Source organism: Metopolophium dirhodum, chromosome 7, assembly GCF_019925205.1.
Source record: "Metopolophium dirhodum isolate CAU chromosome 7, ASM1992520v1, whole genome shotgun sequence".
NCBI classification, from domain to species: domain Eukaryota; kingdom Metazoa; phylum Arthropoda; class Insecta; order Hemiptera; family Aphididae; genus Metopolophium; species Metopolophium dirhodum.
In genome coordinates, this window is record NC_083566.1 from 2,303,147 (window position 1) to 2,591,504 (window position 288,358).

At 30.9% G+C, this 288,358-nt stretch overlaps 17 protein-coding genes across 30 annotated transcripts; 9 read left to right on the plus strand and 8 right to left on the minus strand.

Annotated features, from left to right (window-relative positions):
• The first annotated feature begins 3,750 nt into the window (after positions 1-3,750).
• LOC132949800 (uncharacterized) lies at positions 3,751-19,560 on the plus strand. 2 transcript variants are annotated; one of them, XM_061020888.1, is made up of 21 exons: positions 3,751-3,964; positions 4,036-4,435; positions 4,968-5,119; positions 5,628-5,788; positions 5,853-5,935; positions 6,030-6,177; positions 7,109-7,232; positions 7,304-7,455; positions 7,514-7,928; positions 8,020-8,171; positions 9,208-11,651; positions 12,673-12,911; positions 13,017-13,319; positions 13,397-13,607; positions 13,977-14,328; positions 14,410-14,519; positions 14,938-15,693; positions 15,809-15,907; positions 16,489-16,662; positions 17,176-17,286; positions 18,919-19,560. In XM_061020888.1, the coding sequence occupies exons 3-21, from the start codon at positions 5,040-5,042 to the stop codon at positions 18,994-18,996; spliced, it is 6,192 nt and encodes a 2,063-aa protein (XP_060876871.1). In that variant the 5' UTR covers positions 3,751-3,964; positions 4,036-4,435; positions 4,968-5,039; the 3' UTR covers positions 18,997-19,560. The 2 variants fall into 2 exon arrangements, with proteins under 2 accessions (XP_060876871.1, XP_060876870.1); XM_061020887.1 differs by having other exon boundaries at positions 3,751-4,435.
• A 1,458-nt stretch (positions 19,561-21,018) lies between these two features.
• On the minus strand, positions 21,019-25,222 carry LOC132949584 (oocyte zinc finger protein XlCOF26-like). 3 transcript variants are annotated; one of them, XM_061020557.1, is made up of 8 exons: positions 24,764-25,214; positions 24,059-24,262; positions 22,985-23,151; positions 22,821-22,912; positions 22,543-22,748; positions 22,250-22,416; positions 21,675-21,935; positions 21,019-21,602 (listed from the first exon to the last, which is right to left on the minus strand). In XM_061020557.1, exons 3-8 carry the CDS (start codon positions 23,053-23,055, stop codon positions 21,584-21,586), a joined length of 816 nt encoding a protein of 271 aa, XP_060876540.1. In that variant the 5' UTR covers positions 23,056-23,151; positions 24,059-24,262; positions 24,764-25,214; the 3' UTR covers positions 21,019-21,583. The 3 variants fall into 3 exon arrangements, with proteins under 3 accessions (XP_060876540.1, XP_060876539.1, XP_060876538.1); XM_061020556.1 differs by lacking the exon at positions 24,059-24,262 and having other exon boundaries at positions 24,764-25,216; XM_061020555.1 differs by lacking the exon at positions 24,059-24,262 and having other exon boundaries at positions 22,821-23,151; positions 24,764-25,222.
• A 3,119-nt stretch (positions 25,223-28,341) lies between these two features.
• LOC132949769 (ubiquitin carboxyl-terminal hydrolase 39-like) lies at positions 28,342-50,357 on the plus strand. Of its 3 annotated transcripts, XM_061020839.1 has the most exons (10): positions 28,363-28,890; positions 29,089-29,215; positions 42,874-43,023; positions 43,173-43,286; positions 44,185-44,586; positions 45,005-45,291; positions 45,384-45,512; positions 45,635-45,696; positions 47,302-47,524; positions 49,822-50,357. In XM_061020839.1, the coding sequence occupies exons 2-10, from the start codon at positions 29,095-29,097 to the stop codon at positions 49,846-49,848; spliced, it is 1,515 nt and encodes a 504-aa protein (XP_060876822.1). In that variant the 5' UTR covers positions 28,363-28,890; positions 29,089-29,094; the 3' UTR covers positions 49,849-50,357. The 3 variants fall into 3 exon arrangements, with proteins under 3 accessions (XP_060876820.1, XP_060876822.1, XP_060876821.1); XM_061020837.1 differs by lacking the exons at positions 42,874-43,023; positions 43,173-43,286; positions 44,185-44,586; ... (3 more) ...; positions 47,302-47,524; positions 49,822-50,357 and adding an exon at positions 34,252-42,865 and having other exon boundaries at positions 28,342-28,890; XM_061020838.1 differs by lacking the exons at positions 28,363-28,890; positions 42,874-43,023; positions 43,173-43,286; ... (4 more) ...; positions 47,302-47,524; positions 49,822-50,357 and adding exons at positions 33,180-33,236; positions 34,252-42,865.
• A 17,110-nt stretch (positions 50,358-67,467) lies between these two features.
• On the plus strand, positions 67,468-154,605 carry LOC132949775 (rap guanine nucleotide exchange factor 2). Of its 4 annotated transcripts, XM_061020846.1 has the most exons (19): positions 67,468-67,874; positions 91,096-91,225; positions 99,365-99,492; positions 102,068-102,151; positions 135,435-135,510; positions 148,875-148,976; positions 149,093-149,821; positions 149,957-150,382; positions 150,451-150,610; positions 150,673-151,297; positions 151,380-151,614; positions 151,687-151,786; positions 151,876-152,087; positions 152,153-152,470; positions 152,560-152,782; positions 152,850-153,137; positions 153,205-153,336; positions 153,408-153,617; positions 153,681-154,605. In XM_061020846.1, exons 2-19 carry the CDS (start codon positions 91,163-91,165, stop codon positions 153,710-153,712), a joined length of 4,143 nt encoding a protein of 1,380 aa, XP_060876829.1. In that variant the 5' UTR covers positions 67,468-67,874; positions 91,096-91,162; the 3' UTR covers positions 153,713-154,605. The 4 variants fall into 4 exon arrangements, 3 of the variants coding, with proteins under 3 accessions (XP_060876829.1, XP_060876830.1, XP_060876827.1); XM_061020847.1 differs by lacking the exons at positions 67,468-67,874; positions 91,096-91,225; positions 99,365-99,492; positions 102,068-102,151 and adding an exon at positions 112,438-113,655; XR_009665131.1 differs by lacking the exons at positions 67,468-67,874; positions 91,096-91,225; positions 99,365-99,492; positions 102,068-102,151 and adding an exon at positions 126,862-128,138 and having other exon boundaries at positions 153,195-153,336.
• On the minus strand, positions 71,532-72,365 carry LOC132948302 (uncharacterized). Its single transcript, XM_061018719.1, has one exon. The coding sequence runs from the start codon at positions 72,363-72,365 to the stop codon at positions 71,532-71,534; it is 834 nt and encodes a 277-aa protein (XP_060874702.1).
• Positions 73,391-74,362, plus strand: LOC132948304 (uncharacterized; the record flags this gene model as incomplete). The annotated part of the gene is made up of 1 exon (XM_061018720.1): positions 73,391-74,362. A coding segment is annotated over one exon (858 nt), but the record flags the coding sequence as incomplete, so codon positions are not given.
• A 3,892-nt stretch (positions 154,606-158,497) lies between the features above and the next one.
• Positions 158,498-168,250, minus strand: LOC132949676 (repetitive organellar protein-like). The gene is made up of 7 exons (XM_061020669.1): positions 167,309-168,250; positions 167,089-167,248; positions 162,473-162,656; positions 161,021-161,196; positions 159,047-159,179; positions 158,830-158,975; positions 158,498-158,717 (listed from the first exon to the last, which is right to left on the minus strand). Exons 1-7 carry the CDS (start codon positions 167,553-167,555, stop codon positions 158,498-158,500), a joined length of 1,266 nt encoding a protein of 421 aa, XP_060876652.1. The 5' UTR covers positions 167,556-168,250.
• Positions 168,251-168,405: 155 nt separating this feature from the next.
• Positions 168,406-172,021, minus strand: LOC132949672 (protein Skeletor, isoforms B/C). The gene is made up of 13 exons (XM_061020663.1): positions 171,669-172,021; positions 171,385-171,601; positions 171,147-171,255; positions 170,902-171,067; positions 170,761-170,833; positions 170,521-170,695; positions 170,205-170,447; positions 169,998-170,133; positions 169,420-169,612; positions 169,255-169,355; positions 168,918-169,172; positions 168,744-168,851; positions 168,406-168,679 (listed from the first exon to the last, which is right to left on the minus strand). The coding sequence occupies exons 1-13, from the start codon at positions 171,721-171,723 to the stop codon at positions 168,483-168,485; spliced, it is 2,028 nt and encodes a 675-aa protein (XP_060876646.1). The 5' UTR covers positions 171,724-172,021; the 3' UTR covers positions 168,406-168,482.
• Positions 172,022-174,768: 2,747 nt separating this feature from the next.
• Positions 174,769-190,032, plus strand: LOC132949677 (transcriptional activator protein Pur-beta-B). 3 transcript variants are annotated; one of them, XM_061020672.1, is made up of 7 exons: positions 174,769-175,027; positions 175,784-175,819; positions 186,394-186,512; positions 186,671-186,773; positions 187,494-187,612; positions 187,716-187,943; positions 188,039-190,032. In XM_061020672.1, the coding sequence occupies exons 1-7, from the start codon at positions 174,985-174,987 to the stop codon at positions 188,195-188,197; spliced, it is 807 nt and encodes a 268-aa protein (XP_060876655.1). In that variant the 5' UTR covers positions 174,769-174,984; the 3' UTR covers positions 188,198-190,032. The 3 variants fall into 3 exon arrangements, with proteins under 3 accessions (XP_060876655.1, XP_060876653.1, XP_060876654.1); XM_061020670.1 differs by having other exon boundaries at positions 174,772-175,027; positions 187,716-187,955; XM_061020671.1 differs by lacking the exon at positions 174,769-175,027 and adding an exon at positions 175,076-175,622 and having other exon boundaries at positions 187,716-187,955.
• A 2,562-nt stretch (positions 190,033-192,594) lies between these two features.
• On the plus strand, positions 192,595-196,209 carry LOC132949675 (uncharacterized). The gene is made up of 4 exons (XM_061020667.1): positions 192,595-193,146; positions 194,055-194,140; positions 194,207-195,287; positions 196,027-196,209. The coding sequence occupies exons 1-3, from the start codon at positions 193,071-193,073 to the stop codon at positions 195,284-195,286; spliced, it is 1,242 nt and encodes a 413-aa protein (XP_060876650.1). The 5' UTR covers positions 192,595-193,070; the 3' UTR covers position 195,287; positions 196,027-196,209.
• On the minus strand, positions 196,129-201,195 carry LOC132949673 (sedoheptulokinase-like). 3 transcript variants are annotated; one of them, XM_061020665.1, is made up of 8 exons: positions 200,426-201,195; positions 197,834-198,075; positions 197,494-197,759; positions 197,306-197,431; positions 197,086-197,223; positions 196,689-196,881; positions 196,419-196,616; positions 196,129-196,345 (listed from the first exon to the last, which is right to left on the minus strand). In XM_061020665.1, coding segments are annotated over exons 1-8 (1,383 nt in total). In that variant the 5' UTR covers positions 200,645-201,195; the 3' UTR covers positions 196,129-196,344. The 3 variants fall into 3 exon arrangements, with proteins under 3 accessions (XP_060876648.1, XP_060876647.1, XP_060876649.1); XM_061020664.1 differs by having other exon boundaries at positions 196,129-196,616; positions 200,426-201,193; XM_061020666.1 differs by having other exon boundaries at positions 196,130-196,616; positions 197,834-198,285; positions 200,426-200,542.
• Positions 201,196-205,094: 3,899 nt separating this feature from the next.
• Positions 205,095-207,553, minus strand: LOC132948553 (uncharacterized). The gene is made up of 2 exons (XM_061019066.1): positions 207,369-207,553; positions 205,095-207,176 (listed from the first exon to the last, which is right to left on the minus strand). The coding sequence occupies exons 1-2, from the start codon at positions 207,477-207,479 to the stop codon at positions 206,469-206,471; spliced, it is 819 nt and encodes a 272-aa protein (XP_060875049.1). The 5' UTR covers positions 207,480-207,553; the 3' UTR covers positions 205,095-206,468.
• A 424-nt stretch (positions 207,554-207,977) lies between these two features.
• LOC132948554 (MOB kinase activator-like 3) lies at positions 207,978-212,816 on the plus strand. 2 transcript variants are annotated; one of them, XM_061019069.1, is made up of 5 exons: positions 207,978-208,224; positions 208,306-208,456; positions 209,092-209,319; positions 209,395-209,510; positions 210,011-210,772. In XM_061019069.1, exons 1-5 carry the CDS (start codon positions 208,183-208,185, stop codon positions 210,035-210,037), a joined length of 564 nt encoding a protein of 187 aa, XP_060875052.1. In that variant the 5' UTR covers positions 207,978-208,182; the 3' UTR covers positions 210,038-210,772. The 2 variants fall into 2 exon arrangements, with proteins under 2 accessions (XP_060875052.1, XP_060875051.1); XM_061019068.1 differs by lacking the exon at positions 210,011-210,772 and adding an exon at positions 212,466-212,816 and having other exon boundaries at positions 207,979-208,224.
• Positions 212,795-213,741, minus strand: LOC132948555 (large ribosomal subunit protein eL32). Its single transcript, XM_061019070.1, has 4 exons — positions 213,583-213,741; positions 213,294-213,393; positions 213,063-213,215; positions 212,795-212,998 (listed from the first exon to the last, which is right to left on the minus strand). Exons 2-4 carry the CDS (start codon positions 213,384-213,386, stop codon positions 212,843-212,845), a joined length of 402 nt encoding a protein of 133 aa, XP_060875053.1. The 5' UTR covers positions 213,387-213,393; positions 213,583-213,741; the 3' UTR covers positions 212,795-212,842.
• Positions 213,742-220,145: 6,404 nt separating this feature from the next.
• Positions 220,146-224,434, plus strand: LOC132948725 (heat shock protein 60A). Its single transcript, XM_061019351.1, has 10 exons — positions 220,146-220,307; positions 221,035-221,193; positions 221,847-222,099; positions 222,164-222,312; positions 222,391-222,514; positions 222,578-222,746; positions 222,873-223,080; positions 223,141-223,453; positions 223,530-223,708; positions 223,920-224,434. The coding sequence occupies exons 2-10, from the start codon at positions 221,035-221,037 to the stop codon at positions 224,082-224,084; spliced, it is 1,719 nt and encodes a 572-aa protein (XP_060875334.1). The 5' UTR covers positions 220,146-220,307; the 3' UTR covers positions 224,085-224,434.
• Positions 224,435-227,314: 2,880 nt separating this feature from the next.
• On the minus strand, positions 227,315-232,306 carry LOC132948411 (exosome component 10). Its single transcript, XM_061018852.1, has 14 exons — positions 232,189-232,306; positions 231,200-231,333; positions 231,007-231,118; positions 230,674-230,945; positions 230,155-230,341; positions 229,937-230,080; positions 229,683-229,873; positions 229,192-229,348; positions 228,984-229,132; positions 228,752-228,914; positions 228,466-228,669; positions 228,174-228,377; positions 227,653-227,895; positions 227,315-227,416 (listed from the first exon to the last, which is right to left on the minus strand). Exons 1-14 carry the CDS (start codon positions 232,189-232,191, stop codon positions 227,360-227,362), a joined length of 2,220 nt encoding a protein of 739 aa, XP_060874835.1. The 5' UTR covers positions 232,192-232,306; the 3' UTR covers positions 227,315-227,359.
• Positions 232,307-242,320: 10,014 nt separating this feature from the next.
• LOC132948412 (4-hydroxybutyrate coenzyme A transferase) lies at positions 242,321-248,489 on the plus strand. The gene is made up of 8 exons (XM_061018853.1): positions 242,321-243,361; positions 244,655-244,807; positions 244,870-245,018; positions 247,050-247,140; positions 247,208-247,612; positions 247,679-247,816; positions 247,896-248,045; positions 248,113-248,489. Exons 1-8 carry the CDS (start codon positions 243,190-243,192, stop codon positions 248,295-248,297), a joined length of 1,443 nt encoding a protein of 480 aa, XP_060874836.1. The 5' UTR covers positions 242,321-243,189; the 3' UTR covers positions 248,298-248,489.
• The last annotated feature ends 39,869 nt before the right edge of the window (positions 248,490-288,358 follow it).

The window sequence follows — 288,358 nt, forward strand, 5'->3', positions numbered from 1 at the left end:
AGCAACTATTCTAATAAAGATTCAAGACTTTTCAATGTCCGTAGTATCAGAGTTTAACAATTGCCGCAACTAGAGGGAGTGTTTAAAAGTTTAAAATGTGCAACCCCAAAAAATAAAACACTTTTTTATTATGTATTGATTATTTTGAAGTAAAAATTATCAATAAATACAAAAATGTTGTAATATACCTATAGGGCTATACTGTTTATTGAGGAATATAATAAGTAGGTACCTACTTCGGTGTATTATGTTCCCAGCTGTAACATAATATTATGAAATAATCTTTAGTTTATTTAATGTTGTATAGAACAAGTCACAGATACGTAGTTGACACGAGTACACGATGTCATGGGCGGCCATAACATGTGTCAACGGTGGAAATTAATTTTCGCGAAAATTTTGGTCAAGAACAATTAATTCAGGAAAATATTTGTCAGGAATGCTTTTATGATGAATATTTAATTAATAATAATTAACTGATTTGTTCAATCCAAAATTGACCAAAAAAAATTTTTTTATTCAACCTACATTTGAATAATTGAATTCAATGATATAATATCATTGTATAAGAAAAAAACGATTCTGAGCGAATACGGTCAGTCAGCTTATGATATTTCTAAGTATATTTGATGATATTATATTGTGAATAAAGTAATTTATATTTAACCTATTTGGCTATTTACGTGAAACTTTGTTTTCAATTTTTAATCCTCAGCTATAGAAGTTGAACATTTTATACATTTTTAACTACTTAATAATTTGTACATTTTAAATTTGATAAATTTCGTCAAAATTTGAACTTTAAATGATTAAGTATAAAAAAAACGTACCTATGTATTTTTAATATTTTTAATATTTTTCATCTGCTATTGTAATAATATATCAATCTATTTCTCCGTAAAGTGTATCTTAATGCTAATCGTCTATCAATTATAAGAATATGTAATAATTTACAACAAATCAATATTATGATCGAAAAAATCTTAATTTTTTTTTCGGTAAATATTTCATAATTTATGATGGTTTTACATAAAACTTATAATAATAATAGTTGGACCTAAAAAGGGTACTAAATTTAAACTACTCAGGAGGGCTAATACCCTTTTTCATCCACCTATATAGTTGTGCCAATGATATGACATAATATAGGTACTTGTACTACTATAATATCTACAGCAGTTTGGAATGCTATCACAGTGTCGTTTTGAAAGGAAGAGGGTGACTCTATCTAGGGAGATATTAAAGTTTACAGACAGTCTTCGGTAAGATGATGACAGCAACTTACAATGATGACTAATTAAATTAAAGAATATTTGGTCACGATGATTACAAATCTAACAATTAATTTCAAATTTGTAATGGGGTATTCCGTATTAGTGTATCAGAGCATTGTCGTTAGTCATCATGTAATATAATTTACGTGATTCACGTTTTCTTTGAATAGTCGACGAATCCAACTCGGTAATTACAGTATATGCACCTATTCGGCTATGAGACATAGAAATATAGGATAATATATTATATTAATATAATAATATGTCGATTTTTGATGATTCCTATAAGCGTCATTCGACTTTATGGTGTAAGGGGAGGGTCAATACTCAACAGCGTATTACATAGTATAAACGTCAGAAAAGCTATTAATTATAAACGCGTGTTCCTGCACCGGTCGTAAAGTCGATGATCGATATATTATTGTGTACACACTACACACACACACACACACAAACATTAAAAAACACATCGTTACATCGCATGTAACCATATAATAGTGTTAATAATGTAACGCCTGAGAGAGAAACCATCGACGATATCACCCAAGATGGGACGGCCGGAGGGGATGTAAGGTATTTGGTTGATGTCATGTATTTTCCCTCCAGTGTACTGGACTACGGACAGTGACCCGGGTAATATAAATTATTAAAGTCTATGTAAATAGTTAGCGTATTCATTTTTCAGGCAAAAAGTAGTAGTATATACTTAGAGGGAACGTCACGAAGGGGTGGTCTGATTGCTCACGTGGTTAGAGAATACCTAGTAACAAAATAATATTATTACACTACCTATAGTAGACAGTAATCAGTAGGTATCAGTGGCGTACGCAGGATTTTTCAATGGGGGGAGGGGGCTTGAAAATTAGTTACAATTTTATTTTTGTTTTGTCCAGTTTAATAATTTCAGACGTTTATTCGAGATATTTTAAAATTTTTGTAACTTTTCAACTTTTCTGGTAGAAAAAATTCTCTCATCATAAGCTTCGGTGCCCAATGTATGTTTTTGGAAGCAAATTGGATCTAGTTGGTACTTTTATCGGGTTGAAATTGAAAATGCTCAGTGATTTTTAAAATAATTGGAGAAAAAAAAATGAAAATTTATTAAAATTGTTTGGTAACCAGTTTGGTTATATGGTTATACCATCCTCACTTGGATTGTATTTGATTAGTTTAAATTACAGATCATTTTAGGAAAATTGGTATGCAAATACAATGTTTTTTCAAAAACGAATTCATTCTGGTCAGATGTATATGCAATTTACGTCTTGCTTACTATAGTTGACAGTTGAAACTTGATAAATATTTTTTTTTAAAGTAATATTATACGGGCAATGGGGGGGGGGCTTCAGCCCATTAGCCTCCCCCTGCGGACGCCACCGGTAGGTATATAGACGATTTAATAATCTAAAATGTAATTTTTATTTTTACAGTTCTGAGAGTCAATGCATCTTTTCAAATAGGTACCTATATAGTATATTATGTTTTTAGTGGCGTCTTGGCGTCCCTCCCCCGTGGTCACCCAGTTTAGATTAGCTATTAGCTAATCTACGTCAGTATCCAGTGTATTATCTACGATCTACCACTCATTCACTCATTCCATATATAAGTATATAACACTATATAAAAGCACGAACTCTCGCGCACGCCACTTTGTATTAATATGGACAACCGTCTTACAGCCGAACGTTCACACACACCACACTAACGTATTGATTTTTGTCTTTTTTTTCTAAGTCCCAAAAATCGTCCGAGGCCGACCGGACACGCGTCGCATCATTTTGGTAACTCTAGTTTCACTTACACACATGTTTAAAGATGGTTGTTCGCTCAACGAACTGCAATAATGCAATGTAATAATAAGACGACTGTCGTCTAACGTATATATATATATATATTTATTTATATATATGGCATATACATTATATGCACAATATACACAAGTGTGATAACACCTCGCGACTATAGCTTGTTTGCTATATAGTGGACGGTGTGACCCATTGAACGTCCCACCCCCATCACCAAAGCCTATTGGCTATTACTACTACCACTGCAATATTATTATACTATGGTATAGAATATGACGTGTATTATACATATTATTATGCATATTATATTATATATATATTATGCTACTATTACTACAATAACACCATCGTAGTACCGTCCCCTCTCGAGCGTCGTCCAACGCGGTGGCGGCCGTACGATTCTCGTATTTACTTTACACACGACGTCGCCGAGCGCCAAATCTGGCAACGCAGCCCGTCCCGCGTTGCCATTTGGTCGCGGCGGCAGACAACACAAAAACGTTTTTATCACAATAATAATAATATATTATACGTATATGAATCGGTACGCGCGTGCGGGTGCGCGCGAGTTTTCTTCTTCTATGCGCGCGCGCACCCTGCGACGAGTTGGCGTACGTGCTAGGTGTTTGTGGTGTGTGTGTGTGTGTGTGTGTGTGTGTTTGTGTGTGCATGTGTGTCCACCGTGTTGTGTACGCGGGCGTGTGTGTGCGCGCGCGAGAGTCGTGTTTTTGTTGCGGAGTTGTCGTCGAGGAGGAGCAGCAGCGTTGTCGTCGTCGTCGTCACTCGTCTGCAGTCGCGGTGTGGTGTGTGGCTGAACGAAATTTGGGGAAAAGAATAACATTCACACGCGCGTCACCCGCAGTAGTCCGTAGTCCTCACCGCACAGTACGAACATCGTAATTAGTAAATAATTATCGTCTATTATCATTAATTCGTATGTCGCACACATCACATAGGTGCGACGTGATAAACGGATCGTGATACGTTTATTCGAAAAAAAACGCTCGTGGTACAGATATTGAAAAATAACATTAGGCTGTACGTATTCAGATGTAATATTTAAAGGCAGGCAGAGGCGATATAATATTTCGATTACATCGGACGCGGACCGCGGCGGTTGGGATAAGGATAAGAAGACGAATAAATCGAGAGTAAATAAACACAATACACTCGTGTGCGGGGGACACGAAACACAATGCTCGTTTACCACTACCACACCAATAATTGCAACAGCGGTACCAGCACGTCTAGCAGCAGCAGAAGCAGCACGGCGGTGGTCGCATCGGACGCCTCCCGGAGCGCCGCCGACGACGCTGCCGCACGTTTGTCGTCCGAATTGCTGCACTAACCCCAGAGGTATAAAATATAATATCGTACAATAAACACGCATCAGCTACTACGTCGCCAAAATGCAATTATCACACAATTATTATTACCCGTACCGTGTGCGCGATGTACCGTCGTCTCGCGTACGCCAACGTGTGGTCGAGTGCCCTCTGCGCAGGGCTCGAGACCGTGGCGCACCGCACGTGGACTGTACGGCGGTCCGTGGGGCTCTTCGGTTTCTTGTCGCCAAACCTCTAAGTAAACTGCACGCGCACACATCGCGCAAGTCTGGTCGAGTACTCGACTAGTGTTATAGGACTGCGCATTCTGGCCCAGTGGCGGCGGTTCTCCGGTCCGATATGATTTCGAGTTATTTTTCACCTGGACATTTTTCGTTTATTCTATCATTTCTGCACCTTTTAGAACGTCCATTTTTTTTTTTTTTTTTGCGCAATGTCTAGTTGTCTCGTCCACGGGTTGTAGATGAGTCTTTTGAGTTTTGGTGGAAACATAATATGTACACATATTATTTACTTAAATTATTATTTATTTCCTTATCTAGTGTGCCGCCCCCGTTGCTTGTTTAGTCAAATTACCATGCTGGACGACTAGGTATTTATCCCACCGCAGTACCATGTCTTCTAATGGGTCAGATGCAAAGAAACGCAAACTGCTGAACAATGAAGAAGCTATTCTCGAGTCAAGTACTAAAAAGTATGTACCTACACTACCTATATCATAAATAATGTTCTATGTAGCTTCTGAAATCAAATGTTTTACTGGTTGTGCATCTTTGATATAATTTGTATTATCATCCAGTAATATGTGTTGTTTTATCACGCTGTGTTCATAATACTTTATCAAATGTGTTCTATATACGTAATTGTTCATAACTAACACAATTACTATTATAAATCAATTGTTTTTAATTTGAATACCATATAAAATTATATTTTCGTGTATTACCTTATACAATAATAATATATACCTTTAATTAAAAAACTAAGATGTTTTTCTTAAGGAATAATTTTATTTATGACATACATATATAAAGTATTGAGGTGAATAAAATTAATTTTGATGCAATACATATTTTATAGATAACTGTAACACTAGTACATGCCACTATAGTTTTTCATTTTTACTTATGTCAATTAAATATTTAAATTGTTCATTAATAGTGAATGCAAACCTTATAACAAGACTGTATACATTTTTGTAGAATCAAGGTACAAGCTCAGCGTAAATTTGCCCAAAATGCTGTGATACCCACCAGCACTGCACAGAAACCTATTCAGACTTCAGTGGTGCCTAATAATGTGACTAAACCTCCAATAAAACGCCCAAATACTGAAGACTTTCTTACCTTCCTTTGTTTTAGAGGTAATTTAATTGTATTTTTAAATTTAAATTTAAATATCATATTATTGATTATTTTGTCATCTAGGTACAAGTTTATTACCTCCACGACTAGATTTCTTCAATAAACCTCAACGCTCTCTATCGGCGCAAGAGATTGCTGCTGGAAAAGTATTTGAATTATAAATTTTCTATTGAGTTATCTATTATGATTATTTATAGAATTTAATTAAGTACTGAATTTTATTTTGTTTTGTATTTATAGAAAAGAAGAAAAAGCACTCCTATACTGCCAGTATCTAATGTAAATAATCCATATAATGTAAATAGTGTAAATAATGAATCAATTGAACGAAAAAAAATTAGTCAGTTACCACAGACAAAGTTTCCATTATCTAAACTAGGACATAAAGGTAAAGTGAACATAATTTTGTCCCCGTTTATGCAAAGCACACCAAGTCCAAAAATTGGTCCGGTTTATTATTATACAAGGTGATTCTTTTATCACAAAACATTCATTATTTCAAAAAGTATTAATGTTTTTTAAATATTTTTTATCCTTATGTTTTTTATCTATTTGAATAACAACATAGTTTTAATTTCACATTTCAAAGCAGAGTATTTAAAGTTTAGACAAGCTGAGTAGTGGACAAACATTTTGCGGGGTATGCTGCCCACTTCACTCCGCCCATCTAAACTGTAAATACTTATAACTCATAAACTATTTGTCCTAAATTCAATTGTTATGAATTAAAATACTTAGAAAAATATTCTGCTTTGGAATAAGAAATTAAAACTCTATGCTGTCTTTCAAAAAAGTAAATAACTTAAAAAATTATATGGATATAAATTATAATTTTTTAATAAAAACGTTTTTTTTAACAACTTGAAACTATGTTAAAAAAAACATTAATACTTTTTGAGATAATGAGTGTTTTATGCTTAATGAATCACCCTGTATAGAATACAGTTAAAAAATATTTACAATGTGCTATAATCAACTAAGTCCCAATATTATTTAAAGGTGTTAAATAAACAATTTAAAATGTTAACTAAGTCCATTCGATAGTCAAACTATGCAAAAGTCACTAACTTCAACTTAGTAATTTATATTTTAACTATAATAATAATTATACATTTCAGTGTCATATGATTTACAACCATTTATAAATATCTCTGCTTGAAAAAAATCTATTAAAACAAAATTTCATTAAATTTGGCATACATTTAAAGTTGCCAAAGCTGATTTGCTAAAATCATGTTTTTGGACTTGATGTACTTTGCTTAAACTACTACGATTTGTACAGTGTTGAACATTTTTAAATACCTCATTTTATTACCTAGTTATGGGTCGAAAGTTGGTAAGGTCCAGTTCAAGGTATACTGTTCGCCAAGAAGCTATCACATTACGTCAATTAGCCCTTCGTCATGTTCCAAAAATAAAAAAACCAATTTCAAAAGTTATTAAGTAAGAAAATTATTACCATTAATAAATAATTTAATATGTATTAAATCAACTGTTTTGTTATTATTGTATAGACCTTTAGTAAAAGAAAATATTAAAACTAAAACTGGGAAAAATGGAAAACAAGTGTCATTAGACGGTAAGCAAATACAAAAGTTGAAAGGCCGTATAACCCGATCAAATTCTTTACCGAGTATATTTTGTCCTGCGATAAATCAACTTCGAGGTAAACAATTTGATTAATATTTTACTGTTCATATGACTTCATTCAACAAATATTTCAGATGACAAGGGAAAATGGTGTAAAGGGAATTGTAGTAATAAACCTTCTTCAAAAACATCATCTGATGATTCAAAGGATGTCGAAGAAGAAAGACCATCGAGAAAAAAGACTGCATCAAACAATTTAGATCATAGAAGTAATAGTCTGGGTAACATGAAACGAAAGACTAGTATTGTTAAATGTAAAGTGGCAAATAAAAATAACAGAAAAACTAGAAGTTTAGCGAGTAAACATAAGAATAGCGACCAGGATAATTATGTTATTCCTGATAAGAAGTGTGATAAGAATTTGAAGACTGTATCTAAGAGTAACAGAGCAAACAGTTTAATTGAAACAAAATTAACTGTGGATGTGAAAAGAAGGACATCTTCAGTGGATAACATGAAAACATCTCATGAAAGTAAAGATATTATTAGGTAAGTTTCTGAAATGTTATCTTTTATAAAAAAAAAAATTCCTTATATTATATATTAATTAAATAAAAAATATTTTAAACTATTATATTAGTTCAACCCGTTCAAGACCTCCTAGAAGAACTAAAGAAGCTGCCACTTTATTTATGGAAATGTTGCGAAAAGATATGCGGTGCCCTGATGAGCAAGAAGATGATGCATCATCCGTTGAGAGTTTTCCTGAGCTTCCCAATACACGAATAAACGGTAAGTTGTAATATTTACCTGACTTCTAAAAAAGTTTACTTCCATGCATTCTTTTAGCATGTTTAATTTTACTTTCCTGAAAATGATCATATTATAACTGTTGTAAGTTGTTATTAAATGCATGATTAGATAGGTATCATCACAGTATTTTGATACGCATCCTCCGCTCTTTACTTTGCCTTTATCATAGTTCTCCACTCCGTATTGGCTATCAATCATATACATACATATATAACATAAAGCAAAATCAACCAAAGAGAATTGGAGAACTACGACATGGGACGGAGGTGAAGGATAGGCACATACTGCGCAAAACTAGAACAACTGTGATAATACCTATCTAATTTGTCATGATTAAATGCATAACAGTCAATCATATTTCTGGTTTGTTATTAATTCAACTGTGAAAATACATGGACTATAATTCTAAATGAAAGAAGCTACAGTTTGATAGTGTTAACAGTTATTTATATTTTTATCAATCCACGTAAATGTATAATTTACATATATAATATATATATATATATATATATATACATAAAAAATAATTTTACAACAATACGTCTCCTGTGGCTTTGTGTGGCACTGTGGTTGAATTCAGTCACAAAATTTGTTTTGTTTGAGTGTAAGCACCGGCCGGTGTCACTAGTTTCCGGATGGGTGACCACCCGGGTTTTTAGTGATAAATCCTTGCCACACATACATATATGTTCCAACCCAACAACCATACTCCTTACTAAACAGCAAATAGCCATAGTTGCCGGGCTTAAAGATAAATAAAAAAAATTATTATCCCATTATATAATTTAGAGGTATTATTTTTGATCATAAATGTCATCACCTTTTTAAGATTTATGTATGAGAAATGAATAAAGTTCTTTTATTATTAAATATGATCAATGGCATAAGTTAGACATATTAAGATAAAAATAATAAGTTTATTAGTTTTTGATATTGAATTAGAAGATACAGATTTTGAAGATTTACTTACAAACTCTCTAATAGAAACATTAAAAAAAAATAAAATATTTTTCAGAACAACGTGAACGTGAATTGAAGGTGTTTTCTAAGCAAAACAAAATTGAAAAACAACTAGTAAAACAACAGTTATGTGAAAAAAAGGACGATAAACAATTATCACAAGGAACTGATAGTAAAAAGACTAAATTAATGGACAAAAAGAAGGTTAATAAGTTGAAAAAAAAGGTTGATGTGAAAACTCAGGAAAAGAAAAAGATGAAAGACATTATAGAAACGATTAATTTTACTGAAAACAGTGGAACAACATCGTTTAAAAGAAATCTGAGGCCTCGACGTTCCTCTACCATGTTAGATGATTATATCATGACTGATTCGGATGAGGACGACATGAAATGTGAACCTGTTATAGAGGTAACAAAATGTGAAGCTCCTAAACCGTCGACCAAAACGACAACTGTGGCAGGGGAATCAAAATCTCAAAAATATAAGTTAAGTACTGACGAATCTGTTAAAAAAAATCTTAAAATCAATAAGACTGACTTGAAACCGAATAAAGATTTGAATAAAGATTCTGAAGTGAAAAAAAGTCTTTCTGAAACTAAGTCAAAAAGTATTTTATTAAAACGTGACAAAGAGCTAGAAATCAAGAATATTAAAAATACTGCTGCCGATAAAAAAAATGAAAGATCGTCAAAAAATAAGACTGAAATTGTAGTAATTACTAAAGAACCAAAAACTACCGGCATTGGTTCTAAAAACGCCGGAAAAAAAGTGCCACCCCCTAAGCAGGAGTCGACTAAAAAGGAAAACTCTTCAAACAAGAAAAAATCCAATTTAGATTTGTATAATAATAATAACAACAATAAAAAAAAACGGTCTACATCATCGTCATCAGTGACGTCTTTGTCGTCTTCCATGTTTAGCGGTATTACTAGTCAAACAAAAGAAGAGCTTTTAGAACGCATGGCCGCGAATTTCGATGCCAAACCTACCGCTTGTGAGGATGCTGAGAAATCTGCCGAAAAAGTGACGTCGACAGTAACGGCAGATAGCAACAATGGTTCAGCTGTGACAAAAAATGCACAAAGCAACACAAAAGAAAAACATGATGAAAGCAGCATGATTGAAAAAAATTTACAGAGCTGTAGTATTGTGGTGGAAAAAAAGGCAGCTAATGAAGCTAGTTCAGTAAATAACGAATTGTCAAAAAACAATCAAGAGTTGGTAAAAGTTTCAAAAACAGAGAACGTAGTTGTAGTGCCAAAAGAGGAAAACGTCAACGTGACCACTGAAAAAGGAGAAAATGTGGTTATGATTGTCGACAAGGTAGAGAAAACCGAGTCTATGATAGTGCCATTAAACAAGGTAGAAAAAGTGGAAAACATGGTGTTCCAAACCATAGCAAAAGACCTTTTCTTAGGGCAGCAGAAAGAGATCAAGATCACCATACCCGAATACTTCTCCGGCAAAAACTTCCAGTTGGACAACAGGTTTAAACAAGATGATGGGCTTTCCGTGTTATCCGAGATTTGTAGCGCCCTGCCTAGGTTTAACGAACCGTATGTGTCCAGTAGACAGCTTTTAAACAAGATGCCGGCGCCTGGGGATAGTAGCTTTGTGAAGTACGTTCCGCCAGCGATCAGCGAAGACGAGAAGCCTACGGTGCTGACGCCACCGGCATTTGAAAGTCGCACCGTCAAAATTGTAAATTTGGCGCGTGGCAGCAGCTCGTCCGGGGTTAACGACAAAAATGATTTGGCCGCGTCTTGGAGACAGGCGTTCAAAAACGTTAAATTACCAAAAAATGGAATTGTCTCATCAGCTGTTTCGGTCGGTAACAACTTGATTGCTTGGACTAAAAAGAAACAAAATGACAATCAGATACCGCTACCAAAGACATACACTGATGGTATTGATGGCAGCGGAAATAATGGTGGTACAAAAGAAATAATTCCCAATAGTAATTCATTGGCAAATACTCTGCAGCCATCACCGGTGAATGGTATTGCTGAAAAGAAATCTGAACCTTCAAATAAATACCAAACGACTTGCTGTGGCGAATCAAAAACGATAGAAATGTTGGATTGCAAAAAGAATGTGCCGGCATCAGCGCCTAACAACGCTTCTTATTTGGCTAAAACGACTATATTGAGCAGCACGAAGTATGATTTGAAATTTGAAAAACGTTCCTCGTCGGCTGCAACAGCGACTATGGCAGTGCCCATCAGCCAAGAAAAACAACCACAAATACGTAAAGACGTCGTGGGAGACGTGTCGTCTTCGGACGATCAGAGTCCAGAGAAGAAGATATTCCACCAGCGGCGGCTGTCTACCACCCAGTCATGTAGTGGAAACAGTTCTGATGCCTTCTCACCTGATAACGAGACGAGTGTTTACGCTTTCCAACCTGACTTGCCGATAGCCAGCACCCCTTTCCGTCGGAACAAACCTCAATCGCCCGCCAAGTCCAGGACGGTTTCGCCCAACACGTCAATCGCTGTGAGTATACGATACAAATACAAGTACAATCATCGCTCCGCTTAGAATCTAAAATAAGGGAACTCGATTTGTAACATAAGCTGTTAAGTGTACCCCATCATTGAGTAGAGTTTAAATTTGAATTCAATGATAAATCATTATGTACGATGAAAAATAATTCTGATCGCAGCAGCCCGACATTCTATATTTCAATGAATATTGAATTATTTTTTTTAGTTCTACGGTAGGTTTTTTTTGTCTGGACACGATTAGGTTGTCGAATAATGCTTAGGTTTTCAACTTCAGTATCTTGTTCGATGGAAAAATGAATCTAGTTGATGCATGGGGAGGTCAAAATTAATAGTAATTTTCAAAAGCCCCGGGAAAAACGGGAATTTTTACACAAAATCGATTTTGGTTTCATTCCTATATGTCAATAAAGTTTTATTAGTTAGGTAAAAAAGTTAGAAAATTTAATACGACTTCTAATATACTGTTACAAAGGCAGTTAAAAAACATTAAAAATCCATATTCACAATTTTTTTATTTTAAGTTCATATTTTGGAAAATACGTAAAAATCACGAAAATTTGCATATTATTTTGAGGTAGGGATTCATCAAAATTTTTCTTTTTAAATTTAAGATTTGAAAATATAATACAAGATTCATCATAAGTTTGACTACCTTTATTTAAAAAAAAATGTCTACCGGAATGACAAATTAAATTTTTATGAGCGTTCGAACTCGATTTCTCATGTAACGTTTGTAAGGGTTTCTGTAAAATCTGTTTTTTGTTTATTTTCCCAATTATTTTAAAAAGTATGATTTTTCACTTTAAATTTTTTTTTACCTTAATCAACAACTATATCCAATTTCCTATCAGAAACTACTTTTGAAGTTTAAGATCAAAATATTTTCTGAATATTATAAAATGTGTACACTGTATACAGACAAAAATTAAAAACACATCATTGTAAAACTAATACATTAATCTCTCCACTCAGAATCGAAATTACTTACCCATTTTGTTCGTTTGGTGTAGGTGAGTATTGAAAATGATTCTATGGAAGAAAAATCTCATCAGTCCACGGTGTCATCAACAACAACGGATGTTGATAGCGAAGATGGACGTCTTTTTTACATCCCATTACCGGCTGGTGTTCGGGCACAGCCGATGATTCAAGGCGTGACGGTCAAGCTTGGCACGGAAGGACCCCAGAAAAAATTAGTGATGAGTGCTAAGCTAGTAACTAAACCCCCGGCATCTACGATACCAGTCAGGTGTGTAAACAATTAAAGCAATTATAGTTTGATTAGTTCTACATCCAAGTTTTATTATTATTGTTAATTTGTATTAATTACAATTTTTAATTTATCTGTATACAGTTCCATTTCGCCAAAACCCGAGCGCAAAATCAAACCTCTGTGCACGACGAAAATAACCAACAGCACAACCCCCGTCGGCACTGTGCAACCAACTACTAGAACTATTCAGCCCCCAAAGTGTACCCCCTCGACTTCGAAACAAGTGTTACCGTTACCGCCGCAGCCACAAATCCCGGAAACGAAAGATGATAAGAAACGGTTACAACATACCACTACAACAACTAATTCTACTACTACTGCCATTACTTCTGCTAAGGAATCTAAAAAATTGTCATCCGTCACTAATAACAAGAAACAAAAAAAGTAGGAGACATTGCTGGGCTCATGGTTTTAATTGTGGTATAAATATACTAGGGTACTAATTGGTTTTTAATTTTAAGGACTGAAAAACAAGTTAATAATAAGAGAAAGTCCAGCGAGAAAGTTGTTTCGAAAAAAAAATTAGCTAAAGAACATGCTCACATGTTAGACGCACCGACATTTTATCCATCTGAAGAAGACTTCAAGGATCCTTTAGAATATTTTGAAATCGTTAAACCCATTGCTCAAAAGTATGGTATATGCAGAGTCGTGCCACCGCCCAGTTTCAAGGTCTGTATAATATATATATATATTATATTTTCCTATTAATTATTTAATATAATATAGGTAATACAGTGTACCTATCTCTACTTGTATTCCATCCAAAAATTTAAATGTTATACTCTTTTTTTTCTAAATAGGTACTTGCTCGATTGGTAATTCTAGTAATTTAACTTCAATCGTTTTTAAAACTATTAAGTAACATTAAATATATTAATTATTATCCGGCTATCTTGTTTTTATAATAAACACAAAAACAAAAATTAAAATATTTTTATTTTCAGTTTAGGGTTATTTCCTAACTACAATTTATTATAATAATTATTCAAAATCAGTAAAAGAAATTTATTGACGATTGCACTTATTCTTCTAACACAGCCGGAATGCAAAGTCAGCGACGACATGCGTTTCACAGCGTACAACCAGTACGTGCACAAAATGATGAACCGTTGGGGCCCAAACGTCCGCGAAATGATGGCCATGAAAAAGTACCTGGAAACACAGTCGATAGTCTTATCCAACCCGCCGCTTATCGGTGGCATGGAATTAGATTTACCAAAGCTGTACCATACGGTACAGGAGCTTGGCGGACTCAAGGAAGTGATAGAGCTGGACAAGTGGTGTCGTGTTGCCGACCTGATGAAGATTCCGAAGAGTGCTCAAGACCGCGTCACCAAACTCGATGACATTTACTGTAAATATCTATTGCCGTATGACACTCTCTCTCATGGTAAGTCTATATACTAGTCAAGGTCTGCTCAAAATGGTTGACTATCTTCTCTAAAACACCGGTTTAATTCAATTTTCTTAGACGAACGGCAAAAATTAATCGCAGAAGTGGACAAAGAGTGGAAACAGATCTGCAAAAAAGGCGACACTGATGACGAGCTGTATGAAGACGTCAACGATTGTATAGCAAAGGTATATACACTAAAATATTGCTTCTTGTACATTAGAGTAAATTGTCTGAAAGTATAAAAACATAAAATCAAAATAATCTTGCCTAAAGTTCTCCCATTTGTTTAATTGATGGTAAATTGTTACAAAACGTTTCTGAGAGTTGTAGCTAGGTCTTTAAAATGTTTGCTTTATATATAATTAGCAGAGCTGTGCAATTATTTCAAGTTCATGTTAAACGTGGGCCTCAGTACCTCCATATCACCTCCTCATAACATTACAAATCATCTCAACCTATTCTACCACATTTTGTCTACAATTGGTGCCACTACTACCCTTTATGAATTATAAACAAAATTAAAAAATATAAAATACAAAAAAAAAAGTGTTTTACGTAAAAAATATTTATGTTTAATTTTTTGTTTACTATTTGTGTTTAAAGGGTCGAAGTATCGCTTTGAGCGCTTATTACCGTGTAGCGCGCAACACCGTTGCCATGTGGTTCAAGGAACAGCAGCAGCAACAACAGCCGTCAGGCGGCCACTCATCGTCGACGTCAACTGCAGCAGCTGTCCGGGCCGAAGATGTCGAGTCACTCTACTGGAAAAACGTGCAGGACAGGAAAAACCACATATGCGTATTGTCCGGTTCGATTGATTCGGGTGCCGAGGGCTACGGATTCCCGACAACCAAGACGGCCACGTTTACTAAACACCCGTGGAACCTGAAGGTGCTCACTAACAACCCGGAGTCTGTGCTCAAGTCGCTGGGCCCGGTGATGGGCATGACTGTGCCCACCATACACATGGGCATGGTGTTCTCGGCATGCTGCTGGTACAAAGACCCACATGGGTTGCCATGGATCGAGTACCTGCATACCGGCGCCGACAAGGTGTGGTACGGCGTGCCATCCAGCCAGAGCGACCTCTTCCGGGTAGCCATGAAGCGCCTGCTTCCCCGGGCCGTGGCTGAAGGTCAGAACCATCACACATGGCTGGCCGCGGATAGCGGCATGGTGCCTCCCAGCCGGTTGCTTGATCACGGCGTCACGCTCACCCGGACCGTACAGAAACCAGGCCAGTTCCTCATTGTCATGCCGCGCGCTTACACATGCAATGTGTCAACCGGTTATGTTATATCCGAGAGTGTATACTTCACACAGCCCGGTTGGCTCGACAGCGCTGAGAAGATTTTCCAGGTATAAATATATTTTTTAAGTTTGTTTTTTCTACTGCCAGCAAATATTATTGATTTTTAACAAAATTATATTCAAAAATCAAGTTCCAAAACTGATTTGTATTATACGGTTTCAGGACTTGCAAAAAAACTGTGAACCCGCTGCTTTTTCGTTTGAAAAGCTGCTTATAAATATGTCCACGGATTCGCGTACACCTCAAAATATACTGAAACAAGTAAGTCGACTTGTCCATAATAACAAACCTATTATTAATATTTTTGTATTTTGCCTTAGTATAATTCAGGGTATGATACAATTTTGTTAAAAATATATAAAATGATTGACGCGCAAGTATAAGGTGTATGACATCTTTATATTTGCATTACGATATGTTCCTTTGGTAATGTTTAGGAGTAGCAAAATATCACCTTTTCTATGGTATCAACAAGGAGTGATATACCAGAAAAGTTGCCTTGAAATTTTTTTTCTCACTAGTTCTACCACTATAGTACTATACTATATTATGAATAAATGTTATTCATATTTAAGATGTAAATTGATCAAATAAATAAATAAATAATATATGAAATAGTTTCAACAAGGTTAAGTTAGAAACGGTACATCAATCAAAATTCTCTAAATCACATCCTTTTATCATTTTTGTTATGTGTATTTTATATAATTCACTAAAGAGCAATGGAAGTACTGGATGGCCAGTCACGCAGAGAACTTAAAAACCAAAAGTTTAAGCAGTACAACTTATTTTTTCCCAATAATTATTGTATTTGATTTTTAACTTGTTTCCATGTCTAACAGCTTCTAAACATGTTGAGCAACATGAGAGACTGTGAAGTGGCGCTTCGGAGTCAGTTGGTGGAGGATTTAGGCCTGAAGGCGTCTGAACGTATTCGGCCCACAACGTCCAAATCAAATGAGCATAATGATGACTATGAGTGTGACGTGTGCCATTCAATTCTTTACATATCAATGGTAACATAAACTGCAATATTATTATTATTAATATTATCATAAATACAATTTGTTTTGTTAACTGTAAGACACTTGTATTTTGTCCAATTGTAATTTTTTTTATAAATTTTTAATGTTATATTCATATTGTGCAACTAATTATTTTTGGAAATGTTTCTACGCATATAAGTCATACTGGCTACAATAGTTGTACAAAAAAATATTATCGAAGTGTTTAGGCACTCTTCTTTATAATTCAAAGTCCTGGTTAAACAAGTACACAGCCTGCACATTTTCTTTAAAAAGTCCTTCCCTCCCCCAAAACTATTTTCTAAAAATAATAAATGCTTAAAACTAAGTAGGTACTTTTAAATCGAATGGACTAAGATTGAAGTATGACAAAAGAGATCTGTAAATGTCAAAGTTTTATTGAGGACTTCTAGCCCACTCTGTATACCAAAAGCTCAAAATTAACTTATTTAAATAGATATGTAAATATGAAGATATAACAAGCTTATTTTTTCGTTTGCACAGGTGAACAACTCGCATGAAGACTGTGACTATTGTCTGAGACATGGCATTGAGATTTTATCAAAAAAACACAATCAACTCAAGTATTGCAAGTTTTTGTACACTTTTGACGAGGTGAGGAACAATGAGGCAAACCTTTTTTTTCTAAGGATTGTGGCAACAACTTCATAAAACCTTAAATTGTGCACTTTAAAATATGCACCTTTTTATACTACTTGACTAATATCTTTGAAAGGATCTGGATGTGTAGTCTCAGTCTAACAAAAATACGAGATAACAAATTTGGATTCAGCAGTTCAAATTGTATGTAGTAACGTTTAAGAATAGAGTGAATTGATGTATTATCTTCTCAGTGTTTTTGTGATATTTTACTTTTCAAGCAAGTTATGAGTCTAAAATATCTCAAAACTTGCTTTTAAATTTGTTAATAGGTCAATTCAGTATTTACTATACTATTAAAGGTTATTATATAAAATTGGAACTGCTGAACACAAATTGTTATGTTGTACATTGGTAAGATGAAGACAACAAATGCTAGTGTGGTGATCTCTTAAGATAAATTTGAGATTTAATTGTTTTTGGTGTGGTTGTATTTGTAAATTGGTTAAATATCAATATAAGATTTAGACTTATATGACAAAATGTATTTATAAATCTTATTATTGATTACTAATAAATAATAATTAATAAAGCTTTTAAAATGTTAGGTTTCATTTACAGAAACACATGCAATTCAAAAAGCTTATTTTTAAAATTATTATACTTCTCACTTGTTAGGTCTCACATAGAATTTGGCGCTATAGTTTGGTCACCTAATTATGCTTTCTATATTAATCAGGTAGGAAATAGTACAAAATAAATTCCTAAAATCTGCAGTAAATCAAATAAATTTGGCTATTGACCGAGACTCAAATCACCTGCAGTCTTTACATCTTGGGGTGTCTTAAGAAGATAAGTTGACTTGATGTTCTTGTTCGATTTTCTGAATTGATTCCTCCAAGCTACTTTTTATGGTTGGATTTAACGTTAGAATTTTATTGTACAAGGTCATACAATTTGTTGGTTGTCCTATCTTATAACATTAAGTATAGTTCCGCATCTATTTTTCTTAAGTTCTTACTTTAGGTAACAGTGTTATCAATCAGATTGATTTATTGTTTATATCGCGCCATTTTTTTAAACACTGTTTATGTTGCATCCTGCTGTTAATTATTTGTAATTTTATTATCAACTTAGTTTCATATCTGATATTTGTAATTATTATTAGTGTATCTTAGTTGTTGTGTATTTTGTAACTATTATTACATACTGTACTATTGTTCTAATGTTCTAAAGGGTTCTTACCTGTTTATAAATAGTAAATAACATAACATAACAGTGGGCCGATCCCTATGACTACCTGTTGCGGCCTCAAATTTGTATAGGAGTATGGTGGGTATAGTGCGTGGGTAACAAATTAATAGGATCATAAAAATATTAATATATCATAATATTTATAGTATTAATTAAACACTATTATAAAATTTGTATACTAGTATGGTCCATGTGAATTTGGTAGTTAGGTAGTATTGTAAATAGGGTTTAGTCCACAACATAAACTTTTTGGAACTTTGTCATCACCATAACATAATAAACATTCATATAAGTAGTATGAAAAAAAAATGTCTCATTAAGTTATAATACAATAAATTAATACTTTACTGTCACAATGATTTGTTTTTTATTTTTTATTTTTTTGTATTTCAGACTGATTTGGATATGATATTAGTAAAACTTCGGGAAAGGATTGATTCAAAAAAAAAGAAGACATCTACCAAAAGTTGATGATTCTTGGATTAGATACATATACTTTTGTATATTTAAATAACAAAAAATTAATTTTTTTAACTACAAACATTAATTGAATAATACTAAAAAAAATCTCATAGGTCTTTTTCTAAAGACATTATATCAAGTTATGTTGCCGTTGAGTGTGTTCGATCATATTATATTATTATACTCTTCCTAGAGAGTAAATTTCAAGACTTAATTTTTATTTTTTTATTTTCTCATATGTTCCAACATTTTGTGATTTAATTTTTTTTTTTTATTATTATTTATTATTACAATATTATTTTAATTTTTTACATTTGTACAAAAATTGTGTTCATGTGGTCTCAGAAATTTGTTAATTATCCGTTTAGCAAATTTTTGTACTTAATAGATTTAATAATAGTATTTTATCAAACTTACGTGTTTGCGTGCTCGAATAGTTTTATTTGTGTACAATTCATTATGTTGCAAAACAAATGTTGACTGGTTACTCTTAAAAATCAATGATGTCTGAAGAGTCTAGTAAAAACAAAAACAAAATAATAATAAATGCGATTAGTATTATTGAAAATACAATTGTTTGTCTTGTCATCCTTAGTAAAACTATAATTTTCCACCACTACCCTATATTCTTTCTGCTGAATGTCAACTGTTTTGACACATAATTAAAATAAAATGCCCTTTTTATATAATATTATTCATCCACATTATTTAAAATAATAGATTTAATTGTTGCGTTTGCTAACCATGATTGGTCCAATACATTTTGATGCACCGCCATTTTATTGGCATTTAAGTACCTAAAATATAAAATGGTTTATTTTGCTTATTGATGGTACTATCTAAAATGTTAATAGATTGTGGTTTGCAATCAGATCTGGTAGTTGATTATAGACACCACAACCGGATGTTCTTAGACGTCATTATTTTATTATTTTCAAGGTGCTTTAATTCTGTAATATTTTTATTAAAAATTTGTAATTTATTTTATTTTTAATTTTTAGACAACATTTTGGTTATCGCCTTTACACGGTGGCTTTTAGACATTTTTTTTTTTTAGTGAGGCCACCACCCACTACTTTTTAATGATCATAATATCAGTACTTATTTTAACTTTTTTTTCTAACTGAAATTGATTAATTATATTCTATACAAGTAACTGACCATTTTTTAATAGTTTGAATAGGTCCACTTTATTGTAGCTAGTAAAGTAACAATGAAATAATTATTTTCCGTTACTTGTTTTAAAACTTCATTGCGCTCATTCATACTACAGAAATTGCATTAGAATAGAACAAAAGTGGGCTAAATAAGTTATATGTAATAGCATAGGCTCTCACTAAAGGCGGTATCGAGTACTTTTGCATAACCTAATACATTTTGTTGGTTAGGAAAGGTATTCTTTTGTTACACTTAAAAAATACTTGAATTTTCAAAATGTATTAGTTATATTGTACAGGTCTTATAAAATCATTGCTTGAATTAAATATTCAGGTACACATACATATTTTTTTCCCACTTCAAGCTGATGAAAATAATTTTTTTTATATTTATCATATTTTGTGATTTATAGCATAGAATTTCATCTATTTTGTGTTTGTAGCATGAAGTAAAAATATGGTCTCAAAACAATTTTTGATTTTTGATGATATTGGTATATTGTATTCAATTTACTCATTTTAAGACCACTTTGTCAATTAATGCATTATATTATTTTATGCTCGAGGGTCATGGAAGCTCTGCACTTGTCATCTACATACATATGACTCCTTTTTATCGGGATGTAGTATATAAATAAAATATTAGCAGTTTTTATACACTTCAGATTTAGAACTGTACTGCACTTTGACCAGTTTTTGTTGTCAGTAGTCGGGTAACGTCTTTTTATCATCCCACCAAGTCTACAATCTGTATGTTTGCTGTGAAGTCAAGCCGATAGAAAATAGATATTGCCCCCACACACACGTTTCTCATACCAAATAGAGTACAATATATTATATAAAAAGAAAATTTATAGGTTGAAAAAAGATAAAGTTTACATTAAATGTAGAAATTATATTGATAGCATAAAGTAAAATAATAATATATCAAATGTAAACAACATTAGAATAGTATAAATATCACCAATGGAGAAAACTATGCATTGAGAATTTTAGAAGTACAAAGATACATTCACTTACAAATTTCAAATTACAAAACTGTAAGATCACAAACCACATTTCACTTTTGGTGGTATCATACATTCATACGTTAGAAGATAAAGACTAACATCAATCTTAAAGAATCTAAATGGTAAACCAGTAACTACTGATGGTTGAGGTAAGGTTATATTACATTATATAATATAATTTAGAATAAAATAATGAGGGTTGGAATATAAAAATTATTTTTATATTTATTTTGTACCTAAGTTGCGTCAAACATAATAATTAATAAGGGCAATGAAAGGAAAAAGAACAACACTGTGTCATAAAAACGTTAACAAATGCATAGAAAATTATCGATCTTGATGTTTTGAATTGGTAGATTATTAACAATAAACTCAGGTCTGCCGTGGATGAAGTAATGACTGGATGTTTACAAAAATCATATTTTTGTGTTACTTTCCATTAATAAATCTGAAAACAAAATAAATAATTATTTTTACATGTCCAGCATCTTTAGTGATGGTTGTCGCAGGGAATACTGACTTATGGTAAGAAAAATTGCTCTGGGAGTGAATTTTGCGCACATGTTTGGTCAAGTTGCTCTGGCTATTGGATGAATGGTTGCAGAATGGACAACAATAAGGCTTGTAACGAGAGTGTATGACTGTATGTCTCTTGAGCAGAGTCAGTGTTTTAAATGATTTGTCACAAATTTGACATGGGTGTACAGGTTCATTGTGTACAGTATTTTGGTGCGTTATCAACCGGCTCTTGATAGCAAACATTGAACCACATTCTTCACACCTTCAGTAAAAAGACATTACATTAGAAATAAAATTGAATTATTGAATAAATGTACAATTAAAGACTTGTAAATAAATTTCTAAAAAAAAACTCAATATGAAACATGTAATAAAACAATTTTTAACATATTTTGAGGTCTTGGTTGGGACTTGTTAAGATTAGACAAGTGTAAAATTAAATATTTGAGTCATTGATTGTGCATAGTGGTATCTTATAAAACAACGTAAGAGGACACTATACCTGTATGGGTTGTCTCCGTCTTTTAAGCATAACAAATTTGCGTTCATAGATAAGTTGATCATTGAAATACTCACATGTATGATTTAACTTTGTCGTGAGTGTATGAATGTACATTCATATCATGTTTTGAAGCACTCACATGATAACAAACAGAGCAGACAAATTTTGCTCCTGTGTGATCACAGTGTTTCAATTTTTTGTGACGTTTCAATGAATCATACAAAAATGTTGTGTAAGTGCACTATAATGCAAACAAACAGATAAAATATTTATTAATAATAGATTTGATATTTTAGCTGATAGGTTTATTTACAAATGGTAATATATTTAAATATGAAAAGTAAAAGTTAAATGGTTGATACATTACCAATGTACACGAATATTGTTGTTTTTTAGTGTGACTAGCATTTACATGCCGCTCTAAGTTGTATTTATCAAAAAATTTTCGCTCACAATAACTACAGCAATAATCGCACACCCCCATGTGACGTTTTAGATGTTTTTTTAAATCAGATTTTCTAGGTGTTTGGTACTTGCAGTCTGCACATTTGTAGACATTTTGTCTTTTTACGGCTATATAAAATTAATAAAATATAAGAAGATTAGAAGTTTAGATAAAGTACAATATGATGTAAATTGTCTTACAAGGTGATTTATTTTCACTACATAACGCTTTAAAGTTATCAAACGCCTTGCAATTTGTTTTTCTTTTAGTAAATTCTGATTCTTTGAAGTTTCTAAAAAATAAATAAAAAAATAACAAGGACAAACAGAGTACATGATAGATCATAATAAATATACTTGCATACGTTTTAGTTAAGTTGTTCTCGGACTGAATCACTTCTTGAATGTTAGTTTCGCTGTCATTGATTTTACACATAAATTCCTGCAGTACTTCATAAATTTTTTCAAGTGTTGATTTTTTCAATAAGGCTGTTGTTTGAACACATAAGATATTTTCAAAAGTCTGTTTACACTAAAATTTAAAATAGCCAAAATTATTATAAAAGATATGCAAAGTTTCAAGTATTCAATAATATATATTTTCGGATTAAGGACACAATCACAGAATAAATATTTTTTAATTATTCTGCGACACAATGTTATTGTTAACAATATAATGTCATATACTTGCAAAGTAATAAAGTGATGACCTAATAACAATGGTTATAATGTAGGTAACAAATTGTGAACTGTATTTCTGTATATACCTGTCATTTTTTTATGTGTTAGGAATCTGTAATTTGGATTCTATACTGACCATTTCATATCACCACTATCCACAAAATCAATCATTGACAAAATCTCTTTCACTTTTAAAATAAACAGTTAATATGTACTAGTGTAATTCAAGATGTAGCGCAGGCATTGAGAAAAGTCTGATACCAAGGCCTATGTTTTAAACAAAAATACTTTTCTGCACGTTCAGGTTTAGCCTTATCTGATCCAAGTTGGTATTCCTCAAAGAGCTGTTGCATCCTCATTGTTATTCAATTTATTTACCTGTAATCATTTAACCATTCTCTATAGTCTATATTACAAGTAGTCGAAAATTGATCCTGAAATGGCCTCAAACATGATACAAAGACATTTAAACCTCCTGTCAATATGGTATAAAGACTAGGTATTAAAGTAAATTAATCAAAATCTTTTCACTGCACATTCACGCCGAGACCAATTATACTAACGTCACACTGAATGATCTACCTCTTTTTACTGCACAAAATGTTTGTTACTAAGACCTGCATTTAGATCGTAGATGACATAGACAACTTACATCCATACTAAATCTCTTTTAAATAACAACTCTCCACAATTATGACCATCTCTGCTCCAATTTCCATAATCATTACAATCCACTTATTTTCTAACTCTGTTCTTACCTTCACAGATGACCGAATTAGAATTGGTGTTGCCTATTTGAATAAAATATATACCATACGTCCATATCATAAAGTTCCATTCATAGATAAATTCTTCACGATTCACCAATTAAACCCATCACTTTTGCTGATTGTAAAAATTTAACTTGCAGATAGTGAAATAGATTTATAATAAACAAAAAAAAAATATTTTTTTTCTTTCCACTGTAAAATATATTCATTAAATCATGAAATAAGTAATGGGTATTATAAAACATTTAAACCATTAAAATTTGAATAGTTGGGGACTTGGTGTGATCCTTTTTCCTGTTAGGTTTGAATAATAATAGTGAAAAAAAAATCCCTAGGTAGGATTAAAACTGAATATAAGCAATACAAATACTTGTTTAAGCATAGGTAATAAAATACAATAGATCATAAATCGACAAAACAAACAACATAATATGAAGTAATATCATTGATTATACATAGTATGAATAATCAATGGTAATATACAAATATACAAATAAAATACTCGTATGACAATAATGGTACCTAATCAATTAGTTATTACTTATTACATTAATTAAACAAAATGTGTTTGTTTTTAAAAATAATTATTTAAATATAATTGTTTTCTTGTAAAGTTTGAAAATATTATTAGCCATAAGAAACACAAAATGTACAGGATCTGAAAAAATGCAATAACAAACAATTGATATTTACTTGTAACACCGAATCTTCTAACACTTGCGAATCGTAACTATCATCACCGTACTTAGCCATTTGGGTGATCGTTATTTGAAATATTTTTTTTTATTCGCTACCTACACCAGGAATACCCAATAAAAATGAGATCAAAATGCCGGTGGCGTGAGCATGGTGTCGTTTTTTAGTAAAATTAGTCTTCACGAATTTTTTTACCACAAAACAAAACGAAAAAAACTATGCCCATGCGAGACTGTACAAACCAGTTGAACAGCAGGTATTTAACCGGACAGAAAACTAGATAGAATAAAAAAAACGACTTTCATAAAAAAAAATTAAGTCATTGTTCGTTTTTTTTTTTTTTTTATTGGGGGGAAGGGGGTCACATATAATATAATATAGATACCTATGATGATAATAATATTATATATTTACATATATAAGTATTAACGTGCATTTAATGATGCATTTCCAGCACGAGTTCACTGGCTTGTTATCTCGTCTGCAACAACAGTTATTTGATAACTGCAGTGTACTGCACGCATTATCAGCAAACAGGTATATATTATTATCATAGAACAATAATTTTAATATCAAAGTACCAAGATGCAATGTACAAATCAAGGTGGTTTTATAATATCATATATGAAAAATAATTTAAAATTTAAAAATTTAAAAATGTATATATGAATTCACCTTTGTACTAATAATTTCTTCGTTACCCGATGGCCGTTGGGGCCAGCCCGGGTACAGTTCTAAGAGTTTTTTTTTTTTTTTTATTATTTTTATGAGAAATATACAATCTGTACCCTGAGGCACAATAAGAATATGGGCTAAATTACGTGACGTTAAAGAGTTGTTGACTTCCTATTGACTTGACTAGAGTTCACAGAGTAATATAATTATATGTCATAAGTTACTCTATTGTACAGTTCATGACTAAATGGACAAACGTGATAAGTAAATCCATCAATCCCCATCCTGTGCCAATGTTCTGCCTCTCGTATTCCAATCTCTGCTAAGCTCTTTTCAACTTTGTCCATACTCCATCCACCTTTGTTTTGGCGTGTCTAGTGGTTTTTTTTCCGTACGGAGTGGGGCATGACTAAATTTCCATGGTAAATCTCAAGATCCCTGTTTGAGCACCTTCCCGTATTGGACCTACCGGTTCCCATTATGAATCTAAATCACCCAGGGAACCACTCAAGCACCCACAAATTTCATAAAAATCGGTCCAGCTGTTTTGGAATGTATAGAGGACTTACAAATTACAGACAAACGTTTATTTATATATATATAGATATTATTGTTATTATATTTTACCACCCAATCAATTTTTCCAGAACAAATTATACCTAAAGTAAAACCTTCCCCGTGTCACAGTCGATCTATTAGCGAAAACCGTATTAAAATCCGTAGAATACTTATCGAGATATGCACCCACCCATGCAGGTAAATACAAAAAAAGGGGTAGATTGATTTCAGTATATTATTTTATTGAGATTTAATACGTGACAAAAAAATGTGTTAGTTAATGTTATTTATGGGGCCCACACTCTCTGCACGTGAACATTATCATGCGTTCAGTGGGCCAATTATTATCTCGAAATTAATAAAATCGTATTCTTTAAATTTTAATCTCGAAAAACAAGAAACGACATTTTATTGTGTAAACTGCATGGTTTTATTACTTCGTAATTCAACGAAAAATTATTAAACAATTAATGTTGAATGAATGAGTGATTTACTATTTCGATAATAACCATGCGGAAAAAATGAAATACAATACAACTAAAGTTAAATAAATATAATTATTTTCAACGAAAAAATAGGTATCAGACAAGACGAGCGACGAGGCGTTACGTGATGGCGAGTGGGTTGTAATATGCAGACAACGATGGCCACTGGTCACCTCTCACGGCCAGTCCGGCGGGGCGGACGAGAGTCGTGGGCGCGTTTGCCCTGGACGCGAAGACGACCATAGCCACGGCCACGACGGCTGCGGGAGCGACTACGCGACAGTCGGCTAGTGCACCGCGAAGTCGTGCACTTGACGGCACTGCAGGCGCTGAAGACGACTGTTGTGCCGGCGACCAATGCTCGGAGTGAGCGACGAAGACTACAATATAGGATGGCAAGATCAGACAGCTGGGCGAAAAGTGGAGAGAATCGGCGGACGGCATCGCAACGCGCCGCTGTCCTGATGCTCTCCGTAGTTTTCGCCCTAGCTTACCGACGTGTCTGCCGCGGCCGGTGACCGCGCCGTGGATTCACGTACCGCCGAACTCTGAAACGTTTCGTTTCCTCGTGCCCGGCGCTGCTGACGTCCGTGTTCCTATAACCACTCCGTAATTATAATTTATAGCCATTCGTCACTCTGCACCCGCCGTGAGTTCTGCGGTCTCCGTCGCCGCCGTCACGAGTCGTCTTCGTGCATCACTGCAGGTACCGCTAACCTCCGTCGTTCCGTTTAGTTTACTTATCTATGGTCGTTTCGTCGTCGTCGCTTTCGGACCGAAGCAGCCGGTGGCCGGAGAACGTGTATCGGCGGGGACGTGGGGTTTAGTAAGTTCCCACACGAAACATAAAAGGTAAGAGGGCAGTGGCGCACACTCAAAAATAAATAGGGGTAGCAATTTGAATCGGTTACCTCTATATTGGTAAAAAGGCTAATTGGCCATAGCCTATATAATAATTATTCAATAGTCATAAACTCGTAAGCGCAGAATGGTGGGGACTAAGGGGGCTTAGCCCCGCATAAGTATATTAAGCCCCCCGGAAATCTGTTTAGCCCCTGTGTAAAAGTTTACATTGTTTTATATACATCCACATTACCTATGTGAGAACTGGAAAAAATTTCAATTATTAAAAACATGGCTTAGAAATGCTATGACTAACGATAGATTACAAATCTATCGTTACTTCATATTGAAAGGGACTTAGCTAATATTATTAATTCTGAAGATATTCTTAATATATTTGCCCAAACAAGCAGGCGTTTAAACCACGTAAAGTAAAACACCCCCACGGGTCTGTGTGCCATAAATTATTCCAGCACACCACCTTAAGTTCACACCCAATGTGCACATAATATGGGTTTATCATTGATCATAATATATTTTAACTTCATTATTTTCTATTCTATTAACAGCGATCTCTATACGTCCATACGTGATACATCGATCCGGCTCCGAATCCGCTCAGAATTAAAACGTTTAAAATGTTCAATTTTTATAGACAAAATATTTAAAATGTTCTCATAAGTATTTCATACTTAAAACAAAAATCTTAACATTATATAGACACAGTTGTTTTTAATAAATCATTTTTCATAAAATTCGAATGAAATTAGATATTCAAACGGAGAATAATGATTTTAGTTATTTGGCTGTAATAATTGTAATTTAAAAATGTTATGGTAACCACATTCAGCCAGAGCTATAAATCAAAGAGTCGATTTTTTCCCCAGAAATCACGGTTCACGGTTGTGGCCATCACTGTAACCATTACCGTAACCAGGTTAAACATATTCTTATCAGTATTATCAGTAATTTTCGATATAACCTAACCTCAAATAATAATTGTTTACCTCGGTTATTTTATTATTGTCAAAATTGTGTTGAGTTTACGGAATATAATATGGGCTGTGTGAGATTTGAGATTGACGAATGACGGCCGACAATATTTGTAAACACAGTTTGTCTCCATCACGTACAAGTATTTAGTGTACAACTGTACGCACTCGCTCAACCTTTAGCCTTTAGGCTTTGGCGAGATAATAAAACAATTATTAACTCCACGGTGTTTATGAACTATTTCTAATTTCTTTAGTTATTAACAGTACGTTACATTCAGTCCGTCATCATAATTATTATCGTTGTTACGTGTGAGGTCCTCTAAACGTCCAAGCTTTTATCGTTTGGACTGTCATTTGTCGAGTGAAACGACGTACCATTTGAGAACGGTTCGGCGCCCAACCGTTTCGTCTGTATTGCGCAGGCCGCCTCCGCACCGTACCACGGGAACCGACGGGGCGACTCCCCGAAATCAACACAACATTTATCGATCTCCAAGCGTCGCGTTTCTATTTTCACATTTGTGAAGTTCGCTGTAAAAGTGTCCATTACACCAACGATAATATACAGGTGTATATTGTTATTTTGTTTTTATCAGTCAATCGCCGTTGTTACTTGTTATTAAAGTCGGTTTACTCACGGTCTGTGATTAAAGGCACGCACATGCAGTTGACATTTAAAAACAAATTCTGCGTGTCTGACTGACTTGAACAATTGGTTTATTATTTTTTTTTTATCATAAATTATCTGTCATTAACTTAATCGTAGGTGTAAATGGCATCATTTAACCAAAGCGCGGATGAAAATAAACAGAATGGCAAGAGGAAATGGAATGAATCGCATTCGGACATAGAACGAAATTCTCAAGATGACGAAGACGACCACTCAACTACTGGTAAATTAAATTTTGTTAAATAATGGTTTGGTTGTAAAAAGTTGATAATTTATTCATATAATTCATTATGAGAGCTCGTAACAGCTTATCTGTTCTCTATACCTGTAATACAAATTCTAAAATAATTCATTAAGAGTAACTAATACAAAATGGTTCAACCATTAAGAATTACATAAAAATTAAAAGTAATAATTAGTACCTACCTAAAATAAAATTTATCTTATTATAAATGTCAAGTGAATTAAGGGTCACACTAGGTAGCTTATTTTTATCAGTCATTAACGTGTAATCAATACCATACCGCTCATAGGTACACTTATTGTAAAAAAAAAATATCGGACAGAATTTAAGAGAGGATACTTTTAAATTATAGATAGATGATTGCTATGTTATGTACATTATATTAAGATAATGAAATTAATATATAGGTATATTTCTTTCTTTAACCAATAAGTGGTACGGTGAACAAAAATTACGCTAATGGTATGGTGCGGTCTTAGACCACTTAGTTTTGTTAATTATATTAAGATCATATTTTACAATTGTTCCGTATTATTTGTAGAAATAATATATTTACAGTGTCAACTTTTATTTGACTATCATTTTTTTTGCTCAAATTTAATAAGTTTAAAGAAATTAATTAATTTTTTAGACATTTTAAGAAGTAAACCAAAACAAAAAAACTGCAGCTGTCTATGTAACCAGACCATACCACTTACGGGTTAATGGATGTGCATGTGTTATGAATAGGGCAGAGGACTTGTAGCATTTGCATATTTTTTTTGCACAGTCACAAAAATAGCAGAGTGCGAAGCAAATACGTTTCATGCTTCCGCAAAGCTAGTTTAAAAAATTTATTGTGCATATAAATGCATATTCTTTGGTTTTTAGGATATATTTCTTCCATTTTGTACTTTTAGATGCATATTTCAAATTATTTATCAATTTAACAATATTTTTTAGTCAACGTTTTTTATAATTTATTTTTACAACCAAAATAACGTTGAATTTAAAATTATTTTAAATTTTGATCAGCACCTGATCTTCACTTCCTCTGGAACCTATAATTACAAGGTGGGGATCACGGGTTAAAGCTGAATGTTATTATTACGAATACCAATAAATATAAACCACCATTAAAATAATTTTTTAAAGACGTTTTTTTAAAAATTGAATCAAGTACCTGTTACAGTGGGAAAAATGATTCAAGAAAAGATGAATGTTTTAGACAAAATAAAGGTTACCAAATACTAGCTCAAATTTCAAAAATTTTATCTGGAGAAGAAACTTCAATTGTCAGAATACCAAAAATCTTGAGCCTTGGCGATTTAGTATATTTTAAATATTATGCTCCTATAAATTCCGTTGATGTTGAACATTCTTTTTCAATGTTCGAAGTGCTGTTAGCAGACAATAGAAAAAGTTTTCAATTTGGAAATTTGGAAAAACATCTTATTGTACAATGTAACTTCTAAGATAAAAATGTGTGTTAATTTTAAAAATTTGAAACAAAAATATTTTGTCAATTCTTCTTTAGTAGTTGAAAAAGTTGAAAATTGAAAGTTTTGAAGAAGTATCCAGATAAGAAAACCCATAAAATAAATCCACATAATTCAAATGATAAATTGTAATTTGTAAGTTGTTAAATAAAGTTGTAAATAAAATGTATTCATTAAAATAATAGGCACCTACAGAAAATTCTTGTTTCTTATTCAAAAATATCCATTTTAAAATGCATATTTTTAGTGCATATTTTGTATATTTAAGTGCATATTTAGTGATTTTTTAGAGCTACAAGTCCTCTGCCCTAGTTATGAATAAATCAATAGGGATTATTGTTATTATTTTTATTTAAAAATTAGTATAAGTATCATTTGATTACAGTAGGTATATATATTAGTTGTGATGATAGGCCTGTAACTTGTAAAAATATTTCTTTGTTATTTAAATAAAACATGTCCATTAAGTATTTGTACATATGGTTATATTGTGCCAAGTGGATTAAGAAAGATAGAACAATTTTTACTAATTAACCAATATTAGCTATGCATTGGTAAGTAATGATAATTTGTTCATAAATAGAATACAAATTATTAATGCATGAGTGTCTTTAATTCAGTGGAGGTGTGAACTTTTTTTTTCTATGAAGCGATTTAATATAAGTAGCTACCCATCAATTGTTCCTGTGTTAATGTGAATGGTTAGTCTATACACCATCCCCACTATCAAATCCAGTTCATAAAAGTACATAAAATATTCTTAAATTATAAATAAGTATCATTAAGACCCTTCCCCACTTTTACATGAAGCAGTCGCTTCATAAAATAGTTATTCACGCCTCCACTGCTAGTATTTAAAGATTATTCAATCACACCTATAATTGTAGATTTTATATTTTACTACATTTCAAATATATCTTTAGTATTAAATTGGTTTACTTTTATACTATACTAAGAGCTTAAAATAAAGAAAATGTATTATGTTAAATATCCTTATAGGAAACATGAGAATTAAGAATACAATATTAAAAAGTAATTTCTTTAGCTAAATAATTGGATTTAAAATAAATTCTAAGTGAACTTAATTTGTTCCAAAATAGTTTGGTTTTAGTTAAAAATGTAGCCTTCACAATTTTTTTTAAGTTTAAGGTAATATGTACTTATTTATTACTATGAGATTTTTAAATTATCTTTGTGATAAATGTTAAGTATTTTTTCATCTATTATAATTCATTAAAATAACCTACATATCAGCACTTAGTGTACACCTTAAAATACTTATACTATTTACTGATTCAGAAATTTTAAAAGGATCATATATTTTAAATTAAAAATATATTTTACTCCAAGTTTTCTTAAATAATAGATTGACATCTTGTACTACTAAATACTAATACATTAAAATGTATAAAAACACAATTAAATTATGTACAGCTTGATGTTGTTTCAGAACAAAAAACTTAAAACATTATTTGGGTACTAAATTGCATTTATACAAAATGTTGTCAGTTATTATGTTAAAATTTTAATTTTCTAAATATTTTAGTAAGTAATTAATATTATTTCAATTATTTTAAGATTTAAGTAAATTGCTTTTTTTATCAAATTAAAATGTTTTATTTTCTTACAATATTTTTTATAAATTATGATGTTAAAATTATTCATTTGCAAGAAAAATAATAACATTAATAATTAATAAATTTAAAGTTTAAAAAAGTAAATACTTTATTTAATCAATATATAGACATTAAAAGACATTTTAATTTAGTTCAATTATTTAAAATTAATTTAATCAACATCTTAAAATATATTTTTCTGCCATTTACTTGTCTAAATAATCAGCAATTAATAAATTTAAAAATAGGTCTTAGCAATTTGAGTGCATTAAAAAACAAAATAGATATTTTATATTACATGTCGATGACAACATTTGAAAATAAAATTTGAATTAAGTTAACATTTTAATGTTTAATATTGTTTGGTATGCAACATAACAATTTTAATTTTATTTTATTCATTTAGATAATATAAACAAATAATTTAATTAAATTAAAAAGTTATTTTAGGCAAGATTATTATATCTCTATAATACCTTTATATCACTATTTATTATTTTCTTATTTATTTATGATATATTAGGCAATTACCATTTTATTTTAATAATACATTTTCTTTAATATTTGCATGCTTAAAGTATACTTGTTTAATTGTTTGGCAATTGAATAAAAAAAATTATAAATATTATTAAACATTACTATTGCTCTATTATTTTTTAAATTATTTCATTGGCCTATAAATATTTTTTTTCGGGATTGTCAAATACTCAATTTAGTTGCATACATACATTAAAATCGCTAATAACTAATATTTATTTATATACTTTATCTGCACTTAAAATATATTGTATTGTATAGATAAGGAATATAAAAATCAATAATATATTGTAATTTAAATATTTTTGTCAGATATGTTGTATCAAAACTGAAAGTTTATATTCATATTTCTGCAATGTGGTTTAAAAAGTGAGTTTTTAATTAAATAGTTGTAGCCTGTAGGTAGATCATTTAGTAATGTATATTTATATACCTATAAAAAGTTATACTTTAAATGTATTTAAAATAAAGTTATAAAAATTAATAAAGTATTATGTCCATATAAAACTAACAATAAAAATAAATAAAAAAAGACTTGTATGCTTATATTAAAAATTAATAAGTACCTACATAGTCGATAATTTAACTACCTATTATTTTTATATTCTATGCTTGAATTGATTTAAAAATATACTACAATGATAAAAGCAAAATTCAATATAAAGTTAGAAACAATTTATTTTACATTTTTATGAAAAATAATTCTAATATTAAATAATAAGTTTAATTAATATAGGTAATTTATAAATCTAGTCACTGGTATTATCACCCTAACACAGGCTGTATAAATTATATTATAATAAGTATTTATTACATATTATGTATGTAACATATATATATAATATGTTAATTAATTAAAATTATAAAATAATTTACACAGTATCTTAGTCTGAACAATGAAGATTCATTAGGACTAGTACTATGCTAGGAGAGCATCTTAGATTATATGTTAGTGATCCACATTTTCTGAACTTATCAAATCATAGGGACATTTCTGCTGTTCATATATTTTTTGTTCTTGTGATACATGGCTCGCGATTTAGTGGGTCAATAACTGATCTTAACATTAATTTTTCATAAATAAAGAAAATCAAGTCAGTTTTAATTTAAACCCTAAGTATAACTAAAATGTTAATTTTAAAAATAAATATATTAAAATAATTGGTTTTACGTTTTATACTATTTTTTTTAAATTTGGCTAATGCATAAAATGTAAAAACCTTACCAATATTCAATATTTAATTAAATAATTTTTATAATTATGCTAATTAATAATGTAAAGCTTTTTATAAGTTGTAATTTTGATTCCATTATTCATTATCACATAGGCTTAGTAATTATATTTTACTTGGCCATTAACAAAAGTTTTGGTGGTTCCATACAGAGATGGAGCAAGGTTACCAGGAACTCTGCAAAACTCAACCAACCATTCTCGTTGAAGATTTCGAGCCAATGAAGCCACTTGAAGAAGAAGAGTTAATGGAAGCATCTTTAACTACAGACCGTAAACAAGTTATTGTTGGCATATGTGCCATGAAAAAAAAAAGTTTTTCTAAACCAATGAAAGAAATTCTCAACAGGCTAGCTGAGTTCGAATATTTAAAAATGATAGTTTTTGAAGAAGAATTATTATTAAAACCTATCGAAGAATGGCCCATTTGTGATTGCTTGATATCTTTTCATTCTAAAGGATTTCCTCTTGAAAAAGCTATTAGATATGCTGAGCTTAGGAATCCATTGGTTATTAATCATTTGCCAACTCAGTTTGCTCTCCAAGATAGAAGGCAGGTTTATTCAATTTTGGAATCTGAAGGAATTCTAATTCCTAGGTATGCAGTTTTAGATAGAGAATCTCAGGATCCAAATTTACACGAGCTAGTAGAGTCTGAAGACCATGTTGAAATAAATGGTGTTGTATTCAATAAACCATTTGTTGAAAAACCAGTTTCTGCTGAAGATCATAATATTTATATTTATTATCCTACTTCAGCAGGAGGTGGAAGTCAGAGACTTTTTCGGAAAATCGGTAGTCGTAGTAGTGTTTATTCTCCAGAATCTAGAGTTAGGAAAACTGGTTCTTTTATATACGAAGATTTTATGCCAACTGACGGAACTGATGTTAAAGTATATACAGTTGGCCCAGATTATGCTCACGCGGAAGCACGTAAGTCACCTGCTCTGGACGGTAAAGTTGAACGTGATTCTGAAGGTAAGGAGATACGATATCCTATTATCCTCAGTAATTCTGAAAAAATGATTTCTCGTAAGGTATGTTTAGCATTTAAGCAAACTGTATGTGGCTTTGACCTACTACGAGCAAATGGTAAATCTTTTGTTTGTGATGTGAATGGATTTAGTTTTGTTAAAAATTCAAATAAATACTATGACGATTGTGCCAAAATATTAGGAAACATGATACTTAGAGAATTGGCACCTACACTTCATATACCTTGGTCAGTTCCTTTTCAACTAGATGACCCTCCAATTGTTCCTACTACTGTTGGGAAAATGATGGAATTACGGTGTGTTGTGGCTGTTATAAGACACGGAGATCGTACTCCTAAACAAAAAATGAAAGTTGAAGTTAGACATTCCAAGTTTTTTGATGTGTTTGAAAGGTATGGGGGTAAAATGAAAGGAGAAGTTAAATTAAAACATCCTAAGCAACTTCAAGAAGTTTTAGATATTGCCAGAGCATTGTTAGATGAAATTGAGCATCATGAAGCTGATCAAGAGCTCGAAGAGAAAAAAAGAAAACTTGAACAATTAAAAAGTGTTTTAGAAATGTATGGTCATTTTTCAGGAATAAATCGTAAAGTTCAAATGAAATATCAACCTCATGGAAGACCAAGAAAAGAACAAAGTGTAAATTTTAAACAAGACCCATCACTTGTTCTAATACTTAAATGGGGAGGTGAATTAACTCCGGCAGGGAGAGTTCAAGCTGAAAAATTAGGACAAATTTTCAGATGTATGTATCCTGGAGGCCAGGGTAGAAATTCAGATACTCAAGGATTGGGGCTACTTAGATTACATTCTACATTTCGCCATGATTTAAAAATTTATGCAAGTGATGAAGGTAGAGTGCAAATGACAGCTGCTGCATTTGCAAAAGGATTATTGGCCCTTGAAGGGGAATTAACACCAATTCTTGTACAAATGGTTAAAAGTGCCAATACAAATGGTTTATTAGATAATGATCGTGATTCCAGTGAACAACAAAATATGACAAAAGAACAGTTACACAAATTAATGCAGAATGACCATATATTTACTCCTGAAGATCGAGCAATGATAAATCCTTGTAGAGCTATAAGTATAGATGAAGCATTAGATTATGTAAAAAATCCTGTTCAGTGTTGTGAAATAGTACAAGAACTAATACAGAAGTTAGTTGCTGTTGTAGAATCCAAAAAAGATGATCCAAAAAAAGCAGACACTGTATTATACCATGGTGAAACGTGGGAACTTATGGGACAACGATGGTCAAAAATTGAAAAAGATTTTTATACTAAAAATAAAAAATTTGATATATCCAAGATTCCTGATATATATGATTGTATAAAATATGATTTACAGCATAATCAACGAACCTTACAATTTGAAGAAGCTGAAGAATTGTATACGTATGCCAAATATTTGGCCGATATAGTTATCCCTCAAGAATATGGGTTGGATATAGATGAAAAGGTTACAATTAGTCAAGGAATTTGCACTCCTTTATTAAGAAAACTTAAATCTGACTTGCAACGAAATGTTGAAGAGCCATGTGAAGAAGCAGATGATGAAACAGTAAATCGTTTAAATCCTACATATTCATATGGTGTATTAAGTCCTAGAAGACATGTAAGATCTCGTTTATATTTTACTAGTGAAAGCCATATCCATTCACTTTTATCTATTTTGAGATTTGGTGGCCTGTTAGATGTGTACAATGATGAACAATGGGGTCGAGCTATGGAATATGTCAGTATTGTTTCAGAACTTAACTATATGACTCAAATTGTCATTATGTTGTACGAAGATCCTACCAAAGATGTAAAATCCGATGAGAGATTCCATGTAGAACTACATTTTAGCCCTGGTGTTAATTGTTGTGTTCGAAAAAATTTACCGCCAGGTCCTGGTTTTCGACCACAAACAGGTAGTAATTTCAAAACAAAACATAAAGATTACGAAGAGGATGATTCATTAGATGAAGATGAAGGGCATAGTAGATTTTCTGTGACAGAACCGCAAATTGAAGAAGAAGAAGAAGAAGATCATAGTCGATTTTCTATTACTGAAGATGATAAAAAAGAATCATCTGAACCGCCAATATTTTCTGAGGATGACACTTGCGATGGACCAATGAAGTTCAAATTTTGTCAGCCTCAAAATGCTACAGCCAAGAGACATTGTTATTTTTCACATTTGTTTTCTGCATCTCCACCAACCAGTAGTTTGTTTAGTACTGCTGTAATTAGTGGCTCATCTAGCACTTCAGATTTACATGACTTGATGACAGGTCCTTCAAGCTATGCTGGTTCAATAATTGGTTGCGATGGGGTTCCACCAATAAGACCTTTAGAAACATTGCACAATGCATTGTCATTAAATCAAGTTATAACTTTTTTTGATAAGGTTATTAATAACCAAGAACCAAGTTCACCAGAAATTTGGCCATAATATGTTAATTATTTTATTATAAATGCCAATATTAAACAGTATGGTTAGAATTACTAAAAATCTATTAATTCATTATATACCTACGTTTTTAAAATAATTATATTCTTAATGCTTGAACAAAGTATTAACTAAACAATAGTATTTATCATTTTTAACTAAATGTTACTCTTATGAATTAAGTGTTTAAAAAATTATGAATGTATTACAGTAGATAATATTATATAATTTATAAATCAATATTTATATTCCTATAATAATATTTTAATAAATCAACGGTTCTCAAGTTTTTTTTTTATTGAAGTCTTATTGAATTTGCTAATATTATAAGGTTTCAATCATTTAAATAATTACCATGGGTAAATGTTATATCCATTTTTTAATTCTAGAGTTACATAATATTATGTATTAGTTTAAATTTAAATTTAAGAAACATTTTCTAAGAATTTATAAAAGTGAAAAATGTAAATGCTTGGTTTAAATAATTAAGCGGGTTTGACGTTTCCTTGGAAAAAATCATAGCTTCAATAAAATATGTTTGAGAACCACAGTAGTAAAAATTAGAATATATTATATTTGTGATTTTGATGTTTACAGTTTTAAAGTCTAAGTTAATGTAATGTTAATTAATGTAAGTACCTGAATTTGTAAATATTTTATGTTGTTGAATATTTTTGTGGACCAAAAATACATAATATTTAATTTATTTACTAAAATTATTACTATTTTTATTGTTATTGTCTGGTTGTTAATCAACTTCAGAAATACTGGCAAAGCTATTCCCATCTTAAGTAGTTAAATATATACAATACTTTAAAGTAGTAGGTATTATTTAAAAATGATTTTATACTCAAAACAAAAAACTTTTATATTATCATATTTAAATAAAATAATTATAAAAACTATCAGCCATGTCGGTGCAGGGCATTATTGGCCTTGACAATTTAGTATTAAGAAATATTATTTCACTATTCATTCTTTAAACTCTATTTAAATTTTGATAAATTGGTTCTTTATTAATTTCTTTTCAATTTTATAACAGTTCTAATTAATTTTCTTGTCATGTTGAAATGTTCATCTTTTTATACATCTTAATTACCGTTAAATGAATGATAATAAAAACAAGTATAGTTTACAATAAGTATTTATAAGGTTATAAGTAAAATATAAAATGTTTATATTTATATACATGGGTCAAGCTTTTTTTGAAATTACTATTGTTAAACACTTATATTAATTCAATACTTGATGCAATGAGAAGCAGTTATTTTGCAATTAAAAGTAAGAGTTCAATAAATGTGGTTATTTTAACATTAAGTAACCTTTGGTTAAATTGTTTACACATATACTCCGTTCGCTGAGAGAATGTGGTTACTTAGCGCTTACGACTAGAGCCGAGAAACGGGGTTTTGTGTCATTGCAGCTGCAGGGTATGACGCGTTCTGGTTTGTGTACTACCACATTCTCTCGGCAAACAGAGGATATGGGTATAATAGTATGTGGAGTTAAAAAATAAATCTGTAATTATTAAACGTACAATAATTAAAATTTTTAAATGCATTACTCATTTAAAATTAATGCGTCATGTTTTTAATTCTTAAGAAATGTAAAATTGATGAAGGATAAAATTAATTTTATAATAAAAACTAACAGTATGATGGTATCAATTATTGCAACTAAAAATGATAATTATAAGATTTCTCTGCGTGTATAGTTTGGAAATATATTTTAAATTGTTGAAATTACACATATAACCTATGATTTATTTTCTTACAACCCGTCCGTCGTCCTAATTGATAAAATTCTCATATCGTCTAGTTTTTCGATTAAAATACTCTCGATTTTAGACCAATTTAATATTTTAGCTAAGAAATAGTGTCAAATTAAAAATACCTACCTACGAACAAGTCAACAAAATAATATGTTAACTTATTTTATGTTTATTTATTATAACCAGATTCTTCAGATGATAAATATATATATAAATAACTTCGTATCCCATGCCATATATTCAATGATAAATGTGTATAATGTATATATTAATAAATAATAATTTTATATAATAACAACAGATTAGCTTTGATCGTGATTTTTATTAAATTATAGTCTTATTTTTAGACTAGCTGTATATACAGACTTTGCTCGGGAAAAATAAACAAACTTTAAAAACGGAGGTATATTGGTGTATTTCGGTTTTATATAGTGTACGTCGCTTTCTGAATTTTTTCGATCGAGATGGACAATCTACCTACGGGGAAATAGATGGAGCAATTAGTATGTTTTCGAACGTTGTTCAAACTACTCTCTAACTTTCTGGATATCTCTAATAACAATCTCTGAAACTTTCGTTATTATCAGTCAATTATTTGTAGAGCCTATAAGCTACAAACCAGTGGCAGATACGAGGGGGGGGGAAGGGGCGTTCACCCTCATTGAATTTTTTAACGTTATTTTTTATTATAATATTTGGCTAAACAAAAGAAGTAATTTAATGTTTGAAATTCGCCCCCTCCCTTGGGTGACTTCTGGATCAGCTACTGCTACAAACAGTAGGTAATTAGCATTTTGTTGCACATTTGAATAATAAATAATAAATTTAATATTATTTTATTGTATTTTATTTTTAAAAATCCCATAGAGCAACGATTAGGGTGGGTCGGCTAGTCTATACCAATTTTTATTTTCAATTGAATTTCTGTAACCAATGCAACCCTATGTGCAAACAAAAAATGTATTTTTTGATTTATGTAATGCAAAACGAAATTCATGTGTGAGCCACCTTATTATACCTAACCTAACCTACAGGGGTAAAATAATATTAGAACGCCATTCGAGTCTCCAAGAATATATTGATATAATTTTTATTGAAATCGTTCCAGTAGTTGCTGAGATCAGTGCGTACAAACTTTACTTTACTTTTATAATATTATTAAGAGTATGAGTTGTTTATTAAAAATATTTTTCATTCTTATTTATTTTATAAAATCGATGCTTAAAAACCACAGGAACAATAAAAACAAATCAAAGTTTAAACATAATGAAGTATAATATATTCATTTACTTTCGCATTTATAACAGTATTTTGACTTATTATACCTACCTATTATAATAAAGTTTTTGTGTAATAAATGTAATAATAATAAATTAATGTAATACTATGTATAAATATCGAAAATAATAATCAAATATAATTAATGATCGGGGAAAAAAATTAAATGTTATAAAATCATTGATTTTTCTATAAACACAGTAATTGTTCATCAATTATATAACTATAAATTTAACTTTTTTCTTACATGAACCAATTGCAAGCAGAAATAAACGAATATGTGGTTATGATTTTAATATTATTAGTTATTAATATAGCGGATGAGCCACCCTAAAATAACAGGTTCAATATGATGCTTCCTTGAATCGTCAAAATCGGCCAAATATTTGTTGTTAATCTAGTATTTTTTTTTTATTAATAAGTATTATACATTTTGCCTTAAATGTATAGTTGCTGTTACCTGTGGATTATATTGTTACGACCCGTCCGTGACCCCAAATAGGTAATATGTATGAAAAATGTTGTGAATTGGTCAAAACTCAAAAGTAGTGGATTTGTTGAAATTTGCATATACATAATTTAGGTATACCCCAACAAATAATATAATATGTTAACTGACTATCTATTATAATCGATGTACCTACCTACCTACCTATCGTTTCCGGGTTGCTTCAGTTGAAATTTTCTCAATATTTTTTTGTCAAATTCGGTCGAGTATTTTTTTAGTACCTATATAAACGTAATTTTCCTCTGATATATAACTACTCAATATAATAGTTTCTTAATTTTACACTTAAATAAAATTGTTCTAACGATTAGCCTGAATGACAAAATATAATAGTATACGGAAAATTATATACAAACATCCAATCACAATAATTATTTTATTACCCATAACCATGTAACCCTTAAATATAAACAAAATATATTAGGGTTGGAAAAAGAAAGTAAAACCGCTTTCTGAGTCTCGAGGAATCTATTGATACAGCTTTTTTACCTCAATCTGTTAAGTCGTTCGAAATTACACGATCACCACAGACGCACAGAATATCTTAAAATATAATCTAAAGATATTTTGTTATGTGATTTTTTAACGGTAATGTATTGCATTCGACGAAGAAAAAAACTACTGATTCAGTGAATATTATATTCACCTGCGTTTAATCATACCAAAAATAACTACTAGGTCTAATTTGTTACAAGAAACCAGCCTCAAAGTTGAAGAATGAAACGTTTTTGCTACTCCAAAAGGTAATGACTGTGGCACACACAAAAATACACTGTAAAGCCGATATATTCATCGCTTCACTCAGAATCTAAAAAATAAATGCCGATGTTAAATATCTATTTTTTTTTTTTTTTTTACTACAAAATTAGCAATGTATATTACAATTATTTCGCAAATAAAAAATAATTTTCAACGAAATTATGTTATGGGGCCTATAAACTGCGACACTACGGCTACTCTGATCCAACGAAGTTGCACAGGAGGGGGGGGGGGCTTTGGTGATGCAGAATATAGCCTAGTGGGCCTTTTTTTTGGCTGTGAATTTTGACATGGTTTTGATGGTTTATCCTATATATATGTCAAGTCGATGGAAAATCAGGAAAATTATGTATCTAAAAGTGTAAAAATACGAGTTTACTATAAAAGCCAGAAGAATGAGTTTCCGTCTTGAATAGAGCTTTTGAAATAAATGTAGTTAGCTCCCAACCGATTTTTGGGATTTTTTTCCAAAATTTGTATTATGACGGCACTTTCAAAAAAAGTTAATAAAAAATCATGTTTTCAAGTTTTAAAAAAAAAAAAACATTTTTGAATTTTTTTTTGTATAAATGTTAGCTCTTTTATCCTCAATATCTTAATAGAATCAGAAATTATCCCACCTACGTTATCGTACTTACGATATTATACTTACTTATTTAAGTAATAACAACAAAAAATACCCCTCCCGACGAGGGGTCGTGTGCGAGAAAACGCAAAATGGCGAATTTTAAAAACTTTTAACTAAGTAAAATTCTAATTGCACCATTGTTCTTAACTCGTTGAAATACATAGGTTTTACAAAAAAATCGCTTGGGAGCCAACAGCTAAACTGCTGCATTTATGCCTTTTTTTTTGTTACTATTATATTAAAAAGATCAAAAAATAATACATTTTTGTTTGCCTGGTTTATGACATCCCCATCCCCAAACGGCCAATCGTTTTTAAATCGTATAACACTTGTATGCATTTTATGATTCGTTTGGCGAAAACCCGAACGAAATACAACTGCTCTGTTTCTGTTGTAGACAAATGGATGAAAAAAGTGCACCGCTTGTGTCCGTATTTAGACACGATCAACCGACAGGTGTTGGACTTTGATTTCGAAAAATTGTGTTCCGTGTCGCTGTCGCGGATCAACGTCTACGCGTGTCTAGTGTGCGGTAAATATTTTCAAGGTAACGTATATTATTTTGCGCTCGAAACGAATAACGCCGCACGTACTCATAATACATTGTGTTTGTACTTTTCATGGACCCGTTCCAATCGACGACGATCTACTGCGGCTGTTTATCATCGTTTTGTTTATGATCGATGGTCATTGCAGGTCGCGGCACCAACACTCACGCCTACACTCACAGCGTCGCCGAGAGTCACCACGTTTTTTTGAACCTACAAACCTTGAAGTTCTACTGTCTGCCCGATAACTACGAAATAGTCGGTCAGTATATTGTATAAAAGCGTAGTATTTTTTTGGGGACGTCATCCTGTCGAGCTTAGGTATTTACGTGTTATTATAGTGTTGACGCTAAACGAATGTGCGGTAGTTGACCCCGCCTCTGACCGCTGTTGACTAATCGAAACCAGATATTTTAGGTGACGTTCATATCAAGTATGTGTGAATTGCAAATGCACGTTTAATTTAAACTATTTTTTTTTCTTACTATGTTTAAAAACTTTATATCCTTTGGAATGTGATAAAAAAACGCAGTACGATATTATGACAGATTACTATTTATTTTCAAAGATCTCGCCAACAGCTGTTGCTATCTAGTACGACATTGCTTCACGGTAGGTAGTGTCACCAACCGCACTTACCTTTGACCCAACTATAATTATCAGTTATTAATTTAGAGCTGGGATTGAAATGCCCAAAAAATCACAAAAAAATGCAGATATGATACGTTTGAAAATGTATTTTTTGCTGTTTAAAATCTATATTGTATATATTGTCCCACCATATCTTACCTACGAACTCTGCCAAGTCCGCGCAATCTTCTGTGTCCATAACGTTAACAACGTTAATATTGTTACTTGGCATGTAATGAAAAAATAAATATAATGAGTATAATGATGAAAAAGCGGGTATGAGTAAGTCGCTCTGTTGTATTTAAGGTGTCTATAGAGGGCAATGGCGGAAATACATTAAAATTTCAGGGGGGCAAACATTATTAACATCAATGTAAGCGGGGGGGGGGGGGCTTCGGTTCTACAAAAGTAAAAAAAGAGTTTTAAAGGAGTATACCCTGATTAGAGTATAATATATAAGTTTATTACATGTACAATATGGAATAAATGTCTAATATATTATTATATACACTTGTGCACAACGCTATTAGATTCCTCGCTGGACGACATCAAGTACGTGCTGAACCCGACTTTCGCGCCCAAGCACGTCGGCCAGCTGGACACGTGCGACAAACGGTCGCGGGCAATCGACGGCACGCTTTACCTGCCTGGCATCGTGGGCCTGAACAATATCAAGGCCAACGACTATTGCAACGTCATCTTACAGGCGTTATCCAACGTCACGCCACTCCGGGACTACTTTCTGGATGAGAGGAACTACGCTAAGGTGAAACGGCCACCCGGCGACAGTGTATTCCTGCTGGTCCAGCGGTTCGGTGAGCTCATGCGGAAGCTGTGGAACCCGCGAAACTTCAAGGCGCATGTGTCGCCACACGAAATGCTACAGGCGGTCGTCCTGTGGAGCGGCAAGAAGTTTCAGTTCACCGAGCAGGGTGAGTACCGCCACCATCAACTGGGGCTCGTACAAAATTGTTTTCCTGTTCAGTGTCTACCTATATTATGCTTAGTATATACACTATACTGCAGTATAATATAACCTAAATTATTTTGTACTTTTAGCTAATGGGTTTTCTATATAACTTATCTACATAATATCTCGGCCTATATTTCAGTGTCTTTGGTAATCTTTCTTTTTTTTTTTATCCTGTACTCCTGGAACAGCCTCCCCCCCCCATATAAATACTCATACCCACTGATTCCATATACTCATAACTTATAAGTAATATTATTTTGCTGTTACAACCGTATAAATATTAATTACTACAGAAACGGTGCTTGCCCTTTTTTATGACATAATCACTAATAAACCATCTCTTGTGTGTGTGTGTGTGTGTGTGTATGCGTGCGTAGGCGACCCGATTGACTTTTTGTCGTGGTTTTTGAACTCTTTGCACAGAGCGTTGAATGGGAAGAAGAGCCGTCACTCCAGTATCGTGTATAAGACGTTCATGGGCAGTATGCGCGTGAAGACTCGAAAGATTCCGCCTGTGGAGCTGGACGAAAAACAGAGGTACAGTCTGCTGTGCACGGACGAATATGCCGAGCACGTGTCCGAATCGCCGTTTCTCTATTTGACTTGTGATCTGCCGCCGCCACCGTTGTTCAAAGATGAAGTCATGGAGAACATCATACCGCAAGTATGTAATATACTAATATGTAACCGATTGTCGGCGACCTCGAATTTAGCTGGCTGTGCAGGTGATTAACCGGTCGAATCGTGTGTTTAAAGGTGAGTTTGTATTCTCTGCTGACTAAGTTCAACAATGAATCGGAAAAAGAGTACAAGACTTACAAGGAAAACTTCATGAAACGTTTCGAGATCACTCAGCTCCCGCCGTACTTGATCCTATACATAAAGGTTTGGATGACTGTATTGTGTGTATGCGATTGTCACCGATCGGGCACGCGTTTCAATTTAATAAATTATTTGTATTTATCATTAATCACATATCATATGCTATTCCGGCTCACTCATTTCAGCGTTTTACGAAGAACACGTTTTTCGTCGAGAAGAATCCCACTATCGTCAACTTCCCTGTAAAGTGAGTACAAAGAAAAGAAATTATAATATATAAATCGTATACCTACAATGGCGTCGTGCTAAAAAAAAACTACATAGTACTACAACTACTAGATTTGGCTTTTGTAGTTTTGTGTAATGTTGAAGTCGACAAAATAGCCGACAGTTCTAATCAAAGAGGACCCGTGCTTAAAATTTGTTCATTGAAATTTGAAATGTAATTTGACAATGACTTTTTATAAATATACAAATGTAATTAAACTATCGCTTTTCAAATCTTATGAATGACAAATTTATAAACATTGACCTCTATGATAAAAAGTCGGTAATTTTACCGACTTCGACATTAGCCAAGTCGGCTATCTAGTTACCTAGTAGTTGTAGTATATATTTGTGGCACTTGGTTAGGAAAGTTGTAGGAGTGGCATATTATACTTCTGTATATATGCAGGTTTCGATTTAAACTTTAAAGTAGACCGAACCAATAACCTATTCTATACAAAGAGAATTGAAGAGATTAAAAAGGCACATTTATTGAATAACTTATAAATTTTAGGTAAAAAGTTCATATATTTTGATTTTTTTTATCTGTTTTTATGAATCTATAATCTCTATAAACGAATGTTTCCTGACTGACTGACTTTCTGACTGACTGATCAATGACTATCAATGACATAGAGCCTAAACTAATGATATCTAGAGACTTGAAATTTTCATGGTACCTTCGTACCACCACGTAAGTGTGCACTAAGAAAGGATTTTCCAAAATTCGCATCTTAAAGAAGTGCTGACCCAATGATTTTGAGAATCACAAAAGAAATAAAAAAAATTTGGTTTATAAATGGTTGCCATTGGTTACTCGGGCAGATGAGTTAAAGCATGCATCAAATTGTTGCTTTATATATTATTGTCTCGAATAAAGAAATTGTATCTTACAATAAATAAGAGTATTTAGAAAATGATTCTTCTATATTATGTTAAATCTTTGTTGCCTATAGACACAACTATACTCTACCAATTTTGACAAAATATTCAGAAATTGTTCATTTGTTCTTAGAGACAGCAAAAAAGTTGAGAGGGAGAAATACGTTTGAAAATATACCGAGAGCTATAATATCTGATCTGAGGTACATTAAAAATTTAAAACCGATATAACGCCATATTTTATGTTTGTTCATTTTTTCCATGAACATTCTATACTCAATTATTTCACATACATGTTTAGACATTTTCTTTTGTTAAAGATTTGTGCAAAATAGCAAAAAACTAATTTTTCCCTTTTATAACAAAACTTTTTTATAAAGTCATGTTTTCGTTATAGCCTGGTATACATGACAGCGTATTATTATTTTTGTCCTACCAGTTTTTCCAACCATATCATATTAAAAAAAAATACATGGCGTAGTTCATAATATAGTATAGTAGTACCTATACTATAATGTAACTGATAATTTATAGCTAGATAAGTTATAATTTTTTTTTTAATAATTTATATATATTTAATTAATTGTTCTGCATATTTAAGATTTGTATAATCACATTTTCTCAGTTTTAACTTATATAACTTCTAAGGCTGCAGAACCCTAGTTGTGCGACCGTTACTAATATATACATTTTCCGTTTTAAGGAACGTGGACTTCGGAGACATACTCACACCAGAGGTAAAAGCAGCGCATAAAAATACTTCGTACGACTTGATCGCCAACATCGTACATGACGGGGAACCAAACAAAGGCACGTATCGCGTGCACGTGCTAAAACAAGGAAACAGCAAGTGGTACGAGATGCAAGATTTGCACGTCAGCGACATACTCCCGCAGATGATCACTCTGACCGAAGCGTACATCCAGGTAATGATCGATAATAATAATGATGATAATATGTAATAACTAACAGTAATGTCGACGACTGTTGTTTTGTATTGCGTTATATACACTACGTGGTTACCGGCTCCAGGCCGGAATGTCCGCAAAATAAAAATCACAAATTATATAGGTCCTAAAAAAATGTTACCTACTTAAAAAGTAAGATTAAATAATTTGAAAATAATAAAATATAATTTGGTTCTAAATTATATAATTTATCTATTCAATTAATATAATACAATTTAATTTCACTGCCCAGTGTTTATTATTTCAAGATGACTTTAGAAATCATGTGCTGACCGCCGTTGTATTTACGGTAGTTATCTATTGGCGTGTTCTGAATAATTGAAGTCGACGTGCATGTTTCTGATAGCTTGCACATATTATTAAAAGTAGATCACAAGTTATTAATAACAAGAACAAAATAATATGACAACGTTGGAATATAACTGTGAAATATTGAAGCCCTATGATAATACAATAATGCGTCAATCGTACATACAATTGTGACAAAAAAACCTAATAGTTTACTTGTAACTTATAGTAGGATGCGTGTAATCGAATTTTACTGACCAAAAATAGTTATTATTAAATATTTCCATTGGTGCGTTTTCTTGTTATGTTTGTCAGTTTGTCATCGACGTCTTCCCTTGCATTAACAATCGTAAGACTAAGATGCCTACATTTCCAGACCATAGTACATCGAGAAAACCGTTCTTCGGTCTAAATCGTGATAATTTACATTATACAAGCATTGAAGCATTGTTGTAATTTGAAACTCTAAATGTTATAAATTAAAATGTTAAGAAAAACAATGATATTTAATAAAACATTTTCAATCAAATGTGATGTTTATTTAACATATTCTACTTTAAAATTGATTATAATTATACGCACTATTTTGTAAAATGCCAACTATTTTAGATTCTGAGCGGAGCGAAAATTGTATTGATTTTACAATGGTATGTTTTTTTATTTTTTGTGTTCGTGTACACGATAAGTAGTCGACAAAATCGATTTTAATTTTTGTGTAACTCTAAAACAAATGATCATAGATACATGAAATTTTCACTGAATGTTTATATTAGCATTTTCTATACACCATACAACTTTCAAAATATGTTTACTTGTTTTGAACCGTTTACTGCTGACATATTCAGTTTCCAATTTTTTAGTTTCAGTTTCTATAAATGTCAATTAATTTTTTTTCTTTGGGTCAAAATGTTGAAAATGTAATACAAGGCTTCTAGTATATTGTTACAATGACATTTGAAAAATTTTACATAGTCACAAATTTCTTATGAAACATTTAAAGTTCGAATTTCGACAAAAGGCGTAAAAATCACGAAAATAGAAAAATTATTTTGAGTTAGAAACATATAAAAAATTTTTTTTTAAATCTAAGGTTTGAAAATTTAATTCAAGATTCCTCATAAGTTTTTCTACCTTTATCAAAAAAAAAAATGTCTACCGGAGGTTCAAATTAAATTTAATGAGCGTTCGAAGTTCAATTTTTTTAACATTGCATATTCACTAGAATTCTTATTTAGCGATTTTCTTATTTTGTTGTAATTCAAAAACAAATAACTGTAGATACATACAATTTACACCATATGTTTATTTTATCAATTCCATACTAGATAAAATTTTTAAAATATTTTTACTCGTTATGAGCTGTTTACGGACATTTTCAGTTTTCAATTTTTTTAGTATTTTTCTATAATTGTATTTATTTTGTTAAAAAGCTTGAAAATTTAATACAAGGCTCCTGATATATTGTTTAAAAATTTGTATATTAAAAATGCATAGGCACGATTTCTTTTTATAATCGTTTAAAGTTCAAATTTTGCCAAAATGTATCAAATTTAAAATTTAAAAAATTATTTTGTAGTAAAAATATATAAACTATTCAACTTTTATATCTAAGGATTCCAAATTTAAGACAAGGTTTCACGTAAATAGGTAAATAAATTACTTTATTCACAATAATATCATCAAACATACTCATATTAATATCATATTATACTGTACCTTCTTCGCTCAGAATCTTTTTTCGTATACAAATTTAACACCATCCATTATAGTGTCTCACTTTTGTAACCTACTATACAGCAGAGCGACACCCACTTGTCCACCTTCTTTATTTACTTTTTCAGTGATAATAATAATAATTATTATAGTGTAGTTATATTTTAAATTTTAATTATTTTTAAAGAATAATTTAATTGTTTAGTTGTGTGTTTTAAAAAATATTTATTAATTCTCGTGTTTAATATTTCTAGATTTACAAGCTCAGAACTGATAGATAGCTGTACAATTTGTTTTGAAGATATTTTTAATAAAAATAATTTATTTGTGTAGTTTTTATTTATCATTTAAGAAATAGGTAAGTCAAACATTTGATGTAATAATAATTTCTGTATTTTTTTTTTTTAACACAAAACCTTACACAACAAAATTATTTATATTTTAATAAAATAATAAATTGTACATTAAAATTTAAAATTTAAAACAAATATTTAGTTCGACAATCACTGTCACCTAAGCCCCATATGTTTGTATGTACCTAATATGGAACTTGTAATGTAATGTAATTTTTCAAGTCGATTATTTTGTTTGATTTAATCTACAAATGTATAAACGTATACAACTATAAAATATATTATTTTTGTCATCAGAGCCATATCTGTTTCATGTTTACCTATCTCTTTTATGGCATTTTTTTTTGATTTTTATTAGTTTAAACTGTTAAGGTTTAATGAAATATTTTTTTCCAAAAACAAACTGTATATTATATTATATAGTAATTTTATTATAATATTATTTCATGTATTATTAACTATAGGGCGTTTCATAACAACTGCGACTCGACGCAAACGTGCCTCGTGATGTCCTTTCATTAGGGTTTCTAAAACTAGCACGTAATAATGCGCGGCAAATTTAAAACTGATAACGAATATTTTACACATTTTTCGATCTTAGTTAAAAAGTCCTGGTTTGAGACAAAACCACCACGAAGCTCGTTAGCGTCGAGTCGCAGTTGCTATGAAACGCACTATATAGCTGTTAATGCCTATGTTGACCGATTAATGATCGGTGTGAATAGGTTCGTAGAATACGAGTACATTACACTAGTGACCAATATTGCGCCTAATTATATTTTAACTCGCCGCAAGTTTGTTTCCGAGAATCGAGAGAACGTTGATGTGCTATTTGTACAAACCCATACTCGTCGCAAACATCAAAATCACAACTTTTTCGGTGAACGGAGTATAGATATGAATGATACATAATATTATGATACTCGATATTTTACCAATAGATTAATTATATTACGCAATATATTTTCAAAGTTAGGAGCAAATATTTATCGGAATAAATATTGATTAGAACAATCAATTATAGGAAACAAATAATTTGAAATAACGACTTACAGAGATTATATTTTAAAGTCTAGGATTAGGGGTATAAGATCAATATACTTGACCCTATCGGATTAGTTTACAGAGATTTCAAATTTCAAACTTCTGTATATCGGAACAAAAAGGCCCAATGTCTATTGTAATAAATGATAAATATCGAGTTGGCACCGACACATTATGCCTACGAAGCTGGTATCAAAAATTTTATAGATTTTGCGAGGCCATATTTTATAGATTTTGCTAGGGCCCCTGAACTTTGTAAATCCATAAACACACATGTCGGTTAATTGTGGGTGAACCGGCACATGGTCCGATTCCAAATTCTTCAGTCGAATATGCTAGATTTTCTAAACTATATTTGAATTTTGATAGGACCACTGCTTCCCTTGGTGGATTTTCCAAATTTGGCATCAGCACCCGCACATTATACGATTCCCCCAAAAAATTTGCCAAGTTAATTATTTAATTAATTAGCTAGGCCATTTTTGAATTTTGATAGGAAGTAGGAACCCTACTTCTTAGGGGGGAAATTTCAAACATTCCTAGATTCCGAAAAAAAATCAAGTCAAATTGTTCTGACAAATGATTACCGAAAAATAATTTTTTTTAGCATTTTTTTATTCTATTTAGTTTTTTTATTCTAATTAGATATTTTATGAAATATAAAATCTATAACTTATAAAATATCTTAATTGAATAAATACAATTTTAATCGGTTAAAAAGCCTCGTTGAATATAAAAAGGCAGATTTTACCTATATAAAGAAAATCTATATTTAAGGACTGGCGTACGCAGGGGTAGGGTTCTAGTGTTCTGACCCCACCCCCCTTGAAATTTCTTCCTTTTACAAAAAATCGTATTTACCACCGTTTCAAGACACATAGTCGATCAATTGTTGGTTATTTTTAATAGAGACAAAATAAATTGTTAAATATGACAAAGACGTTGATAATCATAGTTTCGGTTTTTTTTTTCGGCTGGTTTAGAACATTGCTAAACGTCTGCTATAACCGTCGTATGGTGTATCATCGTATATCGATTATTACTACGTTTATTACAACCCGATGAGGCTCTATAGATGATCAGGTGTCCAGGCCAAACACTCGAGTGTTCTAAATGTAGATTACATTTTTTGACAAACTATAATTTGTTATAACCGATTGAATACCACGAAAACTGTTTAGCAAAAAATAATGTAAATTATTTACTCAGGCAAAACCTTAACCGAACTAAAATCCTGCGTAAGCTACTGTTTAAGGGCTATGATTACGGACCGTGTTTCTAAGGAGTTCAATATAGACAATTTTCTATTTGTGTGCATGCGGGTCGTATAAATTTGTGCGTAGTAACACTATAGCCTATAGGTAAGTGATGTGAGTGTGAGTGACTGTAAAAATAAATAGCGAAACGCACCCGCACGTGCACGCACATGTCAGTAACAAAGCATTTACAAACGTATTATAAATGTAAATTTTAGTGAAACACCTGAAACTTAGTTTCGTATTTCCAATAGTATAGCTTACTGAGTGACATTACAGTATGAACGTCTATGAACACCTATTATACAAATCTTCGATATTTTATTTTCAATGTCCAATATTTAGCTCTAAAAGTTGTGATATTTTACTTTTTGAATTTGAATTATTGAGTATGGTAATTAAAATACCGAAAATTAACTTTTATACAGGCGTCGGGCATAGATTAACTCCTCTTCTACAATATTGATAATAGGTGTATTTATTCTCAAACCGCTCAATAAAGGGATAACCAATAAATGTCAAATATTCATATAATATAATAATAATTAAAATTATTATTTTAGATTCTAAGCGAAGCGATGAATGTATTGATTCTACAATGATGTGTGTTTTTTTTTTTATTTTTTTATTTTTTTTTATTTTTTTTTTTATTTTTGTGTCTGTCATCACCTTTTAGGACAGTAAAAGTGCTTGGATTTTCTTCAATAGTAACTTTTCTGATAGGAAAGTGAATCTAGTTGGTACTTTGGGGGGTCAGAAGTAAAAATTTCCCAGTAGTTTTCACAAGCGACGTGAAAAACAAAAGAAAAATTAAGGAAAAACGGGAATTTTTACGCAAAATCTGTTTTCGAGAAAATCGATTTTGGTTATTTGTGTAACTCTAAAACAAATGACCGTAGGGATATGAAATTTTGACTGAATGTTTATATAAGCATTTTCTATACAAGATAAAATTTTGAAAATATTTTGACTCTTTTTGAGCTGATTACGGACATTGTCAGTTTTCAATTTTTTTAGTTTTTTTTTCTATAAATATCAATAAAATTTTATCTGTTGAGTAAAAAAGCTTGAAAATTTATTAAAAGGCTCCTAGGTTATTGTTTCAAAGGCAGATGAAAAAAATTAAAAATCCTTAGTCACAGTTTTTATTTATAAGCATTTAAACTTCAAATTTTGACAAAATACGGAAAAATCACGAAAACAACAAATTATTTTGAGTTAAGAATTCATAAAAATTTTTCTTTTTAAATCTAAGATTTTAAAATTTAATATAAGATTACTCATAAGTTTGTCTACCTTTATCAAAAAAAAAATGTCTACAAAAAACTTAAATTAAATTTTTATGAGCGTCTGAAATTTATATTTTTACAACATTTGATATTCCCTTGATTTCTCATGTAACAATTTTCTTATTTTATTGTAATTGAAAAACGAATGACTGTAGATACTTGAAAATTTCACTGAATGTTTATATTAGCATTTTCTATACACTATAAAATTTTGAAAATATTTTGACTCTTTTTGAGCTGATTACGGACATTGTCAGTTTTCAATTTTTTTAGTTTTTTTTTCTATAAATATCAAAAAAATTTTACCTGTTGAGTAAAAAAGCTTGACAATTTAATATAAGGCTCCTGATATATTGTTCTAATAGCAGTTGAAAAATATTAAAAATACAAATGCACAATTTTTTTTTATAAGTATTTAAAGTTCAAATTTTGACAACATTTATCAAATTTATAATTTATTAATTATTTTGTGGTTAAAAATTTATAAAATGTTTAACTTTTATGGCTAAGGATTGAAAATTTAAAACAAGGCTCCACGTTAATAGGTTATATATAAATTACTTTATTCACAATAATATCATCAAATATACTTGGTAATATCATAGGCTGACTGACCGTTTTCGCTCAGAATCGTTTTTCTTATACAGTGATATTATATCATTGAATTCAAATTTAACACCATCCATTACAGTGACCCACTTGTAACCTACTGTACAGCAGAGCGACATCCACTTATCCACCTTTTTTAATGCTTCAATCACAGCTTTTTTAAAATCTACTTGTACTATGAGAGGATTAAGATAAATTTCCCTTGTTACTTTTTTCTAAATTTAGAAAATTTGTTCATATGTAGACTGAGTTTTTTTTTTAATAAGCAAAATACATGTGTAATAAATATTGATTTTACTTGAATCCTTATTACATATAGTTGTTGGAATTCGGTCGGCGATAATGCCAAGTTGCTATCCGTAGGTGTAGTACGACTAAGTTACGGCGATAAGATTAGTCTAATTATTAGTGAAAAAAGATCAGACGATTTAGTTTATTTAGTATAGTCTACTAATAATATTAGGGGGATTTAAAATGTGTAATATTTTTGTATTAATAAGTAAAAATAAAAAAAAAAAAATTTTAAAAACACACTTTTCCATAAAAAACATTTAAAAAAAATATTTTAAAAATTGCACTAAAAAGACAAAAATAATTTTCTGTACTTTTGAAAAATTTATTGATGAAAAATTTAAACGTGTGAAGTGCTCTTACACTTGACATATATTCCCAGTCACTATCTTATAAACATGATTGAACAAAGAAGTGTATGTGAGACTTTCCTTGGCTTTTAAATTTTTCTTCAGTAAATTTTTCAATATTTTGCTCTTACACTTGACATATACTGCCAGTCACTATCTTATAAACAGGATTGAACAAAGACGTGTATGTGAGACTTAGCTCGGCTTTTAATGTTTTGTATGATGCACCACACACTTTTAAATTTTTCATCAATAAATTTTTCATTATTTTTAAGTAGAGAAAATTATTTTTGTCTTTCTAGTGCAATTTTTAAAATATTTTTTTTTTATGTTTTTATGGAAAAGTGTGTTTTTAAAATTTTTTTTTTTTATTTTTTATTTTCTGCTTTTTAGTTGAAAGTAAATATTTTTATTAAACGTTTAAGAAATATGTCGGTGAAACAAAAAGAATCAAACTACTGGTGATTATGATTTATTTATAAATAAATAAGTTTATGTGGTCGTGAAATGACAAGACATTTATTTTGTTTGCCACGACCAATTGAAATTTTTTTATATTAACAATTTCATTATGAGACCATTGTGTGTATTACATATTTTGTTATTTGACAGTACTTATAATTTATTGTTCGTCATTTACAATTGCTTAAAAAAAAAAAAACAAAAAGTTATGTGACGAGATATACTGCGTGCGACAATTATTAAAATATCGATATCGTGCGGCGGGAGGTTTCGCGACGGGAGCGCGGACAACGGCGACGGTGGCAGCGAACTTGACGATCAGCGGCGATTTGGTAGCATAATACCGGTAGGTTAGGTAGCGTACCGGCGATGGTACTCGGCGGCGGACGACCGTTCGCTACTGTGCGAGGTTCTTTGGCTTCAACAATACAGTCGCAAGCTGTATCACTGCAGATGCACACAGTGGAAACGGGGTTTTTACGGCGACGTCGTGGGGACAATCCTTTGCTATACGGTGATCTGCAGCTTGAGCTGTATACATTCCTATTCTGCTGTACCACTGCAGAATCCGTGTAGGGGGATGCCGGGAGTTCCTCTGCAACGCTGATTATTTTTTTCCGGCGAGTAATGGTTATAGGTTAACCCGCCTTGACCCAGGGAAACCCTGCGTAACTTTACTTCCTCGGAGATGCCTACCTGGAGGTCCATGTCCCAAAATGACAACGGACTATTGTATTGTCATCCAAGACCAAGGTCTATACCAGTTTTCAGAATTTTTCATCTTCAAAAAGTGCCTCAAATCGAGCGCGCAAGATTTGATTACAGACGGACGTGAAAGCGAACTTAAGAAAAGTGTTAAAAAGACACGTGTTTTAGTATTTTCTTCACATGGTTTAATTTTCAAATATTTTGCTTAATTTAGCTATATAACCTTTTTAAATAATTATATTAATTTATTGTATTAAATATATTGTTTTAGCACAAAAATAAATCCGTGTCTTTTTTATCCATGGTTTTTTTATCCCGTAGCTTTTTTATCAATGGCTTTTTTTATCCTAGATTCAGACTTAGGACACGTTTGATTATGTATACATATACATATATACATTCCTTAAAAACACGAAAATTTGCAAATTATTTTTTAGTTAAAAACGTATTTAATTTTAATTTTAACTTCTAACATTTGATAATTGTATACAAGATTCCTCATTAGTATCTTACTGGAAATTTTAAGTTTCGCGTCAGGCCTCTGGCCCACATTAATGTTATATGAGGGATTGAAATTAAAATTTTGTCCGCGACCTTGAATCAACACGTAAAATATCTATTGATTTTTTTTCAAACGGTTTTTATTATTTTGCTGTTGTTCGACAATTATTATTCGTTAGGACCTGAAGCTTTACGTTACTATTATTTACTTTAAAAGGTTGACATTTCTTAATATGACATTAAAGGGACGACGTAGTTTGGACGCAATAACCGAAAGGTTATACAAAATGAACCCTTCCAACTATAGTAGGTACACAACTCTACACTTGACAGTTAACACCTACTAGAATGACTTCCCTAGTATTTTTTATTGTTGTGTGCACAACACATGATAGTATTACGTGTTTGCATTGTTATATGGTATCCAAAGAGTGTTTTTGATAGACATTTAAAAAAAAATTGATTTTCGAAGATATTATACTGCGATGGCGGCTATGCCTAAATCTGCAGGGAGCCAATTTTTCTGGCAGAAATGGGCCATGCCCCATGAAACTGTCAGGATAGAACCGAGTCAGTGTAATGTAATCGAATAGGTTAATTCTGCTAAGTAGGGGGGGGGGTGGCTATGACGGTAGAACGAACCTATTCGATTACACTTTCCTGATCCTATCCTTGATTTAATTTCTTATTAATTATTAAATCCATATCATTCATAATATAATATAACAATTTCAGTTTCTGCACAAAACAACAAGACAGGGATGTACTGTTGAGTGTACATAAATATTCGACATAACGGTATTGTTCTCTGAAGTTTCACGGCGTTGTAGACATTCAATCAATCGTACACTACTGTCAATCTGCCGGTCGGTTCAGAATCTAAAATTAAAATCGTGAACAAAAAAAAATCTGGCGGCCAGAGTGAGGGTCTATCCGGTACTATTCTTCGGGATCGCTTATTAAGAGGACATTATACCCGCATGTGTTGTCTCCGTCTTACAAGTGCGTAACATAGCAAATTTTACGCTCAGTAAAACACGTGTAGCTCCGTTAATTTAAAAATTAGAGCGAATTGACATCTTATAAAATCTAAAGGTAAGATTATTATCCAGGCAACCTCATGGGCTTTTTGGTATATTTTAATTTTAAAACGAGTTATGAGTATTTTAAGATGTATAAAAAATTTACAATTTTAAAATACTCATAACTCGCGTTAAAATTAAAATATAATAAAAAGCCCATGAGGTTGCCTGGATAATAATCTTAGCTTTAGATTTTATAAAAGGTCAATTCGCTCTAATTTTAGATTCTGAGCGAAGCGATGAATGTTTTGATGTTATAATGATGTGTGTTTTTTTTTTAATTTTTAATTTTTTTTTGTGTCTGTCATCATCGTTTAGGACAGTAAAAGTGCTTGGATTTTCTTCAACAGTAACTTTTCTGATAAGAAAGTGAATCTAGTTGATAATTTCCCAGTAGTTTTCAAAAGCGACGTGAAAAACAAAAGAAAAATTAAGGAAAATGGGAAAGTTTTCGAGAAAATCGATTATGGTTTTTGGTGCAACTTTAAAACAAATGTAGGTACATGAAATTTTGACTGAATGTTTATATTAGCATTTTCTATACACGATAATATTTTGAAAATATTTTGACTCTTTTTGAGCTGATTAGGACATTGTAAGTTTTCAATTTTTTTAGTTTTTTTTTCTATAAATATCAATAAAATTTTACCTGTTGAGTAAAAAAGCTTGAAAAATTAATATAAGGCTCCTGATATATTGTTCTAATAGCAGTTGAAAAATATTAAAAATACATATGCACAATTTTTTTTATAAACATTTAAAGTTCAAATGTTTACAAAATTTATCAAATTTAAAATGTAATAATTATTTTGTAGTTAAAAATGTATTAAATGTTCAACTTTTGTAGCTAAGGATTAAAAATTTAAAACAAGGTTCCACGCAAATAGGTTATATATAAATTACTTTATTCACAATAATATCATCAAATATATACTTGGTAATATCATAGGCTGACGGACCGTTTTCGCTTAGAATCGTTTTTCTTATACAATGATATTATATCATTGAGTTCAAATTTAACACCATCCATTAGAGTGACCCACTTGTAACATACTGTACAGCAGAGCGACATCCACTTTCCCACCTTTTTTTTTTTGATAAAGGTAGACACACTTATGGATAATCTTGTATTACATTTTCAAATCTTAGATTTAAAAAGAAAAATTTTTATGAATTCTCAACTCAAAATAATTTGCTACTTTTCGTGATTTTTCCGTGTTTAGTCAAGATTTGAACTTTAAATGCATATAAATAAAAACTGTGACTAAGGATTTTTAATTTTTTTCATCTGACTTTGAAACAATAACCTAGAAATCTTCTATTCAATTTTTAAGCATTTTTACCCAACAAATAAAATGTTATTGATATTTATAGAAAAAAAAACTAAAAAAAAGGTGGGTAAGTGGATATCGCTCTGCTCTACAGTATGTTACAAGTGGGTCACTGTAATGGATGGTGTTAAATTGGAATTCAATGATATAATATCATTGTATAAAAAAAACGATTCTAAGCGAAAACGGTCAGTCAGCCTATGATATTACCAAGTATATATTTGATGATATTATTTCGAATAAAGTAATTTATATATAACCTATTTGCGTGGAACCTTGTTTTAAATTTTTAATCCTTAGCTACGAAAGTTGAACATTTTATAAATTTTTAACTACAAAATAATTATTACATTTTAAATTTGATAAATGTTGTCAAAATTTGAACTTTAAATGCTTATAAAAAAAAAATGTAACAATGTATCAGGAGCCTTGCATTAAATTTTCACGCTTTTCTACCCAACAAATAAAATTTTAATGATATTTATAGAAAAAAAAAAACTAAAAAAATTGAAAACAGACAATGTCCGTAAACAGCTCGAAAAGTGTCAAATTATTTTCAAAATTTTATCGTGTATAGAAAATGCTAATATAGACATTCAGTGAACTTTTCAAGTATCTACAGACATACGTTTTTTAATTACAACAAAATAAGAAAATCGTTACACGAGAAATCCAGTGTTGTAAAAATATGAATTTCAAACGCTCATAAAAATTTAATTTGACTTTCTTGTAGACATTTTTTTTTTTGATAAAGGTAGACACACTTATGGATAATCTTGTATTACATTTTCAAATCTTAGATTTAAAAAGAAAAATTTTTATGAATTCTCAACTCAAAATAATTTGCTAATTTTCGTGATTTTTCCGTATTTTGTCAATATTTGAACTTTAAATGCTTATAAATAAAACCTGTGATTAAGGATTATTAATTTTTTTCATCTGCCTTTGAAACAATAACCTAGGAGCCTTCAACAGATAAAATTTTATTGATATTTATATAAAAAAAAACTAAAAAAAATGGAAATTGATAATGTCCGTAAACAGCTCAAAATAAGTCAAAATATTATTGTGTATAGAAAATGCAATTATAAACATACAGTCAAAATTTCATGTACCTACGGTCATTTGTTTTAAAGTTGCACCAAAAACCATAATCGATTTTCTCGAAAACGTTCCCGTTTTTCCTTAATTTTTCTTTTGTTTTTCACGTCGCTTGTGAAAACTACTGGGAAATTTTTACTTTTGACCCCCCAAAGTACCAATTAGATTCACTTTCCTATCAGAAAAGTTACTGTTGAAGAAAATCCAAGCACTTTTACTGTCCTAAAAGATGATGACAGGCACAAAAAAAATTAAAAAATTAAAAAATTAAAGAATTCAAATTTAAAATATTTAAAAATTAAAAAATTAAAAAAAAATAAAAAAAAACACATCATTGTAAAATCAATACATTCATCGTTTCGCTCAGAATCTAAAATGTCTACAAGAAAGTCAAATTAAAGGTTTATGAGCGTTTGAAATTCATTTTTTCACAACATTTGATATTCACTCGATTTCTCGTGTAACGATTTTCTTATGAATTTTCTATACACGATAAAATTTTGAAAATAATTTGACTCTTTTTGAGCTGTTTACGGACATTGACAGTTTTCAATTTTTTAGTTTTTTTTCCTATAAATATCAAATAAATTTTATTTGTTAGGTAAAAAATCGTGAAAATGTAATATAAGGCTCCTGATATATCATTCTAATAGCAGTTAAAAATATGAAAAATACATAGGCACAATTTTTTTTTTTTAAGCATTTAAAGTTAATATTTTGACAAAATTTATCAAATTTATAATTTATTAATTATTTTGTAGTTAAAAATTTATAAAATGTTCTTTTATAGCTAAGAATTGAAATTTGAAAACAAGGCTCCATGTAAATAGGTTATATATAAATTACTTTATTCACAATAATATTATCAAATATACTAAGTAATATCATAGGCTGACTAACCGTTTTCGCTCAGAATCGTTTTTCTTATACGATAATATTATATAATTGAATTCAAATTTAACACCATTCATTACAGTCACCAGCTTTTTTTTTAAAGTTATAAGCATTATTTTGTTAACTTAAAATGTTTTATCAAACAAACTTTTAAGGACCCATTGAATCTCAGAAAAATGATTATACCTACAAATTACAATCGAATAATATACCTAATACGATCCTCGTTTCGTTGCCTGGTGTGGCGTGGTGATTGACCTCGGTCACTAAAGTGTTCTGTAGTCAAGCATCAGCTAGTCACTACTCACTAGTTCTCTGATGGGTGACCACGCAAATGTTTAGTGACTAATCCTCGTCATGAGTACACGTGTTCCAAACCACACCCTCTCCCATAGTAAAAAACGACTAAAATTAACCTTCAGGGTAATGACTTGAGTAGTCGAAGCCTTAGCTCAATAAAAAAAAATCGACGTTTCACTGAATTAGGTACTGTTTAAGTATCCTAAATCAACCCAACATCATGCGTCTGTTTCTCTTCGATATGCCTAACTTTTTACACAATCTTTATCATGTATGTATTTTTATAATTATATCTCGGATGTTTATAACTTTGCATATTTTTTTCGACAACCAGAATTATACCCGAGTATGATATAAATTCGATTCATGAAGTATAGATTACAAATATTCAAACTTATTTTGTATATATTTTTACATATTTGACAGTTTTGAGTATATATAAATGCATGGTATATTGATTATGTTTAGATCAAGTAGCATATATTTTTTAATTCATTAGTATAGGTAATATTATAAATTATCCATATCATTATTATCAAATATCATCGTTAATATTGTGTTAATTGTGATATTTATAATAACTCCCTTACACAAAAAAAGGTCCCACTATACATTAGCTCTTGTTAACTTTCGTCTAATATCCGCAGTTATCTCAAATATAGCAAAAATATTTGAAAGAATCATAAAAACAAACCTAGAGTCGAACAATCTACTTTTAAATATTAATTCAGTTTTAGGCATAATAAACCATACTAACCAACCATAGCTGGTAACGTAACAAAGCTTATTTATAGTGTGCTTGAAGAAGGGAAAAAGTGTGCTACATTTTATTTAGATATCGCTAAAGCCTTCGATACCGTAGATCACGATAAACTTCTAATTAAAACACACGACATAGGCCGGGGTATTCCTCCGCGTTTCGAAAGCCACGTGTTCCGCAGCGTTTTCTGTCAAATTAAAAATGCATTGGTTCATATCGGAGCAGCTATACACGACGAACGTAATACGCCGCGTTTTCATCTGTCGTGTACTCGTGTATATAGCTGCTCCGATATGACCAATGAATTTTTAATTCGACGGAAAACGCCGTGTATTGCCCCGGCCATAGGTAAAACTGGATTTGGTCTATCCCTCGTGAAATTCCACGGTCACAACTTTTTTTTGATAAGCATTTAAAGTTTGAATTTTGACAAAAGGAGTACAAATCTCGAAGGTGTGCAAATTATTTTGAGTTAGAAATTCATAAAAATTTTGCTTTATAAATCTAAGGTTTGAAAATTGAATGCGAGATTCCTTATAAGTTTTTCTACTTTTATCAAGAAAAAAAAATATCTACCGGAAAGTCAAATTAAATTTTTTTGAACGTTTGAAGTTCAAATTTTTAGAAGATTCGATATTCACTCGATTTCTCATGTAGCGATTCTCTTATTTTGCTGTAATTCAAAAACGAATAACTGAAATACTTGAAATTTACACCATATGTTTATTTTACCAATTCCTATATTGATAACATTTTCAAAATATTTTGACTAATTTTGAGCTGTTTTCAACTTCTATTGTAACAATATATCAAGAGCCTTGTATTCAATATTCACACTTTTGACCCAACAAATACAATTTTATTGAGAAAATAAACTAAAAATGTCAATACAATTTTAATTGTTTGGAAAAAATGCGTGAAAATTGAATAAAAAGCTCCTGATATATTGTTACAATAGCAGTTGAATAATATTAAAAATACATAGTTTTTTTTTATAGTTATTTGATTTTCAAATTTCAACGAAACTATACATAATAAGTTAGGTACCAAGAAGAACGGTTTTAGTTATTTTGTTGTAATTTAAAAATATTATTCGTGAGTAATTGAAATTTCTCACGTATATTATTATACACAAATATTGAAATATGATAATATGCAAATAATATTCAAATTACCGGCTACCACTACCGTATTAATAATAACAATATAATTAATATACCTAATATAAAATATAGGCTAACAAACCGTCTCCGTTCATAATCGTTTTTCGTATACAATGATATTATTTTTATTGAATTCAAATTTAACACTATCCATTACAGTGATCCACTTGCAACCTACTGTACAGTAGAGCGACACCCACTTACCCTCATAGCTGTCTCAAGGGAGGGGGGCAAGTTCCTAGGGCGTCATAAAAACGAACAATAAAAAAAAAATTTGGTGTTTTATTTTAGATGTTAATTTTCCTTTTACACTGTAATACCGAAGAAGAGTACCTACCTATTAAATTATATATATTATTAAACTATTAACAATTAACTATTATAAAAATTGTATCGTAAGGACCTACACAAATATATTTGTCAAAACAATGCCATTGGATTTTATGCGTGGTATGTCCACTGCAAAAGAAAAACCACTGCGAAGTTTGTCTAAATTTTATGGACTGCAAGCAATTTGGGTTACTGAGTGGTGCATAATAATATGATATAATATTATAATGAGAATCATAGTCTTTATTTGCAGCAAAAAAAAATATATAATAATAAATTAAATAGTAGATATATAGCATATATGGTACAACCATTTGGTTAGGTTTGGTACAACAATTTGGACAATTGTTTGGTGGGGGGGGGCTAAATTTATAGAATCAATAAAGATCTATAGGAGCTCCACCCCAGCACCCCCTTTCCACTTTGACCATTTATAATCATTTTTACGGTAATAATAATCTTAAGTCAAGAAAAGGCTTTTTTGGCTAATATACTGATTAGAATCCGACATTTTTATATATTTTTATACAAATCACGTAAGTCAAAACTATAATTCATTATCAGTGAATATTGTTTTGGTTTAAACATTTTAAGTCACATTATAATATTAGGTACAAAACACGTGTGTTCAGTTAAGATTTGAGGATGACAGATTTATAATTTTAAAATGGTCTTACTATCTTAAATCAAGATTAGTAATAATTTTAAATGCATGCCTTCATAGCGTCATATAAAATAAAAATCCATCTATTTTAAATCGCTTATAAACCACGAAGAATTGATTTTAAATTTCTACATAATAGCATTGAATATAAATACTATAATATTGTCAATGATACTAGTGTAAACATACAAGTAGGTACATTAAATATTAAATTAAACTAATTATCAGCCAAGACATTATTATCAACGATTTTGAATGATTTTTCAATGTTTTGTTTTCTCTTCCTGACGAGGCGTTTTAACTTACCACATTTATAGCATACACCAAAGGTATAATACACAAACATTTATTCAACAGTAAAATCAAAAAAAATGCTTGATATATCAAATACAATATACAACTCAACATGGATCAATGCACAGTGGCGAAAACAGGGGAATCCCCGGTTCCTTATGGTCTGTATACCTATATAATGGGTGGGTATACTATCCAAATACTTAAAATAGTATGAAACAAAGTTTCTTTAGGGAATTGCTAATGAACAGTTTTTAAGGAGTTCAAAATAGGCAATTTCCAAATTATATAATATGCATGGCTTTGCATGCGGGTCTTGTAAATGTGCGCGTAGTAAGTAATAATTATTGGTGTGTGTGCATGACGTCTGTGTTATAGTGGAGAATTAGAGGAGTGCTCTAGCACGCGCATGAACAAGTCACCTACTCGACGTTGCGCAAGTGAACGGTAAACAATAAATGCTCAATTGCGTGTACATTTTGTCAATCCCTTAGATCATATACAATGGATGGCGCTACTTTAATCATTTGCTGTGTCCAACATAACCCCCCGCTTATTAGTTATTTTATAGTGATTGTTGGCGAAACGCATGCGTAATAACTCGTTGTACCTTGAAATCAAATGGATGGTGGGGATGGAATGTAAAGCGGCATAGGCGTAACGCATGCGCAATAACTTGTTGTACCTTGAAATTAAATAGGTAGTGGGGGGTTATGTTGGACACAGCTCGGTATACGAGAAATACTCACATGGCTCCATCCATTGTATATGATCTAAGGTCAATCCTACCCCGATAACGCGATAAGACTTCTGAAAACAGATTTTAATTCGTTAATATGCCTACTTGAGATCGATCCGGTCACATTTTAAGATATTGCATTTAACTTTCAAATAATAAAATTTCAAATTTCGTAAATTTTGAATATTCAAACAATATTTATAGGTGTTTAGGAACACAATTTTACCAAAGTGGCCTGGTCGATCTCAAGTAGACGTATTAACGAATTCAAATCAGTTTTCAGAAGTTATCGCGTTATCAGGTCCGTTGGTATGTTTGACAAAAGATTGGTATATTTTGGTTGAAATAACTGTCCATTTGTGCAATCCCCTTAAGAGGACGTTGCATCCGCATGTGTCTCTCCGTCTTACAAATGTACAACATAACAAAAACTATTTTTCGCGGGAAAGATCCGAGCCCAGGAATTATATGCATTTGCATATTTGTACTAAGTGTAGTTGCACGTCAGGGGGTTTTAAAATGTCCACGGTTCATTTCACACCGACTTTAAACATCAAATTTTATTTTGCATATTTAGAGGATTATTGCATATTTGTTCATAAATGCATATTATAACGAGCATATTTAATGGTTTTTTTTAATAAATTAGCTATTTTAATTTAAGATAAATATATATGAGTAATTTTAGAGAGAAAAAAAATCGTTGACAATGTCTCTTAGAAGAATATTGTTCAAGTATTACAATTTTTGGAACACTTCATGAGATCGGATAGCACGTATAGATATTAACAACAATAATTCACATACACGATACACCCGCATTTTGGCATGCTATGTTGATACTTCGACGTGCGCATCGAATAAGGCAGTAACTCAATTTTACGAATTTCTTCTTATAACTATAATTATATTTACAGTTGATTTCTTTTTTTAAGTTTTCTGAGAGATTTAGGCATTGTATTTTAAACAATCTGTAATATGAAAAAATTAAGATTATAAAATATTGCATTTTGATTTTTAAAGCATTACAATTTTAACTATTTAAATACCTATTCTTTTGTTTCTGATATATTATTTCTGATATTTTTAAATTTTTTTCGTTATCGGAACTTCAAAAAAATGTATTTAAGTTTAAAAAACACTAATAATAATGAATTTTGAAACAATAAGAATTGTTTTCGTATTAGTGATATCAAGAAAAACAAAAACGATATTGCACAGCCAAAGCTCTCCTTTTATATGTGGTGAAAATCACGTTTCTTAGTTATGACTTAGTAGCCTTCTCGGTTCTTTCCCGAGCCAAAACGTCTTTGCTATGTCGTATACGTCTGTAAGACATAGACAACAAATGTGGGTGCGACGTCCTCTTAATAACAAAACTATTGATTATTTAATATTCTGTAAATTGCTATAATTATTTATTAGACAACATGCACTGACTATCGGTTGGCTAAAAGTTCGCATATTTCTATTTTTTTTTTAATTTGATCATTTTATTATCAAGTACCGATTATGGATTTAAGAATAAATATATTTAAAAAATCAGGGGGCTTAAACTAGGGGGGGAAGCCCTCCTAGTCGCCCCCAAATGGGACCTATGGTTATACAACTCTCCCTGCATGATTGTGTTGTGACTTGTGAGTGAATCGTTCGTTACGTATAGAATTAGTTCTCGGATTGTTAGGAATTAGTAAACCAACTAATTGGTCCCTAGATTTTACTAGAAAATTAACTTTCTTTCTCAATTTATATCGTCCGAGGACTGGTATGATGGTTAAAAATATTTAAACATCTGTATTCGAATTTTAGCTGTAATTCTTTTTGTAATAATTTGTATTACTTGTATGCCCGTTAAACGATGAAAATATTATTATTATTATTATTATATAACCAATTAACCTGAATCTCGACCGAATCGTAGCGATGCATATATTTTCATCTTTTTCTTTTACAGACATCAAAATAGACTTTGCAACGACCGTTTTGAAATTCGCAATATTTCATTCGAAAAATCCTTTTGGGATCCATCGATTCGGATGGCAGCCCTTTGTCGCTCACCGGTCACCGGTGCTGCGTGTAAGTGCGATCGCCGCGTGCAGGTATAGGATATAAAAGATATGGGTATCTCGGTACCTACCTACTACCTGGTTTAGCGCACACACCAAACACTCGTACGAACACGCACGCGCGGGCGTACGACGCCGCGACCACCGCATTATCACTTATTAATTTTTCGAAAACCTACCTGCCGCGCGCGAAAGAAGACGGTTACGGCGGCGGCGGCGGCGGCTGCCACCACACTCCCGCGGTCATGGTGCCGCGTAGTTTTTTCATACTCGGCGGCCGGCGACCGTTAACAAACGCGGTTACGGCGGCAGTGCGCGCGCGTGTGTGGTTTGGTGCGTTCATACACTCCGTCGTCGTCGTCGTCGTCGTGTGCTACACCGTGGCGTTTGATATTCCGACGTCTCGGACATGTGAGAGTGTGTGCGTTTCAGTGCGAATCGACTTGTTTAATTGATTTTTCGATCTATCGGCATGTGACGCGAATGCCGCGGCATCGTTCGTTATTATTTTCGATTCGTTCGAAACAAGTGTCGTTTTTTTGTTTTCAAAATTTTAATCGTTTTCGTGCGTTTGTCCGGTGCGTTTGAGTGGGTGTACGCGTTATTGTTGTCGTTTCTCGACTCGTTTTTTTTTTTTTTTTTATTGTTATCTTACGACTGGCCTGCCTTTGGATTCGGACGAAACGTCGGATACGACACACATTTTCTTGGACACAAAAAGTGAGTTATTGATGCTGCATAATATTACAGTTCATGGCTTCTTAACTCTTAACCTGTGTACGGTAAGGCAAACACCGTACGTATATGCGATCGAGCATTGTGTAAAGGCACCTGCTTCGGTGCTGCTAACGGTGCATTATATACTTATATATATATATGTACGATTCCCTTACGAAAATAATAGTAATTTAAGCTGGCTAGGTATGCGGACACCATAATATATTTTATTACATAAATTGCAGAGTATTGGTCAGTTAAGATCATGGTTTGAATTCTTTAATAGTCTCAAGTCACCATTATTTGTCAACGTGTTTTTACTGTAAACGTTTTAAATTTGAACTATTAGGGATAAAATAATCAAATTTATTTTTTATGAATCCTTATTAGGTCATGACGTATTTTAAAACTAAATAATTTATCTTTTTTTATAGCTTCTTATATTTTCAATACAATTAAATATTTATTTACCTACAACCTATCATAGATGAGCATTCCTTTTACTTCCCTAGTTAACTGCATATATTCGTCGCTAAGTTTATATTGAGGCCAGCAGCATTAATTATAAAGTAAATGCACCAAAATATAATGGACAATGCTGCGTTTGAATAACGTTCAAAAATTTATAATTATTCATACCTACAGTCTTTAATAACTTTTTTTAACAGTATTATATTAAAATTATGGTAGGCAGTTGTTTTTTATAAAAAATCCTGCTCCGGGAAAATTCAAAATTGTTTTAGTACCTAACTGTCAGATATAAATTGGTAAACATAAGAACGCACTTAGCCTATTACATGTATAACGCCTGTATTTATTATAGATTATGAATATTGTATAAAATAAATGGATGAAAGTATTATAATATAATAAAAATATGTATACAATATATAATAATAATATATTATATATAGGTATATTATAAATGATACATTAATTATATTTTACAATCGAAATTAGTTTTAAGTAAAAACAATAATATTATACAAATCCAAAATACCAATGTTAACTTTTGTTTTATATAGTTTCGATGGAAAACAAAATGTATCTACTTTTTATATTTATGTGTTGTATATTATGGACTATTTACCATGCGTGGGCGTATCAAATAGGTATAGGTAGTTATCAAAATTAAAAACGCATACATGAAATAAATTTTAACCTACTTCCCTTTTGCTATTCGTAGGTATGTAGAGCAGAAAAACATAAATGCACAGTAATTTCATAAGTTTATTGTTACACACTTAGATGACTAGAAAAAAAGATTATGTCAATAATGTGTTCAATAAAACTGATATTTAATTAAAATATATTTTGAAGATAAACCTACTAAAGACTAATTTAATTAAACTTACTAAACTAATTTAATTGAATTAAGGTTTAACCAAGTAAACCAAATCACTTAGAATGTGTGTATTGGATTAATATAATTTTATGGTCGATTTCTATAGTAACGTGCTTCTAATATAATTTTATGAACAGCGTCAAAAGTCAAAGCATATACCAAAACCATACATCGTCAATACGTCACAAATCACTAAATACATATTGTAATGACGTAAAATTGTAAATTGATTAGTAAAATTATAAAGCCAAATGTAATTATTGTTGACTTTATAGTTTATTAGTATATTTCCTCTTGCGGAAAAAACTATGTATCTAACAATCTCATGGCTCTATGTAAATCGGTAGGTAAACATAATTATATTTCCGTGACGGTGGAGAATTATTACACGACCCGGGTTTTGTGTATACCATTGTTCGTGTTACTCTAGATATGCTAGCCAATCGGTATACACTATACGAGTCATTTATCACTTTGTTAACTTTACGAGTATATCCAAGGTGAAGGGGAGATTAATGAAAAGAACACAATTTGAATAAATATTTTGTTGGGGTAATCATTACCTACCTAGTAAGTACCTTCAGGGTTAGGTACCTCCAGGCTTACAACCTACTATTGTTTTCCATTCGTTTCACGACCCTCGACAATTTGTTATACATAGGTATTATTGTTTGTTATTATAAGAGTTACTATTTACTATTTATAGTTAATGATTATGAGTTTTACATAATATAGTTAGATCTATTTTGCTACTGCATTTTTGTGTTAATATTGAAGTTCTGTTAAGTAATTTAATCGCAGACCACATATTTCTCCAACGTATTATGAGTACCCAGAGTACCTACTGAAGTACTGACTACTGGAATACTGGATAATATTTATACGGTTAGCGCTATATTACTTACTGCAAGTATTTGGGTGGCTATACGACTACGTGCATTACAACTTACAAGCTCATATTCAGGAGCGGTTCCAGAGACTTGTTTGTGGGGGGGGGGGGGGGGGCTAATAGTTATAATTTTCACAAAACTTATAATAACAAATACAAAACAACAATTTTTATAACACAAATTCAAGTCTTTTTTACTTAATTAGTATTCTCGTAGTCCATACATACATGCTACAAGTCAAACACCGACGTTACCTCCAATAATTATACATACTTTTAGGCCGCGTGTACATTGGCGAGCGGCGAGCGTCGAGCGTCGAGCGGCGCGTCGCAATAAAATTTTAAGCCTATGTAAATTATATTGAAGTGTGTACATTGACCGCGAGCGGCGAGCGGCAGCGGCGAGCGACAGTCCAGCGGCGCGTCGCAGATCGAACATGTTTGAATTTCGACGCTCAACGCTTATGAAATTATGATATCACTATTCACTATATTTTCGTGCTAGTTGCTTTTGAACTATGGAAGACACACGTTCTGTAGAAAGTATGAGAGAAATTATTATTTCTGAGGTCCAAACAAGACCTTGCCTGTGGGATGATACACATCCTCAATATAAAAATGTAGAACGGAACAAGAAAATGTGGGAAGAAATAGGAAAATCACTAGGAAAACCAGGTATTATTAACTAAAACAGGTATTTTATCAAGTGTCAACAATAACGTACACAATGTGTAGGTGATCAAAACATTATTTACAAAACATATTATTTAAAATGAATAAAAAAATAAATAAACTGATTTATATTTGCAATATACTTACCTGACTTATGTTTTTCGACATTCAGTAAACATGTATTAATATATAACGAACTTATTAAATATAACATGCATTATGCAGTATTAAGTATTTTCGTATAGCAGTAGGAAACTAATTGTTTTTACGCTATAATAGTCTATTTTAGTTACTATAACTTAAAATTATTATTATTATCTACATCATGCACACACTACGTCATGTGGTGGTGACATTTCAAATATAAATATGTATAAGTTTTAAATTTTATAAATAAAACCACAGAATAGATTAAATTTAGTCTATTCTGCGATAAAGAAAATATGTGATTATAATATAATGATATTATTATAGTTGGTGCAACCAACATTGATAATATTATCTCATGTACAATTTTTTGAATCCGTCCAATAATATAAACACATTAATATTCGTGTTAAAATTATTATATTAGGAATAAATTAAAATTAATACCTACGAGATTCAGTTGTACATCAAGTTTTCTGTGAACTAACAAATAACAATAAGTACCAACATAAATTTAAGGCATTTATTATTTATTTTAAACTAAATTTAATGATTTTATAATTTGTATTAATAAAACGTTGTCCATTGTGTATAATGTATGTACTGATCATGATGCGTTATTTAAAAAATAATCCACGAATGCATCTCTTACTTCTTTTGCCCTTTGAAGAGCATTTGTACCTCTTGCTCGTTGATTTAAATTTTCATTTTCCCAATAATTGTTATGTGTGTCCAACATAACATTACAATAGTCTAAATCAGTATCGCCATCTTTTTCTCTGACAATGTTATGCAATAAACACATACATTTAATTATAATTACGGCTTTTTTTGAACTGACCTCGATCTCCTTTCCAAGCAATCTCCATTTGGCACGTAATATTCCAAATGTACATTCAATACATTTACGCGCTCTTGATAAATTATCATTAAAACGTTCTTTTGCCGGTGTTAAGGTTCGGGAAGGAAAAGGTCTCATTAAATATGGCTTTAACGGGTAGGCTTCATCTCCGATTAAAACATGAGGTACCTTGATATTTGTTCCTGGTAAATTTTTTTCAGGTGGTACATTTAAACTATTACTATCCATTAAATGAAAAAGTGCCGAAGATGCAAATGTTCCTCCATCGCTCTGCTTTCCTCTTGCTCCTACCTCAACTGTCAAAAACTTTTTGTCTGCATCTGCAACTCCTTGTAGAACCAATGAAAAGTATTTGAGATAATTGAAGTAGCTCGATCCTGAATTTTTTGGACACTTAATTTGGCAATGTTTCCCATCTAAAGACCCAATGCAGTTCGGAAAACCCCATCGATTATAATAGTCCTTAGCAACTTTTTCCCAATGTTGTTTTGTAGGAACTGGCATAAAGTCATGTACAAATTCTTCCCATATGACTAGACAAACTTCATGAACAATCTTTGATATGGTACATGCACCCATTCGCATTGAAAACGATAAGTTTCGAAAAGAAATTCCAGTTGATAAATACCTTTTTAAAATATAACATTCATTTATTATTAGTGATTTTGTAAATATAACAAAATAATACAATATAATAAGGTATTAGGTAATATAATATGAATTTAAAATAACGACCTAGGAAGCGTATTAGTGATAATTAAATAAAATATAAGTATTACTATAATATTATAGTTATATATCATATTATGATAGTCATATAATTAATATACCTACCATTAAACACAGGGGCGCCATTTTAGCCATAAGCTAGAATAGCATAATTAATTTAAAAAACTAAAGTATACTGTATGGAATATTGTATTATTATTCATTATAATAAGTTAATAAATAAATATAATGTATTAATTTTATTTGGAATAAATTGCATTAATTAAATGTAGATACCTATACGGATCGCGGAAGAATGCGAAAGCAGTTCCCGTGGCGCCGTCGGTTGAAAACTGGAAAAAAAAAGTTACCTATACGGCTATACCTAGGTACTAAATATTTTTAGATCTATACCAAAAAGCAAACAAATTATTAATGAATAATTTGAATTCATTAAAATATGTCCTTCAAGAGTTTAACCCCATACAAGCGACTTACATACAAACGATATCTGTATTTATCATTCTAAAAAAAAGTTGCTTGCTTAAATTTTGGCACCCCTATTATAAAACTCAAATGGCGCCCCTGAATTTAAACATATTAATATATTATACTGAGTAACTTAGTAATTTCTACTTTTAACCACACAAGTGTCCCGGAAAACCCTGGTTTAATTAACTAAAATAGTAAAATATCTTACATAACTGATTACATAATGTCATAATGCCAAACAGTTTTCAAGTCGAAATTTTAATTATAACGTTACCCTGGCACCCGGAACTTTGAACTCTGTTTTCCGCGGTACTGGTTCGGTTACAAATTTTTTTTTGGTGGTTACAAATTGTTACATAATAGATTACATAATACCAAACAGTTTGTAAAGAATTTGAATAATTATAGGTAATGAAATAAAAGCTAAGTGGAAAAACTTAAAAGACAAATTTAGAAAAGAGTTGCAAAAAGAACCAGTTCGTCGTTCTGGTGATGGTGGTAGTGATTACAAATCAAAATGGCAATTTTTCAATCAGATGATGTTTGTTAAAGATTCATTAATGCCCAGTTGTTTGTCCGGAAATCTTGTTACTGCAGAAGAGCAAAATATCCAATCACCTATATTTGAGGAAACTAACGATGATGGTCACTGCATCGAAAGCGATATTGATGTAATGGGTACTAGTAGTATAACTGACGTATTATCACCCTCAGCTGAATCAACAAAACATTCACTTTCTATGCCAAAATCCAAAAAAAAGAAAAGGCGCGCCGATGAAGACGACACTCACACATTTTTGGAACTGGAAAAACAAAAAATAGCTATACTTCAAAGAGCACAGGAACGAGAAACTAAAACAAATGATGATCCAGATGCACAGTTCCTATTAAGTTTCCTACCATACATTAAAGAATTTGATCCACTAGAAAAACTGGAGGTAAGGACTCAAATTCAGAATGTAGTGTTGAATGCCTATAGAATGAAAAAAAATGTTCATCAAAATAATTACCAGCCTTATCTACTCCCTTCATCAACCGCAGCCTTTCCGTTTACAACTAACGAATCATCTCAGTGGGTTTTACCTAACAACACTACTACAACTAGGTCCAACTCCATTGATCAAAATGTACCGATTACTTCAAGTTTGAGAAATAATCAGAATTCTGAGTTAATGTTGCCGGTAAATAATCAGACTACTGAGTTAATGTTGCCGGTAAATAGTCAAGATCCTTATAATCATATTCTACCGGAACCATTTTGAAAAAAACTTATACAAATATTTTATCATAGATATACTCATAGGCAATACAGTATTTACTATTTTAAACTTGTATGAATATATTGTATATTATGTATTATTAATTTTAACATATAAAAGGAGAACATTCTGTTTATTTAATATTTTTTTAATCACCTCAGTAATAGGTGAGTATTTTTTTATAAATTATGTATTTAAAATGTATTTATCTTGTTATTAAAAAAGTACAGTTTAATTGTTTGTTTAAACTATTAATATCTTTAAAAAAATAATAATAAATAACGAAATTGATTATAATGTTACTTACCTTAAAGTTACATACAACCTTTCAGCATTTGAAATCGGCTTCTTAAAATTAGTCGTTTTCTTTTGAATTCGTTTACCGATTCTCTTTAAAATAAAGTCGTAAGTCCCAATCGACATTCGGAGATATTCGAAAAATTTAGTTGGTGATTTTCTTAAATCAGCATACAAATGATGGAACTCTCCATACATTTTCCGGGTGCGGTTAATCGGGTGAACGCCAACTCTTTTCTTTTTTAACATTTTACTTCGTAAAAACGGATTGTCTAAGATTAAAGAGAGACGTTCCACTGTGATGAACGACATTTTCACAGAACAGATGAACTACAACTGTAAAAATTGGGCAAATGTATATTTGTTGTTGAATGAAAAACAGCATGCCGCTGAAAAATAACGCTCCTCAATGTATACACATAGCCGCTCACCGCTCGCCGAGCGTCGTCACCGCTGACGCTGCCGCTCGACGCTCGACGCTCGCCGCTCCCCAATGTACACGCAGCCTTACGTGTCTATAATAGTCGATACTATAATATGTTTTATTGTTTGTAATTTTTTGTTAGCAATATACAATTTTTTTAGAAATACGGATTTTGGGCTTGGGGGGGGGGGGGGCTAGGGCCCCTCCCTGGAACCACCCCTGCTCATATTATATAGAGGTACTTACAAAATACCCAGTTTAAACAATAGTCAATATCTACTAATGTAATGCGGTATATTATGGTTATTGTAGTTTACTAGTTTATCTAACAAATTATGAGAGTATTATCAACAGAATAAGTAAAATATTTTATTTGTTTAAAACTTAAATAATTTGAATAACCTAAAATATATCAAAGAAGTAAGCTGCACACACGTCATTACAAATTATGTAAAACTGAACAACTGTGAATACGACATTTGTTTTACTTTATTCAAATAAAAATAATATTTTTAATTTATAGTAATCAGCTATAGGTAGTAGGTACACTCAAATAGTAAGTTTATTGTCGCATTTTCTTATTTCATTTAGTTCAGATAAAATGTAGACCGAATACAGTTCAACGGTAGTTGTATTATAGCTGGTGACGTTGTGTGTTTATTATAATATACTATAGAGTCAGTTTTACATTAAATACACAAAAGCCAAATATTTTTCAAATTATGTACGGATTACGGCACAGACACCAGTGTAACAAAAACATTACAAATTCAAATCGATTTAAAATGTCAATGACGCGTTTATTATATCACTGTTGTCTGTTATTATTTAAAATCACAATATCAAACAAATTCGTATTTGTACAATAGACATAGGTACCTATATGTATTATATTCTGGCATCATTCACAAAAATACACTCAACCATGCGTTTTGGCAACGATTCGATCCGTTGCGCTATAGTTGTTAATGTGTTAGTTATAATATAATATTATTTATTATTTAACACATTAACTATAGCAATGGATTATACATGCTGCAGAGACCGTTATAATATTAAACGTCATTATTTTGTCATAAATCGTAATAATAATGATTGCTAATGCCCTAATGAGTAATGACCATGTGTATTGTATAATAATAATAATCATATAATCCATGTAGTGATAATAATATGAATTGGTAAATATTATGCGTTCAGTTCGGTTTTCGGACAAAGCATATTGTTTGATATAATATAAATTATAATAGTACAAATCGTAAAACCAATATTCAAAATATTGACTAATTAATTTTGTTGTTTTCCTAACTTTGTTTTTGACTTGTCATCATTCACCCGAGCACCGCGAGCACATATTTTCCACTCGTCGAACCTTCGAACTGCGATGATACTCTATAGTTGTAATTTCTTTTTTTTATTACCTCATTATAATTATTATTAAATCGTCGACCCAAAATGTTATGTAGGTATTTTTTTTTTTCAATAAACAACAAACCTGGATGTTTTATAATTTAAAAGTCTGTTGGACCGAGCCAATATACACTCCAACACACGCACAAACAAACATGATGCATTTATCTAGACATTTTCTGTTTGCTCGACGGACTCGAGTGGTGGGTACACACGACTGCCGAGGTGGGTCGACGACGACGATTATAACAATATAACAGCAATAAATAATTGTGCAACCCGACGGCGGTCGGATCTGCGCGGCGTCGAATGAGCTTCAACCGCGGAACGCGCGAATCTATAAATAACTACAAATAATTTCGCGTAAATATCACGTGGACCCGTTTGTCGGCGAGCACACATGGACACTGCGTGCGATACGGCGGTAATAATATTATTATAATGATATGAATTTCGGCAAATCGACCTTGAAGAGAGCGGCGAGTTGAAAAATGAATGAAGCCGCCGCCGCCGCCGTGGACGACGGCCAGTTCGGTGTGCACGGGAAAGTTCACGTGTCCTGGTGTGCATAGCTGCCCGGAGGCGATTCGGCGGCCGGCCGGTCAACCTACTTACACGCTAAATCCGCCGGAGATACAGCATTCCTCCTTCCGGATCTGTGCAACGCGCGCGCGTATTGCCGGCTGTATACACGATTATCATCGTGTGCCCTGTATGCGCGTATTATGATTTTTAACGACCACGTCGCTGAGTAGGGATCACCAGGATACGGACGACAATAATTATTAATAACAATATAATAATATTGTTGGTCTTCAAAAATTCTTCCCCCGTTCCACCCACCGCCCCGCGCGACGGCTTTCTATTTTTTTCGCCGTTATTATACCGATAACATTGTACATTTAACGTATTTTCCACCTCGATCGCGTGTCCGGGATAGGCAGGCAGGCATTATTTGTGGGTTGGAGGAGGAGGCATGTGTGTAGCCGACCGACACGATGATAATATGCAGCTGAACCCGATTGCACAGGTGTATATTTATAGTATACCGTGGTAAAAATCGTGTTATAATGTATTCCGTTTCGTTCCGAAAGCAGTCGTCTGCTGTTACCGGAAGCCGTATATTGGCGTCGCTGCAGGATCTATCGTCGGCGACTATATTTTTATTGTAATAGAGGTACAAGCGATGACCGGCCGACTGTCGTACAATATTATAATATTATGTAGAGCTTCACGACAACACGGTTTGGCCGTTCGATGGTTTTTTGTGCGTATATATAACAATATAAAATCATGTATAAAGTTTGATCAATACCTGATGGATGGTAGGTATATAGGTGGTAGTAGGTGCCTGTATAGAAACAAGGAGTGCGGTTGGTTGATAACCGTTTGTCGTGGAACAGTGAATGCGGTGCGCGTTTTTCGACATCCATAATATTATAATAATACATATACAGCCATATAGGATATAATGCGCGGAAGGTATACGTATAATAGAATATTATATTATATATATTATATAGGTATGCGTATTTTTCAATACCGACGAGGAAAATTGGTTCCAAGGGCGATGGTTCTATACGTACCTATGTATGCAAGACGGTCCGAGACGATTATATGTAGGTTGTTGTGTACACGGTGTATTTTTTTTCTTCTCGAACGTCTCAATCGAGCGGCTTTTTTTTATTAACATCGTTTTGGAAACTGGTTTTTTGTATATAGGTATATAGGTATATATCTGGATAGTAGCCGTCCTATAAGAAAATGTGAATTTTATATTATGATGAAAACGATTTCCCTTACGAACTACGCACATAAAAATGTCATCGGTTCACGGAACTATTATTATTACTCTTTTTATTTTTGTTTGGATCGTAACCTACATATTTTACAGCTATATTCAATTCAATTAGCTTTTTTGATATGTTTTCGAAGCGTTTTGAGAAATATCAGGCCACTATTATTATATATTTATATTGACCTCTACTGAGCATAGCAACCGTATTAATGGACCTTTATTAATATTGCAGTATACCTACCTACGTCGAATTTAAAAAATAAGTAGAATACCAATACCTACCACCTATTATAGGTGTATAATATGCACCTATATAACCACCGTATATTACATATTAAACAGTGGACTATATTGTAGAACACTAGAATGTAAAGTTAAATGTTACGGTCAACTATGGTACGATTGTACGACCATCGTAGAAAAATAAACATAGTTTTTACTTTTTACAAAATGTTAACGACATTTTACAATTTTTATTACATGTGATGATAAAAATAAACTGTACTTGATATAATATCATTTAATTAATAGTTATTAATTCTTTTTACACTTATATAGAGTCTGCTGACCCTCGTTTTATTATCAGATTATACTTTAATTTGGGCACCTATGTTTTTTTTTATCTACATCAACATTAGTTTAATATATTTCAATGTCTAAAAACTAAACGTGTCCAGTTAAAACGATGTGACTATAATATTATGCAACTATGCAAGCATATAATATATTGTAATTAATGTAATATAGTGTTTTGCCCATGCCATTCTTAAAATGGTTATTTTTCTATCTTCTTTTGTCTATAATCTATAATATAGGTATCGTTGTTCCTGATCCTGACAATACAACCATTAAGACATTCAAATGATTGACAATCGGAATTAAAATCACAATTTATAATTGTATAGTTCGTTATAGTATAATGATCATTGTAATATTTAATTATAAGAAAAACTATTAAACAGATTATTACGGAATATATTATGCAAACAGATATTAGAATAAATATAGGTACCTATACTAGTTTACCTACTAGTTTACAATAAAATATTTTTACAAAAAATATGATAATAATTTATAGCTTATTTGTAATGCTTCAAAAATTATCATTAACAATAGGCAGTAGATATTATGTTTTATTCGATCCGAGCGTTCTATATGGAACTAAACTGATAATGCAGGCAACTAGAAAAAAAATTTTTTTTATTCAGTTTACGGTTTACTGGTTAGTCTTTCACACAAAATGGTCATGCAACAAAATATAATGTTAAAAGCCATACGTTCAATTTTATGCTTAAAACATGGTGTTACAACAAAAACATACCTATGGTCATATATATATAGGACATATAGCCACATAGGTACAGACTATGCAGGCATAAGTGTGCGCACGGGGTTAGTCGGCTGGTCTAATCACTTCTCTGTTAGCATTTTTTTTAAGGTATCCCGTCTTCACAATTTTATAGGTAATACATATCAGGCATGTGACATATTGGTGCTTGTTAATAATGTTCGATTTGGAAAAAAAATGTATATACATTATATTGTATTCTTGGCAAGTATATAAGCCATAAAGTATGGGAATGCGGTTAGTAGCTTCTATTATAGTACTCTAGTTGTATACCTTGTATATGTACTTACGTGTATATTTTTAGTAAAGTAACATTTTAAATTTGAAAATAATACTATTTTATTCATGTGATATTGCCATGATAATAATATCTCTTGTGTTTAATATTATATGCGTTTAATGTTATTATAAAGAACTAATAGTGGCTAGAGTTTAAAATCATAATATTACCCCTCCTGAATAATTAGGACATACATAGATATTGGACAGAACTTAAATATAAATGTGAACACTTCTATTATTTATGACTACTGATAAGGTATGTGCACATAATATTTGATGAAACTTACATTTCAAAGACTTTGTATTTAGTTTTCCTTTTGCGATTATAAAACGAAAACAAATATGATAATTGTTAAAACTTTCCTTTACATTACTAGTACTTAGTGCCTATAGTCAGTGGTCAGTCGTCAATTTTCATCTCTTGTTTCGGAAGTATGCTACAAATACTTAATTGTAAATAAAACTCGTAAAATTGAATGCATTCCTACGTTGGTATTTTTAAAAATCTTAAATGCATAAAGTAAAAAAGGTAAATATTTCAATGTCTTGTGAGTATTACTATTATAATTTTAAATTAAATTAAAATAATAAACACATTTAAAAAAAATCCACATTTTGTTGAAAAAATATATTTAATTGGAAACAGATACCTAAGTATATCATTAAATAATAAAATGTAGTACATAATATATTGTTTATAAATACAACGTCAGTTATACTGCTAATGTAAGTATAAATACGTTTTAAGTATACTTCATACTACCTATTGAAATGTTTCTTTTGAAAGGTTGAACCTTGAACTGCATTCATTAATTTCATTTCAAATTCAATTTTTGTTCTCTTTTTGAAGTTTTTTTCTATGAAATACTTACTCCAAGTGAAAAAAATCAATTTACATTATTTTATTATTAAATTTTGAAAATATCAATATTTTATAATTTTTACTGCATTTGTAAATATAAATAAAGCTATTGTATGATCTTATAGGTATAAAATATAAATTATGTCATGATGACATAATTACGTTTAAGACCTTTAGGTAAAGGCCATATTATTATGGTAGGAGGCAGATGAACAATATTATTGTACTTGTACAAGCTTGTGAAATACCCTATGCCCTATATGTATAATAACAATAAATAAATATAAAAACGGAAAAGACTCAAAGAAACAATAATTTTTAATAAAAATCAAATAAATAATATTATGCATCTAGCATCCATATACAGTAGTATATAATATACATTACACAATATACAGCCATTCAGACTATATAGGTAGGTAGTAGGTACACGTAATTAATAAGTAATCAACTAATAACTAAATGTCTAAATGCGAGATAATATCCAAATATAATATTGAGTATTGTAAAATATAAACGAACGCACGTGAATGTTGAACAGTTTCGATTTATAGAAGGATCAACTGATATAGCAGGAAAAATGACATAATATGCATCTGTAAAAGATCTCCAATCATAATATTTATGGACACATAATATATCCAAACCGTGTCAAGCACATTATAATCATAAAATGTAAACTGTATATCATTTATATTAATATTGTCCATAGACCATAATATCGTGTTGTTGTGAGTATTGCGGGTTCACTCGTTCCCTAAATTATTTTTCATACCTACCCAAATGGTTCTAATTTATACATTTCATTGGCGAAATTTCCCGGTAAAGGTAAAAACTTATAGGTATATAGGTATCTAGGTGCATCGATATTTCTTTTCTTTCGACGTACGAAAAAAATACACGTATAAGGGTTCTTCTATAGATGTTATACACGGTAATCTTTTATAATACCGAATCACGCTATAAAGTGAACAGGGTGTGTTACCAATCATGAAATGGCTTCTAATCTTGTGCATAGACGTCATGCTGAAGCCTAAAACCAATATAATAAGCGTTACTCACGAATATTAAAACATACTTTAGGTATATATAATATAAAATACACTATCGGGTGAAATAAAATTAATAATTTAATAATATTCATAATTTTCCCTTGTGATTCCCGGATACAATATCGATTATTTGTTAAATACTGAGCGACTGCAGGCGGACAGGCAGGGTTGTATACTTACACCACTTACGGTCAGACCAACAATACTGAAACTATAAGGCAAAAATTCATAAATGATAACCAAGTAAAAAATTGAACCACCTTTTTTTTAACATTTAGTGGACGTTATACCCGCATGTGTTGTCTCCATCTTACAAGTTCGTAACATAGCAAATTTTACGCTCAGCAGAACTCCGTTAATTTAAAAATTAGAGCGAATTGACTTCTTATAAAATCTAAAGGTAATATTATTATCTAGGCACCTCATGGGCTTTTTAGTATATTTTAATTTTAAAACGAGTTATGAGTATTTTAAGATATATAAAAAATTTACAATTTTAAAATACTCATAACTAGCGTTAAAATTAAAATATAATAAAAAGCCCATGAGGTTGCCTGGATAATAATCTTACCTTTAGATTTTATAAAAGGTCAATTCGCTCTAATTTTAGATTCCAAGCAAAGCGATGAATGTGTTGATTTTATAATGATGTGTGTTTTTTTTTTTAATTTTTAAATTTTTTTTTGTGCCTGTCATCATCTTTTAGGACAGTAAAAGTGCTTGGATTTTCTTCAACGGTAATTTTTCTGTTAGGAAAGTGAATCTAATTGGTACTTTGGGGGGTCAAAAGTAAAAATATCTCAGTAGTTTTCAAAAGCGACGTGAAAAACAAAAGAAAAATTAAGGAAAAACGGGAAAGTTTTCGAGAAAATCGATTATGGTTTTTGGTGCAACTTTAAAACAAATGACCGTAGGTACATGACATTTTGACTGAATGTTTATATTAGCATTTTCTATACATCATAACATTTTCCAAATATTTTGACTCATTTTGAGCTGGTTACGGACATTTTCAGTTTCCATTTTTTTTTACTTTTTTTTTCTATAAATATCAATAACATTTTATTTGTTGGGTAAAAAAGCTTGAAAATTTAATAGAAGGCTCCTAGGTTAAGGTTTCAAAGGCTGATGAAAAAAATTAAAAATCCTTAGTCACAGTTTTTAAAAAAAATATTACAATATCTTCCGTCACAATGAAGCATTAGTTATATATTTCATGTGTTATACTCAAAATAATACTGACCACCGATGAGGTTAATAATTATAGTACATATTTATTTTATAGAAACAACTAACAATACATTACGTTACAATAATATACTCCAATAGCACCTATAACTAAGTAAACAATATTAATATAATATTATGTCTCCTACTTATTCCCTCTCAAATTATATACAATTCTATACTATATAATATATATTATATCATTATATTAGTATAATATATATAGGTAGTTCTATTCAAATAATTGTAATACGCACCATGTACATTTTTGATTTTAAAATGTTTATGTAGGTACCTATATAATATTTTACATCTTTAAGTAATTTTTTTAAAACCTTTTACAATTTACAATAATACAATTTTAATATTATTATGAATTCATAATTGACTACAACGTTTTGTAAATTAATAGTTATATACTTAAATACATAATACATAATATATATATATATAACACAAAAGGAGCAGGGCCGTTGTTGTTCCGATATTAAACTCAACCGATTGGTGTAACAATCTATTATCCAACCACCATTAACATAAATGATACGTACCCACTGCGAAAAATAATTCTACGGATAGCCAATTGGCTTGTGCGGGTATAGCCAAATAAAGACAATAAAATAAAATAAAATGTTGGTAATTGAACCCCAGAGTTCTACAACCATTTAGGATGTCGTGAACGGTGGATAGAGAATCTACCAAAGCTTCACTTATATACATCGTATAACTGTACAAGTGTAAAACACTGTGAAATACATATTATTATATAGGTATATACATAGGTCGAATAGGTGTAATACAATTGACCCTCGCAATAACAACTATATTATTATATGCACTCATTCAAAATATCAGCATGGCAGTATATAATATTGTATCTGCTCGTGCAACTCAGGTCATATTATATACACATAAGTCGTATATGATGGATATCAATCTATATATATATTTAGTATTTACCTAGCTACATTATAGAGTATGATATTATTATACATGTATACCGAGAGAGATGTTGGGCTTGTGTGTGTGAAATTGTACCGGGTGGAAAAAAAATCGTTCGATGCGCGTACATAAACACGATAAACCAACAAAGTGAAAAAAGTTCAAGATATTATACGGGTTTTTTCACGATGATGGTAAAAAAAAAAAAATAAATATACTTCATGGAAATAGTAAGGACCGTTGCGTGTGGAACGTATTAAAAAAAAAGATAAGAGAAGGTACACTTGAATAGCCCTTTTGATAATTTTGACGACCCGTGTCGTCGTATCTTTACCCGGTCGGTAAACGTTTTCGAAACATCTCTCTCGTCGTGTAAGTATAGGTGTGTATATAGGTACAAAATGTAGATAATATCATACAGTCTTGCGAGTGGCAGCTCGCTGAAAAAGTCGTAATTTCAAAGGGTGCAGGTGGCTCGGTAGGGATGGAATTTCACGTAAAGACACGAGTGTGTGTGTGTGTGTGTGTACAACGTACGCATAGAAATGCTTGAGAACTCATAAAGAAAATATTCTCAGTGTGTTTGGCGAACTGAGACGGTGAATGTTGCAGCAGTTATAGTACACAAACACACGATTGCACACGACGGGAAACGTTTTAATAACGGTCGACCAATGTTTTGAGACCGTGTAATTACCGTAAAAACAAAGAGTGTTTCCGACTCGCTGCTATAAGGAATTTCACTTTTATACAATGAAAAATTAACAGCAATGTGTGTATATAGTAAGGTATACCTTTATGTTTTTAGTGTATTTTTTTAAGACGTCTACCTATAATTGATATAGGATGTAAAATTAACATTAAATATATATAATATGTAATAATATATACAGCTAGGATGATTCACCAAGCAAGCTCACCCCCATTTTTTTAATTTTATAATTTATTTATTCAAATTCTGATATTAAATTTAAGCAGTATCCTGTGCCTATATAAAACTTGTATTTTTTTTAATGTAAACCACCCTTACCAATCTAGTACTTACGACTTACCTATATGCCATACGGCTATATTGGACTAAAATATTTTATATTTGATGGAATAAGGACATTATTATCGAGGTATATTATATTTGGTAGCAGTGGCGAACTTCGTTAACTTATGAGGCACAATAATTTATATTAGTAATTATAATTACTGATATAAATAATTACGTATTCACTTAAATGGTAACTGAGAATGATTGGCTTAGTCTTAGTGTGTACATAATAAATTATTTACTATGTGTGAAATGTCTCTAGTCTCCAGGACACCCACCACCCTTTAAGCTGAGGCACGTGCCTCAAATAAAGTCCTTCGTCACGCCACTGTTTGGTGGATACATATAAGTTAATGACTTTCAATTGTCAGAGGATAAAAGCGGGCTGAACATGCTCGGCGAATCGCCTTGTATTTGGTACCTATATATATATATATATACAGGTTCTGAAAACTTTGACGTATCGTAATCGAAATTTGAACGAAAACTTCTGGAGTTATTCTATTGGAAATATTAAGGAATAAGGATAATAGTCTATTAAATACTAATATTAATTAGGCCAATATTAATTTTTAACCATTATTAACTTATTAACAAATATTTTATACTGCATACCGAATTATAATAAATTATCGAGCTCGTATCCATTTACAATGTATTTTAGTATTTAATAGACTATCATCGCATCCTTATTCCTTAATATTTCCAATAGAATAACTCCGGAAGTTTTCGTTCAAATTTCGATTACGATGCGTCAAAGTTTTCAGAAAATTAATCTGAATCAAATTTTGATTTAAAACATATAGGTTGTCGTTTGAAAAACAAAAGTTGGTATCGCCACAGGATGGATACTCCTTAAATGTTGTGAAAAATCTAAGTAATCGAAATTATCGTCTTTAATGACACTTAAAATTTTTCTAAAAATCAAAATTTGAATACATGCATAATTTAAGCATAAAAATGGGGTGAGCGTGCTTAAAAAATCACCCTGTATACAGATTACGAATTCGGCGGACAACTTAGAATATTTCGTCAACTCGTAGTATATATTATAGTCGTATGAAAACGCGCACGTTAACAATAATTATTATACTCGATATATTTATGTTGTCTGAAAATATCGTCGAAATACATGTAAACGAACGTGTATTGAAAAAAAGCACGTTCCCATAATATACCGAATGCCTATAATAATAATATTGTATACTAAGTATGTTATACGCGCGATAGCACTCCCGCCACACCGAACGAGGTCCAATATTATACTCTTTATCAGCATCCGTTTAGCGGATATCTCGAACGGGTTCGACTCGACCGGTGTCGGGGTCTCTAAACTCTGGGCCCGCAAGTGCCCGCGCATATGATATATGCTCTTACTCTCAACAAGTCTTCACATTAAAATATCATCGTACAGTGCACACGAGCTGTGTCGTTATTGTACTATCGTATATATAGGTACGTGCGCGAGCGTTGAGTTATGTAGGTATAACCTATCGTCACAAAAGTTTTGTGTCAAAACCCCAAACACATCATCGGCAATCGGTCGTAAATTTTGATTCAAAATACAAATTGCGAGAGGCGAAGAAAGAACAGGGAAAAAAAAGAAAATCTTTCAGATTGAAATATAAAATGATAAAGTCTCTGATTCAGTTTGCCGTTTATGAATTACAATGTCTGCTGCAGCGCGTATTATATACTATATAGGTATCATAATATCATGATCATCGTGTGATTTCCGACAAAACTAAACAAAAATACTGCTTGGTAGTATAGAATAATAAACAATAATTCTAACACATTACACGTATTATATAATATAATACATTGTATATTACTATTGTTTAAGTGCTTAACCTATAATTCGCAATAAAAGGCCTTGTCCTTGTATTAAAATGGAAAAAGTAATTAAAAAAATAATAAAAATAATCAGTCACGCATATATAATATTACCTATCGCAATAATATAATATTTTTATTGTGGAAATAGTTCTGTAATAAAACACTGGTACATTACATATTATATACAACGAGTAAATAACATATTTATAATCAGGTAATGCTGTCTTTCGATATTTTCTTTTAAAAACGTAATATTTAATATTGAAAATAATAAAACGACATTCCGGTGAATCATTTTCACATACATCGGTACTTACCATAATATGATATAATGATTAAATGCTAATGAGTTATCTTAAATTAAATAGGAAAGTTTTTTTTCGACAAAATATCATCGATTTCGTTGTATATACTACTTTCCCACGTGCAGGTCACGTGGACGATAAAAATAACAAATCACAGTTTACCGTAGGTACCCTCTAAAAACGATGACTGTACTATACTGTACTACGTAGCGCATATATACGACGTAATATTATATTATTATAATAACAGCCGCATTATTAACTTTGCACTTCGTTACAGGCTACAGACATTTATCAATTTTGTTTTACCATATATACTACTAAAATACAGCTATATATATATTTACGCGTATTGCGTATAACCTTCATATGCTCATATATCGTAATATCCATATGTCATGGTTGAGGAGAGTACCATAGGAGGAACTCGCGCATAATTCTTCTGCCCTCCAGGCCAAGTCTTCCCGAAAGTTAATTCGAAATGATGATTAAAATCGGCAATGTTCAGTATAATCAAATCCATTCTGGAAATTGATTTGAAATCAAATTTATGCAATAAAGGAAATACGTTTGGATACAATATTCTAAATATTCCTATCCCGTTCACCCCAGTAATATTATGCACATACTGATTTTAATGCAATAATATACTACCTATAATTTTCAAATATTACAATTTCCACGTTCGAACTGCTAAAAAGGCAGTTTAACGCTGGTACGATCAATTATCGTACAATAAAAAGTTGAAATTACTTTTAATAATTTTATTACGAAATATTTACTGTATTTCACATGTAATGATGTAAAGTCATTAAAAAAACGTATATAACTTAATGGTTGATTAGGTATGTTACAAACTTATATACTACCGGTTTGTAAATGTATACATAACAGATCACACAAATACACAATATATTATCTGTGAGATACTTGGATATTGCTTATAGACACTATACGACTAAAACATTAACGTAATTAAACATATTATCTAAATATTAAATTAGTTAGTTTATTTTTAACTAATATTTTAAGGGTAAAATAAAATATAAATAATTAGTACCTATCATTTAATAATATAAGAATAGTTTACAAATGAATATAAGGATACATACATAAGCAACACTAAGTTGATCACAAGTCTGTCAAATATTTTTAGATTATGTTGGTCCTACGCGTGCAGTGGCGTGGTGATCGGGGTTTTATGATGCCTAGGTGCCGTGGTAGAATTTTTTTTAGGGGGGTGGGGTGGTTGGATACATTATGGTAACCAAAAACCAAAAAACATAAAACCAAAATATTTACAATCACATAATAATTATATGTACTTAATTATATTATTAAGGGGATAAAGATCGGTATTACTCAATGCAACTATTTGTGTTGTTAGCTGTAGTAAAAATATAATATTTCTTCATTCGAACTTTAAATAATATGTAGCTATCATTTTATTTTAATTGAAAAAAAAATGTTGAGGAAAAAATCCATTAGAAATTCAAATAATTATATGCCTTCAACTATAGTGTTGACTATTATACATACTAAATATTTTACTTTAGTTAAGACTCTATTCGAAAGTGAGTGCCTTTATAAATCAGTTAGCCGAATGTCAAGGTTTAATGTTAATCACCGACAACATTCTATACATATATTATGTCCACAGATAATTTATTTTATAAAAACATACAACTCTTGGAATAAAAAAAATATAAACAATAGACAAGAAAACAACATATATTTTCTAAACAAGTTTATTAGAAGATTCCAATCAACAGTGATGCTAATTTTAACCTTAATTTCCTGCCGAATAGTGGTACAATTCACGTTAGGTATTGTAAAATGATAATGATAATTAATAGTTGGTTAAATATATACGCAATACGCATGTAGGTACCAGGTACCTCTTTATAATATTATGTATTCTTCACTGAAAAAAAAACATTCCATTCACGCTTAAATTCTCAACATAATTTACAGTTCTAGTCTTCAAGACTAAAAATGTATAAAAATTAAAAAATAAAAATTACATCACCTGTATAAATCATTAAATCATTTAAAAAATAAATATTATGATGTTACAATAAAAAATACTGAAAAAAATACAATATTATCTATAGAATTCATGGGTAATATATTAAGTAGGTATAACGAGTCGGTATTTATGACGATCACTAGTTATATCCGACTTATATGAGATTTAATATTATATTATTTTAAGTATTTTATTTTGATCATACGAATATAATAATCTCTGTATATAAAAATGGATCCCTGTTTCCCTTGGTCATCGCATCACGCGTGAACGGCTGGACTGATTTCGCTAATTATTTTTTTGTTGTGTTCGTAATTGTCAGGACAAGGTTCTTATGAAAGAACATTTTAGGAAAATCCACCAGAAAAGTAGGAAATATGGATGTCAAAAATACAACAGTGGCGCCATATGTCCAGAAAACTTAACAAAACTAAACAATAAAAAAATTATTGTTGCAGATTAAAATAATAATAGTGTATTATACATAGGTTTCTATTGGTTAATCGGGCATTTTTGTTGATTTGTATTATTATTTTTCGTCAATAAATGAATGTTCGTGTGTAGATCAGACGTCTGGGAAGAATAAGATAGGTTAATTTAAAAAAGGTGAAATTTGGTTTTTTTATTCATCGGATTTTAGTACAATTATAGGTACTAATTAGGTTAGGATTTTGTATTAATTGATTATATTAATCCATCGTAGGTGGAATTAAGTAAAAACTACAAACTTGGTATAACTTTGATGCTCTAGAGCAGTGGTTCTTAACCTGTGGTCCTCGGCCCCCTGGGGGTCTGCGATACTCATGTCGGGGGTCCGCGGCAGCCTTAACACATAACATACGTCAATTAGTGACACGAATGCATTATTACAATATTGTTGGATTATTATTATTTTTTTTTTCATATATTATATATAATATATAATATGTAGATTCTACACCAAATAATTGTGTTATTAATATTTATTAAGTAAAATCAGTTTTTCTTGTTCATACGAAATGTATATGCGTACAGCGCTGTAGTCTCGGAAGTCTTATATTTACTGCCACTAAGTGTAGCTGATCGATCGTGGTCAACCATAGTTTTATACATATTACATTTTTATAAAAAAAAACTATATGTAATACAATAATCATAAATGTGTATGGTTTTGTTATGTCTACTTGTGTAATTTGTTATATAAAATAATGATTATAATTTTGGTTATGATAACATGAGATGTTTTTTTAAAAAAAAAAGGTATTTGGAAAAAAATTTGGTAAGGGGGTCCGCGATCTACAAAAGGTTAAGAACCGCTGCTCTAGAGCTAATTCATACACTTATACGTACAAATAGCACGGAGTCCGCGATCTACCGCGAATCAGAATTTTTATTACAGCCAACAGAAAAGTTAAGATCAATTTTGAACACCATACACCGAATATTAAATAACTAATTGAACAAAGTGCACGGGATCCGATATTTTTCTAATAAAAATATATTGATCATTGATACCGCTAGAAACATTTCAATACGTTTTCATTAACCGTTTTTTACATTTACCTGTCGATCGCATTAAACAATACAATTTGAATAAAAAATTATACATATAATCGTCCGAAGGCAAGATAAACAACCAATACGCGCGGGCGAAGCTGCGACGGGTCGCCTAGTATAATATATATTGTCAAAACAATCGCATAGGTACCTCTATTTTATTTTTTAAATTAAAATTATATAACTTGAGGATGTCCCACACTCATAGGGTTACGTTTTTAATGAGTAGGTACCTACCTACCTAAACAACGTCTACGTATTGCAACTGTATACACTATATATACAGTACACTGCTGCAATAATACATACCTATAGAATACACATATTATATTATATGGGAATGTTCCCACACATTTTTGAATTTGATATATTACGTGTATAATTCTTTTTTCCATGTTATTTTTACTTGGACGATTTCCAGTTATTCAACATTATACTGACGAATCGTGTATATTTTCAGATTTTGCTGAAAATCATAGATGGATATCAAAAAAACACCGTAGCAGCGATGATATACCAACAGAAATATGACCAGTGATCCTCACTTCTTAAAGGCCCTCAAGAGACATCCGGACAGGAGGACTTTGCAGGTATGCACACGATAAACCTACCTACTGAATTGCATTGCACTAGTGTACTATATTATGTAACTTATCTACTATGATTATTAATTTTAATTTGCGTCAAATAAATATAATAATTCAAACTATTAACTTCTGCAATGATTACAAAATACAGTACTCGCCTATTGTAGTAAAATATCGAAAAATATTAAAATATAATATAAGTATAGGTAATTTGTTCATATTTTTATACTCATAATACCTGTAGGTAGCCTATAAAATTGTTAATACCGCTGCATATAAATTAACCTATTTCACCTATGAATGTATATATAGCGATTAAATATAGTTGTTATAATTATAACTATAGGTAGTAGATATAAAATAACAATAGGTACATAAAAACGATATTATAATGGTTAGACAATTAACAGTTGAAAAGTTCTTAGTAATTTAAACAATATTTAAAACATGTTATAATAACACTAATATTATTACTTTACCGTTACTGGTTCGCTGGTCGACGAGGGACCATTTTTTCCCGACGTCGTTCCTACGGTTGTTTCCATCTAAAGTTTAGAGTCTAATCAGTATAAACGTGTATTCTTTATAGTCCAACGAACTGCCTATCGTCATCCTGTATAATAACTATATGTATACGATATACCATACCTAAATAATATAATCGTGTGAACATGTTTTTTGCGGCATAACTTAATGAGATCTATTGCATTACCCGTGCAATTGAAATAATTTAAAAAGTCTTCACCGATTATATTAATTTTAGATTTTGAGCGGAGCAAAGGATATAGGCATTGATTCGATTTAATGATGAAGTGGTTTTTGTTTTTTCATTTTTCTTTCTGTACCTTTTGGAGCAGGAAAAATTCTTAGATATATAATTTCAATATTTTTCTGGTAGGAGAGCGAATCTAGTAGGTCCTTATTGTTGGGAAAGGGAGGTTTAAAGTAAAAATTGATCAGTACTTTTCTCATCGAAAAATGGGAAGTTTTTGGCAAAAAAATTTTGCTCGATCAAAAATCTTGATATTTTATATTTTGTGTGTTTTAATGTATACGGCGAAAATTAAAATCAACCTACCGTAATAGTGTAATAGGTATACTAATACAATTAATTAAGTACTTTAGTAAATAGTAGCAATATAAAAAAGGTTGGTAAGTGGATACTGCTCTGCAGCATAGTAGGTGTACGTGTCGAGTGGGTTACTGTAATCGATGTATTAAATTTTAATTCTATGATAACAAACAATTGTATACGAAAACCGATTCTGAGCGAAGCCGTCTGTCAGTCTATATTGTTAAGTATATTTTTTATTATTTTATGATATTATTACTATTTCTTACCTTGTAATTTATTACAATCTATTAGACATTAGTATAATACATGAGGTTGAATCCAAAGTGAATTAAAAAATATTTGTTTGATTATAATATAATAATATACTTTTAAAGTTTCAAGAATCAATAAATAATAAATTTATATTACAAAAATAATAGCTCAAATCGTTATTCTTCGTTTAAATATCTAATTCTGTCCAAATTTGAACCTAATATATTTATATATAAAAAAAAAAGTGATTAAATATGTTTTAGATATTTTGGTTATTGTATTACTATACTAATGAGAAATATTGTTTTACATTTTCAATCCTTAATTATAAAAAGGTGGATAAGTGGATGTCGCTCTGCTGTACAGTAGGTTACAAGTGGGTCACTGTAATGGATGGTGTTAAATTTGAATTCAATGATATAATATCATTGTATAAGAAAAACGATTCTGAGCGAAAACGGTCAGTCAGCCTATGATATTACCAAGTATATTTGATGATATTATTGTGAATAAAGTAATTTATAAATAACCTATTTACGTGGAGCCTTGTTTTCAATTTTCAATCCTTAGCTATAAAAGTTGAACATTTTATAAATTTTTAACTACAAAATAATTATTAAATTATAAATTTGATAAATTCTGTCCAAATTTGATCTTTAAATGCTTATAAAAAAAAACTGTGCCTATGTATTTTCAATATTTTTCAACTGCTATTGTAAAAATATATCAGGAGTCTTGTATTAAATTTTTACACTTTTTGGCCCAACAGATAAAACTTTATTGATATTTATAGAAAAAAAAACTAAAAAAATTGAAAACTGAAAATGCCCGTAAACAGCTCAAAAAGTGTCAAAATATTTTCAAAATTGTATGGTGTATAGGAAATGCTAATATAAACATTCAGTGAAATTTTCATGTATCTACAGTTATTCGTTTTTGAATTACAAGAAAATAAGGAAATCGGTACATGAGAAATCGAGTGAATATCTAATGTTGTAAAAATATGAATTTAAAACGCCCATAAAAATTTAATTTGACTTTCTTGTAGAAATTTTTTTTTTGATAAAGTTAGACAAACTTATGAGGAATCTTGTATTAGATTTTAAAATCTTAGATTTAAAAAGAAAATTTTTTATGAATTTCTAACTCAAAATAATTTGCAAATTTTCGTGATTTTTCCGTATTTTTTCAAGATTTGAACTTTAAACGTGTATAAAAAAAAACTGTGACTAAGGATTTTTAATTCTTTTCATCTGCCTTTGAAACAATAACCTAGGAGCCTTCTATTAAATTTTCAAGCTTTTTTACCCAACAAATAAAATTTTATTGATATTTATAGAAAAAAAATTTAAAAAACTGAAAACTGACAATGTCCGTAAACAGTTCAAAAAAAGTCAAATTATTTTCAAAATTGTATTGTGTATAGAAAATGCAAATATAAACAACCAGTGAAAATTTCATGCATCTACGGTCATTTGTTTTAGAGTTACACCAATAACCAAAATCGATTTTGTTAAAAATCGATTTTGCGTAAAAATTCCCGTTTTTCCTTAATTTTTCTTTTGTTTTTCACATCGCTTTTGAAAACTACTGGGAAGGGAAATTAAAATTTTGACCTCCCCAATGCACCAACGATATTCACTTTCCCATCGAACAAGATACTGAAGTCGAAAATCGAAGCATTATTTCGACTACTTATCGTGTACACAGACACAAAAATAAAAAAATTAAAAAAAAAATAAAAAAAAAAAAATAAAAAAAAAAACACACATCATTGTAAAATCAATACATTCATCGTTTCACTCAGAATCTAAAATTGAACATTTTATAAATTTTTTACTAAAACATAAACAACAATTATGACAAAAAGATTTCGTTAAAATTTGGGTTACGTACAAATTCCCGATTTTTCTTGATTCTTTTTTTGTTTTCCCGATTCTCGACACTTTTGAAAACTTCTAGGAATTTTCCATTTTGACCTTATAAATGCTGTAAATAAATTAACTTTCCCGTGAGAAAATATACTAAGTTAAAAAATTGAAGCATTATTTCAACTACTTATCATGTACAGACAACAAAAAAACAAAACACATCATTGTAAGATCGAATACATTACGCTCAAAATCTAAAATTGTACCGTAGAAAAAACCATAATATATTCTATACTTTTTTTATCATGTGTGATTCTCATAATACTATGCGACTTTCTTTCAGTCTTCAGGTTTAGCTGGTAATATACGATGTACCTTGTATACCAGCGGTTCTCAACCTTTCTATATCTACGTACCACCTGACACCTACACAGTTTTGCTTATCAAAAATGAATACCGAATACGTTATTTAACATGTATAAAAATTAATTTTATTAGGAACTACAAAATTATGATAATAGACATTTAATTCCTAAAAATAAAATGAAATATGTACAAATGTACAATTGTTATTTATATTATTATTTAATTTCAAAAAAACCAAATAATACCTATATATTATATACATATTTATAAATGGAGATTTTCTTAGCGTACCACCTACGAGCGTTCTGCGGTACGCGTACCACAGGTTGAGAAACGATGTTGTATACAGTATAATGAATTATTAATAATAGTACTTATACAAGTTTTTTACTTAATTATTATTCAATTACAACAATCACTTACTATATAGATATACTTGCAAGCTTACATTTTTTATAGTTTCCATTTTTTTTAAAAATATATAAGTAGCATCTTTACTTTTGAAATATTTAATTTGTTTTTAATTTTTAAAAATATGAAATTTGTCACTAAAAATAGTTTTATAGCTTTAAATAACTTCTATTTTAAAATACAAATAACTGGTAATCATTTATGATTATTTAATATTTATTTACTTGTACTTGATTTGTGCTCTTCTGTATTCCTTGTTTCATCTAAACATTCATGTTTAGTGGAATCTTATTGAATCGGTGAAAGAAAACAATCATTAAACAAATTCAATTTTATCCCAAACTGGGACATATGTATATGGGATCGCGGATAATTCACCGCGTGATAATTCACCTTGCGACTATTCACCGTCAACATTTCACCGTATTTACAATTCACCGCATGTATAATTCACCGCGGTTACAATTCGTCGTGGATATAGTAAAATTTATTAATGAGTAAATAATAATATAATAGTATAATTATTGTTCATTTAATTAAAACTTATAAATTAGTTTATGCAAAAACATTTAACTGAAAATTATGGGCTATGCCTCTTAAATAATCTTCTGTTATTCTATTATGATAGTCATCACACACATTTTTTAACCTTTCAGCAAAGTCTTTGTATTTTCTTTTAACACCCATTGAATGCCCGGCTATAAACTGTTCAACATGGATTTTATTTAATGATTCTTCTTTTTTAAACGCCTCAATACACTTCCAAATACTAGGATGAATTACATTTAATGTGGATGAAAAACTATTATGCCAACCTTCGACAGAATTGTTTGTTCTTGGAATGTTTTCTGCTAAATAAGCATAACAGTTCCACAAATTGATCGGGAATAAGGCTGGCTTTCTTCTGTTCCTACGGTCCATACGACCAATCCACGTGTCTTCGAAATAATTAACCATTGGAGTTAAAAGTTCTTCATTTGTTGTGTAGTAACTAGTATCCATCAAATCATTGAAAGCCTGTTCAACATTAGCTACAGGTACAAAACTAAGGGCAGTCATCATTCTGATTTGTAGAGCGAATTCTGAATCTTCAGTATATTTTTGTTGAAGTCCAGCTTGTTGAACGTGTCTCCAAACAGACTGTGTAAAATGAAAAAAACAACCTCGAATTTTTGTAACTGGAAATGTTTTTGAAATGGCATTCATGGCCGCTTTCTTGAAATCAATCATAATCGTGTCCGGATTCAATTCAGGTTTTATTGATTTCAATGCTTCGAATAGGCGACAATATGTAGATTCAATTTTATTTGGTAATAATGCAAACACTGATGGGAAAACATTACTGTACTGTACACCATGTATTTGTAAAATCATATAGTAATTTACACATTTAGTTACAATAATTATGATATAACTTAATTTTTCTATTCGAAAATTAAAGTAATTTCATTACAATATTTTTTGAGTAACGAGTAAAGTAACTTTAATACATTTATCTCTAAATAACAAGTAAAGTAATTAAATTTAACGTTTGATCGGTTATATACCTATTATTATTTATACCCTTATTAGTGTTCACCATAGCTTTTTATTTAAAATATACTAATATATTAAAAAATAATTTAAAACAGTTACCGTATATATTTGAGTAAACAATGAAGGCGATGTCGAAAATGTTCCGTCTGCATACCAATGTTTACAGTTTTCCATAAGACGTAAATTTCTTTCGGTCGAAAATAATAGTATTCGGTCTTCTCCTGGACCACTATCGTACAGTAAAAATGGTTGTTCATCGTTCGTCAATTGGTATTTTTGGGGAATCATTAAATCACTTAGTTTATTTTGGGTTTGGTGGTGAAGTATCTTCCTCATTTCTTATCCGCCGAATCGTTCGTTTAAGAGAACTTAATTTAGGTAAATGCGCTGTTGCTGAAGTAGTTAACTACAAGATGTATAATATTATGAAATAGAATAGTCTTACAATTAATAAAAGAAGTATTTTAAATAAGTGTACTTACAGATGTCGAAATTGAACCTAGTACTGCACGTGTTCTTAAATCGGGTCGTTCGATAGCTTTTTCTTTTAATTCGTTGATTGCTTTGCATACTTCAACTTTTGCACAGTCCGGCACATGATTATGTTTAAATTCTTTTATAATTTCGTCATTACAAACATGCAAACGTCCTTTACATCATATCTTCTGATAATTTTCACACTTCCATATTAATTTATTTAAACCTTGTTTTTCAAGTATATAAATGTACCCTTTTAATATTAATTTATCTTTACCCCGTTCACTTTTAATATACGATATATTATTCATGATTATAAAATGAAACACTCTTGTAAACGTCGATATACGTAGTGGACGATGCCGACACAATAATTCAATAATCAGTAACGTGTGTAATCGTACAGTTAAACGTATCTGGTTATTTTTAAATTTAGAATTTTGGATAAGGTTTCAATTTGTTCAATCAATTTGTATCAGTAAGATAAACTTAATGGCTCATCATATCAAAAATGCCATTTCGTAATTTAATATATAGACATCGACTGATAAATTGGTTTATTACATTTTTACATTATCAAAAAAATAACTGCGATGAATTGTATGCGCGGTGAATTGTACACGCGGTGAGTTGTAAATGCGGTGAAATGTTGGCGGTGAATAGTCGCGCGGTGAAATAATTGCGGTGAAATATCCGGATACCATGTATATGTGTCTCGAAAATGTTTCTTTGGAAAATCAGTACGTATACCGTGTCAAGATTCCAGTGGCATTCACAGAATTTGGGGGGGGGGGGGGGGGGCGGTTACCATTTATATTAAGGTCATTGCATAAACATTTATAAACAATGTTTGTACAATTGTATTCTTCTTATAAGGTCGTAGCACAATTAAATTTAAAAAAATGTTTATTTTATGGTCTAATAACACTTTACAACTTAATATGTATTCGTCTGTTGAGATTTCAATATCCCGATAAATATTTAGCATTGATAATCTATTTAGGTAAGCGAGATTCTCCGGTTGTATTTCGTTGATAGGTTTTGAGACGGCAAAGAGTCGAAAAAGTCGATTAGGAAATATTTTTTCATCACGTACATGTAAAGCTATATAGGTATTTTTAAGATTTTCATTAATTTGGATTACATATTTCCACCATAATCTAAGTTCTCCGATACTTACTTGTTCACTGCAGTTAACGATATTTTCATAACGATGTACCAAATTTACAATTTCAGTTTCGAATCGTTGTTTGAATTCTAAATTATTTATTTTTAATGGCAAAAGACATTGAAAACCTGACAATTTGTTTATGATCTAACAAAATATGTTTTTGAATTTGGGCAGTAAAAAATCTAAAAATAGAATGAATAATAAAACACGAAAATATACTTCAGACGAATCTGTTTCTATATTACTACGGTGTGCTTGCCTTCCAACTCTTCGTGAAATCTTAACATCGACGTCCCAATCAGAACATTGTTTTTTGAACGGCTTTGAAAATATAATTAAATATACTCGTATATATTTCATTAATATAATTTTGCATTTTAAGTAAAATGCCTTTGCATGATTCAAAGTAGATAATATACTCCATTCACATCAGGAAGGAACCTAGGCGTCGACCAGTTTTCGTCGGGCGGGGGTCAAGCAACACCTGTTTGCCGCCCCCACTGATCAACCATGTGTGTGGTTAAGCCACGCCCCTGCGCACAAATCGGCCGCCGTGGTTCATTCTTAATGCGAATGGAGCAACGATATTACGGTCATCTATTAATACACGCACACGTATATCTGTGTATAAACGTTAGTACTTTTTCGGTAGGCGTATACAACCGTGTAATAAAATGTGACATGGTAGATACGACAACACTAATTATTTTTCGGCATAAATGATTATTACCCATATTAAATGTAATGTTCCATAGAATAAATCATTATTCATGTTTTACTTATGGGGGGGGGGGGGGGTTAAACCCCTAAAACCCTCCCCGTCAGTACTCTACTGCAAGAACCGTCGATGGACCCGGTCGGCGGTCAGTAGCCAGTAGTCACTAACCGCTAATTATATGTATACATAATATATATACTATAATATATAGTACCTAGTCATGACAACCCATCTTTCTATTAATCTATTCATCATCGTTTTATAGGATCTCCAAATAATTTACTATGGACTTCAAAGTTTGGAAGCTTTGTATACCTACAGAGATTCCGCGTTGCGCACTTTATGCAAAACTGTCAGATACGAACACCACGAAGCCAACGATGTATTATACTTGTAAGTATGAAATTATGAAAACACATACATTTTAATATCACTATGTCACTATATGTACTGCTAGCTAATAGTATATATTGCGTGGTAAGGGCGGGAAGTGAGCTAATTCAGTCGCGGGGGGCGTGCCGCATTTCGCCCAAGACTGAAATAGCTTTCCCGCACGAGCCACACATACTATCTTTCTGTCACGCCTCTGCGTTCATCGATCTCGGCAGAGGCATTGCAGGGATCTATGCAACAACCAAACTATTAACTACGAAAACAATATTTCATGAAAGAAAACGATATGGTTTTATTTATTTTAAGCGTCGTGCATGGAGGACGGTGGTTATAAATAATTATAATATGAGTTGACGTTTAGTAAGGACCGTGGCAAAGATTTCGGTGTCTGGTTGCTCAAAGGATATTTGCGTGATATATGTTGTGCCCAACTCTTTTGGGGATTTCCATTTTACCGCCCGGCACTATATGGGGATTTACCACTGGACGGAAAAAGGTCGTTTTCCAACGCTTCAACCGCCATCGAAAACTAACTTTCGATAGTTTTTTTTTTTTGTACCTGTCTTATTAACGCATATAATAACATTATTTTCTACTTGATCTAACATTCAATGATAAATATCGTAAAGTTCGTAATCAGTTTTTCACGCATAGCTGGCTCGCCTGGCTCCACCATCCACTATACATATAGCCTTATAGGTACAGATACACGAGTAATGTGTATATGACACAAGTACACTCGTTCCAAATATCTCCGACGAACACATTATTGGAACTTGTAGTTAGACGTTATATGTAAGCAAATCGTTAGAACCCTTTAGATATTTTAGAATACAAGTTTAGATCATTAAAGTATTGAACACTCTATGTTATATTATACACGGGTCCGCGTCCACGTTAACCCTCTTTCAGTTTTCTTGTCCCAGACTTGTGCCAATAGTTTGTGTACCTATACTCGCCTAATACCTATACTTGTGACAACAAAAGGTTTGTTAGTGCCGGACATTTGCCAGAACCCCATAGCCATCATACAGAATGTGTTGGGTCGATGCCAATATATTTGTGCGGCTACGGAAGATTTACCCGATAGAGGTAGCTTTAGGGGATATTAAAAATGTACTAGTATAACGTATATTATGTTTAATGTTTATTTCCTAATTTAATTTTTTAGCATTCATACCCACCAAAGTTTGTGTCGCAAAGTTAGAGAAATATTTATACAAAATAATAATGTTTTGGACCTTTATAATATACTAACAAAATTGAAAATATTGCACATGTATGATGAATTATTCACAGTTAACACTGCCTAAAATAACAGGGATTGTTGCAAAGTCCAAAGTCACAATATTAACCGTAAACTTCCAAAACAATCCGAAACATTACGCGTGTGTGTACCCTAAACCTTACCGGCGGGTTCCACAACTACCTTTACATAAATTCTATAATCGGGGGGATATTTGAAACTGAAACTTTCATAAAATGATTGTTTTATATTTGTATATTATTATAATCTTTCCAGAACATTTAGATCATTTTTTTGAATTTATTTTAGTGACATGGTGTTGACTGTATACTGTAAACGTATATTTAAATGTTCATAAATAATATGTTGATTTTTTTTATGAAATTCATAATATTATTTTAGGTTTAATTTACATTTTATTCAAAACGCAATTAACATATAATACTAGTAAAAATAGTCAAAAAAAACTTAAAAATATACTTACAGACTCTGGTAATTTGTGTACCTATAAAGGCTAAACTCATTATTATTATCGTCATCATAACTATTATAATTTTATGGTGATTTGATGTTGTTTGATAATATTGATATTATGTTTGAAATAAAATGTACATTGCTTAAATAATTGTCCAGTGTGACAACAAAGTTTTAAAAAATGTTCAACGTAGCATCGTAATATTTTTAAATAAAAATAGTGTACATTTAACCACAGATATAATATACTATACAGATATTATAGTACATATTATATTTGTGCATTTAACATAAAAAAAATGTATAAAGTGCTGCCATCTAGGCGTTTCTTAAACAACTATATTTTTTGTTTTAACGCAAATATTAGCATATAGACAGCGATGTGTCTCCAAAACCCGTTTTTAACATTTTACGGCACGACGGGTTAAATAATGACCCCTGACGTCTACACTCATTATTTCGAAGTCAACTTTTTTGAAAATAATTTGATGTCACTTTAAAACAACAATTCTGAAAAAGTATTACTTTTTACTATTTCTTAAGTTTTTCGAATGACATCATACTTTTTGAATTTCAATTCTTAAGCAGGATAGTATTCGGAGTGTTTCAATCTATAAAGATTAATTTTCAGACAAGTAGTTCATTAGTTATACTTATAAGTATTTAAGCTTTTATAAGTTTTGATGAGTGCAGTAGAGTGGCACAGGGGTACACGCTAAATGTTGTCCACCACTCTCCGCTAATCTAATCTTTACATGCTTATAACTAATGAACTACTCGTCCGAACATTGATTACCTGGTATGTTAAAATAAATTTTTTTGCAAAATGTGACAGTTTTTTTCTCAATTTTTTAGTACCGGAGAGTTGGCGATGTGTTGGTTCGTGTTGCTCTCGGGTTCCGTGTTCATTGACGGAAAACTGTTCCTACCCACGTCCAGGTAAGATCTTTTAAATACCTAAAAGTACATAGGCGCAAATAGGGGAGATTTAGACACTGAGCCCACCCAAAAAGTTTCAATAGTTTGCTTAATTTGCTTAATTGTTTTTAAGTTATGGTAATTGGTAGGGCTTTAGCCACCACAAATCTCAAACGTTATTTGCGCCTATGTGTATGGAGCATATTATATAGAACGTCTTTTTGTTGAAAATCGTCGATTGCCCTATTTTTTACCATAACTAAATCAAAAAAATCTAAACCCACCCAAATTATATAACGCAGCACTATATTTATTATTTAGTGTAAAAATATGTTTTGAGATTTTACGAGATTTTTGAAAGAAATAGTTCAACTTTCAACATACCTTATTATAGTAATTAGTTATTTAGTTATTAGTTATTAGTTATTACTAATAGAAAATAAAATGCTAATGAGTGAGTAATGACAGTATAAATAAATTAATCATTAAATTATATCATTATTCATAAATCATAAATAATTAAGGCTGACACGCTTAATCCTCTCATATTGTGTTTTTCATGTATATGCAATGATTTATCATTGAATTAAAATTTAACATAATATCCATTACCATTTACAGTAACGTCTACTCAATAACGAAGCACACTTTAAACCAACTAAACAGCAAATCGAGTTCCCAGGATTTTTTTTTTCTCCTTCGAAAAACGGGCACGTTCCGCGTCCTATGCCTGTCTGATTTTCAACCATTATTAAATAATAATATTATTATTATTATACTGGTTCATGTTTTCAATCAAACCGTTTTTTACGTCACCACCTCAGATAATAAACTAGTAGGTATATCGTACCACCATATAGACAGTGTGTCCCCGCAGTGGCGTCATTTCAGTTTTTATTAGACTAGGGAAACTTTTCACTGCTTATCCGACTCAAAATTTTTTTTACTCAGATTCTCATAGAATAGTGCCATAGCGGTTAATGGTGGTGGTAAATGTGCCGACTCGAGGTTGATGTAAATACTAGACTGGGGCAAATAGCCCAGTTACCACCCACCAAATGACCAGGCACGTAGTCAGAAAATATTCACTAGGTGGGCCAATGTTAGATAGGCCCCCTACCTAAATATATTACCTTGTACAGTTGTAGGGGTGTTCGACAGACGAGTTGACGACCATAATAATAATATAATTCTATATGAATCAATATAATGACAATACCCTTACTCAAAAGTATTTTAAAAATAGACATAAAAGTATACAACAGTCACTGTCTAGATAAGATAAGAATAACATGACATGCTAGTATACTATAATAATATGGTACCAGTGTTGGGCTTTAAATAGCAATTATTTCCTAATCAATCGTTGACGATATTATGATTTATAAAAAATAAATTATCACCGATTCTTAGTAGGAACAGAATTTAAATGTAATACAATATACATATTTTATTCCAGAAATGGACATGGATTGAATTTAGTTACGTAACTTATTTTAGATTCTAATTAAAACCCGATATATTTGGTTTTATTTGTGTAATATTTAGACAATATTAAAAATTTGAAATTTCATTTAAATTAAAAGCCCCCGTATAATAATGGGCCCCTCTGAATACTTTGGGTGGGCCGGCCTACGGCCGGACACATAATAGGGTGGGCCTGGCACACCCTGCCCCCCCCCTTAGCTACGTGCCTGCAAATGACGCCACTGTGTACCCATACTGATGAGTGATGACTGTCCGTAATATTATCACAGTGATATTATCTACATTTTAAATAGTGGTGATAGTGGACATTCCTAACGAGTCTATTGCACAGACGTGCATTTTCGAAGCTCGTTGTCTACAGTCCGACACACCGCGATACCCGTTTTCTAGGGATTAGGACGATTAGGTAATAGGTTAGGAGCTCAAGATAAGACGCATATTAATATAGGATAATATTCACATAGCTTCTTTCGCGGAATAGACGGTTTTATATAAACGCCTTTACGACCATTACTTAGAATTTATATTATTTACATATTATAATATATTTGGTTTGGTCAGGTAAATCCCAATGTATAACCTAAGGAAATATAGAGTCGCATATATTACCTAAAGCGCGTCGAGCTGTACGACAATTTATGGACTAACCTATAGTATATAAACAATGGCCACGACTTAAATATTTTATTAAAATATTTAAATTAATCTCGTTTTTGATCATATTCTGATGATGCATAGTCATTAATACTCAGAACTCTCATTTGACTATTTGAGAGGTTGTATGTAAGGGCTGTCACGTCCACAGTAAAATAAGTTACAATACCAAAGAAGAAACGACAGTGCATATTTTTATTATTACTAGCTAAAAATCACAAATAAAATAACCACCAACCGAGGATGATACCAGGAATTAAGATAGTACATTGATGTACCTAATTTATGTCTAGATACTCTATAATATAAATCGCAATCTTGTAGATTTTTAAAGACAAAATATATAAATAGTTAACAGATAACCGTGTTATATTATTTGTTTAGTTTACAGTAGCTGTTGTTGCATTTGGAGGTTTTAAATAGTAAAAAAAAAAATTTATCGATTTTTAATATTTTATACATTATAAGGTACATTTTTAATACATAATTATTATGTGATAATAAAAAAATTGTATTTGCTTTAAACATCTTAGGGAAGGAGCTAAATTAGTTTTAGTGAGCTTTGACCCCCCCCCCCCCCAAATTACTGACCTTGACCCTTGTATACAACTTGAAATAGAAGTATACAACACAGGTATAAAAATGCGTATTTGTTACGTCTTTTTTGAGGTCTTTGCGCAGCGACTTAGTATAATATACTTACCTACCCTTCTTGTCCTCCTTTACGTCCACTCTATATACCACAATAATCAATTACTATACGCGTAATATTCTTCTAACGCTAAACGGTTATTGTTTTTGCTTTAGAGTTTAGTCGCCGTATCTTCGAGTTACTTTTATAAGCTTTACTTTCAATTGATAAGAATTACAAAAATATATTTAAGACAAGATAACAAAATGTCAAATATTCACCAGAGTTACACTATATTTTATATTAAACACAAAATTAATTAAAAAATCTTAATCATATTCAATAATAATAATAATAATAGTATGAATATTAGACAAATAGTTAACTAACCATCTATGTTTTAAAATATCGACTGACGAATATGCATGCGCATACTTCAATATATTAAGTAAGTGTTAGTTAAAACAAATAATTGGCATTAAAAATATATACCAAACATTGACACTTCTTTAATGTTTTAATGAATAATAATAATTATTAATTTATTATGTGCCATAATAATATTTGATATTTAAAAGCACTTAGACAATTATTATTATATAACCTAACCTATTATATTACAATAGTATCAGTATGTGAGTAGTAATTTTATCGATCTATTGTTATGTACTTGAATTTAAATTATAACCTGGAGATTAATAATTGAAAACTAATTTTTTTTATTCAAGTAATATTGAATATCTATATCTCTGTCTTCGCCGTGCAATTAATATGAATCGGACGTTTAGTTTTTAGACCAACTGGTTAACAATCATACAAGTTAGCAGTGTTCGGATTAGATAAGAAGTTTTTTATCTAGATAAAGATAAATATTTTTTATCTAGATAAAAAAAAGATACAATTTTTTTTTTTTAATGGGTTTTAAATTTCGGTATATTTTAGTTGAGCACTAGGAACATAATAATAATAATAATAATAATAATAATGTAAATAAAAATAATTACATTATTTATAAACCATAAGCTTGGTTTGAGAATCTGTATAAATATTTAAAATGATGCGTTTGTACAATTTCGCGATTTTTATCAATAAAAAATGTATTTAGATGAATTCATTGAGATTAGTAAAAAAATTATCTAAGATGAACGTTTAGATACCTTGTAACTATTTATCTAGATAAGATAAAAGATGAACAAATAATTATCTAGATATTCATCTAAATAAATTTATCTAGACAAGTCCGAACACTGCAAGCTAGGCGTTTTTGCTGCAAAATATATGGATGTCTTATAAAATGTATCACATAGTTTTCAAGGCGTTAGTTATGAAAAAAAGTTTTTATTTCAAAAATAACTATCTTGTGAAATTGCATATTGAGTAGGTATCATCGGATCATTTTACAATCGTACAATATAGAGGTTTTCTATTATTTTATCTATTTTGAGTAATATGTTGATGCTTACAAAACTTTACTGAACTAAAATAAATATTCGAAAAGCATTCATTCTACAATATTATTTAGACAATATTTACTATCGTCGAGGGGTATGCATACCTGACCGTTTCTAAGGAGTTCAACATAGGCAATTTTCTATTTGTTGCGCATGCGGGTCGTGTACATGTGTGCGTAGTAAGTGATCATTCTGTATATTATTTAGGAATTTGGTCAGTAGTAATTATTTCCGCTCACGGCTGTTTAAAATTGATAAACTATCAAATTAATAGTGTTGGTATCACGCATCGTTGGATAGATTTTTTTGATGTTAAAAATAAGAAATTTTAATACGATGTTGATTTAATAGTGTTATGTAATAACTAATAAGCAATTGTTATTTATTTATAACTTATATTCACTTGGTATTTACTATATAAATTTAATTATAATACAATAATTGATTTTAAATGGATAAAAAAAAATCCAACGTTGTAAATATGGTCATAAATTAGAATATTGTATTCAACATAATCGATGGATATAATATTATATTTTACACTCGATTTATTTTTAGAATGTTTTGAAACTATTTTCTCTTATCCTATCCTACAACGTGACGTCCTGTAACTCCGCCGGCAAACACGCAAAACAAAAAAAAAACGCCCTAGCACACACTGGCACCGATAACTTCCTTTTTCATCGTGTTCATAATATTGTAACTGATAAATACAAATTATCCGATTCGATGTTTTGCATTCTGTTTATTTAAAACGCAAATAATAAAAATCGATTATAATTATAAATCAATAGTTCTGTATTGCGATGTCACGCAGTTATACGAAAACAAATATTAATTATTTAAAAATGTGTACACACACATATCATATTAATATATTATTTTATATTATGCTCGTATAAAATGCTGATTTTGTACATTTTTAACAATGCTTTAATGTAATATATTTTACATCGTCGTAATTATTGTCTCCGGTCTGCTGATACTCGGCTCGTCCCAACAATATTGTCTGATTCATAAAACGTTTAATACCAATGGGTTTGTAGGTACTTATTGTAATGCGGCCACAAGTTGTTAAACACTTAACGAATCCGACCGAGCTTCCCCTTGACGTGACGTGATACGCTTACAATAGGGACTTGAATCGGACTTAATGCTCGCCCACTTTTGGGGATCAAGACCCGACGCGGGTTTGGATTATGGGTGATTTTAAAGAGTGCAAAGGAGGACTGTGGTTCGGCCCAAAAAAAACGCCTCTGATAAACCAGAACGTTAATAAACTTTTTATCTTCGTCCCACGCCGTGTATATAGAACAGCAGATTACTTGTCTCCTATTTTTTTTTTTTTTCGCTACATCAGAACAACATGTGGGAAGTAATATGGAACTTATTATTACACGTGTTATTTTAAAGGGAGTAATAAAAACAAAACAAACACATTCACGGACACACGGAAATATTACCGACGAATAGACAGATATAATGTCGTATATATAAATAATATATAGCACCTATGTACCATGTTAACTCAAATGTGGCATCCGGATATGAAATTACAATATATTTTGTCGTATTGCGCTACAGACATTTTTTAGGTAGGTACATAATAATTTTAAATAATAGTGCTCCATGACTATACTCTAATCCGATTCCGGCTATATACAAATGATTGTGTGTAATATTTTTGTATGGTTTTTGTCTAATATTGCGTTTAATATCATTAGGTATATTTATTATCGTTGTATATATATTTTTTTTTTTATAAGGAAATAATTTAAATTCAAACACTCTTCAGTCTTCAGTGCGTAATAGTTTAGACTTGACAGTTCCACATAATACTTGATTACTGTGGTTGTTTTTAGTTCATCCTAATTAAAAGCACTGTTCCTTTTGCCAAAACGATCAAATTTATATGAATACGTTATGTATAATATATTTCGGAATGAATGATTTCCCAACAATAACAATTATTTGGAATTTCGTCGAATTGAAATTGTACCGTACAAAACATAATATTATACTGTGCAGTGCCAGTCGTTTTAATTCTGCACACAATGGTTTGTGAGCCGCGTAATATTATATAGACAGTTATTATGTTAGACATTGTACCTACCCCCACGGAAATCAATATTCTGGGTAGAGAATCAGTCGGCGAATAATATTCCCCACACTATTAGAATATTTTGCACGGTATTTTACGCCGATAGTAATTTAATCAGCTTAACATAATATTATTATGCTCGTTGAACATACAGTTATTTTTCAGTCATCAATATCGAAACAATATAATATCAATTATAATTTCCATCACTCATCTTTATAGTTCCTTTCTCATCAGTGACCCATGTAGGTTTTTGACAAAATCGTCAATTCTCATTGGATGGATTGAAATACTTAACGCTTTCAAATTATTATTGTAATATACTGATACGTATTATTGTAACATATTTTACGTTTAAAATATGTATAATTATTAATTACGCACATAAAGTGAATGATGACTCACGCAGCATAATATATAATATATAGTATTTATACATAATTATACATAATTTAGGACAGTGTATAATTACTATTTCAAGTTAATCAAATATAAACAATAATTAACAATTGAAAGTTACGATTCCTCAGAATTTTAATAAAAATATTTTTCGTATTCGGCATACGCCGAAAAACTAAAGCATTGATATTTCACATATTATTACTATCGTAAAAATATAATTGTAAGTTGTAGTCATAACTCATAAATCATAACATACGAACAAATAAATACTTGATTTAGATTTTGGGAGATACACCGCCCAAATGGGCTATTTTATTTTGTATGGTTACAAAGCGCACGCGTTCAATATTATAATAATTATTACCTATATTATTACGATATGTATAATACGCCTGATTTTTCGATGGACGAAAACAGGGAATCAACTGTGGATTAACAAAACGTTTATAAATATTAAATGTGTAGGATGAAATAATTCGGACAGTGCAGTTGTGTACATAATTTATTATTATAATAATAATATCCTCTCAGTAAATGATAATCCATTCGTTAAGATTCTCCGTGTATAATATTTTAGTACATATTATACATTCGACTATTCGAGCGGTATTCATTAAATTAACTACCTATATTATGTATACGGTAGATCCTGCGGGTCATGTGGGATGACATTATAACATCCTATAGGAAATAAATTCAAAATACGTCAAACTATGGCGCGGGGTAAACGCCCTAATTAAATATGCAATATCCATTAAAACCGCCAATAAATCTCGTCAAATTTTAGACAGCTAGCCGCGAGAATGTAATATAGCGCAAGTATACGTGGGGGGGGGGTGGGTGCCCAATCAGATACAGGCATATAGAGTGGAACTAGTATAGTACTTACTGTGATCTGTCATGTGGTATATGCAAGACCGTTCTTAGATGGTTGGGGGGTGGGCAGGCTCAGGACCTGGGCTCCGCGTTTGAAAAACAAGAAATTGGAGAAATAGTTTCAAAAATCACATTGTTTTATAGAATTTAGTTTTGTATCTTCAATATAGAGAAATAACGAAGAAATTCATTAGAAATTAAGTATCTAGCGATGTATACTTCATGATCTGCAGTGTGCGTAATAAGTAAATATAACTGTCACAATCAAGACAGTATATTATGTATATCATGATTTCGAGGCAAACATATGATAGAAAAATCAATGCGGGGTATAGTTATATACGTACTTCCAATAAACCCTAGAGCTTCTTTTGTTCCAAACGTGGGTTCCACAGGCCTAGCCATATGATTTGCTTCTTGGAGATACCAGCTGCTATGACTTTTTTACTGTAATTTACAGATAACACAATTTTTTCTGCTTCTACAGAAATATGGACGGTTCTCCTGAAATTCATCAATTGTGAATCAATAAATTATGGGTATTTTAAAGGAATCTATGTGAAGAATTCACCGTAAAAAGTAGAAAAAATGTAAATGAAATTTTTCGTTTTTGATCATGACCTTTTTTCTGACTGTCATTTCAAAGACACTTGTAAAATATATCAATGTATGTATAATTGTAGGCTTCTCAATTATTTTCGCACCGGGTCTCAAAAATCTTTAGAACAACCTGGATACCCAGCTGGGTGTATCACCTAATTATAAAATATTATACAAGTATACCTACAGGTATTCGCGACATTCAGTATATTTTAATGTTTATACATTATAATATAATTGTCATAATATACATGTTGTAAAAACAATACCTCGCCACGAATATTCGTTTGTCATATTATAGTGCGTGGATGTTATACGTTGCTCTAGGCGAATACATTATACAGAACGATCGAAATTACAAAGAGATCGCTCTCGATCACAGTCATATGGTCGAGTTTCATTTTTATGTATCGAAAAATAAATCGAAAGTACACCACACGATTATAATAGCACTATAATAGCCGTTTGACCCTCGAAACACGCGCGTTCCGTCGTCTCAAGGCTCCTCCGCCGCAGCGACGGTCGTGTTCAATGTACTTAATGTAACAATAATAATATGTACGACTCTATACTTATCTATACCTATACCTACCTGTAAGCGCTTTACGACGATTTACTGATAAGCCTTGCCAATTAAACGCGTAAGGTGTGTGCTGCGTCTAAAGGAATCAGCGGGTGATTTACTAACTTGTCTGTCGCCCAAGTTGCTCACGTCTTGTCGTATACGAAATCGCGTCGTCGGTTGATGCCGCGAACGCGGTGTATGATGTGCACAAACTATGTTATTATTATACGACGAACGCCCGCAAAAGTTTTCGAGAAGACAAAAAAACCGTCGTCCGACCTCGACCTTCGCACGACGAGCGTACCAAAGTGTACTCGGGGTGTCCCCTATACCGTATGTCTTATATGATTGTTATCATCTAAAACCACTGTCTGATGGATACCCATTTTAGTTATTTTTCATTTTTTTGCAGTGGCCCTCTGTGTTTTTGAAGAAAAATAATGAATTCTGTTTATTACGTGTAAAAACAAACAGAGTTTTAATTAATTTATTATTAGAATTTTATAATCAAAGGTATATTAAATTTATCATTATATTTTAATTCGTATACCGTAGTATAATTATTGAATGAAATAGGTACCTACATTTTTTACTACGTGTCTACATAGTTTAGCTATAAAAAATGAGTTGAAGTTCAATCGAAAAGAAGTTTCGATTTTTAAGAAGCTCATAATTGATAACATTTTCGTGCGGTTATCTTACTTGATTAGAAATATTATAATATATTATATAATAATATTTTACACTTGTATACAATATTGGTCAAACATAAACAATATAAAAGAATTAAGCTGATAGATTAAGCTAAAATCATCAAACATCGTCAAAACTTTTAATTAGGTAGTACAATAATTAGTAACGGATGACTATTGTTATAATTTCATATTCATAATATCTATATTTTGTTTATGCAGTAGCCGCAAGTAGTAATTTGGTTTTTATCTTGAAACTTGAAAGTGTTACTAATTACTATGTATAATGACTAACGGTAATATGATTTGATAACATATAATATATATTTTTGGGCCTAAAAATATAAGTTATACAGCCATGTGCAGATCGTGTTTGTTTTTATACATGGTATATTGTTGCAAGATAACTGTCTAGTATTATAATATTGTCCATGTTCGATCTGTGTGAAAAGTAGATGAGCTCCGTGGAAAAATAATTTGTTTATTGGCACATTAACTGATTTCCTTGTAACACGTTGCCAGTCCTTTATTAAAATAATTTTCAATTTTCCTCTCGTAATACACATTTTGTATCGCGATCCGCCGGCACCGACCCCGGACACGTTCCAAACAATAAAATATACTTTCAACAAAGACCACTGCGGATCTGCAACGATACCGCGGCGAACGCGGTGTATACGCGCGCACTTCGGCGGCGGCATATCATCGTCATCGTGCTGTATATATAATATACAATAATAATATTATAGTAGCAGTAGTAGAGTAGTAGGCGCGTCATCCCCGTCACGGTGCGGCGGCGTGTGCAACGGGCATACAGACGCACGCACGCGGACACCACGAGAAGGGGCCCTTTGGCAAATGAATGGGGCACGTTGACGACGACGACGACGACGACGACGATGGCGTGCCGGCTTGTCCAGGTGGAGCGGTGTTTGGCGGTCGCGGAGTGGGGCGGTGCGGTTGGCGGCGCGTCATGGTGGGGGACGGGTAGGAACGGTTGGCGGCGGTGACGGTTTCACGGATCGCGCATCTCCCCCGACGCCGCTCCCGCCGGCCGACGGGCCCCCACTCCGCGACACGACGGTCCGTCGCGCCCATCGACGCCGTTGCATGCACGCACGCACGCACGCACACGTATACGCACGTAACGAAACGCGACGAAGAGTTGCGCATGCGCACGGCCGAGAAATGCAACACCGAGAGTCCGGCGGCACGGCGTGTTGTCGCACACACGCACAGAACCGACGGCTACGATCGCGCGTACTACTACTACCACAGCGTTACGTCGTCACTTCTCTCGGCAGTAGTTGTCGAGCGGATGAAATAATATTCACGCAATGACAACAACAACAACAACAACAACTACAACGGTGATAATAGATTGATAAAAATTAATGCGAAATTAATAATAATAACCATAATAATCAAATACGATATTTACTATTAATCCGACTACAGTTGTAGTTTTCTCGGTGTGCGCTCCGGAGCTCGACTGCGCGTGCGTGCGTGTGTATTATCAAGTAGTAAAATATAATATTTTTGTTATCGTTATCATCGCGGTCGGGCGTTCGTCGTGTCAGCCGCGCGCACATTACTCATTAGTGCACATTACACAGTCGCCGTGTGTGGTACGTATCGTTTCGTCGCGTTTGTGATTCGGTTTTTGTGTGCTCTCCAATTAGTGTCCGTAAAATTCGCGATCCCTGTTCGATCGTATCGGCTAGCCGCTCGTCGCGTATTTATAACCTAACAAAAACTCGGTTTCGGTTGTGCGCGCGCGCATGTATACGATGTTGTGTTATTATTATGTGTGGCGCCGCGTGTGGTGATCTGACACGCGAAAACAATGATGTTGGCCGCATCGGCACTACAACAACAGCGACGACGACGACGGCGGCGGCGATAACGGAACGGTGAAAGGATTAATTCACGTCCGTGCGGTGTGCGTATATATATATCGATATCGCCGAGACGTACCTCTACCTGCCTGTTTCGGTATTTGATTTTTTTCGAACTCACGACCCGGTAATCTGGACAAACGCCGATCGCCTTCGGAAAATGAAAGGTAAACCGTTTGTACTGTACCCGTAATAGCCATTGCCCATTAGTGGTACTACCGCCGAATATTGGCGTCAATCTTATTACATAATTTTAATTTGTACGCATTTCGGATAGGATATTGTATTGTGTGAGCGCGCATGCGCGTCCGTGACCGTGTGTGTGTGCAATGGTCGACAGAAACAACAGTTTCTAATATCGTTATCATTATTATTATTATCGTCATCATCATCATTATTATTATTATTTTTATTATTATGCGCGTACCACTAGCTAGTTGTCGTCACGAATCGTGATATTATACACTGTACATGTTTCCCCCGAGACGAACGATCAGTGACGACGTTAGGTACGCGTCAGCGTTACGATGTATACAACTGACGAACAATATTGCTAGATTACCGTCTATGATGGTGTTGGTGTTGGTGCTATTCAATTCCCGTAACATCTCTCGCCGCGACACGTCCTCGTCAGCGTGCGCGCAGGCGACAGACGGTTGAACGGTGAACAAGTCGCTTGTTAATAATAGACCGCCGAACAAAACGATGGCATTACACTGTCGCTAATTATGGTGTACATGGTTGGCGAAACTACGTGATACCATTAAGTGAGTGATAACCACCGTTATAAATAGGGCCGAGATTAATGTGGCGAAATAAATCGCCAATAAAGTGTTTATAATTGCCAAGGAAAAATTAGCAAAAATCATTTTTTACCTACAAAAAAATACTGTAATGTGTGTTTTACCTATTGGGTGGGTACTACCTTTAATGATCTTTCTACGTCAGCTTTTGTTGCAGGGCATACTAAATCGTTTAAAGTATATTCTGCTCCACATTAATATTATGTTTGATGCAACAATGCCCCATTGTGCATATTTATATTGGTGTCCTGTATAATTGTGTGTAATATAACAATACAGTCATAGGAAATATGCGAAATGTTCCTGACGATTTTGAAAACATTACCAGAAAAGTACATTCAGAGAAAAAATGGTAAAAAAAGTTTAATTCCCGGTTTATTTCATTATAATCAAAATTATACAATACCCATCTACGAGCACATCTATTTATGAAAATGTATTATACGTCTTACCGACAAAAAAAAACATTTGCAAGTTGCAACAAAATCCTGTCCCTGGTTGCACTTACATTTTGTGCGCGGTCCTAGTGATACACACTATAGAGATAGATTCTATCGCGTTTACAATGTTTTCGTTCAAATTTTGTAGGTGGTTAGACTAAGGTTACACCAGGTGTCAGCAATTAGTTTAAAAGGATGTCTGGGTGTTGTGAAAAAAAATTATTTTAGAGGTCCGGAAAATCTTCCTTTTTTTGTTGAGCTAGTTGTGTTTTAAGTCTACGCAGAGAGACGAATAATTAGAAAAAATAAATATTTTTAGTGGTTCAGTTATTTCTCCTCCGCTGACGGATATAACCCAACCGTGTATTCTGTACTAAAGTGTGCACACACAAATAGTATCGTAAAAATCTTCATGCATATTATAGTTCGCTGGACTGTGGAATTCGGCTTGAATATTCTAAATGTTACATCATTGGTATTCATTGCGATAAACCAATGATGGGCAAAGTTCAGACCATTCCAACCTAAATACCGTGTTGTTAATCATTGTTCTTGCCGACCTCGACCGTTTGGTTTATTTCCACGATAGTAATAATATAATATGATGTCCTCTTCATCATCATAACAATATTTAATAGGCCTATCGTTTTATTAGTGATAAATGTATAATACATAAACGACTGACCAAAAAAAATCAATAATTTAACGAGTAATATGTATATAGGCTCAGTGGTATTCGATTATAGGTAATAACTATTGATCGATTATGTTTTTATCATTGAACAAATTGTTGTTTTTTCATATGAATCGTGTAAAAAAAATGTTGTGAGATTGTGTCATATAATTTAAATAGTTTATGAATTATATTTAAATAATATCATAGTATCGATGAATATCGCCTCTAAATATCGATTAATAAATAAATTATCAGCTTGCTACTACTTAATTGTTCACTCAACACCCCATTATTTAAATATATAAAAATTATCGAACAGTAGAGGTACCTATAGATGTTACTAATTGTGACCATCTGATAAATGTATTATAAACATTAATTAAATTATATTTTCTCGATATTATCAATTGATTTTATCATAACTCGTCATATTCTTAATATAATTTGGAACACTACAGTACTGATACATTTTCGGTGGTCAATGTCCATGTCATCATGAATGTGGCATTGTGGCAACTTTTATAATTGGTTGTAAAATAGCAAATATATTAATATTAATTAAAAGTTGAGTAGGTATCAAATAAATTAAACTACATACATTTATATATACTTTTTTGTTTGTGTTTGTTGGGCTTGTGGGTGATGTATATTAGCAGGTACATAGCCGGTAAGTGACTACTGATTAGGTAGTGATTACTAATATTTAGCTAATGTTGAAAGAATGTCGATCAATATATTAATATATAGCTGATTACAAATCGAGTCTGTACAATTTGGGAACCAATCATTCGAGATTCTTGGCATAATATGTTAAATTACATTTAATTAGCACCGCGCACTTATTATTTTTGTCTCGACTCATTAATTGCCGCTTCGTGGAGTACGACGTTTGCTTACCCAGTCCGTCTGTAAACGAATTTATTACGAGTTAGAAATTTCAAACAAGAATTGATCACGATTCACGATCACCAACCTGGCTTATGTAACCCTTTCGTAACTACATATAGTACCTAATAACCATAGGTTAGGCATTAGCTCATAAGCATTATATCCAGTACCAGCGAACCGTTGAGAAATTCGCAATTGCCTTTCCCATATTGACGCTCAGTAATGAGCTTTTTTCTTCGATTGTATAGTAATCGTCAATCGATCGATATAAGAGATTTTTTCGAGGATAATTTTGAGAACCACAATCATGACGATTGGACGTGGATCGCGACCGTAATGAACTATCGCCGAAACTAGTGCGTCATACATTCGCTATTCGGGTGCGTTAATCGACGAAAACCAATTTCATATTTATCATACATCATTGTCCCTGTCCGGTCAGTGTTGAATTTGGATAATATTATTATGTATTCATTCCAGAGTATTGGCTGTATAAAGTTCACACACACGGCAATTAGTTTAAGTGACGATTTTGCTTTAATCGATTCGCCACAGCTGCCGACAGTCATGCATTTTTATATGGGCGACCGATACACGAAACACTGATATTGTACATAATGTTTGGCGGTTGGACGGTTAGTGGAAGATTGTCGTCGAACGGAGAAATCAATATCATGGAATTATGTCGACGTACAATTTTTGTCGCGATTATTGTGCTTTCTCTCTTTTCCCATTGTCGGTTTAAGGTTGTAAACGACGAGTTGAGTGATTTTAACACGACCGTCGACGTATATGATATTGTCGCCGCCGCACACATTTTTTACGCGATCGTCAACGATTTTGATTTTGATTTTTTTTTGCCGCGATCGCGTTAAAGAGTGCGGAAGTGAACATAACTCGTTTTGCGGACGCGTAGCGAATTCGAATTAAATGTGTTTTCGTATCGGAGCAATGTAATAAAGCGACGGCGGCCCGGGGAAAGCGGATTGTCTCCGACACAAAATCGCGCCAATATACCCACCGATGTAGTTAGTACTTTCTAATGGTTTCTATGTGTTTGTAGTATAGGTACACTCGCGCCATCGGCCATGTCTTTTCTAGATCTTGGTCTCAAATGAAATTTGAAAACGTTTTGCCGGTAGACGCGTCGCAAGATTTCTAGAAATCGCCTTTTGCGGTTTCCTGTATACACCGCAGTTTTACGTGGCGTGAATTTTCAGTATACTCGGATACTCCTTATCGATTCCGCCATTATAGTAACTTTGTGTTTTACATTTGTAGTTAAAAAAAAGTGTTTGATGTGCCGACGACAGTGTGTTCAAGGTTTGACGTAGTTAACCTACACCGTTAGCTTTTGATACTATGATACAGTTTTATTGTAAATTCTTCGTTAGAAAAACTCATATTCGATAAACTTATTTGTAAATTTATGTCTATTTTGTATGTTTTGTATAAAAAAAAAAAACATGCGTACGTAAAATAACATTAAAAAATATTTTAGCAAAATAGAAACAAAAGAAAAATATTGTACAATACTGTATAGTATACATGTCTTGTAATGGAAGACATTGAAATTAAAATAAAAACAAACAAACATTAAAAAGATTTTTTTATATAAATGAAAATACTTTTGTGATAACGTATATTTTTATACAAAAGAGTTACAGTATGTACGGTGGTCATTGTTTCTAATGGTCTTTATGTTATTTTTCGCGAAATCGCAAAACGTGCTATAATTATTTCGAGTAGTTCATAGGAAGTGAATCACCGCTCATTGTTTTCGATGCGTACACTTAATACCATTATTGTATTATAGTCATACCTATAGTGGACGCCGCCGCGAGGGTATAATATTATAATATTGTTCAGGCGCTAGCTTCAATGGTTGGTGCCGGGCTGTGTTAAGGGGGGGGGAGGGGAATGGAACATTTTTACCCGGCTTAGTAAAATTAGGGCGACCACATATTAATTAATTAACAAAATCAATAAAACCAACCAAGTCAACTACAACTTGACGTTTTCACTATAATAATATTATATAGTCTGAACTCTGTAGCAATGAGCGGTTTTAAATTCTACCCACAATTATTACTTTACTAGAGATACGGATACCGTGCAACAATCCGCAGTTGTCTAACTATTCAAGTTATTGGTAATAATAGCGTTTATGAAGTATGAATGCGTGATAACCACTTAAAGAAATATTTAAATACGATTTAGGTAGCATTTGATGGGTTCGAAAAAATAATTTTGAAACGATTATATTTTTTAAACAATTTGTCCATAGTAACCAACACTATAATGAGCCGCCCAGTGTGGAGTGTTATCTCTCATAACCCTACCCGTATTCCGACGGAGGAGAAAGAGGAGAGGGGCGCTTGCAAATATAATTTGAAACGGTGTACGTACACGCGTGCCCAATTTCTGAAAATGAAACAAAGAAATCTTTTCTACAATATGTCTGCCAAACGTTATTTCGCCACCAGTATTCGAAAGCGATGGCTACCGGTTATTGCCTACAATTATATTTAAAATAATAACGATTCTTTCGACAGTCGTGCCTGCTTAAACTTCGGTATCGTGCATTCGTGCGCACCGAAAGTTCTACGGCCTACGCGCCGTTTTCACGTAACGCACCGCCGCGCCGGTTTGGATAACCGGTACCCGTTTCGAGTAGCCAGCAGCAGCAGCAGCGTGTATACGTTTACATAATAATTTATATTACTATTATTATATTATACTAATTGTCCGAGCCGAAAGCATCAATATTTACCGATATTGTGATACTATTATTGTGTTGCCCGCACACCCCTCCGCTCTACAATATTACGGATTATATTTTTTTTTTTGGTTTTCTCGCGTCGTGTGTGTTCGCCGTTTAAAAGCCATCGCCGTCGTCGCCACCGCCACGAAGACCGCTGTACAAGACAGTGTTAGTACAACGATATTATTATTGTACGCACAGGTCACCCACACCGGGTTCGAGAAAAGTATTGTCTGTTTTTCAACTTCCACGCACGCGTCGGATCGCGGATGAAACGTAAAAAAAAAAAAATAATAATAATAATAATAATGAGTATTGTGGAATTTCTATCCCGCTCCTCTGTCGCTGCAACAATAAAATAATAATCGTACATCGCGACGTGTGCAATGTATTTTTGTTGTCGTCGATGATGATGATGATGATGATGATGTTGTGCAGTGTAATAATATAATGATATTATACATATAATAATATATAGATTATAAAGCATGAATCATGCATTGCGACGGCATTGTAAATTTGTAACGGATCTCCTCTCGTCTCACGCGTATAAATCTATAGAGAGGTACGGATATAATGTTATATATATATATACGTCGCGCCGTTTTCCGGTCGACGACGGCTATCGCGGTGGGCCGGAAATTTCCTGCCTGACTGTAGCACATTATACATTAGCTGTACAGAGTGTAGTACAGACGGTATCAGCTTCTCTTCAACGATATAATAATACATTATGTATACATGCACCTACCTATACTCTCGTCGAGGCGAGGTACTCGAAACCGTCCACGGCGCCTTAAATTCGTCGAATTTTCTACAGTAGTGTTACGTAGTAATTATTGAAATACAATATTATTCACGGACCCCCCCGGTGCGGCGTACAATCCGTTGGTGGAATAAAACGATTCTAGGCCATTTCAATATTTTTAAAAGGACAGAGCGTTCGTTTTCATAATATCGTATTATATCCCGTCAACCCCGTTCGTATCATCAGCGGTTGTCTTGATGATTTGTAATAAAAGATGGCGAACAGTAGTCATGGTGTCCACACTTATATCATACAGTCTACAAACGATGACGGTGTGTGCATAATAATATATACGGGAAAATGTCTCTTATGTATACAACTAAAAATGGTCGGGGAGAAAATGTCCGTATCTACCGAATGAAATTGCACTTTTTATACGTACCGATTAATGCGCTGCGATTTTAGACCCACGCAATGTACCTACCGTGTATTTTACGCAACGAAAACCACTATAACGGCTAAACGCAATAATATTTATTATATTATTATCGTCGTGCGCATATACATGTGCATAATATTATAATAGTACAAATGTACAATAATATTATTATAAGTAGACGTGCGACTGTTGTAATGACGGCGGCGCTCTGCTGGGTGAGGCGTCACGGGTCGTTCAGCGCATTCTTCGTTTTTATAATATACGAGGTATGTATAGGTGCCTCCTTACACTGCCCGTTGTTGTTGTGTAGACAATTTCGTTGGCCGAAAACAATGAACTTTTTCAAAAAAAATTTTGTAATACACACTGGACGCAAACGGCTTGCAACGGTAGGGTGGTGAAAGCTCTCGAGCTGATTCCGCTGTCGATTTTTTTTTAAATTTACATCACGATATTATTATCATGTTGGATTTCCGCAAATAATAATAATAATAGTTGTTTACTACTATTTTTTTTATTAACGTATACACACATAAGCACACAAAAACCTTAGAGACTACCTAGCATAGTATATACGGGCATTACGTGAACAAAAACGCATATGCGACGCGATAAAAAAAAAATTGCAGATATGTTAATGTAATATATAATATTGTGTTTATAATCATTCATTTAATACGTTACGTTTTTTCAACGAATTATTATATCTTTTCCTACTTGGGAAAAATTCATATTTCGTATACTAACATTATGTAGGTACTACATAGCCTCTATAGGTATATACATACTGTAATACGTAAACATATATTAATATATTATGTTATGTTTTATGCCGAAACTTATTTTCTCTTCGTCGTATAATACAATTAAACAAAAAAAAAATACATGTAGAATAAGACGAAAGTATACAATTTCTTAAAAAATTTGAGTATTTATTTTATCGGTTTTTTTGAAATTATTTATCGATGTGTTGAACATAATAATTATATTATATTGCTCTAGTTTTTTACTCCATTTGCCATACTTAGTTCGTTCTATTAACTGTGTGTTAAATGCACCTATTGACAGGGGCAGCAAGCCCCCCAAGCTGTATTTCTAAACAATTGTATACTGTTAAAAACAAAATTACAAAAAAAAATCATCGAAATTGTCAGATAATTATGACTTGGCCCAGGGGGGGGGGGGAACCATGTCTCTGGAGCCGCCCCTGCCTATCGACAATACAAATTATGTGATCGAAATTTTTATGTGAAATTATTACGTCTTTAATTCATATATGGAGGGTGTACCTATTCGCGAGACGACACAAATGGAATGAAAGTAAATTGAACTATGATGCCGGTTATTTTATCAATTACTTTCCTTTGTTATTATATAGATTTTGTGTTTGTTTCCTGAACTAAACGCAAATAATTACAAACGGAATTAGTTTGACCAAAACCGCATTTTTCATCGAACTATTTTTCAAAATAAAATGCATCATTTCGTATATTTTGTTTATTATTATATTTCTTATCTATGATTATATAAACAAACGGATTAAAATATTTTATTATGTTTATTTCTTCAAAGACTGTCAAATACAAAATTAATAACTATACCTATATTTACTAAATTTTATATTATATTACACAAATGATCTATTTTCCCATTTCGATAATATTTTAATATCTGCAATGCAACTACATAATACAATTTTTCTCACTGAATTGAAAATGAATACATTTTGGCTGAAAGGAAAAACTGAGAATTTACCCAAAAAGTGTAATTTTGAACAATTAATGGTCATTAATATTGATATTAATCAATTCATTTTATTCACCAATATGTATCATCGAACTTCTTTAATTGAAAATACCCTCAAGTTATCATCCATTGTACTTCACAAATCTGTACACTGTACAGTGTTACGTATGTACGTCATGTTTCACATAAGGTTTTATCGTTTTTTCTAGTAGTATATAATATTATACGCCACCATACTTTTATTACTACGAATAATAATAGCTTTATATTGCGCGAGCGCACACACTATAAAACAATAATTATTATTTTTAAATTCCGATAAATTGATTGATGTTGCAGACCTTGTAGCATAATTTTTATTTGGAATATACTTTAATTTGCATTTAATTGAATCCGAGCGTTTGACAGCCGATGATAATAGTTATAATTCTAAGTTATATTATGATGCACGAATACGATAAAATATGGTGAATTAAATCGTATTGCCGAGGTTTGTTTTAAATTATTAAATACGAGCAATAAGTATTTGATTGTAATATTCGTAATGAAATAAAAAATATATACGCGCGCACGCTGCGCCCAAAGACCGTGCGTAATATTATATATTGTGTAATAGTATGATACGTTTATATATTTGTTTATTGTATATCTGAAAAAAAAAAAACATGCAATGTCACCGACATCCGGGGCCTGCCACCGAACGATAATACTACCGTTGCCGCAACACGATAATATTATTATATTATTATAAAAATGAAAAATAACGGCCGACACGACCGTTCCCTCGACGGTTTCGCCTAAAAAAAAAAAAAAATAAAATACTAAAATATATTATATCCACCGAAATTGGACCGTACTCGGCTGGCGCTCCATTGTTTCGTACACGTACTTGTTGTACACGCATAGTTTTACGGGCACTGGTCACCGCCACGGCGGCTTTCACTACTATACGGAATGTATAACCAATATGATATTACTACGCGAAAATATTACTCGGAAACGGTAATTTATATGGGCGACGATTGGAAAATCGAAATGTCAAATGTTTCTCCAATCAATATTCGTTCAGTTATACAGGACGATTTACCAACCATGCCAGTCCTCGTGTATTCCTTTGAATAATGAACGATTCTGATTTTTGGAATTTTTAAGTATATTTCAAAACCGTATTTTAAATTATTTAAATTGCTTGTACAATTTAAGGAGTGCCCTGTGGCGGCGATACAAACTTTTTTTTTATCAAATGAAAACCAACCTGTTTTACTGTAAAGAGCAGGTGGTTCTTTTCAAAATATTCATGTATCTATCTAAATTCAAACGAGTGGTTTTTTGATTTATTAAAATGTATATAGTGAGGATAGAAGATTTTAAAAATGGTTGAAATGTAATATTGAATCTAGTATTTATACTCGAACAATTTTTATAAATTAAAAAATACTGATGGATTTATTTCATTAACTAAGTACTATAATTTTTAAAGCGTAGCCCTCATATTTGATCGTGGACCAATTTCCCTTGGTTCTCAAAGTTAAATAATTCAAAAACTAACCGGTCGAATTTCGATTGAGGTACATCAACATTTTCAAAAAAACCTTCTGCAGAAAAAAAGGTCGTTCGCATTTTGGAAAAAGTATTGTAATTCATTAATTATACTGTCACAGTCAGGGATCTTCAACCCACTTTATCTTTATTTGATGATCGCGAACACATTTTCAGCATAATATATAGTACCTACGTATGTATTTTGTTAATTCAATTTAATAATTATGCGGTCTGTGAATTTTTTTTAAATTAATAGGTTAATAATACTGAAGGTTGAAGAACCCGGCCCTAAATGGCGTATAAATCTAAGTAAGAATTTGAAAATTCGGTCTTTCATAGTAGTGCCTATGTACACTTCGAAATTCCAAAAATCAGAATTTAAATAAATCCATTATAAAATGGAAAAAATGGGGGGGAGGGGTGAGCAAGTTTGGTGAATCACCCTGTATAATATTATTATTTTATCGTGCAGAGAGGTATTTCAATATTTGGCGTTTACGATCCGGATTCCCGGCGATAACAACGATTCGAAATATCTCGTATACGTGGTGGCGTATATATATACCTCTAATCGTAAAATCCCGATCACTTTCAATGGGTTGACGCGGATGATGATATATATATATATGTATGAACGTGTGTATGCACACGTATTGTATTTGTACCGGGTGGCAGATGCAAGCACAATAATATTGCCCCGAAAAATTTGTTGATGGGGGGAGGGTCGGGTCGTACGATTCTACCACTACATAAAGCATGCGCGCGTAATGTAGTGTTTACAAAAATCCTAAACCCCCTCTACTCTGCCCAGCGAGAGAACGCATCAAAAATCGATTGTTCTGCACATCCCCACGCGCGACACCCTGGCCGTGTACTGGAACCGGTCCCGGCGGGGTAGGGTTGACGCGCGCGGGGACCGGCAGAATCGTCGAGCACACAACACTGTCGCCGACCGAGTATTGTCGATCACGCACCTCGTGCACTCGTGTCGCCGTAATGTATTATTGCAATTATTACGGTTGTTTATAATGTTTTTGAACAATTTTAATAGTATTATTGTGCATGTGATTCATAGATAATAATATAAGAATGGATAGGACATAAGAACTTTTCACATGAAACTTTAGTGATACTATTTTTAAGGTTATATGGGGCAAATATTGATATGATAATTGATAAATAATAATTAATATTTTTAATATTTTAAATATTTAACAAAGTTTAGAGTAATTTTCCAGGCACAAGTGGTACAACAATCAAAATACAAACTGACAAATATCTAAATATAACTGACTATCATGTTATTCATTATTATTTAATAAAATAGTTTTGCACATAACCATAAAAAGCCCCATATCGTCTTTCTCTCTTTACGTTCTCTCTCCCCCAAAACAGCACACGGCCCCATATGGAACTGGTATAGGCATGTCCTATCCATTCTTATATTATCTATGATGTGATTACCTACCGTCGGCCGTTACATCCGTACCTCCGACGTGCAGTGTGCCGACTGCCGACTGCCGGTGAAATTGTCGCGCGCGCGATAGACTCGTTGTCGCCGCGTCTCGCGCGAATTCCTCGTCACGGTTTGCGTCTTGCGGCCAGACGATTATGATTCTCTGTAATCGATTCGTATCGCTGTAGCACAGTTCTCGTGCGCCGAGAAAGACTTTAAACGCGCATCTCGCCCGTGTTTTTTTTTTGAACGAATGCACTCCGTCACTCTGTTCTACGACGTTCGCGTTCATATTATTAAGCTCTCGGTTTACCCGATAAACTCCACCGACCCATTTCTTCGATGGAACGTTTTATCGGGGTCAGAAAACCCCCAGGTTTTTTTTAATAAACTGCGCTGGGTTAATAGATTGGTAAATGACCATGAAAACCTTTAAAAAAAAAAAACAAAATCACCCAGGGGCTTTCGTTGAATTATTTTAGTGCGGTTTAAATGGGTTTTATTAAAAAAAAAAAACCATTTATACCCATATAGTTGAACCCACAAAAATATTAATACTTAGAATTTATTATTTTTTTTGTAAATATTTCGATACAATATATTCCTAATTCCTAAAAGTTTAATCCTTCGTCCTAATAAGTTAATTGGGTAAGATTTTATATGTTTAGATTCTAAATTTAGAAGTTAGAACATAGGTGAGTAATAATTTATAACTAAGTACAGTATCAATAACTGCTATTCCCAAATTGGCAATTGCCAGTACTTGTTTTTGTTTAAGTAGGTATAAAAAAAATATTTTTAAAATTAAAAAAAAAAAAAAAATTAAAATAATTTATAATGGGGTTTTTCGGGTCGCTAGGTGGTTTTTTTTTAGCCAATTCTGAACGTTGTAGAAACGTTATTTCCACACATAACTGCACGCTCATCGTCTATTCTACATTATACAGAACGGTTCACCAAGCACGCGTTCACCCCCCACCGCGGACCACAACTTTTCCATTTAACAATGATCATATTCAAATTAAAATTTTTTATATTTTTTAAGACTAAAAATATCTTTGATTTAATTTATTATTTAAGAAGTTTTCTGTGGTGGTACAAACTTTTTTAAAAATCATAAACAATTTTATTTTCCTATACATTGTAAGCAGAGGATTTTTTTTAATGTTTCATGCATGTATATTATGTATCTATAATTTAAAATTCAAACGAGTAATTTATGTGTTAAACCGTGTACTTACTAAAGATAATACAATTTGAAAGATATAGCAAATAAATAATATAACTAATATATCGTTTATCGTTTTAAAATTAGTAAGAACTATTTGACCATAATGAATACTGCATATATGGCTATATATTATAAATATATTGGGTAGGTACAGTTATTTTATAAACTAAACAATTTTCTTGGACTATCGTCAAACAAAGTTTAATATACATTAACTCTATTACTACTCGTTCGAATTTTAATTTAGATATATCAAAATAAAAAGTTCAAAAAGAACATGTTCTGTAAAAAACAAAATTTGTGTCGCTACAGGATACTCCCAAAATTGCATAAAAAACTGAAGTATTCCAAAATAGAGCCCTACAAGTTACAAAAAATCGAAATTCGAATAAACTCTTCGTTAAATGAAATAATGGCGAAGATGAATGGCGGGTGAAACACCCTGTATAGGATTACGCGCCGTGTACAATAATAATAATATTAATATAATATTATATTGTGCGTTCGTCGAGCGCTAATGTTTTTCCGTATAATATGGTATATTATGTATATGCGATGATAATATGCATTCGACGTTGGGTCATGAGGGGGTGGGGGGTGGGGAGGGCATGCCGAAATTCTCCGAGAGAGCGAGCGAGGGAATCGGCAAACGACGACTTTTGTGGCGTTGGCGTGGGCGGGCGACAGCGGCGGGAACGACCCTGCCCGCACCGGCACCGACGCACTACGTGCCATCTGGCGTGAGCATGCCCGCCGCACACACCACCACCGCCACCACTACCACTCACGCACCGCGTCGCCGGGGATGGGTTTCGGCGGCCTGTGCGCGCAGTGCCACCGTCGTCCCGACAGTGGTGAATCGTGCGTGGCGTCCGCATCGGTCCGTCCGGGTTTGGGTCGTCGCGCGCCGCGGTCGTCGTCAGCGAACTCGCGCCGCACATGCTGCTGCCGGACGCCGGTGCCGAGGACGACGACGACGATGAAAAAACATTCCAAGCAGCTTGAGAAGCGCATCGACGACCAACGGCAGCTGCTGCTGCAGCAGCAGCGGTTACCGGGGGCGGCCGCCGACAAGCGGAGACCGTCGTTGTCGTCGTCGTCGAAATGCAAAAACGGCATACTGAAAAACGAGTCCAGTCCCGAACTGTCGCGGCCCGCTTCCCGCAAGTCCAGACAGTACTTCCTGGAACCCATCCGTCGGTGGAATTCGTTCCACAACAGCCGCGAACGCAAGTCCAACACCGCCGCGGCCGCCGGCACCGCTAACCCCGCATCGCCGTCGTCATCGTCCACCAACAACCTGCCGTACCTGCAGACCTTGGTCAACCTGCAGCGGGAGTCTAAGAGCGCCTGTGCCCGACTCGCACAGTCCGTGTTGCCCAAAACGCCGCGGGGAGCCGAAAGCGCGCCAGTCCTCATCGGCGGGGCCTCTTCTACCTCCGTCTCGGCCACCGCCGACGATGTCCAGTCGCCGAAATCGCTCCAGCAGACTGGCGGCGGATGCCCGGCCAAAAAACAAAACTCCAGCCCAAACCTGTTGTTGGTGTACGACCGCCGGCAGCCGGGTGTCGCGGGAGTTAATGCCGGTGGCGGAAACAGCCTGACGAATTCGCCTCGTCGCTCGGCCAGGAGGCCGAAAACGCCTCCGCCGCACCCTCACCACAGCCAACAACAACAACAACAACAACAACAACAACAGCAGCTAGCGGCGGCGGTGGCTAATAGCAGTAGTGCCGGCGGTGTGGGGTCGGACGCCACAGGTTCTTCGAAAATACCGTTCGCCATAATGGTGGGTGACACGCCGGTCGTGTGCCAAGACACTGTGCCCAGAATCAAGGCAATCCGCGCCGATTCGGTGACGGAGAAATCGTCGTATCTGGCTGTCGACTTGTCTCCGCACCGTCGATACTCGTTTTGGTCAGTAAAACGCGCGCAAAACCTCTTGTGGCTGAGTGAACCGCGCAAACTTACAACTCGGGAAATATTATTATTTTAATTTTATTTTGGGGCGAACAAGTCACGTGTGACCACTGACCAGAATATAATAATAAGGATAATAAATAGTACCTACGCTTAATGCGCACTTTTAACCGTGCAGAGACATGTTTGTGCGGAACCGTGAACAACGGATCAGAGTTTTTTTTCGTTATCAAGTTGGTCATCGACAGATATAATTGAGGATATAGTTTGTGTCATCTAATATCTATATTAGTAATAGGTGTGTTGTGTATAAGCAATTCATCAGCCAAGCCTATCGCACTCATGGTTCTGAAATTTGGTACGCAGGTTACCCAAGGATGTACGTTCACCGCAAGGTCGATTTTCTAAAATTCGCATTTTAAAAACCGGCTATCCCAGAGCAATTTTTTTGGCTCACGAAAAACTAATATTTTTTTTTATTGTGTTTGCGTTGATTGTGCAAAATAAAATATAATTATTACAATTGGATATAATTTTAGATCGGAATTTTATATCTGGTCAAATCACCCAATTGACTGTGTCAAGAATATTATGTTAAGTTTACATTTAACGGAGTTTACGACAGTGTAAATCCACTGCCATTATTCAATTTATCACGGTCAACGTCGTGCAGGATCGGGGCTATAGTATAAAAGATAATATATATAATTTAGATGTATCGGTTTTGTCACACGATTACATTATAATATACGATTTTTTATTACTCGGATTCGTACTACTGCTGCATAATGCATGGTATCACATTCTGTATTTCCTCGGCCATAAACTCGTCGAATTAATAAAAAAATAAGTATACGATCTTTTAGAGACATTCTGTTATTACGGGCAAGAGCCGGGTAATACTAGAGGTTTTATCGTGTGTGTGTGTGGCGAATTGAGGCGAACGAATATTGCTAATGCCGCCACTGATTGTAACTTGCGGTTTTTCATAATATCGAATATCTGCTCAGTAACATTCAGATATTGCGCAATTCATTTTCGCATCAAAAGTTTTATTTAATTAATACTGGCTCGCGTTTAATTCCGATCGGGTTATTGTTGTTTTCGTAGTAGGTATTCAATTACCATCAATCGTCCGCTCCTCGTTTTTAAAACATGATATTATATTAATATAGTTTTTTTTATTATTATTACTCTGAAATAGATTTATAATATTGTATATTACCTACGTGCATTTTTTATAATATAATTTAAATACAAACTATATATACATTTCACCAGTGAAGTGTGCGCGGTTTCTTAATAACTATATAAAAAATAAAACAATCGTGACAGCCATTTGTTATTACTTATTATATTATTTGCCTTATGTAATAACCGGGTGTATTATTTAGATTTCATTTTTGCGTTTCGCTGACCTGTTCAAAAAATATGTCCACTGTACATCGAATAATATAATAATGGCGTCCTTAGGAATTTCATAAGTGTTCTGTTATTCGGAGCGCGCCATCTATTTACCCTATTTTATATTTGTATTTATACTGAGCGAATATTAGACAACACTGTTAATGCAAATAGGATTTTAATAAAATATACTACTTGTCCGAGTATATCGGTTGTATAGCGAAGTTTCATTTCCAAAAAAATATAATAACTTCTGAAGTACATAATATTATAACGATGGTATTAGGAAAATATTTTGACAGTATAAATGGGAAAAAATATATGAGGCGTACCGACAGCCGACCTCAATACACGCACAACTGTTCCTTTATAGTTACTTGGTTATGGGAAACGTCGGTGGTATTTCTATGACAGTTATTAATTTTACATTGTCACTTGGAAAGTGTTTTCACGGTATTTGTTTGTTCAAGTACACAAAACAATATAAATGGATACCTATACTTACTTATTACTTACATACATAATTTCTCATTTTGGGTGAAAAATATAGAACACCAACGAGTACCTACACCGTGGATTTGATTTTTTTTTTTTTAATTCAATTCAGTTGTATGCACAATCCTCAAGGGTTTGCAAAACAAAAAATAAGGTTATTATATAATATTATATGCTTGGAAGAATCGTTTCACCAAAAACAAATGCATATCAATAATTTTATTTGATTGACACACTTTATTATACCAACGAGTAGCAATAATTCTAACTAACTCGATATCTACAAACGGAAACATCGTTATCAATTATTTTGCAATCTCTCGGGTTACACAATATATTCTAATTATTTCCATATTTTATTATATTTTAGTAGTTTTTCCGAACCTATCTTTTGAATAGTATCAATTAGTTGACGAGTGTTATTGCCTAAAAAAATAAAATATTTATTGAAAATAATAAATTACTTATAATATCAATACTATTATTATGTTTAATACCATCCGTTAAATTATATTTATTATGAATTTACTATTATGAATATTGGCATATTTAAACTATGACAGGTTTAGAGCACGACAAATGTAAATAATACAACTAATTATTCCGTATGTACTTCCGTATGTAATCAAATATTATAAGTAAAATATTTTTTAGTACTCTTGTAGTCTTGTCTACGAATTAATCGTCGAGAAGATTTATGGAAATTAAACCATATAGTTATTTCATCATTAATCAACTTGTAGTAATAGCAGTATAGTGCTGTCTATTGTATTCGCCTATTGCGTGTTAGTTGTATCCACAATTTATATAACTCTTAATACCTGTGATTAAAAGTTAATGTATACTTCAAAGCAGAAACCTTTAGTTTTCGAGATTAATGATTACGAAACACTATAAAGAAAAGGAACTATATTAATGTTTTCGTGCACCTAAGTCAAAGATGTTTACTTACGGTATATCGAAAGCGTAAATATTATTGCTTTAGGAGTCAAATTATTAAGTGCAGCTTATCATCATCGTGAAAATAACTGTCTAAAATTAAATTTTATATGTGATGATTATGACGATGCTTTCGTGCATCGACGAAGCTGAGTTTATACAAAACTTTTACTTATTCGTGTCCAAAAAATCATTTGCGTGTCCTTTTGTATATTTCTCTTCTCTATTCCCCTCACTTATGGTCCCATATAATATTTTATATTTATCTTAATATACGACCCGTGACAATTGATCTCTTTTCGAAAACGTCTACGAGTATACAGACTAGAATATACATTATACACTGTACAGTGTCTGTGTTATTGTGTTATAAATGTATAATGTGCATTTATATTATAATAATATTTAAGAGACACGGTGTAACGCCGTGGTAGGCCGCAGTCACTAACGTATGCTGCGGACAGGCATCGTCCAGCATCGTAAGCTACCAGATGGGTGACCACTGACCACCCAGGTTCTTTTCGACGAATCCTCGCCCCACACATAAACACGTGTTCTTAAAACCAACCGTAACCCCACAAAATGCTTATGAGCAATATTGTTATGACCATATTTGTCTGTTCTCAAAGTCCAATAAAAAAAAAATAAAAATATATTTATAATAATAATATTTAAATTACAAGCGTTTACCTAATAAACTAGCTGATATAGCTTACTTATAACTTATTAGTAATATGTTTATAAATACAGTTGACAAATAAAACGGTCATTTGAAAACGACTACGATTTTTAGACAAACGATTCATAATTATTGGCCCGACAGTCGTTGTCGCATCGTATCGTGCAGTGTACTCATTATATACCGTGCCACTGTGCCACGCCAATACGTTACCATAACAATATAATATATACTTACTACCTAGTTTAAACATATTTAACTTTTTTAAGACACGAACTACACTCGACACGGTTAGTTTAGAACACCCCTTGAATATTAAAGACCTGTTATTATTGTTAAATAACTTCAGTTTAACCTTTTAAACTTTATGATTATGTTTATTTAGACTATTTATAGGAAATATAAAATTAATCATGTAAAGAGTACTTCCATTACACCTCTAATAAGTTGCACAACTACAACTGGTCGAAATCAAAGAATAAGAAGGGTCTTCTGCGTCGACCTGGGTAGGCAGATATTTGGTAAAATGAGTATTAGTATTTACTAAATAGTAACTATATAGAATGTATTTATTTTGCAATGATGTAGTTTTTGTGTATATTTACACGATTTATAGACTTATAGTAGAAAAAATATTTTGATTTTCAAGGTTGGGCGGTGGTTTTCAGTAGAAAAATGGATATCGTTGGTACTTTGAAGAAATCATAATAGGAAATTCCCAGTATCAATTTGGTTTTTTTTTGTGTAGCCCAAACCGTATACAAGGTTCTGCTGGAACTAAATAAACTAACTAATATTTAAACTTGATTTTTCTATAGACTTTTAAGTTAGAATTTGGACAAAATTCGATATTTCAACGAAGAAAAATAATTGTTTGTTGAAATTCAAAAATATTTTTAGTTGGAATTTGAAACTTTTACGTATATTATTTTGTTTTATCGTTGATCATAAATACTATTATAAATTATTATTATTAATCAATGCGTTTTATATACCGACAATGACATTTTAAAAACTTTTAGATTAATTGTTTACCTATTTATAGTTTATACCGTACTATTTAATAGCAAAATAAATTACTGTAATAATAATTATTGGCAATATATATTTATATGATAATACGCTGACAAGACCGTAGGTATCCCGTTGAGAATCGTTTTTCGTACCTATATGCAATAATTTATCATTGAATTCAAATTGAACTCGTCAATTACACTAATAATTACAGTGAGCTACTCAATGATGATGAGGTCCACTCAACTCCTACTTTACATCAGAGTGGGGACCTACTCGTTTTTAACTTTCTGGACTTCAGAGTTAAATTACAAATCAAATTTTAATAGACCATCTGAATAAAATAGCTTTGAACAAATTAATGATAAAATGTTTAAATCGTCAAGCGGGCGGGACCCACGAGATTTTGTAAAGAATCTCTTCGTCTATTGTCTAATATCTTTACGAAAATATCTGCCTCGCTGCTGTACTCCTGCAGGACCGCGTGGCGCATATATTTTAATATAATAGAAAAACAATAATTAATGTTTTCCGCATACTGTTTGTTTATCGAGTAATCAATACCTTGTTGCGTGTTATATACACATACACATACACATGCACACCCATTTATATATAATAATAATATATTATAGATTATTTCATCAAAGGTTTACACCAAAGCTTGTTTTTCGCTTTTATTTTTGCGTGTTTTTCAACACGTACCACGTTTTCCCTTTTCCGCTGCGTACACACCTATATCATATACATACAATATAGTGTGTATAGAATGACGCCTATACGTAGATATTGTATGTATATATATACATGACAGTTGATTAATGAAACGTGTCACATGCGTGAAATAAAATCGTTGCCTTCGATATCGACCAAACAACAACACCCCATCACACATATTATATTTATATATATTCAGGATCTGTAAGTTCCATCCCGATTGTTGAATTGTATCGTTGAATGTGTACGAGTTTCACGGCTCGGAAACCACTCGCGTATGTTTAATTGTAGTCAATTTAAAACGAGCCTATTATTCACACGATTGGGGCATTTGCCCCACTCGCTCGGCGCTGTCACGTGACGCGTCATCCCGTACAAATCGACAAACACTTCTCTGCTTGCTATGGAAAACCGCAACGGATTATAGGTTAAGAAACCGGCCTGTGTTAACCGTGCCGAAGACACATTATGTCGGCATCGAGTATGAACGTGAGGAGGAAAATATTATACAAAATAATAAACGAGCCGCAATTTACATAAATATATTTCGGGACGCATCTAATTCCAATCTATTCTGTGCGTGTATACGCAGAAGAAAAAAAGAATATCCGTGGTGTGTGAGGTACAAATGGTGTCTACTCACCTGCAAACACGCTCATGCCCAGTTTTCCCCTTTAATGTATACATTCATCCAAATTCTGATTTTCAAATACTTAATTTTTCAAGTCCTGGTGCTCTTTATTCTTCAAATGTGATTCTTCCTCATGTGAAATTTACGTTTTATCTGTTGGTCAAAAATAAAAATATATTGCTAACACTTAATAAAGTTAAGTAATACACATAAACACATTTTATCCATGTTTGAATGTTTCTATAGTTAATTTTGGAAACCTACTGTTTAGTGTAATCGATATGATATGATGTTGATATTCTGCCTTGAAAACATGTGTACCTAATACTGTAACTTACCTAGTTTTATTATTAATTTCAACATAATTTAAAAAATGTTATTCATAAAATCGTTGTATACGCATGCAAAAAGGTTTTTATAAAAATTGAAATATCTTATGAATTATTTCATAATTTTATACTTCGTAAAATATACCTATACCATTATTAAAACGACGTGATAACAGATAAAACTTACGGATGTAATATTAACCGCGACTGAAATAATTTGTATTCTAATCGGAAATAAAAATGTTTAGTTACATTACGATCATTGTTAGTCATTATATATTTAAAAAATATTGAACATTATTATAGAAATAAAAATATTACTCAGTTAATTACATTTGTTTGTCACGCTAGTTATATTACATCCTGTACACTGAGAGAGAGAGAGAGACTCACTGTCTTAGGGGTGCAGGAGAGGGTCGATCCTTTTACCCGTGACCCGAAAAGTTAGCAGCGTGACCGTGTTGCATTTCAATCCCTAACCACCACCTTGCCACCGCACCACTCGTTCGACCTCTCTCGCCACCAGTGCGACGTGTATTATATATATATATATATACATAATTGAGTTGAAATCCCCGTCGAATTGGGTGCTTGTAACCTACGACATGTGCGATTTAGCTCCGTCCCATTCTTTTACGCTTTTGAGTTTTAGGTATATATCGCATATATACACATATATTATGTGCGTAATGCGTATACATCCGACTTGGTTTCCGACGAGTATAATTTTATAATAGTATAGTGACGTATGTGCGAGGAGGCTGCAGTTTTGTCGAAATTCGAAATACATCATGTACAATAATTCACTGTAGTATACCTACTGCATACCGCTATTATTTATTATTATTATACCATGATAATATGCGTACCCGTATGTATATTGCTCGTATAATAATATAATATAATACATTACGTTTGTTGCCGCCAACTAATATTGTACAAAATATTATATTGCAATATACGTATTTCAACGGCGTGGAGGAATTAATAAACGTCTGCCGTTGTCTGTGTTTTCCCACTTTTGACCATACCGAAATTTCGTGCGAGTGTACATTTGTTTAATATTATGATGTTTTGTGTTACAGTTTTGGAAAACGAACCGGAAGCAACGCTAGACGACCCAACGAATGTTTCGTGTTGGAACCATCAGAGATGCTGGTGGTAAGTGATGTTGTTTTTATTGGTTATTATTAGTCATCGACCTCTATAATACATTTTATTCGTTTTTTTTTTCTTACGTCCGCTGGAATATACGTTATATCATAATATTATTGCTAGCGGTTTCGGTGGTTAGTGGATATTTGTTCTATAATTGCGTACAGAGTTAAGAGCATAAAAATATATTGCACCGCAAGCCAAAACCATTAGCGCATTGATCAGCGTGCGATTAGACAAAAATGGTCTTTTTATCGAATAATGATTTATGGACGCGGACGCATCTATATCGAAAAAAACAAACGTTTATGTTTGTCGGTGTTTTTTTTTTAGTTGTGCTGCACATACATCTGCAGATTACGTACAGTGAGTATCTAATATACCTACAGCGGTAACCGGATAATAAAGAATATGATATTTATGGTATGCGTGTCGGACACAGTGCTGTAGTAAATTCTAGGAAGCATAAATATTAAATTCTCGTCCCATTGGTTTTGTTTAATTTAATTTTCTTATTTTGTTGTAATTCAAAAACGAATAACCGCAGCAGACACTTGAAATGTATATCATAAGTTTAATTTATCAATTCCTATACTTGATAAAATTTTCAAAATATTTTGACTGTTTTCGAGCGGCTTGCGGACATTTTAAATTTTTTTAGTTTTTTTTCTATAAATGTCAATTAAATTTTATTTGTTTGGTAATAAAACGTGAACAAGTTATAAAAGGCTCCTGATAATAAACTGTTACAATATTAGTTGAAAAATATTAAAAATACAAAGTCACAATTTTTTTTTTTTATAAGCATTTAAAGTTCGATTTATCAAATTTTAAGTTATAAAATGGTATCGTAGTTAAAAATGTATGATATGTTCAACTTTTATAGAAAAGGATTAAACAAGGTTCCAGGTAAGTAGGTTATTTAGTAACCGAAAAATCATAAAAAATAAAAAAACAATTAGTTTTTTTATGTTCAAATTCGGACAATTAATAATTGTAATTGTAATTGTATTTAATAATTTACATATTATTAAATAACCAAGACTAACGATTTTAGTTTCGTCCAAATTTGAACATAAAATATCTATAATAAACATAAAATAAAATATCCACACTGACAAACCGTCTCCCCTCAGAATCATTTTTCGTAGGTATACAATGATAATATATCATTTAATTCAAATTTAATACTATCCATTATACAGAGACCCACTTGTAACCTACTGTACAGCAGAGCGACATCCACTTGTCCATCTTTTTAAAATTTAAATTTGATACATTTTGTCAAAATTCGTACTTTAAATATTTATAAAAAAAAATTTTGCATATATATTTTAAATATTTTTTAACTGCTTTTGTAACAATATATATCAGGAGCCTTGTATTACATTTTCACGCTTATTGACACATTAAATTATAGAAATTGCAATTACATTTATAGAAAAAAAAAATATTGAAAATTTAAAATGTCCATTAAAAACTAGAAACAAGTCAAAATATTTTGAAAAATTTATCAATATATAGGAATTAGTAAAATAAACATAATATGGTGTAAACATTAAATAGGTATCTAAACAGTTATTTGTTTTTGAATTACAGCAAAATAAGAAAATCGCTACATCAGTAATCGAGTGAATATCCAACGTTGTAAAAATGTGAACTTCAAACGCTCATAAAAATTTAATTTGACTTTCCGGTACACATTTTTATTTTAATAAGGTAGACAAACTTATGTGGATTCGTGCAGTATTACTTGTATCAACTGTCGTTGTAACAATATATATTATATATATTATATATTAAGATAGTATTAAATTCTCAAGCCTTTTGACCCAACAAATACAATTTTATTGACATTTATAGACACAATAAAAATTTTGCGTATAAATTTCCGTCTTTCCTTAATTTTTTTTTGTTCTTCCTGGCATTTTTGAAAACTACTGGGAATTTTAAAATTGGCCCTTCCCAATGCACTAACTAGATTCCATTTCCCGTCGAACAAAATACCGAAATTGAAAATTGAAGTATTATTTCGACTACTTATCGTGTTCACAGACACAAAAAACACACAGACACACATCATTGTTCAGAACCTAAAAAGTTAGTATCCATAGTTAAGACAATAAATAACGCTGACAGTAATACTGAATGTCTGGTTTTAAGATAAAGTATAAAAAGTGCTAGGTACAGACTACTCAATTTACATGAAATAAACCATAATGTTATTAATTATTATGCCTACTGCGTACTTTGAATTTTAGAACATTTAATAATAATTACCATAGCATATACGCGTTGGGCAAGCGAATTTAATAACATAGTAAATAGGTATACAGATAGATTGTAATATTGTATAAAGGCCAGCGGACATTTTTAGAAATATGATTAAGTGTTAACATTTGTGGCATAATATTAATAATTATTATATAGGATTACAATATTACAAAAGGACAAAGGTAACCTATTTGGCTATTTGAAATTAAATATTATTCTACAACAAATATACTACGAGCCCATATGACTCATATAAACTAATCACATTACTCCGTGAATATTACACTCTAAAACGTTTATAAAATAGATAATTTGTATGTTGATTTTTAAGATTTGGTAAAGCGGTCAGATTACTCAACTCACGAAATCAAATTAAAGGGTGATGGGGAGGGGCGATAGTAATTTAGTTACAACTTGCATTAAAATCGCAAGAAAATATTTAACAAAATATAACATTGTACTAATAGCCACTCATTATCCTTACTATATAATATATCACATTGAGTCACACATAAATCGCCCTTCGTATGCCTTTGGTTGGAGTCGTGTGTGAAGAGCTCACATTAAACACATTATAATATGTTCAATATAATATTTTTTATTTTAATAACTAAGAATTTTCAGGACTAGAGGTATAAATATTAATATAAAATAATTAATAATAATTGAATCAATACATTTTGACAACTCGGTAGAAAGTATAAATCTTGTAATAAGACGTCAAATTCATATAAATAAACAACTATTCCTAATGAATGAAAAATATAAATTTATCGTTATATTTGGGATAGCGGTATAGGTATAGATATATAAAAATGTACACCCCATTCCTATATCTGAAAAGAATTTTAATTTTACCTTTATTAAATAATATATTTTACGTGAGGATGTTCGAATATACCATAATAATGACGTAGGTAGGTATTAGTATGATTAATGTATTATTAATATATCTAAATTTATTATCAAACTTTATTATCCTTAAAAATTAAAATGTATTCTTGTCTATACTAATTACCATTACCGAAATAATTTATAAGTTTTTAAGATAAGAAGTTTCCTCTAAACTTTAAGTTCAAAAGTTAATCACAATTTTGGATAAAATAATGGTTTTTGAAATTAAAATTTTGTTTGTGGAAATTTATCAATATTTATACAGTAGGTACACTTTAAAACTTCGGCTTTATTAATGTTAAAATATTCTTGTTAAAACAAACTTATACCTTTTATTTTAAATTTCTACAAATAATTTATTTCACCTTACGTTTTATTATTTTAGAAATTAAAATAATGATGTTTATCTCTATGTTTAATTATTAAATTATTTTTGAAATTAATTAAATGCTTATAATTAAAAACTTTGTCTCACTGCTTATAATATTTTCAAGTAGGTAGTTTTTTTTTTTTTTAATTAGTTTATTTTATTTGTTTCTCCGATTCAGCTGTACCTTATATTCATGCAATTACTTGAAACATTTTTGATATTATTTAACTGGACATTTTGTTTCATTGTATATTTGTATGTATTTAATTAAATTACCTAGTTGTTTTAATTATTCAAAAGAAGTTTTTTCAAAAATTATCATTATACCTACTTAATTGTTTTGGTTTTTAGCGTTTCAAGTAATATAATTCTAAAGGTCATACCATTTTGAATTTCGAATCACAGTGATCTGTAATTTTACTACCATTATTATAAACTATACATTCTTAAGTACCTATAGTGTAACGTTTAAATTAAATATATTCTAGTCATAATATTTAGTATTTAATATTAAAATAATTCATAAAACATAATTTTTTTTACTCAGATAATTATATAAATGATTCAAATGAGTTTTACTCATGGTTGACTAGTTATATTTTTTCGTTAGATGTAATTGAGTCTTTACTCTTTAGGTATTTCCTAACACGATATTATATACTCGAACAGTGAACACAAAAAATAACTTATTTTGTCATTAAGCTCCCGTGCACCCGTCGATAATTTAAAAATACATATATTTTCATAATAATAACTACCTACAGAATAATTGAAATCGCATGTGTTCGTCCAATTTGATGTAAAAAAGAAAACTGTAAACATGCCGTTGCAATCCAAATAACTAGCCATCCATTATTTTATTTTTATTATATTGCAACACGATGCTATATTATGTTGTTTCTGTATGATCGATTCCCTGGCCTTTTCTCCTTCGAATTTAATTTAGTTTATGGATTTTAATTAAAATTTCAATCAATTACCATTTACCAATTTCCGTAATTATTATTTGTACAGTTACACGTGCGTACATGCGGGTACTTTATTGTATGCTGCGAAGCCATATTTTATTAGTAGATATTATTACTTATTACTTATTAGTAATGCTGACACCAAGCAACAGTGTATTATATACATTCTTCACATCAGTCGTTTGTATGCATCACAGCTGTTCAGATTTCTCGTTAAATTAATATTAGTACAAATGTCGAGGACAATAAAAAAATTGTTCACGTGTCCCTCTTATACATCAATGACGTCGTTACGCGTCAAAATTTCTCTCTGATATTTACCAATGGTCAGTCAGTGTAGTCAATGTAGTATTTTATGATTACAGCGTTATATACTTACATCTCAAACTTCACACCGTGGTAATAAATAATAATAATAACACAATGTAACTTACGTAGCGTCTTTTTTTGTATATTATTATTTATTATTATACATGCTCTATAATACTACTCTAATTATATATACTATATTATACATGATAAAATGTTATCGCGGAACGAACTCATATTATATTATAATATTATGTACCACCTACGTGTAATATAACGCCGTGTATTTGTATTGTATTGAAATGTGTGTAGATCATATTACAACATGTGCAAGTAAAAATTATACGAAAAAGGCTATATAATAATACGCGAATTTCTCCGAAGAACGCAAGCTATTCGTGACAGAGCACTACACACTATATATAGAGTGGCGTGGCGACCCACCCACCCACTGAACGACGCCGACTCAAACTATATTATAATAATATATGTCATCCGCGCATGGTCTCCCCCGGATTGCCTCTCTAAAAATTTGCAAAGCTTCCCCAAATATATATTGGATAACAAGTCACGAACAATTTATTCTTCGGCGAGGCAAATCAATTGCTAAGAACGAGTATGCCGCAAGATTATTTCTCAAATTTGGCTATTTAGTATTTTCAATTTTGTGTTCAAAATATGATTTTAAATGTATTAAAGAATGACAAAAATTTGGAAATGTAGTTTAAAATACTGAACATTTAAAATAAAATAAAAATATATATTATATAATAGGTATACGTTTATATTAATTATATTTTTCAAGCAACTTACTATTTATTAACTCAGTAGAGGGGTGTAGACCGTAGAAAAATGTTCACAAAGTTGAATAAAGAAAAAATATGAAGTTCTAGTGGCGCCTATGCTTCTCCGATAATTTTTCTTATTTTACAACTATTAGATAGATTTAACTAAATGACCAAGTACCGGTGGTTTCCCAGCAACACTGGCCCTTCCCCCCTGATAGTTATTCGTTACAATGAAAAATGTATATTGTGTATACATGAATTATTTATGTATGTATGTAATAGCTATACTCTATACGCTATATCTGTTCCCAAATAATCGTAAAATATGTTTATTGACGTTTGTATGTGCGTAACACTATATAAAATAAAGAAATCGCCTTAAATCACGAAAATTACCCTACCTATCAATTATAATTAACGTTAATTCTCTGGAGTTCCAACAGGGAAGTTTTCCTTCGCGTGCAATCAACCGGTTATTTTTCCTCCGTTGTCGACTGCGCACTGATGCGATCCGGGACCGCAACAATATAAAGTATAAAGAGTTATGACGTGTTGTATACGTAGTATTATAAGTTTGGACAGTGACAGAGTAAGAGAGAGAGAGAGAGAGAGATACTGCTGCCGAGGAGAGACTTGTACAGATAATTATATCGTCGTCATCGACAGGAGAACTTTTTAAGAGATTAAAACGTCGTGTTGAAGCAAAAAGTGTCTGAACCCCACCACCGCCGCACCCCCACCACGCCACCGCAAGATAACATAAAATTTAAAAAATAAAAATAATGAAAGAAAGAAAACACCGAAAAAAAAAACGAGAAGGTTAAGCGCAATATTGATCCGAAAGCACCGCCGCCGGCAGTCGGCGGTAGCGACGGACACCCACGCATCGTGCCCGCCACCTCCTTTGCACCCCGCTTCATACCCCTCCGCCGACCCGCGTACTTGCCACCACCACTCGTGTACTTACTACTACACTGCTGCCGTCCAGTCATAGTTCCTTTGACGGCGGAGACGGTGGCAGCACACCTCCGTCGTTTTTCGGCCCCTCCAAACGTCTCGCGTGTACCGGAGGGGGGGGGGGGCGGGGGCATATTATGATTGACTCCTTTCGCGTGCGTGTGCCTGCTTTTCTCTCCTCCTTATTTATTATTATTATTTTTATCGACGTATGAATGTGTAACAGCGGAGGGCGCGCAACAGGGCTGAACCGCGTCACACATAATAATATATACTTTACTATTATATTATGTGTGTAGGTATATATACCCTTTCGCACAGCGCGTCGGTTTTCCGGGTTCATATTATAGAGAAAATATAAATATTATTATGACAACGAGAGACTACGTTTTTCGTTCCGTTCTTTTATTAGTTTTCGTATATTATATTTTCGTTTGTATTATTATTGTTGTAATACAACGAGTATTTATGGGGTGTTGCGTGCAGTAATATATTATATATATTATTATATTTTGTTGTATTTCTCTTTTTGAAGCTATTTTCTTATTTCCTTTTCATCTGTCCGTGGACTCTGCAGAGTGTGTCACAGGCGCCAAATAATGGAAGAATTCGAAACTTTTTCCGGTGTCGCTCTCTAGTCTCTAGAATACAATGTCCACGGTTTGATATTATAATAATATAAAATAATACGACAAAATATTATATTGATATAATTTTCTAGTATACAGCAGTAAATGCAGTTATAACCGCCAAAGTGCCGACGTTGTGCGTGCGTTCAGTGGCGCAACAAGGCAAACTATCCAGTGTTACTTAATAAATAAGGGGTCCTAATAAAATTTTTTCTAGTGTTCTATCCGATTATCCTTAACATTGTAAACAATATTTGGGTTCGGTCAATACAATTCTAACATATTTCATCAAGATATTTTCATATACTATTAGGTTAATAAATTAGTATCTATATTACCTAAACATATTATTTAAATTATATAATTTTTTGATTTGTATGAATGTAACCTACCAATGTAAAAAAGGAATGTGTTAAATGCTCAATGGTTTATTTATAATTACTATCTATAGGAACATAATGCATGATATACCAGCGATACTTCTAAGTACCAGGAACCCTCAAAATATTATGATTTTAATATTTATTGATAAATTTATAATCAAATACGGAAATAAACTATTGATTGGTCAGGACTTCTTAAAAACCAGTTGACATTGAGAGTCCCAGTGATTTATACCCCCAACCCTCTCGGCAGTTGGCGTCCCTTTAGGTACATTTTTTATTAAAAATGTATATTTTACACATTTTCGAGCTATATATACCGTAGTAGTATATTATGCACATCGCGTCATCATATATTGTGTCGAGAGTACTCTGTCGTAATCTCCAATCGTCGAAAATACCTGTGTATTATAAGACCAGTCATAGCTGTGTAAAATATATTCAACTATATCTATATTATAACTATGTGAGGGATTTTTTTTCCTTCGACGACTCTTAAACGTTTATACATGATGATGTTGTACCTATATATATAAACGTGTATTGTCGTTTCTTGCTCACAGAATAATATATAGGTCGTTCGATTTTCGATATCGTTTATGAATTAAACATCGTTTTTTATGTGCGGTACCGTGCATTTGCCTCCGCTATTAGAATATGAAATTTAAGATTAGGGAACTATTAATAATATATCGGTACCTACTTAATTCTTAGTACGTAACATGATATTATGCGCTTTATAACAAGTCGTTTTGGAAGTTTTACCCGCAGATAAATACTTTTTTGATTAAAAATTCACAAGTTAAACTAAATATCAAATATTTAATTTTTGGAAGATTGATTTCACTACGTCATAATATTATATATTGTATAGGTACCCCGCAGTATATTATTTGAATATAATATTTGACAAAATTAAAAAAATGAGTAATGTTCCATACATTATAATATTTATAGATCGGAACCTTTTTAGTCATTTTACAATAAAAAATGTTTGTTTAAGGCTTTAATATAACTCTATTTTATTTTATATCCATCATATTTTTCATCATCTATTAGATATGAACATAGTAACATAGTAACTATGTTTTTACAATTTTCAAATCGCATCGATTACTTAACAATTTTTTTCCGGAAAATATAGCAACGCCAATTTTTATAAACACTCGAGTTTTGTACAACTTAACTATTATTTGTTAAATTCTGATATTGACTATTATGAAGTATTCTCAGCATGTAATTTCCGTTTCAATTAATTGAATGGTTATCAATTAAAATTTCCATTAAACTTTAAATCTGATATTTTCTTTATTGTTTCAAATGTAGGTAAATCATTCGTCGTTGTTAAAAACTAATTTAAAATTTATACATTTAGTCTGACTATGAAAATTGTGATGTTAGCGTATAATTATTATTTAATAATATAACTATTATTTCACATTACTTTATATCTTATTATAAAACATCACAACTGTTGTTTAGACTTATTTATTAAAAAGCAGTTGTTTTATTTTGAACTGCGCTGTTAAGTTAAAGGAAACTATTTGTTTCATACATATAGGATTTGATTTAATACCTAATAAACATTGGTATTGTAAGGCGAAGCAAATTTGAATGAACTAATTATGTATAAGTATTTCCATAATCCCACGTCCTTGTGACTTGTGATTTGTTTGATACATTTATATATATATATTACTTTTTAGGGGTTATCCTTGCTTAGAAGTAAAACATGTTGTGGTAATAGAGCTTTTTTGAAATAAATAAGATATTGTATCTGTATTGATCACAATACAAACAGTAAAAATCAATAGCCTTTATTTATTTGAAAATTGTTCTACTAGTCTGTACTAAATATTGATAAAAATTACGGACTTTTACCAATCAAAATGTTATATGTATTATGAATGATGTTTTCTTTTCATTCAGAATAACTTGAGATGATATTTTAAGATCAAAATAAAGAAACTGTCTCCATACACATCTGTATGTCCCGTATAATCATAATTCATACATCCTAATGCTAGTAACGAGGTTTATGTTTTATTTGCCCAAATTGAAACGTCCCAATTTTTATATTTTAGTATCATAAATCAAAAATCTAAACGAGTATTCAAATATAATTTCATCACAGATAAACGTACTACCTAGATCAGTTATCCGAATAATTTATTATGTACCTACTGATTCACCAAGTATGCTCACCCCCTTTTTTCTTCACTTAATATATAGTTATTCAAATATAATTTTTTAATATACACTTAGTAATTAAACCATAATTTTGAACTCTTGAGATTTGTTTGTACTACTTCAACAGTGTCCTGTGGCGATACAAACTTCTGTTTTCAAACGAGAACCCCCCCCCCTTTTTATTTGAACTGTAATTTATTTAGTGAATTATTTTTCCGAAAAATATATTGATATATAGGTCTATGATAATAGGTTTGAAAGATATGGGGGGGGGGGAGGGGCTGCTATGTTCATTTTATAATTATAGTAATCTATTTCATGTTTTTGTAAAACGATTTTTAGAACTATATTATCCTTAGTATAAAAGTGTTGTCAACTGAGAAACTGCTCTTTTGAATTTTGAATTAGATACTAAAAAATGATCCATTAAGTAATTTAAGTAAAAAAAAAAGGAGGGGGATTCTCATTTGTAAAGCAGAAGTTTGTATCGCAAATAATCCTTAAGTAGTACAACAATTTCAAGAATTTTAAATTATGGTCTTTAAGTAGGTATATTTAAAAAATCCAAAAATCTGAATTTCATTAATTTAAAGGAACATTTATGAGAGTGAGCATGATTTATGAATCACCATTAATTATGCTATAATGGACACATATTACACGATATAGATGGATATGAATTGTGATTATGTGATTCATGATGTCGGTAGTAAGGAATATAATATACATTTATAGTAATAGTTTCCATAAGAATTCGTCACTACGCCTGAACACCAAACGACAAACATAACAGATGAATCATTTCTATAACATTCGTAATGAACATAAATAAAGATCATCAGCGATCAGCTAATCATTCTGAACTGAGAATGTAGATACCTATTACCGAATACTTCAATTGAATAAGTGAATCCTACATAAAAATCATTTTTATTTTCTAGATAGGTAATAATTCAAGTTTGAAGTAACAATGAAACAAAATTTGAATGCATCAGTTATATTAACTAAGAAATACAAAATATACTACATACAATAGGCGTACTGTTACATTATAATATAGAAACGTTTTTTTTTTTTTGTTAGCTAATTAATTTCTAACGGGTTTCCAGTTAATTTTCTATTAGCATTTATTTAGATTTTTTTTAATTTACTACGGTCTGTGAAGAATTGGAACGATTTTTTTCTTTTACTTACTATGTATAAATATATAATAATATACCTATGTTCGATTTTTTTTTCCAACAAACTGAACAATTGAACAAATATTGTTCTTTTATTTCTGAATAATTATTATTAATTTAAACTATTGTTTTAAAAAATAAAATGCAGTATTTCAGTGTAAATGCGTGGGTAGTTAGCAAAATCGTGCACAGGCTTGGACACAAGAAGCGTAAATAATTATCCCTTGGCGTTTACACCTACGTGAACTAATATATAGTATATATAATAGTGTGTAGGGCGGAACTGGCTAATATACGTTATGCTATTTTAGTATTATATAATATTCCCCTTTACCATAAAACTTATGTGTGTAATAATTAATTTCACACTGCTAAAGTAACGTTTTAAAAAATATATATATATAAAAAACCATGTTCAACTACTTCATATACGTAAGTAAGTCACACTACGCGTATACTATATAATTTCAAAAAATTTAAACCTCCTTTTAAAGTTGTATTAAACCTATCTAATAAGTAGAAACAAATATTTTCAGTATTTAAATCACTGATATATACCATTATACCCCCATACCACCATGTATTTTGTTTTCACTCTTGAGTAGTAATCCTGCTATGTCTCATTGGTTTTATGTACCGGAAAATATTACGGCATAGAATTCGGGTCAGACGGGGTCGAGTAAATAGATACCTGATACCTGATTGAATATCATGATTGAAGGTTAAAAGAAAATTATTTTTACTTGTTTCAAATTATTTTGTTGTAATTTTTATACTTCCTTATTTTTCTTTACGATTTTATAGTGTATGTAAACAACACATTTTTACTGGAAAATAAATATTTACATTGTACTTACACCTCTAACATTGAGGTTCGTTAAAACTTAAAAACGTATTAAGTATAAATTATAATATAAATATGATATGCATTATGGTGTTCCTTGAGATTACCTATTTAATTATTGTTTACGGTTGCGTGTCAATATTACATTGTTGAAAAAAGAGGAACCCTAGACAGACAATTATTAGAAGGTCTAAATTTCCGCTCTGTGCTCGTAATTTCTCTCCTTTTGTCGTCGAGAGATTTAAGGGTCGTGACGTAAATTACATATCCGGTGTTATTAGAAACGGTTTTAATAAAATCTTGTGATGGTTAGGTTAAGAAATATATGTTTTACCATCAATAGTTTATATTATATTTTATAAGCTTCAATACTTCTATAAACATTTATTTGGAAAAATGTTCTATAATTGCATTTTACAACCAACTGGCTAATTAAAAAAACTGCACGTTTATGAAATAACTGGGCGTTAAAAGTAGATACATGCAAACCTAACGGATATGGGTGGCCGTATTTATACGAATTATGTGCTTAGAATATCTTTGTCCTTGTTGAACCGGTTGTGCTTCATTTTTTTTATTTTACATCTTGCAATTTCCCATATTATACAACCACATAATATAATGTTTACTCGACAAAAACAATAATACGCTTAAAAGTTTTTTTTTCGTTATTGAAACAGAACAATCATATTATAATGGTTTGAATCCCAGTATCGACCTACACGTTTGGAAGTATAAAAAAAACCTAGTATTCATCAAAATGTAATCTAATTTTTGAGAAAATGATTATTTACAAGTGTACCAGTCATAAACTTAATCTGGGGTAAGTTCTTGGAGGGCTGTCTGTAGTAAATCTAAAAATCTATAAAATAAAACGACACTATTGCCCACTCAGTTAAATATCTGAGTGAGCAATTGCCGCCCTCCTTGCCCCTTCCCCGGCTTACGACCAGTAATCATGACAAAATGTATTTTGTCATGCCAGTCAGTAGTAATAGGCAACAATGTTACATTACATTGTATACAAATCTCAGTGTTATTCTATTTTTAGAACTTTCTATTCCAATCGGTGATAATTAATTCACATTTAGCTATATTAATTGGAACAATCGATATTTTTTTTATACTATTCATCAACGTTGACATATAAATTTAAATATTTTATGGGAACTTACAAAAACCTTTTAAATCAAACATGAATATTCATTACGGTCCATTGTTTGAGAATGTTGTTGGATTTTTTTCAAGAAAAAATAAACCTAACTAACATTTTAAGAATAATATTATTTTATTTAACAAAGTTACATTAATCTTTAAATCAAATGTAAGAAAAATTTTTACTAAGCTTCTGGGTTATTATTTGATATATATTTAATTTAATATAAATAATGTATTTATACTATATTCGTCTTTCACGAATAAATATTTTCTCTCTGGACACTATAATTTGATTCAATTATATATTATACATTTGTAATCGGCCATTCCTTACCTTATCGTATGAGCAATATTGCAAATTAGTAATTTAATATTTTATAATATTCCGTACCAAATTTCTAACATTTACTTATTTATGATTTCAGATGGATTATGCGGACTCTCAAAGCGGTCTGCGCTCGTTGAATATCCCCCGGCACACCGGCATGGAACGTGGTGGGGCGATCAACCTCGTATTCGACGACAGCGTAAGTGTTTCAAATATTATTATTGAACTTGTTGCTAAAAACAATATGAAAAAAAATCTTGTTATTATAATATGGTTTCCGTATTTTGTGTGATGATATATATGATGGTGATATAGTACATTGCTGCGATCCGGCCTGAACTATACCAGAAAAGCAATCGGAGCTCGCACAGCTCGGATACCAGTTCGGCGTATTCGGGCAGCGACACCATGACCAGCGTGCATTCGGGGAGCGTTTCGGTGGAAGCGGACGAGGTGGACCTGTCGGGGCTCGTCGAGTCGATCGTGGACTCGGACGAAGACGACCTGGGTGACAGCAGCGAGAGCCTCACCGTCCGGGACACGGTCCGGGAGTGCCTGGAAAAGGACCCGTCGGAGCGGGCCGAGGACGATGTCGAGGTGCTGCTCGAGTTCACCCAGCACTTGAAGGCGTTCACCAACATGACGCTGGCCGTGCGCCGGGCGCTGTGCAGCGTCATGGTGTTCGCAGTCGTCGAGAAGGCCGGCACTGTGGTGATGAACGACGGCGAGGAGCTGGACTCGTGGAGCGTGCTGATCAACGGCCACGTCGAGGTCGAGCACGCCGACGGTATTCCCGATCAGCTTCACATGGGCGACAGCTTCGGCATAGTGCCTACCATGGAGCGGCTGTACCACCGGGGCGTGATGAGAACAAAGTGCGACGACTGTCAGTTCGTTTGCATCACGCAGACGGACTACTACAGAATACTCCACCAGGGCGAGGAGAACACCAAAAGACACGAAGACGACGGAGGCAAATTGGTCATGGTCACCGAACAAAGGGGTACGCTGGAAGCTGGCAGACGGGGTCACGTAGTCATAAGGGTAAGTTCGCCGTGACTTTGTTGTATATGTATTATAATAATAATATGTATATGTTATTAGTTTATTACTGTCGTCGTAATATTGTCATTGCGCATCACTATAATTTTCTTATTGATGTGCGTTCTGGTTTTGTAGGGTACACCGGAGAGACTGATGCTTCAACTGATCGAAGAAAATTCGGTTATAGATCCGACTTATGTGGAAGATTTTCTTTTAACGCATCGGACTTTCATTAAAAACTCGATGGAAGTTGCCAACCAACTGTTGAATTGGTTTAATGAACCGTCTGCGAGGGACCGCGTTACTAGAGTGGTGCTACTGTGGGTCAACAATCATTTCACCGATTTCGAAATGGATCCAGTTATGATGGACTTTGTAGAAAAGTTTGAAGCGTGCCTGGAAGAGAATAAAATGGGCGGACAATTGAGATTGTTAAATATTGCTTGTGCTGCAAAGGCAAGAACTAGGTGCGTTACTCTAGCCAGACCGTCTAGAGATCAGGTGCTACATTTTTCCATTTTGGGAGGATATGAGAGAGGATTTGGAATATTTATTTCAAAAGTATGTATTTTCTTCAAGATTGTTAATACAATATTTATATTTAATTAAATATTTTTATAATATCTTAGGTCGATAAAAAATCGAAAGCTGAAGAGGTCGGTCTGAAACGAGGTGACCAAATTTTAGAAGTTAATGGACAAAGCTTTGAACACGTAACCCATACGCGTGCTTTAGAGATCCTTCGAGGAACTACGCATTTGAGTATTACTGTCAAATCAAATCTTTTAGGTAAATATTTTTAATTACTTTTAAAATGTATTGTTATTTAATTATTTTATACAATTTAACAGTGTTCAAAGAAATGCTTGCAACTCCTGACAACTCACCTCGACCAAGAGGTCGACAAAAACCGTCTGTGGAAATCGCTCGTCTTCAAGACGATCCACGAGCACGGCCGTTGCTCACTGCTCATCTTCCACCGCCTATCCAACAACCTATTAAAACAAACGCATCCAATACATCAAGTGGCGGAGGTTTTATGACTCTCGGCCCCAAGAAACGTCTTCAGCGGGCTCTGATGAAAATGAATATTTTACCAAAAAATATTATTGGCGACGTGTGTGATGATAGTTCGGTGTCTGCTAAATCTGACTCTAGCTCAAATTTTAAACAGTCACATAGCCACCCGGACTTGACTTCAATATCATATCTGGACGATACAAGGGTAGCAGCAGATTATCCAGAACACGTATTAAAAGTTTATAAGCCTGATCAGACTTGCAAATACCTATTGGTGCATAAAGAAACTACAGCTCATGAAGTTGTCATGCTTGCATTACAAGAATTTGGAATCACAGAACCGAGTTCTCTTTATTCATTATGTGAAGTCTCGGTGTCAGAAGGGGGTATAATTAAACAAAGGAGGTTGCCAGACCAACTACAAAATTTAGCAGAACGAATTGGGCTTAGTAGTAGGTCAGTATAAAACCTTGCATTGTGTTTTTTTTTTTTAAAATTTTAAAATTTTAATTTAATTTTTATTCATATGCTTTTATAGATATTACTTAAAAAATGTCAGTAATACAGAAACATTAGTTGGAGATGAACTTGCTGCTGATTTAATAAGGGAAAGTCATGTACATTTTTTGCAACTGAACGCTGTTGAAGTGGCGGTACAACTAACACTACAAGACTTTTCAATATTCAGGCAAATTGAAGCGACAGAATATGTTGATGACTTATTTCATTTAGACAGTCGTTATGGAACACCAATGCTTTCTAAATTTGCTGAAGTATGTACTTCATACATTTTTTTAAAAGTAAATTTTATATAAATACAATTTATTAAATGTTAAACATTTTAGTTGGTGAATACAGAAATGTTTTGGGTTGTAACAGAAATTTGCTCTGAACACAACCTTATAAGACGGTCAAAAATGATCAAACAATTTATAAAAGTAGCACGTACGTAAACAAAATAGATTGAATTAAATATTAAATTTTTTTTTCTGATTTAACTTTTATTTATTGAATATGTAATTTTATTTATTTAGGTCAATGTAAGGAATGTAAAAATTTTAATTCTATGTTTGCCATCATTTCCGGACTTGGACATGGAGCTGTTAGCCGTTTACGCCAATCGTGGGAAAAACTACCCACAAAATATCAAAGATTATTTAGTGATCTGCAAGATTTAATGGATCCTTCACGAAACATGAGTAAATATCGTCAACTAGTCAGCAACGAACAATCTCAACCCCCAATTGTATGTATAATGTGACTTTAAAAATGTAACACTTGATGAAGGTACTAATTTAAAAAAACTTTTAGATACCGTTTTATCCAGTAGTTAAGAAAGATCTAACGTTTATTCATCTTGGTAACGATACACATGTAGAAAGTTTAATTAATTTTGAAAAATTAAGAATGATTGCCAAAGAAGTTAGAAATCTAACAAACATGTGCTCATCACCTTACGATTTACTAACAATGTTAGAACTTGGAGGACAACCTACATCCAATGCAATGGTAGCTTTGAATCAGCTTACTACAGGTGTAAGTGGAAGTGCTCATCAAGGAGGTGCTGCCACATTTAAAAGAAGAAAAAAGTCAACTGCTGCCCCAAACCCAAAAAAGATGTTTGAAGAAGTATGCATAATATATGCCAGCTTATTAATATAATAGTTGAAAGTTCTCGCAGTACAAAACTTAACATTTTTCTTTTAAAATTATTTTAGTCCCAAATGGTCAGAAGAGTCAAAGCTTATCTGGCAAAAATGAAAGTGCTCACTGATGAAGAAAAATTACACGAACTGTCAATGAGTTGCGAAGGTTCTAGTACTGGTGGGTCTATAATGGGATCTGGACCGATAAGAAAACGACATCCATCACCTACGCTTTCAACAGCTAGTAGTGCTAGTAGTGCCAGTGAAGGATTGAAGAATACTGGTCCTAAATTCGGTAATTATTAATACTGATTATATTCTTGGTTTATTTGTGTTTTTATATCCAAATAAAAATATAATAGGCTCTGCTTCACCACAAGCTGTACGAAAGTTATTGTCTTTGAGTGAGCCAAGCAAAACGAGACTGCATCAACCCAGGTATCATATGGCACCTTCTCCGGGTCCACCAACTCGTCGCAACGTACACCAACCACCTAGTGTTCCAGCAACGTCTCATGAACGTTCTCACTCAGACACAACCCCTCTTAACCCACCACCACCTTTACTCTTATCATCTGTTGATCTGAATGCTGAGAGCAGTAGTGTTACTAGTTTATCAAACCTCTCACTAAGAAAGACTGTGACATCCAGTAAGTTAATTTATATGGCCTATTAGAATTAGTACACAAATGTATACTCATTTAAAGTTTGTCCTAGCGGGTTCAGTGACATCCAGCGATTCAGGACACTCGACACAAACGAGCGGATCAACAGATGTTTGCATGCCTCCAGGAGCATCGCCTCCACCACCACTCCACTTAAGGAGACATTCAGTACTACAACCTCCAGGTACTAATTTATATGCACATTTGTTTTATTTTACCAATTTTACTTGAGCCAATTATTTTTATTGTTATTAGCGAGTTATCAGATTGGAAACCGTCCTATTTATTCGTCAAACATGCAAATGATGGGATCATCGACCAACTGTGTGCGGACGAGACCACCACCAGCTTATAACACGAGTGTTGCCCAAATGGCAGCTAGGATGCACCGTTTAGGTAGAGCACATTCGCATGAAGGTGTCACATCAACATATTATCTACGAGATGATGGTGATGATGATGATGGTAAATATTACTTACTTAATTTATTTGATGTTTTTAAAATATTTTTGTTAAATAATTGTTTAGACGATGAAGATGCACAAGTATCTGCTGTATGACTAGTCAACCACCCATGATGTAAAATTAAAAATGGCCATGAACATATCAAAACAAAAATTGCTTGTAAAAATTTAAAAAAATATTATTTCCATTAATTTTTAAGTACAAATGTATAATTTGAATATATTGTGTATATTAAGATGTATTCAATTTAATGGTATAACGTTAAAGGTTTTTTTAAGGTTCTTCCAAAATACTTAGTACCTAATTTTCTTTTTATCTTTTCTACCAATTTTCAATTTTAATTCGCGCAGAATAACAAATATGTTAAAAATAAATACTGATCTAGTTATCATTTTTATTTTATTTTTTTATGTATATATATTATATAGATAATATGTATCACTGTATTTGTAATTACCATAATAACATGTTTTTTTTTTATTTTGTTATTTAATTTTACCGACCAAAATACAAATTTCAATCATTATTATAGAACGTCTAAATATTATAGTGTAAACTTATCTTTCGATATAAGGATAGAGTTAATTTAATTTAAGGGACACCTATTATTTACATAATAACATAATATGTAAGGAGTCTATTGTTTTGGTCGAAAAAGTATTATTATTTTTTACGCAATTATAAGTTAACTGGTTTATCAATTCGTCTAAACCAATCACATTATGTAATCTTAATTAGATCATTGATTTTATGTTATGATTCATACATTATTTTTTTCATTTGTTTTAAATTTTATTCCTAAATTTTATATTGTATATCTAACTTTGAATTTTAATTTATGTATTGTTGCTACTGACTGAGTATGTGTAAATCATTCGTAAAGATTATCGTGTTTTTTAAATTTTATTTTTATTTACTTTTTACCATGACATTAAGCTATATGTATATGTTAAAACATAAAAAAAATTATGCCAAATCATAATTATTACTACGATCACTGGTATTCTAAAATCTATATCCTTTACACATTTAATACATCGACTTAATCTAATAGTCATACTATGTAAAGAAATAGTAAAAAAGATAAATACAACTATCTAGGAATGTTTACAGAGTTTATTTTAAAATTTCTAAATTTGTAGTGTATTTCTGGTAAAAAATTTGATGATTAAAATGTATTTTTTTTTTGAAAGTAAATAATCATGAATACCAATTTGAGATTTAATTTGCTATTATAATGAAGTTTATTAACACAGTATTATAAATAATGTACAGTTGAATATTAATGGTGGAGTAATGGAAGGTCAAATCAAATAAGAATGTTGTAATTTCTATTACTATTAATAACTATTGAGGAATCCTTACTAAATTTGCTGTATCACTGGTCTAAAAATTATTAACAGAAATATGAAAACATTTTCATTGAAATTCATTCAATAAATATTATAAAGCTTCACTCACAAACAATGTTTTAAACAAAAACCTGTGCCATAAAAAAAATGACATTGAAGGATTGAAGGAAGTGGTCTGTCACCAGGCTGTATCTCTTGAACCATGAAAGTTAGAAAGTTGAAATTTTCATAGATTATGTATTTCTGTTGCCGCTATAACAACAAATACTAAAAATCCTAGAATATATAATACAAGCAGTGTTGCCAACATGCTTATAGATGATGATACTGGAACCCTTCGTGCGCGAGTCCGACTCGCACTTGTCCGGTTTTTTTATTATATTTTTTATTTGTGCGTACACGATAAGTAGTCGAAATAACGCTTCGATTTTCAACTTCAATATCTCGTTTGATGGGAAAGTGAATCTAGTCGGTGCATCGCGAAGGTCAAAATGTAAAATTACCAGTAGTTTTCAAAAGCGCCGGGAAAAACGAGAAAAAACTAAGGAAAAATGAGAAATTTTACGCAAAATCGATTTTGGTTTTTGGCGGAACTCTAAAACAAATGACCGTAGGTACATGACATTTTCACTGAACATTTATATTAGCATTTGCTATACACCATAAAATATTTTCACTTGTTTTGAGCAGTTTACGGACATTTTTAGTTTCCAATTTTTTTAGTTTTTTTTTCCATAGATGTCAATACAATTTTATCCCTTGGGTCAAAAAGCTTGAAAATGCAATAAGACTTTTAATATATTGTTACAATGGCAGTTGAATAATATTAAAAATACATATACTCACGTAAGTACATTTAGCGTTCAAAGTTCAAATTTTTAAAATATTGGATACCTATTCACTCGATTTCTCTTCTCACGTATGTAATGATTTTCTTAATTTGTTGTAATTCAAAAACGAATAACCGGAGATGCTTGTAATCAGTGGCGTAATTTCAGTTATTGAGAGGGGAAGGGTCAACATTTTTTAATTTAGTTTTTTTATTATATAAAAAATAACTTTTTAGATTTTTCGGTTACAGAATAACAAACTTACGTGGACCATTGTTTTAAATTTTAAATTTGATACATTTTGTCAAACTTCGAACCTAAAAAGCTTGTGCCTATGTACATTTTATATTTTTCAACTGCTGATGTAAGAATATATCAATAGTATAATTGTATTAAATTTTCACGCTTTTGATCCAATGAATACAATTTTTTTGACATTTATAGAAAAAAAAACTTAAAAATTGAAAATTGCGTATAGTGTAAAGAAAATGCTAATATAAATATTCAGTGAAAATGTCATGTATATATCATTAGTTTTAGAGAAAACTATTCAGTATTCACTACCTAATCAGTTATATAGGTTCACCAAAAAAAAGTTTTGGCTTTGTAATTTAAAATTACAAATTACATTAAAATTTAACACTTTGTAATTCATCTGTCAATATTGTCATAATATATTTTTTGTTTATTGTAAGGTTGCTATTGAGTATATAATAGTTTTAGACCTGTACATTAAATTTGGTCAAATCCGTATAACTTAATAAAAATGGAATTCCTAACGCTGACTTTTCGGCTGTCGTGGTGACGGGAAGACGGGAACTAACACATGCACATTATAAACAACGAGTTAATAAAACATTCGTAATTAAGTACGTATACCTCGCTGGGTCTGAAAATAATATACTGATCGCATAATCACACAAGCGTGTCTCACGGGCAACGCCGGTTGATGACTGATCAAATCAACGTAGAGCCTATGCCTACTAATGTTTCGAGGCTGCAAATATTCACGGAAAAAAAATTATTATTATTATTATTATTACCTAGCATATCATATTAATTTATGCATAAAGATATTTTTCGGCAAGATATTAATACATTATAGACGGGAATTGGGTGATGGTAATACGGTATGGAATGGGTGGTACACAAACATTTTACACTCAAGCAAAGCCGGGTAATTCAGCTAGTAGGTATATTAAACATAAAAATTAATTACTGTCCACTAGTCTCGCTAAAACTCAAAAAACGGCTCGACCGATTTGAATCATTTTTTTTTTTGTTCTGTTCGTAGTTGTTAAGAGACAGACGCTACACAGCCGTTTATGAAGTCGAAAAACATGGTTTATTTACATTGGCAATAATGTTTGTACGAAATAACATTTTTAAAAAGTCTACCGAATAAGTCAAAAAAATTTAATGATATCTCAGATTAAACTCGATACTATTGCACTATAGTATTATGTATACGTTGTCTTTGTATACCTACTCTATGGACACTGGACAGACGTAGTATTTATATATACAATGTGGTATTTTGTTATTTTCATGAAAAATACTTTTCTTTTCTTGGTTATTTTTTATTTTTGCTCAATCGATTTGACTGATTTTTTCCGTTGGATTCGTAATTATCAGGACAAGGTTTGTATGAAAGAAAATTTTATGAAAATCCACCGGAAATGTAGGTAACTAGATGAAAAATATGCAACAGAGGCGCCAGCTGTCCAGTAAAAATATTAAGTAAATAATAATATTTTTTTGTTTATTGTAAGGTTGCTATTGGTTATGATTGAATATAATTTTAGACCTGTACCTTGTACCTATATTATAATTGGTCAAAAACTCAAAACTATATAACTTAGTAAAAAATAAAAATGGTATTCCCAAGGCTAATTTTTCGACCGTTGTTCAGAGAACCTTCAACCTACACATGCACATCATAAATGACGTGGTAATTAAACATTCATAATTACGTACGCACCTCGCGGATCTGCAATCCACCACAGGTGGAAAATTTACTGCTCCCATAATCACAAGCGTGTAATCACGGAAAACGCCAGAGGGCTATAATATAATATAATCGAACGTGTCCTGACTGAATCACTGACTGATCAACGTAGATCCTATATAATGATGGCTCGAGGCTTGCAATTTTGCCACTATATGTAAGTGTGATCTAAAGATGGTATCGCTTCCAAAATTTTAATTTCAAGTGGTGCTTGCACAAGTATTTTGAGATTCAAGATAATCGATGAAAAAAAGTTCCCACCCGAGGGAGACCCCCATATGCTACGCCACTGTTGAGTTCTGGCTGATCTCTTAAATTAGAAGTACCTACTACCTATAGACGCAACTAGACCTCTAAAACGTGGGGTGCTATAATATTTCATATTTTTAAAACATAAAATTGATTTCACTATAATAATGATAGTTTGGCCTAGAAAACCAAGGGGTGCTAAATTAGAACTTGGGGGTGTGTGCTAAAGACCCTTTTGCGACCCCTATAGTTGCGCCAATGCTAATACCTATATGTCACTGGATACCACCTTCATTCACTCAACCAATGACCACGACTTGTAAGTTGTAGTTTTTTCTACAACAAATTCTTTCTCGGTAGGTACATCAGTATTATTGTAATCATAATCTATTTTAATATTTTCTACTCTTCATAAAAAAATTATATTATAGACATACATATTTATTTGTTTATCAGCTGATTATACTGCTGAGACAACCGTTTATTATATGTTACTTGTTGACGGACCAATTCTTTTAATTCATCTAACTGTGACATCAATCCTTTTTCTCTTTTTAAACATTCCTCTCTTTTTTTCTTTATCTCGTACCGTTTTTGAAATACCTTGCTATCCAAAAGTTTATTTTTTTCTCTCATTTCAAGAACATTTAACATTTTCATCCTAAATTAATTTTTATAATTATTGGTTATAGATATTATGAAATGATTATTTTAACAATGAGATCCATCAAATCGTAATGTGTAAAATATAAAAATATACACTGATAACTGACCAATAGTTGGAAATAGCTCCAAAATTATCAATGAACTTTTTCGCTTTAATTGAATTTATTTCCGTTTGGCGTATAACATTCAATTGAATAGTTTTATAGTCTTCTTCTAGACTGGCCACTGTCCCATACTGCACACTTATAGTTTTCTAAAAAAAAACTTAATTTTAGATTTCCAGGTGAGGAGAGACCTGCGATGTTTAATTCTTTGATGACTTACATCTAGTTGTTCGATTTCTGATTTAGCATCCTCAATTTTCTCTTTAAACTCCGGAGAAAACTCTATTACACTGGTGTTTATGTTGTCAATTTTATTTTTTTCATAGTCGACCAGTGAAATACATTTTTCTAATCTATGTACATTGTACAATATCAATATTTTTTTATTGGTATTAAAACATTTTTAGAAGACTAATAATATGCAGATTTTTACTTCAGGAAAATAATTGAGTAGGTAATTATTTGGCATTCACAAATTTATTAATATTATAGTTTAATACAGTTAATTTATAAGGTATATTCATAACGTTATTTTTATTTATACCTCGGAGTCCTCGAGCCTAGCTCCTAAACAATAATCGTAAATTTTAACTTATATTCGACTTTTCGGTTTTCAAATAATTTCTATTTTAAACATATTAATATAAATATACTCATTTAAATCAAGTGTAGGAACGCTAGGAACTATAGGAGTGCCACCAAAATCATAGCAAAATGTTTTTCAATATTTGTATTAATTTGTTACAATGGATATAATTTCTGTAATCACAATTAATTATTTGTTATAAGTTTATAACTTATAACTTACAACGGATATATCTTTAACTTTCAAGTTACTGATCATCATAAGTCATAATTCATAAGATTAAGTTGAGAATATATCCGTTGTAACAAATAAATTTTTATTAATTACAGAAATCATATTCGTTATAACTTATAACTATATAGCCCTAGGGCTCTGGGCTCAGATTTAAATGAATTTGCATCATTTTATTGGAATATCTTACATGATGCTTTTCAAGCTACAAATGTGTTTCAAGTACTCCATGTTGTAACGACAAAACTTTTTTGGGGGACGTTTCTAATGTATTTTTTTAATTCTTTAAGACATTTTTAACCTATTTTTTGTATTATGACAAAAAAAAATGACTTCATAAACATATAGTATTGCGTTATATAAATCCTTTTCATTTTTAACTATATAACATCAGGTAATCTTCAGGTCAAATATTATAATTATTAATTAGCATTGTACAGTGTAATACAAATGTAATTTGTTTAATTACATTTTTACTAATTTTTTTATTTTTATAAACGTACGTACCTACATTATCTTACATGTAAAATGCATGTTTAAAAGGTAATCTTTTAGAGTTTTTAGTTTATAAATGCATTTTTTGAAAGGGCATTTTATTGATATTTTTAGGGCATTTAAATCTCAGCACCATTTATAACACGATAACACATTAAATCACAAAATAATTGTGCTTAAACTAGTTAAACTAAGTTGAAAATATGTCCGTTATAAGTTTAAAACTATAAGAACTAAGAAGTTATTTGTAATAACAGAAGTTATATCTGTTATAATAGAACAGAATAACAGTTAATTTGCAATAACAAATATTGAAAAACATTTTACTTTGATTTGGGTAGCACTGCTTCCTACACTTCCGTATAAACTAGGTATAGAGTAGGTATAGAGATAGACCATAGACCGCATATTATTCTGAATAAAAATTCTATATAACAAAATAGTTAGGGCGATATTCTATTTGATTGAAATCATATAAATAACAATTCAATAATTTTAGTTATAATAAGCAATTATTATTACCAAGTAAGTTGTAGGTCATATTATATGATGCTATTGAGCTATATTATGTTTAAATGTAATATTATCATTGATTATATAAGTACTAGTACCTATCACTGGTAATATTAAATCAACTCTTAAACGAATACTATTCATCTTCAAGGGAACTAGAAAACATATAATAATATAGGTCATCTCTGATCTCCATGCCAATCTCTTTATAATTTAAAATAAGACTCAGCTATTACATCAACTGGACATTAATATTACTGTAACAATTAAGTTGTTGCCTTCAGGAATGTTGGGAGGACACTTGCAGTTTCGCGTTAACATTATTTTAAAAATAAATAATAAACAATAGTTATATTTTATGTTAGTTACTTAAATTCAAGTGGTCGGATGATATTGTCATTGTAAAATTGTATTTTTTCTTTAGTTTCTTCATTGTGATACTTTATAATAGAATTCATTATTTCGAAGTTTGTTCGTTTTTTCTGATGCTCCAATCTTTTGTTTTCTAATTCTATTGATTCTTTTTTGTATTTTTGTTCAATATTCTAAAATAAATTTAGAGGTAGACACAAGTACACAACGTTTAAAAATAACGTCTATATCAAGATTCAGAATAAAGTAATTTAATAAGCTATTATGTTTATAAATAATGTATAATCTATTTTCTGGACCACTCGTCCTCGGTCTGTCTTTTAAATTATCATGAAATGTGGGTTGTAGGTATATTCGGCTATGGATAATAGGCATTCGACATTTCAAACATGGATAATGTTGTTACAGAATAACCGTCCGTCTGTCTATATAATATAATATATATGTATTTAGAAATATTATACTAAAATAGTAAAATGTAAATACTGCATAGTGCATAATCAACTTTTTTTTTACTATAAGTAATTATATCTATATACCTGCACAGCGTAAGTATAATGTATACAAATATTATATTCATATATTTGTGACAATTCCCAGTCAAGATTTGCTTTTTGTCAGGGTAAAGTCAAATTTCACTTATTTTAGTAGAATTTTACACGATTCAAAAAAAGTTAGAGGTCGAAATGCACTTGGGTAAAAAGTAGGTATAATGGTCAAACGGCACTTGGGTTCAAAAAAAATATCTTAAATGTTGTAAATTTAGAATGAAAATTAAAAATTATTCATTGCACTTTTCGCAAATTTTTTTAAAGATTTTTGTATACGTGTCTACGGTTTTATTTTTAATATTATGTCATTTTTTAGCACTTTTTTAAGGGCAGCACATTTTGTAGTAGATTTTTTTTTTTGAAAACAGATTTACAATGATTTAGGCAGTTAGGTAAATTAGTCAACAAAACATTAAATTAATAGTAATTAATAGAACTAAGTCCCCCCAAGCCCCCCCCCTCTATTTGCGCCAATGCAGACATTTTTGCAAGTTATCTTTAACCACATATAAGTAATAAAAATAACAAATTGTATTTGAAAATTTTTTAAGTTTGACTATAAACTTTTTAAAAATTTAAACTTACCAGATGTAGTATTTTTTTATAAAAACAATAAATATTTTTAATTTTAAGATATGAACTTATGTCTTATTTCATTGATAATATTATAAGATTCTGAGCGAAGCGATGAAGAGTGAAGACAATGATTTTACAATAATGTGTGATTTTTTTTGTACGTATATATATACACGATAAATAGCCGAGGCACAGAGTTATAACTTAAAAGTAGCCAGTAAGTATATAAAATATAAAATATTTAACCTAATATAAACATAATAATATAATATAAACTTGATCATTAAATAAACATTAAAATGAATAAAATATGTATAGGTACCTCTAACTGTGACTGTTTCTTTTTAATTTCAATTTGTGCGCCCAGTATGATTTTATTTTTATCAACACAAATTTCCTCTAGTTTTTTTATTTTAATATTTTCTTCGTCGATTTTTTGACGTTTTATGATTATTTTTTTTTCTTTTTCTTTTATTTCACTTTCAATATTCTTCAAATATGCCAGACTAGTTTGAAAATAAATTTTAATGAATGATAATAATCATAAAAAAAAATCTTAAACTAAATACATTCTAATTTATGGAGATTTCAAACAATAGCTGATTATAATTGAGAAAAAAAGTTATAACCGCCCTCTCCCCCCCACCCCAAACCATAAAAAATATTGAATATGACACTGATTGCAAACGGCCCGACTTTTAGGAGTTCAATACTTTAATATAGGAAATATAAACAATACGTATGTCGAACCTTGTAAATTGTAATTTTGTATCTTGTCATAATCATAAATTAATTAAATAAGATAATTTGATTATTGGTGTGCGTGCGCGGTGCGCGGTGCACCACAAGCCCTACCATTCTACCATAACGCGGGACTTCCGCATGCGGCTATTATCGCGGAAGAATATTATGTTTTTTTCCTGGTTAAAAGATAAAAGTACTACGTACCTATATGTAGGTGAATTATTTTGTTTCTAATTTGTAATCGACAATGTAGCTTAGGCTTATTAGAACTTTGTATTAAAATTACAGCATCAGTCTGAATTAGTTTTAAAACTTCGATAAATTTATATATATTAGGATGCGGAGACCCAAAATAGCTATTAAATTTGCTATGGAAAGATTCGCATGCATTGGTTGTGCGTTGAATGCTTGAACTTTTTTTTGCCCATATATCAGGTCTGGTTTGCATTATATCTTACCATTATACAAAAGAGTATATTATCTTAAGGGGATTCGATACCGTGATTTTCTGTTTTTGTCTAACACGCGCGCGACATAGGATTTTAAACGGGTTCTTTGCCAAACATACTAATTGATCTAATGAAACGATAAGAATTCTGAAAACAGATTTGAATTTGTCGTCAAGTCTACATGAAATCGACTTTCCTACATTTTTGATATTATCCCACCAAATTCTTAAAAATGTCATATCAAAAAGAGTATTTCAAAATTCTGGTATTTCAATTTTTGGAGAAATTAAAATCGAAAAATAAAAAATGTGGAAATTCGATTTCAAGTAGACTTGACGACAAATTTAAATCTGTTTTCAGAAATCTTATCGCTTCAATCGATCAATTGGAATGTTTGGCAAAAAACTCGTCTAAAATACTATGTAGCCCGTGTAATTAGACAAAAAACAGAAAATCACGGTATCGAATTCCCTTAATGTTTAGTCGTTAGATATAATTGTATCAAATATTAAACATAACAAAAGTCATAAATTACGACTTTGAAATTGCAAACTGATTTTGATTTATCATACTTGATATGTTTGATAATGTTTAAAACCACTTGTATATTTATTACCTGGATATTAGAAGGGTACTAGTACTATTTTTTTTTATAGACCCTTTTCGTTTACGATAAAATTTAGGGTACGTCGGGAGGCAACTAGTATAATATAGTCGGGAAGCAATTCGTATAAAAATTATTGACCTTTTTGACTTCGGGAGGCAACTAGTGTGCGCCCTAGGTTTTGGAATCTAGTTTAATTTTGTCCCTCCTCCCTGAAAATTACCCTATAAGCGCCCATGTAGCCCTACAAGCCATACTCGTGCGCACATCTATATACTTAGGTAATAAGTATACATAACAATAAGCTAGGTACCTACTTAAATATTTAATTAATAGTAATTAGTATTTATGTATAACATGTATAATATAGCTAATAGCTCTACATAACTAATAAGTAGGTAATAGCCAATATGTAACTAAAACAATGATGTTATAATAGACTGAGCTGACTTGGTGAATATTGAGGCTCTTTGTACAGTGTCAGTGGGATCTTATGCAAATGAACGGAACTGAAATATGGATGACTGGATACATGAAAAAATTGTTCATACCAATTATTGACAAAATATTCATAAAATCATAACATACAATAAAGTATAAGACTCATATTATTGTATTATAATTTATAATTGATAGTAATTAATAACTACCCCATTAAGTAATGTCTAAATGTTAATTGATAATTAATAAAATATTTATTAACTTTAAAAATCAAATATTCAAATTATAGACAAACCGCCAACCAGCAATATATTTGAATAGCCAATAAATTATTGTTACACGTCACACATACGTGACAATTTTAAATGCACGAGAAAAGGACTACCTTCAAGCCAGCTCTAATGAAGAAAATAATCTATCTACTTCCAAGTTGTTATTTTTATTTAATTTGTAGTGTATAAATGAAAAGTAATATAATTTTACATAAAATGTCTACATAATACACATAATTTAAGTAGTAGCCACTAATATAGGTATACTATTATAGTATGATAATAATTAATAAATAATAATAATAAGATATTATTCTAAAAGAACTTAACCTGTGTAGTAGAATTTCTTCAGTAACAGGAATCTTATTATGTAACTCATCTAAGTATCTACTTTTTTCTTCAGCTATTATTTTAACATTATTATATTTTTGAATCTGATTAGATATGCTACTAATAGTTTTGGAACTTTCATATTTAATATCATCCAAGTCTTTATTTATTGCTGTATTAATGTTCCCCATTTGAAATTGGAGGTTATTATAACAATCAAATTTTTGTTTGTTTACTTCAATAAGTTTCTCAATATTTTTATACATTCTTAAAATTGTTTCTCCCTCCCAAATTAAACAAATTTCTAATTGCAGACATTTGGCCCTCACTGACATACTTTTTGACACTGACTCAACTATATTCATAATGTTATTCTTTACCATTAACCTATATTATATCAAACAATAATGTAAATTAAAAATAATAATTTATAACTAGGTATTTAGTTATAGTTTTATTAAATAGTTTTTAATTGCTTATTATGGTTATTCAGTAGTTATTAATCAATAAAAAGAGACTGAAGTTTTACTTAAAATTCTTAATTATCTTAATGGTTTACCTATTATTTTTATATAGATTGTAGGTATTAAATTTGAATATACTACAGATCAGGGGTCTCCAAACTATGGCTTTCGGGCCTATGACTTTCGAACAAGTCCGCCAAGCTAATTATAAATTTTATTATTTTGGAAATATATTTAATACTAGCTGATCCCGCGGACTTTGATGGCAACTCTTAACAAAATGATGATTGTTCAACACTTTTAGGGTATAACTCAGTAAGTGCAACTCAGCCACCCTGGTAGGCAATGTTCGAACATTTAATTTGATGTAAGCTTGATCTGAGCTGCCCGATTAACCAATGGTAATCAATAATAAATAAATACCGTAAAATGAGGTAACTCCGGACAGAATTTGCTATTTTTTTCAAATATTTCTGAAAACCATAAATCTAAAATGTTCTAAAAAATTTTCAATACAGCCAATATATGTAAGAAAATAATTATAAACTCCTAAAAATTATATTTCTATATTTCCCCAGGATTGTACCTACCGGGTCCAATTGTAAATCTAAATCATCCCAGGAGTTATTCAAACAAACATAAACAATTTCATCAAAATTGGTCCAGCTGTTTAGGAATGCATAAATGACACACACACAAACATTCATTTTTATATAATAAATAGATAATATCATTAAAAATAGTTCTTATATGTATATTTTATTATTTTCAATTTCATTACCTCTCTTTCTCTATCTAAAAAATGTTGACTCATTATGCCAAAGCATAACACAGATTGGGCCTGCCATTAAAAAAAAGTCCTCCACCTTTTTTTATGATATAGACAATAAGGCGACAATAAGCCTAAAGCTAATAAATAATAAAGATAACAACAGTCTGCAATAAACATAGAGTACCAGGATCCATTGGCGCAAATAGGGGGGCTTTGGGAGCTAAGCCTCCCCCAAACATTTCCTACATTTTGTTTTAAGCTTATTCAATATTATCAAAGTACGGCTTAAGCCTCCCCCCCCAAATCTCAAACGCTATTTGCGCCTATGCCAGGGTACCTAATAAGTAATAACTAACTACTAACCACTTGGTAATGACAAATGATTATAAACACCATTACTACACCATGGTCCATGTCACTATAAAAATAAAAATTAAGCAGTTACAAAAAACAAATAGAATTTATATTTTAGGTACAAATAGTATCCCCGTAACATTAAATTCTTAAAAATTAATTATATTTTATATTATGTTCCCTATAAAATAAATATTAAACATACATGTTTTGTTGATATTTAAATATCAATTTACGGGCTTCAATATTCAACAAGACATTTTCATCATTTTTTTTTAAAAGACTTTCTTTCCATTTGCAAAAGGTATTTTTTAATATGACATCTGTGTTATTAAACTTATCAATTTCTTGATTAAGTATATTTTTTTGTAAATTTAATTTCTGATAAATGTCATTAGTTTGTTCATCAAGTAATAAGCTAATAAATTATTTGTGTATTAAATAAAATTTTCAAGTACAACTTCTGTGTTTTAAGTAATACATTTAATTACAGTTCTTAAAAACTTACTTTTCTTTATAATATGCATTCAAAATATCTGTAGTTGATCCAATTGATTTTGTTACGTCATCAACTTTAGAATTGATTTCAACCTCAAATTTTTGCATTTTTTGTTTGTAGTAGTCTTCATTATTTATCATCCACATTGGCGGTAGCAATATTTTATCATCTTTGTTATAAAAAAAATATTATAACTATTGTTTTTTTATAATTACTTAAAATGTATTACCGTAAATATTTTGAGTTTTATGATACATTTTGTTTGAAAACAAATTATTTTTAATATCATTTATTATTGTCTGACAATCTGTTTCTACAATTTGTATATACTCGTTAATATCATTACGTATTGATGGATCAAACTCATAATTGAGACTAGATTGTTTTATCTCAGATATTATGATCATTAAAGATTTCACTTTTAGTTCTACATGTTGTAACAATTCATCTCCGGAAAAAAACTCATTTTCGGTCATTGCAACAAAAAAATAAATAATTTATTAATGTCAAGAGAACTAATTAGAATTAATAGATAGATAATTGTATTTTTATTTAAATTATTAATGGACTATACGATATTTCATAGAATTATTTTCACTGTTTTAACTAAATTATTGTTGTTATGAGCAACCAATCATCGACATTATAATTTTTAAATTAATAGTACAAGAGTAGATTTTGTATACTATTTATAAATAGTTTAATAATTGTTTTTTATCAACAGTGTAATACTACTCTCTCTCTATAGTTTCAATCCGTGGATTGGTTTGCAGCCATCTTCCATTCTTCTTTTTTATCCGCTTTCCTTTTAATTTCTACATATGAGTTGCATCCTTGGTCTTTTATTATCTGTTGAATATATTCTAATCTTGGTCTTCCCCTCTACGCTTCTTTCTATAATCAGTTTTAGCAATCCTTTGTTTGACATTATATGGCTTATCCATTCGTTTCTGCTATTATTTCCAGTACATCTACATTGGTTACTCTGTCCATCCAACTTATCCTTAAAATTCTTCTGTAGCACTACATTTCAAACGACTCTAGCCTTTTTCGCTCTTCCGTTGATGCTGTCCAAGTTTCACATTCATAAAGGGCTATACTCCATCCATTGTCTTCAATAGATTGTTTCTTGTTTTTAAACTAATGTTTCTTGATGCAAGTAAAGTGTTCTTGTTGTTAAAGACTATTTTAGATTCACAGATGTGTTTTATACCACCAAACAAGAGTAATAGTGATTTTAAATATTTTTATGTACACAGTTTGGTAATAACTAAATTTTTTTAAAAATATTTTAGACATGGATATTAATTTTAAAAGCATTAACAATTGTTATTTGTTTTTATGCATAAATTATTTTATTTTTTATAACTGTAGTCTATACAAATAAATTTAATTCTAAAATATCACATTTGAGTAAAAATTAAGTAGAGCAATATTCCTAAGAGCCAATTAAATTGTACTTGAGCAGCTGAACTTCTACCTGTACTAAATTTGTCAACAATATGTAACTTCCAGCCCATATTGCTTTGAACAAAACTATGGTAATATACTATATCTGGCCAAGAAGAATTTGGTTTAAATTCCAATACAGCTGGATCTCCTAAAATACATAATCATTTTTACTTTTATTTAATACAAAAATTAAAATATTTGCTTTAATTGACCTGGTTCACATCTCATATCCAATGATTTATTGAATTCTTTAAATGAAATAAAATTATCATCTAAACGGCGATCAAATCCCTTTCGTTCACGTAAACATAATGGGCCCGCTAAGTAGGTACATTAAAATATTTATTACTTATTTAAAATTACAATCATACAACGGACTTATTTACCAGAAGTAGGTCTAGCTTGTCTCCTTAATGTATATTGAACACCAGCTAATATTCTTGTATGTTTCTGCGCAACATCTGTCATACCATCATAGCCACCATTTGGTTCATCAGTTATTACAAATGGATGATAATACTGTGAACTGTGAGGGTTGTTGCCCCCATAAATATGTATTACATATGTAATACCACGTTTCAGCCATATTTCAGGTATTAAATATCCATTTATAAACCATGCAAGACCAGGTGAAGGTAATCCTACAGACAAATTTAAAAAAAAAACATTTAACAATTTAACTTTTTCCAACAAGTTTGAATATAATAAATTTAAATGACTTACCTGTTAGACCTTGAAATCCTTTTTTCCCACCTGATGGACCTAAAGTAGCAGTCATCATACGTAAACTTGAATCAATGATTTTTGGTTGTTCCCATACATCTCTGAAAATAACGGTTATTTAAAAAATAAATAAATATAAATTGTACGTTATGAATAAAAATGTACTTTTTTAAAGTTTCAGTATTCACAGTAAATGAGTAACAAGTATCAATCGGAGGCTTAGGATCTAGGTCGAGTTTTAATACACTTCTTGGGAAAAAATCATGAACACTAGGTTCTTTTTGATGATTCATACGACCAATTGCCCAGATCATTGAATTTAATGTATTAGTTTTAAACTCTTTGTCTCCAACATCATCTACGATAAAAAATGTTATTGTATATTAATATTAGTATACATTTTAATTTTGAGTTTCATAATTTAAATCATAATAAAAAAAAAAATTGGAATATTTTTACAATAACTATATTATAAATATAGTAGTAGTATATTAAAGTATATTCTACTCTCTATGACAACTACTTAATAATAATTAATTCTATAATAGAAAGTGTTCAAAGTTTAAACACAAATATTTTAAAAACAAACTATAAAGAAGTTAAAAAGTTTATAATAGGTATTGTAAAATTAAACTAAACATTTTGAATAATAATAAACATATAAAACACATGAAAAAAATTGATCTATTCCTATCATAACTAAGATATAATTGTATATTAATTTATTGATTAAATAGACATACATGATTGTAAGTTTCTTCTATATGTAATGACATTGATCCCGTTTTCTCTGGTTGCAGTATGTACTTGATTATCATCTAATCCACCAACTAGAGTGTCCCTACATACTCCTTTATACTGCCCCAATACTTTCACACACTATTAAAAAAAAAAATCATTGTTATTGAAATATTATTTTGTAAATTTAAATAAAAAATATCTCTACAAACTGGAGATTTGTCTGTTATATTATAGTCCATTGCTTGGCCTCTAAAACCATCAATGTATGTTATAGCAATATCAGCTCCTAGCATTTGAGGTGCTTCTTCAGATCCACTAAATCCAAATGCCATATAATTATCTTCATCTATTTGTCCTGCTAGTCTTATTGTAATTTGAGGGCCAAATACTTGCCAACTTAGCTGAAGCTTTTTATGTAATTGAACACAATGCATAATATTCTCTATTTTATCCTAAAATAAACATTGGAAAAATATTTATTTTATATTTTGCTAAAAGTTGTTACTTTGTTATAATAATACTTACAGCAACTTTTTGCAAAGATGGAGGTACATTCGGTTCATCCGGTATTAAAACCCATCCAAAATTGTCTTTAGTTTGTAAATCATACACACTCAACCAATCTATGTCAAAAACAGTGGTATCTCCAACCAGTTCTAGTATAATAGTTTCATTTAAATAAGTTCTTAAATTGTCTAGGCTGTAACAAAATCAAATTAATTAAATACATTTTAAATTAAATAACTCTGTAAAATATCTACTCACTATCCTGATTCATCTGGAATTTTTCGCCCTTTAGCTGATGGTTGAGGTCCATTCCCAACAACAAAGTAAGTGTCTATGAAAAATTTAAAAAAATGTTTAAATTAATTTAATTTTAAGAAATAATATTTGATTTATGTTTACCTTTCCCAGCACCATTGTAAGAAAACATAGGAATCTTGATTGTTTTAGAATCTAATATTTCAATTGGTCCTGATGAAACTCCATGTGATTTAGTTGTAAGATCACCAATTACTTGTTTAATTGGTGGTTCAAAATCTTCTGGGACATAAACATCGCCAAACGCAATCTAAATTAAATGTATATTATAATTGAATAATGTTGATAAAACATTTATTCTAGTTAAAATAACACACAAAACTTCTTACATTTTTGGAAAGATCGTAAATAGCAAGCCAATTTATATCAGTCAATTTTTTATTATCGGGAAGAGTTAATTTTAATTCTTTTCCTAAATATCGTTTAAGCACATCCGTTCTATAATGATAATATAAAAATAAAATTACATAATAATATTTTAATACATTTTCATTCAATAATGAATTTGTTTTTTACAAATAGTATAAATAAGTACAGGTAGATAGTTTAAAAAATCATCTTTCTTACCGTCCATATTCATTAGCCAAAATAAATCCTTGAGGCCCTGGTCTACTAGAAGCACCTGCCCAGAAAAATGCGTCATTCGCACTTCCATCAAATGTAAAATCTGATATCAAAAGTGTATACTCATTGACAGCATACACTTCACCACCAACTTGATGATGATATGAGTTCAGAGTTCCTAGTGATTTACCTCTATACTCAGTACCTATGACATAGTTCCCTGTGGGATAAAAATGATGTCAATAAATGTTATTTTTATTCTAGGGCATTGAAGTTTCCATAATTACATTCGAGTAATAAAATTGAACATAGCAACAAACGGCTCATTAACACTAGACACATAATTTTGTTCACTTATAATAAACTACAGTACAATAATATTATTTAAAATGTATAAACTATTTTTAGTCTTCACATCGTAATCATGATTTAATCGCGTAAATTACTTTTTATATATAAAAAAAAAAAATACATTATCACCGAGATTCACAAGAATGGCATGCACGGTGTCAGTGACAACTACCTGTTGTACCTTCCAGTAGACTACTGAGTTAGAGTGAGTCATACTAAAAAGAGAGAGATCTTGGTAGAATTAGAAAGTGACAGTGAATATTGCTTTATTCTGTGATACTGCTCTAGTGTAGCGCATGTAATACCTGGCAATTATTTTTAAATACAAATGTAGTTCAACATTCAACGTGACCAATTATTCAACAATCTCCCGACTAGTGACTATACTACTACCTTATACTATTTGTATTATTTTTATTAAACGATCGCACCTATTAAATATACAGCCCGTGTAACTATACAGTCCGATATGTCCGTCGACATACTCAGCTATAGCGATTTATTAAAGTATACAGTTACTACTTAATACTATAATTATTAGCTTCCTAGATAGTAGGTACTACCTAGCACATAATATAATATACCGTGGCACACGCTGGAGGGTTCAAGGGTGGCAGCTTCCACCCTCGATTTTTTTTGGTGGGTGGATGGGTGGACCCCCTAGTCCCAAAATATCTACATCATAAAAATTCTACTACGTATAAAAATATTGAAAATAAACTATTGAACAATATATAGGCTATAGGCATTAGCCAATATAGAGGTACTTAACTGATTCAATATGCTACCCCTATTTATTTTTGAGTGTGCGCCACTGATAATATAATGTTCACTGTTCTGTTTATGTTACCTACCTATCAATTAAAATTATCATTACCAATGATAATTTTTAGCAATATTTGCATTATTTTTAAAACTGTATGCTTGAGCTTGACTCGACTACTCGTGTTCAGGAGCGGTTCTAGAGACATGGTTAGGGTCGTGTTGCTTTGAGACAATAGAGACGTCATATTAACAAAACAATCCGACAGTGTATATTGTATAATAAAGTCAATATCAGGTTCAAGGTTATAATAAAGTTATAACTTATTATAGCACGCTGTAAGAGATATTATAGTTATTACAAGGTTCATATCTTATTCCTTTATGGCTATACAGTTTATTCTTAAATGATTATTAAATATTGTACATTGTATGATACAATAATATATAATATGTATTATAAAAAAAATAGGTAAGTATAACCTGTTTAGCTAGGTACCGATAAGGATAGGATATTATTAGGGGATCTAGGACGTTTTCCCACATGCCTTTGCCCCGAATCATTAGAGCCCCCACCCCTCCCCCACGGACAAAAAATTAAAATTTTAAATATTAAACAATAATATAGCATGCAAATCATTAAATGAACAACTTTTTTAAATTAATATATAAATATAATTCAGATTAGAACGTCATAATAATACTAATACAAAATTCAATAATACAATAATTATATTAAACAAAGAAAATTAAATAATAAAAATCAAAAAATCTAACTAATTTATTTTATTTTTGGAAGATAGCTGATAAGTCACAGGAGTTAAAAAATTCAAAACATCTTCATTTGAAAAATGTTCACATCACTTTTTTAACATATAATCATAACTACCCAAATTATTATAGAAAGCACCTGTTCTATAATTCAAAATTGTAATAGACGATAGCGATGCACTAGAGTTGCTAATTTGTAGAGCTTCAATGAAAAGCCAAATACTTGGATGATTGACACGGATGAGTGTTGTAAAGTGTAAACTTATTATTCCACCTTCGAAATATTATTTGTTCTAACTGTATCAGTTTTAGTTATAAAAAAAAATATTCCTTAATAAAAATAATTATATATCACATCAGGGGGGAAACGTCCGATACCGCTAAAAAAACCTTGGGAAAAAAGGCATGGGAGGGAAGTCCAAAATATACCTGCCCTTTATATAAGTAGGTATCCAGTATTCCAGTGTATTATACATATTTATGTATGTGAGTATATATATACTATAATGTATGTATCGATTATGCCACTAAAGTACTAGACCACTTTTTATAATTATGAAATATTGGCCTTGATGCAAGCGTATTTTTTACAGAAATAATTCAAAAATAATTATATAAATATTTAATAAACGTATGTATTATATTTTATTTAAAATATAGCAACCTCCCACACAGCCTTTTTCGCCGTTTGAGCAAATGACTGGGAGCTAGGGCATTGATGCAATTATATATTTATATATTTTAATATTTTATACCTCTATATAGTTCACTCTAAATTCAATCGCATTCTTCAAATGCAGAATGTCAATTGCAAAATCAGAATTATCTTTTCGTCTTCAGAACCCCTAGGTCCTCATCACCCACCACACAGATGATTGAAGGCTACGAGTTTACCGATCGAAAGCCCGGAACGGCTGCTGATGGGCCGGGTGGGGTGATTAATACCCACCCGCAAAGTGCGCCGACGTCGTTACTCGTTACATAATAATATAACTCTACAATATAAGGTAGGTACTAGGTACTATGTACATAATTTATTTATGTGTTATAATTTTATAAATGTTATAATATTACGCGGACAGCTGCTATACAGTTACGATCAGCTGGCAAGTTGCGCCGCGCGAAAACGGTCGATCTATACTCTAGCAGATGGCGCGGCGCCGCGGTGTAGCGGGTGTGCGCACGCACGCCAACGGTTCATCGACGCCGCCGATCAGCAGCTGATCGTCCGTACAAGGAACTTTCCGGCGCGTAAAAAACGAAAATTGACGGTCAAAGAACGAGCGAAACTGCGCGCGTGCGTTAAACGACGAGGTGTTCGGGTGGTCGTGGAGGTGACTGGGGGGGTGACTGGGAGACTGAGCGAGCGCTAGCGCGCGCGCGCGCGCGCCTTGCATTTTGAGTGCCCCCGCCAGAGAGTGGTCAGAGAGTGAGAGTGCGAGCCCGCCGACTGCTGACGGACGAGGGAACGGCGGCAAGTAGCGGGGAAACGGCAAAAAATCGTTCGGCCGGCTGTGCGTCGGTGGCGTCGTCGTGTGTCGGTGTGCGCGCGTGTTCTCGTGTTGGTGTGTGTGTGTGTGTGTGTGTGCGGTGGTGGTGCTTGAGCGTGCGAGCGACCGAACAGAGGAGTCGCTCAGACGGGCGACGAGTGTGTGAACTGTGTGTGTGCGCGCCAAGTAGAGCGGGGCGGCGGTTTGTGTGACTGTGCGTTGTCGGACGATGTCGGACCGAGAGAGCGGCGATGATCAGCCCCAGAGCCAAAGTGAGTTTGTTGATTTAAATGCATCGCGTAAACACCGGGGACGGCGCGCGCGATAAAACGGCGGCGTGAGCGTACGACCTGCCGCGGTTTCCCGGGAGATAACGGATTCGTAAATCCAAGATGGCTGACCCCGAGCAGCCGCATAGGTGATACCGCATTCATTGCGCCGGTATAAAGTATTGCTTTTTCTCCCCGGACCGGCGCTCGTAACTATTATCGCTATTATCGCTCGCATCACTCTTGTCCAGACTCCAGAGTCCGTGTGGTTGGTTTCCCTTGTTCCCGCGACATATGACCGCACACACACACACACACACACACACACACACTAGTCATCCCCCCTAACATATGTCCGTGCATTTGTCTCGTTCCTTTTCTTTTGTCGCGACGAAATTGAATTAACAGATAAAACGGCTGACAATCTGGCTACATTCCTCGACATAAAAATAAAACCAACCCCATGACCCAGGGACTGTAGTTAGGTTCGTGGATTCCCATCTTCGGGTAACGCGCCATTTGTCTTGCTGGTATTGCCGGTCGTCGAAATAACGATTTAACATGTCCTCCGGAGACGCGAGACTGAGTCGGAGACGAGGTACTTGTTTTTATCATGTCAATCAGTGGTCCCACTAGCATTTGACTGCTACTAGACGTCACTGCTATGCTCACCCCTTACTAGACGATATTGATGCGCAAACAATGTTTTACTACTCTGGCAATCGTCTAATCTGTACATTTTTCATTTTTGATTTCCAGGGCAAGCTTCAAATGGAGCTACAGGTTCTGATTCTGGTAAGACTAATGTAATATCTTACTCATTTTTTTTTTATTTTTCATAATTGCCTGTTGATACTACTTTGGTACCAAGTAAAAATATAAGTGTTTCTTTAATATAAGGTATTGTAACTGTAAAGACTAATGATGTTTTATTATATTATCATGTCAGGTATTATACCATAGTTACTTTTTTTTAAACATTAAGGATTTAATTTGTACGTTTGGCTTGATTCAAGATTAGAAAATTCCAATCTATAGGTATCCGGAACTGTTACATTTGTTATGCTTTGAAATAATGGTTTATTTTAATAATTTAAACCAGATGAATAACATAATAATTTAATCTATATTAACTACCGATGCTTGAGGTATAATATTATAATTTAATAGTTTATCAATTTACCTACCTATTATTTAAAATTAGCTATAGTGTGTTATTAGTTATCATTAAATTATTTTAATATTATCATATTAAAAAAAAAAATTTCAATTTATAATAAGCATAATTAGATATATCATGATTTTGTACTGATATTTAATGGTTAATAATATAGTTTTTAATATATATGTATAGTATATACAATATACTGTGTATAGAGTACACATATATTTATGTGTCTGTTAATGTGATCTGCTGAGCGTACAATTTGGTATGTTATGTGTTTGTAAGACAGAGAGAACGCATGCGGGTGTAGCGCCCTCTTAATAAATAACCACATTTAGGTATACACTAATTTGTGTAGCTCACAAATAAATCTAAGATATAAGAAATTTGCTTTAAATTGTGATTACCAGGGCTAGAATTTGTTTGCAATAAAAAACGGTAAAATATGCATTTTATTTACCAAAATATGCAAAAATATGCATTTATATTTTTATAAGATAAACACAAAAATATAGTTACAAAAAAAATATTTTTTTGTTGAAATACATCAGTGATTAGCTGTTCGTCTTTAGGGTCACGTTACCAGTTTTTCAAATTTTTCACAATTCTATAAAATTTGAAAATTAAATTTTATATTTTAGTTGCCACTTCAATTATAAGACTTTTACACTAATCTACTACCTGATACGTATTTAGGGGGGGAGGGTTGATAGGGTGTATTATATCGAAAAAAAACGACTTTACGGGAGTAGCTTTGTAGAATTGTCGGATTCTGATGACATTTTTTTTATCTGAAAGAAGAAGACTTCCTACAGCCCACACCAATCTCTGATTTTGTATTTTATTTCAAATAATTGTATTAAAAAATTTTTAAAAAAAATGCTTTTTATCTTGTATTTTTTTAGACATATTATAAAGTTAGAGAATGAAATATTGAAAAACAGAGATCGATGCGGGCTGTAGAATACTTCTCTCTAGCAATTAAATAAAAATTATGAAATTTGGTTGATTCTATAAGGTGGTATCATTATTCCCGCAGAATATATTTTTGAGGACAAAATGGCATCGGCATCGGGCGTCTTAATATAATATAATTGAGAAAAAAAAATAATTTAGAAATAAATTTTATAATTCACATTCACTACTAGTGTTACATGCTACGATCACATATTTTTTCAAATTTTCGAAAATGAATGTCAAATTATTTAATCTTTTATCGCATACCTAATATTGTACCATAGGATTGTATTTATAAAAATAAAATTTATGTTTGACAAAAAACCAAGTATTATGAAATTTACTATAAAACATTTATTTTTCGCATTCTTATAATCAAAATGTACAATAATATTCATTTTATTCAATATATGCAATAATATGCATTTCATCCAAAATATGCAAAAACATGCAAAATACAAATACCACCATTTATCTCATCATGAGGTGATTCGTGGACATTACTGACGAAATCAATAATCAGAAGTCGCAAAAAAAACATGCTTTTGCATATAAATCCTAGCCCTGGTGATTACTATCAATAAAGCTTATTCAATAATTAACTATCATTATCTTGTGGAGATAATATTAAAAGAATTTGAATTAGGTATTTATGTGCATTTTTTTTTAGAAGAATCCTTGATTCATTACATTTTGATTGATAAGGAAAAGTTATTTTTATTTGATATTCAATAGCAGAGAAGTAGAGATCTAATATTCATGGTTAATAGGAATGTCTTTATCTATAATATAATTATGCTATTATGGTAGTGGTAAAATTTAGATACCACGGCCAGTGGTTTCTTCAATTTTCCTAAAAATAATAATTAAAACCAATATAAAAATGTAATTTTTAAGATAGTAGAACACTAAAAAGAGGGTGTCCAAAAATATAATAGGTAAGCCCCCCAATGGCAGCAAGTTACCTTGGTCTGGTCCTTGAGCAGGGTTGGCCAACTACATCTTACTATTATTTAATATTTGTCCACTATCTCGTTAAAATGTTTTATATTCAAATCAAGCTGTTAAGATGTAGGTACAATAAAAAAAATTGATCAAATACATTGTGTTACAATATCCTAATAAATTTTAATTCTTGTGCCATCAAGAATATATTTTTTTATATGGCCCGCGATTAAAAAAGTGGTGAGCACTGATTTTTTTTTTAATTTATACAATTTTTAATATTTAAAATTACATAAATTATCAACTAAAAGCAGTGGCAGGTTGTGATGGTTCTATAAATTATGGTTAGCAAATAACCCAATATAATCAAATATTTGTTCATTAATTTAGGTTATTACAGTTCCTTAACTTAATTAATATTTATTTAATTGCTTTCCCTTTGTTAATGGCAACCATACCAGGTGCCTAAATAGAATACATTTTTGTTAAATCACATCTTATGTGTATTAAGTGTATAAATGTTAATAGGTAATTACTAATTATCATTATTTATTTATTACATTCAGATTTAAATACTTTTCCTTACCTAGGAAATGTAAAGATTAGAAAGTATTATGAGAACTATGAGTATTATGAGTACAAATACATATACTATTAACAAATACATTATTTTAATAATATTATTATATAGGCAGGTAGTTTTTTTTAAGAACAGAATAATCTAGTCTCCCAATTAGTTTTTTGTATCGTTATTGATGAATATATTATGTTTTTTTCTTTTGTCGTCATATTTTAGATACGTTTGACTGTAATAATAAAATATTCTTAAAAAACCAATATACACTTGTACAAATTACAATTAAAACCTAAATTAATATGATAAAAGTTATGTTTTACATAATTTTGTTAGAATATTTTGCTGAGTAAACAATGTAATAGGAGTATTTTTGATATGTAATTTCCTAAAATATTGTGCATCCATATTTCGAGTATTGAAAATAAACAAATAAAAGAATTGAATATAGTATTAAAAATTATAATTCTCCATAATGTGTGTATATTTATTTTTATTTTTATTCCATCACAATTTAGTTTTTAACAATCTGTACTACATTATTATATCTATTAAATTCAGCCACGTTAAATTATATCATTTTTTTTTTTTATACTATTTTTACTTGCGTTGGTTGACAATTGATAAAACATCAGAGAAATACCATTGTACGAAATAATTTCTGTCAAAAAAATAATAATGGGTTATTATCTATATTTTATGAATAATATTATTCATTTATTTATGTTCCCATAGTTCTTAATTGAATGTTGAGTAAATTTGTGGCAAATAGTACCTGGTTGATGCAAATATGATTTATTTTATAGAAGATCAAAATTCTATATATTATATATATTAAATATATTTTATAGAAATTTAAAATGAAAAAAACATTTTTCTTGAATATATAATACTAATATAAGTAATAAAGATAGTTAAGAAACAATTAAAAATTAAATTTGTATTTCTGTTGATAATTTAAAAAAAAGTAAATTTTGAGTGAAGTCAATTAGTTGGTGGACTTCATTGAACTGAGTAAAATACACTTCAGCTGTTCAGATCTATTATTCCATTAAAAAATAATTAACCATTTTGCATTACATTACTTAGGTAGTTTAGTCCAATATGTTCTAGTAATATATCAGTAAACAAATGTTAATTTATCAATGTTTTTTTATTTGTAAGACATAACTCAATTCTTAATTGCACTAGGTATTATAAAGAAATTAAAGAAAAGGTGGAAAGATAATTGTTGCCCACCTATTATATGAATTATAATATAATAATTGTATATTATATACATACATTCTTCATTAACTTTTGTGCTATGTATTTTATTTAACATTTCTCTATTGATTTCTTTATCTCTAATTCCTGAAGTTTGTTTAATTGCCTACCCACAAAAACTCTAAATAACTATAATAAAAAATTATATTATTATAATATTATATAATTAGTTATATTCAAACAAATAACTAATATATTATATTATATTGTTTTGGTATTTTTATTGAATTGACATTTATGATTTGAATTGACAATGTTTCAACTTTCAATGCATTAATGGGGTAATCCCATGTGATTATTTATGCAATTCGGGTATGTGTATTTATCGTTGGATCACGTTAATCGTCCTATATTTAAGCGGGGGTGGGGATGACTGACGTCTGAGTCATTCGGTCTTCCGTAAGAGACGCGTCACCGCAACCAAAAGATTCGTAATTATTTCCAAGCACATGGTTCTGTAGGGAATGGGCATGACACGGAATATACAACCAAATATCAGTTGTGGTTTGCGATCAGTCGATGTCTAATGTTTTGGTGTAGTTATAAAGTGTTGACTGGTGTATATAATTTATGAATGGAGATATCATCAAATGAGGCGGGTGCCGGCTTAAACGCTGGGCGTACTTCGGAAGATAATGTCAATTGGAATTTTGGAAGAATATCTTACTGGCAGTCATCCCTTGGTAATCTATTGGATATTTTTAAATTAACACAAAATTCCTACCCTAGATTATTATATTTTATAAATGATTTCATAAATTTGTAATAATTAAATATATATATTTTTATTAAAAAATAATCAAATATAAATAATTAGATAGATATGTAAATATGTATATAATTTATCATTGAATACATTATCTAAATTCTAAACTAAAGAATTTCTCTACAAAATACGTTTAATATGATAATGAGAATTTCCTATTTATGGTTCACTGGTCAACGACCTGATTGGGTTGATTTTATTATAAATGTTAAACGTAAGTTATTCTTCGAATCTGGTTGTATTTTGTAAATAGGGATGGTAATATGGTATAAAATATAGACGTTATTTAGGTAAAATTAATTATACGTACAAAAATATACCTGATTTATTAGACAATCAACATTTTACAAGCATAATATAATATTTATATTTTGAATGTGGTGGTAGTTGTTATCTTCTGTTTCTAGGACGCCCCCCCCCCCCCCGTGCCTTCTCCACCGGGCAAAATATTAAACAATAGTATACAATGCAAATCAAATAAATGTACTGTTTACGAGATTTTTTATCAAATAATTATTATTGTTAACCTAATATATAAATATAATTCAATAATACTTTTACATAGGTAACTTTGGTTTATCAATCCATTATCATACCCATTTAATTGGTTAATAAATCCATAACGGGAATGATGACAGTCGATAGATGCCGATATGATAATCGTAATATCGTATATTTCGGGTAAAACAAAAAAACCTATTTTTCAACTCATTATTATGTGTAAAAAAAAATATATTTATTCAGGGGGGGAGTTGTTGTTTGACTAATAAGTAATAAATCACGATACGTATAAACTAAATAGTAAAAAATAAAAATGTATTTTTTAAATTTCTGTTTGGTAAAAATATGTACTGTTTAAAAAACGATAAATTGAAGAATTTTATCCGATTTATTTTCCATATTATAATAGATGTATACGTTTTCTGTTGATATGTATATTATTTTTAATTTATCAATACAAATTTTATAAGTACACTTATACATATACATTTATAATTATGTTGGACCGTTATGTATTATGACCATTTAATATAAGAAATATTATAACATTATAGTATTTATTTATGACTAATGCATGCATATTGCATATTATGTAGTATAATAATATTATGCCCATTCTATAAAAAATAGTTCTTAACTCTTATTTCGAAAACTGCGTTTACATTTTGAATAGAACAGTATTGTTTATCATAAAAATGACAATTTAAAAAGAAAGTGGTTTTTCGGGGGTTTTACCAATAATTATTATGTTAATGTAATTAACTAATAAACCAACACTTAACTACTATATTACAATAAAATTAATGGCATTGGAATTAAACTAATGAGTACTGATTACCAATCTTTCTTTCAAATTTTCTAATGAAAGAATAGTTCAAAAAGAAAATATACGTGTTAGAAATGTATACTATATTGGAAGTCCATACCAACTACGAAAAGACGTGAGGACAGCGATCAGTATACAATTATTTATTGTACTTATTTCTTGATTTGTTTGATCGGTTACGATCCTCTTTTATTTTAACGTAGTACCTTTTTGCCTTTTGGTAAAGTTAAATGATTAAATTATTTTAGAAAATCTATTTTTAAATTGTTGTTATTTTAGATTTGATTTATCAGCCATCATAATATTGTCATAACAACATCCAAGATAAAAGATAACACACATAATACATCATATTAACATGTACCACGTACTTTAAGTTTACGCGGTGTCCCATGAAAATCTAGCGAGTCCGACGATTTCAACTCTGATCGTGCTATTCTGAAAATGCAGAAAAATAAAGCTGTTTTGTTTTTCGTCGGACTCGCCCGTAGTACACGGCGTTAATAGATTTTGAGTGATGCGATGTATGTTTTTTTCTGTATACACTATTTGTAGTATAATTAATGCTTGAATTTTGGGGGTGGATTCTAGTAGCAAAATGGATCTAGATGGTACTTTTGAAAGCTCAAAATAGAAAATTACCTAGTGGTTTTTAAAATAAAAAAAAAGTGGGTAAGTCGTAAGTGGATGTCGCTTTGCTGTACAGTAGGTTACAAGTAATGGTTAATGGATGGTATTAAATTTGAATTCAATGATATAATATCATCGTATAAAAAAAACGATTCCGAGCGAAAACGGTCAGTCAGCCAATATAATATATAATAATAGTATTATTGTGAAAAAAGTAAATTATATTATATAACCTATTTACGTGGAACCTTGTTTTAAATTTTCAATCTTTAGCTATAAAAGTTATTATATATTATAATATATTTATAGAAAAAAAAATTGAAAACTGACAATGTCCATAAACAGCTCAGAAAGAGTCAAAATATTTTTAAAATTTTATGGTGTATAGGCAATGAAAATATAAACATTCAGTAAAATTTTCATATATCCACAGTTATTTGTTTTTGAGTAACAATAAAATAACAAAACCGCTACATGAGAAATCGATTGAATATTCAATATTGTAAAAATATGTATCTAAAATGTAATTTGATTTGCTAGTAGACATTTTATTTTTATATAAAGGTAGACAAACTTATGAATAATCTTGTATTACATTTTTAAATCTTAGATTGTTAGGTTATGAATTCTAATTACATTTAAATACATTTTATGAATTCTCAACTCAAAATAATTTGCTAATTTTCGTGATTTTCCGTATTTTGTCAATGTTTGAACTATTTAAAAAAACCGTGACTAAAGATTTTAATATTTTTCGAATGTCATTGTAACAATATCTGAGGAGCCTTATATTAAATTTTCAAGCATTTTTAGCTTACAAATAAAATTTTATTGTCATGCATTGAAAAAAAGACAAATACAATTGGAAACTGAAAATGTTCCTAAACAGTTCAAAACAAATGAAAATATTTTTAAAATGTCACGTATATAATTATATATATTCATTTGTTTTAGAATTACACCAAAAACCAAAATCGTTTTTGTGGAAAACTGATTTTGCAAAAAATTCCCGTCTTTCCTTAATTTGTATGTTGTTTTTCCCATCGCTTATGAAAACTTTTGACAATTTTAAAATTTGACCTCCCGAATGCACCAACTAGATTTACTTTCCCATCGAACAAGATACTATTAAAGAAAATCGAAGCAGTTATACTGCCCCAAACCGTAATGACAGATAAAAAAAAACATATTGTTAAATCAATACATTCTTCGTTCCACTCAGAATCTAAAAGGAATTTGTACGCAAAATCAATTAAGTTTTTTGTATAATATGTAGCAAAAATGAATAGCTAGATACTTTTTTCACCGAATGTTCATATTATTATTTCCTACACATCGTATAATTTTATAAATAATTTGACAATTTTTAAGCTTTTAAAATTGTCTAAGTTCCACATAAGTAGGTCTGTCTGATACTAAAAAATCTAATTTTATTATAAACAGAATTCATTTTTATATACATTTTAAGTTAAAATTTGGACGAAATAGGATATTAAAACGAAGAATTACTATTTTTGTTCTCTTGTTGTAATTCAAAAATATTTTTCGTGGTAATTTGAAACTTTTAACGTAAATATTATTATTATATTTTATATACCTACACCATAACATTTAGATTCATTTTATGCTATCGCCTATTTATAGATTATGCCGTATTACTAATAGTAAAACAAATTACTATTAGAATTAATTGTAATATATTTTAATAAGCTTACGTTTACTATCTCGGCTCAAAATCGTTTTTCGTAGGAAATGATTTGCCATTGAATTCAAATTTAACACATCCATTACCGTACCTATACTTAAGAGGATGTCAGCGCACTATTGGTTTTCTCTCTCTCGCCCACGCGCAACATAGACAAAACGCATTTGCGCAGAATCGTTTTTTTTATGTTTTTAAGTAATCTTAGAGTAAAAATTACAAAAAAAAATAGAGAATAATATTTTTGAGGGAATGTCATATCGATTTCTCTAAATATTGTTTCAAAACAATTTAAACATCATTTAAATTTACAACATTTTTTTGTTTATTTTGAAACTCAAATACAAAGTCAAATAACAATACAATCTAAAATCGATATGACATTCCCTCAAAAATATTATTCTCTATCTTTTTTGTAACGGGTGATTTTACTCTAAGATTACTTGCAGACATAGAAAAAACGATTCTGCGCAAATGCGTTTTGTCTATGTGGCGCGTGTGTCAAAGAGAGAAAACAAATAGTGCGCTGACATCCTCTTAATAGAAATCTAGATAATAGTCATATTTTTAGCATTCCAAAAATGTACACAAAATGATTTTGTTTATATTGTATCGTTATTTTGAGATATCCGGCCAGTATTAATAAATATAAGTTAAACCTAGTATAATGAGAATTTAAGACTGGCTACAGCGTTTTCCGTCGCATAAATTAATTGTACAAACGGTATAAACGCGGCGTTATCCTTCACCTGCATAGCCCATCCCATATTTTTAAACGCGTAAAATTAGGAGTGTGCATTTTCATTACTTTATCGTTCTTCCGCCAAAACGCAGGCTCGACAGCGATTTCCGTAGTGGACATGAGTAAATGACGTATGGCTCACTCAAATTGAAAACAATGAATATTGAATTCTACTGAAAATGTCGTGTATAGCCCCCACCTAATTAATAATCAAGATGGTTTGTTTAAAATGCTTTTACGATCTTAATTACGTTATTTATTTATTCTTATGCTGTGTATTTTTATGTTTCACCATTAACTACAAAATCCTCAAACACAAGTATACATTTTTTTATTATTTCGATTTATGGTGGGTATATATTTTCCGACAGGTGATGGGTGAAGCTATAGTATTTTTTAATCGTTAGTTTTATTTCCATCAATTTAAAAGTGTTCAATACTTATTCTGAAAATAAATATTTAAATTTTTCAATTACAGTTTATTAAATACAAAATATTTACGTTTGAATATAATATATTATCATCGTTGGTATTATGTGTTCAGTACTTTAAGTTTTAATCTTGTATGTAAAGGACTTAACAAAATACAATTTAAAATTGCATTTCTTATCTAAAATATACAATTTATTTATGGTACCTAGGTATACTTGGTTATCTGTTTGGTTTAATTTATAATTTTTTTTTTTCTTAATATTAATTTTGAATAATGTCGTTTTGGTAAATCTGTTTAGTTTTTAAACATTTTGCGCAGTATTATAAGTGTTCAATTTAAAAAGCCCCTCTAAACTATTCCGTAAAATAAATTTAAAAAAATATAAATTATTTCTCGTGATGGTGCTATCCGCAGCCCTTTATGCGGCGAGTCAGCTGACGTGACCCACTTATTGAGCGCCCTGACCTAATCCCTACCAGTAGTGTTGTTGCCATCCCCAAGTGTTGTACCCCTTTAGTCGTGTTGCTCCGCTGTTGATCTTTTGTTAGCGAAATATGACCTTAAATGTTTCCAGTTATCGTTTTAATGTTAACAAAAAATTATGTACGTTTGCAAGTCATTCGATTTAAGCTGGTATTAAAATAAAATGCAAAACCGCGACTTGCAAAACGAGTACATCATGTCAGATATCGATAGGGAAATTATATTCGGTACAACATATCTATTGTGATGTTTTTTAATAGTTAATTTTTTTTGTTTATTCTTTTATATTTCTAGATAGATAATAATTATTTGTTAAATTATATCCACGGAAAGTTTATACAAATTAATTTATTCACATAAATTTTTTATTGTAATATAGGTCAACAACAGCAAAGCAATGAGCAAGAACTGGCCACCAAAATGCTTCAAATACAATCAAAACGTTTTTACTTAGATGTTAAACAAAATAGAAGAGGAAAGTTTATAAAAGTCGCTGAAGTAAGTATTATATTATTTGTTAATTTAGTTGAAAATCACTGTGTTCAACATCAGTTTTAATTGAAAAAAAAAGTAATTTAAGGTACCCCCAAAAATGTGTTAAAATGTTTAAATGTATGTCTTTTTAAACATTCTTAATTATTTTTATCATTTTATAGATTGGAGCTGATGGTAGAAGAAGTCAAATTTTTTTGGCTTTGTCGACTGCGGCCGATTTTAGAGATCATCTTGGTACTTTCAGCGAGTTCTATTCACAATTAGGTAAATATTCTTGAGCTTTAAGGTAATTAGTGAAATAATAAATTGTTATTACCTGTTAGCTATACATTTTAGTTAGCCATACAAATAAATAAATACATTTTAGTTTACCTCTATAAAATCTAAGATATGTTATTCAAAGAAATTTATATTTTATATGATTTTTAGAATTATTACCTACTTGGCTACTTAAGTATTGAAGTATAATAATAATTAATAATTGTTTTATTGGACATTTGGTCATAAATATAATCCCTTGTATAACACATTTTAAGGTAGCGATAATCAGTGCAAGTTACATCATTCTGTTCCTTAATATTTTCAATATTTTCTCATTTCAAAACCCTTTATCTAATCTAGAATCAAAGAATTAATGTATATTGTCAGTTCGCTTTGTAAGTTGAACATAAATGTTTTGCCATTAAGTATAAACTAATTATACCAAACCATATGCCTAAGTTTAGATTAAAAATCTGAACTAAATTGAATGAAGAATGATAAAAGAACATTTTAATGAAATTATTGTTAAGGTGAATATAGTATAATATTTTTGTCATCGTTTTGCTGACATAATATTATAAAATTTAAATAGTTTGATTCTGTTTGGTATGACGGGATAGATTAAAAAAAATTGTAAGCTTGGTTTGGGTTGATCAACTGAGTTTAATTTTTTATGTATATCTTAAATTTGTATGTTAAATATAAATAAACATATTTGTATAGGACCGCCCAATCCAGACACCGTTCCTGAAGATGGAAAATTGAAGTCCGAAATGATGATCAAGGACAACCGTCGTTATTATTTAGACCTAAAGGAGAACGCTCGTGGAAGATTTCTTCGTGTAAGTGAATATTTTTGTTTTTCTAAAAACAAATTTACTAAATTTAGAAATTATATAATATGGTGTATTTATCATTTATTTTATGGTGTTACCCATGATATAGGTCTCCCAGACCATAACTCGTGGTGGCCCACGTTCTCAAGTTGCTATCCCAGCGCAAGGGATGATTGAGTTCCGTGATAATTTGACGGATCTATTAGATGAATTTGGTACAGATGATGGTGGCTTCAAAGGTGACTTGCCTGATGGTCGTCACATGAGGGTTGATAACAAAAATTTTTATTTTGATGTTGGCCAAAATAATCGTGGCATTTACATGCGCATATCGGAGGTAACAACTACGGCAAGTCTAAATTACTCTTCATTAAACCATCTAATATTTTTTTTTTAAATTTAATTGTAAACTAATTTTATTTTAAATATTAGGTTAAAGGAAACTTTAGAACGGCAATCACTGTGCCAGAAAAGTCATGGTCCCGCTTCCGCGATTATTTCAGGGACTATTGCGAAAAGATGGCTGAGTGCAACGAAAAAAGCACTACAGCAACAACTTCAGTGCCAGCTGAAAGTGTCAGTCCACAATAAACCTCCATGTATAAAAAGTTATAAAAAAAAATATATAATTACATTTTTTTTTTCACACAAGCAAACAAATGAAATTTAAAAAATGTTTTAAATTAATTTAGCAGGTCTAACGAATAGTATAAAATGACAAGGTGGTGGGGATGATATTCAATTCGTCCTAAAGGAATGTGAATTTACTAAGGCATCTGATTTATGTTCTAATTGCACATGAGTTTACCAACTGATTGTGCAATGTTAAAGTCTTTTCTAGCTTGTTGTTTAAGTGTTGTTCCATCTCATAATTTCTCCATTAGTGCAATATTTGTTGAACATTTTTTTTAAATTCTAGTAACTACCAGATTGATGTTTTTGTTTTATATTTTATTATGAAAATTGTTGTTTAAATTTTATCCCGAAAGTTGACATTTATTTTGTTAAATATTTTTTTTTAGCTTATTAATCATTCCAAAATTTATTCAGTTATGTTTATTTATTTATTATTTGACATTTTATAATAATTAATGATTACATTATCAATACTTTCGAGTTAACAGTAAATCATTTTATCAAATAACAATTATGCCTGTTACATATTATTTTTTTTGCCTTATCATTTAGTGCTTAAAAAGTTTTAGTGTCTCAAGAGTACAAAATTTAGACAAATTTTCCATAACATAAGAAAAGTTAAAAAGTTAAAATCAATTTAAATATATACAATTATATAACCAATATTATATGTATATAATATAAATGTTTAATTTTGTATTAGATATTCAAAGAAAATATTATGTGTTTATTAGGTTTAAAGAAAAAAAAAACAATTTTATGTATGTCAGCTTTATGTGTACCTATTTTATTTACAGATCTTTTTTCTAGTCTATTAAAAATTAAAATATTTATTCTAACAAAAAAATTATAATTTAATGTTACTAATTAAGATTTTTTCACGTACTTAAAATTTTATTTTGGAAAAAAATTTCTAAGGAATTGTTAAAGTTTGTTGGGTATGGATAGTGATTGGAGGTCATTGTCCTGAGTGGTCTGTGATTTTGAAAGTAGAACAATTGGAAATTATATATATTTTTCTCTGTTATGTTTGGTTCTTTATCATGTTGGGCACGCGTTTCACATATAAAAAAATTGATATGCTCAAAGCGGTTATCTATTTTTTTTTCAGTCAATTAGAAAAGATTTGTGGGAATGTTTAAGTTAAAGGATGCAAACACACTGCCATTCTAAATTTTCCCAAATTAAACAATTTCTTTTTAGTTATTACTTTGTTAACATTTCATATTATATTGCATAATCGTGGAAAAATCTAGCAAATTTTAAATTTATACTATGTTAAATAATTTAAAATATTTGTAAATTAAAAGTATTTATTAGATAACAAATTAAAAATTACTTTTCCCACTTGAAGATTAATTGTATTTTAACTCACATGCAATAGTACCTTCATTATATTATATAATATTATATTCCTTGTTGATTGTTTTAGATTTTTTTTTTTTACTTTATGAATATTTATTTTTCCGTTTGTACTTGTTTTGTACAAAATTTGTTACCAGAATATTATGATTTTGTATAAAACAAGTCACATTATCTGTGTCTGGAGCAAATAAACTAATTGTAACGTGAAAAGATATTTGGACTTGAACTTTTCACTGTACCAATTATTTCCTTTATCTTGAAAAAAAAAGTAATAAGTTTTCTTTAATATCAATTTTGACCTAATAATTGTTTACAGAGTAATTATTTTTTTTTTTTTTTTAATATAAGCTATTGTTCTGTGAAACTATGTTTGAGTTTTTGGAAAATTTAACCACAAAATAAATATCCAATGTATTTATTTATCATTTAAATGTTTTTAACCTCAATCCTTTTAAGAAGATTTCACATACCACACCCACATGTGTTGTCTCCGGCTTACACACGTACGACATAGTCAAAACGTGTTAACGCATTCTTGGTATAATTCGCTCAATTTTGGTTATAGAATAAAAATACCTACTATACAATTAAATTGTGAAAATATTACGGGGGCATGACGGTACATTTTTATCCATTATTCCCAATATAACATTCATTATATCGTTTAGAAATAGCAAAAATTTTAAAATGTCCCTTAACTTTTCAAAAAAAACTCAACGTCTTGCCCCCCGAAATATTATCATCTTTTAATTTTGTAATGTAATAGATGTTTTTTTCCTAACACCAAAATTAAACGAGTTCTACACAGCTTGCGTAAACCCGTTTTGTCTATGTCGTATGTGTGAAAGACGGAGAAGACGCATGCACGTGGGACGTCCTCTTAATATACCTATATATATAATTATAAACATTTTGTGGTAAATATTATGTTATATACTAATATTATATTGCTATCAAGCAATATCTACAATCTACTCAGTAAAATGTTTATGGAAGACTTAGAGGATCAAACTTGAGGTATAGAATTTTGACAAATTTAGTTATCAATTCAAAATTGATAACTGGCAGTGGTCTATAATATCATAAAATAATAATATTGTTCTATGATCATATTTGACACCAGTGGCTAGTTAAAATGCAGTGCCTTTAACTAATAAGTGGGTATTAACTTTTTTATATTTTAATTTTAAAGCAAACTATGAGTATTTTTAAAAATTGTAAATTGTTTATAACTGGCCACAAAGTGCATTAACAAAAAGGTGGGTAAGTGGATGTTGCTCTGCTGTACGGTAGGTTACAAGTGGGTCACTGTAATGGATGGTGTTAAATTTGAATTTAATGATATAATATTATTGTATAAGGAAAACGGTCAGTTAGCCTTTGATATTACTAAGTATATTTGATGATATTATTGTGAATAAAGTAATTTTTATATTTCCGTGGAACCTTATTTTAAATTTTCAATCCTTAGCTACAAAAGTTGAATATTTTATAAATTTTTAACTACAAAATAATTATTACATTTTAAATTTGATAAATTTGAACTTTAAATGCTTATAAAAAAAATTGTGCCTATGTATTTTCAATATTTTTCAACTGCTATTGTAATAATATATCAGAAGCCTTGCATAAAATGTTTACCCTTTTCTACCCAACAAATAAAATTTTATTGATTTTCATAGAAAAAAAAACAAAAAGTTGAGAATTTACAATGTCCGTAAACAGCTCAAAAAGAGTCAAATTATTTTCAAAATTGTATCGTGTATATAAAATTCTAATATAAACATTCAGTGAAATTTTCAAGTATCTACAGTCATACGTTTTTTAATTAGAACAAAATAAGAAAATCGTTACACGTGAATATCAAATGTTGTAAAAATATGAATTTCAAACGCTCAGAAAAATTTAATTTGACTTTCTTGTAGATATTTTTTTTTTTTTGATAAAGGTAGACAAACTTATGGATAATCTTGTATTACATTTTCAAATCTTAGATTAAAAAAAAAAAATTTTTATGAATTCTCAACTAAAAATAATTTTCGTGATTTTTTCGTATTTTGTCAATATTTGAACTTTAAATGCTTATAAATAAAAACTGTGACGATGGATTTTTTATTTTTTAATTTTCTTTTCAATACTAATAATTAAAAATATAATTTGAGTTCCTCATAAGTTTGTTTACATTTGTCAAAAAAATAAATATCCATTGAAATGTCTTAATACATTTTTATGAGCGTCTGAAGTCCAAATTTTGACAAAATTTACCAATTATTCAGTAGTTAAATTGTATAAATATTCAATTTTTATAGCTAAGGAATAAAGTGTCATAAAACCCCCCGTTCACCACGCCACTGACTGTGACCGACCACCATGCTGCACCTTGGATTAAAATTATTTACATAAATTGTAAGTATAAGTGCATATATTATAACCATTGATTATCCGAATAAATTATTAATTAAAGTGTATGCAGCACTTACATTATAACTAATATATAGAATAATTTACTGAAATTAAAATATTGAATTAGTGAGCTAAGTATTTTTCATGTTGAATAATTTATATTTACTAGGATTTTTAATACGAGTATTTTTAATCATCGTATATCTATGTTGACGTTAAAATAAAAAAAAATAATATTTTTATTATATAATCTTATATTTTTGAATTTGAATAACTAATAACGGCCGGAAAACCGTCTGCGCTCAGAGTCGTTTTTCGTATTGCAACTTATAACCAACTGGTACCCACACAGCAGAGCAACATCCACTTGCCCGCTTTTTAAAATTTTTTTTTTTTATCGATTTCAAGCAACGTAAAGACGTGACGCGCAATCGCGCGGAAACTATTATAATTTCAACACCTGTAAAAACCAATCGTGATTAAAATATATATCCTAGATGTTTTCAACCGTAATGTCTGAACGGATTTACACGAGAACCGTCCGTCCTGTTTCGTGAAACGAAAAGTAGTCGTCCGGTATCGTCGTGTTGGACGTACAAGAAATTAAAATTCGGTGGGGATTGCCGACGACACCGTCTTTTCCATGTGCCGCGTAAATTCCTCCGAATCTTCACCGGCGAGCGGCGACAGCTGATATCAGACGTTAAAATATCGGTTATTTTTTCCACGACGTTCGAACGTTCTGAATTTCCAATTCAAATTTTAAGCCAAACATCAATAATATTATGATATTATAATTCGTTAATAACAAATTAACAAATATTACGTTGGAATAAGTGCATCATGGTACATGGCAACAGTGACCACTGTTCTAACGTAATTTACTTTTAATTTTCACTGTTTTACCAATTTAGCTGTCGTTGTTTGAATACTTCAACGTTGTTACTTCCTGTTAAATATTAAATTTGTAATACTACAAACGACATAGTACTGTTGGATTCTTCGAAATCTTTCTGTTTTCTAATTTGCGTGTGTACATTAATAGCTTAGCATTTTTAAAATGAATAAAGAAAGGCGCGTCGGCCGTCGCAGTGTGGTTCAAAATCTTGTTAAACTTACTCCCGAATACGATAATGGTATGTATCAAGTATCTATATTATAATATTATTTTGCATCTTTTTATTTCAAACAAAATTAGTACTCACAACTCATACTATATATAATTATTATATAAATTATTATATGAACCTTAATTACCTGTCGGGTATCATATTGATTGCGTAAGATCCATTTTATTCCTTTTAGTAAGTAGTTGTTATGTATTTTCATTGAAATTCTGACTATTTAGGTAATTGGTAATCAAATTTTCGTTCACGGTAAAACACCAGTTGTTCCATATTAAACATACAATATAATATATTTTATGTACAAACATATAATATTGAATAACATACCTATCTCGGCACACTATTTATAAATTAATTGTTCTGTCGTAAAGTATGTGGCTATGTAAAATTATATAAATACCGGGCATCCTCATTTTAATTAGGTTAACAAATTATAATGCATCCCCAGGTATCTTATTTCGATAAATCATTATAGTTAATAAATATCATAATTCAACGTTGTTAGATAATACTATGATACAAATTGCTCTCTCTGAAAATTACTCTGCTATCTAATTAATTATTACCTAAATAATTACTTTGCTGATGGCTTCACTTTCAGCTATAATAATGACATAATACTTGATTTACGTCTTAAGAGATTTTGAGTAGCGTTCAATATTTATTTGGATATTTATCTTTTTTATGATACTCTTAAAGATAATTAATAGTTTAAAATTTAAAAAATAATGAATATGGGAAACAAAATATGGATACCAACCTATTATTTTAGAAAAGATTTGATTTATTTATTTTTAAAATTAAATTTATTTAGGTATTGATACATGTCGAGTTTAGTTCTTAATTACCATAATCACTACATAGTTTAGGTACCTATATTATTTTAAATAATTAAACTCTTTATTTGTAACTTTTAGAAGAAAAAGTGTCAGTTGGACCAAAAAAAGCTTTGTTTGATGACGATACATTTGTTATGAAACGTACATTAAAGCCATTACATGAGGTATATACTAATATTTACATACCGTATAAAAGTAGCCATAATCAATGTATTTCAATTTATTTTCAGATTAACAATTTTCAGTTTTCTTCATCAAAATCAAAAAGTCATGATAAACTTTATACAGAAAATACTTTTGAAATACCAAAATCTACATACATGGATATGTTTAATAACCATAATAAAATTCCATTATCTCCACCTAGTAGAATAAAACTTCTTGAATCATCAAAGGGAAAATCCCGCCAAAAGCCTTGTGAACCTGTATTGCAATCAAAAGAACTTTTCAACACACTAATTGACTCACCTTGTACTAAATATGAAAAAGTACAGTTCAACAATGCATTATCATCTGCCTCTAAGTATTTATTAAACCGCCACTTAGAATCAGTCCAACAAAACGCTGACATATTTAATGTCTCAACACCTGATGTAAATTTGTGTCCTGTCAATGAAAATAATTTTAATAAATTCACAACTCCAAGTTTATTAGATCTAAGTATTACTCCGAAGCCAGACATATGTAAATCACATAGTCAAACTCAAACATCAAATCTACCTTTAGTAACTGAAGTAACAAAAAACAAAAAAAATGATGAGATTTGTCAAAATCAAACATCAAATATGCCCCTATTAGTTGAAGAAGAAATTGAAGGATTGAAAAACAAAGATATTGATGATATTCGTCAAACTCAAATATCAAATCTGTCTTTATTAGTTGAAGATATTGAAGAACTGAAAAAAAAAGAAATTGACGATATTCGCCAAACTAAATCACAATGTTGTGATTTAATGAAGACCCGGTTCAAAGAAATTGAACTAGAAATTGAAAAACATTTTGGCATTATGGAAAATAAAGTTAATGAAAACTATGATAAATTGATAAAAAAAATTCAAGATGGAAACAATGACAGTGTTGAATCACAAACTTCAATCGTTACAACAGAAACAGTGAAGGAAAAAAATTATACTAGAATGACTGGTGCTTTTGGAATTTTCAATAATTTAAATAAAGATTGCAGTTTTTTGAAAACTCCTAAGACTAAAGGCAAAACCCGGGAAGAAATGTTAAATAGGGGAGTTTTGACACCATGTACAATGTCATTTGTTTTACAAGAACAATTAATGCACTTGAATAGTAGTTCTTAAGGTAATATACATATATTATTTTATATTATTTAAAGCAGATATTGTTACCATTGATTTTATATTAATATTTTGTAATTTAATTTCAACTTTAGATAATTAAGTAGGTTTATCGTAATTACAATCCAGGTTTTTCTGTTTATTTTTTAAATTAACTATTTTTGGAAATTATATGCTTTGGTTTACTTTTTTTTAAATCAAGTAAATTTAGTGGGCAATATATTCTGATTAGTTCTGTACATACAAATGTTCAATATTGCTGATGCATCTGATCAATCAAATCATTTTCATTATACCACTAATTTGTATATACCATGTTAAAATGATACAATATATCAAATTATACATGCAAATGTTCAATCTTAATAGTGCTAAAATAAATAAGAAAAATTAAGTTTCCTTTCTGTTTTGTGGTAATTCAAATAATCATAATCCAATTAGCTATATTCATCCAACATACGCCTAATGAAATACTAGTTCTTCGTAAATTGTTGTATCTCTTGCCATTGAAGTTATTTGGATAAAAACAATATCGAGACGGTATTTTCAAATATAACTAAAAATAATAATAATTTAACAAATATTGTCTAGAAATTCAAAATTCAGAACTATACAATATGTATAAACTGTATTTTATTTAACTTTGTATGCTCTTTACATGTATGTATATATTTATCATTATTAATTTGTACATTTAATTTTAATGTATTTTATTTATATATTAGGTTTATTTTATGTTTCAGCTTTTGACCTGTGAATAATCCAAAAGATATAACTAATAATTTTTAAAGAACTTAATTTGTAAATGTTCATTAGTTATTGTGACCATTAATTATTTTTATGCAACAATTCAAATAGGTACTAAAAATATGTTTATTTTTAATGTTAATACTAAATATTTATTTACTGTACTTAATATTGATAAAAATCATTTTTTTTTTATTATTATTATTATTATTATTATTTATTTACATTTCATTTATAAATTATAATATAGTAGTTATGATGATTGCAATATTGTAGTGAAATACATTTTTTAGTCGATGATTCCATGTTGTACATCTATAAATATACCAAACATTTCTTTTACGTTCTTTTATATTTTATGAATAACACATATATGAAGTATGTTTACTAATTGAATAAGGAAGGATTATTCTTCAATAATGCTAAAGCTGCACCAAAAGCAGAATCTTCTGACATTGTTACACTCAGTGGAAGATTATAACAAGTTTCTATTTCTTTTTTTATTATATGATTTTTGGTTATGACTGATCCTGAACCTATGATTCTTTGAATTCCAGCTTTCAATAACATTTCTCTTGGCATCATTCTAAAATAAAATTAACTCAAGTGTTATAGTTGTATATCATTGCATTGTCTTGAGATAATTTAATAAACCTACTTGAGTAAATTATTAATGATTCCTTTGCAAAAACCTGAAAACAATTCTGATAATGTGAGGTTATTATTTGTAACATTTATTAATGATCCAAACGTTGTTGGATTGTGCCTTTCTCCAAAAATTAAAGGGTTTACTATAAGAGGTGTCAAATTTTCTTCAGTTGATAAATGTAACAATCGATTCCATAATTCATCTGAAATAAAATTGTTACATAATTGTTTATGACATGTCAATAAAATATTCTATTATTTAGTAAATAAACAATAATTTATGTATTAATAAAAACGGTTAAAAGTTAATGATATAATTATTGTAATATTATGATGTGGGTTTGACTAATAGAATGGTATTGAGATTGATACTTAAACATAAAACATGTGTTAGTATTATTAATTACCTTCAGTTATAGTCAATCCAAGAGCAGATACCCAGCTAAACACAGATCTAACAAAAGAGTCTAAGACATTTCCACCATTCAATGAAGCTGCTACTGCCAAGAAGTGATTCTCAAAATACGGAAAATATTCAACACCATCTAATTCAACAACAAAAAATTGTATAACAAACTAATAAGAATTATTACAAGTATATAAATATTAATTGTCTAATCATTTTACCACATTGTATCTCAATTTCTTTGGCTATGAATGCAACTTGGGCAGAGGTTGAAATGTTAATTACAGCATCTGTCATTGTTGTTAATGTGGCTATTACTGAACATTGCAAATCACCAAGAGCAACACCTTAATGGTAGATAAATCAATTAAATACAAGTTATTTCATTTTAAAAATGTTTATCATTTACCAACTACCACGCCTTTTGGTATATGATAAATTGTTTCATATAATGTCCCTACATTTATTCCAGGTTGTACGACGGGTGGTAACAGATGAACTGGAAAATTTGCTTCTGTTAGAATATCTATATTCCAGGAACAGTCAGTTACATTAAAATATCCCCAACTTGCCGCATTGTGAGTAGACATGACTGATTTTCCTTGATTGCAAAGTATTGATACAATTAAATCTTGAATTGTACCGCATTGATTAAAACTACTCAATATTTCTGGTCTAAAAATTATATATAAAAACATTTGTATTTTATTTTTAAGTATTCAATAATTTGTTACACCTATAATACTAACTGATTTTCTTTTAACCAAAATATGGTATTACATCCATAACCTGAGTATGCCTTTAAATGAGAATGAGGTTTTGGCAGTTTGGCCAAAAATTGGAAATCTGTACGTGCATCTTGCCATGTATATAAATTAGATACAAATTTATCTGTTTTGCTTGTAAACTCAGTATCCCAAAAGTTGTGTACGAATTTTTCATCCCAGAAAACTATTCCATGCATTTGACCACAAATACCAATTGCTTTTACCTTATTATAAGGATCAGATTGTTTGTGAAATTTTAGATTCTGAACAAATCGATGAACATATTGATTTTTTTATGTGTTTTTTTTGTGTCATCACCCCTCATCACCTTTAAAAACCGTAAAAATGGTTCTATTTTCTCATAGGGAATTTAATCTAGGTGGTACTTTGGGAGGTCGAAAGTAAAATGTTCTCAATTGTTTTCAAAATAGAGTCTAGAAAAACAAACAAAAAAATTGATTTTGATTTTTTGGTAACTAAAAAAAATAATTGAATATAGATGAAATAAGATTAACAAGATTTTCGAAATATTGCGAATCTTTGAGCTATATTTATAGGCATAAAAAGTATTATAGAGTACCTATAGTATATTAGAGTTTTATTAGTTTTTTTTAAACTCTTTTCGATAGAAAATTTTTCAATCTGTCAATAAACTTGAAAATGTAATACAACATTAGTCATAAGTCATAAGTTAATGTTTGTGGAAATTAAAAAAAATTGAGCGTAAATCCACAACAATTTTTTATGAGCGTCTAATAAGGGTGTTGGTGCCGGTTTTTTCAATTTTACGAAATTCTATAAAATTTGAAAATTATATTTTTAGTTACTACCGTTATAATACTTTTCCACAAATCTACAGCTCGATACCTATTTACGGTGTATTATATCAAAGAAAATTACATCACTGGAAAAACTATCACGCCCTGTAAAATAGTCAGATTTTGTTAATTTATTTTTTATTTAAAAGAAGAGAACATTTTTCAAGGCATATCAATAAAGACCGAATTTCATTTTACTTTAAATACTGATAGTAAAATACTTTTGAAAAGGAACAATAATTATAATATAATTATTATACATTTTAAAATCGGGCTCTGATCCGACTTGTAAAATGTTCTCTTCTTTTAAATAAAAATAAAAATTAACGAAATCCGACTATTCTACAGGGCGTGAGAGTTTTTCCTGCGGGTCATGTTTTCGTACTAAAAATACGCACCGGCTCCGACGTCCTTAAATCATAATTTTGAAAGAAACACGAAAACTAGCAAATTATAACTACAAAATTTTTATTAAATTTTGTCAAAATTCAAACTTAAAATTCATACTTTTAGACATTTTTTTTTTTTGGATAAAGGTTGACAAACTTATGAATAACCTTGTATTACATTTTCAAATCTTAGTTTTAAAAAGAAAAATTTTTATGAATTCTCAACTCAAAAAAATTTGCTCAATTTTTTGATTTTTCCTTGTTTTGTCAAGATTTGAACTTTAAATGCTTATAAAAAAAAACGGTGACTAAGGATTTTAATATTTTTCAAATGTCATTGTAACAATATAGTAGGAGCCTTGTATTAATTTTTCAAGCTTTTTTACCCAACAAATAAAGTTTTATTGACATACATAGAAAGAAAGACTAATAAAATTGAAACTGAAAATGTTCCTATACAGTTCAAAACAAATCAAAATATTTTGAAAATTTGATCGTGTATAGAAAATGCAAATATGAACATCCAGTGAAAATGTCATGTATATACGTTGTTCATTTGTTTTAGAGTTAGACTAAATTCCAAATTTGATTTTGTCAAAAACCAATTTTGCGTAAAAATTCCAGTTTTATGTTATTTTCCCGGCGCTTTTGAAAACTATCAAGAATTTTAAAATTTGACCTCACAAATGCACCAACTAGATTCACTTTCCCATCGTACTTTCTCATCATTTGAAGGAAATCGAAGCAGTTTTACTGCCCCAAACCAGACACAAAAATAAAAAAATAAAAAAAAACTGAAATCAATACATTCATCGCTCCGCTCAGAATCTAAAATAAAATTTCGGAGAAGTAGTTAATTAATTATATTATGTGACTTATAACGATGGTAAGTATTTAAAATTTAGTTCAATGGAGAAGTGAACAACATTTCACGGGGTATCTACAGGCTAAAACCTACCCATGTACCACTGTTCTCCAGTGTTTGGAAGGAACGAGTTTCAAAAGGAACGAATTCCTTTTTAAAGAACGGCACGATGAACGAATTCCTTTTTATAAAAAAAGAACGAGGAAACGAACGAGTTCTTTTTTCAAGGAAAAATAACAAAATTGTTCGTTCCTTTCTAGTTCCAATAATTTACACAGACAATTACGTAAATAATTGAAATTAAAATATTTTTTTTTAATGAATAGTTCATAAATTATTATTATCCTCTAAATTATTTTCTAATCATATTTAGAAAATATATTATAAAATTATGTAAAAAAGATATTTTCAAAAAAGTTAAGACTTTGAAAAAAATGAGTGTAGACATTCAAACGGATCACTCTTTTTAATATATGGTTCAATTTTTCATTTAAATACTTACCTTTTCCATCATTTTTCCTGGTGATTTTAAGCATTGTTTCATTGCTTTCAAAATTTTGACAACATCTTGCTCGTCACCTTTTTGATGACTAGGATTAACTTTTGCTATGGTCGGGACCGATTTCGCGTAAACAGATTTTGAAGTGCAGCTGTCTAAAAGTGACACTTTTACTGAACTTGTTCCTATATCTATCCCTAGTATTAATTTTTCAAAATCCATAACTCAACGGTAAATATAATCATCAACTTATTATCTGCGTGCAAATAATTAATATATTTTAACACGACACTAATTTTATCGAAAACAAAATATAATATAGGTAAACTCTTGATTATTGAACCCACTGTCTTATGTATGTACGATGAACTCTACGCACATCAACAATTTATTATACTATGACTGGTTATGGCGTTATTTGAATGTAACATACGCAGTCCATAGTACGAACCGCAATATCACTGTATCAGCTACTATACTCAGTAGGTATTAATCATTCTTAGGTTAAACTGGATTGAGGTCATAATATTCATTTAGGTAAATGTAAACATGTCCTTATCGAATTATTATTTTTTTTTTGTTTATATTTTGGCTTTATGATAGGTAGGTACTTGTACAACTGTACAAGTGTTGAAGTGTACAACGCATTATATTATTGTTTAAAACGCTCGAGGAAAATTGTATCACCTAAACAAAAAGTAGATAGTCGAAGGCAATTTATTGTTGCTGTTTGTGTGGCTAATTGCTTGTCCAATATAATATTATCGCATGGGATTTGGACCTGTTTTATATTATATTATGTACTATATAATAATAATACTAATAATACTCTATACAGAATACGAACGCACCGGAACAACCGGTTTTGCCACGTTAATCTAAGGCGTTCTTGTTCTGGACAGAGCAGCGTTTCTGAACCATTGAGTGGGGCGGGGGGGGGGGGGGGGGGGGGGGGTCGCGATCACCTTGACTGGGGGTCGCGCGGGTCAAAAATAATAAAACTTGAAATTGGAAATGTTTTTAATTATTTTGCTTCTTCCGGACCTATCATATAATATTGACCATATCAATAGCGGCAGGTATATAATGACGTTCTCGGCAATCGTGTGGGGGCTTCGATCCCCTACAGCTACCCTAAATGCTATACAGTATGCTATAGAATGCTTGTGGTTGCGGTGTTATTCTGACTTGATTTAAGAATACAAGTTTGTTAATTAAAAAAAAAGTGATTTACGCTCAAAGAAATCAATTGGTTTTTTTCACTAAAAGTGGGCGATTTGTTTCCAGATGTCAAATTAACTTTGAAGGTTTCGTGCATTCTTGAGATAGAACTTGAAAGCAAACAACACATTGAATGCTTATTATCCAGTTAAATAAACCCATAGGTACTTCAAATATGTTGTATGGCCTGGACTTTTTTTCCGCTGGTTCATCGGCGCATTACGTTTTGTCATATATTTATCCATAATTATTAATTCCAATTGGCAATTACCCACACAAAACTAAAAAGACGCACTTCTTTTTGAAAATACAACTGATTTTACAACTAATAACGCAATATCACACGAGTTTAACACGAGCGACGCGCGACTGTCATCCATAAATTAATCGTTTCATAACACACAAAAATAATATTAATTATTATAACAATAATAACTAATTAGCAGTTGATTAAATGTAGATATCTCATAAATAAAACGGGTACTCCACCGCTAATGGAAATTCCCAACGACCGACAGGGTATTTCTATTGTTCAAATTTGTACCCAATATAGATGGAAGGGGGAGGGGGGGGGTCGCGATGTGACTAAAAAGGTTGAGAAACGATGGGATAGACTGCATTGTTTCTCAACCTTTTTACTGTAGCGACCTCCTTTTTGAATTTAAATTATTGAGTGACCTCCCCAACATATATTTCTTTTTATATACTCGAGTAGAATATAGATTTTTATTAATAATCAATAATAAAAGTACTGTACATTGTACACGACATAAAATACATAAAATGTTATAATTATTTTTAATTAAAAATATGTATTAAACGTTAAATTTTAATTCATATTTCATATTCATACACGACCCTTAATAATAAGTTAGCGACTCCCAGGTTGAGAAACACTGGGATAAAGTATGAGCTATGAGTATAGGCAGTTGGTAGGTAAGTAACTATAAAAAATAGTAAGTATACAACTTTAAACTAGATATTAATATATTATATTATTATAATTATACCATTTATAATATTTTATAAAATTTATATTTAATATAAGCTGCAGTTACAGAGCTGGCCTGCTGCAGGCCTTCAGGTAGAGCTAGGCCAGAGGGAATTTTTTTGTCAGGCGAGACCTAGGTATACATTTTTGTAACACAAAGCCCAAATGTAATACAAATGCGTGAGGTCAGGCCCGGTGCAGGGTAGGGTTATACTTGTATACTTATATACCTATCTTATAATCCTTATTAGCCATAGAGTATAACTGTACAACTGTACAAGTATAAAGTATTAGTGTATAACATTAATTATAAAACACTTTAAACTATAAAATGTACAAATACATGGTCTGGTAGCCGTAATGTTTTATAATATTCAATCAATCAAATTATTCAAATTAATTTATCACTGCAGTGTACCACAGTATCTATATATTAGAATAAATACGATTACGATCATGTATAGGCGCAATTGTATTACCTCCAGCCAGAGGCGGACTGGCCAGGTGGGACAGTGGGAATAGTCCTACTGGGCCGCAGGCTTTCTAAGGCCGCCGGCCTGAATCATGTATAAATTTATATACTTTATACTAAAACAAAACAAAATATAATAATAATTATCAAAATAAATCTATTTAGGCATATCTTATACAATAAATTATAATGATATTAAAATCTTTATAAATGTGGTTATCACTAGCATTGGTTTTATAATATACTATATTATTAGTATATTATAAAATCAATGTCACTAGACACAAATAAACAATAATATAAATATAAGCAATATAAATTTAATTCAGCCCGGAATTGCTATTTATAGCTTTTAATAAATAATAAGGATAATTTCGTATTTTCATTGAAATACATAGGCTGGGTGGTCGACTATGTAGCTATGTAAATTCATATTAATGTGAGTGAGTTATTTGATCCAAAAATAACAATATTGTTTTTACGAACGTGCGCAATTGCCGACTGCTAATCTGTAAACAATTCTAACTATAAGCACATATTGCCCATATTCAAACTAATAATTTAGCCATAAGAGCATCATTTTTAGTACAGTGCACCCGTTCAGTTTGTCGTTTATTAATGTTTTATTACATATTGTCATATTGATACTGTGCATTTTAATTTATAAATATGAATTCTAAAAAACAAAAAGGAGGAGCTGCCAAAGAACGTGAAAAAAAAAAAAATCAAATTACAAATTGCTGCCCAATCATGTCATAACTTATTATGACATGACATTTATATGTAACAATTGTTTACAATGTGTATACAAACTTGTATACAATTTAAACATGCATGTCTTGGCTTATACTCAACTATGTGCTTCATATGAGTTTTTTCTTACTTTGTCAGTCACCGAAGTCAACTGCGAAAGGATATTCAGCAAACTTAAGCTTGTTAAAACAAGACTCAGAGCCAATATAAGTCAAGATAATTTAGAAGCACTCTTAATTATGAGTGTTTAAAAACAATTACTCAATGAAATTGAAATTTCAAATATCATTGAATATTTAAAAGCTAGTTTTACAGTAATGACTAAAATGTTTTCAATATAAAATTGTCATTTCAGTTTTGTTTTATATAATTTAAGTATTTTCTTAACTATAATAAATAATAATGCATTAATTTGTATGGATTATGATTCTTCTTCTTCATTCTCTGGCATGACTACTCTCTAAGAAATTTTGCTGACATTACTAAACTTTGCCACCTATCTCTATCTATGAATTATATTATATGAAAAAAATTCTTTTGAGTCTAATTGTTGATTATCATGTTTTTTAATGTTGAAACTAGACCCATAGTATCAGTATGTAACATAACACACACCAGAGTACGTATTTGACCTAATTAAATTAAATTGTACATGCTATTTATAGGTACCTTATAACAATTAATTATATTTATTTAAGATTTTTTTTTTTGGGGGGGGGGGGGGGGTGTTTATTTTTTTGGGGGCTAATCACCCTTCAGGACACCTCTATTTGGGCCGGTGACCGTGATTTCCCACTGGGCCGAACACCCCTCAGTACGCCTCTGCCTCCAGCCTCCAGGACCTCCTATAATGTGATTATATTATTATAATAAACTCCATAGTTATTATGAGTATGATTTTGTATCGACTCCGCTGGCTACTGTTTATACTTTATAATATCAACACACCGATTCCCCCGGACACTGTTCATCCCTCACCGCCATTGTATATTTGTGTGTATTTTAAAATATATAATCTATTTAGTATAATTTAGACAATATAATATAATATTAGTATTTAATTAATATATTATATATGTGAATATATTGTTAAACGTATAGTCTAAATTGTATAAAATTATTATAATTATTATTGTATGATTCAAAATTAAAGTGTATAACTATAATATATTTGGTAACATTTGGACACAGTTAATAAGTGATCTTAGAAATTTTCAATACATTTTTTTTTGTTAAATATTTTAAAATTCAGAAACAATTTATAATTTTAAAATAATCATAACTTGCTTTAAAATTTAAATATAAAAAAAAACCTAAGGTTCACTAGATAATATTCTTACTTCTAAAATTTATATGACGTCAATTCACTCTAGTTTTTTAACTAACAGAGCCAAGCGTGATCTGCTGAGCGTACAATTTTCTATATTCTGGCATTTGTAAGACGGAGAAGGCATGTGGGTGTAGTGCCTTCTTAATACCTAATACAATAACAATAGTTACTTTAAAGCAACAATAAAATTGAACAATAAAATAATTAGTCAATTTTTATTTTAAATACTACCGATCTTTGGAATCTTAAGGTGGGTTTACATTTGAGCCCGAACACAAACTATGAATGAACAAATAAGAAACTTGAACACTTATCAAATGCTGTCAGAGATATTAATATACCTAATCTATGAACAACCAATAAAAAAAAAAAAAAAGTTCAGTGTCAAATTGACACAATTCAAACTAAGCCGAATCATTATTTTAAATTACCTAACATAATATTATTATTTAGTTTATATTATGTGGGGTTATTGATGTTGAACATAAAATAATATACTAGTTGTTTAAAAATCAGTACATTTTGCAAAACAAATATAGTTAAAAGCTTAATTATTATTAATAATATATAATTTATAAGTACTAAACAGTATAAACACCAGCCGAGATATCTCAGAGTATAAACAAAAATTACACGGCAGACAAAATAGTTGAAAAAATGTCCATTTATTTTCTGCTAATAAATTTAAATTTAGATTATTCAAAAAAAATATAAATTAATAAATAAATCAAACAAATGATACTTCATTATCACTAAAAAAAAATATAAGTAATTACAGTGATAAATCAAATTAGTTGGTTTTTGTATAATATTATGTTCGTTAGAAAATCAAATAGTTAGTAACTTAAAAAGTGAAAATAAATTTACATTTTAACTAGAATTTGATTTTTTTCAAATATTAATACAAAATATAATAAATTAATAACATTAGTTTATAGTGTAAATACATTATCAAAACAAACTCAATTATAATAACTATTTTCGTAGGTATATAATATAAAAAATATATATTTTTATATTACATATTGGTATTATAATATATTTATCTATATAATATCATATAAGTATACTATATAGCCATGGAGGTAATTATATTGTATTTTGTATAGATACAATAGTACCTATGCATTTCTGCATTGGTATTTGGTAAATGTAGGTAGGTAGATATTATAAATTACCAATTATTATTGTCGTTTTGTTGAGCTGTTTTTAACAGTCAATTGAATTGAGATGAATAAAAAAAACATCTATAGCGTATTTACTAATGGTGCAAGATTCTTCAGTATGGTATGAATAAATCTGGAAAATGACTTAAAAGACAAATAGATTCTTTGGGGTAAGCTAAAGCTAATTTTTTTACTTCAACATTTAGATAATGTTCGGTAACCAAAGTTGAATTTTTGTTCTTAATGTCCCTCAAGGTTAATATACTTCTACATTTGTTAGGATAGATGTTGACAATATCGATATCATTGTTTTTGCAACGTGCGCTGACAGTATTTACAAAATAGTTCAAGAACTCCATAAATTTATTGGTAAAGTTTAACTTAATAAGCAATTCGTTGAATATACTTGAGCATGTTTGGAACACCAATGGTGATTTAGAGCATACATCGATCAAGTTATTTATTTCCCACATTGATATTGCAGACAGAATAGTTTTTTCAAAAATTAAAGGATTCACTTCAATGGCTTTTTCGTGAATAATTATTGGCAATTGCAATACATTTGATCCTAATTGAGTCCAAACAGTCATTAAAATTGAATTCAATGACTTGTTGTTTTTATTTAAGATGGATTCTATGTATCTAGCATATATATCTAAGTCCGCTCCTTGATCGAGTACTGATTTCAATTTGATCATGTGGTCATCATCTATTGCATCGAAATTAATGGAATACAAAAGTTCTTGAATGTTGGACTGTGTGCTGAGGGTACTGTTGGGGATAAAGTTTGATGAAGTGTACAATAATGTTTTCAAAATCATCTAGAATCAAAAACAAAATGTTATTATAAACTAAAGTTTGATATTTAACAAAGTATATCTGATGTCAATATTTATTTGGTTGAATGACACAGAATTCTAACACAGAATAGATGAAATTCATCTATTGTGCTTCTAACATAGTTTGATTAATACCAAATTAACTATTGGAAGTGTTTTCAAATGGTGACTTACTAAACATTTTCCAAATATCTCGTCTTTATCTAAGTTTTTATTTTCCAAATGTTCCAAAAACGTAGCTAAACGATCTTTATTTATTTTTCTAAAATTTGATATTTCCATCATAGTAGCATTTTTACATTATATTATTTCCATACAATTTGTGATAATATATTTTACATAATATTCCTATTTCCTACTTCCTGGTCTTATCTAATACAGTAATAGTTATAATTTAAAATCTTGAAGCCGATTTGATCGGCCCATTCGACCCCGATGTCAACATTGAGCATGCGCAAAACCACTGCTCATGCGCAAGACCAAGGTGGATTTATAAATCACCTTGCCCAAAACATTTCCGCAATTGTGTTACCCCGTTCCGCGCTATACAATACTTACAAAAAAAAAATCAAATGATTATGATATTTTATGATTTATTGCAATATAATTTCAACTTTTCAACAACTATTAAAATTTTGGTTATTTAATTTTAATTTTACAGAATCATTTATTCTGTGATAGCATACAACAATAGTGATAGTGCTATCAATTATCGTGATTATCGCATATCAGAAAATTACAGTTGATAATGTTATCACAATGCACTTTTTTTGTATATCATATTATCATTCAATACAATACATAGAGTAATTACTCTATGATTCTATCGTTGTATAAAAAATTAAAATGGGCAGATAAAAAATCTTAAAACCACTTAAATTTAAGTTAATTATTATTTATCGTATACTATTAAGTATTAATTATAATTTAATTTTAGTTTTAATTTTTCGGAACAGTATTTATCGACAAAGTATTTAATAAACTCATCATGTCTTTTGGTGGTTTTATTGATTTTTTTCAAAAAGGAAAAGTAAGTGCCAAAATATTGTATTTTATGTATATTTAACTAGTGTACACAGTGTTAAATTATCCATTAAAAATAAATTTTCAGACTTTTAGGCCAAAGAAAAAATTTTCACCAGGCACTCTTCGTTATTCGTTATACAAACATGCACAAGCTTCATTAAACTCTGGAATAAATTTAAGGAGCGCAGTACAATTGCCACCGGGAGAAGACTTATATGATTGGATTGCTGTTCACGGTATAATTATTAAATTTTAAACTTGTAGTTACAATTAGAAAATCATAACAGCATTTGCCATTATTTATCAATATTTAATACCCACTATACAAATCCTCTTAAAACTGAATTTATTATTTATTCTATTTTTTAAACATCTATACAAGTTTTTAACATACTTATATATACAATATGCTCGTAGGCACATATTTTACAGTAATTAAATAGCCTGAATGTTCCTGAAATATCTTCAAAATAATTGTCATTCATTTTGTAACCCCTCACAAGCTTTAGAGCACAGACTACTTAGTGTGGTCGTGTTTGTAATATTTTTATTTACTGTTGTTTAGAATTTAACATTTTACTTAGTTAAATTAAATATTCTTCTTAATCCGTTATTTGACATGAATAAAAAACTAACTTACTTGAGCACTAGTGTTAAAATCTGAATACATAACCTCATAGGTAATAACTTTGATGTTATAACCAATTGTAACGCTGGGTCCACACATAGTAAAATAGGAAACAAGAACTCAACTTTCCCATTATGGACGTGAAAATCTTAATTGTTTTTGAAAATAAATGCTGTTTTGTTTAAATATTGTCTCTATGTACTAAGTCCCAACACTAGTACATAACTTCATTTTCACTTTCAGTGGTTGATTTCTTCAATCGTATAAATTTGATATACGGCACAGTCTGTGACTACTGTAACGATACATCATGTCCAACTATGAGCGGTGGGCCAAAGTTTGAGTATTTATGGGCTGATAAAGAAAGATATAAAAAACCAACACCGCTACCAGCACCTCAGTATGTTTCGCTACTCATGGATTGGATTGAAACACAAATTAATAATGAAAACCTGTTCCCAGTATCTACAGGTATGTTTAATTGAGGTCTTATACAGGTCTTAATAGAACATTTAACGTTATTGAAACTGTTTTATTTGTTAATAGATGTACCATTTCCTAAGACTTTTATGCCACTTTGCAAAAAAATACTAACTCGATTATTTAGAGTATTTGTCCATGTTTATATACACCATTTTGATCGAATTATATCTATAGGCGCAGTAAGTATTATTATATCTTGGTACAATGATAAAATAAAATATTTAGCTCACAATGTAATCAATATTTATAGAAAAAATATAAAAAAAATTGAAAATAAAAATGTTTATAAATACTTCAAATAGAATCAAAATATTTGTAAAAATCATACCATGTATGGAACAACCTAATATAAATAGGCATTTGGTGAAATTGTCAAGTATTTAAAGTTGAGCGTTTTTAAGTTATTTACCCAAAAAACTATTGTGAATTTTTTTCACATTTTTCAATTACACTAGTAACTTAGGTATTTAATACGGGGAACCTTGTATTAAATGTTTCAAGTTTTTTATAGAACAAAACATTTTTTTCTATACAATAATTTAAAAAGAAGCCAATAGAAAAAATTCTAATGCCTATAATAATAGCTCAAATGTGTCAAATCATTTTGAATTTCATTGCAAATTTCTGATATAAACATTCGGTAAATATACCACATATTTACAGTTTCAATTATTTACAGTTTTATGGATTCTCAGTGGAGCGTTGAATGTGTTGATTTACACCCATTTGTATTTTTTTGTGTATGTACACAAATACATAATAAGTAGTCGAAATGATGATTAGATTTTCAACTTCAAAATCTTTTTTGATGGGAAAGTGAATTTTTTATGAGCGTCTGAAGCAAGAATTTAGACAAAATTTGTCAAAATCATGAAAACTTGCAGAAATTCATAAAATTTTTTTATTTTTACCTAAAATTTGAAAATTTTAATTCAAGATTCTTCTAAAGATTTTCTACCTTTAAACAAAATAAAGTTTAGCGGAAAGTCTCAAACTAATTTTTTATGAGTATTTGTAGTTTTTTCACCGAATCATTTTCAAAATATTTTGACTTGTTAAGTGCTATTCGGTTATTTCAAAAATTTTGGTTTTTTTCTTTAAATGTCAGTTCAATTAAATTTTTAAATCAACATTTAAAAAGGCAGGTATGTGGATGTCGCTCTGATGTATAGTAGGTTACAAGTGGGTCACTGTAATGGATGGTGTTAAATTTGAATCCAATGATATAATATCATTGTATAAGAAAAACGATTCTGAGCGAAAAAGGTCAGTCAGCCTATACAACAAAATGTTGCGTAAAAATTCCCGTTTTTCCTTAATTTTTCTTTTGTTTTTGAAAACTACTGGGAAATGTTTTGACCCCCAAAGTACTAACTAGATTCACTTTCCTTTCAGAAAAGTTACTGTTGAAGAAAATCCAAGCATTTTTAGTGTCCTAAAAGGTGATGACACACTAAAATAAAAAAAAACACATCATTATAAAATCTATACATTCATCGCTTGGCTCAGAATCTAAAATGTAATACAAAATTCTTCATAAGCTCATAAGAGTTAAAAATTGTTTAAGATACATAATATGCTCAATATATTTTAAAAGCATTTAAATTTAAAATTTAATCAAATTTGTCTAATTAGTTTGTAGCAACAAATTTAGAAAAGATCAGTTATTAAAGCTAAGGTCTGAAAATTTAAAATCAGGTATTTTAGAAGTAGTTCATATTGTTACAAAAAAAAAATCTAAAAAAATTGTACACACAGATTTTTTTAGTGCTTTTTTAATTTTATATTTGGATGTAATTAAATATTTAAATGAAGAATGATGTTTTTAGTTATTTTGTTGTTGAGCTTATCCGCGCCTGATTGAATTCAAATTTAACACCCACTTTTTTTCCCCTACACATTTTAAAACTATCAGATACTTTAAATGTTGACCTCTTGAATGCACCAACTAGATTCACTTCACCAACAATAAATTTCATTGATTATTTAAATAGAAAGCAAAAGCTAAATGTTTCATAACTTCCAAATTATTTTCTGTAAGTTTATCTATCTAAGTAATTATTAAATCTAAAACCAATTAAAATGTATCTTTAAATAATTTATCTGACAATGGAACCAGACTGCTGACGGATTTTAATAATATTATTATTTATCAGTATCGGCATTGTGTTGTATATAAAGTATAATGCAATCATGGTATTGCTTAAAGCATTTCATTTTAGCACTATTCTATACTATCTTATTTAAAGTATTAGAGAATATATATTTTACGTTAAAATTGATAACATATTATAAGTTAGTAATTGTCATATGGCGGCCTGTTCCCAAAATTGTTAGTACCTAGTACTACTTAGTAAACCATGGTCCACGACAATACCACCTACCACCCAAAACAGTTGGTCAAGCGACTGCCACTGGTTAAATAGCAACTCAAGGGTGATATAATTTGCATCTGTTTTGATACATTGTTGTACAGTACTGATATATCTTAATTCAACTGTTTTAAGTATTTCTTTTATTAATTAAAATTAATTAATTCATAAATATTATATAGATTACTAAAAAAGTTAAACCATTAAAATATTTATTCTTATTCATATTCTCATATGCCATCATTAATAAATGCTACAGCATATTAGTTACTAATTTTTCTTATCATTATTTCATAACTATTGTAGATGTTCTGTTTGTATCATTTAAAAGCGAATGTATGAGGTGTTGACACTTTATTATTTAGCACACGTTTTTATCTTTATTTTATCTGTTTTTTCTAACTTGAGAATGATGTAGTTATTTAATTTCATTCACAGCCAATGTGTAATATTTATAAAAATTAATCATCACATCTTCAATAAACCTAATACAAACCCTTTCACAATTTAAATGAACAATAGTGTAATGAAGCCAGAATGACTGATTATAGCGACACTCCCATGCTACATTAAAATTTAGTTTATCAGCAAAGATATTTCAGTTTCTTTCATTAATTTTCATATAAATATGTTTTGGTTCATTTACTATTTAAATTTACTTTTGATGTGTGTTTGTGATGATTTCTAATAACAGCATATCTATAAATTGTTTATATCTTAGAGAATGTTACTATGTAATTGTACTTGCATTTTATTTTACAGGAACCACACGTAAATACATGTTACAAGCATTTCTATTATTTCATAACAGAGTTTGAACTAGTCATAAATAAAGAATTGGAGCCACTAATGGAAATGACATCAAAAATGTGTCAAGATTGCCTTCAGAATGAATAATATTTTGTAACCAAAATAGCATCAATTAAAAAAATTGTATATATTTTAAGAAATACTATGTGGCATTTATTTTACAATTTTGTTACCTTTGAAATGTGTATTTTTAAATAAATATTATTTTGTTAATTTTAATCAAGAGTAAGTGAATAATATATGTATAAAATACACTTATTATATTTAAAAAAAAAAAGAAATGGATTTTAAGAATTTTTTATTTTATTAATAATTAATTATTACAAAACTTAACCCTCTTGTGTACGAATACGTGCATTTCCATTGGTCAATCTGATAGATAACTCTTGGGCTCTAGAAACAATGGTTTTACGATTTTTGGATGAAACACCATGAGCAATCTCTCCACAGTATTTCCTGTTCTGCATCATCAACATTTCCAATTCCTAAAATTTGAATATTTCATAAGAATCCATATAAGCTATGTTCAAAGATCCTAGGTATACTTACTCTTACGTTGTGTACAAGGACTTTACGGAATTTGGAAGGCAACATGTGTCTGGTTCTCTTGTCACTACCATAACCAACATTGGGCATCAAATATTGTCCCTTAAATCTTCTTCGGACTCTGTTGTCAATACCCTTTGGTTTACGCCAGTTGGGCTACAAAAAAAAATTTTAAAAAAATAATGAATACAAATGATACCATTGAAAACTAAATATCGGTTCAAATAAACTTACCTTGAGTTTGTCATAACGATCACTTTGATGTCTGATGAATTTCTTGGTACGTTTTTTGATAATTGTTGGGCGATACTTCGGCTTGATCGACATGGTTAATCTAAGATAATCAGACAAAAATCAATCTCAATTTTAACTGATCTTACGAGACAAGACGTATACAAATATGATTAATATATAATTTCGACCAAATAGAAACCCTTTATCGATTCTTAATGAAATCATATAAAAGACAATTATGAGAGGATCGAATTGATAAATTCGGATGAAATCTCACAAATATACTTACAGATTTGTAGCCTTATAGGATGGATCTACGGGAAAAGTGGACGTACGTCGAAATGTCGTACTTACAGCGAATAAAAGTAAACAACATCAGACTGCGAACTGTATTTTGAGGTTATGGTTATCATCGGTATCCCGTATGACATTATCACATTAAAGGTATACCAACCTCACGGTTCTTACAAAGAAGTTCCCTTGCATGATCTCTGTGTGGTTACTATCAATATAAGTGACGCCCAATTTAAAAATCACTTAAAACTATGGAATCGTATTAAAATCATTGATGATTTAAGAATATTCTATTGTTATTGGCAATGATTAAAATCCAGCAAAGTCTCTACATGTAGATAACCTATAACACTATAACCTATAACCTATAACAATGCTTAAATCACAATCATAAAGAATTATTATATATTTCTATATTTTTTATAATCATGGCTTATATAATATACTTATCTATAGCTTATAAGAAAATCGTTTGATGAGAAAGTAACGTACTTTCCGCGTGAGTATCCAATTTTATCAACATTTTAACTTCAGACGTTCATCAAAATTATTTGTGGAATAATTATGATAAATTTCCACAACCAATTATGATATTATAATTAAAGCATTTCCGAAGTCACAATAAATAGGATGAAAATTTAAATGTTTTTTAACGTTTTACACTTTATTTATTTATCGTTTATTTATTTTATATAAACGGACGTGAGTCCTAAAACATAATATTACAAAATATATTCATCAATAAATACCTTAATTAGTTGTATCATAAAAATTATCTTTTTGGACAAATACATTTTTTTGTTTGTATAATTGGTGGAATTTTTTGCTTCCCCTACAGACTAGCAAATTTATAAGTAACGGCCTTGTTCTAAGTTGTGAATTAAATTGTATACAACTGTTAATTATTGATTAGATATTTTTAATAAGTGCTCAATCGATATGAGTAAATAATTCAAAAATACTATAATTTAGTTATAATATAATTCTAAATTCTAAATTGTATTAATTTAAATAACAAACTTTTAAAAACATGCAATATGTTGAAACATTTCATTTATATAATAAATGAAAAAAAAAAAAAGTTATAATATAGAGAAAAATAAACTTTAAGACTATAAGTATATTAATATTATATTATATTTTAATTTATATTTTATAGTTCCACACAAATAGAATATTTGAAGAAAATATTAAAAATTCTGTCGGTTCACGTCAAGTTTCTATGTAGGTATTATATTATTAATTAATAATTATAATTAACATGTAGGTATTATCTTTCGTGGTATTAAAATATCAATTCGTTTCACTTTTAAGCGTAGACTGTATAGCACCATAGAAAATAATCTACATAAACAACACTAACATGTACATGAATACATGATTACCTACATGAACAATTAATGTTCTATGGTAGCACGAAGCCTGTATTCTCTGTTCAACTTCAATCGATTGACAATAAGTTAATTAATTTTTTTAATTACCTGCAACTGGGTGATTTTACAACTTTTAAATAATTTGAATAATTATTAAACAATGTATTAAAAGTGTATTTTAACTTTTATCCTAAAATCCAATATTTCTTCTTATTACAAACTGTTGTCGTATAAATGTAAAATGGTTTTAGGCAGCAATTACGGGCTTATGTCAATTTAATTATTTGATACAAGAATATTTAAACGTTTATTTTTATTCAAAATCATTGTATTGTGCGATTAAATAAAGCAAATAATCACGTAACTTATCACGTATAAACGTGATTTTCACTTAACGTATTAATTATTTTTCAAATTAACTAGCTAAGTCAGCGGTTCCCAAAGTGAGCACCGTGGCGCCGTGCTGCCTTAGAATTTTATATGGTTCAAAAGTAAATTTGAAAATCCGACGATGGCGGCGATGGTAACAATTACGATTATGTAAATAAAATGTATAAATTATGTATAATTTCGAGTAAATATATATTTTCATATTAACCATTACGATTTGTTCAGGTTTTTATTTATTTTCCTATTTCTTATGATTAGTCATGCTATGGCTTGGGAAGGGCGCCCTTAGAAAAAAAGGGTGCCGCGAGCCAAAAACTTTGGGAGACGATGAGATAAGTTATTGTAATTGTTACTTACTGGCTACATAAACTCTTTAACTAGTCAGACTTAAGTTACAATGTTAATTAAAAAATTATCCAACTAGTTAAGTTTAAAAAAATACCTTTTTAACTTTAGAATTAACTTTTAAGCGGACGCCACACCCGCGTGTGTTGTCTCCGTCCTACAAGCGCTTAACATTGCAAATTTACGCACAGCGGATCACGTTTAACTCCGTTAGTTTAAAAATTAGAGTGAATCGACGAAACTTGATGGTAAGAACATTATTTGTGTTCGTATGTAAATTGTTTACGATAGTTCAATTTTTAGCAAGTTATGAGTTTATAATATAGCGTAAATTAAAAATGCTAATAACTCCCTCAAAAACTGAATAATCGTAAAACACCAAGTTTCGAAAACAGATAATGTACTTAGTTTCATAATATGTTGTTCCACTCTAATGTTTAAACTAACAGGGCTAAACGTGATTTGCTGAGCTTAAATTTGCTATATATTGCACACTTGTACAACGGTGACAACACAACGTGGCGACGTTGCGTCCTCTTAATAGTCTTAATATAATACATTAATACTATAATATCCTCGAGGACGCCCCAGACAAAGATGGGTGGATAGAGTAAAGGAAAACTTGAAACTCCTGAACGTAAGAAACGCAGAAGAATGTGCAAATGATAGAGAAGAATGGAAACAATATGTTGTTGCGGCGATGGGCCTTAAAGGCCTGTAAAAGCCCAGAAAGAAAGAAAGAAGAAAGAATACTATAATATTATATAGAATATCTGAATATAGATGACTGGTATGTATAGTCCACTGGTTAGGAGCGCCACGGTGGGTAGGTAGTATTATAGCGACAAAGTTACTAATTAATAATTATAATATAATTCGAGAACGTTTGTTGTTATTAATTAAATTATATTTTTACAGTGAAATATGTTGCATATTATATAGACAAAAGAGAAAGTTTTTTATGCAATAAGGCAATAAAAAACTTTCTTGATATTTTATAAGTTTAACTATCTACCTATTAGTATTGATTATACATAGTATGTATACTATACTATACTTATATTATACTATGTATATAATCAATGCTATTTGGTATATATTTTATGATGATAACATTATGATACGCCATACGGTAAGTATGGCTATATTGTGTTTACTGTTTATGCAAGTAAATGTACAGGCACCTAACACTGGAATAATACTTATCAATGGATAGTGGATACTTAGTACTTTTTAATAGCATCTGGTTCCCTTATTTTTATTTATTAAATACTACTTTACATGTTTTATTTGTGTGAATTAAAATGGCCATTTTATCATGGTATGAGTTTATCTATTTATATAAAACTCAAATACTACTCACTGTGTGATTTTCTGTATACCTGTACCTTGGGCGCAGTTTACAATCGCCGTACTCACTCTGCACTCACTCACTCACTCGCTATGTCTCAAAAATCACAAAACGTGTATAACTTTGAAATTTGGAATAGTGGTTCCTCTAAAGCTAATGCTAATTCTCTAAATAGGTGGTCAAACAGGGAGGTTGCAAAGAATTACGTTGGGAATTGAAACTTTTTTTTGTTTATAAATGATTGCCGTTAGTTGCAGATTATAATAGTAAAAGTAGAAATAAATTATTTTTATTTTTGTATATAAATGGTTGTCATTGTAATCATATTATGAATACTCGGGCAGATCAGATACAAGCAATTTAGAGGCGTAACTATAAATTTGAGTCCCCGGGGCAATTTATGCCACCAAAATTCTTAAATTTGTAACTAAAAAAAAGGAATATTAAAAATTATAATTATAATTATTATTTTATTTATTTAAGGCTTCGACAACTGAGGTCATTAGCCTGTTACTGTGGAGTACGGTTGCCTGTTGGTTTTGGACACGACACGTGTGTACAAGGATTTGTCACTAAAAACTCGGGTGGTCACTCATCCGGGAACTAGTAGCACCGGCCGGTGTTTGCTCTTAGATCATGTTTCGTAACTGATTGAAACCACTGCACCACACCGCGTCACAATTATTATTAAATAGTTTTATGATAGTTTTATTTTAGTTTTATTATAATATTATGTAGGTACAAACTACAAAGTACCTAACTATTCAAAGTTTTGTTTTCAACTTTCAGCTCAGAAAACGTTGTTATTAATAATTAATATTATGTGCCCATTTTTTCTGCTTCGTTTGCTTCTATGGCTAAAATTGCTAAATCGCTGATGTGTTCTTGTTCTTGTGTGCTTCTTAAATAATTTTTTTATTCATTTCAACTTTGAGAATGATCGTTCGGTATTGGTTGATGTTACCATAATACCATTGATTATAAATACTAAATAAATACTAGTATTTATAATCAATGATGTTACTACTTACTAAAGTATAGTTACTGGTAATGTTAAAAATAATATTAAAGCGGTTTGAATTTTGATTTCATCTTCCACGATAGTTAGGTACAAATTAAATGAAAAAAGTGAATTTTTATTCACAAACAAGTTGATTCCACGCACTTTGTTGCGCGTAAAAAATGACAACTCTTAAAAAAATTGTAATTGTTCAACAGTTCTACTCCTTTTGGGTATAAGTGTATAACTTGCTGCAGTAAGTGCAACTCATCCGTCACATCGCGGACAATGTGCAACAGCATATCAAGTATAGGCAACCCACCTGCTATAAGTGCAACTCATCCATCTTGGTAGGCAATGTTCGAAAATTCGATTTGATGTATACTTGTACTGCAGTTGTACTTGATCTGTCCTTTTTAGGGATCTCTTTTAAAGATGTGAGAAAAGTTTAGAATAAGTATCTATAGTTTAAACCACGTTTAAAAATATATACCAAGTGCTAATATTAAATCCCATATAGTATAATTATATATATTATATACATATACCCTATACAGTGGCGTAGACAAGGGGAGACGTGGAGGGTCAGATCCCCCGTTTACTTTTTGTTACCTTAGTAAAAAGTTTTGAGAGGGTGGGGAATTTTCCAATTTTCCCCTCCCATTTAGCTATGTCGTTTACTTTTTTTGATCCCCCTTTCAGAAAACATGTCTACGCCTCTGATCCTATATAATATATATATTATATATCTCGGTTAATATCTAAGTTTTTGTAAACCTCAGTCCACGGACAAATCGGCAAGTCACATGAGAAAATACATCCGAATTTTCATAAAAACACCCATTAAATAATTTTCAGTAAAAAGAGGGTATTTATTAGAATAACAATATAGAAGTCTGTATCGCCACGAGACACTCCGTAATGTAGGTACATAAAGTCTCAAGCATTTGGAAATATCGACTTTAAGAATATTTAAAAATTCCAAAAAATCAGATTTTTAATAAATTCATTATTAAGAGGCGTCACACCCGCATGACGTGTTGTCTCCGTCTTACACACGTACGATATAGACTAAATGCGTTTACGCAGTCTGAGAATAAATCGCTTAATGTTGGTTCTAGAATAAAAATACCTATTATAAAATCGAATTGTGACAATATTTCTGAGGGCAAGATGTTGCGTTTTTTCCATTTTACCCAATATAACGTTTATTATATCGTTTAGAAATAGCAAAAATGTCAACATTCTTAAAACACCTTAAACTTTTAAAAATTTTTATTTCTTAAAAAAAACACAACGCGTTGCCCTCCAAAATATTATCATATTTTATTTTGTAATAGGTGTTTTTATTCTAACATCAAAATTGAGCGATATTATAGTTGAATAATGAATGTTACTTGATGGACTAGTTAGGGGATGTGTGGGGGCAGAGTAGAGCCCCCCACATTTTGTACTTATTTTAAATATGTAAGAGCTGAAGCCCCCCTAACTTTAAGATCTAGTTAGTAGTTACGCCTATGGTCATGACTAGAACACGGCCGGTAGAAGTCTAGAACTACCATAGACTTTTTACTAATGACAAATTAGTTAATTTGTCATGCTTTTACTTATAGACCGGCCCATCCTATATCAAAAGCACGAACTATATATCTTAGTTCGTGATCAAAAGTATTGATAGTAGCTATCCGACATAGAGCAGCCCGTTTAGTATAAATCACGGACTAAGATATAAGATATAAGATAAAAGATATATCTTAGTCCGTGGTATAAAGATATAGATATATTTTATACCGTATCAGAGTAACTCAATAACCGAAAAGCGCCACCTGTCCTATCTTGACTCGGTTGAAACATGAAGTGGGCCGCCAGGCCGGCCTATAATTAGTAAAAGGTCTATGAGAACCTCAGACTTCTATTATACATAATATTTTATACTATAAGCAACTGCTTATTTAGAAATCTGTGTGTAGAACTAAAACAATTTTATTATTTGGATAATGTCTGAACGGTCGTATTTAAACTTGAGATATTTCATGTCGGTTTATTGGCTACACTGGTTATGGTCGAACTTTTTTCATTATTCCTTCTAGAAATTTCCATAGATTGCTCACTTTGGTCCCGGCTTCATAATCTGCCAATTCAACCCGTTCTATCTTGTGATTTGGTGCGGTTTTACGGATCATTCTCGTTTGATTTTCAGTCGTTAAATCAACGACATTAAATTGCATTCCCGTTCTGCCGAACCGTTCAAATTATTCAAGGTAAGATGAAATTCACTTTTGCCCGATTACGGATTTATAGACGTCGGTATTCTACAATTGAAACCAACAACACGTATTCTAACCTTTGCACGACCCGGCCGGCTTTATTCGATATGGAAATAACCTAATTCGTCGGCACAGCGTAAGTTTCGGCCGATCGATTGTCTTCGGTTTTCGAATTTTCCGACAATATCTCAGTTTAAAATTATGAACCGATCGAAATTAAGAATTAAAAAAAAAATCTATGTATAGGTTACCCGCCGAGACTACCCATGTGGTTTATATTTAAAAATGATCTATTTAAGTGAAAAAGGGTATGCTAAGACAAGTAAAATACTAAAATTGGAATCTCAAATATTCCTTATTACAATTTACCGTTTTGTTCAATAATATTTAATTTTAAAGTAGAATACTTCATATTGAATTGACTATATAGGTAGCTGGATATAATAATAATTACAATTAGTCGCATACTATGACAAAATATAAAATAAAAGTACCTATTATATGGCTATATACTACTTGTTAAGAATCAAAGTTCTGTGTAACTGTTAGACTTTTTCAGAAGATATTATCTTTTCCATTTTTAATCAAGTATAATGTTCATACTTATTTAAGCACACATTTTTTTTCTTTTATGGTCATTAAAACGTTTTACATAATTTGTATTATTTATGATTGTTTTTTTTTAATATTTAAATATAAACTACCTATTTATATTTAATAGATGTACCGTATCTCTGCCGCTCTTGCTAGAAACAATGTACCCAAATACTTTGCTAGAAACTATGCCAAGGACATTAAGTTTGGGCCTGAAGTGCGAAAACTTATGCTTGAGGGAGTTGATATCCTTGCTGATGCTGTTGCTGTAACTATGGGCCCGAAGGTGAGTTAAATTACTAAATTTATTAAAACCTTAAATACCCACATTCTTTCTAGCAGGCCAACCAAAATAAGTTTATCTGCGCATATGAGAACCTGTTTTGATAGGAGGGTGCTGGGGGAGATTCGCAGAATCAGCGTGTTCTCTCACTGAACAGAGTATAGTGTATTATACTGGTATTGAATATCAAATATTGGTAAATTTCTGATTTACCTGATACCCTTTTCTTTTCAATTTTTTTTATTTTAGTTTTGAAGTTATAGCTATTTAAAGTCTGAGAACTAAGGTTAGGGAACAAGTCGAGAAATGTTTATGTTTTTAATTGTGATTGTCAGAGTGAGTGAGTGACCACGCCGGGTGTATATGAAAATACTATAAATTTCAATTAGTTATAACTTTAAAGACCATTTTTACAATGTCCGGTAAAGTGTCGATTAACTTTAACTGGACATTGTAAGAACAGCCCTAAAACTAAATCTGACCACCAAATTTTGACTGACTTTAGTTTTCAGCGTGCTTAACTACAACTAAAAAAATTAAGTGTCTGGTAAGACAGATGAGTTCCCAAATATTTTATCATTATGTTATTTTTACTTTAGGTACCTACTTATGTTTTAAGAATCTATTAAAAACAAAATTTTTATTTAATTTATTAGGGCCGTAATGTCATCCTAGAACAAAGCTGGGGTTCTCCTAAAATCACTAAGGATGGTGTAACTGTTGCCAAAGGTATTGAATTACAAGATAAATTCCAAAACATTGGTGCTAAGCTTGTACAAGATGTAGCAAATAATACCAATGATGAAGCTGGTGATGGCACAACAACAGCTACTGTGTTAGCACGTGCTATAGCTAAAGAAGGATTTGAATCAATTATTAAGGGTGCTAATCCAATTGAAATTAGACGAGGTAATTAGTAGTATAATTTTGTATGCTTTAAAATTTTTAAATAATCATATCGTTTTATTATCAGGTGTAATGTTAGCTGTTGATGAAGTTAAGGTTCAATTAGGTAATTTATCAAAGAAAGTTCAGTCTGCAGAGGAAATTGCACAAGTTGCCACAATATCTGCTAATGGTGATACTAGTATTGGACAACTTATTTCTTCAGCTATGGAAAAAGTAATGCTTCTATTTCTTGAATGATAATTATGGTTTAAGCAATATTTTATTTTTTTTGTAATTTGTGCTGACTAATAGGTAGGAAAAGATGGTGTGATAACAGTCAAAGATGGAAAAACCTTAGAAGATGAATTGGAAGTTATTGAAGGTTTAAAATTTGATAGAGGGTACATTTCCCCATACTTCATTAACTCTGCTAAAGGTAAATATAAAAAAAAAACTTTTTTTAAAAACTTTTTAATAATATTAAATCAATCTTCCAAAGGTGCCAAAGTAGAATTCCAAGATGCTTTGGTGTTGTTCAGCGAGAAAAAAATTTCATCCGCTCAATCATTAATTCCTGCTTTAGAATTAGCTAATGCACAACGTAAACCACTTGTTATAGTTGCTGAAGACCTTGATGGTGAAGTTATTGGAATGCTAGTTTTAAATAGGTATTATTTTCAAATATGATTAATTATGAAAATATATAATAATTAATAATATATTTCTAGGTATATGGTATTATTTATAGCTGTTTAATAAATTAGATTTATATCAAAAATAATTTTTTTTTTCAGATTGAAAATTGGTCTAAATGTTGCGGCCGTCAAAGCGCCTGGATTTGGAGATAATCGCAAATCTACATTGACTGATATGGCAATTGCAACTGGAGGTGTTGTTTTCGGCCAAGAAGGTAATGAACTGAAAATTGAAGATATCAAAGCTGGTGATTTTGGTGAAGTCAAAGAAGTAGTTATCACCAAAGATGACACTTTGCTGTTGAAAGTAAATTTATTAATACATTCACATTGTCATTATATTTATACTAATAATAATTATGAATAGGGTAATGGCATACCATCTGACATTGAACAAAGAGCTGAACAAATTAGAGATCAGATCAAGGATACTTCATCTGAATATGAAAAAGAAAAACTGCAAGAACGTCTTGCAAGGTTAGCATCTGGTGTTGCTGTATTGAAAATTGGCGGTAGTAGTGAAGTTGAAGTCAATGAGAAAAAAGACCGTGTTACTGACGCACTAAATGCCACCCGTGCAGCTGTTGAAGAAGGTATTGTTCCCGGAGGTGGTACTGCATTAATCCGTTGTGGACCTGGATTAAATGCAATCAAAGTAGCCAACAAAGATCAGAAAATTGGTAAATATAATTGAGTAATCGTACATATTATGATGCACCTGGAAAAGATCATTTTAATAAATAAATTATTTGATAGGTATTGATATTGTGCGTAAAGCATTAACCATGCCATGTATGACAATTGCCCGAAATGCTGGTGTTGATGCTGGTGTTGTAGTTGCTAAAGTGTCTGAAGGTAAAGATGCTTTTGGTTATGATGCAATGAACGACGAATATGTTAACATGGTTGAAAAAGGAATCATCGATCCAACCAAAGTGAGTTAAATTAAAATTATTGGGAAAAATGTACTGGGATGGATAAAGTCAGCCATTGACTAATTTCAGTGTTTCAAGTACTTGTAAGCATATAAGAATATCATTGATTTTTTTATTCTCTGTGGTTAAAATATTTCTATGCAGGGTTTTTCAATGTATGAACAATTTTACAATTTTACTTAACTTAATACCATCAAAAACGTATTTTTAGGTTGTCAGAACAGCAATAACTGATGCTGCAGGTGTTGCATCATTATTGACTACAGCAGAAGCAGTTATCACTGAATTACCCAAGAAGGACGAGCCATTACCAGGTGGTGGTATGGGAGGAATGGGTGGAATGGGCGGTATGGGAGGAATGGGTGGCATGATGTAATAATTTGTTTTAGAAATCACAAAGACTGACATCGCAAGTGGCATAAATATTTTTCTATCCTAGTTATGTGTTGTTCTCGATGTTTTATTTTATAAGAATCAAATTTATTAATTATTAGTAACATTATTAGTTTTTTTTTTATACATATTTTTTAAATTCATGTGTTTCTATGTACAAATGGATTGTAAGTTTCATTAGACACACATGTTAAGAGATATTTTGTCTATTGCATAGATGTTTAAATTGGAAATTGTACAAAGTGTTTTAGGTCATATAAAACTCATTCCAAAAATCATTGCATATATTTGTTTTTTTTTTTATTTCAACAGAATAAAAAGTGATGTTGCAATTATTATTGTTTTTGTCCGGCCTCGTTGCATTGTAATGAATTAAATATTGTCAAGCACATTAACAACTATTGTTGTGTAGATAACCTTATATAGTTATAATTTAATTTGTCTACTGTTTAATGAATTAATGATATATACTATTAAATTACACATAAATGATGATAAATAAAGGTAGACAACTGGGTTCCGCTCTGCTATTATATATACATTAGGTATTTAGGTGTTGTATGGAACGTGGGTTACAAAATAATAGATGTTTTGAGGTTGAGAATTCAATGGAACATACTAGACGAAGACAACCTATAATAAATTATATTTTATGTTATTACTGCTTAAAAATTTTTTTTACAATTGGACATCAGTAATAAAACAGGTTGAAATGATGTTTCTGAAAATATTGCATATGAAAATGTCATTTTGTGTATAGAATATAATATAGATACTTTAAAAGTGTCAAGTGCCTTTAAAAAATATTTTTAAATTACAACAATTCCCATCACACTTCCTGGATAACCCTGTAATATACCCAGAGAAAATGGTGTAGTTATTTTAACTTAATCCTATAACGTAAATTTCAAGTGCTACCAATTGGTGGTTCCTTCTTCATGCAACCCCAATAACGTTATTTTTATTCCCTTCCCACATATACTTATTGTGATTAATTGTGTCGATTCAGGGGCAATTAAATGATTTTGTCATTATGTGGGGATATGGCTGATCTGTTATCATATACTATTTAATTCTTAAAAATATTATAATTTATGGTTATCAGATCTTAAACGTTGAAAAATTGTGGAACTTGTGGAAGTGCTGCTGTATATTGGGTATCTTCTAGTCACTGTATGGATGTGTTAAATTCATTGCATACGAAAAACGATTCTAAGCGAAAACTGTTAGGGTTAGTGTATAATATTACTAAGAACCTAGGTATATTTTATGATATTATTGTGTTAAATAAATGTATCTTACTATTAGGCATAAGTGACTACAGTAGTATAGTAAGTTAAATTAATTTACCCGAAAAAATTGCATTTTAAAATGTAAATGTGCGTTTCTTATTAGACTATTTTTAAAAAAACCTGTGCTTATATATTTTTTGGTTACAGAATAAACTACTCACATGAATCATTGTCTTAAATGTTCAATCCTTGGCTATTAAATTTAATATTATATACATTTTTAACTACAAAATAATTTGTAAATTTTTAATGTATAAAATTTGTCAACATTTAAATTTTAAACTATAAATGATAATAAAAAAAAACGAAAAAAAGCATAATTGTATTTTTAAACTGGTATTGTAAAAATATGTGAGGAGTTTCGTATTAGATTTTCAAGTTTTTTGACCCAACGAAGCAGGGGCTAAAATACTGTGTCCCCTGAATGACAAATGTGTGTCCCAAGTTTTCTAACGAGTTTTTAGTTTTGTAGAAATAACAAACATTAATCATTTAATATTTTAATTTACTAGTTAACTATTCTGTTGACTTAAGTTAATTGCCATCTTATTTTAATACTATACTATGGACAAGTTTCTTATAAAAAAAATAATTGATGATAATAGGTCAATTTAAAGTAATTAGGTACCTGCTTTAGTAAAAAATAATTAAACAAACAGGTACATAAAATATTAAAATTATTCTATGCCGTGTGTTCATTGAAAAACAATATTGTTTTCAGTAGTACCTACTGAAAAATCAACTAGTAAGAGCATTGTAATTTATATAATACTGCGATATTATATAATTGGGTATAGGTACTATAGAATATTATAAATATGTATTGTTATTTGTTTTAAGTCTAAAATATGTTAAAATATTAAAAAAATTAAAGTTATCAAACTGATTATTATAATCATAAATCGGATTTTAAAGAATTAGATAGTCATTTTGTCTCATAATAAATATTAAATATAACTATAAGTATCTACCATACATAATTATGTACATATAATATTATATATTTTATTCACAGTTTATTAATTAACAAACCCAATATTATTTTTTAAACATAATCAAATTTGTTTTTTAAAAACATTGAATATTCTTATAAACTATTTTGTTACGTAAATTATATTCTAATTGATGATGATAACATACAAAAATATTTTTCAATTTACTACACACGTAGGCTTTTACTGATTTAAAATAACTATAAAAGTTACCTCACTAACTCACCTACAGGGTAATTAGTGGTATATAAAAATGGGGGGAGGGGATTTGTGTGTTACAACAACCACACATTTTTTTGCTATAGAGAACTGTCAAAGTCCAAAAGTAACAGTTAAATTAATAAGTGTGAGGTGTGTTCTCACTCCCATGAAATCAGCTGTATTTTAGGCCCTGCTTCGAGGGAAATGTTATTGACATTTAAAGAAAAAAAAGGTGGGCAAGTGGCTGTCAATATTCGGTACACTGGTTACAAGTGGGTCACTTTAATGGATGGTGGTAAATTTGAATTAAATGATATAATATAGAGCCTATGATATTACTAAGTAGGTATATTTGATATTATTTTGAACTAAGTAATTTATTTAAATATTTACGTTGAACATTGTTTTAACTACAAAATTGTTTTTAAATAGTTCATAAAAATAAATTTTTGAAAATGATACGTACCTATAAAATGATCTATGACTAATAAATTATTCGTAAAAAGAATCTTTGGAAAGACATTGTTAAATCAACAATAATCAAACATAGAAACAGAATGAATGTTTAATAACCGATTTACCATTATATTGGTAAGCATGAGTACCGTTGAGAAACGGTCTAAAGGAAAGAGGATTTAACCCTACAGCACCATCCTACAGCTAATAGCCTCAAACGGCTTAAGACAAAAAAAAAAAATTAAGATCTTGTTGGAAATGAGAAAACACAATAAAAGTTAAAGATATTATTTTTATTTAAGTATGTAATTATTGCTTTATACAGTTTTTTGCAACCTTTTTGGCTTTTTATTTTTCTTGGTTTTGTTCTTTTTCTGAAACAAATGAAATATATTATAGACAATTCGATTTGAACAATCAACTATTGAATCAATTACAACTAAAGTGAATTTGTAATGTGTATAGTGTTTGTTTTTAAGTTTCAAGACTGACAATATTTTTAATAATACATTGATACAAATTTTAAAAGGTTAATTGTAAATAAATTTATGTTTTTTTGGATATAAGTCGTGGATTGACACATATTTTTATTACTTAATGTCGTTTTTACCTTCTGCAATCGTTTTGCAATTAATAAAACCTCTTTTGATTGGTTGTGGTATTTGGCAAAATCTGTTTTTTCATACTTATGAGGGATAAAATTTTTATTTTTTCTTGAATTATTTGTAGGGTTTTGGGTAGTTGAACTTGTACTAGAAGTTTGATCTTCAAGTGTTATTTCTCTTATGAACGTATTTGGAATTTCTTTTTTTACATTAGATAGGTCACTAATATTTTTCTTAATTTCTTTAACCTAAAAATAAAACATCAAATTAATTAAATCAATTGTGGAATCGGGTAATTAATTTTAAATCAAAAATACAAGTTAACCATATTTAAAAATTTAATCAAGCCGGTATTAAATATTTTTGATGAACATAACGAATCATTAATAATTAATTTAAATCATGTTCAAACATTTTACGAAAACACTATGGTATAAAAATATTACTATTATATATAATATTAAAATACATGGATGAACATTAGAATCATCTACATTAGTAAAAAAAATTTAAATATAAATCTCACTTGTGGTGTTAAATAAAGTTTGTCCGGACATTCCATAGGGATACTAGCATTTAATGGCTCATTGCTATCGTTGACTTGTTCTTTTATCTCAGACGATTTCTTAAGAACTTTGTTATACTTAATTGTTTTCAAATACAGCTCATATGGCTGTTTATATACAATATTTGTTAAACCAATATGCTTTCTTGATTTTTTTTTCACTTCCTATGTAAAAAAATAAATATTTATTTAATAATGTTTATGGTTGAATAAAGAACTGATTGGATAAAATTAAAATGGATCACTAAGTTACTTGAAATATAGTTATTTCTTGTGGTGTAAAATATACAATTTCAATCTCGTCATCGACTAATTTATTTAAATCATCTAATAACGTGGGTAATGAGTCTGCTTCGGTTTCTTTTGATTTAGAATAGTCATGTAAACTAATCATGTCAACATCTATATGTTTGATCACATCTTGAGAAAAGCTTTTATCTTCATTCAACTTCTCGGCCTGTAAAAAAAAATTTATTAAGTATACACAAAAGCACTCAAATTTCAAATTATTTTTAATAAAAACCAAAAATATTGCTAACATTTTCAAATGTTTGTTCCCTAGCATTTTTAATGATGTAATGGATTTCGTGAAGACATTGTCGAACCAACGGAGGTACTGGGGAACAACAAGCCAGTATACCAAACGATTCTTTGGGCAACATTTCTGATATCTTAAGTAACATATGATTTGGTAGAATGTATCTGCAAAAAAAAAAAAATAAAAAATATTAAACAGGAACATGTCTAGTAATAGTATTTTTTTTATCTTACCCTGGACTTTCATCTAATTCTCTGGCTAATTTATCTCTCCAAGCATATAAATGTTTGAGCGCATACATTTGCTGGATGTCAAACATTTTTTTACTCCGCTTGTACATACTCAAGTGACTGTCATCCCCTAAAATATTCACTTCATACCTCTAAAATAAAATATAATTATCATTACCAGTAACAAACTATCCATCAATCATTTTTTTACCGATTTGCACACATCAGCACTTCGCTGAAATACTAATTCGATATAGTTACACTGGTTAGTAGACATTGCCATTAGATCTTTTTTTATCATATCATACACATAAAGTAAATAGTGAGTATCACATCGGGCATAAAATATGGCTTCAGTCGATAACGGCCTAAAACAACATATTATCATAAAAACATGCTTACATTTTGAATGGTAGAACTTTATATAACCTTAGATCATATACAATGGATGGAGGTACGTATATATTGTTCATATACCGAGCTGTGTCCATCATAACCCCCCCTCCCCCCCCCCATCCAATTTCAGGAAACAATGCTCAATTGCGCCAACAATCACTATAAAATAACTAATAAGTGGGGGATTATGTTGGACACATATTATGAATAAAGTAGCTCCATTGATTGTATATGATTTAAGGGTAGAACAATATTTGTAAATGATAACCTTAAACATATTTTTAGTCGGTTACAAACTATTGTTACCTTGTTCTCCAATCGTACAGTTGAAATGCTTTATCAGCATCTACATTACAATAATGCTTTAATAAGAACTCCAACCCTTTTCTAGAAAAGTTCAATATTTTAGCAGCTTGATATGTATCAAACATATTGACAACATATAGACCCAGATCTCTTTGCAGCCATGGGATATCACTATCCGCTCCATGGAATACCTGAACATTGACAAACAAATTAATTATTTATTGATTATCTTTTGTAAAATTCAAAACAAATACCTTGACTACTGCAGGATTAGTGAATATTTCATTGAGCACATGCAATTTGTCTCGAAGATATAGTGTATCTATGATATAATCGGCATTTCTAGTTGATATTTGCATTAAGCAAGTAAACCCTTGATACGTTCGATAACTGTGTGCCTATTTAAAAAAAAAAAACAACAATAACATCATGTTTTGTTGTAGATTGAATCAATAAAAAGTTTGAATCCCACCTCTAAATCAACAGCTAATTCGCTAACAGTTTGTAAATGCGAAACCATCAAATTCAATTGTTCTTCAGTATATACTTCAACAAATGGTGTGTCTTCTAGTGAAGCAGGCTTTACAGCTGTTGAGGCTTTTAAATGTTCTACTGGAACCTTAAATTCTTCTAGTTCTAATTGATATGGATGTTTATAACTAAAGAAAAAATAATTTCAAAATATTTTATTTTGTATATAAAACCATACTAACTACTACTACAGATTGTAGATCGGTTTTTTGATGGTGCAAAATATTTACTTTTAGTAGATGACGTGACTACTAGAGATTACAACGTCACACGACATTACTAACCACAAGCCCGCACCCAAACCTTGGCTGCCAGGGTTAGTAATATTGTGTGATGTTGTAATCACGTGACCTCACCATCTACTACCGGGAGTAAATATTTTGTGTAACCGAAAAACCGGCCATTGAGCAATCTATAGTATTTATAATCAATGATAAAACTATGAAATATAATCGCTTACAACATGATTCCATCTTCATTCGTTTCTAAACACAAATCTAATGGTATTTTACTGTTAGGTTTACTAGTAAGAAGGGGTTTAAACGGAACTGGTCTATTATCAACTTTGATCTTGAATTTTATTTGTGGTCTTTCAATATTACGGCCATGTACTAATATTCTTTTTTTGTTTGCTGCTTGTGTACTGTCAGTAGATTCTGACGCAAAAGCTTTAGGGGTAACAGATACACCCACATTCTTGAAAGATCCATTTAATGTATCAATATTGTGAGTCTATAAAAACAAAAATATTATTGGATCTTCATAAAATAAATGTTTAGCGCATTAGGTATACCACTCGGTCTAAGATTGTGTCATTTCCTTCCTCGACAAGTTCAAATTGATGATCAGCATCTTTACCTCGAATATTACCTGGGATTTTTTGATTTTTCAATAAAGCAGATATTCTGTAAGTCAAGAAATTAATGAATTTGTATTAAATAGTATAATATGTAATATTTATTTGTATTATGTAAGTATGAACATACAATTTGAGAACATGATTTTGACGTGATGAAACTGCTTTTTTAAATTTAGGGTAACTGTTATAAAAATTCCAGTTCACCCCACTTGGCAAATTGTTAGAGGCTCGAGTGCCTTCTATAACTGTCTTGAAATCACTCTGAAAAAATAATGTATACATATAATTCATGTTATTGTTATTATATTACATATAAATACTGAACATACTTTAACACTTCCGTGTTAATTGTCTTAAAATTGAAATATTATTTTTATAAATATCTTTAGTTTATATAATGGTTAAATATAAATATGTCTACAAAAAATGCGTGGTAAAAAAGGTTTAAATTTAGAATGATCCCAAAGTTTCTTCACTGAACTATAATAACAAGTATAAGATAGGGTCAAAATGATTTAAATATGAATTGATTGATTAAAAAAAAGAGCCATAATTTTTTTCTTAAGTTTAGAGTGTAGACTACCTTATACCTATATTATAAATCAACGATTCTTTTATTGTTGTTAATAAAAATTATAAGTATAAGTGTATGACATGATAGGTAACTATTAGGGACATAATGTTATCTATCGTTATTATCTAATTATCAATACAATTTCACAATTAAAACACATACTTTTGTATTAACACCTGAGAAACACAATGTGCCAATGTGTATAGCATAGCGGAAATTCATTAAAATTTCAGGGGGGCTAACATTTTTAATATCAATGTAAGCCGTGCGGGCTTCGATCCCACGCAACTAAAAAGCTGTCTTTTTTGGGAGGGCTCAGCCTATGGGTTATTGGTGTATAGTTATGATCTTGAAACAGGGGCGGCTCCAGGGGGGGGGGGGAGCTATGGGACGCTGTATTTCTAAACAATTGTAATGTTGAAAACAAAATTACAAAAAAAAATCATATTATAATATCGAAATTTTCTGAAAATTATGACTTGGCCCCACCAAAACCATGTGTCTGGAGTCGCCCCAGTCTTGAAAGTAGTTAATTAACTTACCATTTTATTTCAGTTGTAATCCAGCATATTGTTATACCGAATTCTCGTGACACGGTGTTTTCTCACAGGACAGTAGGACACAGACCATAGAGCATCGTGCTAAAATGCTTATCAATTATAATTAATCAACAAAAAGTGGAGTGATAACGATTACAGGTCAGCAAACTGTTTGGGTTTCAGTGTAGCAAATACTATAGATTAGAATACGGGAAGCTCTTAGATTTGCTAGGGGACACTGTAGCGCTCCATATTATAGTAGGTTGCCTATATAAGCCCCTTAATTTTTCTTTTTTAGACACTGATAACTATTAACTGATAAGTTATTACTTTATTAGTACAAAAGAACTACTTAGTTATTACTTAGCTTTTTTCTAATTTTTAAATTAAGTCCAATAGTCCATTAGCCTTTAGGTACTTAATATTATAGTGTTATTAGTGTTAAAATATAAAAATATATACATAGTTTATAATAAAACGTGCAATACATCATTACCATTTACCTGTATCAAGTGTATGGCTGTATGGATTATGGACACTGGATTACTAAAACAAGGTTTATTTCATAGAGTAATGCTTGATGGTTAGCTTATTGTTTTGACAATAATTTGATACAGTTCTACACGGTTATACGGGTCTTATGTTTTAAACATTTTAATGATATCGATAGTTGTGAAAAAATAATTATATAATTATCACAAAATATTGATTATACTAACTAAAAACTATGTACAGTGAGAAATGTGTGACATAAAGATTAATACAAAATATTATTAAAACAATATAAAAAATGTAGGTACCTACTAAATATTTGCAACAGTGTACACCATCATTACAAGCCATGATATTATGTACAATGTACAAATACAAAATAATAAAAGGAATAGAACTTAGGTATGAAAACATTATAAAATATGTATGAACAATATTTTTATCTATTTATGATATAATAATATGTTAAATTGATAATTAGGTGTATAATATAATACAATATAGGTAAAATATGGCGCCAAATTATTTGTATTATTTAACGAGTACATAAAAGTGATAAGGAGAAAGGGGCTGAATAGGCAATCACATACATTTTGGAGCGCTATGACGCCAGCAGCTGGTTTCTACAGAGCTTCTCGTATTCTAATCTATAATATTTGAGTGTAGGTAGAGTGAACAATCATTTAGTATTTTAGTATAAGCGTAGACCACGGCTTTAGACGGCTAATATAGTATCTACTGTCTAAAGCCGTGGCTTTAATCTTTGATTAAAATTTAGAATTTTGTTTCGTGGTCATTGGTCACGGACGTATAATATAGTATATTGTACGATATAGCATATTTTACCATATTACCATGGCCAAGTGGCTAACTGATCTAAGGTTTATTGTATAGAAGTCTGTCCAGTGTCCGTGGGTTCTACAGCTTGACGTCGTTCAGTGGTACATAGTACATACTGCCATATTGGTCCCTACTGATGGTGGTCGCAGATGAGTTGTAGATGACACATGTTTAATTTTAATGCCCGTGGTCGTGGCAGTTTGATGATTGCGTCACTATTGTACCGGGAACCTATAATAGTCGTGCGATTATGTTTCTTATTACTTATTTCATATCAATATAATATTATACACAATATTGAATAATATTCAGTTCTACTGCTTCTACAGCAGTACAGCACAGACTTCTAGAGACATAGTCAGTGGCGTAATTGTGGGGGGGGGCTCTTGCCCCCCCCCCGGGAATGTTTGTGGGGGAAAAAGTATCAATTTGCCCCTCCAAATAATCCACATTTAAAAGGTATTCTTAACAATACTGTTAACATAATATTACAATATTAGAATATTTTTTTCCTCAAATTATTACTTTATAGAAGTTTATATTTATTTTAGGTTTCTCTTGTTGAATAATATTATGTTGACGTAGGTATTGTCAGCGTTACTGTTATTGCAATAATCGCATTATTCGTGACTATTATTATCCGTGATTTGTGAACACATTATTATCTTGAAATCACGATTATGACTACAGGAACGGCCGAACGGAGGTTAATTTTTTAATTTTTTGAACCCCCCCCCCCCTAGATTTTAGGACGTAGTTCTATAAAATAGTTTAGTTATGTTGTAGTATACTTGTACACTGTATACAAATCTGTGTTCTACAATCACGGAAATACAGATTGCAGAATAATAGAATATAGAAGTTTGAATTGGGTTAGATAGAACTGTAAAAGGCAGTGCTAGATTTAGGAAAAATTAGAAGGGGGATTCCAAAGTGTGAAAAAATGTGTGTATTTGAATATTTAAATGTCTTATTGATTGGGATATAATTACTTATTAGAAGTGGTATGCATAGTTAATATATTTTAAAAAAGGGAGGAATTTCGCGACCCCATCCTGCAATTAAGTGGTACTCTATACACTAAAATGTAAACTGGCGATCACTAATCGACCGTCGTGTTAAGGATACTTTTCCAATGGTAGGTATTCAGAATACGTATTCGAATACTGTCTTTCAAAAGTATTTGAATATAAATATAAACAATAATACATTTTAAAAGTATTCAAAATACGTCATGACTCATGATTCATAATAAGTAGTTTTTTGTAGTACATTAAAATGTTTGTACGTTTATCACTAATTCTCAACAGCGGCGTAATTAGGAATTTGGTTTTTTTTTGGGTGGGGGGATATACGTTTTTAGCAAACTTGAATGGTCATTATCAATACTTTGATCAAAATGTTAATGGTAAAAAAAAGTTTTGGGGGGGGATCCATCCCCCTATCCACCCTAATTACGCCCCTGATTCTCAAATGTTAACTTAAAATTATATTATCATACTTAAAATATTTTAACTAAACAATTGGTTCAATAATTTCAGATGGTCAAAACAATCAGAATCGGATTGTTTTTTTTTTTTTTTTATTGATAAAGCTTCGGCAGCTATGGCCATTAGCTGTAGTGGTTTGTTTGTGGGTTGTTAGGCAGAATTTTTGATTGGGCACCCGTAGGTATCTCCATGCCCGGGTGGGGGATGGCGGCACTTGTTCTCCGGACACCGTGACTTGCACGGAGAAGATTGTTTTTTATTTCAATCTGACAAAACACAATACCTAGATTAACAGACTATAAAGTTTTAATTTTAATAGAAATAACAATAGCTGTGTCTTAGGCTCGGGAGTCGGGACACACTATGCGTTTTTACAGCATGGTGAGTGGATGTCGCTCTGCTGTACAGTAGGTTACAAGTGGATCACTGTAATGGATGGTGTTAAATTTGAATTCAATGATATAATAGCACCTTATATAGTTATTATTTATTATTAATTAATATTATAAAATTACAACAAAATAACTAAAATCGTTTTTCTTGGTTATTCAATATGTAATTAGGTCCAAAATTGAAATTAAAATAACTATAAAAAAAATGTGTTTATGTATATTTTCAGATTTTTTGGTTACAGAATTAACTATTTACGTAGAACCCTATTTTGAAATTTTCAATCCTTAGCTATAACATTTTTATTTTTAATTTGATCTTAATTTTTCAAAATTTGAACTTTAAATGCTTATAAAAAAAAGTTATGTCAATGTATTTTTTATATTTTTCAACTGCTATTGTCACAATATATCAGGAGTCATGTATTAAAATTTCACGGTTTTTGGCCCAACAAATAAAATGTTATTGATATTTATAGAAAAAAAACATAAAAAATTTAATCTTGAAATTTCCGTTAATAGCTCAAAAGGAGTCAAATTATTTTCAAATTGTAATGGTGTATAGAAAATGAGAATATAAATATCCAGTGAAATTTTCATGTATCTACAGTTATTCGTTTATGAATTATAACAAAATAAGAAAATCACTAAAAGAAAAATCGAGTGAATATCCAATGTTGTAAAAATTTGAACTTCAAACGCTCATAAAAATTTTATTTGAATTTCTTATAGACATTTTTTTTTTTTTTATAATAGTAGACAAACTTATAAGAATCTTGTATATTTTAAAATCTTAAAATTAAAAAAAAAATTGTTGTAAATTCTTAACTTAAAATAATTATTAATTAGATAATTATCGTGGTTTTTTCCGTATTTTGTCAAGATTTGAACTTTAAATGCTTATAAAAAATCTGTTACTAGGGATTTTTAATATTTTTAAAATGCCATTGTAACAATATAGTAGGAGAATTCTGTTAAATGTTCAAGCTTATTTTACCCAACAAATAAAAATGTATGGACATTTATAGAAAAAAAAAGTTGGAAACTGAGTATATCCGTAAACAGCTCAAAACAAGTCAAAATATTTTGATATTTCTATGATATTCTATATTGTATAGAAAAGGCTAATATAAATATTTAGTGAAAATTTCATGTATTTACGATCATTTGTTTTAGAGTCACACCAAAATCCAAAATCATTTTAGCGTAAAAAATTCTGTTTTCCCTTAATTTTTATTTTGTTTTCCGAGCGCTTAAATTTTAAATTTTGACCTCACAAAAGTACCAACTAGATTCACTTTCCCATCGAACAAGATATTTAAGTTGAAAATCTAAGCATTATTTCGTTAACTGATACTAATCGTGACACAGACACAAAAAAAAATAAATAAAAAAACACACAAACTCTAAAACCAATACATTCATCACTCCACGTAATGTACGTTAACTATTTCGTACAATTAGTTAGATTTGGTCGGTTAATTTTCTTATATTTGATTATACAGTAAGGGCCGTTCTTACAATGTCCGGTAAAGTGTCGGTTAACGCTAACCGACTGATAACAGATTTTATTACCGGCAGAATTCGGCCGGTTAAGTGTCGATTAACTTTAACCGGACATTGTAAGAACGGCCCTAAGATATTTAATAATATTTTAATTTACCTCAGTGTTACAGTAAGCCTTGTTTCAGCACTTACAGGTTTACGAAATTTGGTGATCTGTTTACTTATATGTGGGCGCTCTGTACTTAGTAGCTTGTCGAACGATGTAATGGACATACGATAGTATTCAAAAAACTTGTCAGGGTAACGACGTATACTCTCATAAAAATATGAAAATTCGTCATTTTTTTCTCGTTAAGAGTTTAATGGATTTCCCAAAACTGTCTTCCTGATGTGGTAGGTTCATCCAAATCTCCAACTGCTTCAGCTGCACAAAAAACTTTTAAAAGTGTACTGTCGGACATTATTAAAGATCGTCTTAACTGCGTCGATGCTTTTGCAAAAATGAACCAAAATCCAATTTAAAAATATAGCGCCATGCGGTGATAACGTGAAATATGGTCATTGTGTGCGTTGCGGTGTCACCGCAATCGCCGTAAACGCATGCGGCAAAAACGCATAGTGTGTCCCGAGCCTAATCGTTTACTAGCAGTAAACAATGAAACTGGTTACCTATTTTTAAGTATTTTAATTATCATGAAGTGAACCTAAACAATTACGAAATGGCACAAATAGCCGTGGCGCCCTGGTATATTTATCTTAAAGTCATTTATGTTATTTACAGTAATAATATTCATGCATAAATCAGTTTTGTAAATTAAAATTAAAATTATTCACTTGTGGTCTTTCTTTATAGCTATTACTTATTAGTGTCGTACGTATAGTCGTATTAAGCAATAACTTTTTGTTTTGTACCTATTTTGTTAAACATTTAAAAATTACATATAACTATTATTTTTAGAAATTCAAAATAATGATTAGCTCTAACTTAGATATTCATTAAATTTCAATATTTTTTTTAAACTCTTTTAAAAAATACGATGAACAAAATGGCTATCTTGGAAATTTGAAAAACTTATTTTCCTAAAAAAAATGTTTGGTAATTTTTGAAAAAAAAATCGAATATTATGCTATTCAATCAGAATTTCCATACTTAATACAAAACGACATTTAAATATATCGATTTTCCACGAAGATACTAAGGGTGATACGGGACTTTTGGGACACTGTAGAGTGTATACTATCTATGATGTCAGGGGCCTGGTCCACCGGGATACCTGTAAGTTCCCGGTGGCCTGACCTATTGGAACTTGCTATTGGCCTGACGGATGCATGACATTATTTTTTTTTGATAGTTAGTGTTTCTTTATACCAAATAAATATACTTCCTAGTATTGATAGTTGTAAGCAATATTACAAGAGGAAAATCCTAATATTATAATATTATATAGTAGGTAGTAGCTACCAGGGTACCTGGCCTACTACCTAGTTATTTTGGACTTGGAGTTTTCTACTGTCGAAGAATTTTGTGGTGACCGTTGAGCACTAGGTGATTATGTATTTAACCAAACGTGCTTAATACAATAAGTACTACTAAGTACTCACTAATTTTTATTAATAACTATAATTGCTTAGGCCTTAGGTATTTAAGATTGATATATTTTGGGACGCATTAACGCATTATTATTATTTTGTACCTATATATGCTTGGTCTGATCGTCCGTGCGAATGTGACTACTTCGAGCACACAAGCGTGGGTCTCCCTCTACATTTTTTTACACTCTATTTTATTTTATCTGAAAGACTGGTCGGATCAAAGCCCGAATTTTCATTTTACTAATAGTGTTAGAAAGATGGGTTTGAAAAATAATAACAAATAACAAAAGAATAACAAATATTGCGCATTATTCAAATGCATATTTTTACTCATATAATTATAATTTAAAAAATCAGACTGATCCTATCTAAAAAATGTTGTCTTATTTAAATTTAAAAAAAATGGACGAAAACCAACTATTCTACAGGAAGTGAGAGTTTTTCCTGTAAGACCGGGGCTATACACGGCGTTTTCCGACGGCCAAGCTATACAAGACGTATCCGTCGAGCGTATTCCGCCTCATATATCTATACAATATTTAAAAAAAATGGTAAATCCCATAATTATTGTATCAATAATATAAATATATTAATCGCAATCGAATAGCACAAATTAATAATAGACACTCATGGATCGATCATTTGCACTAGTCAGTTCGTAGGAGTAGGTTTATAAATTATCATTATGCCAAACATTACAAGTTTCAAGTTACAAATGCGGTTTCTACGATTATTATATTTACAAAACTGTTTTTAATACTTCAATAAATTAAAAGTAGGTAACCAACTCAAATTATAAACACCAATTACTAATTAAACTAATTAAAATATTTACTTAGATATTTTGATACTACTTATCAAATATGAAATAATTTAACATTTTTCTTTACCTATGATAAAATTAACATAATATAAGGTACCTACGGTACCTACCTACATATAAAATATACAATATATTTATTATTTATGAGTAGGTAGGTAGTTAAATTAAATAGATAAAATATTAAATATCCTCGTCAAATTGTTGTATTCATAAAATTATGGTGTAAAACGCAGCGTTTTCCGTCACCAGTATAAAACAATGTTAAATTAGGAGTTTGCGTTTTTATTACTTCGGCGTTCGTCCGCCAAAACGAAGGTCTAACAGCAGAGTGTTTTCCGCTGCGGCTTAGAAACGCACAAGCCGCGGCCGTTAATGGTATAAATTATTAATTGTTATAAAAGCTTCAAGCTGCATAGTATGTATTGCATTTAATAAATTGTTAATTCAATTTTTTTTTAAATATTTTTAAGAGAATACACAATATAGATAAGCGTATCTAGGCATTTGAAATATTTACGGGCAGTCACACTAAAATGTTGACGCTGATTTATGGACTGTTTTTTTGTGGTCCTCTACTCCTCTAACATATAATAAAAACTAAAAGGTTAGATAAATAAATAATTATAAAAAATATTGTCGGTAGATGGTGGGTGTATTACATAAGATCAGCCCCCCCCAACCCACATATTTACGCCTATGACGTAAACATACAAATGTGGCCTGGGTAATACATTTTCCTGGCCTGAATTTTTCTCCAAGGCCGTCCCAGTATGATGTTCTAATTTTGTATCACTATTCACTGTTTTAACTACATAATGTATATACTATATTACTACCTTCATTTAAATATTGTTAACACAGGCTAATAACGAAGTAGTTAAAGCCTTATCCCTTACTGAAAAAAAAAAATTCTGATTATATTATGATTATATCATTATGTGAACTATAGGTAATGACGTGATGGGTCATTTGCGTGTTTAATTAAATCTTAAAATAAGTAGGTATTATAAAATATTATTTTAAGACCAACTTTTAAAATTGTAATTTAATATGAAACAAAAATATTGTTCGTTGAAAAACGACGTTAAAAAGAAAAAAAAGGTATTTACCGGAATAAAATAGAAAGAAAAAGTATTTTGAAAGTACCTTTTTAAAATACATTTTTCAAAAAGTATTTAAAAAGTATTAAGTAAACTATCCAAAAAAAATTACAAATATTCAAATACTGAAATACTTTAACAGTTTCACAAGACTGCTGATCGATAGATCTACAAACTATCGACCACAGTCCACAAGTCTTAGAAAATATATTAATTTCATCTCCCGTGATTTATAGGATAAAAAACATAATATAACGATAAACGTCTGTACCACATACCTATAGATTAATTAATCTATTTTGTTCCTGTACTAGTGTACTCTGTAGCATAGGCGTAAACGGGGGAGGGGGGCAACTACCCCCCTTGGTATTTTGTTAATTAATTTGAAAAATATTATCAAAAAGGCATTTTAGATTTGTAAGAATTATTTTTTAAAACTGAAAAATATAATATTTTTAAAAGATTAACTATAGAAAACAAAAATGACTTAATTAATCAAAATGTATTTATTTATTGCCATTTGCCATGTGCGATATGTCATCGTAATACATCATGATAATATAAAATGAAAGCCTGTTTTCCTATTCGTGATAACTGTTTAACTGTGAACTTCCACTGATAACAATAATATGACACGACACGTTCTCTTTATCTTGTATTATTATTCACTATTCATCGTTGCGTTTGACTGTTTGAGCTTTGAGCGTAGTGTTATAGAATTACTATATTAAAATATTAATATAATACTATTTAGTATATATACTAATCTAATATATTTTTTGTACAATTCAAGGTACTTTTTTATTATGTTATATTTGTGTGTATGACTTTAGTTATTATTTTTATAAGCTATAATTAATATACAGACGCACAGTGTGATACATTTAAAAATAAATATATATATATATATACCTAAGAACTATAAATTATAACATAAGCTATATCGTATATTATACATTATATTTATAACGTTATGGCTTATGGACTTTGGAAATAAATTCCGTTTTATGCAAAAATAAAGTAATAGGAAAATATAGAATGTTTTTATTAAATCGTCTTGTCAAGATTTTTCCATAATGTCATTTAATTGTACATACTACCGTACAGATTTAGCTTAGATAATAATATTATTATGTCATGGTTTCCAGTGTCCACTGATTAAGTGTATTCCACCAAATATTTTTAAGTACACGGTATATCGACATAAAATAAAGTTTCAATAAAAATTGCCCAAGTTACGCACAATATGCTCCGTAGCCCGTAGGTAATAAATAATAATGATTTAAAATACAATGATTATGGTCGTCTATGCTTATTACATTAGGTGTCTATAGTGACTATGATAATATTGATAGCCACTCCAACACATCGGTTTTAATACGCGTCGGGCGTTCTATTATTATTCACAGTATACATGACGTGTGTGTGTGTGTGTGTTATTAACTTACCATGAAACGTTTACACAACGTAATATAATATGAAATTATATATTCTGTGGTAATACACGACTGTATAGTCCGGGTCACGTAAACCGGCGGCTGTTCGCAGCGCCCTCCAGTGGCGTTTTTTCAGTAGGGCTATCTAACTATTGTAAGTTCTAACTATGTATTACGATTATAGCCGTACCGAAAAAAGAAAAACGCCGCCGAAGAGCGCTGCGAACAGCCGCCAGTTTTCGCGACCCGCACTGTAATACGCATTCCCCAATGCACACATTGCCATGATTGACCTAAATCGATCAGATTACAGCCGGGTTCGCCGAGGTGTTTGTTGTTGTTGTTAATGAAATAATGATAACAGTAATAACAATGAATGTTTATTTGTTTAGAGTCTCGTTCACTTCCGGGATTCTAATCTGTAAGGTAGCCTCGGTGAAGTTGGTCGGCGGCGGCATAGGTGATGCACGTCCGTCGCCGTCTTAAACGCCTCCGTATAACTACGGACTGTGGGTTTTTACTTTTTTCCTGTTCGACGCGGATAAATAAATAAATAAATTATTACTTATTAGATTTCGTCGATCGCGATCGCCGACCGACGTCACAGACGCGACCGTCCAATCGAACACTTTTGCACAATCCCACTGAATACAGTCGATTAACACGTTAGACATAATAATATTATTAATATAATAATATGTATACGATTACAGTCCCGCGTCCCCTTGGTCCAAGCTAAGTCCACCCGGTCCGCGGTTGTCGTCAGTACTTCCCGTCCCCGTCGATCGCCGTCACGAATAATCTGGATAATAATATACTTAAAAATCGCGGTCGTCAGACGGTGCGCGCGTACAGTTGTACACTCCTATGTCTAAGTGCGCGCGCTTTTGCCTCTAGTAGCACAGAATAAAATTGTAATAAAATTGCTAGTAGTGGCACGGATTATATAAAACCGATACAATCTGTGGTGGTGGCAAAAACGAGTTGATAATGCACAATCGTTATCCGTTTAATTGCGCCGTGTCGTACTGTCGTCCGAACCGGCTGTAAATCCCGTCCACCGTTGATTCGCCGGATCGCCGATCACGTTCATCGTATTTTTCGTATTTTCGTCGACGCTCATCGCTGCCGACCGTCCGCTCGATCGCAACAGCTGACCGCCGTCGTCGTCGTCGCCGTCGTCGTCTTCACCCACTGACCCACCGACGTGTCTTTTATCATTAAATATTTGTCCGCGAATAGAGATTGCAAAACCTTACCCGCGGTTCATCGTCTTCATTATCTTCTCGCCATCCCTCCGCCGTTCCGTTCACTCGTCCTCTCGCACCACCCGCAATGTCGGTTTCGGCCGTGAACAGGATCGGACTCAGGGCCAAGATATGGAGCTCGCTGACCGGCCGGGTGGGCCCGAAGACGTATTTCACGTACACGCCCCAAGTGTCGCAAGTATTGGACCGCGAGCCGAAGTGGGTGTCCGCCGACGAAGCCGTCCAGTGCATAAAGTCCGGTAATAGTGTATTTTCGGTTCTCGCCAATTGTCTGCTCCGACGCCGATGTGCGCAAATAGGCAACATTTTCAGAGGGCCGAGGGGGGGGGGTTGGTCTTTGGTCCCCTGATATTATTTTATAAGTTTATGTAGAGTAATAAGTAATAACCCTGTCGTGAAAAATGTAATAAGTAAAATATTGTATACAATATGTGTATACAGATACCTATACTGTTAAGATATTGTTTGATGGCGGCTCGTTAAGATTCGTTTGGGGGTAGAGTGGTATGGTTAAAGACCATCCTATTTGTAGCGCTGTCCAACGCACAAACCCTTATGTTTTAATTTCAATTTTTTTGGTCTGAGGTCCTCCTGATGATAATTATTAAATTCGATTGTTGACACGTTATGACAATAATTTATTAAATTATATTACTCTACGGCTAGGTACAAGTGTGCCCCTATACATAAACGTTTCTGAAATTCTGACAATGGGTAATATTCTGTCTGAAAACATATTAAACAGCTCGTGTCACTTACTTAGCCATTGCAACGATTGCCGGATTGACCTACTACTACCTAGTACCTACCATATCCACATGTACATATTTACTACTAATACAAATAGATCCAAGATGTTTTTGTCTCCGAAACTACAAAGCAATATTTTTCCTTCTCATGTTGAATTGGAAATAATTTTGTGTCCGGTTTCATATAGGTATAAATTGTCAAGGTTAAAGTAATAAAATTGTGTTATGCAAATTTGAAATTCATTTTAATTCGACATTATTTTACAAACCAACATTGAAACTGGAAATATGTATTTTTATCTAATGAAGATAATAGAAAATAGAACTAATGTACTCAAAATGTATCGGTAAGAATATAAAATTTGTAAATAATTAATAGATTAACAGTCTATTTTTAACTTTTTATAATTTGCATAAAATTAAAATATAAGTTATGGTAAAATTGACAAATAGATACCTACTTGAGAAATATTGATTTAAAGTAAATAAATTCCTCTGTACTTTTCTCAAGATAGCTTATAAAGATAGTATTCAGAATTTTTATTAAAAATAGAAATTATAAACTAGAAAAATGTATTAGAGTGGATATTATACAGTATGGTTCAACAAATATTTGGTAGATGCTATTTAAAGTTGCAATTGCGAGTATTTATATTTTATCTTAAATTATTAATTATTACCTAATTGGTTTGTAGAATAGATAAAAAATGAGAACATAAATGTAAATTTTATTAATTATATGCTTTTGGTTATTTTAGTTCTAATAAAGTATTTTGCTTACAGATAATACAGTTTTTGTGAGTGGTGCTGCTACTACACCAATTGAAATTCTCCGTAGTATGACTGATCATGGAAAACAAAAGCAATTAAAAAATATACGCGTATGTAGCATTCATACTGAATTTGAGTCACCATATTCATCCCCAGAATGTGAAGGTGTGCGAATTTTATATAATTTTACAATTCAAAATACATTTAAAACCATTTTTTTTTTTTAGGAATATTTAGACCAATGGCTTTTTTTATTAGTTCCAATATGAGAAAGTGTATAAATGAAGGTCGTGGTGATGCTGTACCAATATTTTTACATGATATACCCTATGTATTTGAACGAAATGTTATACCAGTAGATGTATCAATTATCTCGGTAAGAAAATAAGACTAATTTTTGTTCAAAGGCCATAGTGCTGTTCGTTATGCATTTTGACCATAACCATTCATCGTCATTTAATAATAACTTTAATAAGATATACAAATAATAACAATAGTCTTAGTTAGTTATAGTTAATATTTATTATTTGTGTAGCTATAGGAACTTAATTAATTTTTATTTGAAGTTTAGAGTCATAACCTGTTTATATTTACATAATAATTCTTGTATTTTAATTTGAGTATAATTTAACAAACAATTTTGTAGGAAGATTATTTTTTTGTTTATGATGGTTATAGTAAATATTATTTACATTTACATAAATTATCTTGATAAGTTAAAAGTTGTTTCTTGGTTTAAATATACTTCAATTATTTATTATAAATAGCTGTTGTTTTTCAAATTGTATAAGTAAAAATATCCTTATTATTATTTCCGTGAAATAAGGATTTATTATTAAAATAAATACTATTAAAAAAACTGTCCGCGGCATCTAAGGCCATTTTTTATTAAAAACAAATAAGTTTATCGTTCTAATATTTACTATATAGTTATATGAGTTATATTATTAAATAATTTGATGACTAATGGTCAGATTAGGTAAAAGTTATCTAAGAATAAAAAAAAGATAACCTTTGTAATAGAGATGAAGTAATAACTTATAGTGTAATAAAATATTTAGTCTATGTATAGTCACAGAATAGTATAGTAACCACTTATTGACTTATCTTATTAATTTTAGCATCAGGACAGGTATAAACTATTATATTTTATTTACATATTTCTTTATATTTAATTTGATATTTAATGTGAGAAAGTTTTTAAATCTGAACATTGGACTTATGAATATTGATAAATGTTGTTTTCATTAAAAAATAAACATAAACAATTTTTAATCTCAAGACTTAAGAAAGTTAATTATTATAGTAAAATATATCAATTTTTTTTAATCAACTTTTTATAAACATAAATCATGTTAATGTTGTTTTTAATTATTTAAATAATAGATTACAATTTTTAATTATAACATTTAATAACAACCTGTTGAGTTCAGATAGTGATTTTTACTTTATTTGCTCTATACTATGTCCAACGAGACAACATGACAATTCTGCACATTCCCACTCAACACTCTGCTATTGAGACTGGTTCTAATATTATAGGGTGTTGCATGGGGATGTGCATACAAACAGATTTTTAACAGACCCTGTCATGTTCTCTCGCTGGATAGAATATATTATATTATTATGAGTATAACACATCTTATTATTCCGCCCTATAAATAATTAATTTTTGATTTATATCCTTTTTAATGTACAGAAAAATTCTAGTGAAAAACCATGATTGTAAATCAAAATGTAAAATGTTATTTCTAAGGCGGTATATAGCTGTATTGATTTTTGAAATTTCAAGTCAATAAATGTAAAATAATTTTATTCCTAGTATGAATCAAAATTAATCATTTTCATGTACCGTCTATATTTGTATTATGTAGAAGAGCTTAAAAATACTTTTGAAGAACAATTATTTTTCTCTTTAAATATGACTATAGTATAAATTAAAGTTAATCAATTGAATAGTAGGTACCTACAATCTACATATTGTATTTTGTTTTTTTATTAGTTCAAGTAAAATGCAAATAATTAATTTTAAATTAAAGTTTATCTTTTTTGTATGTACTTTATTTATTGTAAATTAACATTCAATTTCATTTATAGATTGATTTATACATGCAATTGTATATTTTATGATATATTTTATCAATCATGTAATATGTTATAGGTAAAATCAAGAATTTATTTTAGTTCTATATTAAAGTACCAAATATCAATTTGTTGAGAAGTTTTTAATATCATATTATATTCATTCACTATAAAATAATCAGTTTTTTTTTAAACGATTATATTATTATATAAGTTAAAAATTCTATAAAAAAGTGTATATATTTTAAATGGTATATTTTTAATCCATATATGCTTATTGTTTAACTTTTCTAATGAAACAAGTTAATTTGATTATTTATTTCAGGTATCACCTCCTGATCATCATGGTTTTTGCAGTCTTGGCACAAGTGTGGATTGCATTCGTTCAGCTTTAGGAAAATCTAAAATAATAATTGGTAAGTCAATTATTAATTTTTAATTTTAACTCGTATATTTTTATGACATTTTTAAATTTTAATTTAGCACAAGTTAATAAATGTATACCACGCACATTTGGGGAAGCCATCATTCATCAATCACATATTGATTATGCTGTCAGATGTGACCGTGAATTACCAGCTCATGAACACAAAGATCCAAATCCTACTGAAACAGCTATTGGCAAACATATTGCTGACAACCTTGTTGAAGATGGTGCCACATTACAAATGGGCATTGGTGCAATTCCAGACGCCACGCTTACCTGTCTTAAAGATCACAAGGATTTAGGAATCCATTCAGAAATGTTCAGTCTTGGTGTTATTGATCTAGTCAAGTCAGGGGTTATAACCAATCATAATAAAACATTTGATAAAGGACTGATTGTAACAAGTTTCTTAATGGGCAACAAGAAGTTGTATGATTTTGTTGATAACAATCCATTAATATGTAATGAGTTTTTTAATTGATTAATTAAAAACTATATATATACCTAATTCTATAAATGATTTGTAGGTATGAGGCAAGTATCATATACCAATAATGTACATATAATATCTCAACAACCTAAAATGACTGCAATTAATTCTTGCATTGAAGTAGACTTGACTGGACAAATTGTGTCTGGATCTATTGGATATAGATTATACTCGGGTAAATAAAATATAAGTTCATTATTAGAAAATAAGCTAATACATGATAATGAATAGTTGTAAATTAATACCTATTTTAGGGTATGGTGGTCAAGTAGATTTCATTAGAGGAGCTGCTGAAGGTTTTGACGGTAAGGGTAAACCTATCATTGCCCTAGGTTCTGTGAATCCCAAAACTAAGGATGCTAGAGGTTTGCCAAGCAGCAAAATTGTGCCTAAAATTCAAGAAGGTAAATTATTTGATGAGTACACATACATTCTTAACATTAACATTGATGTCCTTTAACTATTTTATAGGAGCTACGGTAGTTACTACCAGTGCACATGCTCATTATGTAGTGACTGAGTTTGGTGTTGCCTCATTGTTTGGGAAGAGTTTGAGACAACGAGCACATGCTTTGATAAATATAGCCCACCCTGACCACAGAGAATGGTTAGAAAAAGAAGCATTTAACCGTTTAAAAGTTATGCCGAGTGCATGAGCACTGTTATATTATTATATTATGTATTCAACATTTCAATGTATTATTTATTTTTTTTGTTTAATTAATAATTATATTACCCAAGTAATTTATCAATTTTGCTAAAATATTATGATGTATTCTTGTCTATATTATGCTTATTATCATATTGAGTATAATTTGATTGATAATATATTTTTCACTCCATGGTAATTCATAGTTTGTTTTAATTATTTTTTTTTTATGCAGTCTTAAACACTTAAATTTGTTATTGAGTAATTAATATGATATTCATTTACAAATATTCTCAATATTCTCCATAAATAAATGTACGAGATAAAAATTATTTTCTAAACATGATGTATATTTCTATGTAATATGGAAAATATGGTGTTGTGGATCTCAATAATGTTACTAAAAAAAACTTAAATTGTATGATTTTGTTTCGACATACAGATTATTGGCGATTGCAATTAATAAGCTGTAACGGGGATGCTGTGTATCGTGTATATGTTATTTTTCCAGTGGCCTGTTACAGGTCCATCCCCTGCCGGCTGGAAAATGTTTAAGCTTTCAATCGCCAATACCTAGTATGTTGCTATAATCAAGGATTAAATAATTAGGTACCTATTCTATTTTCATATAAATAAATAATTATAGATTTATAATAAATGTATTTTAACTATTATGTGTAAACCATTAATTAAAATCGTAATGTTTATTATTTTATTAAAAATAGCATCAAATCTTAAGAATGAAAGATGTTTTAATGTTTAACTTACCCGTTAAAAATATATTCAGTGTTGGGAAAAAAACAATTACTATTTGCCAACCAATGGTTAATACTTAGTTAATACAAATTACGACTATAATTTAAAACTGATATATTTTGATAAATAATAATTTATTTTATGTTTCAATACTAAACGATTAAATTGATTGTACAGCTATTGATGTTAAAATAAATACAATTTAACTGTGAAAAAAAACTTGTTTTTTCTAACTCTGTGATTAATTTGGTTTAAGTGTTGCCAAGTTGAATGCCTGTATATTTTTTGAAATTAATGCATTTTATCTTAAACTTAATCATTACATACTTCAAACATAGAGTATTTTGCATAGTATTGTACCTACATAATCAGCTTAAGAATGTAGGTATGCAGAAAATAAGTTCAGTTGGTGCAAACCTTACTCACTTTTATAATTTTATATTTCTTTTATTATGGACCTTGGTTTCAAAAATATTTGTGGGTGAATTTACAATTTACATACACAATGGCATAATAATATTATATATTCTTCCAATCAGCTACTATGAACTGTGTTTTTTTGTCATATAAAATTTAATATGATAAAACAATGAATGTAAATTTGTTATTAATTGCTGTAGAACGTGGCCAGGGAATAGTCAAAAATGTAAAAACCCTCCACTTTTAAAAAAATTAGTATGCCAATGCGTACTAGGTACATTATTATAGCAGGGTACCTATGTCAAACCCATTAGCCATTACTATTCACATATTTTACTACAGCACAATATAATTTTAAATTTTCATACAATTATAAGATAATAACTTGAAAAGTACGATATTATTAATTTTAATTACATAATATGCAATTCAAAAGACAGGTAGGTACCTACTACCTACTACCTAATAATAGGTGATAAAAGGTAAAAATAAGTAATCAGTATTCGGCCCAAATTACATTAAAACTATTAGGCATGACATTTGACAAACAGAGGAAAATTAATCAACTAATGTCTTCTTCATGTATACGACCATTAAGATCTTTTTGACCAACACATTTTCATTACTTTTCTCTATTCATTGCTAATTCCAGAATTCCTGTCATTCTCCCCAGATCTAGTTTTCCATATCACTCCTTAGCCCAGTGCTCATATTGTGAGGGGGACGTGCAGGGGGACAGAGTACACCACAACATTTTTAAGAAATTTTAGCGTACCCCTAGTATTATTTTTAAGGGAAACTTACGGGACGCTTCATCATTCTGCATTTTTATCAAAATTCGATAGATAGGTTCCATCATAATTTGTCTTTTGGATTATTTCATTTATAAATTATAATACCCATGTAATACATTTTAGCTTGTTCTTATTTTTTTTTAATTGATTATTTATAAATTTATGATTTAAAGAGGGGTATTAGGAGGTATTTGGTGAGTATGCCCGCCCCCACGAGCTCAATAACTCAATAACAAGTGATGGGGACGATTTTTTTTTTTAAAGCCCCCTTACTTTAGTTTTGCCTAGTCGAGCAGTGATCCTTACTAGATCTTCCCATATTTCCCTAAGTTCATAGGTAATTAAAAAAAAGTTACATAAAATATATATTTGATCGATATAAAGATTTATAGATAATTTTAAACACGTATAAACTCTTAAGTAAGCTGAATCAGTCCACCGTCGACGATTAAATTTTGTTTTTTTACGGTACCTACATGGTTAAAATAATTGTTAATTTATAATTACCTACTTCATACTTGGTACAATAATTTTTTTTTCGCACTTACGAATATAAAACCTCAGATTTACGATAGGAATCTATTCGATGGCCTAACGGACACCTCACCTCTAACCAAAATACAACTATACATGTCTATACCTGAGTACCTATACTGAACACAAAAATCAAACGTATCACAGTATTAAGGGGGCCGGTGCCGGTTTTTCAAATTTTCCGCAATCGTATGCGATTTGTAAATTATATTTTATATTTTAGTTGCCACCTTAGTTATTATAATAATTGTCCACTAATCTACCGCCCAACGCCTGTTTGAGGGAGGTGTATACGACGACATATTGTATTTATATCAAAAACAATGGTAAAAAAAAAAAAATTGAGATTAGTTAAACGTATGACAAATTTTATGAAAATTATCTGCATAATAAATTGTCCAAGAAATATACACAATAAAATCCCCAAAAAGAATATTTTGAAAAAAGTTATTATACGTTTCAAATTAATTTACTTCAAAAAAATATTGATATTTTAAAAATTGTAAAAAAAATAAACGTTATTACCATCAAAATTCGACTAAATTGTCATAGTATGAAAACATTTTTAGCGTTGAAATTTCAATTTTGTGGAGTACTATAGAATCCATAACCCGTGTTTTCTTATGCATTATATATGATAACTATCTTGATCATTCTCGTGTAAACATCATATTGCAGATTCCACTCTCGATGTGATGGATTTATCGTTGCTTTCAAGTATCAATATATAATGTTGAGAGCCAAAGAGTGAAGATAAACCCACGGCCCTTGTGAGTAGTTGTGACTTGCAGTCTTGCGTAGTCTCGTCATTTTTTTTTTTTTTTTAATTTGAGTAGGTTTTTGTTTATGCGTAATACACTAATATTTGAACAATATCATTCAACGTAAAATACCACACTTGGTACATCGGAGGGACATTTTACCAACGTGGGTATAATTTTAGACGCGAAATTTTTTTTTTTATATAAATGTTAATTTTGACAAATAACAATATATCGTGTGCCGCTTATTATTGCCATTGAAAGTATTGTATTTATTCATTAATTATATAAGTATACATATTTTTTAATTTTAATTATTATTTAATATTAATAATACACTTGCTGCGTCCATGGCGTTGTGTCGCCTCTCAGTGGCGTCATTTGCACACGGGGGGGGGGGGGGGCAACCGGTGCATTTGTCTCAGTCTTGTATTTACATCAACCTTAAGTCGGCACATTTACCACCCCCCTCTTAACCACTATAGCACTATGCTATGAGAATCCGAGTGAAAATTGAGTCGGTAAAGCAGTAAAAAGTCGCCCTAGTCTAATAAAAACTGAAATGACGCCACTGTCACCTCCTCATTTACCATCATATGGTAATTACAATTAACTGGTGTAGTTTTATGGTCGTATATATAATATATCGAAGGAAACTTCTTGGTACAATATGTCCGGTAGGTATGAATTTCCTTAACAGTTTGCAATAAAAAGACTAGTTTTCGTTTGAAAAAAAAAAATATGATAAGTATATAATACCTCGAAAATATGATCCCAACTCCTCGGTATGTTTATATGCATACTTAGTACCTACTTAATAATTCTAAAAATCGGAATTCAAATAAATAAATTATTTAAGGAACACTTTGATGTACGCATCGTGCTTAGCGAATTGTTGTGTTACACTTGCCCACAGCATCAGCAAACCATAAAGTTATAAGACAGTGATCCTATAATAATGAAGCCTCCCCTATATAACAAATTATCGGCCCCTCGGTCAAAGCAAAATAATGACCACGCCACTGAATTGAAGTCTACAGGTAGAGAGTTTGGAAAAATTAATATGTAATTATTATCATGTACCTGCTCAAGCGATGAGTCTCAACTCGAATTGTGCGGTTATGTGCGTATGGAATATTGGTCTTATAGGTCACCGTCAACGGACAAAAATTGCATTTCTCAAGAATATAAACACATAATAAGCGATACAACGCACGAGCACAGCTCTGTATAATAATATATTGTATCCGAGGGTATTTTATACGTATGGGGTAACATGACCGCGTTTATAAGTGCCTACCCGCACTTTGTTACCCACCAAAACGATTATAATTGTATGGGTATAATAACGCGTATACATAATAAATTATTATTATTAATATATAATACTGTAAACATGTATACCTACGGTTGGGTGACCGTTTGTGGGTGGCTGGGTGACTGGAGGGTGATCAATAGGGTTGGTTTTCGAGAGGTCTTGAGTACTGACGCGACGGTCCCTCTCACGTTCGCATCGCACACGATTTATTGGCCAGCACTTGAACCATATATATTATATTATATGATATAACAAACGTGCACGTAAATAACACCCTATTTGTAACGCACATCATCCTAAATTTTCTACAATCGGGTAAATATTTATTCGAATGTCGTGTATTATATTATGTTTGTAGGTACACTGCGGTATTTCGATTTATAAATACCATCGGATTATAATTTATAGGTATAAGGTATAATATAATATATCAATATGGATGCCCCCCTTTCACGAATCACGATCGAAAAAATAATCGATATTTACTGGATGGTTGCATTATATATTTATATATTATTGTTATTATTGTAATTATTGCACCATTGATTTCGGAAGACCAATATTTTTCTAGGCACCTGCTGACTGCTGACTGCCGTCTTATAGTCTATTACAGCTAAATAACCCAGCATTGCTCGCGGAAAAAAAATAAAAATTGTGAAAACGACGGTTTAACTTTCGGCATTTTTAACACCTCTTAACTAAACTGCTTAACAATAATAAGTGCTCGAATTGGGAAAAATTAAGCGGAGGAGCTCAATCTAACGATTTAAAAACTGCGTTCCAAGGGCGCAATTATTCAACACAGACCATATACAAAAAATAGTAGGGGTACGCCAAAAAAAAATATATAAAACCTAATTTAGGTTATTATTTGTTTGAATTCCACACAGTACCACTAATAAGTTTATAACTTTAAAGACATCACAATCGATAATCGCTGGATATAGATATCACTATCGCATTGATTTATAGGACGATTGAAATTTTGGTAAGGATGGAAAATACATATAACAACGAATCCCGGAAAAAAAACAAAAGTGATAATATAATCGGAGAATTAGCATTATCACAAAATATAATATACAATCTATATGCTGTGTTATCGATATTATAAAAGTTATATATATTAATTAACTATACATTCAAATATTATAAAATCAATTATATATTTATTTTATCCGATTTCAAAGCTGGGCAAGTTAGTCACTTTTTTCAACTAGTTAAAGTTGAGTTACTTTAATATAAAAAGTAACTAAGTTAGAATATAAGTAAGTTTCTGAAATTTAGCAAATTTCTAACTAGGTTAGATAGAAGTTAGTTTTTAGATTCTGAGTGAAACGATGAATGTATTGATTTTACAATGATGTGTGTTTTTTTTTTTATTTTTTATTTTTTTTTTTGTGTCTGTGTACACGATAAGTAGTCGAAATAATGATTGGATTTTCAACTTCAGTATTTTGTTCAATGGGAAAGTGAATATCGTTGGTGCATTGGGGCGGTCAAAATTTAAAATTTCCAATAGTTTTCAAAAGCGCCAGGAAAAACAACATAAAAATTAAGGAAAAACGGGAATTTTTACGCAAAATCGGTTTTCCACAAACTCGTTTTTGGTTTTTGGTGTAACTCTAAAAGAAATGAACGTATACACATGCAATTTTTACTGGTCATTTATATTAGCATTTCCTATACACGATAAAATTTTCAAAATATTTTGATTTGTTTTGAACTAATTAGGAACATTTTTAGTTTCCATTTTTAGTTTCCAATTTTATTAGTCTTTTTTTCTAAGGATGTCAATAAAACTTAAAGGGTAAAAAAGTTTGAAAATTGAATACAAGGCTCCTACTGTATTGTGTTACAATGACCTTTGAAATATATTAAAAATCCTTAGTCACAATTTTTTTTTTATAAGCATTTAAAGTTCAAAAATTGACAAAATATGGAAGAATCACGAAAATTACCAAATTATTCTGAGTTAAGAATTCATAAAAATGTTTCCTTGATTTTTTTTTCTTTATACCATAACAACGATTACGGCAAATACTATGTGAACAATATTTCTTAATATAATATTTTAAATTTCCTAATTTACACTAAAAGCTCATATTTAATGTGTTAATATATGCACTAAAAATTAAAAAAATTAGTACTTAAAAGTGCTAAAAAATGCTCTAAAAATGGAAAAACATCGATTAAAGTGAAATTTTTAAGTGTATTTTTATTTCAATTACCGGAACATACATAATAATTTTTTTTAAATATATAATAATTATTAAAGTCAAAACAGAAACCAATTTCCAACTATACAGATGTGTTTAATGTCACTATTCGTTCATAATTTTTACATACCTAGTACCTATACATTTAATGTTTAGTTTTTCTTAAATGTCTAATCACAATTCCCACGACATATTTTAATTTCCGGGTTTTATTCTTATTCTGATACAAATCGTTTCGACTCCGGTGTGTAAATATAACTAGAAATATTGTTGTCTTCCTGTTTACGAGTGCAGGAAATAATTTAATATTTAAATACCACCATAGAGATAAAATATTTGTTCAGTGTGGCACCGATATTGCGTGGAAATACGGAAGCACAAGAAACCGGGGAGTATGTCCACAGGAAAACATATTTATAGTTGTTAATGATAATGTCGGTTGGTCCACCTGGTATTCATAGGTGCGATTTGAGTTTTAAATTTGGGGGGGGGGGCTATTATAATTTACATGTGTGTACTGTGTGTATGCTCCCAGAGATATATAAAGGAGGAAGGGGATAATTTTTTTTTTTTGGGGGGGGGGGGCTTAGCCTTCCAAGCCCCCCAAATTGCGCTTATGCTGGTATTACTTAATTTTTTTAAGTAGAGCGTCTTTTAACTATTAAGTTTTCATAGTCGATAAATCTTCCGCTTAGAGGGAAGTTTATGGTAGCAAATATAGGATCTACCTACTACCTATATTAGATTACTGTACTTTAGGTCAAAAACATAATTTTCTCAGTACTTTTCAAATCATGAAAAACAAAAACAAAATTATAAAGAATTGGGAATGTTTATGCAAAATCATTTTTTGACAATATTGATTTTGTTTTTTTGGTTCAATTCAAAAATTAATATCCATAATATAGACTATTGAAATCTTCACCAAATATTTATTATAGAATCTTCTAGACATTTTAAAATTTAACTAACATTTTAGCTCTTTTGGAACTGTATAATAGCTATAGAAATTTGAAATTCTCGACTTTTAGTTTTCATTTGACCTATCACCTATACTTTTGTAAAATAACATTTTTATTTGTGATTAAAGAAGCTTGAAAACGATACGACTTCGTAAACATTTTTTTTATGAGAGTTTGAACTTTTAATTTTGACGAAGCTTGTCAAAATCTCAAATCCCCCCCAACTATTAAACAGTGGGTCTCAGATGAAATAATTGGTTGCAAATTAAAGTTTAAAAAAAATTATTATTGTTTTAAAATAAAAATATAATTGTAAATATATGTTTTGAATTAATGCATGTTATTGTTATAGCGACTATATAGTTTGTTATTACTATATTCTAGTATATAGTTTTATGTTGATTTGTTGTATTGAATGTGTGCAAAAGTGGTTAAATTGTTTTTTCCTCTGGTGGCCTCTTATGTACCTTTGAAACATAAAAATTCCCTAAATCAAGCATCAACCCCTGACGATAAATGATAATATATTAATACCTTAGTAATTTTTACACAGTGTAGTAATTAGTTTTCGATACTCATCGACAATTATCACGCACAAATAAATACATTCGAAAAAATTAATTTGAATGTATAATTATTTAGTCATAACAACTAATATACTACCAATTTAATAATATTGTAACTGTATTTTTGCAGCAGTAACCGTCGTCATAAACGATAAATAGAATTTTCGAACAAATATAGACTAAACAAGACCTACAAGTATTGCACTGCCGATGTCACTCGATTATGATTATATAACTATTTTATTAGTTTGTGCACGAATATGCTGCTGGACACGAGCACGACGAGTGGACGACTATTAACAGCTCGGACAATGTTCACAGTTCGATGCAGTGGCGGCTCGAAGGAGGTATATTTGAATAATGTGATTCATAGAAATATTAATGGGTGGGTGGGTGGGTGTCCTGTGGTTGGGAAAGTTAGTTTGAAGAATTTTTAAAAGTTATTTAATTAGTAATTCAATTAGAAATATAATGTTCAGCTCTATATGGACTACATGTGTATCAGCGTAAGTCGTACAGTAACAGCCAACATTAGGTTAAGCCCGCATGTGTAAAGAATGGAATATAAATATTATATTTATTAATTCGAAGAAATTATCGATGAAAGCTAACTATTAACGTTAGTTAAAATAGTTGGTGTAGAGTTTTGGAAAGATTTGTAGCAATTAGTTATAGACCTATAACTGGCATAACTTATCCACTAAAAAACTATGAATTCACCTTTTGGAGAGCAGTGAAAATTTTTTTAGGGTGGTTGGTGTAAAAATATTAAATGACGTTAGGTTAGACGTTTAAATGTGCATCGTTATTGGTACGAAAATCCTATATATTATATGCATATTTCATCTATGCTATAAATCTAACAGGTTGTTTGAAATGGTAGAAAAAAATCACCGTACACATCGGACAACTGCTGCTAGCCATATATTTTATTCGTGCCGAATGATCTGACGGTTTTTTTACCATATTGTTAATGACACTAAATGCGACTCTAATGAGTAACGGTTATTTATTTTTCGGCGTAGGTACAGTGTAAAGACGGTGTAGCGTGCGAATTTCGTGTATATATACCAACGTTTATTTTTATGTTGAACGGAATATTGGACTTGAAGACCGCGAGGTAAGTGATTTTTATACACCTATAATGTATACCTACAGATGACATATATTTTAGTATTTCACTCACACAAGCGTTGTAGATTGTATATAGCAGCTATTATAATAGTAAGTAGCTATGTATGGACATTAAAATAAGCGCGAAAAAAAATGTAATGTTGGGCTCTTGCCGTTATTCGATATATAGCGGTTTACACACACCTATATGCAGTGGTGTATTGGTAAATATATTTATGGGTATACGCACGACGCACCAATAAAATATATTGTATGTAACCTAAACGATCAAATTATATCATCGTATATATTATATAACGTTTTGCAGTTCAATTAGTACATAGTTTTTAACATTATTTTATTAATTTTTGTACAATGTAACAATAGAAAATAAAACAAAATCAACTCGAATGTCAAAAAAATTAAAATAATAATAACATTATTATTTTAGGTACAATCTATAGAATTTACCACAAAAATTTTATGAATTCAATATTGGGTTTACTAAATTGAACTTAAAGTCTTAAAATACATTAAACACAACGCATATTGTTATATAACTTATATTCAATACCTACTTCAATTGATAAATAATTCATTAATACATCAATTTATTAATACGAATAACGTTTTTTTCCTATATGAACTATTAAATAAATTTTAAATCTCATTTGGTTTTCTGGTTATTTTGGAAGCGTATACCCGTAAAATAAGATTTTACATTGGGTATACGCCGAAAATCGAAAATCTTCTGATGGGTATACGGCGTATACCCGCGTACCCGTACCAATACACCACTGCCTATATGCCTATGTATAATGTATAATATTTACGATTAAGAGTATTGTATAATGTATACATTTATTAAGATTACATTAAGTGTAGATAATATAGGTACGGCGGAACCTCTAAATACCGGACACTCTCGGTCGCTGCAATTTTGTCCGTTATTCTGAAGTTGTCCGGTATATGTTCAGAGAGTTTGAATTGTAGAAAATGTGTAGGTCGTTCCCAAAAAAAAAAACGTTTGCTATTGAGAAGACGTGTCCAATAGGGGAGGTTTCACTGCACATATTAGGTACTATACGGAGTATTAGGTATAAGCTACCCCAGTAACGGATTTGAGGTGTGTGTGTGTGTGTGGGGGGGGGGGGGGGGTAATATCTTTTGGGTTTCTGAAGATTTCTGAAAGAAATTATTATTTATAGGTAGTTTATGATGTCTAGGGGGACCGTGCCCCCTATGCTTCCCCCTAAACGCCGCGCCTGCAGAGTTACTCGTGAATCCGATAAATAACTGCCGCACATCGGTATGAAAAAGTTAATATTTTTAAGTCAATGGCCGCAACGGGTGATGTTATTGATAGATGTATCCAATTCCGATGTATTGGCAAAAAAAAAAACGCGACGGGCGCTGAACACGTGAAATGTAAGTATAATGTTACCGGTATTAGATGGGTATCAAACACGATGGTTTTGAATTTTTTTTTTTTGTGAAAAGAACGATATATCTATATTATCTACTCTTAATATATAGAAACAAAATTAGGTACTCAAACTATAATCTGCGACAAACGACGTCAAACTAGATGTATAGTATATCTTAAGAATATAAATAATATAATAATTATACCCTATACCAGGGATGGGCAACTGGCAGCCCGCGTACCTTTTTTATCTGGCCCGCGCTACATTTTCAAATTACTTCATATAATTTTAGCGCTTATCTGTATTTTATTTTAATACATTTTTCGATACAAACAATATTATCTCAAATAATAGGCTTTTTAGATGGATTCAGAAAAAAATTGGAACTGTTTAAAAATATATTTGAAATTATAAAATTTATAAAATTTAAAATTTATATTAAATTAATACATTTTCCGTGTTGTGAAGTTATAAAACAAGAATTTGATATTGAATTTAATTTTGAACATTGCATTACCCACATTGATGAATTAATTGTAGAGTTCAAAAGACGATTTGAAGAAGTTGAACTTATGCGTCCTCAAATAAATATATTTAATAATCCTATCCCTATGGCAGTTGAAATTGAAAAGCAAGATCCTTCACTTCAATTAGAATTATGTGAGTTACAAACAGATCCATTTTCATCTGCAAAAGAGATTGATGTGTCATTTTGGAAAACATTACCAGTTGAAAAATATCCAATTCTAAGAGATTTCGCATTAAAAATGTTATCTATGTTTGGGACCACATACATATGCGAATGTACATTTTCGAACATGAAACATATTAAATCGAAGGAAAGAAATCGTTTAACAGATGAAACCTTGAGACATTTACTAAGAGTTTCAACTACATAAATAGAAGTGGATTTTACTAAACTGTCTATTGAAAAACCTCATCCTCAAGTATCACATTAAATAATAATTGTAAATATAAATAAATAAATAAAGATAAAAAATAAATGTTAGTAAATTTGAAGGACCTTATGAAAGACCTTGCTTTGAGTTGCCCATCTCTGCCCTTTACAAATATGGGCTAAAAAAATCGATGGGGGAGACATTATGGCCTCTTCTGCGTGCGGTTACGCTATAAAATCGTATATGCGTTTCATATAATGCGCCATTTTATTTAATATTTTTTTTTGGCATGACGTTTGAAAAGATTTTTCGTTTTTAAACATCCTAACCTTAAATATTATTTGATATTATGCGTCATGTAACATCGTTAAACCGTTTTATATAATAATATTATTATAGTCTATACACAAACGAAAAAAAGATACGCGGACGAGACGTGCGTGCGCTCCTCGAGCACCATAATATAATATATAGGCATCGTGGCGTGGTCGGCGGCGCAGCAGACCGTCTACAGACCGGTGACGGCGGGCGGGTGGTTCGTTGATTTGACAACCCTTTGGAACGGTTTCGACGGCCGCAAAGAAAACCGAGTGGACGGCAGATTGACCCCGATCCATGGTATAATGTAGTGCGCGCAAGCATCTGCTGCCGTACACTGCACATCACACGAGTTTATGTATATTACTGTTGTATATAATGGGCAGGCATACAGAGCCGCGGTAGGTACACACCTGACGGACGGTCGCCGCGGTCATTAGTCAGTCAATCGACCGGTCAAGCCCTCTCTCGGACCACCCTCCGGCGCGCAGATGGTTCACACCGCGAACACGGTATATATACGGTGCGGGGCCGACCTGCAGAGTGTATTATTCGTAAAGGCGGCGACGGACGCATCACAATAATATTATAATAATAACAATAATAATAATGCATTCGAAGGGAAAAAGAAAGGATTTGTGTACTTCCGCGTGTGCGTGTGTGCGTGGTACTACCTTTACCTCTACGCTAGTGCGCTGCACCCGACTCACAGCACGACTCTGTACATCGTATCCCTGACCACGGGCCGTGTCCGATACCGCTATAGCCGAAAAAAAGAGCTTTGGACAAGACGAAATGTCACACCTGGCTTTTGTGTCGTCGCTGCGTGTGCTGGCCGTCCGTCGATAATCTGTTCATATTTCTCCGATATAATAATACACATTATTGTTATTATTATTATTATTATCATCATCGTTGTGCCCATACATATTTATGTGTATACGCGCGCGCGTCCGAGTCCGACAAAAGGTCCATCGAGGGGGGGGGGGGTCACCTGTATCGTCGCTCCCGTTACCCCTGCAGCTATACCGCTGAAATATAGATTATAGATATTATATAAATCCGTACACACGTATAACTGGTACGTGTAACTACAGGGTGATTCGCCACTGCGCTTGAAGCTCATACTCGCTCCCATCGTTCATTTCTTCGATAACGAATTTATCCGAATGTATTCTCCGGGTTTTTGCGGTTTTCAAGTATACCCATATAATATATTATTTACTTATATAAATGATAATATAATTTTCGAATACTTAGATTTCGTGCACCGACAAGGTTTTAAATCAATTTCTTCTTTTAAAACGAAGACCTGCCCTTTTCACAGTGAATTGTATGGTTTTTTTTGAAAATGTGATGGGTATATATACTTTAATCGAAATCGAAACGTGCAGTTCCTCCATCGGCTATTAAACCGAATGCATATAATATAGATATAATAACTAATAAGGATATAATTTTCCTCGATAATGGTTTTGCGTGAAAAAAAAAAGTACCTATATAGGTATATTGTGTACCTGACATTTAGTCTGGTTACTATTTACTATGGTCGGTCCCTACTCATGTCGTTATAGTGGTCCGCGTAAAAATAAAACTTGTCGACCATTCAAACTTTTTAACGCAAAGTTTTGTCATTAATATTATACTGTTTACTACCGTATGCATGGTATATATTATTATGTCACAAATTATGGACTTTTGCTCACACGCGAATACGCCGAAAAAGAAACAGCCGGTCGCATAATATCATCATATACCGACGCTATTACCACTGTTCGGTGAATCACCGCAAATACAATAATAAATTGTTATGTGTAGGCATAAGTACAGAATACTACAGATATTCCGCCGTCAGTAACTGTGCCTACATACAATACGTGAATATGCGATTGTACTTCGTTATTATTATATTATTATCATAATATGTGCTCTATACATACCTCGTCCCACGTTGTTGACCGCTGTCGGACAAACATACAAGGCGCGTGTGGATTTTCGTACAAAACGTTCTGTTAACAAAACCGTATTGACGTTTTGTATATAATATTACACTCGGCCGGGTCCCCGTGTCCTGCGGCCTAACGTTTTGCGGTGCACGATGGATTGGGGGGGAGGGGGGGGGTCATTGGCGCAGCCTCGCAGAATTAATATCAAAAAGGGGTGGTGCACGGTGCACACTATAGATGAAACACAAACTGTAAACGTTTAAAAAGACGCGGCCCGACGACGTCTTTTGATACGCCTATGACATAATAATATTGTGTATAGTGCTCGAGAAATTCAAATTCAATTTCGTCACAATATCAACAGAAGAAAATGGCGTAACATGAAAATTCAATACAACGATAGCGCAAAATATGAAAACGCTCATAGAGTGTTACTGCAGGTCTCCGCGGATGGAAACATTTTCTGGCGGCGGCGTTCGCATTACTTATGCCCAAGCACGTTTGAAGTCTGAAAGACTAAAATGCTTAACTAAATAATATTATATTGACACCGCGTATATTTCTATTATTTTCGTGCATTATAGACGTCACTCGATTGCATAATTTTTTTTTTTTTTATTGGTCTTGACATTTTACAATTTTTGCTCCGACTACTGTATAGTCGTAAGTATAATATTATAAACATAGTTACATTATATTTATGACGAAGAACAGAAAAGAGAAAAAAAAAAGCAGTTTTAAATTAGGTTAGGTTATTTTGATATTTTGTACATTGCAAATGTTGGCTAAAGTAGCTTAAGTATAATTTAGTCGTTTTAAAGAATTCAATAGTGTCGGTTTCGTTGTCTGGATTTGGACCTAGCTGGCTTGCTCCAATTTGGCGACTTACACCGAGATCCTCTCTTTGTTGATTACATAATTATTATGCTATACATAGAGATGTATATTTATTACGCAGTTCGATGATTCACTATTACTCGTTTACACCGCCATTCGTTTAATGGCGGATCAATATATTCGTATGATTTTTTTTTGACGATCGATGTACCTGTAATAGACTGTCGTAAAATTTAAGTGTTCATAATTTACCATCGTCTCGTTGAAGTTTTTAACGAGAAGATATAATATTTGTAAAAAATGCCAATGGTGGTATAATTATATATACATATATCTTAGTGTAACACTAAACATATTTTTAATGAACACACGAGGTAGGTGTACTCATATTATAGCCAAACATTTTATTATATAATTAAGTCCATGTTAAAAATTTGCAGCCGGCAAAATCGGCTAAAAATGAATAATAATAATAAAAAAAAAAAAAAAAAATCCATCGATGCATAATAATTTCGATGTTGATTTACTGATTGGCCTCAGTATTGTCTACGGTATAATATTGCGGCCGTCTTTTCTGAAAGATACCGGTCGACAACATGACTGTATAGAATTTAAACCATAATAATATTATGCTGCGCGTATATTGTATCACAGTTGGTTGGTCGGTGTGATTGACGGGCCGATAGCTAAATCGACGAATTTCGACTCGCCGCCGCCGTTTTTTACACGCGCTTACTATCATAATATCAATTATACTATAAAAGTATTGGCGTACACGTTGTGTCGAGCAAATTGTTTTTTAATATAACCATATATCACTATCATTACTTATATAATACAATATAATATATATATATATATATATATATCTGGACAGATCTCTTATTCTCAGAATATTATTACTATATAGGCATGCGCACAATTTCGTCCGTTTGTATACCTACTCCGTTCGAGTAGGTATATTATATACTATAATATAATGGCGTATTGTTCTTCATGAATATCGTTTCTTTGTGAGTTTATGCGATTTTGGAACGCTCGTGCCTTATCCAGTCCCACGGGAGTATATTATTATTAATACGTAACACTGATGTGTACAATACGAACTACGTTCTCCAGCTCGTTCTATATTGCATTAATGTATACATGTAGAGGTATCTTACTATCATAGATAATATAAGAATGGATAGGACATAAGAACTTATCACTTGAAACTTTAGTGATACTATTTTTAAGGTTATATGGGGCAAATATTGTTATGATAATTGATAAATAATAATAAATATTTTAAATATTTAACAGAGTTTAGAGTAATTTTCCAGGCACAAGTGGCTCAACAATCAAAATAAAAACTGACAAATATCTAAATATAACTGACTATCATATTATTATCATTATTATTCAATAAAATAGTTTTGCACATAACCTTAAAAGTCCCATATCGTCTTTCTCTCTTTACGTTCTCTCTTCCCCAAAAAAGCACACGGCCCCATATGGAACTGGTATAGTCATGTCCTATCCATTCTTATATCATCTATGCTTACTATAGGTAAGATTATTAGGGCGTGTTGTCTACATCGATTTTTTTTCATACTTCGGTACGCACGTTGTTCGAATAATAAACGACGAGATAAAATTAATTGCGTCCGTTAAACTTAATTATTGTATCATAATTACGTATTATTTTGTAAGTAGTGTTATGGGTACCTACGTCGCAATGAAGCCATTTATAAGTGTTTATCATTATACGCTTGCGTTTTTTGCGTGTTCATTATATTTTATACGCATAAATGTGAGCATTATTTTAAAGATAAAAAGAAATTTGAATAAAATTTTACATTTTTGTTTTTGAATTCTTCAGAGTCATATAATATGTATATAATTTGCGTAAAATACTTTGTAATGTACTTTAAATAATTTACTTACCTACATATTATAGTACATACTTAACAATTCGCCTAGATAAGAAAAAAAAAAACAATATGTTTTTAATTTTTATTCAAAACTATCATATTTCAGGTATCGGAATCAAGAATAATCCTATGTATAGGAGTGGTTGTACGGAATTTTTCGTATTAGATTTTATATAACAGTAGGTTTATTATTTTTATTATTTAATCTTTAATATTTTATAGTCATAAATAGACCTACTATATTCGTATTTCAATAGTTCGCGTTGATTGTTGTCATGTATATTGCAAAACATTGATATTTAATTTTAACCAAGTAACTTAACGCAATTTTTTTTAAGACCCAAATTGCCAATTACGAATAAACAAATCAATCACAACTCGTTTATAATAATATTATAAACACATTTGTTATTAACACATTGTGTGTGTGTGTGTGTGTGTGTGAATAACGTGTACCTGCATTACTTAATACTTATAGGCAACTATTATATTAACCCAGTGTATTGTCTACGAACACTTTCTAGCCTAACCTAACTAGTATTGGAGTTTACAATTTTGAAGAATTAACTACATCCAGTGGTACAAAAATCTGGTTTTGTCAAATAAAATTATCTCCGAACCAGTTAATACTACATTATGCGTTAGGTATAAACAGTATTTATTAAAATCAAACACAGTTAAAACGACTAAGAGTAGAAGAAATTATAAATAAAGATAAGAAAGAAATGTATTCATTTTAGTAAATATTTTGAGCTTCTTTACACGAAGAAAAAACCGAAAATCCTGTCTTGACTTCCAGTTTTTTTTTTATTCCAGAAATCAACCGGTTGCACTGGATTTTAAGAATAAAGAATGGGTAAATGTTTCGGATTCTAATCGAACATTGGAATTTAATGTACGGTCGTGTATTTTACATTACGGATGTCGGGCCCCATACATTTTTTAAAGATACTCATACTGTGTGTTGTATTTAAATTTTGGCACTTGCTAACTTGCCGCATAAACTATGATAATTATTCCGTTCCTATAATACACTAATCACATAAAACATAAGTTTTATCATATTATAATTTATTACATTCAACTATTGTGGTAAACGCGTGATAATATGTAGTTAATTAAAAATTAACATAGGTATTTGTTTAGAAAAAAACTATAGTCTATAATTGCATTCGTTTAGTCTAGATACTAGATATTCTATTGAATTGTAATAATTAATTAAATATTTTAGGTATTATTATGGTTACTATAATATTATGCTGGATAGATGCGTTTATTCATGTGAGAACGAGCTTTGGGTGTGTACATTTTATGAAGTGCATGATTTCATTTTATATAGAAAATACCATACACTAGACTTTTAAATTAGTTATGGAAAAAGCTTTATATTTGTTATAAACTAATCTTAAATAATATTTATTTATTAATAATTAATAAATATAGTTATTTTTTACCTATTTATGGCCATGAGAATTTTTTTAAATTTTGTCAACTATTTTTTAGTTAGAAATGTAAAAAAGTTTTTTTTTCATAGCTTAAATTAGAAATGTCAATAGAAGGTTCCTTAAAAGTTTTTCTACCTCTATAAAAAAGAAAAAGTTCACCGGACAGTTACGCTATTTATAGCAATAAGATATTTTCATTTTTTTTTAAATTTTTTTATAACTATTAAATTTGATTACTTATACAAGTATGCTAGGCTGACCAATGTCTCCGCTGAGAATCGTTTTTCATATACAATGATTTATCGTTGAATTCAAATATAACACATCCATTTCAACAACATGCTCGAAAACTACTGTACAGCAGAGAGGTATCCACTTGTCTACCTTTTTTTTCTTTTAAATATTCAATTTCCTAAACATTTTAATTTTAAATGTGCATAAAAAAATATGTGCTTATATATTTTTGAAAATTTAGGTTGCTTTAAGAATAACTTATGCCTTATAACTTTATGAGGAATCTTGTAATCAAGTGTCAAACATTAGGGCTTAGGAATTAAAAATTGAATATTTTATAGATGATCAACCAATAAATAATTTGCAAATTTTTATATTGCATCAAAATATTAACTTTAAATTGTTATAAAAAAAGGTAGTGTGTATGACGTCATTATATTGTGAATAAAAATTTATAATTTAAAACTTAAGTAATAATGAATTGTTTTAAGTTTATATGATTAATATTTTCAGAATTACATCAAAATAGCAAAAATTGTTTTTAAATTATAAACAATTTAATACCGTAGAAAATATGCGATAGGTAAATATTTACCGTATTACTAAGTAGGTAATAATAAAATGACTAATACCAATTTAAATATTATATGATAAATATAATTCTATAATTATTCTGATAAAAAAGGTGTCAAAATAATTCATCAAACCTCATCAGTGGTCACTTCCACCACACTTCCCCTCCAATGGTTTATCAATTAATTAAAATTGAACACATTTACCTACACATCTATACAGTGATAGACTCAACAGCGTAGACACGTTGTACACAGTACACTCGATACATATAAATATGTATAATACTATAATACAGCAAAGTGACTTTCCCGGTTTTTGTTGTCCATAGTATTAAGTGAATAATAGTAATAATAATATATTTTAACAAAATGTACAAATAGTACATATTAAATTGACCGTTTGGATTTATAATTGAATAATATTTCACACCTGAAGCTACAATATAGTTAAATAGACGTTTAGAGCAAATTTACTATTCGAATGTATAAACGTCATAAAATTATCACGACCAACGTGACGACGTATGAAACATGGTGTGTTGACAATGACAAAAAAAAAAAAAAGAGAAATAAACAATTGCAATTTTTTGAGATATACCGTTAACTAACGAAGCTCGTTACATTTTTAACTTTTAAATTTCTCATGATTATAATGTGTTTGTTCTGGTTCATGAGCAATATTATGTTCGAAACAATGTGTATTTAGAAAAATACATTACATGTATAGCGAACCAAGAAATTGTAGCCGTTTATAGGCACCTATACATAATATAGCATATTACACATATATATACACAACTGTAGAATTACTCTCACGTATATATATTTTAGATAACGGTAGTGATAATAGTTATGATGGTTAAACTTTGTGGTCACTCACCTTTGGTACGAGAAGCACAATACGCATAAACATAAACTGTGCTGACTTCTACTAGGTACATAATATTCTCAGTGAATGTATTTTTTAAATTTTGAATATTACAATGAAATGTAAATATAATATAGGTACGTCACATTATAAATTTCATAAAGAACGTATACAGTCTTTGACGTAACGAAATTGTCATTATTTCATATATATAAATATAACTAATGCGAACAATTTAAAAAAATAATATCCCACTTATTATGATGCATTACTACCCCAACCATTCTATATTAAATAAATAACTAAATTTTAAGAATATGATGAATAATTATATTTGGATGTCGTCATAACCTATTATTATTTTTAACTTCTTTTAAGACCTGTACGGCTGTATTACAAAGTCATTCTTCTAAACATTTTTGTAAAGAAATAAAACTATGGTATATAAGCACGATATATAGGCAGTCCATTGTAATGCATATTGACATTTGACGTGTGGTGCCTGTAACTCACTTATAGGTAAAATGTGTATTACCTTTTTATCAATTTATTTATACTCTTTTTGACACATCTAAGCAATATCAATTTATTGTATAAGTTTTTATTTGGAAACATAAATCTAACTAACAACACGAGACTTTTTTGATCGATGGAAATAAAATATACAGATATTTTATCACGTACATTTTTTAATATTATTTAATATATAAAATTATAAATATTAAATGTTTAATGTGTTTTTACTATCAAAACGCATAAAATTAATTAATATTTTATTTCCCCACGGGGGAAATTGGATGTTCCTTGTAGTAATTGTGTTATAAATAATAATTAAATAGATAATTGAAAAGTACCTCCAAGAACTGTAAAAAATAAAAATCACACATTAATCCAAACAATTGTTGTACATTTTAAAATACATCTAGATTATTTAAAAAAAAACCTGCGAAGTTTCTCTGCTCTATACTTCGTTTCGTGTGTAGGTCATCATAGAGTAAGGTCACTGTAGAAGTGTTAAATTTGAACTCAATTATATATCATTGCATAAGAAAAATAAAGAATTATTTCTTTAGCGGAGACGGTGTTAAACTGTGAAAGCTAGAGACTATTTTTCTGAGGATATTTTATAGTTAATTTTTCTATTGCTACAATACAGTAGGTATAGGATTACTTCAAACTTATTTTTACCAAAACATCACATATTATATTATTAATTATTATAATATTATATAATAATATATTATTGTTATTTGTTAGTAACTTATAACTTAATACCACGTATCGTAGAACAGTTGAATATGTTCGGTGGTATAAATATATAGCTAATTTAGAGGAGCCTAAGTACCGACTTCATTAAATTTTTTACCAGAAACATCCCTCAATGTTGAAGACTGATGTATTTTTGTTTTTCCTAAAATGGTGACGTCAGATACAAAAGAAAACGCTCATCATGTTATACATTTATCGCTCCACTCAGTATCTCAGTAGATCTCTTACATCTAAAATTATAAAATATTATAGTTGTTCGAAAATCGAGGGGGGGGGGGGGGGGGTCTTGAAGTCCCTCCAAAAGTCCATCAAGCCCCCTCCTTTTTAGTTTTGTAGGATCAAAGGAGGCCCCCCTTTCAAAGCTCACCTTTTATGTTAATAATGTTAGCCCCCCCCCCTGAAATTTTAATGGATTTCCGCCTATGTAGTCGTATTTCTATCATTTTTATTAATTTAGTTTTATTTAACAAACCCTAACTATTAACACCGTACCGTATAAAACCATTAATTCGATAAATAATATCTATAAAACCTAACTACGCGTGTGTAACAAGTTTTATAATGAAATATCGTATAATTTATTATTTCAGGGAGTAAATTACCTATTGGACATTGGTTATTAAATAACCAATAGGCAATATTCATTCGTTTACTAATCGTTATCATAAAAATAACTTGCCACATTTATTTGTACACACCAATGACCTTTGATGATATATGTTTCGGCTTTCGAGTTTGTAATTTGTATGTATGGACTCTAGGGCGTATTTATTATTTATGTATTCATATGGGTATGAATTAATTATTGTATTCTGTATGTGGTAAAGTGTACGTAGAGGTACCTACCTATAATCTTAACTATCCATCGGATATATATATACATTTTTTTAATCTATTTATTATACTTCCAATCAAATTTGTGAGATAAAAACTAACTACTGTAATACACTTGTACGCATAATATCATGTTTTATATGTCCGATTTCCTAGATATGAGGTGTACCTATACGAATAAACATGGTAAACATTTATCAAGAACGTAAGAAACTGCATTTACGTGTCAGCTATAGGCGCGGGGAAATTCTTATACCGTCGTATTATTATTACCAAGTAAACTTAATTAAGTTTACTTAATCGATGTTATTAAACAACAGCTGGGTTATCAATGGGTACTGCGAATCGACTAATACGATAGTACATCTTCCATTATCCATCCCTATATAGCGGGTCCAAGGCTTTAGAAAGTTGGAACAGAGGTGTCAAAGTCAAATTACCAACGGGCCATATCGTCAAAAGTTCCTGGGCAAAAAATTTGATGTGCACATTATTTTTTTTACTTGTCCAACGATAATACTGCAAAAAAAACATTGAAAATAAATAAAGACAAAATTATATTATTACATTATACCTGTTATTTTATTATTTAAAATTACAAAATTAGATACTGTTAAAATAAAATTTTGATGAAGGTACCTACGTTTTTTTTTAAACGTGCTCTACGCCTCGAATTTGTTTGAACCAATATTATGGCGGACTCGAAGTCACCTTCATAAAAAAATAAAAAAAAAAATTGCGATCTACTTGCGAATATTCTCGTATTTACGTAATCCACTCGTGAATCCGTATGTTTATGTGCAGCGGGGAGCGTTTGTGTACATGATAACAAAATGTGTGTCACAAGGGACACCGTACAGTCGTCGTCGTCGTCTTCGTCGTTTGCACCAGCGTATATATTGTGGACGTAACATATATATATATATTAATTACATGGAAGGAAGGAGAAAAAAGCGCGGTGCACACGTTGTTGCGGGGGAATGGGAAGAGATCAATACAACCCAACCATGTAATATTCGACCACACATATACTCATATACCTAACCATATGATATTGTAATCCGTATTTGTCAGCTACTCTGTTTGCTAAAGCGCTAAATCGATAATATTGAATGCAAATCACGCGTTGTTTGTATTAATAATTGTACGTCGATAACCATATAGTTGGGGAGGGTGGAAGGTGGGGGCTCTACGCCTCGAATTTGTTTGAACCGATATTATGGCGGACTCGAAGTCACCTTCATAAAAAAATTTAAAAAAAAAATTGCTATCTACTTGCGACTATTCTCGTATTTACGTAGGTAATCCACTCGTGAATCCGTATATGTTTATGTGCGGGGAGCGTTTGTGTATATTATGATAACAAAATGTGTGTCACAAGGGACACCGTACAGTCGTCGTCGTCGTCGTAGTCGTAGTCGTCGTCGCCGTCGTCGTTTGCACCAGCGTATATATTGTGGACGTGCCGTGTAACATATATATATATATATTAATTACATGGAAGGAAGGAGAAAAAAGCGCGGTGCACACGTTGTTGCGGGGGGTCACGTGAGGTTCGTTGACCGGCTATATACGTACATGCGGTGTACATAGAATATCATACATATATATATATATACACATAAGTATATTATGTATGTATATCGTACCCGTGGGTAATGTAACGCATAGAAGCCGTCGCCGACGACGTGCTCACTTGTCGTCGTCACAAAACGCCAGCCGTATATAATATTATAATATTTACGTATGATAAACCTCCGTGTATATTATTTATATTATAATATATCATAAGACGTATATATATATATATACAATATACGCATATTATTAAACGTGTAATGATAATAGTATAACAATATGATATATATATCGTCGTGGTATACAGTGTCGGACGAGAGTGTGCTCGTATATGTACAATGAAATAACGACGAGAGGAGGAAGGAGTGTTTTTTTTTTTTTTACTAGTTCCGAGTTCTCTTTCTATTATCGCACGTCTTGTACGCACAGCCGTCGTCGTCGTCGTCGTCGTTGTAATAATATTCTTCTTCTTCTCTCTTCCATCTTCCCCTCGGCCGCCTTGTCACCGTCGTGATCGGGGTTATTATTATCATAACTATTATGAAATTGTACCGGCTCGCGTACATTTTTTCATTTCTATTTTCGTGTATTACACCGCTATATGTACACTAGAGGTATACTTGCCGTCCTCCGGGGCCATTACAATACAATGTAACACTATATAGGCGTAGAGGATAAGTTAACGTACGCGTACGGCGGCGTATAATATGCCTATAGTTACTGATACACGTAAGCTCATGATATTAAGTAATGTGTGTACACTATATCGTAGTACACAACTATAAAATTAAATTTATGTGTTTATACTATATGCTGTGTGTGTGTACATAATGTATATATCATATATATATGTCATATACACATATATATATCGATAGGGCTAGAACTGTATCCTATAACTAACCTTATGCAGGGTCATTCACCAAGCAAGCTCATTCCTCGCCCCCGTTTTTTTTCTTCGACAATGAATTTATGTAAATTCTGATCTTTGGAATTTTTAAGTATGCTCAAGGACCGCATATATCTTCAATTATTTAAATTCTTATACTGTTTAAAAATTGTCTCGTGGCGTTAAAAACTTCTTTTTTTTTTTTCAAATAAGGACCAATCTCATTTACTGCAAATTGTTAAGCAATTTACTTTTTTTTTTTAAATTTTTTAAAAAAATATTGTCAAAATTCGAACGAATAGTTCCTATTATATTTTAATAGTTTAATGTATTACCTAGAAGGGATAATAATAGTCGTCAAAAATGATTTAACAAAAATCTAAAACAGTAAAAATGTATACCTAATAATGAATCTAATAATTATTATAATAGGAAAATTCCATACTTAGTTAACAAATTACATACGTGTTAATAGATTAATATTAATGACACATTTCAAATCATCATAGTATCCCCCCCCCCCCAATCTTCCAAACCTATTATCATAGACATATTGTACTATCCCGAGTATACAAAACTAAAATTATGTTTCTCATTTGAAAAAAAATTGAAGTTTGTATCGACACGAAACACTCCTAAATGGTATAAAAATCTAAATTTAGATTTAGGACATAAATAAAAATTTTAAATGTGAAGAATTGAATTACCTATAGCATAAAAAATGGGGGGGGGGGGTGACTGGATGAGCAATGAGCATGATTGGTGAATCACTCTGTATAATGTACATAATATACATAGTGTTATTGTAAATGGTGTAAGGTTTTATAATTATATTATTACAATCGTATATCGGTGTAGATGTTGCGAAGAAAGAGACAAGATGTCGATTCACGCCTCTTGCATATTATAATATTAATAATATGTATTGTTCGTACTGTTATTGTTAAATACTATTATTTTTTTTTTTCTACGCCGAGAAAGATAATTTGTACCAAATTTTTCTTTCTTTTTGTTTTCCTTTCTTCCTTTCTTTGCGGATCGATGTAAAACCGCACCCGCGCGTCACCCATTGTGCAGGACGTGTACAAAATTATTTTGGCTTTCTTTTGGCACAAACGAGCGCAGTACCCCGAGGCCGTGGCAAGGACGACACGTCGGTGAACAGCGCCCGTGAATGCCCGAAATTCTTATTCTTATTACTTATTCTTATTACTTCTTCTTCTCCTTGCTGTTATTATTATTATATTCGCGACCAATAGACAATGTAATCGTAATTTTTGCACACAACAACATTATTGATATCACATGGCTCACATATTATATTATTGAATACGTGCATACTCAATCACAGTGTTGTATCTCCTTTTACTCATCTATACTTTGAGATTCAATACTGATTATTTTATTGTATACGATATAATATAAGCTTCTTTAGAACAACATCGTGAAATAATTATTGAATCCTCTTTCGAATCAATATTATATTATTATACCTACTATATGAATACTATGAATATATATATATATATATATTATCAGCATATATTACACTGCCACAGTCGTACCTATATCATTTGGTTTCAGAATAAATCTTAAAATATATAGGTACCTTTATTAGAAAATAGTATGTATTCATTTTTTTTTATAACAGATTAGTCTTCTTTTATTCTATTAATCGTTTGTCAAAATGACAAAATATTAAATCTCAAACCCCCTACAATAATACACATAATGTGAGTTTATAATTTTCCTGGTTTGAATAATTTAGCGATCTATAATATACCTATACCTACTAGATGATAGCATCAATTATTAAACATAGCAATAAAATATTTGAATATAGCACTAATAGCATAAGTGCATAATATATGATATATTAAACAAGTAGCACTAAGCAATATTTTTATTGATAATGAATTAATTTAAATTCCGATTTTTTGAATTTCTCTAAGTATACTTTAGGAAAAGATTTATTTTGAAATACTTATATTTTATGGAAGTACCACTTAGAGAGTGGCCAGTGGCAAAAACATTATTTTTTCAAACAAAAATCACCTAATTTTTCTTATAACGTGACAATCAGATGACTTTCTTGAAATAATTTTTTATTTATTTAAATCGAAATTCAAAGGAGTATTTTTTGAGTTATTTAACCCTTTGCACTAAGGTGTGTGGATATTATAGGACCGTGGTAACGAGTTTTGAAGATAGGGGGCTATGGTGATTTAAGAATTTCAGCAATTCATATTAATCTTATTAATCTATCGACATTTTATAAGATTTTATACAATTTGTACTTAACCTATTATATTTAATATTTTTGTAAGCCCATTTTTAAGGACTATTACCCTTATAGTATATTGCCTATTAATTTTAATAACTCAGGAAATGTCAGAATCTATATATAATAATATTACGTATATATTGTTTTTCCTAAACACATTTTTATACCTTAACGGATCTAATACAATCATAATAAGATATATACCTATATTATTAAGTTATTCAATATTAATCATAATATTGAATACCGATTACCAATACAAATGCTGAAATGCCCTTCGTTAAAGTCTATACAAAATTTATACCTGTGCATTTTTCAAAACTAAAATTAAATTAGATTTATATTTATTATATCATTGTGTTTTACCAACATATCCATGCACTTGCAATAGACAATACCTAATTTTTGATGGAATAATTTGGGAGTTGCATAGAATAAACATCAACACTTACAGCACCACAAATTTTAAAGGTGCTCTATTAACAACCTGCAACTCGTAATGATTATCAAATTTTCTACACCATCACGTACAAATACATGTGATTTAGGTTTTTGTTATGTTTACATTTTTATATTTTATTGAGTGGTAGATATTAATGTGAAGAATAGAACATTTTTTTGCACTATTATCTAGGTACCCATTTCAAAATACCTATACTCTATAAGTAAATTTTTATTTGACCAATTTTAATATAAGGAATAAGATAAATACATGATATATTATTATTATATTAAATTGTTGAAAAATTGTAATATGACATTGTGAATTTTGTATCTTAAAGTTGTTGTTTCGGAGTTTTAAAAAGTTATAGATATATAAATGATAATAAACGTATAAAACTATAATGTATAAATCAATGTTTGTCTGAATAATTTTGATAATCATTATACATTTTTTTTAAATGACCTAACTGTTAAAAACACTTTTAAGCGGATTATTTTTCATTTATACATATATATATATGTACATTGTGCATACTCGTGAAACCGTATATTTTGTTGTCTTATATTAATACATTGATTTGTATTATCATCTAATTGTCATTTATGAACCGACTTTTTAGTTATTAGTACAAATACAAAAATGTTCATTCGAACATAGGTATTTGAACAACGCATTAATATGTTGACTTTTTTTTCAACGTAAACGTAAACCAAGATAATTAATTGAATTTCTAAGAGTATTATAAATTAATATACAGCAATGAAAAATAAAATAAACTTCGCATCGCACGAATATATACCACGGCGAATACCTGCCTAGAAATGCGTAGATACACGTAAATACTATCGGCAGTATATAGTTTCAAGTTCAAGTAAAACATAATATAATATGTTCATTCATCATATGTTTTCTTAATTACATAAAACGACAGGTGCATATATCACCGTTCCATTGTTTTGTGTCATTACCCTTGTGCTTGTAATCTTGCTAGGGTATTATTTATATGTGTACACCGCAACATAATATTATTATACGCGATTGTAAAAATCCATAATGTTTGAACTTTGAAGTCTGATGGTGCTGCAGTATAAACTCGGAATAATGTTCTAAAATATTACGATGGACATAATATAATCCAACCGTACAATCATAGATGGGAGGATAATATTTTACACGTAATTAAAATATGACGGCTTTTATCATTTATCACGATAATACTCATTCAGTAATAATCATGCATACAGCAAATGCACAGATCATTACTGTGGATTAGTGTTGTGGACAAACTTTCATAATTTATAACTATATAATATATAACACATCTATATCAGTATTTTTAATGATATTTTATAAGTTAAACACGTTATGCCGTCGGGCACATAATAATTTTGCATTTTCATGTCAAGGGGTTTAACTCTGTAAACATCTATACAAATTCTACGTCTTCGTGATATTTTATTGAGACTTCCGGTATGTTTTTGAAACGATATTCTAAAATTATATTATAGGCTGTAGTCACATGGCTCATAGAAAATTATTCTAAATATTGTGAAAATTTCATTCTTTGAATGAAATAATAATAATAAGTTACAAGTCCCTACGATTAATATTGTTCGAATTACAACATAAATAACTAAACCCGTTTGTCCGATCTTTAAATGTCTATAAAATAAAACTATGACTGCTAAGAACATTATGTCATAAGGAATATTGTTTCATTATTGATTACATGATAAAATGCTCAAGGCTTATCTATCAAAAGTGAAAATGTTATACATTTTCAAAATGTTCGTGAATTTGACGATTTTTGTCAAAGTATAAGAACTTAAAATTATAAAAAAAGAACTTATGTAAATGTATTTTCAATATTTTGTAATTGCTTTAACAAAATACAACTTATGAGAAACCCATAGAATTAGGGTTAAAATTAGGGGGGGGGGGCTACAGCCCACATAAAAAACTATTTATTTAAAATAACCCATAGGGGGCTTTCTAAATCAATAGGGATATTTTTTGGGCGGCTAAATCTTAGTCAGGGGACTAAGTTGAGCTGACGGAGAAACCATATATTAATTTAAAAGGATTTTTATTTATAAACAAAATTGTGGTATATATTAAACGAAAAAAATACAAAAAAATTAGAAAATGTTAAATGTTTATAATAATAGCACAACAAATGTAGAAATACATATTTTGAAAATTATATCGTTTCTGGAAAATGCTATTTCAAATAATTTAATGAAAACAATAGATGAAGAAACCAGATTTTGCGTAAACACTTCCATTTTGTCTTAAATTGTGTGTTGATTTTCCAGGTTTTTTTTTAAGTATCAACTAGATCAAATTCACCTGAAACCACCCTTGAAGTTGAAGATTTTATCATTTTTACTCCTCTAAAGGAAACGTCAGACGAAAAATAAATCCTCACGTCGTTGTAAAATCAATACCTGTATACGTGGCTCCGCTTAGAATCTAAAATTGAAAATAACATTATTTTAACTTACTTCTTGGATAGCTCTTGGAGTAAATTGTATTATTTTAATGTAACCACTGGGCTACCAGCTCGTACTATTAATAAAATAAATAAGTAAAAAAATGGTTAAACGCATCGTTCATTCTATAGAATGTTCAAAATCAAAGATCACGATGATAGAATTCAATGGAAGCTTTAAATTTTTAAAACCCATTGATATTTGACAATGATATATGTTTATAATATGTTGGGAATATATAATAGATGCCTCGTGTCCTTTGTACCTTAAACCCGTGATAATTTACTAACGTATGGTTGTCTACTTTATACAAACAGATTGTTATATTTATTATGAAATTCTCAAATGTATAATATCGTTTATTGGGATTTTGGGTATAAGTCATCGGATTTATTTTGCGGGTCGTGTTGTACAAAACGCCGCGATAAACGTTTGAAGTTTGAACGGTCGACCCTGCGTTCACTAATATTGTTGTTCACCACTAAGTCTTAAATTGAGTCCAGCATTTTTTTTTTTATTTTCATAAATATTATACATTATTCAGTAATAGTAAAATATAATTTTATTTATTATAACATCATTTCTCTCTAGCTCGGGTGCATCATTCGAAGATATAAAAAAAAAAGCGGGTAAGAGGATGTCGCACTGCTGTACAGTAGGTTACAAGTGGGTCGATGTATAATGGATTGCATTAAACTTGAATTCGGTGATATAATATCATTGTAGGTATGTAAGAAAAACGATTCTGACCGAAGACGGTTGGTCAGTCTGGATATTTTATATTGTTATTATTTACTATATCCTGAAGTACACGCAGTTGTACATGTAAGTTAAATATTAATATTAATATTATATTATATTTTTTTATTCGTTTCTGTAGTTTTTCCTATGACGTTAAATAATTATCGAGAATATCAAAAACTGACCTCTCTAAAGTACCATCTTGATCCAATTTGCTAAAAGATAAGATAGGTACTATATGTATTAAAATCGAAGCACTCCTTCTGGTAGAAATTTTAGGTAGAAAAAAAAAAATCAAATAAACACCATTGTAAAACCTTCGCTGATCGCTCCGCTCGGAATCTAAAATAGAATCTATCTGAGATTTACAAATATTTTTTACTCAGTACTATTATTCCACTATACGCTAAGCAAATGTCGATTATTCGCTATATGTGTGATAAAATAAAAATATATTTTCTTTGTAACCTTAAAACTGTTTTTAGGAAATTTTAAATTAAAAAAGTCCAAGACTACTGAAGAGTACGCAATTCCATTAAAATATAGTCTCAACAAACTTACATTTTGAAATCTATGTTAAAAATAAAAATATTACCGTACCAACTACCAACATATTAAGTTTTAATTGTGCGATTGCTGTAAACATCCATCTTCCTAATATTTATCTATACCATTAAATATTAATAAGACATAAGAAACCATGTAAAATATATATTAAAATCAGATTATATCTCATCACATTTTAATATTATAATTATTACAGTGATATCATGAAATACCATTGTATAGAATTACGTATAAGTTATGAAATCTAGCGTGGTTCTAGGTATTATTGTATTATTATTCACGGAACCTTTTCGAGATTATAGAATACAATACAGAATTTAAATATCGAACAAATTCCGAAAAAAAAAAAAAATATAATACTATTCAATACTTTCTTAAGCCGACAGATTATTCAGGTACCTGCTTGCGTATTTAAAATACCTACACGATAAATGTATATTATATAGTATTAATTTTAGAGAAATATGTCGGCATGCATATTGTTGTAATATAATTTTCTACTTAATACAATATATCAAGTACAAAACTAATATGCGTCATAGGTTTTACATATTTTTGTGTACCTATTATCTACCGGTTGACTAAAATTGTCGTCAACATTTATGATAGTTCAAAATATATATTATATGATGGGATCAAACAATTTTGTTTTCAACAAATGTCGGTACCTATATACGTATGTTTAAGACATAGGATTTACGTTTATTTCCTAATGAAGGACGTGTTGTAGTATATGGTATTTACACTATCGTCTATCGTCGTCCAGGTGGTTATTCATATACAATTGATTCATCGTATAGGCATTAGGCACATTTATAATAATTTACTCTTCTTCCGGAAGAAAGAATGCATTCGACATATTATTTGAAAAAAACGTCGTTACATATTATTATATTAATTTATTGTCCCCTGCAATTTTAACGAGTTTCAGAACAGACATTTTAAACGAATACGCAGGACGATATAATATCATAATATATACTTTGTCTGTTTGCTGACAGCTAGTATAGGTAGGTAAGGTATACTAAAAAGCCCACTTTAAATCGGAAGTTAATGAATTATCAGACAATGCGGGTCTAATGAAGTAAATGCAACTAGGTCAATGTTTTAAATAATTTTTGCTCTCCGTTTGACGTACAACTACGCCTCGTTAACTGTACTTGACACATGTTAAGCGTACAGTTGGATAATATACTATATTATAGTGATGGAAATATCGGAAATCGTAGTTCTCGAGCAAATACAAAAGAAAAGATAAATAGAAGCCTATACCCCTCTCGGTCCTTATGTATAATGCACTTACCCACCTAACCCTCACGGATAATTGGTCGAGTCATCGGGATTAAAACTAATCAGTAATCACGGAATAAGACAACCTGTAATTTAAAAATGCTGTCCGAATAAAAAATAAATCAATTCTCATTATTCGACTACCGCAGTATTGCGTCTATATACTGCAGTAGAAGCCTTGTGATTTTCATTATATTCGTTTCTGTGTGTATTCCAATTGGGGGATTTTTTTTTTTTTTTTTTGGCAATGGTTTTGCGTGTAATGAGTATAAAAGTTACATCATATTCACCGCTATATATGGCAGTAGGCGGGGATGTTCCGTACTTAATATAGCCAAAAAGTAGTTTTTAATGATACAGTTTTAGCACAGGGCCATTAATTTACTACTATACAAATAAATGTAATCAATCATAATTTATTCTAGCCATATATAAGTGTAGTACATATTATTATTATCGTAAGACTAAAAACATCGATTGAATATGACTCAAGTGTTTGAAAAAAATAATTTTATTAAAATTAAAACATAATATCATACAATTAATGTGAAATGATTAAATTCAATTAAGTCACGGGTTGATTTCATATATTTTTTCGAATATCTATTTGCACTTGGAAGTTCATAATATTATTACTACTTATATAATTGAAAACGTATTAAAATATATGTGTGATTTCTTGATAAAATATCGAAACTATATGTACGAAACGGCAATCATTATATTATTTTAAACAGTTATACTCTTGCCTGTATACTTCTTAATTATTTGGCATAGCATAAAACACGCGTCACGCGAATGCGACATACGTATAATAGGTACTTACATTTTTTTTTTTTTTTAGAAATTACGTAGCTCACAAATCTATAGACGACAATAAGACGTACTTCAATAGAAATAATGGTATGAATGGATGAAATGGTAAAAATTAAGACTACCACGATGCGCCATATCAATTACAAAATTAACGGACCGACGTTGCACAATAATATTATCCATGACGCATGCAACGTGTTTTCGTCTACAATAATAACACGTACCTACATAATGATACGAGTCGTAAATATGGTTTACGGATGCGTTGCTATTACTTGCTCAGCGGCTAAGGGTTTACACAGTTAAGGGTGTCAACGTTCACTAGGTTATACTGCTGGGTATTATGCACATGACAATGTGTTGTTGTTATATTATGTCTTGTCGTCGGTTCGAGAGCGATAAATATTGCGTGAGCACAATGCGCGTGTTAACTGGGACCTCACAATATACAACGTCATGATAATAATATGCTCTTGTAATATTTTATCATCGCGTCTTCAGAATAATGCGTGTGTAGTATTATAGGTATCTGGTGTACGAGTGAATATTACTACACTGAACGCACAATATTATTATAAAAGTCTATCGATGCACGCAAAAGACGGTTGATACACATGATTGTGTTCGGTCGTTTCATTCAATACACACACAGCTATATAGTTCTACTATACGCGTGTGCGATATTATTATGGGCACGAAGCAGTTACATATCCATTGGGCGGGGGGCGGGAAGGGGACTTCCCGGGTTTCAGAAAAAATTTTAAATGCTCGCCGTAAACGCGAATGAAAACCTGATATATTTGTTGCAAATATGCAGTCTTGTAAAAAATAATGGAAGAACTAGGAGGAGGAAGTGATTGGAAGGCACGAGCAGCAGACCAAGAGGGATGGAAAGCTGGATGTATGATGGGTCCTAGAGGCCACAAACACCCAAAAAAAAAAAAATTGAAAAAAAGTCGGAAGTTATTGTACCAATAGTAGTAAATTGTAATATAATATACAGTTTTAATCTATTTTGTTTTATCTTTAATACTTAATAAATAATTACTTATCAGTATTTTTTCCCCAGAATTTTTTTACGTTTACCATGACGAGTTATCCTTGTGGTTCAGATGAAAACTTATACTTTAAATCCTACCAAAAGGGAAACAAAAATATTTAACTAAAAAAAAAAATGCATAAATCCAACTTTACTAATTTAGTATGGCAAAGATACACAATGATGAACATTTTGTATCCCTTATCAAATCACAGATCAATCCTGTATAGATGAAATATTCTTTATTGTAGGTTTTATATGGCATAAGCTCGATAAATTTCCATTTCAAAATCGGCGAAAAATATCCAAATTCAGGTTGAAACCATCACGCCTATCTCAATAAGGCGTTTTTCAAAAAGATCATAATACCTTCGTATTATTATTATTTTTTAGCAATATGCTGACAGCTCATAAACAAATAACTACTACGGACCACGAGTATATGTACCTAATATTGTTATTCTAAATGCAAAAATGGTAAGTATAAATGTCAACACAATTTATCAAATGAAAAAACCTAGTGTAAGGCTGCCCAAATAACGCAGTGCGTTCAAGTCTCTCACTCGAAAAACTTTTATGCTCATCGATCTCACTAGTCCGACACTTTGTCTACGTCTGTAACAAACAGAAAAAGCGCGTGAAGTATGAATTTAAAAATTTTAAAATTTTAAAAAAACAGGCACAACCTTACTACGTATAATATGTGTAGAGCGGCAGCAGCAGCAGCGTACAGTTTAAGGGATGGTTTCCGCGATAGACCGCGTATAACATATTATTATCATACGTTGCAGCGAGGACGATGTCGAGTGCATAGGCGCAATTTGGGGGGTATAAAAAATTATGCGGGTCTGTATTGATTTTATAAATTTAGCCCCCCCCCCTCCCCAAATCAATTGTCCAAATTGCGTCTATGGTCGAGTGCATTACGTGGTCTACACCTATGATACCAACGGAAAAAGCGCGTGAAGTACGAATTTAAAAATTTAAAAATTTAAAAAAAACAGGCACAACCGCACTACGTATAATGTGTGTAGAGCGGCAGCAGCAGCAGCGTACAGTTTAAGGGATGATTTCCGCGATAGACCACATATAACAAATGTTTATTATCATACGGTGCAGCGAGGACGACGTGGAGTGCATTACGTAGGTACTCGCGTTACCACCTGCAACAGCAGCAGCCGCTCTAGTTATATATATATTATTATTATTATTATTATATTTACTTCCTGGTGCGTGCGTACGGACGGGGTTCAACGACTGTGCGTGGTTCCGACAAAAATACGTACAAAACACACAAACTCCGGCGGCGGCGGCAGAGGCGGCGAGGGACGAATACGAGTTCCACGAACCAGGAAAAGCTGGGGCCTGCGTAGATCGATCCGGACGACGGCGGCGGCGGTTAGGTGACCCAGTGTCGAGGGAGGACGAAGCGGCCGCCGGTCGCGTCAGTTTGTCGGCGGCGCGCGGGCGAGCGGTGTGCGCGCGCACGATGTGTTACATTATAATATATATATATAAAGTACACGTGTGTGATGTGAACGCGACGACCGCGCGCGGCCGCAGCCGTCTTCTTCGTCTTCTTCTGTTCGCGACCACCGCCGCCGCCGCCGCCATCGCCACGGCGGAGGAGCAGTCGAGGCCAACAACCTGACTAGTAGGTCACAGTGGCACGATGGTCGGCGGCCGCCCGGCCGTTGACTCACGTGACGTCACTGGTGTCCGACCGGGCGGCGGCGGCTCCCTTCTGCGCGCGCGGACCGCCCGATCGTTTGTGTCGGCTCGTACGACTTGCGCCTCCCGCTCGACGAGCTACACAACGCAACAATACGTACCAATACAATATTATGTAACTATAATAATATTATATTCGCACTTGCTTGTATAATATAATATTATTGTTATTGTCGCCGTCGTCGTTGTTGTTGTTCTCATTGTCGTCGTTATAATAACCTACCTCGTGTATGCGTGTCAGTAAGGAATGCCGATGATGTAGAATATCCAGCGATTTGTCCGCCGCGACCGTCCGCGGGCGTAACGACGACGCCGCCGCGCAGCGCCGAGTGCGCGTGCAATAAATGTCGGGCCGTAATAATATTATCATTACAATATTTTGTTGTCCGACGAGAATTTCGTCATACCCGCCGGCAGACGGGCCCGGCGGCGTGCATAGCGGCCGGTCACGCGTGACGCTCATCGCTATGCGATAGGACTACGACGGCGACGACGACAACGGTTTGGCGGCGTTTTCGGACGCCGCCGCCGCCGCACGTTCAAAATTTTAATATTTTACGCCGATTGTGCCGACGATTTATCGGGCGTGCCAACTTCTATATATACTACTATGGGGGTGCGACATATTATAACGTCCGATCGGTTCGATTTTGAACAAAATATCACATCGTTTTATTGTGATCTACCCGCAGCGCCAGTGTAATATATTTTCTAACTATTTTATATATTATATCGGAGCTTAATATGAATCTGCACAAATTATACACATTTTACAACATGTCAAAACACTTTTTAAATATTCACTGGCTAAAAAATACTTACTATAATTTAACCCAATCCCTGATAGAATATGGTATAGTAGTTTGGGGTAACGCGGCACAAACCCATATAAATTGTTTACAGATAGCACAAAACACCTCCTTAAAAATAATCTATCACAGACCTAGGCTTCACTCATCCAAAAATTTATACTCCGAAGCCAAAATACTAACAGTAAAACAATTATATTATGAAAAAACTCTATATTACATGTCGAAAAAAAATTTAATACAACCGGTCGTTCATACTTATAACACAAGAACTGAAAAATTAATATACCCAAAAATGAACACAACTAAATACTACAATAGCCATATGATAACTGGATTGAAAATTTATGAAAAAATATCCATTTCTATAAAAAACTATCCAAACTTTGATACCTTTGAATTATTAATTAAGAAATGGTAATTGACAAATGAAGTAAATCCTTAGGTTAACACACAAATCACATAGTATAATATTATTTTTAATTTTATCTTTATTTTGTTCTTATTATTCATTTATGTTATATACAATATCTTTTTAAAAAAAACTCGCGATTGTTATTCGTATATAGATAGGTAACTTCAAGGTACTTTTTTTTTTTATTATTATTTATTCATTTATTTTAATTAACTAATATTATCCATTTTAATCATTTCAATTATATTCTTTTAGAGACTTACGTCTATCAATACAAGGAAAAATCCTTAGTGATAGACGTTGCAGTGTAATAATAAATATTAATCATGTACATATTATCTACAATACTGCTAAAAATAAACATTCATTGACTATAGCATGCCTACACAACTGCAGTGTATTCTGCGCCGAGAGTTTGAGCACAGTATATTCTGTGGTTTGAGTTTCGATGCCGCCGGTCGAACATAAGCGCGGCGGAAAACTACCTTTTCACACAATACAATATACTATTTCGATACGATGTATGCACCAAAATACCAGATTGTACACGAAAAATATACCGAGTGTACCGCATAAAATATAGTATGATCGTACGCCCATCACCGATAAACATCGCAGCTACAGTTGTGAAGCGTTGCACAATTTGTCATCATACGTGTATAATATATAGTTTAACAGTTTTATTCTATGACATAATATATACGTGCGCGTACCACTGCAGTCTTCTTGACGAATAAACAACAATAAACCAACAGAAAACCGTCCCGAGGGTGCAAAGGCGAGCGGGGTCCACGTCCCGGGCCCACTAGACATGACGACGAGACGGGTTTTCACGCGAATTTCCGAGTTTCTCGATGCGAACCAAACTCGATTGCGTGCAATATCGAAATAACGAAATACCTGTATTACGACGCTTCTTGTGTCCGACATTTCGCGATGGCCGAGATGTGCAGAGCACTTCAGGGGGTGCCATTTCGGATTTGACACGCAATCTAAATGAACTTGGGGAAGGACCCTCGTCCCGGCCAAGAGCCGTTCGAAGATGCGCCGTAAGTCGAGTATGGTTCGACGCAATTATATGCCCGCGTTCTGTGTGCATTGTAGTATAATATGTGTCATCGCTCGTCTTGCGTCTTACCACGTCCATATAAATATAGGTACGATTTAAATTTTTATAACTCGTCTGTGGGAGCCGGCCAGAGTGACGACGAGGCGTTTGGTACCAACCCCTTTCACCGCTGGTAGGCTAGCTATTATAGCACAAGTCTTAATGTCGTGTTATATTTCCAAAGTATAAATACTAATTACTGTCCAACCTGATGAATGTGTAGCCATAAGTCAAACGGCACACGGCTACACTCCGTAAATATGTCTTTGATTAGTCTAAATAAAATAATATATAACTTATTTAGGTCCAACCTATTTCAACCAGCTGTCAACTATAACCAAAAAAAATATTATTAGTATGGTCAGTGAGAAAAATGCAGTTTATAAGTGGCTTTTCGCTGATTTGTCTACTCATTTAGTATAATTGTCCGTATTTTGCTGATTTTATAGTCTTATTTTTGTTAATTTAAGTTTTTATTTTTTAATATCTTTTATTTTAATTTTAAATACTACCCAGCGTTTTATTTTATAAAATTACATATTATATTTCAGTTTGAGAATTGGAAATGGACATTAGTTTGTTCCTTCGACTATTTACTTTATATATATTAATTTGTGTTTCTTTTTTGTTTTTCATTCTTTGTAACATCACTTTTTTGAATTGTTTCGATTTTCTGTATTTGAAAAAGTCGTGTCTTTCATTTATTGTTTGATAATAAGTTGTTTCTTGTAATTTACTATTTACATTTTAAAATTTATATTATTCATACGTCAACTCTCTACTCCATCTCAAGCCTTGGCTTAAAGGAGTAGATATATTTCTTTGTATATTATATTATAGAAAGAAAAATTAATAATAAAAAAAAAAAAAAATACCTTTATATTACACAACATTTGGAAAATCAAACATTTCGTTCGGAGCTACGTCATAATATTACGGTATACTTACACTATAATATATTAAACCTTTATATGGCTGAATGTATAAAACATGATGCCGTATTACAGTCCATGATGCATCGTGATTCCAATTGTGTAAGGTTTCATTGGTCAACTATAATATATAGTTTGAGAACCAATTAAGAGCGGATTTTTATGAATTCAAAAAGTTGTTTAGAATCGAATTCATTGTAAATGTGTATTTTATGAATGAAACAAATATTGTGTCCATGAGAATTTATATAATTTATATAGATTTTACCTGTTACTGGATTTTCGCATGAGTGTTCGAAGGGGCTTAGCAAGTCTGTCCGCCAAAACTGCTCCCGTGCATTATAGTACAGCGTAACAGCGCGAGTCGACGATTTACAAAAATCGGACGAAGAAAAGAAACTTCACGAATCCGCCGGACGACTAAATAGTGTTATTTGGAGTTGTCACACCATAATTATTGCGATCGTTTGTACAATAAATTACATTGCCAACAATGGTATACAATATTATTATGTATTACGTGGTACTCTGCAAGACTGAATGAATTTAGTTGATCGATTCAAATCAAATCAAATACACAGCACCAAGGAACGGGAAAACGCTTTGGCCCGTTCTGCACATATAATATCATATATTATTATGTAAAATACATTTAATGTACCATCTTCGAGAAATACGTGGAATTATATAGAATCCGCGGGCGCTTCTGCAGTTGGGTTTGAACGTGCGATGAATATTGAAAAAAAAAAAAAAACACGTAAAACTGTTTGTTTTTATGTTCATATACATATATATATATATATATGATGTGTACGGATACGAGTTAACGGTAAATGTAGATTTAAATCGAGATTATGAAATTTGATTGAGTCGAATATACGATTGGCAATTTCGTGTAAACAATAATAAATTATGATGCATCAA

What these genes read in the sequence shown, in the direction of transcription:
- LOC132949800 (XM_061020887.1), top strand. Translation starts at nt 5,040, where the DNA reads ATGTCTTCTAATGGGTCAGATGCAAAGAAACGCAAACTGCTGAACAAT. An exon ending in ATCTAAACTAGGACATAAAG is followed by an intron (nt 6,178 to 7,108) that starts GTAAAGTGAACA and finishes TTTATTACCTAG; the next exon opens with TTATGGGTCGAAAGTTGGTA. An exon ending in AATAACAAGAAACAAAAAAA is followed by an intron (nt 13,320 to 13,396) that starts GTAGGAGACATT and finishes TTTAATTTTAAG; the next exon opens with GACTGAAAAACAAGTTAATA.
- LOC132949584 (XM_061020555.1), bottom strand. Translation starts at nt 24,823, where the DNA reads ATGGCTAAGTACGGTGATGATAGTTACGATTCGCAAGTGTTAGAAGAT. An exon ending in AACAATATTCGTGTACATTG is followed by an intron (nt 22,417 to 22,542) that starts GTAATGTATCAA and finishes TTTGCATTATAG; the next exon opens with TGCACTTACACAACATTTTT. An exon ending in GACAAAGTTAAATCATACAT is followed by an intron (nt 21,936 to 22,249) that starts GTGAGTATTTCA and finishes TTTTTACTGAAG; the next exon opens with GTGTGAAGAATGTGGTTCAA.
- LOC132949769 (XM_061020837.1), top strand. Translation starts at nt 29,095, where the DNA reads ATGGCATCATTTAACCAAAGCGCGGATGAAAATAAACAGAATGGCAAG. An exon ending in AGACGACCACTCAACTACTG is followed by an intron (nt 29,216 to 34,251) that starts GTAAATTAAATT and finishes GGTTCCATACAG; the next exon opens with AGATGGAGCAAGGTTACCAG.
- LOC132948302 (XM_061018719.1), bottom strand. Translation starts at nt 72,365, where the DNA reads ATGGGTGCATGTACCATATCAAAGATTGTTCATGAAGTTTGTCTAGTC.
- LOC132949775 (XM_061020844.1), top strand. Translation starts at nt 127,027, where the DNA reads ATGGGTTTCGGCGGCCTGTGCGCGCAGTGCCACCGTCGTCCCGACAGT. An exon ending in CACCGTCGATACTCGTTTTG is followed by an intron (nt 128,139 to 135,434) that starts GTCAGTAAAACG and finishes TTTGTGTTACAG; the next exon opens with TTTTGGAAAACGAACCGGAA. An exon ending in AACCATCAGAGATGCTGGTG is followed by an intron (nt 135,511 to 148,874) that starts GTAAGTGATGTT and finishes TTATGATTTCAG; the next exon opens with ATGGATTATGCGGACTCTCA.
- LOC132949676 (XM_061020669.1), bottom strand. Translation starts at nt 167,555, where the DNA reads ATGACCGAAAATGAGTTTTTTTCCGGAGATGAATTGTTACAACATGTA. An exon ending in ATCCGACCACTTGAATTTAA is followed by an intron (nt 159,180 to 161,020) that starts GTAACTAACATA and finishes CAATGTACATAG; the next exon opens with ATTAGAAAAATGTATTTCAC. An exon ending in GGAGCTATTTCCAACTATTG is followed by an intron (nt 158,718 to 158,829) that starts GTCAGTTATCAG and finishes AAATTAATTTAG; the next exon opens with GATGAAAATGTTAAATGTTC.
- LOC132949672 (XM_061020663.1), bottom strand. Translation starts at nt 171,723, where the DNA reads ATGTGTCTAGTGTTAATGAGCCGTTTGTTGCTATGTTCAATTTTATTA. An exon ending in TTGGCTAATGAATATGGACG is followed by an intron (nt 171,256 to 171,384) that starts GTAAGAAAGATG and finishes TTATCATTATAG; the next exon opens with AACGGATGTGCTTAAACGAT. An exon ending in TTTACGATCTTTCCAAAAAT is followed by an intron (nt 171,068 to 171,146) that starts GTAAGAAGTTTT and finishes CATTTAATTTAG; the next exon opens with ATTGCGTTTGGCGATGTTTA.
- LOC132949677 (XM_061020670.1), top strand. Translation starts at nt 174,985, where the DNA reads ATGTCGGACCGAGAGAGCGGCGATGATCAGCCCCAGAGCCAAA. An exon ending in AGTTTATAAAAGTCGCTGAA is followed by an intron (nt 186,513 to 186,670) that starts GTAAGTATTATA and finishes ATCATTTTATAG; the next exon opens with ATTGGAGCTGATGGTAGAAG. An exon ending in CTCGTGGAAGATTTCTTCGT is followed by an intron (nt 187,613 to 187,715) that starts GTAAGTGAATAT and finishes CCCATGATATAG; the next exon opens with GTCTCCCAGACCATAACTCG.
- LOC132949675 (XM_061020667.1), top strand. Translation starts at nt 193,071, where the DNA reads ATGAATAAAGAAAGGCGCGTCGGCCGTCGCAGTGTGGTTCAAAATCTT. An exon ending in TACTCCCGAATACGATAATG is followed by an intron (nt 193,147 to 194,054) that starts GTATGTATCAAG and finishes TGTAACTTTTAG; the next exon opens with AAGAAAAAGTGTCAGTTGGA. An exon ending in CATTAAAGCCATTACATGAG is followed by an intron (nt 194,141 to 194,206) that starts GTATATACTAAT and finishes ATTTATTTTCAG; the next exon opens with ATTAACAATTTTCAGTTTTC.
- LOC132949673 (XM_061020665.1), bottom strand. Translation starts at nt 200,644, where the DNA reads ATGGATTTTGAAAAATTAATACTAGGGATAGATATAGGAACAAGTTCA. An exon ending in AGAAATTGAGATACAATGTG is followed by an intron (nt 197,224 to 197,305) that starts GTAAAATGATTA and finishes TTGTTGAATTAG; the next exon opens with ATGGTGTTGAATATTTTCCG. An exon ending in TGGATTGACTATAACTGAAG is followed by an intron (nt 196,882 to 197,085) that starts GTAATTAATAAT and finishes ATTTTATTTCAG; the next exon opens with ATGAATTATGGAATCGATTG.
- LOC132948553 (XM_061019066.1), bottom strand. Translation starts at nt 207,479, where the DNA reads ATGATGGAAATATCAAATTTTAGAAAAATAAATAAAGATCGTTTAGCT. An exon ending in AGATATTTGGAAAATGTTTA is followed by an intron (nt 207,177 to 207,368) that starts GTAAGTCACCAT and finishes TTTTGATTCTAG; the next exon opens with ATGATTTTGAAAACATTATT.
- LOC132948554 (XM_061019068.1), top strand. Translation starts at nt 208,183, where the DNA reads ATGTCTTTTGGTGGTTTTATTGATTTTTTTCAAAAAGGAAAA. An exon ending in TGATTGGATTGCTGTTCACG is followed by an intron (nt 208,457 to 209,091) that starts GTATAATTATTA and finishes TTTCACTTTCAG; the next exon opens with TGGTTGATTTCTTCAATCGT. An exon ending in CCTGTTCCCAGTATCTACAG is followed by an intron (nt 209,320 to 209,394) that starts GTATGTTTAATT and finishes ATTTGTTAATAG; the next exon opens with ATGTACCATTTCCTAAGACT.
- LOC132948555 (XM_061019070.1), bottom strand. Translation starts at nt 213,386, where the DNA reads ATGTCGATCAAGCCGAAGTATCGCCCAACAATTATCAAAAAACGTACC. An exon ending in ATCGTTATGACAAACTCAAG is followed by an intron (nt 213,216 to 213,293) that starts GTAAGTTTATTT and finishes TTTTTTTTGTAG; the next exon opens with CCCAACTGGCGTAAACCAAA. An exon ending in TCCTTGTACACAACGTAAGA is followed by an intron (nt 212,999 to 213,062) that starts GTAAGTATACCT and finishes TTCAAATTTTAG; the next exon opens with GAATTGGAAATGTTGATGAT.
- LOC132948725 (XM_061019351.1), top strand. Translation starts at nt 221,035, where the DNA reads ATGTACCGTATCTCTGCCGCTCTTGCTAGAAACAATGTACCCAAATAC. An exon ending in ATGACACTTTGCTGTTGAAA is followed by an intron (nt 223,081 to 223,140) that starts GTAAATTTATTA and finishes AATTATGAATAG; the next exon opens with GGTAATGGCATACCATCTGA. An exon ending in CAACAAAGATCAGAAAATTG is followed by an intron (nt 223,454 to 223,529) that starts GTAAATATAATT and finishes ATTATTTGATAG; the next exon opens with GTATTGATATTGTGCGTAAA.
- LOC132948411 (XM_061018852.1), bottom strand. An exon ending in AATGAAGATGGAATCATGTT is followed by an intron (nt 230,342 to 230,673) that starts GTAAGCGATTAT and finishes TTTTTTCTTTAG; the next exon opens with TTATAAACATCCATATCAAT. An exon ending in GTGCTGATGTGTGCAAATCG is followed by an intron (nt 229,133 to 229,191) that starts GTAAAAAAATGA and finishes ATTTTATTTTAG; the next exon opens with AGGTATGAAGTGAATATTTT.
- LOC132948412 (XM_061018853.1), top strand. Translation starts at nt 243,190, where the DNA reads ATGTCGGTTTCGGCCGTGAACAGGATCGGACTCAGGGCCAAGATATGG. An exon ending in CGTCCAGTGCATAAAGTCCG is followed by an intron (nt 243,362 to 244,654) that starts GTAATAGTGTAT and finishes TTTTGCTTACAG; the next exon opens with ATAATACAGTTTTTGTGAGT. An exon ending in TGATAACAATCCATTAATAT is followed by an intron (nt 247,613 to 247,678) that starts GTAATGAGTTTT and finishes AATGATTTGTAG; the next exon opens with GTATGAGGCAAGTATCATAT.